Source organism: Thamnophis elegans, chromosome 4, assembly GCF_009769535.1.
Source record: "Thamnophis elegans isolate rThaEle1 chromosome 4, rThaEle1.pri, whole genome shotgun sequence".
NCBI classification, from domain to species: domain Eukaryota; kingdom Metazoa; phylum Chordata; class Lepidosauria; order Squamata; family Colubridae; genus Thamnophis; species Thamnophis elegans.
This window is the reverse complement of record NC_045544.1, coordinates 32,468,056-32,756,413: the sequence shown is the minus strand read 5'-3', so window position 1 is coordinate 32,756,413 and position 288,358 is coordinate 32,468,056. Positions and strand designations below refer to the sequence as shown.

Here is a 288,358-nt window from a genome sequence, read left to right as displayed (position 1 = left end):
GTAGATTCCTCAGAATACTTTTAATGGATATATCATATTGGCGCAATTCTGGTGAAAACTGACTCTGAAGATTCCCGTGGTTTTCACCTAATTAAAAGTAACAGTTTTTCCTCTTCCCCAAACAATCAGTCACATAGTCCAATCAGGGTGACGTCCGGTTGCTTGGTAACATCCCTTCTCCTCTCTCTCACCATGTGTAAGGATGTCCTTGGTTCCCAGGAGAAAGTATTTTCTTTTGGCTACAAAATCCCAGCTATCTCTATTCCCCACTCCTTATCCCTCCGCTCCAGTGTGGCAACACTGAAGCTCCAAAATGGCTTTGGCCAGGTCAGCTTCAGAGTTGACAACTATTCTGCAAGCTGCACTGACTCACTGGACATTTGTCTGTCTCTGATATTCTCCACTTTCGGGGGGGGGGAATGAAGATGGGAGATTGGTGTATAATACCTTTTAACTTTGGTCAGTGGGGCTATTTGTTTATTTAGATGTATTATTATATATTCTGGCTTTTATTTTTGTTTACGCTACCAAGAATCAGTTTACATTCTGCTGAGGTATAAAGTCCTTTTGAACTATGCTGCTTATATGAATAGGTAAATGTAAAGGTTCCCCTTGCAGATATGTGCTAGTCATTCCTGACTCTAGGGGGCAGTGCTCATCTTCGTTTCAAAGCCAAAGAGCTAGCGCTGTCTGAAGACATCTCCGTGGTCATGTGCCCGGCATGACTAAACGTCAAAAGCGCAAGGAGCACTGTTACCTTCCGACCAAAGGTGGTTCCTATTTTTCTACTTGCATTTTTACTTTCGAACTGCTAGGTTGGCAGAAGCTGGGACAAGTAACGGGAGCTGACTCTGTTACGCGGTGATAAGGATTCAAACCGCCGAACTGCCAACCTTCGGATTGACAAGCTCAGCGTCTTAGCCGCTGAGCCACCATGCCATTACCGTGAATAGGTGGATCTAAATGCTCTGATGAAAGAATCTCAAAAGAGGTTTGTTTATTTATTTATTATATTTTTTTAATCTACCTGCCTTTATGAGTCTGAATACTTTAAAAGGTATTGTTATTATGATGATCATTTACTGACCTCTCATATTGACCTGCCTATCAGCAAAAAGGTGATATTTCCCTTTTGGGGAAAAAAGGTTTAAGTTTTGAATGCCAAATGCCAGCAGCCACCAATGCTCAAACATGGATAATAAAACTCCACAATAGTCATTTTCTGAAACTAATAAAATCACAGGCTCTGCTTTTTAGGTGAGATATCATTCCCGATTTGCCATATATGATCTATTTTTGGCCAAATTTAATCTAATGGAAGTCTTTTCCTAGGTTTGTGAAGAATCAAGGAAAGCCATGATGGCTTCTACTGCAATAAAAACAATCTTCTTTTTGTTTGCTTATTTGCAGAAGTTGCATCATTTAAACTTAATTTATGTTATGTTGTGCACTGCCATCTGCTGTGTCTTCTGACAAATTGCAGGCTGAAAATTTGCTTGTTGCCACCGGTTAAATTTAAATGCAACACAAATGCCACAGCATAGTATTCACATTCTGCTTTTCAAGAGGTTAATATTCTGTTGGGAATAGGCCTATGTGATACTTCAAATAACACAACACATATACAGACAATTAAGTTTCATTATTCCCATCTAGTAACACTAAACAGATCATCTCTCTTATGCGAATATTATCTTGTAAACAGTGGGTTTATAGAGGCAGTTGTAATCAGCATGAGAAAGGCCTTGTAAAAATAGCGGCTGTAGTTCTTAAATCATCTCCTCATAATATAACAGAAAGAGAGATTATTTTAAACCTTAGGGGAAAATCTGTTCATTCATTTACTGTGTGCAAAGTTTATTGCGATTGTAATTTATTGTTTTGTTGCTTTGATGTACTGTTTTTAATCCTCTTATTGGAGAGGGTTTGTAAGCCACTCAGAATCTCCATGGATTAGAGTGGCATATAAATCTCAGTAAATTAAATATACACCTCTATTGGATTATAAGATTTTTGCCACAATCACCTGCAATTGTCTTTTTCATCACCTCTGGTTGTACATTTTCAGACAATTTGATATAGTATAATATGATGAAAACTACACCAGCCATCACAAGCAAAGAAAATCTGTGGGGCTAAAACGAAGGCTTGAAAGCATCCAGAGTAAATTCTCAGGTGATGTCTTCTTGGCATCTACACAAACAGGATTTGTCAATTTACCATTCTGCTTTGGTTTTCAGCTTGCTCCTTGGTAGTTCAGTTTACTTGCTATCGACTAGAATCTCTCACCCAACTATTGATGAGACATGACACTGGCTATTTTTTTTGAGGCTGAACAACATTAGCCAGCTGTTGCACCAAAGCACTGAAACATTATATAATTAGCTATACCATGTCAAATATTTAGATGGTTTCTACAGTCTGGGCCGCAACCAGGAAGAGGAGCTGCCTATGGGGCATGTGCACACTAGAAAATGTACCCTGTCGGCGCACATGCTCACGCCAGAAAACGAAAGACCAGTTCTTCCGGTTTCCAGCACTGCCGACCACAGAAAGTCCAGAAAGTGCACCTCAAACCCAGAAGAGGAACAGGCAACACCACACGTAACAGGAGACATGGCTCCGCATGCCACTTCATGTGCCATAGGTTCATCATCATGGCCCTAGACTTTCCTACTGCCAAAATAATGAAGGACAAGTCCGAGGTATGTCAAACAGGAGACCTGCTCAATCTTGTTACATGAGTGGCTCTTGGGCCCTTTGGCAAATGGCATGATTTTAGTTTCCCTACAATTGAATTCTGGCTGATCTTCCTTGCAATACTGTATAAGTGCCATAAATGGTCTTTTAAAGCTGATAGGTATTCTTGGATGTATTGCTGCATGGTCTGCATTGAATATAATGGGATATGTTTCCCAGCAAGTTTTGGGGGCTGAAAGTTCATGTTGAGCAGATGGCCCATCGTGGAGTTGATATAGAAATTGAATATGAGAATTTTCAGTTCTAATAGCACTGGTCAGTTGCCTCTGGGGTTTACATCTTACTTTGAGTTAGGTCCTTTCATGTAGCATATGTATTAAATGAAGTAGACATTGATCAATCAAAGAGACTTCCAGATCTTCTCATAATTTCATTTGGGATATGGATTCAAACGTTGCTTTGAAGTCTATGAAAGCATCATAAAAGGAGGTTGTTTCGTTTCGTTTCGTTTAATTTATTTGTATGCCCCTGAAGGGACTCAGGGTGGCTCACAACTTAAAAAGGGAGGGGAAAATACAAAACAAAGTAACAAGAACACAAAAACCATACATAGTTAAAAACACAGCAATCGTACCATTCGAAATGGGGCAGTGAGTCTTTAGCCCCAGGCCTGTCGGAACAGCCAGGTTTTAAGGGCTATGCGGAAGGCCTGGAGGGTGGTGAGGGTACGAATCTCCACGGGGAGTTCGTTCCAGAAGGTCAGAGCAGCCACAGAGAAGGCTCTCCTCCGGGTAGTCGCCAGTCGACATTGGCCGGCTGATGGAATTCGGAGGAGGCCTAGTCTGTGGGATCTAATTGGTCTGGTGGAGGTAATTGGCAGTAGGCGGTCTCTCAAGTACCCAGGTCCAATACCATGAAGCGCTTTATAGGTGACAACTAGTGCCTTGAAGCGTACCCGGAGACCAACAGGCAGCCAGTGCAGCTCGCGGAGGATAGGTGTTACGTGGGTGAACCGAGGAGCACCCACGATCGCTCGCGCGGCTGCATTCTGGACAAGCTGAAGTCGCCGAATATTCTTCAAGGGCTGCCCCATGTAGAGCACGTTGTGTTGTGGGAAGAAATTTTTCAATGAGATGATGGAGAATTTGGCACTGATCAATGGTGGATCGGCATTGCCTAAACCCAGCTTATTCCTTTGCAAATGTGTTTTCTAGTCCTGGAATTTCTATCTATCTAATCAATCTATACATACATACATACATGCATGCATGCATGCATGCATGCATGCATACATACATGCATTACATACATACATAATCATATATTATGCACACAGAAACATACATACAATACATACATTTAAGGTCAGCATCAGGATTTAGGGGGTTTATTCTAAGAATTAGGGTGTGGTTAAAGGGGGAAAGCTGTGCAAAAGAGAGAAGAATCAAGTGCAGAGTTTCAGCTGCACAAACTATATAAGAAAAAAAACCTGCACCCTTGTTTTGGCAGAGGACAATTTAGGTGGCTTCAGTTAAGTAGGCAATAAATATTGCTAACTAGCTGTACCATGTCAAATGTTTAGATGGTTTCTACAGAATTAGAGACAGTTCAAGGATCTAGTTAGGAATATTTATTGCCTACTTAACTGAAGCCTTCTAAATCTGACAACATATATCACAGTTTTTGAGGACTTCCTAACTCTAGAAGGCTAGGATCTGGTGCCAATAGTATTGAATATAAATACAGAATTCAGAGTAATCTTCTGCCAAACACACAATGGGGATCTTGCATCAGCAGGTTTTTCAATCCTGATTTTTTTGGGGGGGAGGGGGGAGGTGCTTTGATTACAAAAAAGAAGCTTGATGTTACCAAGAATAAGTCATGCCACACTGGCTTTATCTTCTTCCTATCACAGAATTATTAGTTTAATAAATTTCAGTAAAACATAAAATACTGTTTTACAGTATCTTATTTAAGAGGAGGGACACAGTGGCTCAGTGGCTAATACACTGAGCTTGTTGATCAGAAAGTTCAGCAGTTCGGCGGTTCGAATCTCTAGCGCCTTGTAACAGAGTGAGCACCCGTTACTTGTCACAGCTTCTGCCAACCTAGCAGTTTGAAACCATGTAAAAATTCAAGTAGAAATAATAGGAACCACCTTTGATGGGAAGGTAATAGCGTTCCATGTGCCTTTGGCATTTAATCGTGCCGGCCACATGATCATGGAGACGCCTTCAGATAGCGCTGGCTCTTTGGCTTTGAAATAGAGATGAGCACCCACCCCATAGAGTCGGGACTAGCACATATGTGTGAGGGAAACTTTTATCTTTTACCTTTACCTATTTAAGAGGAGGTTAAAGTTGTTGCAGAATGATATGTTGGTTATCAATCTGCAGAAACTTCATTCATGGCTCCAGGTCAACTTAAAGTGCTCAGCAAACAGATCAAAGGATTTTTACAGTGTTCTTTTTTTTCTTTTTACAAATGATACAGACAAACAGCAAAGGGATTTTTTTTAAATTTGCAAATGACATAAAGAAATAGTTAACACCATAGAAAACTGAACTAAGATCAAAATTATCTTGACAAACTGGGATGTTGACCAAACTGGCAAAATAAAATTGAACCCAGATAAATGTTAAATGTTATCTACATATTTAGATAAAATGTGTATCTAGTTGTCTTGGTGTAAACACTATACTGAGGGACACAATTGGCAGCTATGTCTTTTTTTCCCCCTTAACTCAGAAATTCTGAGGGGGTTCATATCTAGACTATAGTGTAGGAGTGCTTATAACTTGGTCTCTTGCTTCAGTCCTCAAATAGATCTTAAACTATTTTGCAAAATTTTCTCTTAAAGCAAATGAATAATAATACTCTATGGCAGGAGTGTCAAACTCAAGGCCCAGGGTCGGGATTTGGCCTACGGGGTATTTAGATCTGGCCCGTGGTGCCACTCTGGAAACAGTGAAGGACTGGCCAGCAGTGCCTCTGCCAGTGAAAACAGAGCTCAGGAGGGCTGTGTGTAACTCTCCCAAGCTCCATTTTCATTGACAGAGGGTTGCAGGAGGCCATCGCAGTTGAAAACGGAGCTCATGAGGGCCGCAAGTGGCACTCCCAACTTCATCTTCTCTGGTAGAGAGTTGCAGGAGGCCGTCGAAGCTTGGGAGCCCATTTTTGCTGGCAGAGTGCTCGGGCCATCACAAGCGCCCTGACAGGAATGTTATTGAGCTGGCCACACCCACCCTGGCTAGGCCCTCTCTGTCCCCCCAAAGTCAAACACAACCCCAATGCAGCCCTCAATCAATCAATCCCTTTGTAGTTCAGATCAGGAACATAGTGGACCAAGAATTACAGGTAGTCCTCATTTAACAACCCAACATTTGAGCATGAAATTTTGGTTGTAAGTCATTGCAGTCACGAAGTGCATCACCACATGATCTGACTCTATTTTACAAACATTTGAGCCACGTGGTTGTTAAGTGAATCCAATACAGCCTATGGGCATTTTTGACATTTAAAAAAACAAAATCACAAATTGCAGTCATGTGACTACAGGATGTTGCAGCCAGTCATAAATGTGAGCTGGTTGCCAAGTGCCCAAAATGCAATCACATGGCTGGGGAGGGGAATGTGGCAGTCATAACACTGAGGATGGATTACAATTGTCTTAAAGGAAGACTATGTGTAGGACCCTTCTAATATTAGGATCCCCAAACTGATGATGAAAAAATACATCTGCTAACTACATCCTCAAGATAGTGTAATCTGGCTCCTGTGGTTGCTGAGAATGCTAATAAGGATGTAGGCTGCTTACACAGATCATGAAAAGTGAATCTGTTCTGCATTCTACCAATCATTCAGCATCTGAAATACAAGTAGTCCTCACCTTCCGACCACAATTGAGCCCAAACTTTCTGTTGTTAAGTGAGAAATTTGTTAAGTGAGTTTTGCCCCATTTTACAACTTTTCTTGCCACAATTATTAAGTGAATCACTGCAGCTGATAAGATAGTAGCCTGGTTATTAAGTAAATCTGATTTCCCCATTGACTTGCTTGTCAGAAGGTCACAAAAGGGGATCACATGATCCTGGGACACAGCAAAGTTCATAACTATAAACTAGTTACCTAGCATCTGAATTTTGATCACATGATCATGAGGATGCTACAAAGATTATAACTATGAAGAACAGTCATAAGCCACATTTTCCAGTGCCATTGTAACTTTGAATGGTCACTGTTGTAAGGACTACCTGTAGTTTGTCCATTCTGGGTGTCATAGTTTAGGAATTGTAAGATTGTGTAGAATCTAGGCAATGGTCTAACACAGAAGCCTCCAACCTAGGCAACTTTAAGACTTGTGGACTTCAATTCCCAGAATTCCTCAGCCAGCATAGGTTGAGCTCCACAAGTCTTGAAGACCCCTGTTCTAGCAAACAAGTATTTCAAGGAGAAGTAATTTAAGTCTGGAAAAGAAAGAACTGAAGAGAGACACCATCATGATCTTAAACCATAGGAACTGTTATCCCATGTAGGCTATACGGGGACAGTGGTGGATTGCTGCTGGCATTACTGCTGGTTTGGTGCGCACACAATTTTGTGCATGCACATGAGTGAAGCGTGTGTGCGCAGTTGGCCATACATAGGTCTGCGCATGTGCATAACATTAAAAATGGGGAAAAACATGCCGTGCTGACCAGGGAACTGGTTTGGAGGTGTGGCAGGCCTGGGTCACTGCCAGTTCTGGTGACCAAGGGCAGCAAACCACTACTGCTTTGGCTGAACCAGTCTGAACTGGTTAGAACCCACCTCTGGACCAGGGGTGGGAAACTGTGACCCTTTTATGACTTATGGACTTCAACTCCCAGAATTCCTTAGCCAGCCATCCTGGCTCAAAAATTCTGGAAGTTGAAGTCCAGAAGCCACAAAAGGGGCCATAATTCCCCACTTTTGGAATAGACTGTTTGTTCCAGGAATCCATAGCTAGAAATCATAGAGGAACAGATTTCAGCTAAGCTGAATTATTCTTTAAATACACTGATTCAGGAAAAGAGTACCTTGGGAGGAAGAAGATTTTCCTCTATTGGTGATATTCAAGAAGAATTGTAGTTGAATTTCTACAAAGAATTCCGCATCTGGTCGTTCTGGATTATAAATTACAATTACAGGGTGGCACTAGATAAATAAAAGATATTTTTTAACCCAGTGATTTTATCGTTCTATGAAGAGTTATGTTCAGTTTGAAGGATACATAAATAGGAGCTGAGAAGTGAAGTTAATATAGGAGATGACAAGGCTGAAGCCTGAGGGCGGGGTCAAATGCATCATCAGTTTGGAGTCTCTATGCCCCTATAAGAGACCAGCCTCTCTTGAAGTTTGTTTATTCCTCTCTGGTGCCAAATTGCCTTGACCATTAATACAACTAGTTCAGATTCTTGTGTATAGGCAGTATGAAATCAACTATTTATCCTGTCTCCTGATTTCTTGCATCTGACAGTTAAATGGCAAGAAAATGGAGAAGGAAGATTGCTGCATTTTAGCTTTACTAAGTTTATTAATATTGTAGTGGAGCAGAAACATCTTATCTTAAGCAAATGTCAATGGATAGAACCTTATGGGGCATTAAATATGTTATCATCAACTACTGCTGTTGTGAATTCTGACTTTGCTTATTTTAATATTGACATATGGTTGTTACAGACTTCTTTCTGCATTGTACTAATATTTATAATTGTGTTTACAGTAATTTTCCCTTGTACAAAGAGCTTTGACAAACTTTGAGCTTTATTGTGTTCTTCATAGAAGAAAGGTCTGAGACAAGATTACAGTATTTTAGACTAAAACTACAAATTTAAAGAATTAACATAATTATTTTATAGCAAGCCAAAAGAGTACACAATTGTGTTAATGATAGATTAGTGTCCCCACTTAGGGACATTCTGCCCAGGGTGTGGGAAGAGATCAGAAATGAGGAAAGCAGTGAATTAAAAGTATTAAATGCAAAGAGAATTATAGAATTGCCAGGGGTCATTTAAGTTATCAAGTCCAGCATCCTGCTCAGTGGAGGAATCTAAATTAAACAATTTGAAACCAGTGACATCTAGCCTCTATCTGAACACACCCAGTGGGTCTACCACCTCTCTAGATGACTGGTATTACTCTTATTCTTATGAAGCTTGTTGTAAAATTCCTCTAATTCAATTCCTGCACTCCAGCATCCTAGGCATCCAACACTACTTCCTGTGATTTCTCTTACAATCACTGCTTATTCAGAGAAATGAGTAGATAATTACTCAGTTACCCATAATGGGTAATCAATTAATCTCAGGATACACCCCTTGCTGTCAGCAGTTATTCAGGAAATGGCCATTTCAGAAAACCCCTCAGAACTTAGTTCCAGGAAACAGCTTCTCTAATTATTCTTCACTCTTCCTCTACTCAGCCTCCTTAATAAACTTCTATAAACTTTTCCATGTCATTGTTTCAGTGGCATTACACACTGGACCTTGGAGAAAGGAGCAGAGCCAAATTCTGAATTACTACAATACAATACAATAGCAGAGTTGGAAGGGACCTTGGAAGTCTTCTACTCCAACCCCCTGCCTAGGCAGGAAACCCTATACCATTTCAGACAAATGGCTATCCAACATCTTCTTAAAGACTTCCAGTGTTGGGGCATTCACAACTTCTGGAGGCAAGCTGTTCCACTGCTTGATTGTTCTAACTGTCAGGAAATTTCTCCTCATTTCTAAGTTGCTTCTCTCCTTGATTAGTTTCCACCCGTTGCTTCTTGTTCTACCTTCATGTGCCTTGGAGAATAGTTTAACTCACTCTTCTTTGTGGCAACCCCTGAGATATTGGAACACTGCTATCATGTCTCCCCTAATCCTTCTTTCTATTAAATTAGACATACCCAGTTCCTGCAACCGTTCTTCATATGTTTTAGTCTCCAGTCCCCTAATCATCTTTGTTGCTCTTCTCTGCACTCTTTCTAGAGTCTTCACATCTTTTCTACATCGTGGAGACCAAAATGAATGCAGTATTCCAAGTGTGGCTTACCAAGGCATTATAAAGTGGTATTAAGACTTCATGTGATCTTGATTCTATTCCTTTGTTTATGCAGCCTAGAACTGTGTTGGCTTTTTTGGCAGCTGCTGCACACTGCTGGCTCATATTTAAATGGTTGTCCACTAGGATTCCAAGATCCCTCTCACAGTTACTACTATTGAGCAAGGTACCACCTATACTGTACCTGTGCATTTCATTTTTCTTGCATAAATCTAGAACCTTACTCTTTTCACCATTGAATTTCATTTATTATTATTTTAATGTTCAAGTTTGTCAAGATCCTTCTGTATCTTGAGCCTATCTTCTGGAGTGTTGGCTATTCCTGCCAGCTTGGTGTCATCTGCAAATTTGATGAGTTCCCCATTTATTCCCTCATCCAAATCATTGATGAAGATGTTGAAGAGTACTGGGCGTAAAACAGAGCCTTGGGGTACTCCACTTCATACTTCCCTCCATGTAGATGCAGTTCCATTGAGGACTACATGTTGAGTGCGGTTGGTCAGCCAGTTACAAATCCATCTGGTGGTGATGCTTTCCAACCCACATTCTTCTACTTAATCTAGTAGTAGGTTATGGTCTACCTTATCAAATGCCTTACTGAAGTCCAAGTAAACTATATCGATGGCATTCCACTAATTTTGTCACTTTGTCAAAGAATGCAATAAGATTAGTCTGGCATGATCTGTTTTTGACAAACCCATGTTGGCTTTTGGCTATTACTTTTTTTACTTCTAAGTGTTTGCTAATTTGTTGCTTGATTATCTTTTCCAGAATCTTCCCTGGTATTGAGGTCAGGCTGATAGGTCTGTAGTTTCCTGGATCTATTTTTTTTATTATTATTATTTTTTGTAGAATTGGTTTTCCTTTTCATCTTCCTCTTCTGCAGACTCAATTGAAAATCATTTCAGAGACAAATTGAAAAAAGGGAATTCTTTTTTTTCCCCCTTTCAGTAGATAAAGCTTTCATGGCTCCCAGGGATTCTTCCCATAAGGAGTCGAAAACCCAAAAGTTAACATTTTCCAAGACTTAATATTTTTTTTCTTTTGTTATTATAAAGAATGTTGCACTGTAACTATCCTTTAAACTCACCAACCTGTCTACATTTTTCTCTCTCAAAGGAAGCAATCCATTTATGCTTTTCAATTGTCTAAGCTCGGGAAATAAAGGATTTACAAGTAGCTGCAACAAGCATTTCAGGTTTGCTTTTTTGGATGTTTAGCGTGGGAAACAAAAAAGGGAATTGTGTGTGTGTGCATCTGAATGAATTCTTCCAGCATTTGTTGGCTTGCAGTAAGCCCGGAGGAAAAATATTCACATTTCATTACATCAGGTTGGGATTATCAAATGCTATTGTCATCTACACAAGCTTTCTTTGAATCACTGTTCAGTTTGCACAAATAACTTGTATTCAAAAGCTGAAAAGTGGGCCAGTTCTTTGCATTCAATGAACTTCTTTTCTGCTTTCTGGAGAGGAGAGGAGCCAAGTTTCTAGACAAACAAAACAAAACAGGCAGCATCTGATCAGTTGCCAAAACCGGCTATCAGGCTTTTTTCTAAAGTAGCCTAATTCTCATCCTGACCAAGCCTCTATTCTATCTTCATTTATTTATTCCAGAATTTTTGCAACCACACTTATTCTTGGTTGGTGCTGTCACAGCTTGATTATTTTTAACTTTCTAATTATCTAGGCATCTAACAATGCTTCTTGTATTCTTGGAATATTGGTGCTTGCCCACAGCAATTGAGCATAACTTCCAAAGGAGCCCTAGCAGCAGTGGTGGGATTCAAATTTTTTTACTACCAGTTCTGTGGGTGTGGCTTGATGGCTATGGAATAGCTTGGTGAGCATGGCAGGGGACAGATACCGTAAAATCTCCATTCCCACCCCACTCCAGGTGAAGGTTCCCCCAAATCCCTCCTGATCAGCTGGGCCTTGGGAGGCAGAGAATAGATAGGAGCAGGGCCAGTCAGAAGTAGTATTTACCAGTTCTCCAAACTACTCAAAATTTCTGTTACTGGTTCTCCATAACTGGTCAGAACCTGCTGAATCCCCCCTCTGATTACATCCATCAGTCTATGACAACTCATCATGGTCAACTTACCATGGCCAACTTGCCACAGCCACCTTGCTGTGGCCAACTGTCCCAGTCAACTCACCATGGCCAATAATAAAAAGAACTGGTAAATACAACCTTTGACTGGCTCCTCCCCCATCTATTCTCTGTCTCTCAAGTCCCAGCTGATCAGGAGGAAATGGGAATTTTGCAGTAATCTTCTCCTGGAGTGGGGAGGGAATGGAGATTTTACAGTATCCTTCCCCTACTATGCCCACCAAGCCACGCCCACCAAGCCATGCCACGCCTACCAAGCCATGTCCACAGAACTGGTAGTAAAAATTTTGAATCCCACCACTGGATGTAATCCCACCTTGGTGCTCTCTCAGTTTATTTGCTTCCGTGCAGATATTTCATTACCTAAAGTAGTTAACAGTGTTATTGCTAGTTTGCTCAGAATTCAAAAACAATGGAACATTTAAAAATAAAATATTAAAAACCATTCAATTTGATGCACAGTTCCAAATCATGTGACTCTGAATCTTGGTAGTCCATAAAAGAGTTTTTATTGTTCATCAGACAGAACTGGGTAACATTTACATAAATATTTCCTTCTGCAGATCAGACACATTCCAAATTATCAAATAAATAGACATAAAAATGTTTGTGGTCAAGGCAAAGAAAAATATAATAATAAAGAGGATCAGAAAAAGCATAGATTTCTTATACATTAACAAAATGTGTTGTATATGTATTTATGACAAAAAAAATACAAAATTGTCCATGCTTATATTTTTACACTTGCCTAAATATACATAGGGCCATGGTGGCTCAGTGTCTAAGACGCTGAGCTTGTTGATCAGAAAGGTCAGCAGTTTGGCAGTTCAAATCCCTAGTGTCATGTAATGGAGTGAGTTCCCGTTACATGTCCCAGTTTCTGCCAACCTAACAGTTCGAAAGCATGTAAAAAATGCAAGTAGAAAAATAGGGATCATTTTTGTGGGAAGGTAACACATTCCGTGCACTTTTGGCGTTTAGTCATGTCAGCCACATGACCACGGAGACGTCTTTGGACAACGCTGGTTCTTCGGCTTTGAAACAGAGATTAGCACCGCCACCTACAGTCGGGAATGACTAGCACATATGTGCTATGTGCTTTACCTTTTTATACATACACAGGCACAGTTATAATTACATGATTAATACTGAAGTTGGTTTAGCAATGAGAAGTTTTCAATATTTGAGCCGAGCTGGCGCAGTGGTTAAATGCAACACTGCAGGCTACTTCAGCTGACTGCAGTTCTGCAGTTTGGCTGTTCAAATCTCACCGGCTCAGGGTTGACTCAGCCTTCCATCCTTCCGAGGTGGGTAAAATGAGGACCCGGATTGTCATTGGGGGCAATATGCTGACTCTGTAAACTGTTTGAGAGGGCTGAAAGCCCTATGAAGCGGTATATAAGTCTAACTGCTATTGCTATTGCTATTGCTATTTACTAATTATAATCAAAAAATATATAACAGGCACTGGGGTTTTTTGCAAATATGTAAGGTAAGTGGTAGAAAACATTTCAGCTAAAATTTCTGCTTCTATAAAGCTCTTGTTAAAAACTTAAGAGCAGGGTTCATATAAAAAAAAATGCCATTTATCAGGTTGCATTCTTTGGGAAACTGAATCCTACAGCTGCTCCTTCTCCTTCCCAAAAGAGTTCTATTCCCACATGGTGGAATTGATCCTTTGTCTTTCTTTCTGCAAGGAATAGCTAAATAAATTCCAAAGTTTGATAGAGGAGACGGACACCAGAGGGCACCCTTTTGTTTTTGGGCAGTTCTCAAAAGAGTTTCTCTGAGGGAAGTGATTTTTCGTGGTGTGGGTGGGTGTTTGTGTGTGTGTGAATGTTAAAGTTATTTTTAATTTCAAGGCTTATTAAATGGCAACAGCTGTGTACATACACCCCTCTATTTTGTATGGGCTGGATCAGGATACAATGAAGGTTTACGTAATCTACATCCTGTAATAGAGTTGTGGACATATAAACAACTTAAAGTAACCAAAGAAGCTGACATTTTTTTCTCTTGTTCCTTTCTTTCCTTAGCCATGAAAATGTCAGTGCTCCACATTTTACATGCCTGCCCATACTAAAAGTTCTCTTGTACTTTTTTCTTCTTGTTGTTCACTTGAATGAAATAAATTTGCACTTTCCCTGCCCCCTGATGAAAAAGAGATTTTTAGTGAAATTCTCGTGTACAGGGAGTGATGATCTTGATGTTGTGGTCCGCCGGCAACCTGTGGAGCTGGCAGAAGAATCGGACAGCGAAGAGGTTGGGGAGGAACATGGGCATTGTTTAAACAGCAAGGTGGCCAAGGGAGGTACACGTGTTCCAGATTTTCACTATTCAATTTTCTGCTGGCTCCTGGGCTTTCCACATTCCAGTTATCACAGGGGTGAAATCCACTTACCTTTGCTACCAGTTTGGTAGCAATATGAGCATGCATGTCACAGGGTCAAAGATGGACGTGATGATGTCCAGGTGGGTGGGCGGAGCTACTGAGCATGCCTGCAAAGGTAAGCAAACAGTGAGGGGGGAAATCCGCTGTGCCACACGATTTAGATTAGCTAGAAAGCAGGAAATCCTGCTTTCTAGCTAATATAAATTGCATGTCACAGCTGATAGTCGGAAAAGCATTTTTTTTTACTCCTGGTTCGGGCAAACCAGTAGCATTTTTACTACTGATTCAGGAAAATTGATCCAAACCGGTAGCATTTTACCCCTGAATTATTGCCAAGGAAGTTACTATTAAGGAGCTTCTCCCAATGAATTTTTCCAGATGGAAATTGTGGACAGCCAAGGTAGTCTTTTTTTCCCCTCTTGATGTCTTCAAGTCATTGTTGACTGAACCAGTTCCTACAGTTATCTTAGCAAGACTTCATTAGTGGTTTTCCCTTGCCTCCTTCCTAGAGCTTTAGTGACTGGCCCAAGTCACCCATCTGATTTTGTGCCTAGGGCAGGACTAAAACTCACAATCTTCCAATTTCTAACCAAATGCTAGAACCTTAATCTCTACACCGAACTGAGTCCCTCAAGATCGCTTTATGTTGATGGAACGATACATAGCAAAAAAACAAGAACTACATTGTTTGCAATTTAAAAATAAGCAAAAAAAAAAAATCACCAGAAGAAAATTCTCAAACTTCCTAAGAAATAAAGCCCCAAATCCCAAAACCCTTTTTGGGGATGGGGAATTTTTGAGAAACTGCAAGGTATATTTGGGCACAGCTTTATTAAAAATAAAATAATAAATGTCTACTCAGTGATGTGTAATCTCTTATACCATTATATCATGCAGCCTCCATAAGAATCGCTTCCTGCTGCCTATGATGTTTGATATTTCCAATAGCAGAACAATTCTTAGTGGTGCAAAAATATCTTCCATACGCATTCACAGTGATCTTTTTTTTTTAAGTCACGGGCTATTGGCTAAAGAAGAGCAAATAAACTTGAAATTCATAGGGTTTATATTCTAAGACTACCGTGTTTTTCAGACTATAAAACACACATTTCTCCCCCCAAAAAGTGGGTGGAAATGTCTGTGCGTCTTATAGACCAAATACTGTTTTTGGCCTCTCAAAACATCCCCCCGCATCCCATTTTTTGCCAAAAATGTGCCCGTTTTTGGCAAAAACAGGACACATGATGGGTTTGGGAAGCCTGCAGTGATCCTGGGGGCCAGGGAGGAAAAAAAACCAGATGCACTGAGGCCAAAAATTATTTTTTTCTTATTTTCCTCTTCAAAATCTAGGTGCGTCTTATACTCCGGTGTGCCTTATAGTCCGAAAAATACAGTACTTATAACTCTTGCTGATGTAAATGAGGACCTGCTCTTTACCTTTGCTAGTGCTGTAGAGGAATAAATTTGGACAGAAATAATTTATTCTTAATGAACAGTCCCAATGTCTATTAAAAACCAGACCCTCATTATGCCTGGACGCTGTATTCAGCGATGATGACAGCCATTAAACATCACTGGGGCGGGCGGGGGGGAGAACTATAATCCAACTTTTAACAAACAAAGTGACCTTATAACTGGGCCATTCTCAACCTTACATTAAATATGCTTTGATTCAACTCCAGCCCATGCAGGACAATGGCATGGCTTATATTTTCTAGGCCATGGACAGGTGTTGTGATTAGTGGAAGTATTTGCTCAGGAAGTATGTTGGCTGGTGGCAGACTCTCATTAATCCCAATGGGAACAAAAGGGCAGTGTGCTCTCTAGGGAAGGGAGATAAGTATAACCTTGAAGTAAGGTCAGAAGAACCATTTCTCTGGTTCAATTTATTGCTGTTATATTCTCTGCAAGGCTATGCCCATGTGCATTTAATCATTTGCATGGACGCTTGAAGGTTATTTTTCCCCCTTCTTGTTTCTGTGTTCAGATTCCTATTCAGGGTTCCCTCTGGGTGGTCATATGTTCTCTTTTAAGGAGGACAGTTCTTTATCTGAAAGGATGTCCTCTTTTCTTCTTGAAGAGATGTCCATGTCTAACATGGCCTCGACAAGACCTAGGAAGAGAGAAGGAGCTCATGTCCATCACCAGAGAGGAGAACCTGACAAGCAGATTGAGTAAGCATACTTACATGGTCTTTCCCAGTAAGGGAAAATGTATGCTTGCATTTCCATTTTAATTATTTCCTGTATGACAGGGAAGAAAGGAGCTTGCGCTCCTCAGAAATCACTTAATACAGGACAATCCTAATATTAAATTCCCATATTTGCCCCATAGTAGAAATAATGAAGAATTGAGTGGTTACTAATTTACCCAAGATGTTACCTTTCAATGTGTCAGGATTCCAAGTAAGATCCATCACAAGCAAAAACTTCCAAGCAAGTGGATCCAATGCCCTGTTCAAACCTGGAAATCTAAAGTCTAAACATTCTGGAATCACTCGGTAGTTCTTTCTTTTGCACCAAGGTTTGGATGCCTTCCAGGTTATCTGGAAATCTTGGGGGTGCTTAGACACCTAGATTCCTGTAGGTTTCTATTGCTGACATTTGCAGTCCAGTGTTCCCATTCAAGTTTCAAGTGCATAATTGAAACCTTTGTGGTTAAAAATGTAGAATAAGCTCCTGTCTCAGTATCTCTGGCTATATTGGCATACATAATAGATGATAGTTTACATATGAGGCTAGATCCATGATGGCGAACCTATGGCACGCATGCCAGACATGGCACACAGAGCCCTCTCCGTGGGCATGCGTGTCATCATCAGCTGGTCCTCGCGGTCGCCAGAGCATTAGAAAACAGCCTGAAAATGGCTTGAAAAATGCCCCCAAAACAGGCTGTTTTGGGGTTGTTTTCCAGGCCATTTCTAGGCTGTTTTGGGGAACATTTTTGGATTGTTTCAGGCTGTTTTGGGGGGGGGGCTGTTTTGGGCCATTTTCTGGCCCATTTTATCCCAAAAAACAGCCTAAAAATGGCCTGAAACGGTCCAAAAATGGTCCAAAAAGAAGTCTAAAAATGACCAGAAAACAGGTATGCATGCTGTTCTTTGGGTTTCCAGTGCACATGTACACACATTTCAGTTTGGGCACTCGGTGCCGAAAAGGTTCGCCATCACTGTGTTACATTATAGTTTTGCTGCATCAAATGCACTAATACTGAATATCAAATCTTCTTAGCCAAATCAGTGCATTAAGCATTACACATGTGCAGAGTATTCTTGCCTTGTATGTCATCCTACTCAAAGTCAGTAGAGATAGGAAGGTAAATAGCAGTCTCTCTGTCCATAGAAGTGGGAGGGAATCTATTCTGCCTGCTCTACTAGCATTGGGAGAAGAACCATCTCACATTCCTCTTGCACCTTCCATAAACAATAGATTGAAGGGGGTGAGAGAACATCTATCTGATATTCTTTAGAAAAACCTAAAAATATACTGTGCTCACTTCCTGTGAAAGACTCTATGCTTTAGTCAGTATCCTGCTTGGTTAATTAAATCCTTTATATATTTTGCTGGCAGAGAACTTAGATGTCTAACAATTGGGTATCAGACCTTGTATCCCACAGTTCTTGATGCAAGCCTTTGTGGTGATGTTGGCTGCCTGAATTAAGTCACAGGATCCCTCTATCAGGTGCAGCAATCAAAATAAAGCATGCAGATCTAAATAGTTGACAAACAATGATTCCCTCATACTGAAGCTGGCATCTATTAAATTGGTATCTTTAATCACCTTGTTCTTTGCTTCCTCTCTGAATGGCATTCCCCTTATTAGTCAGGCTGGGACTATCCATCAGATTATGGACTTGGTCACCTGTCCTGGATCTTTATGTTTATTCATGTCCTGCTGATGATCTGCTCTTGAAATGGCAACAAGGACCATTGAAGTGGCCTGGAATGAAAACAGGCCCATGATACTGAATCCCATGCCACAGTTATTATTCTCTGCAGTCTTAGTAAAGCTTTTAACAGTTGTCTCTTGGATGTCAGATTCCTCTTACTGCTTTTTGAATACTTTAGTGTTCTAGGAAATGCTTCTTATCTTCTGTCCACAATGAGCCCCAGATGCCATATCTACTTTGGGGTTGTCACTAATACTTTCCTGAATATATTGCAAACCCAAAGCTCTAGTTAATACTCTTGACTCCCGTGACCCGTCAAAAGCGTGAACGTCATAAGCGCGCCGACAACACCGCGGCGCTAAAACCGTGATGTCAAAAGCGCGCCAACAACAGCGCGCCGACAACAGCGCGCCGACAGAAGCGCGATTTAATTTAAGGTAAGATTTACAGTTAGGTTTAGGGTTAGGTTTAGGGTTAGGTTTAGGGTTAGGTTTAGGGTTAGGTTTAGGGTTAGGTTTAGGGTTAGGTTTAGGGTTAGGTTTAGGGTTAGGTTTAGGGTTACGTTACAGCGCGCTTCTGTTGGCGCGCTTTTGTCGGCGCGCTTTAGGGCTAATTAGTCGCTCATTCGTCGCGCGCTTTTGTCACCGCGCTTTAGACACCGCGGTTTAGTCAGGCGCGCTTTTGTTGTGTGCGCATTTGTGGTGGAACCCTTGACTCCATTCTCCCTTGAAAGTACTCTGATGAGTAAGTCATATAAATAGGCATCAATATAGGCTCCCTGGCCTATATTGGTCTCTAGAATAGAGCTTAATCATCAAGTGAAAAAATAATGCTAGATTAGGACTAGAAGGATCTCACTGAAATCTCAGATTAGTCTTCAGCCTAATCAATGTGCAATATATAGTTAAAGGAATGATGACCAAGCAAAGATTATTAGTATCTGGACAGTTACAGATTTTCAAACAAAAGTTTTAAAAATTTAATGACTGATTGGGAATTTGCTGATTTATAGAAGGTATTTAACAAAAGTATAGTCTGCTAAAGATAAGGGAGAAAGTTACAAGTACTTTTTTAACTGATTCTATTATGGACTTTGTTATGTTTCAGGAGAAGAATAATGTTTTCACTTTATTGTTCCCACCTGAATTCTGGATTGGTCAATTCATAAGTTTCCCTTATGTGTTTATCAGCCAGATGGTGAGTTGTAATTAGATATGCAATACAAAAATCTGTTCTCTTTTGGGAAAGTTCCTATTAATTTAATTACAAGAGAATGTGCATGCTTCTTCTTAATTCAATCATTGGCAGGGTTAAATGAATAATGGTAATCAAAGCTTTATATTTCCGACAGTTCCATGAATTTCTCCCAGTTGCACCACTTTATTCGGGACAAACATGGATATAAAATGGAAATTCTGAGATAAATTTTTGAGTAATGTCTTTAGAAAAATACAGGTCACTAACAGAGAGGCAATAAAACTGAGTTCCTCTGCCACACAGTAATCAGAATTGGTCATTGTTCCATGCATAAGATTATTCCCATTATTGTAGAGAAACCTCTATGCCCATGTTTATACTTATTTAAAAAATGGGGTTGATAGAGATGTAGAGATGTAGATATAGATATAGACATATATGGAGATACAGGAGAGACACAGAGAGACATAGAAACAGATGGAGGGAGGAGGAGGGAGGGAGGAGGGAGGGAGGGAAAGAGAGAGAGGGGGGAGAGATCCTTATGTATGTATATTCCATCTTTCCTCCAGAAGCACATTTTTATTTGTCTATTTTCCCTCATAATTCTGTACAATAGCTTTGGTTTGGCAAATATGACTGCCCCTAAATTACATAGCAAGCTATATGATTGAATTTAGATATCCTCAATCTTAATCTAATAGATCATATCTAACCACTGTAATATAGAGGCTGGGCTACTAACTAAGGAAAGGTTCACATTTCCTCATGTGATTCTCTAAACAAGAGCATGGTATATACATGCAAAATAAATAAAGAGAAACGTTTAGGGATCATGTTACTATCCATCATTTTAAGTGCAAAGAATTGACTAGAAAAAAATATAGACAAAAGATACCACAATAACACTGAGCTGTGTCCTAATAAAACAAAACCTTAAAGTCTTGTTAAAGCCAAGGTCAGGCCAAATCTCTATGATCAGAGGTGGTCTGTGGGGCCTCAGGTGTTTTGCTACTCTGGAAAAAGTTGGCCTTAAATTCAATTGACTCTGAAAATGGAAACAAACACTCCTCCATCCAAATAATCCACTATTGTTATTAATCTTAGCAGCAAGCTATTTAGGTTCTTTTCTTTAAAAGAAAAATCCTTTCTGTGGATAGTGGGTAAGGAATAAAACACTGATATTTTTAACAATACTGCCACAGAAAAATCTGACATATTTTAGGAACACAATTCATACCTTTCCCTTTGATGATAAGAATTAATTTTGTGCAATGAGTATAATAAACTTTGTTCATATTCGGTTAAACACACAATTACACACAGATCCACCTTCCTTTGTGATTAATTGATTGGTGACTTGAGACAGAGTTTTCCTTCATTGTTCCACTTGTTTGAAACAAATTCCCCATCTTGACTGATGAAGGCATCAAAAACTCTCTTTTTAAATAGGCTGTTTTTGTTTGTTCTGATCCAATTTAAATCTGTTTTTCACCTCCATGAAGGGAAATTGGCACTAGACTAAGTTTAATAAGCTCCAGCACAATCAGGATTGGATGACAACAGGATTGGATGGAAAAATGTGAGAACTGTCTTCAAATTATTTTAAATCCAATAAATAGCATGGTATCGCTCTTATGATTTCATTGCATAACAAAACCGTAACTCCTTTTAAATCTCTCCATAATGCAATGGTAATAGCTGAATCTGCAGGATGAGGAGCAGGCTAGCTCTGGATCAGGTGTTTTTATGCAGAGCTGCTTATTGAGCTTTGTGAAGTAAACCGTACATTATCTGGGGCCCTATTCCACTCCACGTCTCCCCTCCCTCAGCTATAGAGAATAGACATATTAATTGTGTTTGATTTTACTATAAATAAATTAACTTGCAGTTAAACCACATTTAGTTTTGGCTCTGTTGGAGGATGGATGCCACTCAAAGGTCATGCTTGACCGTGGAGCGGAAAACGATTGTGTCTTCAGAAGCTCTGGAATCTGACATCATGCATCACTTGGCATCCAGCCAGTCACTACCGCTGGCATTGCTCATCATTGCTCCTTAGTCACCGTTTGGACAAGGAAAATAGCTTTCAGCTCAGGGAAAGAACCTGGCACGGAGCATCTGCCATTCCTTGAATAATGTGAAAAGAGACTGCCAGAAGCATTTCAGAAGCGTCATTACTGCTGCAAAGGAGGTGGGCTGCCAAATGCATATAGCAATAATATAGAGAAGCCCTGCAGGATTGAGAACATCTAAACTCAACTCTTGGTCTGGGTTGTTTTTTTAGGAGCAATACTTAATCATGAAACTGGCTGGGTGACTTTGGATCAGCCACTCTGTCTCAGCCCAACTCACCTCACAGGCTTGTGGTGGTGGTGAAAATGGAAGGAAGGGGAAATATTAAGTATGTTTGCTGCTTTGGGTTATTTATAAAAAATAATAAATGTGGAATAAAAATAAAATACATAAGATAACGTAAGTCTCTCAGCGACTTCTTCTAAGATTGTGTTTTTCCATTGCCCATCGTAGCATGCAGCTCTAGGAGACTTGTATGTAGGGTGGGCGAGTGGCACACTGGTGTTGTGACACAACTATCACATTTTATGTTATTGCTACAGATATTGCCAAGCAGGACTGCTTTCAAATCCAGGTTCAGTTGCCTCAAGTGGCATTAAGATAGATGATAGATAGATAGATAGATAGATAGATAGATAGATAGATAGATAGATAGATAGATAGATAGATAGATGATAGATAGATATAGACAGACAGACAGACACACACACACACACACATATAAATATAAATAATATAAATATAAATATAAATAATATAAATATAAATAATATAAATATAAATAATATAAATATAAATAATATAAATATAAATATAAATATAAATATAAATATAAATAATATAAATATAAATATAAATATAAATATAAATATAAATATAAATAATATAAATATAAATATAAATATAAATATAAATATAAATATAAATATAAATATAAATATAAATATAAATATAAATATAAATATAAATATAAATATAAATATAAATATAAATATAAATATAAATATAAATAATATAAATATAAATATAAATATAAATATAAATATAAATATAAATATAAATATAAATATAAATATAAATATAAATATAAATATAAATATAAATATAAATATAAATATAAATATAAATATAAATATAAATATAAATATAAATATAAATATAAATATAAATATAAATATAAATATAAATATATATAAATAAATAAAACAATATTTGCCCATTCCGCTTGAACATTAGAGAGAGAGCTCATGCTATAATCACAACCCCATAAATAGGAGAAACTGGATACACCATTGTTAAGATGATACTGTTGCCCTTTCATAAGGACACTGTTCACTGGAGAAAGAATGACTGACCTAAATCGTGCAAGAGGTAGATTCACGGGTCCGTACATATAGCTGAGAAGTCTGGCATCTTTCCTTTTTTAATCTGATGTATGCAATGGATGTGCCACCTTTTGTTCAGGAGTTCAAAAGAGCATGCCCAGCCCTCCCCCTTCCCATTTCTTGCCACAGGAGAACAAATGTGAGGTAGATTGCGAACAACCCACTGTAAAGCTGACTTAAAATTCTAATCTCCCCACTCCTTGCCTACTTCACCCCATTAGCTCATACTCTAGACAAGAGGTGGGATTCAATTTTTTTTACTACTGGTTCTGTGGGCATGGTTTTGCATAGTGGGCGTGGTTTGGTAGGTGTGGTAGGGCAAGGATACTGTAAAATCCCCATTTCCACCCTACTCCAGGGCAAGGATACAAAAATACCCATTACCTCCTCACCGCCCTAACCTGCTTTCCAACTCCGTTCTCCTGTGCAGGGCAACAGAAGAAGACCCAGGAGGTAGCAAAAAGGAGCCAGCCAGTGGTGGTATTTGCCGGTTCTCCGAACTACTCAAAATTTCTGCTACCAGCTCACCAGAACCAGTCAGAACTGGCTGAATACCACCTCTGCTCCAGACCGAATTAAACTTAAATACAGATGTAGAATATTCCAGTGGTGTCCCAATATATGGTAAATGTTGACATTCACATGTGACGGTGCATGGTTACCTAAATGTGCCTTCTATATACCTGTACAGTATATAAGCCAAGAATAGAAATCTACCTAGCTATTTTTAGATCCTACTTTTAAACCGAGCTGGGATTGTCAATATTTGCATGAATATCATTGTGTACGTCAATAAAGGGAACAAAAATGCTGTGTTTTCTTTCTTCAGAGCAAATAATGAAGTGCAAGTCTATTATCTTGAGCTATTTTCTGCCCTCTCGGATACATTTCATCTCTGGCCAGATTCCTGCAAAAGCAGCAGTATTTCCTGTCCATGGAAAAGCAATTAAAAAGAGTATTCCTATTTAAGGATTTCACTGGTGGGCAGGCAGGCAGCCAACACTCATTTAATCACCACACTTTTACCCAAAAAAGGAGGGGTGAACTATCAGAATGAACAAGATTCCTAAGAGGAAATCAGTGGAGAGAATTCAAACTGCAACAGATTCAAGTATCTACAATCACCATCATGTTCTTGTTCTTCATCTTCACACTGCCAAGCCACAGTTGGGCATGAATCTGAAAGGCATTTTCTGCTTCTTTTCATGCTCAAATTCTTCCCATATATCTTAATGCAAAACACAAAGGCCTCCTTATTTCCTTTAAAACTTAACAACACCTTCTTTGAAGCACTCCTCATGATGTTACAGCAGCTTTCACCAATGGGTTGTCCCCCAAGTGTGGGACTCTAGTTCCCATAATTCCATGGAACCTTACAAAGTCCTTCAAAGTAGGACTCAAAAAAAGCATGAAGCTGGATACTTGGTATATTGGTATTGAGTTATGCAAGGCTTCTTCCATCTCATCCCCCTCTGTTGTGATCTTCATCCCTGGGACTTTCCCTTTGGTTCTTCTGGCTGACCATTCCTTGAAGGAAGGAAAAGATAAAAATAAAATAAAAATAAAGAATGTATAAGCCAGGACACTAAGTTTGGAGCAAGGAAGGGTGGTTCATTTTGATGAACTGAGCCTCCTATGATTCTTCTCCGTCTGTTGATATTAGAGAAGAATTACTTCCATGGTTCCGGATCTAAATAAAATCTCCCTCATGCAGTGAACTTTTTCCTCTACCTTCAAGGCCCTGCAGCAGCAGGCAAATCTCAGAGGACCAATATTAGTTCTGGCACCCAGGTACCCTGGCACCAAGGGGACACTTTCTTAAATAGCCTCTCTTTTGCACAGACCTCCCAGCTCTGATTCAAAAGCAAGCAAGCAGCCAGTTTATCTTCTCTCAGCCAACTTTATCTTCTCCCCAGCTGCTTTTTGGGAAGCAGCCTGGCCTTAAATTTTTTGTACACACACACCCATCTGATCTCAGATATACAAGCAAAGAACAGCTAATGGGGCTGCCAGAGGTATGTAGGAGGGAACAGCTGACCTCTCTGCTCAGTTTTTTGCATTTAGCTGAAGAACCCAAGATAACAGCTAGCCTCAACTCTAGGACTTTTCATTGGAAGGAATATGTATAGTGTTATCCTCCCCTACCAAATCTTGTCCTCAGTTTTGATACATGGGGAAAGGGACTCCCCTCATTTGATTTAAAATTAGTACACAATGCCAAAGAACAAGAGACGATGCCACCTTGAAGAGTGTGACTTTCTTGAAGGCTTCAGGCAGACAGCGGGGGAGGCCTAGGAACTGCACCCCAATGGACTTTAAATCCATCAAAGTGGTTCTTATGAATCTATGCTTATTACTATATTTCTGCAGAAAGGATAAAGAACAGTGTGCATTCATTCATTTCTTGTGCTTTTTTCATTTCAAGAAAAGTCTGACCAGGAGTGTGACAAGCCAAAGGGGAATTGCGCTGCATTGCGGCTATGCTGTGTATCACAAACACATGCTCTCTTCTCCCCTCTCATCTAATCTTTCCTTTTATTAATTTAATCAATGTATTTTCATGTTGCTTTCTAGGCAAACACATCTTGAAACATTTTACAAACAATAAAATGCAAGAACAAAACAATTCAACTGATATAAAAACAGCATTCCTCAAATTGGAAGGAAAGGAAAGTAGTATCTGCAATGGATCATATACTACCCACAATTCATCTGTACATCTTGATATTCCTCCTTTTGTTTCTTATCTGTAACATACATTTAATCAAAGTACACACATTCAAATACTTGCTCTAGGTTTTTTTATGAATAAATTCCCATGTTCCCTGCCAAATTCAATTATTGTGGTCTTTGATAACATCAGTTTTCAGCTGCATAACCCTCTTAGCATCATACTGTCTATCTCTTTTTGAAAGAATATAGACATATCTAAATTTCATTTGTATTCTAAGACAACTGTAAGCTGCCATCTGCATGTTAAAATGCACACACATACATGTGCATGGTTAAGGCATCTGTGATGTTTCCACCAGCATCCTTTATTTTTTTTTTATCAATGGATATTTTAAAATAACCAGGGACATTAAACATTGTTACCTTACTCTCTGAACTATTTGCTGAGCTTTCCACTTATTCTAATGCATGCTATATTCACCATTCTCTATATTCAGCAAGCAACTGCTACTCATATTACAATACAATACAATACAATACAATACAATACAATACAATACAATACAATACAATACAATACAATACAATACAATACAATACAATACAATAGCAGAATTGAAAGGCACCGTGGAGGTCTTCTAGTCCAACTCCCTGCCTAGGCAGGAAACCCTATACCGTTTCAGACAAATAGCTATCCAACATCTTCTTAAAGACTTCCAGTGTTGGGGCATTCACAATTTCTGGAGGCAAGCAATATTCATATTGAACATTTCATTACTCAAGACTACACATTCATTTCAGTATACATTTTGTCTAAATCAAAATATACCCATAAATTTTCTCATATTGAAACATTTTTCAGTGTTTTGCTGAAAATCAAAAAGCCATATAGCAGTTCCCAAACTTAACTTGTTGTCATTTCTTGTATTCTTTAGATCAGAAGTCTGCCAAGCATCTTCCCAGACCCATTTCACACAATAATATCCCTGTATTACTGATGGTTTTTTTAAATCAGCAGGTACACATAGATCCATATGGGTTATAAATCTAACAAATAAGGAAATATTGATCACCTTTATCTACTGTAACATTGGTCAACCAAGTCTTTCAAATAACAATTTTAGAAAGATAGTAGACCAGATTACAGCCCCACTAGTATTGGTTTATAGGTCCCAGTTATAGGACACAATAGTGGTCAGTTTTAGCAAATTTTGGCTAATATGTCACAAATACAAATAAGCTTGTTGATCAGAAAGGTTGGCAGTTTGGTAGCTCGAATCCCTAGTGCCGTGTAATGGAGTGATCTCCCGTTACTTGTCCCAACTTCTGCCAACTTAGCAGTTCGAAAGCATGTAAAAATGCAAGTAGAAAAATAGGAACCACCTTTGGTAGGAAGGTAACAGTGTTCTGTGGTAAGTAATGCCTTCGACATTTAGTCATTCCAGCCACATGACCACGGAGATGTCTTTGGACAGCCTTGGCTCTTCGGCTTTGAAATGGAGATGAGCACTGCCCCCTAGAGTTGGGAATAACTAGCACATATGTGCAAGGGGAACCTTTACCTTATCACAAATATAACCAAAGTCCAGTTTGACACAAGCACCCTCACTCTATTCTATGCAAGCTAGGATTTTTCCTCTAGAGACTACCTTACAAGTCAGCATATCATTGCCTATATATCAGAACCAAAATCTACACAAAATCTAACATTCAGAAAATGTAATTAAGCTGCTTAGTATTGTTTGAGTGGTTGCTGTGGTACAGATATTAGCTTCATATTAATGAAAGTATGGTTGTATTAATTGCCAGTGTGATTTTGTGAAGACTTAAAATTGCGGAAATATTTTAAATTATTTTTCAACCCCTTTATAAGGTGTTCTACCATCAACTTCAGACAAGAGGACAGTTTCCAGCAGGATGTTAATTCAGTCATGGAGTGTTGCAGTTGTGCTGGACTGCAGTTTCCATCACAGGCAGCCAAGATGACTATTGATCCTCATTAATGGGCCAGTAGGATCAGGGTGGGTTTCAACCAGTTCGCGGCGGTCCCCGTGAACCGGTTGGTCGGCGAACCCGGAAGTAAGTAACTTCCAGGAACGGCGAAGGGCCCACCCCCCGCCCACATTCCTTACCCGGTTTTGATGAGTTCTGCGCTTCCACACATGTGCAGGACGCATACAGCGCCTGCGCGATCCTCCAGGAGCAGCTGGAGCATCGCACAGACGCTAGTACGCATGCGTGTGCTGCGCGCGTGCACGAGGACGCTGCCGGCCCCGTTCCAACCGAACCAGTTGGAATGGGGTGAGAAACCCACCCCTGAGTAGGATGCCGATGTAACAAATAACTTTTGGTAAGTTTAACAAGAAATTGAAATTATTTTAGTCATACAGTAATGTTCCCCATCTCTTTAAGCTTTCAACAAAGAGACCGTAATTTATCCTTGGGAAAAACAGTTAAAAATGAAATGAGCATCTGATGGTATCAGACCCCATCTAAATTATTATAGTTGTGTTCATAGTTGCTAAACTCAGAATTCCATTATTTCAATGTTTGTTTAAAAATGGGAGGGAAGTTAACATAACATCTCAACATACCAATATACTGTCTGGGTGATCTCTTATTCCAAGGGTTTCCAAGTAAAACATAATTAGGATAAACTCCACTCAGGCTGAACTTTCTGGTACATGCTAGTATGTCCAGCTGGAAAATTTCCTGCCTTTCAGGAAAAGGAAAAAAATGGTTTTAGGAAAAAATGGAAAAGAAGGTGTTTTTTTCTCCACTCCCAAAAAATCAAAATGTATGTCAATAGCTGTAATTCTTCATAATAGCAATATCACTTAGACTTATATACTGCTTTACAATGCTTTTACAGCCCTCTCTAAGTGGTTTACAGAGTCAGCATATTGCCCCCCCAAAAATCTGGGTCCTCATTTCACCCACCTCAGAAGGATGGAAGGCTGAGTGCCACCATGGCTCACGATCCAATGAATCACAGCTTACAGGGATTCTCTTTCAGCAACTGTTTCTTGAAGTTTTTCCAACACGTTCATGCTTATGTCATCAGCAATAATACCTAGCCAATTTGTTTTCTGCTAGTTCTTTTTCAATGATGTTTCATTTTTTCAAATATCAGCCTTCTTTCCAATGACTCTTTTTCCCACATTATATATGCAAAATACCTAAGCTTTAGCTTCACTATTAGTTTTATTATTAAGGCTTTGAGAAAGCAGCCTGGCTTTACTTTACCTACTTACTAGTAAATTATTTATTCTTCTTGCATTCTTAACCATTCTTTTTCCAGCACAATAATCTAAAATCATGTTTTTCTTCATTCAGCCTTTCTGGGGCTTCAGTATTCACAGGCATAAGTTATGACTAGGAAAACTGATGTCATCAAAATATCTGAGGTTTTGTTGCTTCAACCAGTAATTTTAATTCCAATTTCTATTTTTTCTAGTCCAGTATTTCCCATGTAACTTAAATAAATAGGGTGATGGTATAATTTCTTTCTGATCATCACACAAATTCTTCAATAGGCAGATGAGATGGCTAATACACCTAGCACAATTTTCTGTGGCCTTAATGGGTTCAATAAACTAAAAATGGACGTCTTTGGGGAATTTTCTTGTCTTTTCCATTTATTGGATGTTTAAAATGTAATATTTTCTGCCTCTGCCTCTTTTTAAATCTAGCACTTACTTCTGGCAGTTCTTGGTCTATGCTGACCATTACTGAAGTCAGGATTGCGTGATTTTCCTTATATTATTTTGAAGGTTGAAAAAAGGATAGTAACAAACCTGTCAACATAAACTATGTTCTTTCAAGTAAAGCAAATTTTACACAAAGACTACATAAAGAATAGTTTGTAACGTTAGTGGTTTTTTTACATTTCTTTAAGTGTCCCTGTGTGATTTCTTAATTTAACAAAACAGAAATTATCTAGTAGCAAAAAATAAATCATCGTGTAGTAAAATCTGTCTGTCTAAAGAACTTTGATGGAATGTTTAGAATGTAACTTTCTCTTTACAGGTGTGCCCCTTATAAATAAAATTACATGAGAAGAGGGTTTTTTTTAAGTTTATAAAAACTTGAATTCTATTTACAATTTGAATAACTATCTTGAAGGAATAGTATAGTACAGGTCAATGTATCACACGCTTTGAGGAAATTGCATGTAATACCAAAAAAAGAGTTTTGTCTTTTCCATTGTTTAAAGAAGGAAGACTGAAAAAATGGTAATATGATGTGTATTACTCAGAGGTAATACCCTCCAGAAAATGCATTAAAAATTGGCCCATTTGGAACTAATTCAAAACAATAATGGTCATAATTCAATTATTCTCAGTAAATGCAGGAGAAACCTATTTCAGGATAGATGTCTATGCTGCTATCATCTAAATTACTGTTTGACTCATTCAAGGAATTATTTAGTGTATATCCTCTTGCAGTGTCTAGTCCTAACCATTGGGATCTGTTGTTTAAGAACTTCCTTTTGCCTTCTGAATTAAAAAAATAGAAATATCATGTATAACTATATTTCTCTTGATAAAGTATATGCACATATTTCAGAAAATGGCTTTTGTGCTGAGAAAAACAATTATATAATTGCAGTGGATGTTGAGTATTTCATACCATATCCAGCAATAATTCAACATATGCTGAAAGTTTCCATAATTCCTTCCAAGTAGTGGTAGTGTTGAGTATATATAGTAGTGTTCTGAAGTAGAGTTCTGTATCATATAAAATAAAATATTTATCATGATCATAGACTAGCATAGCATTTGGTATCTATAATGAAGCCTATATACAGTGTTATTAATTGCAAAATCATCCATGTATCTTGGATGAGATGTTTTTTATTTTCAATCCACAAAAATGCATCCTAAAATATTTACGATCCGGGAGAAAATAAAATTGATTTAAGAGTTGGATAGTTTATTTCTAACTATATGACAGGTCCTATGCAGGAGCATGTACAAATTTATAAGTCATAGGACATAACTGGACAGAAATGTAAATGAAAGGAAATATATTCAATCTTATTCCACAATACCACATATCAAATAAGTAAGCAATAAATCACTGGCTTTAAAAAGTGGCTGTTCTCATGAGCTCGTTAAACAGCCTAAAATAGTTTGTTATAAATATTTATATATACTTTTTACTATTCTACATAGAAATTCTTATAACAACAAAGATGCAGAAACAGTGCTGATTTAATGTTCATGGTGAGATTTCCCAGCCACATGTTTAACTTTAACTTAGCTATAAAGTTTGTATAGAACTATTTAGGCTCAAAAATACAGAATCACAAATGCACTACCACATATCAAACAACAGCTCTGACAATATCAATTCCCAATTACCCTCTTGTACTAACCAAAGTTCCACTAACACTTTCAACTGGCCATTTTTTGGGGGGGAGATGGAAGAGCATTAATGTGGAAAGGTCCATGTCATCTACAGCTCATTATTTTTCCATCATCTTTAACCAAAAATGTATCACTGTATCTGTCAGAATCTCCAGTGACTCACCGTTCTCAGAAAAAAGTTCTATTAGGACCCGACTTATGCTGTTGCCATCAATCTGGTTTAGGATTATTGCCTTGGGCATCTAGTGATGTAGCCCAAAAAAGTCAATACATGTTTCCCCTGAGAATTGGATGGATTCAAGGATGTCTCCTACCACAACACAGTGTAAAAATAGAGAATCCATGTGGAAATCATGTAGAACCTTGTAAAATGAGAGGCATGACATAATGTAAGATTTGTTCCATTCTGACAGCTTAAGAAAAGAATTTGAACTCATAGACTAGAGCACTACATAGAGTGTATTGACTTAAATCTCTATATAGTTTGGTTAGGTGTATTGTCTGAACATGACCATCAAAAGGAAATATTGCTTAAATCAGACTTCCAATCACGCATTAGCTCTAAAGAAGCACCTAGCAAAACTCTTATTTATTACAACGAGGAGTGATCTAGACATAGTGCATCCATTCTAGACAGAGGTGGTGTTCAGCCAGCTCTGACAGGTTCTGGAGAACCGGTAGTGGAAATTTTGAGAGTGAAGAGGGAATGGGGATTTTTGCAGTATCCTTCCCCTACCACGCCCACAAAGGCACGCCCACAGAACTATTATTAAACATTTTTGAATCTCAACACTGATTCTAGCTATCCTTGAGATAATGAGAGATTCTTATCTCGGAAAGATAAAAAAACCACAGCATTCTTCTGAACCAGCTTTAAAGTTTAGGAATGGAGCACAGGGCATTTTCCAGTTGGTGTTAAGACATATTAGCTCTTCAAGATAGACAGTAAACAAACACAAGAAATATTAGAAATCTATCAAAAGAGGTTGTAGTCATAGAATTTTGCCTGATAACATTTTACCCTTCCCTCCCTCTTATATCAAAAAGATATAAGGTGCAGTCTAAGTTTCTTTGTCACACGGTCTTGTTTTTTCAGTCTAGGTTTTATTAACAGCCACTACATATTTTCTTCAAGATCCTCTCCGTGGTCTTCTAAATTGGGGAGGAGAGAGAGCTAGCCCTTCTTTGAGGAGTCCCTTGGGGCTCTAGTTTATCTTGTCTCCTGTAATATGTACATGAAATTGCTGGGTGGTGTCATCCATTAATACAGGTGCTCTGGTGACAAGTTTCAGTTCAACCTAAGCAAGGCAAACTGATTCTATTTTTTTATTTTGAATGGAATTATACTCACCCAGACAGAAAGAACTTGCAATTTGGGAGTCTTCTTAAATTGTTACCTCTATCTAGAAGATTGTCAGATGTGACCAGGAAAGCCTTTGTACATTATGCATCAAATTATACCCATTCCTGAATCACAAGGCCCTGATCATAATCATTTATGCCCTGAACACATCCCATTAGATGTATTGCAATGCACTCTAAACAAGACTCACTTTAAAAACCACCTGGAAGCTACAATTGCTCCCAAATACAGTCGTAGTGCAAGTAGTAATGTGGTCATATGTCAGTACATCCACATAACCCCACTGCTTTGTGAGCTGCATTGTAAGTTTTTAGATAGAATTCAAGGTGCAGGTTAGGGCCAGGTGGAATTACCTACCTCCAATTTCTCTGCTCACTCATGAGATCTGACAGAGTAGAGATGCTTCCGATTCCTTCCATGAAAAATTGTCACCTGGCATGGCCCAGAAATCATGCCCCCTGTGTTGCAGTGCCTGCTCCATGAAACAAAATTAACAATAACATAGTCAAAGCTGGCAGATGAAGAACCCGTGGGATGGCTTCTCCCAATTCTTGTTAGTTCCCTGCTCTGTTCTCAGATCCATGTGTCTTCTTCACTGACAAACATGAAGGAGGAAATCAAAGTTACAAAGTTACAAAGCCGATCGCAGGGTTAAACTTTGATATGGTCAATTTACAATACAATACAATACAATACAATACAATACAATACAATACAATACAATACAATACAATAGCAGACTTGGAAGGGACCTTGGAAGTCTTCTAGTCCAACCCCCTGCCTAGGCAGAAAATCCCATACCGTTTCAGACAAATGGCTATCCAACATCTTCTTAAAGACTTCCACTGTTGGAGCATTCACAACTTCTGGAGGCAAGTTGTTCCACTGATTAATTGTTCTAACTGTCAGAAAATTTCTCCTCAGTTCTAAGTTGCTTCTCTCCTTGATTAGTTTCCACCCATTGCTTCTTGTTCTACCCTCAGGTGCCTTGGAGAATAGTCTGACTCCCTCTTCTTTGTGGCAACCCCTGAGACACTGGAACACTGCCATCATGTCTCCCCTAGTCCTTCTTTTCATTAAACTAGACATACCCAGTTCCTGCAACCGTTCTTCATACGTTTTAGTCTTGTAATATTATATGATAATTGTAGGATATATTGGGAAATGTGTTATTACTTTTATGGGGATTGTCTTTTATTTGATGAAAACTTTGTAATCAAATTACTTTAAACAGTTTTAAATATCTGAAATTTTGGATCCAACTAGAATATAAATTTGGAAAGGAGAGAAATTGAGGTTCAGACAAACGGGATGGTAGCAATAAGGTTTTGAGATTTGCAACATTTTCCCAAGAAGCAAGTTTTCAATGAAATGCTCCCCAAAAGAATGTTGTCTTTCTTTTGATTTCTGGAAGGTAATAATCACTGAAGATGGTTCCTCTTCCACACCCTTCCAGCCCTAAGCAAAGTGGGGTAATTGCAAGCATAATTGCTAAAGATCACCGTTTAAAAGCCAGGCCTGGTTTGTAAACTGTCTTTCTGAAATGAGAAAACATTATGGTATGCCTGGACCAGAGACACTGAAATGTGCATCAGCACACATGAAATCCATGGTTAATTTTCCCACCCACCCACCCCCACCCATTTCAAGGGAATGAAATATTGAGAACGGGAAATGAGCTCATCTGAGTGGAAAGGGAAAAGAGACAACTGCATAATTTCACTGTACATTTAATGTACCGTTTATAAGAAACAGATGCTAAACATTTCCAAAGTCTCTATAAAATAGGAGTTTCTTGTTCTGGAATTAAGATTGTGCATGGGAATGAAGGATCTATAGACTTTGGCCAAACCAACACACGTTTCTCATGATCATAGTAAATATATTTTCTCTGAGTTGGAATTCTTTTTATTCTTAACTTTTTCTTTAAAACAAAAAAGAACATTGATGTTCATTTTAGGCAAATTTATACAGTTAACATCACAAGCATCTTGGAGCTCTGTGCTCCAATTATGCCTCCTTTTAGGGGGGGGAAATGAAAAAAAATTATTCTGACTTAACACAGAAAAAGTAGGGCCAGTGTCTGGTGTTTGTTTTTAAAAGAATGGTCTGATCACATGTTGGACAAAATCAGATGTTAGAGAAATCCTACATTGACCTTCATAGATGATTTACAGGTATTCCTCAACTTATGACCCCAAATGAGCCCAAAATTTCGGTTGCTAAGAGAGACATTTGTTAGGTGAGTTTTGCCCCATTTTACAACCCTTCCTCTCCAGAGTTGCTAAGTGAATCACTGTGATTGTTAAATTAGTAACACGGTTGTTGAATTAATCTGCCTTCCCCATTGACTTTGCTTGTCAGAAGTTCGCAAAAGGGGAATCACATGATCCCAGGACACTACAACAATCATTAATATGAGTCAGTTGCCAAGCATCCAAATTTTGATCATGTGACACGGGGATGCTGGATTAGCCATAAGTGTGAAAAACAGTGATAGGTCACTTTTTTCAGTACCGTTGTAACTTCAAACGGTCACTAAAGAAACTGTTGTAAGTCGAGGAGTAGCTGTACTGTATATGATGTGCAATAATCAAAGTTGAAAATGGAAGATGTCAGGAATCAAGTCAGCATTAATCAGCCAAAATTTTGCCACCATGATCACCATTCCACCAATTAACTCTGCTCGAGTGAAAAGCAGCTTAATATCAGCCACTATGAAACATAAAACTCCTGCAACTGCTGGAAGCAGTCAGATGAATCTCAGTCTTCATGCTCTGAAGAAAAAGAATTGTGGGAGGGGGGGCAATGACATCCACGATGAAAATCAACATGAGCCTTCCGTTTACTTCCATAAGCCTTTGAATTGTGGTTATTCACAGAGCCAGAGATTATCAGGGCAAGACAGGACATAAATCCACCCCCAACTAATGTTGTCCTTGTCAGCTTAGGAAAAATGGAATGTAGGAAAACAGAACAAGAAGAAAGTATTTGAGTTCTGAGTAAGAAAGTATTTGAGTTCTGAATAAGAATAAGAAAAATCCACAATGATGATGAGGCGATAGGAGTTTATCAAACTTGGAAATTGGTAATGGTTGCTGAGGGAAAAAAGAACTGTTCTTCTTCAGGGAATTTACCTGAATTTGTGGAGAAATGGAACATGGTTTCTTTTCATTTGTAGATATTTCTGAGGATTTGACTATAGGGTGGGGGCAGAGTTAAAGCTCAGGCCTAGAGATTTAGGAAATGATAGATTTGGTTTATGGTAAATTGCTTGGCTTTCCATTAGTCTCAGTATTGATAAGACTACATTGTTGTAGGAATTCTAATGGACTTTAAAGACTTTGAAGATAATTACAAAGAGCACCCCAATTGCAGCAACTGAAAAAATATACATTTGTTTTCATGAATTCACTTACTAAAGTTAATGCAACTCATAAAGCAGTGGCATCTTCCTTTTTTCAGTCTTGTAACAAACTTAAATGTTTGTTAAAATAAATGTTTGTAAAAAAAAATGAAAAGAAATGTGTACTCCCAATTAAGTACACAAGGTCCAAAGCGCACATTCCAAATTATTTTCCAAGTATGTGAGTCTCAGTGTTTACCACTGTGATGTAGAACTGATGGTTCATTCATTACTCTACTGAATAACAAATAAGGAAACATAGAGGTTTGCCAACTCTGAAATTGGATTACCATTTGCTATATAATACTGTTGCTCTTCACCTTAATTAAAAGCAATTGACTACAAATATGGCAAATGATCTGAAATAATGATCTGAGACAAAAAATCTCCCAAATTAGAACAGTAGCCAAGTAGCTAATGCTCTGTGAGACAAAATGCAAATATATTTGAATCCTCATGATAAGTGCTCTCTGAGCTTGGATATCCGCTTCAAATCCTTATTTGAAAAAGATTAAACTTGCCCTAAACTATTCCAGTGTTTAAGCAGTGTCTCCATTTTAAGCAGATATTAAGCTACTAATAATTTTATTTCGAATGCAAACTCTAGTTCAGGGTCAAACTCAATTTTGAACCACACGAGCAGGGGTGGGATCCTACCAGTTTAACAACTGGTTTGCTGAGCCAGGACGAGCATGTTTGAGCATCGGTGGCCGCTGGTGCTTGCTTCATTCGTGCATGCCCCCGACACACACTGTATGTGTGTGCACAGTTTAGAGAATACTAACCATCCAGATTGCTGCTTGGGAAGGAAAACAGCTGAGGTGCGGCAATACACTATGCTGTGCAACTCAGCTGAGAAGATCACAGTCGGTAAAGCGCAGGGCAGGCGGTGGGCGGGTGGTATTTACTGATTCTCTGATCTACTTAAAATTTCCGCTACCGGTTCTCCAGAATTGGTTAGAACCTGCTGAATACCACCTCTGAAGCCCACCCCTGTACACAAGCACAACTTTGTGAAATATCAGGAACCAAAATGTCAAAACTTCATCTCCCTGGCCTTTGAAATGGCTTACAGAAGTAAAATTATTTTGAGAGGAAATCAATCACAAATATAAACTAATGCCCTACAATAGAATTTGCAAAATGAGAAATACAGTTTATGTATCTTAATGAGTTCTTTGCCCTCATTCATTATAATCAAAGAAAACATGAAAACAAACCTCCCTCTTTAATGAAAGCCCCAAATATACCGAAAAGTGTAGGAGTGGGGCGATGCCTGCCACCGAGACTGGCAAAATTAAAATTCTGGTTCATCAACCAGAAAGGGAGAAATTTCTTTTCAGGTCTAAAGTAGCAAACAGATCTGGTTTTTCCATTGTGTAAGTATATACACTTCTGGTTGCAGTCCCAAAGGTGTGTTCCCCCCCCCTTGCCCCCCTTCCATTTCAAGCTGGGCTGAGAGACATTTACGCACTTCATTAGGCAGCAAGATGTACTGCGGGAACAGGTTTACAGCTGAAGTGTGGTGGTGTTATAGTCAGCATTTCTCACAGATGGAATGCAAGCAGCTGCCCAACCATGCTTGCTGCTAATAAATAGCAAAATCAGCCCCAGTCTTCTGCTGCTCCGTTTCCTGCTAGTATTTAAGAATTATAGGCATGATATTGGAGATGCTGGGTGTCTTTTCTGCCTGCAAGAGATGAATGGTCATACTTGCTGTTTATTTGCTATAGCTACTCCAGCTAGGCAGAATAAACAGTAGAATTGCCTAAAAGTTATGGTGGAAAATAATGTTCTTGCATTTTCAAAACTCTGTAACCTTAAATATATATATTAGAATTCAAAATATTTTCATCCCTTCACCTAGGTTTCAGTTTCCCTCCATTTGTTCTGGCTCTGGCTCATAATTTTTTTAAAAAATTTATGCACATAAATATAATTTATGTAATTTTATATCTAAACAAAATAAATGTGTTGATCCTATGCTTAGTTTAAATCAAAATTAAAATTTCAAATGATGCTGTAATGTAGTAAATAAAATTAAACATATATAAATTAATTTTAATTTCAAATAGTGAAATGAATTTTAATTTTGCTACTTGAAATTAAAATTAATTTATGTATTTTTAATTTTATTTGCTACATTACAGCATCATTTGAAACAACATGTTTTTATTTTGATTTAAACTAAGCATAGAATTGACTTATAGCATTAACAATGGAGAAGTTAATTATTTTCTATTGGACCAAGGTGCTGAAAGAAAATAGAGACCCATGTGGAGAGCATTTATATTTTCCTTGACTGTTCTTGTTTCTTATCATTATGTGGGGATGCTTTCCCATTCCCCCACCACTCTTATTCAGTGAGTCTCAATCCAGCTCTTCCCTCCCCTGACCCCCATTTCAAAATGGTGAATTTAATATAGCATTAGTTATCTCAAATACGATACATGGATATTGTGTGCTGCCTGAATAGACAAGTGATATACAAATCTAATAAAATAAAAATATTTTAGCTCAAGTACCAATCAATAAAGAGTAATAAGCCACAAACCTGCAGATGTTCCCACTTATATGCAGGTAATTATTAATCAGAATAGAGCTGGAATGGACCTTGGAGGTCTCCTGCTCAACCCTATACCATTTCAGACAAGTGACTGTCCAGTCTCTTCTTAAAAGCCTCCAGTGATGAAGCACCACAGTGGTGGGTTGCACGCAGTATGACCTGGTACGGGCGCATACTGGGTACCATTTCGGTGTTCTGGAGGGCCCACCCACCATCCTGAGCTCCTTACCTGTATTTGAGCTCTTCAACGCTTCCGCACGTGTGCACAGAGCACACGGCACCTGCACGACACTCCATCAAGCAGCTGGAGCGTCGCAGAGGCTTGTGGAGGCATCACAAGCGGTAAGGACATGTGTGCAAGCTGCACTCGTTCATGTGGTGGATGCTGGGCCCCGTTGAACTGTGCCAGTTGCACCAGGATCCGGAACCCACCACTAAAGCACCCACAACTTCTGAAGGCAAGTTGTTCTACTGGCTAATTTTCCTAACTGTTAGGAAGTTTCTCTTTAATTCCAGGTTGCTCCTCTCCTTCTTTACATCCATTGTTTCTTGTCTTGCCTTCTGGTGCTTCAGAAAATAAGTTGACCCCCTTTTCTTTGTGGCAGCCCCACAAATACTGGAATACTGCTGTCATGTCAACCCTAGTCCTTCTTTTCTCTACACTGGCCATATCCAATTCCTGCAACTGGTTTGCTACCTATAAACCTGCTACCTATAAACCTCAGTCACTTTTACATTGTGTGGTTTGCCTGATGCTGTATTTTTCATATGTTTTTGTCAGGTGTTGGCCTTGCTTGTTCCCTCAACAGATGGCCCTCTTTGTGAATCACTTTGTTATAGAATCTCACTTTGAATCTATAGAGATTATATAGAATCTCTATAGAATCTCACTTTGTTATAGAATCTCCACCTCTTTGTGATTTTATTTACGTTTGCAGTCTTAGCAGAAGCATTTATAAGCTCCCGGCTTTCCTTCATTGGTTCCAGGAGACAATGGAATATTTTGCATGGTCACATCCCGAGTCCATAATATTAAGAAAAAATGAAAGGAAACATGAAAACCTAAAATAATGAGCTAGATGCTTGCATGATGTAATGAGCAAAAAGCATGAAATAATATGATAAACAAAAGCAGACATATATCAACTCACAAATATGCTATCAATTACCCAAAACCCCATCACAGCCAGCTTGTTTTTGGAAAAGCTCCATTGATTTCAACACCTGCATGAGGATTAGTGTTTCAGCAAATCTAGACCATTCTCAGCTGTCAAAACAAAGCAAGACAGGAATAAATTACTACAGAACAATTGGCATTGATTTTTTTTCCCCAATTTTGTGAAGCTTTCTTGCCCTTTACAGGAGAGAAAGCATGCTTGGTGTTACTACATCGCCACCGATCACAATGTAGCAACAAACATCTTTGAGGCAATTCGATAGTTAGCTGCACATGAGGTTCTGAATACCCTGTTAGAGAAAGAGATAGTAGAATGTTAAACTAAGAATGAAAATACCTGCATGGAAAGAGTAAGGTCTTCAAGATTATTCCAGTATCATTCCAATTCTTTAAATCTAGATTGCTATGTCAACAACAACAAAAAATCCTAATTATTATTATTATTACTATTTTTGGAAGACAGGCAGTAATAATGATTCAGCTTCTGATTCCACACTTTGAAGAGTTTCAAGGACTTTATTTTTAAAAAACAGGCAAGCAGTACACCAAAACAAAATTACAAATAAAAAACATGTAGCAGGATCTGGATCAATCACCCGGTCAATCACCAGGACCAGAGGTTTTGTCTTCTGAGCTTTCAGACTCATACTGTGGCCCATCTTCAGGGAATTTCTCTCTAGCTAGAGAGAAGTTCCCAGAAGATGGGTCATAGCATAAATCCAAAAGCACAGAAGATAAAACCTCTAGTCCCGGTGACTGACCCAGATTGGATCCTGCTACATTATCCTGGGACACATATTTCCCCTTCGTTCATGAAAAAACATGTGCATTTTAAAAATATCTAGAACATTTAAAAGAAAAGTTTTCCATCTTTTGGAGAGGTTTTCAAATATCTTCTCATTCTTTGAATGAGATCCATGTGTTTAATAAAGAGATGATTAAGAAATGGGGGACCCCAAGAAGACTCAAGAGGTTAGAACTCCCCCCATGCTGGCTGGAGAATTCTGGGAGTTGAAGTCCACAGGTTTTAAGGTTGCCATGGCTGGATATTCCTGCTCTAAAGCAAATTCTGCATTTGGATTTGTGATAATACTGATGCCTTAATGTTGGCAAAAGAGTATCCAAAGACCATTAGACATTTTCCAAATAATAAAAAGGAATTGTTTTAACTGAAAAACAACAAAACAGTACAGAGCATAGAATAACTTTATTGTCACTTCAAATGTACACTAATCAGCCTACATTAAAATGAAATTTTGTTCTATACAGCTCTCAAAGGGTCACACCTCCAATATACATTACATGAACATGACTAAATAAATAAACAAATAAATGAACAAACAAATAAATAAATACAAACGTATGCATATACCCAGAGGGACGTGGTGGCTCAGTGGCTAAGAAGCTGGGTTTCTCAATCAGAGGGTCGGCAGTTCAGCAGTTTGAATCCCTTGGCGTCGCATAACGGAGTGAGCTCCCATTACTTGTCCCAGCTTCTGCCAACCTAGCAGTTCGAAAGCATGTAAAAACGCAAGTAGAAAAATAGGGACCACCTTTGGTGGGAAGGTAACAGCGTTCCGTGCGCCCTCACCATTTAGTCATGCATGACACATGACCACGGAGATGTCTTCGGACAACACTGGCTCTTCGGCTTTGAAATGGAGATGAGCACTGCCCCCTGGAGTCAGGAATGACTAGCACATATGTGCGAGGGGAACCTTTACCTTTATTTTTATGCATGTGACCACATATATTATGTGACACAAAGAAACAACACAGTATTTCTGGTTTGCTACCTATAAACCTCAGTCACTTTTATATTGTGTGGTTTGCCTGATGCTGTATTTTTTACTGACCTTCTTGATAATGTATTTATGCTAAACAGCCTAAAAACAGTAGGATGATATTGTTGTTATGAGACACAAGCAGCAGAACTGATAGTTACAGTATCAGCAATTAGAGGAGCTAATTTCTTATTACCTACTAATGATAACGGATGGAGCTCCTCTGAGATGGCTTGTTGTTTATCCTTTTTAGGAGCAGAAAGGATTTGTGCTTGGCACCAAACTAAAGGGCAAGACAAAGCTCTCTTGGCTGGCTGGCTGGCTAGCAAAGGGGTAATGATTGACAGAAACCTTTCTGTACTCATGCCGGAAATGGAAAGAAAGCTCTAATTGACTGTCATTCTCTCTGGGGGCTACAGATTCACAAAGTTACCATAGTCATTCCAATGTCATCTGGTTGACCTTCAATAGAACAGTCATACAAGCCTTGCTTCATTGAAATATTGCAAGCAGATGACATGAGCTAGGACTCCATGTGACCTTGATTGACTGCTTCCACCTTTGCTATAGGGACATGGTGGCTCAGTGGCTAAGACGCTGAGCTTGCCGATCAGAAAGGTCGGCAGTTCAGTGGTTCGAATCTCTAGTGCCGCATAACAGAGTGAGCTCCTGTTACTTGTCCCAACCTAGTAGTTCAAAAGCATGTAAAAAATGCAAGTAGAAAAATAGGAACTACCTTTGGTGGGAAGGTAACAGCATTCTGTGTGCCTTTGGCTTTTAGTCATGCTGGCCAGATGGCCACAGACACATCTTCGGACAGCGCTGGCTCTTCGGCTTTGAAACAGAGATGAGCACAGCCCACTAGAGTTGTGAACAACTAGCACATATATGCGAGGGGAACCTTCACCTTTATCTTTTCTATTTTTGCTCTCCTTTGCTGCAACAGGTAATTATACAACAGATATTTTGTAGGAAACAAAAGCAACATACTCTTAGTATCTCTGCTTTTTTTATTCTAAAAAGCAAAGCCTCCTTTTAATGAGCTTGATGCTTAGTGGCTATAGGGACACATCCATGTACTATACTATAACAACAATACAGCCTTTGCCTTTTTCTTGGGTTGTTTTTCCAACATCTTAGTCCTGTCAACATTCCTAATTTTTTGGTGGTCCTTTTTGTGGTCCTTCATTAGCCAGGTTGAATCCCAAAGCTGGTATTTTCTGTGATTGTGCAATCAATACCCCTCTTTCAGTACTTAGATGGAGATTTCTTAATACTGTCAACAAAATTCAGCTGTTCAATCTTTTGTTGCATTTTTTTTAATGGTACTGGAGCAACAGTACATGAGAGTGATACAGATGAAAAACATCTGGAGGTTTCATAAAATCCCTTACAAACAAGGAAGGACATTTGTGTTCACCAAAGCTTAAAATGAAGTATCTTCAATCTCTCCTAGTTCAGAAATCATGCAAGATTTGTATTACACCTAACATAACTGTTATTTTTAGTGAATTAAAAACTGCATTGTCCTCAATATTATCGTATCCCTGACTGAAAGACACAATTGTCAGTTATCTTTTCCAAATAGAAATACTTCACTGCTTCAACAAACCTTAACCAAGGGTATCTGTTTCTTACCATTGATTCTCTTTTCAGTTGTTGCAGATGTGGATGGGAATCTCCCGCTTTCATTCACAGAAAACCAGCGTAAGGGAAATCAGGAATCAATGAAGAAAGTAGAATGGGAGCATATCAACTCAGGGCAGGCCAAGATAAGCAAATAGTTTACAAACTCAAAGGATAAGAGATATCAAGGCTAAAAGTCTGTCATGTGGGAAAGTCCACCCTCTAAAAGTTCCAAGGGAAACTTGGAAACTGTTTAAGATGAAGCAGAATATTTGCTTATGCTTGAGTGTTTGTTGTTTGAGGACTGCATACATTCCAGTTTAAGGACTTCATTGTTTGTGGAATATTCATAACATTCTGATTGCTCATCTAGCCCACCAGTCTGAATGTCATCCACAACAAAGGCAACCCAAATGGTGTGAGTAATTGAAGCCAGCATGAGGACAGAAGAAGAGACTGAAGTGAGAGGATATTATTTACTATCGACATCTGTTGAACGTATTGTAGCCTTGGTTTACTTTAGGACAACACTAAATGCTTCAAATAGGAGAGGGGCTGAAATGAAATGTTGACTATGTTATGCCCAGCAGTTGACTTGGCTACAAAGTGCTCTTATTTTCCTCTCTCAAGTCCTCCAAGAGATTCATTTTTAGAGGAAAACCTGTAGCTTCTTGAGCTAGAAGACCACGAGAAGTAAGCTAATTTTGGAAACACTAGACAGATTAAGGAGCTCTTAATCTTTCAGGGAAAGCATGAGATTACCCACCTTCAAGATATAAGGAGATTGTTTTTAATTCTGCATGTAAAACACAGTCCCCGTCCCCCATTTCAACCAATGCCAGTTCTTATATAACAGTGATGGTGAAAATTTTTCATACCCACATGCCGACCTGCGTGTCGGAAATGGCAAAACAATCCCGCGAGGAATGCGCGGCCTCACTGGCCTTCGCACACATGGAAGCACCGAAACTCAGAAGAACAGCGTTCCATCACGAATGCGTGCACTGACACCCAAATTTCCAGTTTCCGGCATGGGCCCAACAAACAGCTGGCCATCGCGCAAGCACACAACGGAAACCCAGAAGTTCAGGTGTCAATGCGCACATGCGCACTGGAATGCTGCTCTTCTGGATTTGGGCGCTCCCACATGCATGAAGGCCAGCTGGCCAGTGTGTGAGTGTGCACAGGAATGCAGAAGAGGAGCCAGCTAGGCTGTGCATTCCTCGCAGGATGGTTTTGCCATCGCTGTTATATAAGAAGCCAAAGTCTAAGAAAATATGCTGAAGTCATGACCATAATTGAGCGCAAAGTTTATGTTACTAAGTAAAACATTTGTTAAGTGAGTTTTGCCCCATTTTATGACTTTTCTTGCCACAGCTGTTAAGTGAGTCACTGCAGTTATTAGCAACACAGTTGTTAAGTGAATTTGGCTTCCCCATTGATTTTGCTTGTCAGAAGGTCACAAAAGGGATCACATGACCCCAGGACACTGCAGCCATCATAAATATGAAGCAGCTGCCAACCACCTGAATATTAATCACCTTGGGGATGCTTCAATGGTCATAAGTGTGAAAAATGTTTGTAAATCACTTTTTCAGTGCCATTGTAACTTTGAACAGTCATTAAATGAACTTTTGTAAGTTGAAGACTATCTGTAGTTGAATCTCAGATGGGTTCAAAATCTCATTTCTAAAAGCACTCAATATCAAGAAGCCAGTTGATCAGTGGTGGGTTTCAATTTTTTTTAGAACCTATTTTGTAGGTGTGGCCTGTTTTGTGGGAGTGGCTTGGTGGTCATGTGACCGGGGTGGGAGTGGCTTGATGATCATGTGACCTGGTGGGAGTAGCTTGGCAGTCATGTGACTGGGTGGGAGTGGCCAAGTCAATGTCACTGAATTCTTTGCCCCAAATAATGACCTACAAAAAGAAGATATAAAAAAGGAAATTTATTATTTTGTGTACTTACTACTTAAATAAGAATAAAATAAGTACACAATACAATAAAACAGCTACTTACAGAGGAAATATGGCTGTCCTTGCCAGTCTTCAACATTACTGACCACCTTACACACACACTTCAATCACTGTTCCCTCTAAGGTGCGCGCGTGCGCGGCCGCGCACATGGAAAGAAATCCCCGCGCAGAAGTTTCTAACTGCCGCGCAGAGATTTCTACCAAAGCAAACGTGGGGAAGTCCTTTGCAGGCGGCTAGAACTGGCCTCCCGCAAAGGACCTCCCCAGTCTTGTTTTGATGAGCCGCCAGTCCTCTTGCTTCTTCTCCTTCATCAGCAAAGCTCCCGCTGGCTTCCCGGCCCATGGCAGTGGTGCCTCTCCCTCCACGCGGAGCACCTGAGCTGGCTCCCGCGTTATCCCTCCCCCTTCCTCCTCTGCCGTGCTTTTGAGGCCGCGGGAGCTAGTAGGAAAGCAGCGGAGGTGGAAGCGACGGCAGGGGTAACCCAGAGCCCAGCTGACTCCACCTCAGCTGGGCTCTGGGTTACCCCTGCCACCGCCTCCACCTCCGCCGCTTTCCTACTAGCTCCTGCGGCCTCAAAAGCACGGCAGAGGAGGAAGGGGGAGGGATAACGCGGGAGCCAGCTCAGGGGCTCCGCATGGAGGGAGTGGCACCACTGCCATGGGCGGAGGCGCCAGCGGGAGCTTTGCTGGTGAAAGAGAAGAAGCAAGAGGACTGGCGGCTTTGAAATGCAACCCCCTGGTCCCGCCGGCTGCGGATTTGATTCGGCGTAAGTGGGGGCCGAACACATGCTGAGCCGACTTTGCGCAGTGAGGCGGAGTAATTAACCCCCCCCCACAAAGAACGTGTGTGTGTGTGTGTGTGTGTGAGAGAGAGAGAGAGAGAGAGAGAGAGAGAGAATTGGATCAAAATTGGTGGCCAAAGGAGTGGAGGGAGGGAGGGAGGGAAGGAAGGAAGGAAGGGAGGGAGGGAAGAAGGAAGCCCTGCCCCCTGTGAAAAAAACTGAAGATGGAGCAGTGAATGAATAAACCATAAAAGCAACAAACAGTTAATGCGTAAGTAAGCTGAGGAGCAAGTTCTCAACTAAGGAAGCAATATAAGAAAGAAATATAAAAAGCTCAATATGCCAAAACACTTATTTTAGTCTTCATTTAATTACTTGTATTGTAGTCTGATGTAACGTAGTTAGAAAATATAGGGTACAAAACTTAAATAATAAAAAAATTGTACATTCATTTTGAAAAATAAATGCAATACTTGATTAATTTCATATCTTTATTTAAAATAGTTTTGGCATGGCATATGATTTTATTGACTCAGTTGGAAATGATGTGGATGTTGTATCTGATTCTGAGGTATATATATTCTTAAGTAACATAACATATAGCATATTGTCCAAACTTGCTAGACTATTTAATTGATCTTACTACTTTAAAGGGGGAGAGTTTCATGATAAATTATTTTATTACATTTATGTTGCATTTATATATTATATTTATTACATTTATATTCCACATTATATATTTGTATTGTTATTTTAGTGTATATTGTCAATTTTGATAGATATTATATTGATATATCAATACTGATTTTAATCATACTAAATAACAATTACTGCTATTATTTATCAGCATTACATATTTACAGTTTTTAATATCGAGTTAGTCATATTTTAGAATAATAGCGTTATCTTTTAATAGGATAATTGGAAAAATCTAATTCACATGTGATGGGTTGCATTCCAAAGGAATGTGAGAGGACAGGTTGCCTGCAAAATGCCAGGACCCAGGCCAGGACCCTGTTGGTGCCATGTCTCTCTCTAGCCAGTCTAACAATCTAAAAGCTGAGCAGAGAGCCTTTTTTTTTTTCAGGGTGAGCGGAAAAGTATAGTCTTTGAGTGGCACTTTTCATGCCTGGCATTCATCAGGCTGAAACCTCGCTAGCAATCGGCGCTTGACGCTTGGTATGTTGCGCAAATGTCCAGCAGACGTGACAGCAGTTCAAACTGTGGCTCTCTTAGGTGCTCAGGCATGAAACTGTGCCGCTCAAACACTATACTTTTCCGCTCACACTGAAAAAAAATTAGAGGGAACATTGACTTCAATCCCCTCTGCCTCTTCCCTCTTCATGGATTCACTCAAAGTTTTAAAAACTCACAGCCTGTGCACAGCACCACTGTTCCCTCTAAGGTGCGCGCCTGCGCGGCCGCGCACGTTGCAAGAAAACCCCGCGCAGAAGTTTTTATCTGCCGCACAGAGATTTCTTAAGGAAACGTGTGGAAGTCCTGGCGGCTACAACTGAATCCGGCAGTGCTGTTGCCTGTTGGAGAAGGAGGAGGCGAACTAGCCTGCCACCACTGCCCACCGCCAGCCCCGCTGCTCTTCCCGCCCCCTTCTCAGTCCCACAGTCCAGCGGTCGCAGCAAAAGCAGCCCTGGGTCTCCGCTGCCGCTCCCCACATTTTCTGGACAGGGTCTCACAGGAAGGAATCCCCTCTCCAAGGGATCCCCGTCCAGAAAATGCGGGGAGCGGCAGCGGAGCCCCGGGGCTGCTTCTGCTGCGACCGCTGGACTGTGGGGCTGGGAAGGGGGCGGGAAGAGCGGCGGGGCTGGCGGTGGCCGGCGGTGGCAGGCTGGTTCGCCTCCTCCTCCTCCTCCAACAGCACTGCCGGATTTCCGCCTAACGCTGCGGGGGCACCAGCGGGAACTTTGGCGGCTTCACCTCAGCCGCAGCGCTGGGCAGCAAATGTGTTGGTGCTGTTAGAGGAGGAGGAGGAGGAGGAGGAGGAGGAGGAGGAGGAGGCAGCAATAGCACCTGAGGACAGGACAAGAACCAATTGAAACTTGTCAGGAGACTCAAGCTGGAAATAAGGAGAAATCTGACAGTAAGAACAATTAAAATCAATGGAATCTTAATTCACTTGCTACAGGTTTTCAAAAGACTGGAGGGCCATTTGTCTCAGATGATATAAAGACTCCTGCCTTGGACAAGGGGCTGGACTAGAAGACCTCCAGTATCCCTTCTGATTCTATGATTTTAAAAACCACAAGCTTTTTACAGCTCGCTTGCAACTTTACCAAATTTAATTCAACCATTTCCTTTTGTTATTAAATGGGTATTGCTAGTTCAATGCACATGCACTCCACTTTTAAGATGCTGAAAAAATCCCCATGACCTGCAACAAAATTCATTCTTCTACTCTTATCTTGCCCTAACTTCTGATAGGTTCCTGAAATATAGATCTATAAAATTTAGTAAAAATATCTATTTTAATACAGACTCGTAAAACAGATTGGGACAAATGACATTAGTGCTCTGGGATAATAGCAGGTTTACTCTATTTGGATTTTCAGATAAAAGGTATCTTTTGTGCTAAGTTCTAACAATGTAGTTCTCTAATGTAACTATGAAACAGTCCAAATATATAATTCCCCTCAGGGAGGAATTCTGGGAGTTGAAGTCCACAAGTCTTAAAGCTGTCACGTTTGAAGACCCCTGGGGGGTTTTTTTCCCTAAAGGGTTAGGGGTGCAAGGGTCTTGTAACAACAGCTTTAAGACTTGCGTGCTTCAAATGCCAGACTTTCTGAGCCAACATTTTGGTTGCTAAGCAGGAGCGTTGTTAAGTGATACTGATATTATATAACACTTTTAATTAAGCGGGTACCTTGAATAAACATAACTTTGAGTTTCAAATAATACTGATTTTATTGTTGTCTTAGGTGACATATGTGAAAAAAATTCAGGTGCTCAGGCATGAAAATATGCCGCTCAAACACTATACTTTTCCACTCACACTGAAAAAAAATTAGAGGGAACATTGCACAGCACATACTCTTTCAGCCCCTCTGCTTCTTCCCTCTTCCTGGATTCATTTAGACATCTTTAAAACTCATAGCCTGTGCATACGCACACACTTTCAGCCCCTCTGCCTCTTCCTCTTCCTGGATTCACTCAGACATTTTTAAAAGAGTGGAAAAGTGTGTGCTTGTGCACAGGCTGTGAGTTTTCAAAACCTCTGAGTGAATCCAAGAAGAAGGAAGAGGCAGAGGGGCTGGAAGTGTGTGTGCTGTGCACAGTCTGTGAGTTTTAAAAACATCTGAATGAATCCAGGAAGAGGGAAGAGGCAGAGGGGCTGGAAGTGTGTTCCTATAGTATCTTCCAGCCCCTCTGCCTTTTCCCTCTTCCTGGATTCACTCAGACGTTTTTAAAACCCACAGCCTGTGCACATGCACACACACTTCCAGCCCCTCTGCCTCTTCCCTCTTCGCCAACATTACCCCAGCCCAGCCCAGCCACTCACCAATTCTTTCTTCTTCTGGTTCTTCTTCTGAGAACTTTTTGGCAGTGTGGTGCGGATGGGTGGGGCAAGTGAAAGAGCGAACGAGGGGAGGGAGCATTCCTGTATGGGGCCTCCTGACCAACGGGTACGAGAAGGCACGCTGAATTTCACCATCCCATATGGCCCTACCGGTCCGTACCGATTGAAACCCACTCCTGCAGTTGATGGAACAGGAATGATCACTATGTTGCAAAGAATGAAAAGCACTCATTGCAGGCAACAAAATGTTCTGATTCTTCAGTTGCTGAAAAACCAGTCAGAGGAGGAAAATTTTGGAGGAAAATTGGAGCAAAACCAACTGAAGCAAAACAGGTACTGATACATTTCTCCCATACCCTGCAATTCCATGGGAGAGGTAGAGTTCTTAATGTGTCATCTTCTGTGGAAAGTGATTTACAAGCTGATTTTGGTAAGATCTATGCAAGCTATTTTTGCCATCACTTGTAACAGTTTACCAGGTCTATGGAAGGTAGTATGGCAGGACTTGGTTCACTGCCTCAATATAGTTTGCTGTTTGTTTTATATTGATCTCTGTGTAGTCTGATTCTTGGACTCCATATGGACCTTGTATATGTCTAATTGGATAGCCTAGGTGTTCACCTGTGCTCTGATTCAGTTTGTTGAACCTAAAAAAAATGTGACTCTGTCCAAGGAAGGTCATCCTTCTTGAAACATTCTTGAAGTATTATTTTGACTTAGATATTGGCTAATAATTTAGGAACTATTGCCTAAGAATAGAAGGGAACTATACAGACATTAATATGATGTTATTAGGTTCATAAGAGAATATAAAACTATGTTACAGCAATCAGCTTCTCAGCTCGGATAACTAATTGAAATCCCATGTTCGGAGCACAAAATATTTGTATATATCTGAATATATTACAGTAGTTGCTTGGGAAGAAGTCCACTATTTTGATGTCTGCTTGTGGATAGCTGCAACTAAAAACAAAACCTGAATTAAATGAACTATTGCCAGTTTTTATATAGTATTTTTGAAGTATCGGAATACAAATCAAATCACTTCAGAAAATTAACTGTTACCAGAAGTAGGCAATATGGAACATTACTCAAAAAATACCAGTGGTGTCCATAGCAAATGACAAAATAGTGATACCAAAATAGGGACAGAAGCTTATTGACAATCATGCAAATACTGTAATTACATATTTGGGTCAGGATATCTCCTTCAACTATGTAAACCCTGGTATTTGCATGAGGATATCATCATGTATGTGTCATCATTTGCCTCCCCACTTGGATGACCATAGAAATACCACTCCAAATGGGTAATATACATTGCAACCTGTTAGCCATTACCCATACACAGAACCAATACAATTTGATGACAATTTATATGGCTTTCTGATTCTATCACCTAAGTAAAATTGAAGTATCCTCCTCATATCTACAGAAGACTACCCTGCATAGAATTATAATCTGCTATGTTTACCTGAATTAACAGACTGAAATTGCACCCTTATATCCAAGGCAGAGACGTTAAATGACCTGGATTCATCAGTCAAGCGATCAATTAAGTTCCAGATCAAGTTTTATTATATGTTATTCATTTTTCTCTCTTGCCTTTTCACATCATTTTAAACAAGTCTAATGCAACCTTCCTTCTTTGGGAAAGAAAAAGGAGTTGGAGGCATCTCCTGATTTGGATGAAGACTTGGTTTTAATTTGGTAGGAAAGAGCAGCATCTGCCACAAAGTCCTCATTCTCACAATCTGAATTTTCAGAATTCTTTTTCACATTATCTTATTTCATTTATTTATTTTAGAAAATTTATATTGCTGCCTACTCGCCTATGTTGACTCAAAGCGGCTTACACAATATAAAAACATCATATAAAAATAAGAATAATAAAAGAAAATAACAAAATGATTAAAAATAATAAAATAATAGCCCTCATCCACCCATCCCAGTGACAGCACATATTTATACAAGCTATTTAATGGGATCCACCCCTCTCTGGCTTCCCCAGGCCTGCTGGCAGAACCAGATCTTCAGCACCTTTCAGAAGAGCATTAGAATGGGGGCCATTCTAACCTTTGGGGGAATGATGTTCCTAAGAAAGGAAGCCACCACAGAGAAGGTCCTTCTTCTGGGTCCCATCAGATTTATCTCCCTAGATGATGGGACCTACATCATTCCTTGCCTTCTTTGGGAATAATTGCAGAGACCTGCTCCCACAGGATGTCCCATAGAGCACACGAAACAATGAAAGCGCATGGGATGTGGAAAACAGGATAAATGACTCATAAAAGTAACTGGCCATAGCCAGCTCTGGCCCTAAGTGATAACATTGTATGCTAATGAGTGTAATAAGAATAAAAGGGGGTTTCGGAATCTGTTCTGAGCTCTCATCCTGAGATACCTTGCCTGCGTGTCTTATTCCTCATGAGAGACCACCACAGCCTTCCCGTTCTAATGGGTGGAGTCAGTGGTGTGTTTCAAAAAGTTTTAGAACCTCTTCTGTAGGTGTGGCCTGCTTTGTGGGAGTAGCTTGCTGCCATGTGACTGGGTGGAAGTGGCTTGCTGGCCATGTGACTGGGTGGGCATGGCCAACTTGTAAAATGTGGTGAAACTCACTTAACAACACTCTTGCTTAGCAACCAAAATGTTGGCTCAGAAACTCTGGCATTTGAAGCATGCAAGTCTTAAAGCTGTCAAGTTACAAACCCTTGCACCCCTAAACCTTTAGGAAAAAACCCCAGGGGTGTTCAAACTTGACAGCTTTAAGACTTTTGGACTTCAGCTCCCAGAATTCCTCCTCTCGCTCTTCATCTTGGTGATATGCGGACGGACGGGAGGAGGGAGCTGGAACCGGTTCTAAACGGCACTATAGATTTGTGGAACCTCTTCTATAGAAGAGGTTAGAACTGGCAGGAACCTACCCCTGGGTGGGGTAGATGTAATCAGCAAGAGATGGTCCTTCAGATAACCTGGACCCACGCCATGAAGGGCTTTAAAGATGACAACCAACACCTTGAATTGTATCTGGAAGCAAATTGGCAATCAATGCAGCTCCCACAGGAGAGATGATACATGTGCACACTGAAGTCTGCACAGAACCATGAGAGCCATTGCATTTTGCACCAACTGGAGCTTCCGGATGCTTTTCAAGGACAGCCCCATGTAAAACATGTTGCAGTGGTGGGTTGCTAACCCATTTACTACTGGTTTGCATGCGCAGAAGCTAATTGGGCAATGAAAGCCTGACAGATGCTGATCCAGGAACAGTTTTCAACTACATTCCTAAGCCTTCATCAAGCACGTCTTGATGATATTTTCTCTTCCCTAGCTACAGCCACCGCATTGACTGACTTTACATTCTTTCATTGTCAGGATGTAGCTTGACTGCAAATGCTTTAAGACATGTTTGTAGATGCAGAGCTGTTCCAGCAAAGATCCATCAAAAATAATCTTGGGAGCAATTTCCTAAGCTGCTATTATTTCTGTTTGTAAATCTTCTTCCAATATTTTTGAGACACTTTTCTTTTTTCTAAATATAGCGTTCCCCTTACTGTTACATTTGTCCTCCTGAAATAGAACTTGCTTCCTGAAAGTAATATTCAGTGAAGGGTTTAGTGTGCACGTGTTTTATAGCTGCAATAGAAACATACTTGCCTTTGAGCCGATCATCATTTTTCTGAGATATTTGCCACAATCAAGAAAGCCCAAGAGGGGAAAAATGCAATTACAGAGCATATCGCTTCCTAAAGCAGGCCTTTTCTTCAAATTGCAACAGAGTAAAAAAGAATTCTGGGAATCTTGGTGTGTTTGTTATTATTTCCTTCATGGGGAAGAAACGATTGTAGTGCTGTTGTAAGATAACTAATAAAAGCAATAGGGGGAAATGGGAATGTAAAATCTTTCCACATTTGTACAGACAAGGGATCCCCAAACTTGGCAACTTTAAGACTTGTGGACTTCAACTCCCAGAATTCTCCAGCCAGCCAAGTTTGAAGACCTCTGGTAGAAATATTTCCACACCTTCTCCAAAGTAGAAATATTATTGCAATTGTTTGAAACAAATTACTTATATCTGAATTATCAACATGTGTTCACAGTATATTTTATGAAAAATGGTTATTTTAGAATACAAAGAGTAACCATATCTCACTATCCTGCATAAGCTTGAACATCCATTTGCCATTTCCCCCCAAGATGATGTTCATCCATTGTGTTCAAAGAGGACCTTGACATCTAACAGGTTGTGAGCTGTCCACAATGTGTCCGCAGGTGGCTGGTAAGACCTATAAGCGCACAAAATGTTCTGCCACATGTCGGGCAGAAATGTGTGGGCACCATTGTTGCTGCATTTGCAGTTCTGGCTTTGCGGAGTGCTCGCTTCTCTTGTGCTGTGGTTGTTCTTCTGTCCTCAAATGTCTGGTAGCCTTGGTGGATCAGCATGCACCATGTGGATTGATCTTGTACCAGGGGAGATGGTGTCAATATCCAGAGACTTGAAGGAGGCTTTCAATATGTCTTTGTATCACTTCCTTTGTCTCCCATGTTTTCCTTGAGACAGTTCACCATAGAGGAGCTGTTTGGAGCTGTGATGGTCTGGCATCCTTACAACATGGCCTGCCCAATGTGTCTTGGCTTTCATCAGCAGAGTGTAGACTGATGGCAGGCCTGCTCTGGAGAGGAGTTCTGGATCTGGCAACTTGTCCTGCAACCGGATCCTCAGAAGTCTGCAGAGGCAGGTCGGGTGGAAGTGGTTCAGTTTCCTTAGCGTAACCTCTGTATACAGTCCACGTCTCAGTGGCATACATCAGGGTAGTTAGCACCACAGCTCAGTAGACTTTGAGCTTTGTAGCAAGGCTTATTCCACAGCGGTCCCCCACGTTGGTCGCAGAGTTTGCCTTGACAACTCTGCAGTTGACCTCAATGTCAATTGTCACTGCACGGGAGAGGGTGCTGCCATTTTCCCCTAAGATAAACCACAGATAAGAGGTAAAAACATAGAAGAGGTCATGTTTCCAGAATATTACCAAAAAAAAGCAAATGTGGGTTATTTGTATATGAACTGTTTCATATACATATTCACATCTAAAATACATATTCTCAGATGTGAATGAGAAATATTAAAGTGTAGAGGTGTGATTACTATCCTGGAATAGGTGGTGAAATTTAATCTAATGATGGGCCTCTGTACTGACCTCCCTGACCCATATGCCATGTTGTGATAACAAGTTAGGAAAAGTTCTAAGTAGTCAACAATCTAGTAATAAAGAAGCCAATTCTACCAGCTAATTAGAAACCTATGAAAGTTACCCTAATGAAGAAGAAAAAGATCCTTAACCAATATGAACCAAACATTATTCCTAATTCCCTTAAATAGCAACCAGTGAATAAATTAAAAATGACTTGAGGTGAACCTGATACTAAATATTGTTTTGAAATCTTTTGATGACATCAATCCTCAGACTTTTGCATGACCTCCATTATTGCAAGACTGTTTTCTTGCAAGACTAGAGAGTGTAAAGTTGCCTTTTCATTCTTCCACAATTCTTCCACCTTCACAATAGTGGATCCTGGAGACTAGAGGGTTCATTTCCATTAAACTGTAACAGGAAACCTATTATGGGATCATTTAAAAGGGATGCATCAAATTTTCCCAATTCCACTTAATTTATGGACCATGAGTTGTACAAATATGAACACTATTTATAATTTTAGCTACAGCACTCATTCAAGGTTGGAGCCACACATGATATGTTAAGAAAATTCAGATGTGTGTTTTAATAGCATCGGCAGGTGAAGAAAAGCCGTTTACATTTTTAAACTCCAGAACTGGGAGAAACACCATATAAGTTTTAAATGCATTTCTTGTACATAAATAACCTTTAAAGTCAACAGGACAATGCAAATAATGGAGGGGAAATTATAGAAACAGTGGCAAAGGGAACATCTTGAAGGACTTTAATGGTTGGGAAATTGAGCTATTAGCAACAATTAAGGGCAGTGCTCCAAATAGACACAATAGTTCATGGTCCTTATTGAGTTACAGACCTTTAACAAGCCTTGAAAAGTGTAAATAAGAAGAAATTCAAGTAATTTTTTTCTCCTAGTCAGGTAAAGTCGATCTTAATTGAGTGCCATCTGAAAGACTTAATTTCTAAACTATCTCCTAAGTGGCAAGGAAGGATCCAATAATGTTGAGGATGTGTTAAAGTAACCATGGGAAAGGAAGGAGGAAAATTCAAAGATAGAGGAATAAGGCAGAAGAATAACACAGAGGTAAGTTTGTTCTTCTCTAAAATCCAAATAAATATAGCAATGCAAGTAGCACAGCAATGGGAAAAAAGATAAAACAAGGGAAAGTGAAGCTTTCCTTCTTAAAGCTACAATAGCAAGAATAAAATCTAACTGCTTTAAATGTAATTTAAATTCTGCTAAATGTAACTGCTTTAAAAAGCAGAAATATAACTTTTCTACAGCACTTGCCTCATTTATAGAGTAGAAGGTGTTTCAAATACTTCTCTAGATGTTTTGTTTCTTCAAAAAAATTATGTTTCCATATGCTGCTGAGCACAATCAAATGGGTAACCCTATCCATTTTAATTGTGAGATGCCAGTAGACAAAGCCAAGGAATTTTCTAATATAAACAAAAAGATATAAAGGAATTCTAGATAGTGTCTTCCCATAAGATGATATTATAGCATTGACTAGTGAATGAACCAAAGGCCAAGAAGAGGCCAGGCTACATAGGAGCGGGAAAGGATTTTCTTTCTTCATCAAGAGATTATGGTTTGAGCCTAAAATGAAAAATGAAACAGAGGAAAGACTGCTGATTTATCCATTACAAGAAATGCATAAACTTTATCATGTCTTATTGTGTGTGTGTCTTATAATTGCCCTTTTGAAACAATAGATATTGTCCTGCACTGGTTCCCTATTACCTTTATACAGCCACTGAACTTTGGAAGACTTCTGCATCATGCACAGAAGGTATTTTGGTGTTCTCTGAACAATTCTATTTACAAGCTGGTTGATTCCTCTATCACACGGGTGTCCAACTCGTCACATCACATTGCCATCACGTGATGTTTCGTGATGTTTTTCCCATTCACAGAGCTGGGGTGAGCGTGGCCTGTGCATGATGCATCCAGCCCATGGGCCACGAGTTTGACAGCCCTGCTGTATCACTATATCACTAAAGTAATGGATATTCACCATATCTGATTCCTCAATTCTTCCTTCTAGCACTAACAATAGCCCTTAGACTTACATACCACTTCACAGTGCTTTACAGCCCTCTCTAAGAGATTTACAGAGTCAGCATATTGCCCCCAACAATCTGGGTCCTCATTTTACCCACTTCAGAAGGATGGAAGGCTGAATCAACCTTGAGCCATTCAGAATCAAACTCCTGGAGTGAACAGTGAGTTAGTATGCAGTGTTGCATTCTAACCACTGTGGCACCATCAGTCTATTCAATTCCTACAATTCCTGTTGGTGATTTTCTCTTTTAAGATTTTCCTGTTCAAAATGACAACTTCTGGTTTGCCATCTAATCCAGATACAGAGTAACCAAGGTGGAGAGAAGTTTAAATCTCAAGGAAAGGAGTGGAAGGATACAATACCCAGTGATTGTGGAGGGTCTTTTGTTATTTATGTTATTTTTATTGTATTGATCAAATTTTGAAACTGAGAAAAAAGAGAATGCAGTATTTTCTCTTCATTGCATTTTTACTGGATCTGAAGTTCTCCTCTACCTGTCTTTCTGAGGACTAGCAGAAATTCTGCAAGGCAGACCATCAGATTGGTAGATGGGCCTAGCTATATCCAATATTATTAACTTGGAATGAGGCTATCTATCCTCCATTCCACCTAAGTGCAGTGTACTGAACTACACTGGGTGTCTGGGTGTTAGCAGAGAATGGAATACAGATTGTCAGGATAAAATCATTTGTGTTCCATGGGCCATTAGGGCCTGAGCCAGTCTATTCTACATAACAAAGATCTACCTCCTTCAGGCAGAGCCATAGTAGGAATTGCCCAAAGCCCTCTACCTATCTCACCACATGGCACCTGGGAAGATTACATCATATAGCAAGGCTCAACCATGCCTGGGGCTCTGGACAGCCTACAGAGTGGCCCCATGGCAGTCTGACAACCAATCAGAATACAAGCTCAAATTCAAAAGCCCAGAGAGGGCATAAAACCCAGACACTCTCAGTATCTCTTCCCTTTTTCCCCCCTCAAACCACGTGGTCCTGTCCATCATCAATAAACTTTCTTTCAAGCAACTTCCATGAATCCAGTGTCTTTTTCCACACTTGGAACTGAACCCAGATGGACATTTCTTCCAACAGATCTTTCCTAGATGCATCTGATTCATTAGAAAAGGAATGCTGAACTGAACAGGACCAGGAAGCTTGCTCTAATGTTCTTAAGGAAATGGCCAAAGAAATTGGACTGATTTTCTTCTGACTGTATCTTCCCCAAAGTATAATTTCAAATATGGTAGTAAGTTTTGTTTTTCTATAGATATCATTTTTCTTCAACACCTGAGTTAAAGATCAAAGCAAAGCTACTTTATCAGAGTCTCGATTCACAAGGCTGCTTGCTTGAAATCAAGGAGAAAGACTTGGGAGATGGCAGGCACCAAGGCAGAGGGAGTCCTAGGTAAATACTGCCATTTTTAATGGAAATACTACCACTCTGCTAAAAGCCTTGGAAACTAGAGAATGCTTTAAAATGATGTCATGATCTAAGGGTTTTAGTCTAGAAATAGAGAGGCCGTTCCTAGTCAATTACTTGGGAGAATTTTATACACTACCAGCCTTGTTTCAGCCACTTCACAAAGCATCTCTTGAAAAGGAAAACAAGTTGCTCTTTGTAAATAAAAGTTCATGCAATCGCATAATGAAGCCATTTTCTAAATCGGTACTGAATGAATTTTTTTTTCAGCGAACAGATTTGATGAGAAGAAATGGGAAGAAAGGAGAATCTAATAAAGAGTGCTAAGATGCCCATTTTCTAGCAAAGATCCTTCCTCTAGGACTTCTGGGGTACCTGATTTCATCTTGAAGTTTCAAATGACAAAAAGAAAATCATATCTCCCTATCATCCCTCTGGCTGTGGGTCTACCAGCCTACCCAATTCTCCATGCCTGTGATACTTTGAAAGTTATCCTGTAAGTTAGCTATCATCAGCAAGGTCTTATTAAGTCTCGAGTAGGGGATGTAAGAGGAAGCGTGGGGAGGTCTGACTTGAATGCTGCGTGGGTGGCTCTCAAGCTGGAAGGGGAAAGGGGAATGACGATCCTGAAAAAGTTGGCGGAAGGCAGAGTTTTGAATCCAGACTCAGCCTGTATCCTGACTGAGGGGAGATAAGGTGGCAGTGCAGCTCGGGCTGCTTTCCTGGAATACAATCTGCATTTTGACACTCTCTGCTAAGCACTGCCCATCTGTATGTTATTCAGCCAGAGCCTCCAGGGAGAAAGAGGAACTCCAGACTCCGACAGCCAGTGAGAAAGAAAGCAAAAGGCACTCTTCTGAGAAGGAATTGTTGCAAATTGACTTAGAAGTCCCACATCTGGAAGCTGATACTTAAAATAACCGAGGCGCCACTCAACCAAGTGGGCCGGGAGGCAATTAAAGCAGAAGCAAAAAAAGCAAGAAGCTGAAATATCTCTGCTGAATGTGAGGGGAGGAGATGGCTTTGATCTTGGCCTGGACCCTGCTTTTTCCTATATTTTCCTTTCTGGGATGTTTCTCCTTATGCTCAGCTTCAGCGGAGGACAACGCTTTTCATTTTGACACTGAAGAGAGCTCAGCCCATGGTAGCCAAGACAATAGCCTTCTCAGAGGGCAGCAGCAAGCTGTAGATTTTGCAAGCTGGTCGCATTTTGCTGAGGTACAGTCACTCTCCTGTCTGTTGACCTTTCTCCTCCTTTGTATGCTTTCTCTCATATTTGTATAAGATTTCAAACAGATAATACAAATGCCCTCCACTTGAAAGCAGAAGTGTGGGACTAGGAAGACTGTAAAGGCTTTTTAAATGCTGCTGGAAAAGATTCCCTTTCAAATTCCAAAGTGCATCTCCTGGTGCAGTACTACAAATTCAAGTTAGCTTACTTGGCTTTTCATGAAAAAAACAATAACTTGGCCTACCAAAGAGTTTCAAGTAAACTAACTTATAGTACCACCTTCCCTTTGAAAGAAATGTTTGTACTTGTGTTGAGATTTTAAGGCCTCTGGAATTTGAGGAAGATTTGAGGAAAGAGTAATTGGTTTGTCAGGAAAGAGAAAAATAGGTTAAATAACAAAATCTGGTGATTTCACTGTGTTTGACATGAAGAATTGGTCTAGTTGCATGAATATACAGTTCATCCCATTCATTTCGGTGTGAAAACACAGCCCCATGATCCTACACTAATTTGTGAGTCAATGGACATTTAAAATTTATTATACCGCTTAATTGGGAAATATGTATTCTTATGAGAAAATATCTGTTTTCCTTGTTTTAACTTGGGCATTTGATGATTGCCATAATAATCTTGTTTTCCCCAGACAAAACCTTTATTACGGTTGGTATCACCATGTGATTAACCTTCCAAAATTCCCTTAGAAACAAGAGTTCCAGTTTTGTACATAGAATACTCCTCAATGCCCCAATTTTACACTATGGTATAAAAGAAAGGACTTTGCACATGAAAAGGATGTGAGTACAGGAATGCATGCTCCTTAAATACAAATTAAGAACACCAATGAAAATAAAGCTTTGTATTAAGGTTCTATGATTGTATCACATGGGTCTATTCTCCCAGTTTGGAAGTATAATGTCTGAAGTAGTTATAGGTCCTACTGAGTAGAATTCAAAACTGTAGTATGGTACAGAACCTTAGCCTATAGACTTTTTGTTACATCTAGAGGAATGTGTGCAACCTCATCAAAACTTCACTTGCTTGTTTGGAAGTTATTGCCACAGAGTTCAGGACTTATGTCATAACATTTGTGTTCTAAGTAAAAGACTGTAACACTCAAGCTTTAGAAAATAAATTCCTGAAGACCATCTGCCACTGAATGTTCTTCTACCTATAAGAAAATAAAGACAGTAGTGTATTTTAATATATTTACTCAAGATGTAAAATATATGAGATAATGATAATGCAGTAGGTTTTATTTCTATCTTGAATACTTGTCATTGATTGGTTTTGGTTTAAGTATAATTTACAGCTCAGGTGGGAGGGGGAAACACAACTTGACTTGGGTGGGAGAAACTATATCCTGTAAAAGTGATATTATGTAGGAGGAAAATTAAGACAGAGAGGTCATGGGAAAGAAGAGATTTTTGGACAATAACCTAGAAAGTGTGCAGAGCTTAGCCCAGAATGAGTTCCCAGGATTGAAGCATTGCTTCATTAAGTAGTACTACTAAATTTAACCAATAAATGTGTAGCAGATTTTAAAGTGAACATTCTGGTTTGCAGCTCAACTTTTAGTGAACCAGTATTTAGCAAATAGAGAATTTATAAAAAATATATTGTTGTTGTCGTCGTTGTCGTTGTAGTATTCTTCCACAGTTTGAATGAATAAGAAATTCTTGTGAAATCCTCAATACTCATGTTCAGGGGGAAAAAAACAGACAAGTAATTGGAACTCCTACTTTTAAGACACTATTAAATTTAAGCATTGCTATAAGTATCACTCCCACCCCATCCCCAATGCTGGATGCAAATTTCATACGTTTGTTAGTATTTGCCAATAGCTATTGAAAGTTGGATACCTTATTCTTTATTGAGTAAAGTATCTGCATTGGATTAATGGTGTTTGCAATATATACCACAATAGCTCAAAGTTATGCCTTATCATTAAAAAGTATATTTATTTATTCATTTTCATTCTGCCTTTCTGCTCTGGCAAGCATTAATAAAAGAATACTCATAAGAGAATATATGGGACAATCAAAGGCCAAAACGTATGTTTAACTTCTTTCTCCCAGGATCACTAGATTTACTGCTTGATGGGCTGGGTGAGGTAGAACTAGAAAGACCTGAACATCTTAGCTCACAAACATCCCCTAAATGGATGCATAAGATTAATCTGGGTTTCCCAACCCTGCACATTTTTACATTGGGTTAGGCTACACCACAAATGTTTACTTTTAAGGAACTGCAGCCAAGCAAATATTTTTCTGCCAACATCAGGCATTGCTTTAGTTGGAAATTAAATCTGGGTCAAGTTAATATCCACAGCTCTGTTCAGCATAGGCAAGCCCTTAATATTATACATAAGGAAGAATAAAGATGCAGTCTAAGCAGAAGGAATTATTGTTTCAATAGGGAATTTTAAGCATACATGTTTCTCCAGGAAATTCAGTGGGAATTTGGTTCTAATATGTGTTTCTAATTATTATTAACTATATACAATACATGATCCTATTGACGTTTAACATATATAGTAATGTCTTCACAAAGCATACTGGGCGCAGAAACATTTCTCCAGTTACTAATTGGATTTTTAGATTATTATTGTTTTCTTATTTACGTGCCTTTAAGTCAGTCTTGACTCATGGCAATTACACGAAGAAATCTCTGAAGTTTTCTGTTACCTTTTTAGAAATATCTTGCCATTGCCTTCTTTCTCAGGCTAATAGGGAATGACTGGCGCTGCTGGCTTTTTACCTAAGGGAGAATTAGAACTCACTGTCTTTTGAGTTCCAGCCCAATGCTCTCCATTTGAATTTATAGTACAAATTTTATTCGAGACTTTGGTTGAATGACTTAGAAAGCATTATGATGCACAGCTGATGTATATCCTTAACAATTATTAGCCCCAATGCAAGGCAATTGTCAATTGCAGAATGACAGGACATTTGGGAGTCCTCCTGAACTGATAACTCCTGCTCAAAGGGAAGATGGCAACTTTGATCAAGCGGGGATTTGCACAGCTCCATCTTTGCACCAGTACAAGAGTTGTATGGCTTCGTAGATAAAGAAGCCTTTCAAACAGGCACTTCTGCCCTAGTTACTTTGATGCTTGATACTTGCAATGTGCTCTACATGGGGCTGCCCTTGAAAACTAACCTGAAGCTTCAACTGGTCTAGAAAAGTGGTCCAGAAAACAGTACACAGGGATGATGCCCCCCTAATATTTCTGCTCTGCAAGCTGCGCTGGTTGTTAGTTTTCTTCTGGATGCAATTCAAAGTTCTAGTTATTACCTATAAAGCCCTACATTGCATAGAGCCAGGTTACTCGAGGGACTGACTGTTTCCCAAGGTTTCTGCCTGTTGTAGAGCCTGTTCTTTAGAATTAGACTCCATGTGGCCCTAACCCTCAATAGCATTTAGTAAAGCTTGAAGACTTGGTTATTCTTGCAGGCCTTGGATTAAGATGGGTCCGTTGTTGGATGATCTTTCTTATTTTTCTTTATGTCTGTATATAGATATCCCATCTAGTTTTGATTTGTGTTGAATTTTTTATGGTAATATATTATGAGCTACTCAGAGCTATTTATTTAGCATATTTCTGTAGTTTTATTCCTTAGTTTCATTATCTGATTGGTTCTGGATAATTTCCTCTGGATTATCCCTTGGCCCTGACTTGCTCCCTTTCATCCTTGTTCTTCATCCCTAATAACCTGGTAAAACTATTGCATGAGTTAGCATCAATAGGTAAATAAAGCTTATCCTACACCTTCATGAACTTTATATAATTAGTTTACCAATAGATTATCCAATGATGATGATGATGTTATCCATTCAGCTGTGTCCATCTCTTGGTGATTCTTTGAGCCAAGACTCTTCACATCTTCCAATTTTGCACTACTTCTTTGAATGTCTATGGCGATTCTCAGTCATCCAGGCCTAGGTTGTCCCAAAGATGCTTTTTGAAAGCCAACTAGACTTTCTGGTTGGTTGGTTGGTTGGTTGGTTGGTTGGTTGGTTGGTTGGTTTTTTAAGTTGTTTCACTTCTCAAACAAGAAGCTTCTTCAGCTCTGACTGGATAATGGGGAATGGAAGGATTTATACTCCTTGCAGACAGCTGTTCATTTGCATTCTTTTAGTGGATCGTTAAGGTCACCTGAAGGTTTATCTGTGTCATCAGGGTCACCTGAATGGTGCAAATTGGTGTGGAGCCTTCTTGGAACTGCTGAAAGGACTGTGTTGGAGATTTGGAGATAGATGATAGCAATAGCACTTAGCACTTAGCACTTAGACTTATATATCACTTCAAAGTGCTTTTACAGCCCTCTCTAAGCAGTTTACAAAATCAGCCTATTGCCCCCAACAATCTGGATCCTCATTTTACCAACCTCAGAAGGATGGGAGGCTGAGTCAACCTTGAGCTTGGTGAGATTCGATCTGCCAAGCTGCTGGCAGCTGGTGATCAGCAGAAGTAGCCTGCAGTACTGCACTCTAACCACTGCACCACCGCAGCTGTGGGATGTCATATCCCACCCGCTCTGTTGAGACAGAGCTGTTCAATTTTGCCATAGATGGCCTCCTTAATCCGTCTTTCAAACCAGTGATCCTCTCTGTCCAAAATATGGACTTTGTTGTCTTCACGACATGTAAAGCTGGCCACACCCTCCCTGGCCCCCCAAGGTCAAACACAACCTTGATGCTGCCCTCAATGAAATCAAGTTTGACACCTCTGGTATATATCTATTCATCTATGCTATCTTCATATTCCAACCTTACTATCCCAACACCCAGGAGGAAAAAATAGTTCTTTGTGGCTATCTAGAAGGTTGAGAGAATGGGGACCTGTCAGAACTCAAGAAGAAGGTGATCCACTGGAGAAGGGCTACTACAGGAAAACCATGTTTTTTATGTCCCACTAAAGGCAACATTTAAATGAAGGGAACTGGATTATGTCTGTTCAATCCAATTTGATGAAATTTGCAGAAATTCTCAGGGAGGAGGAGTCCCAAAATAACCTGCCATTGTACCATGTAGAATTTAAAGGAGAGGTACCTTGAATATACTCAGAAAGAAACTGGAAACCAGTGCAGCTTGCACAACAATGGTGTTACATTGACAAACTGAGAGATGCCCAGTATTGCAGCAAGCTGGTACATTCTGGATCTGTGGGCTTCAAAGTCAGTCCCAATAGAGCATATTGCAATAATCCAACCAAGAAGTAACCAAGGGATTAGTGACTATAAACAAAGATTCCTGGTCCAGCAATTAGCACCTGAGAGCTGTCTGTAGAAAACACACACACACACAAACTTCAGCCACAGCTGCTGTCTGCGCCTTGAACAAGTGCCACAAGTCTCCTCTTGTGCACCAACTCTGTCCTCTTGTGCTGGCGAACTGGGTGGACCGGGATCAAAGGGAAGTAGTAAGAAAATGTTTGCTAGTGGAGGCAGCAGGGAGAACTCTTACTTGTATAGACTATCTTCTACATACATTTATCCCCCTGCATTCAGGGCAGTTCATAGCAGTGGTGGGATTCAACCAGTTCACACCTATCTGGGAGAACCGGTTGTTAACTTTCTAAGAAGTTCGGAGAACCGGTTGTTGGAAGAAATCTTTTGTTTTTTCCCACTTTACAAGGCTAATCCTGTAAGGAAGGAAGGAAACATTCTGGTGTTGTTTCTAGCCTAATCTTTATTGCCCTGCATACAGAAACTGTCTCTCCGGTTAACCCTTATTACATTGTAAGAGCTAAGGCAAAGCGCCCATTGACATGAGTGACGTTGAGTTGACCATACCCAATCAGTCACATGACCATCGAGCCATGCTTACCCAGCTGGTCATTAAGGCAGAGAACTGGTTGTTAAATTATTTGAATCCCACCATTGGTTCATAGGTAGGTGTTGTTCTCAAAGGGTAGGGCTGAGGATAAGTACAAAGTGGCACCCACCATCTCCTTGGCTGCATTGGGTTTTGAAATGCAGCAAATGCATTGTCACTTGTTTTTACACCAATTTAATTTTTTTAATGAATTTGGAGACAGATATTCACACTCATTTCTATTTTGCCTTCACTTGGTCCAATCTACTAGACATTTTATAAATGTAATCCTGAGAGAGTGTGGCCTATCTTCCAAAATGTTATGCTCTTTTGATGGCAAAGCTAGTTACTAAAAAGAGGGGAAAAGATAAACTTCTATGCGTAAATGAAAGATAAATTAAATCCAGTATAACAGAAGGGAAACCAGACAAAAGCAGCTAAACGGAATGGTAAAATTACATGAATGTGTTTAAATATAAATCAAACAAATAAATCAAATAAATATTTTATTTATCAATATTAGATATAATCACTTTTTTAAAAAATTATAGTTTATAAATGTTAAATATAATTCTAAATAGATATATTGTTTTTCTTATAGGGCAAAACTACTTTTTTTAATAAGAATCAGTTTTTAGGCTCGGAAATCAGAATAAGCCTCCCAATTATGTTCTTGATTTATTTCCTAGTTCAAATCCTCTTCCCCTCCTAAATAGACATTGACCATTAGTCAGGCTCAGTGGTGCCAGATCTCAGAAAAATTGGTTTTATGAGAACCACACAATCAGTTCACAGAATGTTCCAAGCTGAATTAAGCATCTGAAAAAAAGCAACAATGAAACATGATAGAATGAGGAAGCATGCTGAAACATACTGTATATACTGGCTGTTATGACATTGAATCCTGCCACACAAAATATTCTGCAGAAGTTTTCCTACAAATTCTTTGGATGTAGACAACCTACAGTGGAAATGTGATTAGTCTGAAACGTGAGATGCTAGAAGTAATATATATATTTCCCTTTGCTCGCTTTTATTGGTTTTTTGATTGTGCTGAAACAGCAGCCTTGTTCTGTATGGCAAAGGCTTGCAAAGAAGTTAAATATTAAGAAACCTGCTACTTAATGTTCATCAATTTTATATGTTGCCACATATATTGTGTGTCTTTTCAGTGTGGGACTTGTTAATTAAAAGTAAATAGTGAAGGAAATATGCTTTATGAAAAGAAAAGCTATAAAACTGAGCAAATCTGAAAGATAATAAAAATCAGTATGTGGGAAGGGTGAAACGTATGGAAGTGAATGAATGAGCTGTTCTGCTACTACTAATTTGCTGTATATAATTCAAGCAAAAGTACCCATGACCTTTTGCAGGGCCTCTATTTCTCACGAGGTGAAGCCAAAGTGGGAATTCACTGTCTGGGCCTTAAGAGAAGGTGGTTTTGCTTCTCACACTTCTACACAGACCATTGCTGATCAGTTCAAAATGGTCATTTTGAAGACACCACTTGTAGCTCACTCACAGGACTCAAGAGTGTCATTGCAAATTCTAGATTGCAAAGCTGATCATAGGCAGCACTTCAGATATGAGCCAAAAAACAGGAACCAAGATTTGCTTCAGGAGCACAGGATTAAATAGGTTAGGGAAAGCAAGAACTGAAGAACAAGGAAAAGGGGTGTCCAGATTTTGGCATTGGCCTGAACTCATGGAATGAATCAAAAGAAACTAGAGAGCATAACATTCAAGAAGTCCAAGTTGCTCAGCTACAACAGGAAATTCTATTATTTTCCTTCCTCATTAGATAAAATGGATTCTGATTTTGGACTTGAAAGGGAGAGAAAGCTTTTTAAGGTAGGTGAGTATGATACAAGGGATATTATTAAGGGATCATTACAGAGAAGAATTAGATGCTGGAAGATTACCTCAGTTGAATGGCATAACTTCTCATTTAATTCCCAGGGCTCTTCTGCACAATAGCAATAAACTGGAGTTATAGAGTGTAGGATATGGCTAAAAGGGGCACTCATAAAGTGCTTGCCAGACTTCTAACACTGCTCTATCTCAGCAGTGAACTAGAATAATTTCAATCCTAACTCAATTTATGCCCTAGATCAGGCGTGTCCAACCTTGGGAACTTTAAGATTTGTGAACTTCAACTTCCAGAATTCCCCAGACAGCCATAAGAGTTCTGGAAGTTGAAGTCCACAGGGCTTGAAGTTTCCAGAGTTGGACACCCCTGCCTTAGATATTTTCCCCTATGCCTATTAAGTAATCTGCAGAGCTTTTCAGGAAATTCTCTCAGCTTGGTGGTCTGAATTGAAATAACACACAAGCTTTGCTTGTATTTCTGCCTTTGCTTTTTCAATGCTGTGGAGTTGTTTTTCCTGCTGTCTAAAAAGCTTTCACTTTCACGGTTCTTTAAACAGTGTTTTCTTAGCCTACCAGCTCACTCTCTAGGAGATGTGTTTCTCATTCTCAAGAGATTCCAGTTGGGTGAGTTTTTTGGAAGTAAAAAACCCACCCAAGACTGTAGTTCATTTCTCCACATATAGTTCTTAATTCTCAACGGGGTATGACGCTTTCTGTCAGTCCCACCATGATTCCATCCTTTGCCTATCTATATCATGTCATTCTGTTTCTATATTATAATTTCCCTTGTTTCTCTTTGGAGAGATGTATATGCTCCAAGGTAGGGGCGGGTCCTGGCAGGCACTACTGCCGGTTTGCTTGTGTGCACACCCCATGTGCGTGCGCACTTGATGTACACTGTGCGCACATGTGCAGTACAATAAAAATTGTTCTGCGCATTGCCAGAAGCAAGAAACAATATGGCAGTGCCATAGACGCCACCTGGAGAGCCAGTTCAGGGGTGTGGCAGGCCTGGGTCACTGCCGGTTCCAGTGACCCAGGCCGCCAAACCACTACCGGTTCGAACCGGTCCAAACCGGTAGGAACTCATCACTGCTCCAAGGTCCAGTACATAAACTCCTTTTGTAACATACTCTATTCCTTCATCTACACAGTAATTCAGCAAGGGGTGGGCAGTCCAGGTTTGGGAGAATCTGTAGCTAACATTATGGCTGGTTCAGAGAACCTCCAAATCCCACCCCTGGCTGGCCCCGCCCACCACACCCCACCCCTGCCACCCCACCACGCCCCTCCCAGGAGTTTCCATGTGACCCATTTTGGATGCGAGGTAAGTGCAGGGCCTGTGTGGAGGCTCAGGGAGGGGGAAAACAGGCCTCCTGGAAGCCCTCCGGAGCTCGGGGCAGGCAGTCCCCCCCCCCCCGCTGTGGTGTAGGAGGCCAACTAGGCCACACCCACCATGGCCACACCCAACCATAAACCAATCAGAGAACGCATTGCTGAAGTTTTTGAAGCCCACCCCTGAATTCAGCCATTGTAGACCAATGGTTGTATATTACAATTGTAGACCAAAGCAAATTAAAAATAAATGAATACTAAAATGCATCAAAATTGAAGCATAATATAACAAATATATAGGAGAACAAATATAAAATTATATTAACACAAAACTCACACTTAGCCCTCATTTATATTTATTGTAACTAGTATACAAAGCCTGGCTACACTATCTGAGATCACTAATTCCAGGTCAATTAATATGAGGTTGCAATGATTATCCTTAGTCCTACTTAAATATTACATTCTGATTGGGGAAATGTATATAGTCTGAATATCTCTATAAAAGAGGCAGTTTAGAGAACATCACCAACAGTTTCAATTTCTCACTCACAATATAGGCCGAGGCATGATTCTTTAAGAATGAAGAAACAAAAGGGCATAACCAGCGTTAAGATCCTTTGGTGTTTGGGTTGTATATTTAATAATGAGCAGCTACAAACCTTTTTTTATGATCCAACTGGGAAAAAGTAAAGCCCTACTAAAATCATTGTGAAAGTCAGTATTTCTGGCACATTGCTTAAAGAATGATTTGGCCTGTTAAAACGCATTCATATCAGGGTCAAAAGGTCAATAATACTTAGTGGTATGGTGAAAGACCATAATACCTAGCGTGATTTCCATAAAGAAGGCTGGAATTTATCTCGAAAAGCCAGAGAATTCAAACTGTGGGTTTGAAAATGAATTTAAGCCAAGAACTAACACACACTATCCTTCATTCCTTACAACATTAACAATTTATGGTCCACTGTGAATTCTCATCCCCATCAGTACAGTTTAAAGGATTCTTCTGCTCATCTTTTTTTTAATAATTTTTTTTAATTTTTAATTTAAAACAAATACAACATTCTTCCTTACATGCTATAGAAAGTGTTGGGCACTATCTAATAAAATTGGGCACTATCTAATAAAATGAAATTCAATGGTGAAAAAGATAAGGTTCTACATTTAGGAAACAAAAACGAAATGCACATGTACAGTATAAGTGGTACCTTGCTCAACAGTAGTAACTGTGAAAGGGATCTTGGAGTCCTAGTGGACAACCATTTAAATATGAGCCAGCAGTGTGCAGCAGCTGCCAAAAAAGCCAACACAATTCTAGGCTGCATAAACAGAGGGATAGAATCAAAATCACGTGAAGTGTTAATACCACTTTATAAGGCCTTGGTAAGGCCACCCTTGGAATATTGCATTCAGTTTTGGTCGCCACGATGTAGAAAAGATGCGGAGACTCTAGAAAGAGTGCAGAGAAGAGCAACAAAGATGATTAGGGGACTGGAGACTAAAACATATGAAGAACGGTTGCAGGAACTAGGTATGTCTAGTTTAATGAAAAGAAGGACTAGGGGAGACGTGAGAGCAGTGTTCCAATATCTCAGGGGTTGCCACAAAGAAGAGGGAGTCAAACTATTCTCCAAGGGACCTGAGGGTAGAACAAGAAGCAATGGGTGGAAACTAATCAAGGAGAGAAGCAACTTAGAACTGAGGAGAAATTTCCTGACCGTTAGAATAATTAATCAGTGGAACAGCTTGCCTCCAAAAGTTGTGAATGCCCCAACACTGGAAGTCTTTAAGAAGATGTTGGATGGCCATTTGTCTGAAACGGTAAAGGGTTTCCTGCCTAGGCAGGGGGTTGGACTAGAAGACCTCCAAAGTCCCTTCCAACTCTGTTATTGTATTATATTGTGTATCAGGTGGTTACAAAAAGACTTTTGTGCATCTCTTCCACAGTCAACAAACATAATTCATATTAACGTAAGTATTTTAATTCAAATATACATGTCACCATCATCATATCTCCATTTTTATTTGACTATAATTGTTTAAGCATCCTTCATCATAAAATATACCAAAATTTAATACATAACCGCCTTTCAATTACTATTTCTAAAATCCTCCACTAACACTAAATCCTTATGTCCTATTCTAGCTAAACATCCATAATATGGCGAGCGATTGTGGGTGCACCTTGCTTCACCCACATAACACCTATCCTCCGCGAGCTGCACTGGCTACCTGTCGATCTCCGGGTGCGCTTCAAGGTGCTACTTGTCACCCATAAAGCCCTACATGGTAGTGGATCTGGGTACTTGAGAGACCGCCTACTGCCAATTACCTCCACGCGACCTATTAGATCTCATCGATTAGGCCTCCTCCGAGTTCCATCTGCCGGTCAATGCCGACTGGCAACTACGCGGAGGAGAGCCTTCTCGGTGGCAGCTCCGACCCTATGGAACGATCTCCCCGTGGAGATTCGTACCCTCACCACCCTCCAGACCTTCCGCACAGCCCTCAGAATCTGGCTATCCTGTCAGGCCTGGGGCTAAGATTGTAACCCGCCCGAATGGTATGAATGTTGTGTTTTTAATTATGTATTGTCTTATATGTTAAAAGTTTGTATCCCCCTCCCCTTTGGGTTGTGAGCCGCCCTGAGTCCCCCCAGGGAAAAGGGCGGCATATAAATAAACTTCTACAATCTACAATCTACAATTTAATAAGAAAGTTTTCTAATCCTCCTTTCCAAATCACTGTTTACATCCAGTTTCCTTTTGTTTTATATATATATATGTGTGTGTGTGTGTGTGTGTGTGTGTGTGTGTGTGTGCGTGCGTACGTACATACATACATATATATATATATATGTATTTGTGCTGATAAATAAATAAAGGGAGATACAAATACAACAAAATGTAACAAAAAGGCAACAATAAAAGTATTGGGTTTCTGCCTGGATGGTCTCTTGTGACGAGCCAAAGGACAGAGAATGGAAGTAGTGATCTTCCTCCCATATTTGGGCATACCAGGGGTTGTAAAAATCATATATATATATATATATATATATATATATATATATATATATATATATATATATATATATATATATATATATATATATATATATATATATTGTTTTTTTTTATTTGTGCTGATAAATAAATAAAGGGAGACTAGTATAGATCTATTTCAAGCTATTTAGCTCTCATGGCTAGCTGATGAGAGCTAACTAGCTTGAAATAGATCTATACTAATCTCCCTTTATTTATTTATCAGCACAAATTAAAAAAAAACCACAAATATAACAAAGGCAACAGTAAAAATATTGGGTTTCTGTCGTGATGGACTCTTGTGACGAGCCGATTGACAGATGATGGAAGCAGTTAGCTTCCTCCCATAATTGGGGCTTACCAGGGGTTGTGACTCTAAATATATATATGTGTGTGTGTGTGTGTGTGTGTGTGTGTGTGTGTGTGTGTATGTATGTATGTATATACATATATATATATACAAACAAACATACATGTGTATGTGTGTTGTTATTCTTATCCCTCCTTTATTTGACTATATCCTGTATATATATATATATATATATATATATATATATATATATATATATTGTTTTTTTTTATTTGTGCTGATAAATAAATAAAGGGAGACTAGTATAGATCTATTTCAAGCTATTTAGCTCTCATGGCTAGCTGATGAGAGCTAACTAGCTTGAAATAGATCTATACTAATCTCCCTTTATTTATTTATCAGCACAAATTAAAAAAAAACCACAAATATAACAAAGGCAACAGTAAAAATATTGGGTTTCTGTCGTGATGGACTCTTGTGACGAGCCGATTGACAGATGATGGAAGCAGTTAGCTTCCTCCCATAATTGGGGCTTACCAGGGGTTGTGACTCTAAATATATATATGTGTGTGTGTGTGTGTGTGTGTGTGTGTGTGTGTGTATGTATGTATATACATATATATATATATACAAACAAACATACATGTGTATGTGTGTTGTTATTCTTATCCCTCCTTTATTTGACTATATCCTGTATCATAACATTTTCCCGCTAATAATCAAAACTTTAATTGTATCTAACAGTTCTTTTTTTTCTTTTTATTATTATTAACCTTTATGTATAATCCACAGGGATTGCTAATCTCCCTTACATGGGTACCATTCAATATTCATATCCAATTATACTCATCATAACACTACACATTGTATACATTAGTAACATTATCAGTTATTTATTTAAGCTATATCTATTGTCAATAAGTTTCACTAAGTTTAACTAGTTTTAAATTATATTCTTCCATCTATCAATCTGTATCTTTCCAATAGCAAAACAGTCTCATATCTTCAATTTCAATTTCAATTTTAATGGATTTGTATGCCGCCCAATCCCGGAGCACTCCAGATGGTTTACATAAAAACAGTTTAAAAGGGAAGATATTAAAAATTTAAAATATTGAAAATCTTCTGCCATTTGTGGTACCAGTCCTCTAATCATCTTCTTGGTCAGCTTTTATAGACTTCTCTTAACAGCTCCTTGCTTATAAGATCTCTCATAAAATCTTGATGCTCTCTTTCTGTTTCCTTGTTCAGCTTATCCTTGATTGTCAGCAGTGTTATCAATGCTTTTGCTAATAGAATTTCTCTCTTTCAATCCATAGATTCTTTAGTTTTTTTCTTCTTCTGTATCTTACCCTCTGGAATAGATTTCCTCTCCATTTAATTCCTCTTTCAGTATTCCATTCTTTCCATTTTCAGAGACAAACAAATCACCATAAATATCAGCAGGTTTAATCTCTTTATATTCATTTTCCACTTCGATTTTTTGAGTTTCAACCACCCCGTTTGCATTTGATAGACATCCTCAATTTCTTCATCATATTTTATTGTTATATGCTCTAAATATCCAAGTTTTTTCTCTATTCTTTCCAGGTACGTGCAGTCAGGGGAGGGAGGGGAGGCAGAGCCTCACCACTGTCATCATGAAAATAAAAAAAATGTAAAAGGAAAAAGGCAAGAGCTGAGGTGAGGCTGAGCTAGTTGCTGCCAGAGTCAGCATGGATGACTCTGCTTAGTGCTTAACTGTTTTAAAAAGCCTCTTAAAAAGTGCTCTCTACAGGAGGCGGCAGGAGAACGACGTGCCTCATCTAGTCTGACGTTTTATGATCACTCGAGCAGAGTTAAGCAAGGGTTAAAAGCCGAAAAATTCCTGAGTAGATGAGTCACATCATTCTCTTGCCTCCTCCTGTAGAGGGTGCTTTTTTAGAGGGTTTTTTAAACAGTTAAGCACTAAGCAGAGTCATCCATGGTGACTCTGGCAGCAACTAGCTCAGCCTCACCTCAGCTCTTGCCTTTTTCCTTTTACATTTTTTTTCTTTTCCTGATGGCAGGCAAGAGCAGAGTTGAAATCCTCTCTGAAACAGCTGGAAAAGGTATGTGTGGGTCGGAGGGAGGGGGAGGAATTCAAACTTCATCCTCCTGGTGCAACTTTGTGTGTGTGTGTGTGTGTGTGTGTGTGTGTGTTTGTGTTTGAGAGAGGGGGAGGGAGCATATTGAGACAGTTCTTTAGTTATGCACTATCTAACACTCTAATACTATGTGTCAGCGTTCCAAGTATCATGTAGAATTAAATCAGAGTCCAAGGCAAAACTATCCTTAAAGTTCCAATTTAATAAAACAGACATCTTAGGCACATCAGTGTTAATCCCAATACTGGAAATGACATCAGAATTCCACCCAGTTAAAAGTTCATGATCTTGTCCCCACACCCACAATCCATCACATGGTCCAATCTTCTTCTTCCACACTGGCATCCACACCCAGCTGCTTCCGATCAGGTGTACTGGTGCAGAGACAAAGGATGACCTTGCCTTCTAGTAAAGAATGAAAACAATACATTCCACAATCTCACTCCTGTCTATTTCCCCCTCCCATCAACTATACTAAAGAAACAGCATAATGAAATAAGAGAAAGTGTGGCAGGCCAAAATTCTAAAAGGAATATAATTGCAGGCCTGACACTATGCCTTTGGGTCTTCTGAAATTTTAATTATCCAATCATAAGCAAAAACAATGTTTTCAGTAGAATGAATTTCCACTTCTATTTACACCTGCCAGCCAAAATTCTGCTAGTGGTATTGCTAACATGAGCTGAGGAGGAAAACCTAAATTTTCTGAATCCTGGTGCAACTGTGTGTGTGTGTGTGTGTGTGTGTGTGTGTGTTTGAGAGGGGAGAGGGAAGGAGAGAGGGAAGAAGGAGGGGAAAGGAGAAGAAAAAGAAAAAAGAAGGAAACTTATTTAGCAAAGGAGTAAAACAAATGCTGAAAGTATCTTTTGCAAACTTGAGAGTTCTATTTTCTTTTGAAATTGTGCAATTCTAACAAACACAGCTGCTCTAGCTTGGAAGGTTAATAAAATTAAAGCATAGATTCACAAAGAATGTTGTTTTCACTTTTCTCTCATTAGAAATATACTTCAAAGGGACATGTGTGTGCTTCCCTTCTTATCACTCTCTGTAGCCAAGCAGTAAAACCTTGTAATGCCAAGTCAAAACAATCAGTTGAGGGGAAAAAAGTGTTCCATTTTCAATACACAACTCCAATCAACAAATCCTCCCAGCCTCCGAGCAGCGGCAATACTGTTGAAAATCTAATTTCCTTTTGTAGCTTTTTTGTATTTCAAGTTAGAAACAAGAGTCCAATCTTTAAATGAATTAGGAAAGTACCCGCAGCAATGAAAGGGGAAAACTTTAGTCGATAGATTACAGAGAACAATAAAAGAAAAAATAGAAGAAAACTTAATCCATCCGTTTCAAAAGGCGTGCATAAATTCCATCCATGAAGATAGCATTTAAAAAGTAAGATAACCACTGTCCAAAACCATTCCAAATTTAATTCCGCTGTTTGATTCTTCTATTCTCCAATTTAGATTAATTTTAAGTTTTTATAGGCAGTCTCTTTTTAAAACAGTAAAAGTTCCTCACCAGCTGGAAACACTTTCTCTTTCTGTATCCTTCTGTTTTGGAGCCGCCCCGACTTTGTCAGCCTTGGCTGGATTTTTTGTCGCTGGCTTGAAGAACTTCTCTTGCTGCTTTCAAGGATTTTGTGATATCCCTGAGGTCAGCAAAACATATTCTTCCTGTTCACCGTCTCTTCGGGATGGTTTAGGTCCGATTGGACCACCCAGTGGCAAAAGTATTGGCTGCGGTCTCAGAGCATTGAGACCGCACATCCATATCATCGCGATGTTGGCTCCTCCTCATCCGATTCTTCTGCTCATCTTAATGCATAGGCTTCTTTCTCAATTATGCCATCTTCTTTTGCCTGTCCAAACATCAACAAGCTTAGGCTAGCAGCTGGATTCCCAATTTCATTTGTACTAGTAAAGCATGGGATAGGGTTGTTTTTGCAATAATTCTTTTGTAGTAAAAAAAAATATGGTAGATTTTATCCTGTCGTGAACAGGTCCCATCTTTTTCATTGCCCTGCATGGATGGACCTTGTCATTTTGCCTGCAATTTACATTTTTGATTAGGTAACTGCAATAACACCAAGTCCCCAACTCAACATATTATCTCTAGCTCTTGGAGTTTCTGTTTCTGGTTAGCTATTGGTAAATTTGCCTGAGCTAATTGCATACAATTTCACTCTCTGGGCAAATATACATTCAGTTAAATCTTTTGTTTTTTCTAGACTTTTTGGATGCCTATCACTTTTCTGGGTTGTCTACTGTAAAACAGTTCAAAAAGACTATTAAATACCTGTAGATGTTTAAACCACTTTTCTATAGGCAAATAAGATCCAGTTTGGTGTAAAGACGCTAGGTTTGTAACCAGGAGACTGTAAGCTCTAGTGTTGCCTAAGAAGAAAAGTCAGACTGGTAGCTTTATGCCAGTCAACTCTCTCTCAGTCTCAGGAAGATCATTTTTTAAAAAAATAAATGTTTTTTTAATTTTAATTTGAAACAGGTACAGCATCTTTCTTTACATCTGTAGAAAATGTGTCAATCGATTACAGATAAACTTTGGTACATCTCCTCCACAGTCAACCAACATAACTCATATTAACTCAAGCATTATTATATATCCATTTTCATTTGACTGTAATTATTATTTAAAGATATTAATAAAAGTAATAATCTTGAACAATACATGCCCACACCAGTGGGAAAAGAAAAAATCAAAAAGAAAAAGGCAAAAAAAAAAGACAAAAACGACAAAGGACAAGGCAGGAAAACAAAACAAAACACAGGTATCTATTATAAAAAAGAAGAAGTACCGTATATACTCGAGTATAAGCCGAGTTTTTCAGCCCACTTTTTGGGCTGAAAAAAGCCGCCTCGGCTTATACTCGAGTCTACAACTGGATCCGGCAGTGCTGTTGCCTGTTGGAGGAGGAGGAGGCGAACCAGCCTGCCATCGCCAGCCACCGCTAGCCCTGCCGCTCTTCCCACCCCCTTCCAAGCCCCACAGTCCAGCGGATGGAGCAGCGAAGCCCCGGGGCTTCGCTACTGCTCCCCGCATTTTCTGCACGGGGATCCCTTGGAGAGGGGATTCCAGCCTGCCATCGCCAGCCACCGCTAGCCCTGCCGCTCTTCCCACCCCCTTCCAAGCCCCACAGTCCAGCGGATGGAGCAGCGAAGCCCCGGGGCTTCGCTACTGCTCCCCGCATTTTCTGCACGGGGATCCCTTGGAGAGGGGATTCCAGCCTGCCATCGCCAGCCACCGCTAGCCCTGCCGCTCTTCCCACCCCCTTCCAAGCCCCACAGTCCAGCGGATGGAGCAGCGAAGCCCCGGGGCTTCGCTACTGCTCCCCGCATTTTCTGCACGGGGATCCCTTGGAGAGGGGATTCCAGCCTGCCATCGCCAGCCACCGCTAGCCCTGCCGCTCTTCCCACCCCCTTCCAAGCCCCACAGTCCAGCGGATGGAGCAGCGAAGCCCCGGGGCTTCGCTACTGCTCCCCGCATTTTCTGCACGGGGATCCCTTGGAGAGGGGATTCCAGCCTGCCATCGCCAGCCACCGCTAGCCCTGCCGCTCTTCCCACCCCCTTCCAAGCCCCACAGTCCAGCGGATGGAGCAGCGAAGCCCCGGGGCTTCGCTACTGCTCCCCGCATTTTCTGCACGGGGATCCCTTGGAGAGGGGATTCCAGCCTGCCATCGCCAGCCACCGCTAGCCCTGCCGCTCTTCCCACCCCCTGCTCCATCCGCTGGACTGTGGGGCTTGGAAGGGGGTGGGAAGAGCGGCAGGGCTAGCGGTGGCTGGCGATGGCAGGCTGGAATCCCCTCTCCAAGGGATCCCCGTGCAGAAAATGCGGGGAGCAGTAGCGAAGCCCCGGGGCTTCGCTGCTCCATCCGCTGGACTGTGGGGCTTGGAAGGGGGTGGGAAGAGCGGCAGGGCTAGCGGTGGCCGGCGATGGCAGGCTGGTTCGCCTCCTCCTCCTCCAACAGCACTGCCGGATATCCGCCCAACGCTGCGGGGGCGCCAGCGGGAGCTTTGGCGGCTTCACCTCAGCCGCAGCGCTGGGCAGCAAATGTGCTGGTGCTGTTGGAGGAGGAGGAGGCGGCGGCAGCAATAGCACCTGAGGACAGGACAAGAAGCAATGGAAACTTGTCAGAAGGAGACTCAAGCTGGAAATAACGAGAAATCTGACAGTAAGAACAATTAAAATCCTAGGAAAATGTCCTTTCATGAAAAATTACTTTTTCAGTTAACGCTGCCTGACATTAGTTGGGTGAACAGAAATATTAGTTGGCCAATTCTAAAAGGGAGCACCAGAAAGAACTTAAAATATTTTTTAAGAGAGCTGGGTTTTTCATTTATATTATATGTATGAACAGAATTAACACAAATTGCAGATACCAATCAAACATAAAGAAAAAAAGGATGAAATAATGCTCATTTTAAAAAACTCAGTGAAAATAAAAACAATATACCAAGAAGGTGGCATACTGGTTGTGATTTGATCTCTTCGGGGGATCCCGGGGATCCCCTATACAAGTATTTTAATATTGCAGACTTGCAGTATTATAAGTCATACTGATATTATAGAACACTTTAATTAAGCGGGTCCCTTGAATAAACATAACTTTGAGTTTCAAATAACACTGATTTTTTATTTTTGAAATTTACCGTAGCTGCTGCATTTCCCACCCTAGGCTTATACTCGAGTCAATAACTTTTCCAGCTTTTTGGGGTAAAATTAGGTGCCTCGGCTTATATTCGGGTCGGCTTATACTCGAGTATATACGGTATATCAACTGGTTACAACATGCTTTGGTGCTTCTCTTCCATTAACTCATATTAATTCAAATATCTTAACTCAAATATTTACCATATCAACATCATTATACCTCCAGTTTTAATTACCTATAGTTATTTAAACATCCTTCATCCTTAGCTATGCCAAAGAATTAATCCATAACACATGCTGACATTTCATTTACTTACTTGTAAAATCCTCTATTATCATCAAATCCTCATGTCCTATTTTAGCTGAACATCCATAATATTTAATTATATCATATATCATAACATTTTCCCAGTATTGATTAACATTTGATTGTATGTATTTTATTTAGTTTTTTTAATAGTGATAATTATTGTAATTAATACTCTTTATGTATAATCCAAAAATGTTTTCTCATATCCAATTGTTATTTATCATATCAACTCCACATTATATACATTACTATCAATATCAATTATTATTCAGCTATATCTGTTACAAAAAAGAGCAATTAGGTTTAGCTAGTTTTCAGTTGTATTCTTCAATCTATCAGCCAATTCCAAATTATATACATTACTATCCATATCAGTCATTATTCAGCTATATCTATTACAAATTAAAGTAATCAGATTTAGCTAATTTTAAGTTGCGTTCTTCCATCTGTCAGCCTGTGTCCCTCCAATAGCAAAATCTTCTCAAACCAATTGCCACGCATTGGATAAATTTATCAAATGTTTTTATAAGCAAGTCCAAACAAAGATATCTTCGCACCTTTTGGCTCTGAATGTTGGTGATGAAATAATAATGTTGTCCCGGGCTTGTAAAACTTTTCAAATTGACTTTAATTCTCAGGGGTGGAGTTTTCATTTCTCCTGCACTCTGTCTCTTTAAATGAATCTTCTTTATAGCTCCCCCCCTCCTTTCTTCCTCTGAGATAGACCAGACGCCATTTCTCACATTTTCCATTTGTATTTCAGGAACATTCAAACATTCAACAATCTCAGTTTTTCCTTCATATTTTAAAATCAGATGATCCAATTTTCTTTCCAATCTCTGAAAAGAGTCAAAAAGCTCTCGACATGCGGAAAAAAGAATCTGGAGTGAAACCTTAGATGTATTTTCAGACGCCATGATGTGTCGTAGTTAAAAATTGCAAGTAAAAACACGCTGGAAACTGTGCAATCTTATCTGATCGTAAACACAGCCAAGTAATAAAAATGTCAGATCGTGAAAGGCTAATTAGTAGAAAGTAAACTTTACGATCCACTTAGAGAGAATCAGAGGGGGGGATGTCGAAGAGTTCCTTGAAGCGTTTAAGAAATAAAGTAGCCACCAGCCATAAATCCATTAAAAAAAAGACCAATTCGCCGCTAGATTCTTCTATTCTTTGGTTTCAATTAGCTTAAGCTTTTAGTGCGGACAGTCTCTCTTGAATAATAAAATCAGCTTACCAGATGACATCACTTCTGCCATTCTTAGGGGCAACCTGCAGTTTCATTTAGCACACAGCTAATCCAGAAAGGAATTGGCAAGAGGGGTTAATACCCCCCCCCCAGAGACTTTGCGAACGTCTCTGAGGTCACTGGGTCTCCCCTCACCTTTCACTGTCGTCTCCGGGACAGCTAGGGTTCAAAAACCCGTCCAAAAATCCTTCGGAATAGAGGAATTTCAGGAATAGCCTGAAACTCCGTCTTCTCACTGCTAAGCCCCGCCTTCTTCTCCTCAGGAAGATCATTTTTGAAGGTCTGATTAATGTGCTTAATTCAGCCATCAATCTGGGGTTATTAAGGATTGGTTCTTATCCTGCGAACCCCAAATCTCCATATAGAGACATCTTAGTGAGACTGATTAGAAATCTGAATCTTGATCAAGTGGTAATCCCATTCCAATGAACTCTTCAATCAGGTTTTCTTCTATCTTTGTAACTATAATGTTGCTGAGAGGCATTCTTTTAGGGTAACATGAGGCCTAGACATATACAACTAGAATATATTGGTTACTTTTTTGGGGTACTCTTGGCAGAACTGATAGTGCTGCTGAAATAATAAATGGTTTTGCAGCAGGCCTGCATGGAAACCATGAGTTGTATGTCACCAAAGCATGTCAGTGGTATACTTGCAGATCACTCAACATCTGTACAAAAAGCCTATCATGACTTTGGCACTACTTAAGGAGGAGATTTAAAGCATAATTGACCTAGATATCCATGTTGGTATTTTGCAGTAAAACCAATTATTTCTGTGGCACTTTAAAGACTAGTCCATTTATTTGCATATAAACTTTTGTGGGTTACAATGCCTAAAATATATTGAGTGAGATCTTCTGAAATCATTTCCATGCAAAAATAATTCAGGTTGCCATGAATTACTGGTATTAGTTTCTAAGTCAGTCTTAGTCATTTCCTAAGAAACGACTTTGTATGGATTGGAAATTACACTACAGATGTTTGAGATTGTAGTTTGTCAAAGTTTTAATTGGAAATCAACTGCTAAAATTCAAGCTGCCAGTGCTAAGTATTTTAAATCATGGGAAACTTAGAAGAAAAGAAAATTAGCAAGCCCAACTGCATGGCCTAAACAGCTTTATCCCATAATTATAATTGGTTTTTTACTGAGCTCTTTTACAGAAATATGTGCAATGCTAATGTTACTTATCTAACTGACAAGTAAATGGCAAAAACTGGTAACATTAATCCTTAATATTATGCATACATTCTCAAAAATAGCTAAACAGCATTAAATATCTGTATTAAAAATAATTTTGAATCAAATATTCTTCTGATTTTGTTTTGGGAGTAAAAACAGTTAAAATGTTGCCCTGAGAATGACTACTACTGCTATTGATAACTACTGTATCCCAAATTTGTGTTGTTTTGTAATAGTTCTCTATCTCAATCCAATTAGGTCTTTTTTGCCCCCTTATAAGCAATCAAAGATTACAAAATGAATATGATGACTTTGCAGTGTTATGGGTTTAATCATATCCATCTCCTGGGAAGCACAAGAATGCTAATTTACATAGTTATGCTAGCCAATTATGAAGTTAAAAATAAATTATTTAAGTCAATTCTTTATTCTGCATTATATATCTGATACCATACAGTAATGAACAGAATGCTTCGGAATCCCAAAGGTGCTTTTCCAAAGGAAACTGGACTTTTTTTGTCCAGTTTTTATCAAGTCACCAAGAAAGTCCAGTTGCCTTTTGAAAAGCACTTTTGGGACAACCATGACCTGAATGATTGAGAAACTCCATAAATGCTTCTGAGGTTTCTCAGTGCATTTACTAATAGATTTAAAACTGGTCTTTTTCAACCATGCTGATAGCAACCGATCAAAAGGACTACTTTGTATACTACCAGATGAATATACACAAATACATGCGGACAAATATTTGATCAGTTTATATGAGATATTGATACAAATACTTTTTTACTTCTATTTTAATAACAGATGGTAAAGAGATAATTGGTTGGTATTCTCTCAGTTGAAATATTGATTAGGGACATTTCCCCACTTGCATTTAATCACAGCACAAATGTGCCCAACTTCTTTCTTACATTATATCTTCATAATACTGACTGTGTCTGATCCCCAATTCATTTTTCATGCATTCTTAAGTTGCCTTTAGTTGTTTGAAGTTGTGCTTTTGGGGAGTGGGGGGAGAAATATATTATAATGGTAGCTTGCCAAACTTCAGTTTCTCTGGCATGCTATGTTGCTCTGCTGATTATGATGCTTTCAAATTATCTTTGAAGATGAAGACTTGCTACATAAAGACATTCAAAATTAACAAAAAAAAACTAAGAACATATACAGAGTGCATACCTAGAGACATTTAGACTAGACAAAACAATCAAATTTTGCCAGACTGACAAAGTGCATGAAATAATTAGCTGAAGTGTCCTTTGTGCTTGAGGGTCACAAGCATATGCACAACTGAGAACATCTGAAGTCTACAGATTAGGACAATATGGAGACTTTGTGAGTGAGTGTTTTGAAAGATTCTCAGTTGGAAAGGGTGATTGTGTAGAGACCTCATCAAGTAAACTAAACCAAATAGACTACAACACAACTTAGCACAACATATGAACCTAGACTCATACCAGTGGTGGGTTCCTACCGGTTTAGACCAGTTTGGCCGAACAAGTAGTGGTTCGCTGGAACCCGAAGCAACCCAGGTCTGCCACCACCACCCCCAAATTGGTTGTTCGGGCAGTGCCATAGGCACCGCCATCATGTTTTTGGGTTCTGCACATGTGTAGAACAATTTTAATTGTATTGCACATGCACACCCAGCACACATCAAGCGTGCATGCTTGCCCATGAGCGAACCAGCAGTAGTGCCTGCCAGAACCCACCCCTGATTCACACACTGGCAGAAAATAATGGGTGATTAAAAGCAGGCTGGGGAACATGGAATAGCATAGAAAGCAAAACAATGGCAGTGCAAAAATAGAACTGGAAGAGAAGGAGCCAGAAAATCAAGAGATAAATAAGCTATGTGGGCACAATTTAGTTGGCAATTATCTATGAGAATTGAAGAAGAAGCTGTGATAATTAAGGCAATATTAAGTCGCTCTTAGGTCTCAAAATGCTAAGCGTGGGAGATCACCAGGCAATCCTATGACTGAAGGTTAGCTGGGAAGTAAAAAGAAAAAAAGGACAATCTTGGGTAAAAATAATGGAAAATCATTTCCATATTATTGCAGGATGAAGTCATCAGAGTCAAATTCAGCTCAAAGAAGACTCTCCTTTTTAGAGACTAATGACCAGAGAATTTAATGGTCCATGGAAGGCAAGGAAATACTGTTGAATGGTTTTACTGCCTTTAATGAAAAAGATACTAATAAGTCCAAACTTAATCCCAGGAGTTATTGCTGGATCATTGATTTTAATTGATTAGAAAAGGACAGAGCAAATACCTTCAGACTACTTGTCTTTTTTTTTAAAGCTGTTATAGCTTGTATATATTCATTTTAAACCATTTCTTTTAGATTATGGTTTATATACAGGTTTATTATTATTTTAACTATGCAAATTTCTGTAAGGACCTATATGTATTTTTTTTAAAAAAAGTTTATTTAACTTCACATCACAGCTAGTTTACCTTAGTCAAGCTTCCCTGCTATTCTTTTTTTTAATCTTGTAAAGTGTGAGAAAACAATTCTGAGAAAAGATACAACTGCTTTAAAGAGTTCCCGACAGTTATTTTGTTAATTCCAAATGCAAAATGCTGCATAGCCCTAATGAACAACAGATGTCACAAAGATTATCACTATGGTACACTGGGTATAGTACAATACATGTTTGTGTCTGTGTGTCTGTGTCTGTCTGTGTCTGTGTGTCTGTGTGTATACATACATACATACATACATACATACATACATACATACATACATATATAAACATACAGGGGGGGGGAGAGAGAGAGAGAGAGAGAGAGAGAGAGAGAGAGAGCAGTTGTGTCTTTTTACTTCGTGGGAAAGAACGCCTTTAAGTTAAAAATGTGTTAGTCTTGCTGTAAATGGAAAATATGACTGTGCAGTTTTATAGAAAATGCCAAACTGAAATGTTTATACTGGAATCAACCCCATCTCTAATTCCGACTCTATTGTTGAATAGTATTTTGCTTTGCACTTGTATCAGAAAAGAGGTAACCATGTGGAAAAATCTTCATCAGTACAAATTATGTTTGGCCACAGTAGTAAATTAAATATTTTATTTACTTTAAAACACATTAGCATTCTCTCCATTCCTCCTCCCCCCCAAGTGTTTATTTAATAGTTGTTTAATTTCATTTAAGTGTTGGGGTGTAATTGCTGGTGAGAACACAGTCAGCAATCAAAGATCTGTAATTACTTCGTCTGAATAAATCAGACAGCATAGAAGAGCTCCAGAGAAAGGCCCCAGTCAGCATTTGGGTGAAATAAACACCCCACTGATTACATGATCTCATAAATACGATGTTGCCATTGTAATATTCCTTTGTGTCAATAGGTTGGGGAGATTTGCTAGAGCTTAGTAAATAGACCTTTAGCTTTGCTTTACAAAGGGACAATTTGCTTCTACTGTAAAGAATCCTCCATTGGTTTTCCCTTCACTTCTGGGCTCCTTAAACATCTCAGAGTCTTTGTCTCCCTTTCATCCTTCCCCCCCACCCACCCATAAAGTGGGGTGGGGAAAACATGACTAGCAATGTATTCATAGGGAGCATAGGAAGAACAGGATTTACAAGTATTTGGAATGCCAAGAACTAGGTTCTAAACCCAATAAACTGTTAGCACCTTGTTCTTGGCATTCCAAATATGCATAGGTCCTATTCCTCCTACGTTCCCTATGAATTCATTGCTATTCATGTCGCAAATGGTTTGAAAAAAGATGTTTGAACCCAAACAGAATTGCTGGGAGTCCAGCATTACAAGTCACAGGATTGAACTGTTCTACATAGTAGCCTTAACATTTGCATAATCTGCCATAAGAAATTCCAGTCCAGATTTCAATTCATTCCTTAGCAATGGTAAAAAATGCTGGCCGAGTATTTTATCCGGATGGTGATTGGCTTGGGTTTTGGTTGGTGGATTCCCATCCCTCTTGTGCTGAGAAAGCATGCACACTTTCTTTTGAGGGTGGTTCCCCTTCATTGACTGGACCTCATAGCCCTTTAGCTCATTATTCCCAGTTTCCCCCTCTAAAGTTTCACCATCTGTCAAGCACAAATAAGACCCAAGAAGAATAGGCTGCCTTTGCCTCTAAGAAAAACAATATATTCTGTGATATCTCACAGAGCCCAAGGTTTTCGTTCTGAATGTTTAGTACAATTTGATCAACACAGCACTCTGAAACTGAACAGCATTGATATGTATAATATATTACCTGCCTAATAAGTGGACATTTCAAATTAAAACAAAAAAGAGATAGCTGTGAGGCTTAAATGTGCACATTAAATGCACAGTGGACTTGGCAGCATTTTCTGACCAAAGAAGGAGCCATGTTCTATATATGCTCCAATAAATCATTTCCTGTTCCCATACATGGAGGGTATTCTGCTGGCTTCCCTCTCACAGGAAATGAACACTCCTTGCTACTTCCACCACCTGCACTCTGGATATACATATGGATGTAAATCTTTTTCAGACACAAAAACCTCATTTTTCTTTCATTTTTCTTTTGCATTTACATCAGCAGACAGATGAGATATGATCTATTCAAGGATCTAATAGTTCCATTGTTGCTCTAGGCTGTTCTTGGTTGCCACAGAGATCCTTCTCTTGCTTGCCATGCAACCAGTTGAACAGTAGGCAACTAAAGACACAGTGGAAGGATTGCCATGGCAACAGGTAACAGCCTAGAACAGCTGTGGGGTTGCTGATCAACATACCAACAGAAAAATAACAGGAAAACAAAACAGAATGAGCAGCTTAATAGAGGCTGGGCTGGCTGCCCTTGTAGAATGTAGGCAGCCCACTAGAGTGGAACAAATGGCTATGAGGGGCAATGGTCATAGAGGAGGGACCTTCCACCATTGTACACAAAAGCCAATTGGAACTGAGTAGTTTATGTGCAGGGAAGTGAAGTGCTAGCAACAATCCAGACAGCACTGCTTGAGTGGATACAAATTGGAAAATACCATCTTTGACATGGAACAGATAAACATGGGTAGAATTTCACTTATGGTGGGTTGGAGGCAAGTTGAGGAGGACATTAGTAGCTCTTGCCTTCCTCAGCTTGTAAACTGTGTTTTTCCAACTCAAACCCACTGTGTATCTTGTGTAGCTTATCAGTGACTTTAACCATTCTATAACTTTCAGGATCTTTTTGGAGACTGATATCTTTAAAAGTATTAGTCATTTTAACATCTATGTGTTGTGTGGAAGAGCACAATGATATCCTAAAGCAAAACCAACTAAAAGTATTGTGCGCAGTCAAGAATAGCAGATTTATTATAGCATAAGCACAGGCCCATCTTTAGATGCACGGGATGAAGTCTTGAGAAATGAATCCTTGTGAATTCAATTTCACATACATGATATAAATGAAATAAAATTGTGAAGGTTCTTAGGATGAGATAATAAAAGAAAAAAGGAGTGAGGGTTAACAATTATAGATAGTGCCCATTAATAAATTTGTGATGCAGACACTTGTTTTGAATAGCTAATAGTAGAATACATTAAGAAAACCTGATCTCTGTTTAATTCATAAGAAACTATTCATTGTCCTGATAAATTCAACCTCAATTATTTCTCAATTAAATCAGAGTTCTTAGTGTCTCAGAGTTGGTCCTGAGAATACCAGAATGTTCCTCTACTGCAAAATGTCTGCCAATATCAAATTTCTGACCATGTCTTGTTGGGTGTAGAAGCTGACCAATGCAATACAATGCAAGCCAGTCAATGCAAAATGTAGTGGGTTGTAGCTGAGAGATGATCATTATACATTTAACTGTATGTTCCTCTAAAGTTAGAAGTAATTTCTGGTTTTATAATAATATAGCAAAAGGTAGGAGACTAAAACATATGAAGAACGGTTGCAGGAACTGGGTATGTCTAGTTTAATAGAAAGAAGGATTAGGGGAGACATGATAGCAGTGTTCCAATATCTCAGGGGTTGCCACAAAGAAGAGGGAGTCAAACTATTCTCCAAGGCACCTGAGGGTAGAATAAGAAGCAATGGGTGGAAACTAATCAAGGAGAGAAGCAACTTAGAACTGAGGAGAAATTTCCTGACAGTTAGAATAATTAATCAGTGGAACAGCTTGCCTCCAGAAGTTGTGAATGCCCCAACACTGGAAATCTTTAAGAAGATGTTGGATAGCCATTCGTCTGAAACGGTATAGGGTTTCCTGCCTAGGCAGGGGGTTGGACTAGAAGACCTCCAAAGTCCCTTCCAACTCTGCTATTGTATTGTATTGTATTGTAATCACATCAGTTTATAGATATCTCCATAGAAAATAAATTTTGCATGCCAGCCTATGAATATCACGGAAAACAAACTTGCATGGGAATACAACTTCATTTATATAAATCCAATGGATTATGTTTGGCACTGAGAATGGGAGGCTTTTTAAAAGAAAGATTATCTGTCCCAGCAATCTTTTGATGATAATAATGATATGAAGAATTCTGTAAAGAAATCAGTACATTTTCTGTGGTAATAAACTTCTATTCTTACAATATTATTATATGAATGAAGTTCAAAATGTTAAGTATATTTCATCAAGCAGGAAAACATCCAATTTAGACTAAACAGCAACCTGTAAATTATAACCAAAAATCAAAAGAAAACAGAACTGTGAGAAGAAAAGAGTTAATACTTCATTATGCACAATTTTGGGCTCTCTTGTTTCTAACAATTCACAAGCTGGATTGGGTAGCTGAAAAATATGGCCTCCATTAATTTATAGATCAGTCTTCAGTGTCTGTTCTTTTATAAGTGTTCTTGGTCTCTTTTTTTAGGTGTTCTGAGGGACTTCTTTACACTCTACATCTGTAGAATGTGTGTGTATATATACATATACATATATATAGATATAGATCTAAATCTAGATCTAACTTTAAGAAAACCTAATAATGAACAGTCTATTAATTAAATAGCAAGGCAGTCTTTCTGAAACAGTAAGAACATAATGCCTGAAGAATACCATATAAGCACCTAAATCAGCTGTTGAGCAGACTTGTTTATGATTCATTCTAGCATAGCTTGAAACACAGTTTTACATCTCCAGAATTTAAGCTTTTAGTTTAATGTCCAAATCACATTACAAAGGAACTGTCCAATAAATGATTAAGGAATGCAACCATTTTTATGTAAATATAACAAATTCTGCACTCATGCTGACTTCATTGTCCTTCCATCAGTTTTGGTTTTTAGCATCTCCTTAATACAGTATAGTTTACCTACATTGTTTTGCCCTTACTGGATTTGTATGTGTGTATGTAATGTACTAAGCCATAATACAGTAGGTTTTGTTCTGTTAATGTGATGCGTGAACTCAGCAGATTGTGTCTTATTTAACTAACACATTGAGATAAAAACAAAAAAACAAATCTTGACCCAGTCTCACCTCACAATGATATTCAAAGCTTTCTAAAGTAATGAGCATTATGTTGGAAACCTAAAGAATATAAAAAGACTTTGCTTCAGAATATCATATTAAAATTAAATTAAAATTTAATTTAACTTAACTCTTTATCTTGAAGGACAAAATTTGAAATATTATTACTGTATTTTGTTTTTATGAGACCATTACATCTACTAACCAGAAACTAACTTCTGAAAGTAACAGTTCAAAGGACAGATTCATCTTTGGAATTAAATTACAAAGTACCTCAGAATGTTTAATCAGCCCAAACTTACTTTTGAATATTGGAACTGAGATCATAGCTTTAAAAAAAAAACTCAGCCAACTCCCTCTTAAACTCTTTTAATTTCTGCCAGCTGACCTTAAAAAAAATCAAATCCCTTAGTTCTTATTATTGTTAAACAAAAATAATAAACTTTTGCTAAGTCAATTTACATTCCAAACTACAGTACTGTACTTCCCCTTACTGACGTAGTATGAATGGCAATGTACAAAGTGCCTATCCAAAGAGAAAAATAGAACACATGATGAAAGAGGGACCAAGGATCCTGCCCTTGATTGTTTTGGGTTAAACCTACTTCAGAAGACCATACCCACTTCCATTTGAGTACAGATAGTCCTCAACTTACAACAACTCATTTAGTGACTGAAAAAAGTGACTCAGGACCGTTTTTCACACTTACAGTACAACAGTTGCCACATCCCCATGGTCACATATCAAAATTCAGATGACGGTTGCAATATCCCATGGTCATGTGATCACCTTTTGTGACCTTCCAACCAGCAAATTCAATGGGGAAGCTAGATTCACTTAACAACTGTGTTTCTAATTTAACAACTGTGGTGATTCATGTAACAACGGTGACAAGAAAGGTCATAAAATGAGGCAAAGATGACTTTAACAAAGGTCTTAACAGAAACGTTGGGCTCAATTGAGGTCTACCTGTAATTATAATTTGTCTGCAAGTTATGTATGTTTAGTATCTTCAAATCCAATATTGAGAGATTAACATTTCAAAGTTTGCTGAGTGCCAGATGTTTTGAATAGGATCATCAGTCCAGCAGCCTGTCTGCCTTCTACTACTACAGAAACAATGACCTTATCCACTGGCAATGCTTCTGCTGGGACCACCCATTTTAATTTTTCAGTAAAGTCTCAACAATATAGTATGTTGTTAACATACATAGTTAAAAGAGCTAGTTAAAGTAACCAACAAGGTTAACTTTTTTAAACGATGCGCTGGCAGGAATTCCTTTAAAAAAAGGTTGCAGAAGGAATTGTGCTCAGATGCATTTGTGTCCTTCTCTACAGCCTCTCTTCAGGGATATATTTAGTGCCAGCACACATACAAAAAACTTAGTTCTTCTGTACAACACCTTATGGAAAAAAATTTGAAACCTACCACTGTGTCAGTGCCTCACCAGCCATAAACCTCACCACACGTCACTGTTCCTTTCCTTGTGCGAGTCCCTCAATATCATTCTGAAATTGGGCAAGGATATTTGTCACAAAACAAATGATTGTTCCTGCAAATTACAGTTTATTCTGTCACCAAAGAAAAAAAAGTTAACATCCATTTTTTAAAAAACTCATGATTTTAAAAGCTTCTTGCTCTTATTTGAAACTCTCCGACATTTGGCATTTTTGCTTCGTCGGCTCCAGTTGAAACCCCAAACATGGATCAGCTGATATCTGCATGCTTCTTATCATGAATATATTTTTAACAAAAGTTCCTTGCAATATATTCTGAAAGCACAACCTTCTTCCATTTGAGATCCAGAGTAACAGATTTTTGACCTGCTAATTGATCTGTTAATGGCACTGAAGTCACTCCAATGATTTTTATCTATCTGCTGTTTTACTGCGAGGCGGAAATAATGCAAGGAAAACTTTAAATAGAAACAATTTACACAAAATAAATACACATTTTTCTCTCCTGCCGTACTGCAGAATGCAGTGTGTAACTAAACCAAAGTTCAAAGGGGTTGTTTTTTTTTACAGAACAGTAAGGAACTTTTGAACTGCCTTTAAGGAGGAAACACACTTAGTTTTGATTTTGTTTGATATAACCAAAGAAAGAGTATGTAAGAAGTCAGGACTATTACCATAAAAGTAGATATGCAGAGTGAGGAGATTTTCTTTTCATAACTATCCTCTTCCAACAAAATAGAAAGCAGATGTTTGCTGCCTTTTTCTGCCCATGCTCCATTATTAATTATCCTAAACCCAGTGCATGAAAATGGCTGCAAATAAAGTATCAGCACAGAAAAATATTTAGACCAGGTTTGCATTTTGTTATTTATACTCCAGGTTGCTTTCTTTTGAATCTCAGCATGGGAAGCCTTCTTGAATTTCTGGTGTAACATGGCTTGTTTTTACTATCAGATATATCCATTGCAACAGTTTAAAAAAAAAAAAGTGCAAGTTTCCATTTGTGTGCCCCAAAGCTGCTTTTTCCAAAAGGCAACTGGACTTTCTTGGTTTATTCTTTGAAAACATTTTGCTTCTCATTCAAGAAGCTTCTTCAGTTCCATGTGTATGTCTTTTGGAAAAGCAGGGAATTAAAAAAATAAACGAGTCATTCATGCAATGGTGATGTCTTCTTCATAAAGTCATTACTAGTAGGTACAGTAGTTCAGTAGGGAGATGTTCATAGCTCATAACAAATTCAGTGGCAGATTTTAAAAAATTGCAACCTTACACATTTTTCCACAAAAGTAATTTCCACTATTTTCAATACTCCCTGGAAACTGCATATAAAATGATTATCTAAAGATACATTGAAATAGTAAGTTTAAAAAATCCAGATCAGAGGATATAAGTTGCTTTAATCATGCAAAGATTACATGTATTCAATAAATACCTATCTGCAAGCATCCTGCCAATCAGTCCTATTTTTAGGTTTTCTCAAGCATCAATTGCATTCTTATCAGTTGAAGCCATAAAAGAATGTTCATCAACATGAGAAGCCAACAAGCTGGTTCAATTAACAGAACTCCAATAATAGGAAAGTGTTCTGACCCCCCCCCTCCTCCATCCAGGAACGAAAGCCGAAACCAACGTAAATGAGAAGGTTTCTTTTAATCAGTCAAGACTCTCGTTGGCTGCAAGCCACATAAACAAAGAGATAAGCACTCTGGCAGCAAGTCCTACAAAACTTGGCAGCAATGCAAACAAACTCTGGCAGCAATCCAGCCTGCCAAGTTTGTTTCTTGTTGGTCCTTAATGTTGACTTCTGCAGAAGCAGAAGGCACAAGCAGTCTCTTTTATAATCAGGAGAGGATCTTAATAAGCATCAGCTGAGCGTAATCATCTCCTATAATTACGCAGTTGTTCTTGCCACCAGTAGCCCTTTAACGGCGTGCATCCCGGAACAACTCACAGGTGTTTTCTGGATCACTCCCTCTTGTCTCCTCCCCACTGATCCAAGGCTCCAGTGCCACCTGGTGACCAACCAGTCTCTCGCTCGCCCTGCTCAGAGTCTGCACCCTGTCTAGGGTCCTCCACCTCCTCCAGGGCCGACTCATAAGACCCCTCGCTGTCGGAGTCTGGCGGCAGCTCCAACAGCTCCTGCCAGGCCACAACAGGAAAGTATGGCTTCATAAATGTTCTCATCTTCATAATACAAACTTTTAGGCTATACAACTGTGTGCTTGTGCAACACAGTACAATATTTTAAGCACAATATACCTTTTAATATATAAAGCACTTTCCAATTCAGACATTTCTAGCTTAATTTGAGGTCATTTTATTTCTGCTTTGACTATGACATTTCCTTTCATTTGCTTATCTTTTATTTCTCAGCTTCACAAAATATAACAATGCCTGATGTAAGATAAGCTAAAAGGGAAGAGGAAGTAATTGTACTTATTGTCTGCATAAGGCACTTCATTATTTGTAAAGGAAAACAACATTCATAACCTAGCTATTCTGCAGTTACAGATGCCTTTGCCTAAAAAAAAAATCACAAAAAAACAGAATGCAGGTGTCAAAACAATTTCGAGAGTTAATCATGTTTAGCAACATGACTGGTTTTTTCTTCTTTGGGTTGGGAAAAGTATTCTCCCCTGGGTTTGAACTGATCCACATAGCAAATAAGAATGTTAATGCTAAAGAAAGAATTGAAGTAAGGACTATTTCAGCCCACCTACTTTTTTAGAAAGTTGAATTATACACCAGTGGGTAAAGCAAGTCATGGAAGAAAAGATAGTAGCTTGCTGGTTTAGTCCCCATACTTTCACAATTTTGGGACCAAGAAAAATTAAATCACTTAAATCATACAATTAGCTAAATGTCCTGATAATACTAGAGGCAATAAATGGAGCAAACATACTGTGTTCCTCCAAGGAAGGAGGAGGGGATAGAATCGTGATGGCGAACCTGTTGTGGCCCAGCAGGAGCCGCAACAGACTCCGACAGCGAAGGGCCCTATGAGTCGGCTTTGGAGGATGTGAAGGACCCTCGACAGGGGTCCGACTTCGAGCAGGGCGCAGAGAGGCTGGTTGGCCACCAGGAGGCGCCTGAGCCTTGGACCAGTGGGGAGGAGACAAGGGAGTGTGATCCAGATGTCAGCAGTGGGAAGGAGCCAAGGGAGTTGTTCCTAGATGCCAGCACTGGAGAGCTAATAGGCGTAAGGAACAATTATGCAGTTACAGGAGGTAATTGCACTCAGCTGGTGGTAATTAGGCTCCTCTCCAGACTATAAAAGGAATGCTTGTGCACACGCCCCTTTTGCAGAACTCAACGCATTAACTAATGTTGGAGAACAGTATTGTGAGCTTGGCAGGCTGGATTGCTGCCAAGGCTTATCTGTACTGGATTGCTGCCAAGGCTTGTCTGTGCCGGTTTGCTGCTTGTCTGTCTATTAATAAATTCCGTAAAGTATCTTTGGAGTGCTTTGGTATGGAATAAGGGGGGTCAGAACAGAATCTATGGCATATGTGCCACAGGTGGCACGTAGAGCCATCTCTGTGGGCACATGAGCCATTGCCCAGCTCAGCTCCACTGTGCATGTGTGCCACCTCCTGCTGGCCAGCTGATTTTCAGGTCTCTGCCATGCATGCAGGAGACGCACATGCATGCGCGGGGGGCAGGGGGTCACATGCCCCATTTTTGGTCCCAGGAGGCTTCAGGGAGGCCTGCTAGGCCCAAAATGGGGTGCGGGGTGTCACACACATGCACGGTGGGCACCGTCAGCTTCACATCTTGTTTTTAAATTCTGTGCATGAGAAGAACAATTTTAATTGAACTGTGCATGCGCACCCAGCACGTATGCGCATGCAGAGCTCATCCAGCATGCGTGTGTGTGCAAAGCGTGCACACGAGCGAACCGGCAGTAAAGCCATCCAGAAACCACCCCTGAGTACCAGCTGTACTCAAATAGATAGGACAGGAGGATAAATAGGGGCAGACAAAATTTGGGATTGTATTTATTTCCTTTATATTGATATAAACTTCACAGTGCTCTTCTGAATTCACTTGCTGCATGAAGAATGAAAACTTCAGTTCTTAGTGTCCAAAGAGTCTTAAAAATGGAGGCTGACATTGAAATAAGTGCCTATTAGCCTATTCTTTATTGGCCATTTCATAAGAGATTGTCTCCTTTTATAACCACTGAAAAAAGGAATTTGAAAAGTAGTGACAGATCGGTCCCATCTGTGATACCTTGCTGCCAATCTGCTAAAATTGCTTTCATAAATGTGTGGCTTAATGGATGTACACAGCCTATATTTAGATTAGCTATTTATCCCTGACTTATCACCTTTTCTGCATGTGTCTCATTTAGAGATATGGGTTCGGAAGAACTGTATTATCATGCTTCAGACAAGGTCATTTTGAAGGTTTGTTGTCTAAAATGTCCAATAATAAAAAAAAATGCTATGGTCTTGCTGCTAGAACTGTGGCTGATACATCCTAATACATACAACTCTTTCTGGAAAATGCCAGAGCTAAGAAACATATTAGAGCTACCAAATCTGAGCTACAGCAGCTGCATTTGTTTTTATTGATCTTATTCTTATTTTTAAAATTGCAGAGATTATTTTTTTTATTGAGTTATAGCTACATGCTAGCTAGGCAATATATAGGTTGTAAAAAAACAAACAAAATTAACCTGGGAAAATGTAGCCAATTACATGTTTTTCCCCCTTGGATTTTTCTTGCAGAAATGTCAAGAAGGGTTTTATCGCACCATTTCGGGCAACTGCAGCCCCTGCCACTGCAATAACAATGCCTACAAGTGTCTTGATGGATCTGGTATTTGTGTGGTAGGTAATCTCTTTTACTTTACAATGCCTGTGAATGCCTTTGCCCTCATAAGTGGTCGTTCTTATGAGTCCTATCATGTGAAGTCAGATATTGTCTGAATTTTGTACGCTTGCTTTTCTGCCCTCTATGGGTTTTTTTAAAAAAAGAGATTTAATTTATTGGATTTTTATGCTGTCCATCTAACTACCGAATGATTCTGGTTGGCTAGGAGTTTGCCCTGGGTTTTGCTTCACTGCTGAAATGCTGGCTCACATATGAATGATTTTCTTTTGAAGACCACAAGCCTACCATGAATAACTTATTTCACATCCTCTATGTATATGTCAGATGTTAGTAGCCAATATGCAGTGATGACACTTGTGTCAAGGTTCATTTGATGCGATCACATTTTGCTGCAGACACCATGGATTGTACTCCAGAATTTTTTGGACAAACTGTCTCCACACTTTAGCAGAGGTGGCGCAGTGGTTAGAGTGCAGTACTGCAGGCCACTTCAGCTGACTGCTAGTTCAGCAGTTCAGCGGTTCAAATCTCACCGGCTCAGGGTTGACTCAGCCTTCCATCCTTCCGAGGTGGGTAAAATGAGGACCCAGATTGTGGGGGCGAGATGCTGACTCTGTAAACCGCTTAGAGAGGGCTGAAAGCCCTATGAAGCGGTATATAAGTCTAACTGCTATTGCTATTGCTATTGCTATTTAAGCCAAATTTTCAAAGCAGCTAACAGGAGAGCCAAATAAGAATATAAAGATAATTTCATTATCTAGTGTTTTTACAAGTCTGAAGCTACAATCTTGTATGCACTTACTCAGGAGTGATCCACAAACTATTCAGTGGAGATTGCATGTATAAGAATGAGCTATACAGAATTTATTTGTTTGCAGTATTTATGTCCTCCACTAAGGTTCTAAACATTTAAGTTCTCTACTTGTTAGAAGTGCAGGTCAAATGAAGAGGCAGGACTCAGAATAGTGACTACAACTCTTTATTGTAGGCTTGGTACATTCTACATGCAGGCTGCCAGACAGCTCGCTCTCTTAAAGGGAGCTGTCAGGCAGCTCAACCACTCAGGTTGCTCTATTTTCCCACCTGTGGTGTCCACCAATCAATTTAAACCTTCCCACTTTCCCGCTTGGAAAGCAGACTTGAGTGAAGCCTACATCCCCAGCTTCACTCCCTATATCTTAGTGGAGAAAACTATATTTTACTCAATGCAATCCTAAATATACTAATACAAGAATAAGCTTTGAATTCAGACATTTTAACTTGAGTATACATGTAGACAGAAAGAAAGCTGAAGCAAGAATGCACCAATTAAACAACAAAAGTGTCCTGTCAAACCACTTCATAGAAAATAACCAAAATGCTAACAAAAGGGTTAGGGATAACTTTGTGGTGAAAAAGGTTCTGAATAATTTTATATGTCATTAAGCAGTCTTACACCTAAGCTCTGTGAGGCTGGCAAGTATAGAAATACTTGTATTTTTTGAATTAGATTTATTGACAATAGGATAAAACAACAAAATCTTGAAAGCCTTTAGAGCTAGTGTACTAGTGGAATTGTTTTGAATCACCTTATCATCCTTCCCCTCTCTGCTGAATATGGAATATTCTTTCGCAATAACCTTATTTCATCCCTTAACTGAAGAAGCAACATGCCCAAGGTTAATTAGGCATTGCAACATATTTAAGCTATAATTTATTCTATCATACATAGGTACATCAAAAAAAAATTAAACTACTAATTTAATCTGAACTAAGAACAACATAACAAAAAGAATGTAAATGTTTATTAATTACTTTCCACATTAACTGTGAACTGTGGAATCCTTGGAGCATTCTGATGTTGTTTGTTTGTTTGCAGAGTTTTATTACCCAAGTAGATAACAACATCATAAGTGTGAGCTGTATAGTTATATTCATCTCTTTCATTCTAAACATTCAATTACATTTGATTACTCCTAAAGTAAAAGGTAGCTATTTTAGGAATCAAAATTAGGAATCAAAAATTAGGTATCCCTGAAGCTCTGAAGTATTCCACGTTTAGTCAAGATTAAGTGGACTTTAGCAGCTTAGTGATATATCTTGGGGGTCCGAGTCAGGTATTTTGACTGGCCAGCAAATTTAGGAAAGGTTTAGTTAGTTTTGTGAAAAGTTTACTTAGTTCAGTTTATTTAGTTATAATTTCGGCAATTTCAGTGCTTATGACAAATTCAAGGCATTGTTTAGCTAAGTCACAATTTGACAACTTTGGGAAATTTTGCCATTTACTAGATAACTACCATCATCACTTCCTTTTCCAGATAGGCAAACTCTTATTCTTTGTACAGTAAGCTTAATTTTTTCAGAAAATAAGTCCAGCTACTGCCTTTAGGAGAGAAAAAAAGGGCAGATGTAAACATTCTTCCAGGATTTAAACCAGCATTATCATGGATCATGCTTGTAAAGGACTTACAAGGAATGAGGCAACTGCTTCAGTCAACTTATCCTTTGCTAGTTTTTTGTTTTGTTCTTATCATTTTTATGGTCTCTATAAAAGTTTATGGCTTCATTTCATCTGCTTCTTTAAGCAGCACTTAGCAATGAACCTGATCATAACCTTAACCTTTATAGCCCCTATTAAAAAATGTCTGGGTTGATATTCACTGGCCACATAAGCAGTGGGCACCAGACCTTTGCCAATCACTCGTGCTTCAAGAAGTCTGCAAATTGGAAGCAGAGGAATTAAGAAATGCGCAACATAAGCTGTAAAGACTTACCGAGCCTTATTTGTTATTCAGAATTACAGTAACACTTTTTATATACGTATTGCAGGTAAAGGCTGGGCTAGAGTGTGATGTATCTAGCCAAGAACTATGAAATGATGCTTAATATCTAAAAATAGAGAAAGCATCATCAGAAAATAAACCACACCTGCTTAAATGCTTCAGATTTTTTGTAATCTTCATGTAGATGGCCACAGAAAGATGCCCAATCTAAACTAATGGCAGCAGGGACATGTCTAGTTCTATACTGGCCCAAGCAGAGATAAAATATATCTTTTCAAGACACAGGAAAAATACTTGTATCGCCATTCAAATCAGGATCAAACATTCAAAACAGCATTAATCAGAATGGCTTTTTGTTCCAATCTTGTAACAAATCCTTCATGCACAAGTGAATTCCTTTCTTCAAAAACAACTTGAAATGGATCTCAAACAATTTTGATTTTAGGATATAATGTACAATCCCTAATATTTCTCTTGCATTCTTGATGCCATTTTGGAAGATACTGGCATAGAAATACCATAAAACAAATAAATAATTTGTTTCTTTGGCAAACGTTGCATAGATTGGAGACATCAGCCACCTCTCCATTCAGAACAAACTGCTATTTTGAAATGCTCAGCATTTTCCCATATTTTCTCTAGCAAATTTTCTTTGCATCAAATTCACAAAATGGGGAGGAACTTTCTAAAAGAAAAACTATGAAAAAAATGATCCTCACACAGTTAGGTTCAAAGATCATATGTAGGCAATCTTTGCCCAGAGGCTGACATTTTAAAAGCCAAGGTGGTGCAGTGCAGCACTACAGGCTACTTCAGCTGACTGATAGTTGCAGTTTGGCAGTTCAAATCTCAGTGGCTTAAGGTGGTCTCAGCCTTCCATCCTTCCGAACTGGGTGAAATGAGGGCCCAAATTGTTGGGGCAATGTGCTGACTCTGTAAACTGCTTAGAGAGGGCTGTAAAAACACTATGAAGCGGTATATAAGTCTAAGTGCTATTGCTATTAAAACTGCACTCCTTTCTGTACATTTTTTAAAAATAACCTTTATTTTTGTATGTTGACAAAAAGATAAGAAAAGGGTGTTTTGCATTTCAACAAACAAGAATGAAATATGACAGACAAAAACCCTGCAGAAGCCACAAAGAAATCATTTTTACAACAAAACTAAATTAAACCATCTTCTTGGATGGATTGAAATATGGGAGATTGCAGCCTTTCTTTTGTTCTATTTCTCTGTAGCCATTTTTCTAAAGTAACCTGTCATACATCAGTATGTCAGAGAACCCAAGTCTCTGGATGCTGAATAAAGTGAAATGGAAGCAGGTTTTTTTCTCTCTGTATCTAATCTGTGACTTTCTTCAAGAGCCTTTCTTCAATCATTAACTTATATGAATTGGAAACATTCCTTAGATCCATATGGATGCTCTTGGAAATGAATTGATAATTACAGGTTAGCCAGCATGTTCATCAGTAAATTGATTCCAAGCAGGCATCAAGAAATAAATCCTTTAATAATATAGATCTCACTGTGAGCAATAATGATTGGGCTGTGCTGGAATGGTTTAGAACAGGCCAGATGTGTCACACGCAGGCCACGCCCACCCAGGCTCCGCAAAGGGAAAAAACATTGTGAAATATCACATGACAGCAATGTGACATGGCGAGTGTGACACCCATGGTTTAGACCAAAAAAGGACTGCACTGAGCAGCTCTGGGCAGGCTGCAGAAATATGCCTTCCACAATTACATCTTGGAAACTATTTGGTTGGTGCCTTGTTAGCAAACCTGATATGTTCATCTTCAAAAGTCCAAATACAATTCTAAAATCTTATTTTTATCCATCAATAAACACCAGATCACCACATCAACACCAAGGTTTCTCACACTGATTGCTAAGAGTGCTCACTTCAATGATTTCTAGGTCCTTTGAATAAGAAATCCTTACATGTTCCTGTTCCTTCTCTCTCTGTCTCTCTCTCCCTCCCTCCCTCCCTCCCTCCCTCCCTCCCTCCCTCCCTCCCTCCCTCCCTCCCTCCCTCCCTCCCTCCTCTCTCTCTCTCTCTCTCTCTCTCTCTCTCTCTCTCTCTCTCTCTCTCTCTCTCTCTCATATTACAGGACTGCCAAAGAAACACAACTGGAGACTACTGTGACCGATGTCCAGAAGGCTACCTCGGTGATGTGACCAGAGGAGCACCCAGTTTCTGCCAACCTTGCCCTTGTCCCTTGCCTTTGGTGGCCAAGTAGGCAAACTAATATTTATTTTCAAATGATGTTAGTTATTATAGCCATCCCCCCTGCTGCTGAAAAAAATGCCCATGGCCAAACTTCATTGCTCTTTAATATAGCTAAAAAATATGTTACTATGTGTTGTCTGATATTGCAGACATTATACTTAATCTGTTTTTCTTTTATTCTATGATCTACCTTGTGTGTGCATACCTGAGCCCCTTTGGGTCAGTTTTGACTCCTAAAGTGGTTTGCCATTGCTTGTTTCTTAGGGCTGAGGGAAAGTGATTGGCCCAAAGTCACCAGTTGGTTTTGTGTCTAAGGCTGTATTAGAACTCAGTCTCCTGGTTTCTAGCCTGATGCCTTAACCACTGCACCAAACTGGAGGGAAAGAATTTATAATACAAATGTGCCTTGAAAAAGAAGTATTTCATTCTTTCAAGGAACTAGTTTAATCTTCTGGTTGGGAGCAAATCTGGGTACAGATGTTTTTGGGAAAATATGCCTCAAATCTTCAGACAAGGCTTTTCAGATATATTACAGAACATGACAGCAATCCAAAGTAATAGAAATGTTAAGGAAGTTTACAAATGTAAAATATACGATATATTGAGCCAGAGTATTCAGTATTCTGAATGAAATCCATGAGAGCCCAGCATTATGAGGAATGAATGGAAACCCTACACTTATATTCAACTTAATAATCCGTGAGATTTTGTTACTGGATTCCTCAATGCCTTCAAGAATATCATAGTTTCTAACGAACTTGACAAGTTCTTAAAAACTCAGGGATGTATTCAGAGATGGATCTGCCTTCAAAGTAGCCCAGGTTGAACTGTATAACACAATCAAACATCAGGAATTGATCACAGGGAATGTTTTATGACATTTTGTATTATGTGATAAAATGCTTTATGATCATTTTTGTCATAAAAGGTTTTATAACAATTCCCTAATTCCAATTCCATGAGAGTTATGGGTCCTGAAATGGGGCACATTCTATAAGTTAAACCATTTAAAATATCTCAGTTCAAAAAGTGTTACTCTATGATGCACCATTTCACCTAGTGAAAGGTTACAGATACAAGACTTTTACTAATATATAGATAACATGGAATTCATGGTCATTTATCTGGCACAAGCTCTGAATAGTTCTAAGATCCTAATAAATTGTCACTTCTTATCCTTATAATTTCCATTTCAGTAGCAGCCCAATTTCATACAATTTTCGTAACCTTTAAACTGACAGACTGCACGGATGGTCTATTAGTCTTGCTTCCAAGGCATTTATTACTTTTTTTCTTCCATGAATTCATATATATTGCTTACATTGCAAAAATACATTGTGGAAGACAGATGTTGAAACTGTAAAAGATGAAGTAAAATAAATCATTTCCTACTTCTTTCCCTTCGATAGATATGTTGTGGTGCAATTAACTATATGATTTTTTTTAAAGTTTCACAGTTTACAGTGCTCTATGCCTAATGTGGATAATGGGTTAGTAACATTTGGGATCTGTTGCAATGGGTGGAGATAAGGCCAATTGGTTTGTCTCTTAGATTTAAAGATTTTATAACAAGGATAAAAGATGAACGCAGCAAAGAAAATATTTGTACAACAGGAAAAATGGATATAAAAGTCTATGGGAAACAATTACATTTACTCAGCTAGGTTTATGAGAATGCCTTTAGGTGAAAAATAGTCTTTCTTAAGAGTGTGCCCTACATATTCATGGAAGGTCACCTGAGATGATAAAAGGTACAGTATCTCCCCATGCACATGTAATCTGTATTCACTACCAAACCTATAAGATGCCTCTCCTCCTCCAATATACATGAATTGTTGAAAATACCCCTGTAGAAAAACATTCACAGCAAACTGAATTGACCTTGAAGAGCAACAAGATTGGAGAAGATTTAGTCATGAAGCTGTAGCCCAGTAAACCAGATTTTTTGACCGTATCTCAGAGACATATGGTTAGTATACTGACCTAGTAGGAAGGGATAAATGATGTCAAATGAATAGGTTTGCCTGATGATGATGTTCGTCCATCATGTTCGAAGAGGACCTTGACATTTAACAGGTTGTGGACTGTCCACAATGTGTCCACAGGTGGCTGGTAAGGCCTATATGGGCATGAAATGTTCTACCACATGTTGGGCAGACATGTGTGGGCACCATTGTTGCAGCATTTGCAGCTCTGGCTTTGCAGAGTGATCGCTTCTCTTGTGGTCATGGTTGTTCTTCTGTCCTCAGATGTCTGGCAGCCTTGGTGGAACAGTGTGTGCCATGTCAATTGATCTTGTGCCAGGGTTTCCCAGGAGATGGTGTCAATTCCAGGGACTTGAAGGAGGCTTTCAACGTGTCTTTATATCATTTCCTTTGTCCTCCGTGCAATCACTTTCCTTGAGACAGCTCGCCATAGAGGAGCTGTTTAGGTATGTGATGGTCTGGCATCCTTACAAAATGGCCTGCCCAGCGTGTCTGGGCTTTCATCAGTAGGGTGTAGGCTGATGGCAGGCCTGCTCTGGAGAGGAGTTCTGTGTCTGGCAGTTTGTCCTGTCACCGGATCCTCAGAAGTTTTTTTCAACTTCCTAGTCTACAGTTCTGGTATACCCCAGTAGCTTCTCATCCTAACATGGCTGGATCTGCTTAGCTTCATGAAATCATCCAAAATTAGCTAAATGTTGTCACCTGCTGAGGTTTTTAACCCAAAATGGACATTTCTCCATTCAGCACTGTTATTTATTCTGATTTCTGACAGGAGTCTTTCCATTTTCTGCAAACAGGTTCCTGGTGCCTTCTATATAGAAAATGTTTTACTGTTCAATGTGCACCCTTCCACCCCACCAGATATGTAAACCAGAATTTATTCCACTATCGATATGTATCAGAGGTCATTTTATTTATTCTTAAAAAATAAACTTTTGAATTGGTCAGAATTTTGCAAAATATTCCACCATCATCTTTAGGATTTCCATTTATTTGCAATCCATTTCACATCTCCATCAAGGCAATGAATGTTTCCTAACTGATCTTTCCATCATTGTCATTGAAAATTTTGCCAATAAAGTGCAACTGATTTAAAATCTGGTTTACAGCTGATCAATCCTATCAAGAGCCATATTCACAGCTACTGTGCTGTGTGTCCCTTTCAAATAAAAGACACATTATCTGATTAATAGTTTAAAAAAGGAAAGGAAACATTTTTTGTTGCCTGCCCTTAGAGTAGTTAGAATTTTGGATGTACATTCTCAATGTATTATTGTCTTTATTTATTATTTTCACTTTATTCACTTTTTCCTTTTACATTAAAAATGTATTGTTACAGGAATAGAATTCCTTAAATGTTATGGGAAACAAAGGTTTGCTCTTCTGTTTTGCAACGAAGAAACTAGATATATGGCTAACACAGAACAAGCATTTATAGTCTGACCAAAAGTGTATCAAGTTCTTTAAACTGGCATCTTCATTATTTACACAGTTGTTCTTGGAACTCATCTGTAGGGATTGTGATGGATTTTCTGAGCAGGCATGGGGGTCTGGAAGATTATCTCCATTTATATTGGATAGCTTGGGAATTTGCAGAACAGTCTTTGGACAACTGAACACCAGTTATTTAAAATGTCAATATATGTGATTTTTTTTAATTCCCTAGAATTTTTTTTCAAACTCTCTTACAAAATATACAGAAATAGTTCTAGCTTATTATTATGTCCAGAACTGGAGTTTTTTTCAATATATAAGGAATTAAGTGTGTAAAATTGGTAGAGGAGAAAAATTCTCCAGGGATGAAATGAAGTTGAAATAATGTCACTAAAATGTTAACAGAAGGCAGTGTGCAAGTGCTATTTTTCATGACAATCTCAAACAAGTCTCTTTGACCTTATAAACATCTCCAAACAAGGGAAATAAATGTACTCATGGTAGCGCTAGAGAATAGTGGCTTAGACATGCAGATGAAATAGAAGCCAAAATACAGCAGTTTTTATTTGCATTTGATTAGCTACGCCGAACAATCCCATCAGAATTCTGTGGAAGCTACGAACTCCATACAGCCAATCCTGCTGGTGTTAGAACAACTCATTTCTGGCCACCTGATGTGAAAGGATCAGGATTTGAGACTTACCAGCCACCTGTTATAGCATCCATGTTCTAGCTAGGTTCTAACTAGCTTCTTCCCAGCTAGGTAACCTGGGAAGAAGCTAGATTAATAAATCCTTGCTCTTGGAGAAAAATATATTTATATTACCATGTTTCCACAAAAATAAGACAGGATCTTATTTTCTTTTGACCTCCAAAATAACCGCTTGGCCTTATTTTTGGGGAGATCTTATTATTTTTGTGGTGCAGGAGGTGGCAAGTGTGGTCACTTCAGGGCTGCTGCTGTGTTGCAATATTTTTGGGGAGGGCTTATTTTAGCGCATGCAGTCAAAAGCCTGATTGAGCTTATTATCTGGGGAGGTCTTATTTTTGGGAAACCAGGGTATTTCTGTAACCAGCATTATCTACTCAGTGGGTCTGACAAAATGGACTTTGACCCATGAAGTTTATGCCACAGGAAATAGATGTAAGAGACTGCCTTGTGATTTGGGTTTTGGAATCCCACCAAAATTTCCCAGGAGGAGATAGAATTGCCAAATATTATTGAACGGGAAAAGCATGTGATCCCCTAATGAATGACACCATCTGTATCTTTTGGTTACTAAACAGCATAGTTACTGAATAGTTCTTCTGTGTCTGAGTTTGTAAATTAAAATAGGCCAGTTTTCAAAAGCTGAATATTTGCAGGAGGAGATGCACTAAGAAATAAAATATGTAAAATAATGTATATTAAAGTACATTATTATATTATTGAGGTAGTGTGCAAAGAATATCCAAACAGGACAATAAAAAATAAGGTAGTATTGTAATAATGCTTATCATAAAATTTCCCAACTAGTTTCCCAATATTCATTATAATGGCAAGGAATTTTGAAATTCCAAATATATTTTGGAACTCTGAAATTATTGAAAATAATTTTCAATATTTTCAAATTTTCAATATTGGGAAAAGCCAGCTTATATAGTATTCAGATATAATTGATATGATGCATTAGTTCCCTACCTAAAGTCAAAGAATGCTAACAGAGTTAATTTATTCTTGTGTATTATTGACAAATCAGATGTTGTTTTTCATCTGGTTTTCTCTGGATTTCTCTAACACTTTCATAATTCCAGAGATCCAATATTTGTGCATTCCAAGACAGCAGCTGTGGCAAGGACTGATACAGCTGCAAAAATTAATCTCTGCTCTCTTTTCCTTTCTTTCCTGGGGGAAAAAGGAATAGAAAAAAATGTTATTTCCCAGCCATATTTGCTCCCGCCCCCATCCCTTTTCAACATTTTTATTAATTTGCCCATGAAGAGTTCTTACAGCCTGGAAGCTTGCATCCTTTTATCTTTGCTCTAATAAAAGAACTTGTCTCAAATAGATTTCTGTTATGAGAAAATTTTCAGATTGTAGGCTGAGTTAATTTTGCTTTCTTTCTTTAATAGTCTTACAAAGGCTGCACAGCAGGCAATTGCCTATGGTTTGAATCTAATTAACTTCAATAGAATCTGAATGAATTATGTTGTAAGGGTTCTCAGAAGTTCATGTATATACAGTAAGTTATAAACCACTTGGCATTTTTGGTAGCAATAATTCTCCTTCAAAGCAACCAAGGACTGAAATGAAGGAAATAACAGAGCTTGAACATATGTGTTCTTACTAAAACCAGTTGGAAATAAATATGATTTCTCTTTGTTCCTCTCCTATTGACAACAAGCATAAATAACAGTTACTTCATTTATTAATTATATTATTGGAAAACTAGGATTCCCACTTTGAAGTCATTCAAAACTGACTAGTGAGGTCATTGTTTATCTTACCTTCTTGTGATCTCTATTTTATCTCCTAGGAGTAGCTAAACCTTGGATCAGGATGAGGTATTGCCACATTTAGTGGTAAATGTACAAAGGTTTTCAACATAAGCCTATTGAGGTTCTGTATTGTATAGGTTACATTCACGAGTGTGTGAATAATCATCTCTAATAATGACTTTTTAATATACTTTTAGCTTTGGAGTCTCCTGTTACAGAAAAAATGGAGTGGTGCGCTGTAAATGCAAAGAGCATTATGCAGGGTCAAACTGCGAAAGGTATGGACATGTTTTAAGAATTATAGATCTCAATTTTGATTAGTACAGTATATATATAAATGATTTAATAGGCAAAATTTCTTCTCATCCCCACACTTAAATGAAGCAGGAAAAATCAGTAAGTGTTCATATACTACAATAATAAAAGAGAAAAATGGTGGACCTCACATGTTGTTAATTTACCAAAGACTTAACTTAAAGTAAATTGAGGGAGGGCACAACCTTGACATCTCAGCAAATTCCTGCTCTGTAGAACTGCTTGAGGAATAAGGTTAACTAATTTGTTTCAGGTTATCAATGCAGTACTTCTCCATTCCTAGCTCCAACCAAAGTTACTGAAATGATCCTCAATGAATTCAGTTCCCTCATTAAAGAGGTGCTCTTACATATACATGAACGTTAAGAATTATGTAAGAATGAACTCACATTCGTATGCAATTTACAAGTGTACAAAGTACCCATCATGCTTTGTGTGCCAGTTTCAGGCATTTCCAGGGCAACAATTGCTAGGGAAAAAAAAAAGAAATGGATCACTTGCGGCTCCACTTTGGCATCCCTGATGATCATATGAGCAGGCTCTCTTTGGTTTGGGTAGTTCTCACAAAGTGACTGAATGCAAAAATTTGTCCACGATCAAAACAAGTTATTGGAATAATCCTCAATGAATTCAGTTCTCTCATTAAAAAGAGGTGCTCTTACATACATGCGGTGTGAGCATTAAGAATGAACTGCATTTCAGCTGATTTCCCATTGAAAGGGCAAGCAGCATCCAATGGCCCCAGGAAACAATGTTTTTTTTAACACTCTTTTCAAATCTCTTCAACACCTGTGTCAAAAAATTTGAAGAATATATCAAGTGCATGAAATGTGAAAATTATATTACAGCATGACCTTTTGGCATGATTTTTTAATAATTTATTTTTCTCACCAATCTGCTGTTTCAAAGATATTAGCAGCTGGAAAGGTAACATTTCATGAAAGATAAATGTAGGGCAGCAATACACATTTCAACCTTGGAACTCTGGAGATCAGAGCAATAGATCAGATTTCTGGGTGCCAGAAATGCTCCAAGTTTCTACCTTGTTGATTTATACCCCCCTCCCCGGAATGCCACCAGTCCAAAAGAAAGACATGCATATCAGAGGTGAAATCCAGCAGATTCTAACAGGTTCTGGAGAACTGGTAGTGGAAATTTTGAGTAGTTCGGAGAACCAGGAAATCCCACCTCTGGTTGGCCCCAGAGTGGGGTGGGAATGGAGATTTTGCAGTATCCTTCCCCTGACACACCCACCAAACCATGCCCATCAAGCCACGCCCACAGAACTGCTAGTAAGAAAATCTGAATTTCACCACTGATGTATATTAATAATTGCTGGGTTTGTATTTTCACTCCAGGTGTGCTCCCGGTTATTATGGAAACCCTTTGGTGATTGGCAGTACTTGCAAAAAATGTGATTGCAGCGGCAATTCGGATCCTAACTTGATCGTTGAGGATTGTGATGAAGTGACAGGCCAGTGTCGCAATTGCATGCGTAGTACCACAGGATTCAATTGTGAACTCTGTGCTCCTGGTTATTTCGGGGATGCTAGAATAGCCAGAAAATGCACAGGTATTACATTTTGTAAAATATTTGATTTGTTCCATGGATTTTCATGAAAAATTGATCCTCTGTAGACTATTTATTTATATTTCATATTCCTAAACCACCCATCTCCCTCGGAAACATTTTACTTTTGGTGAGTTTATAGCAAACAAGAACAGATTTTACAGATACATAAAATAAAGTTGGGAATATAAACATAAAAAACCAGAAACAGACTAACAACTGAAAGGGACCTTGGAGATCTTCTAGTCGAACCTCTTGCTCAAGCAGGAAAGTCTATACCATTTCAGAGGAACATTGCCACTAAGCTCAGGACTTTCATTTAAATATCATATAGCTTATAACTGGATATATTTGATATTGCTCTGAAAATTATTTCAGATGGAATCTGGCTTCGTTGTGCATTTACAGTAAGGCAGATTAATATACTGACATTATTATCCATAAAGGATATCTATCTGCTTTGCAGTAGTGGATTAATCATGCAATGTACACATTTATATCACAGTAAAAACCAGCCCAGCCTAGGGACTAAGCTAATTTTAGAAGCATAATAAGACATAAGTGCCAAAAAAAATTAATGCATTCCAAAAATGAATCCTTTAGAAGCCCAACATTTAATAATTGCACACTATTCTGGTTTTTTTTAATCTTGGAAGTAATAAATAATTCAGCCTTTCAAGCTGTATAAGATTTCAAAAGGACCTTTATATTATATTCATGCTAACAGTCTGTTGATTGAGATAATACATACATAAATTTGGGGATTTTGTCCACTTTCTCTATAGGTGTTAGGTGGGCTTATTTTTCATCCGCAGTATTTTGAACACTTCAACATTATAGAGAAATATAGCCAGTTTTATTTTTAGAATTCAGAGATTAAAAGGTAGGTATGAAAAATAATGCATAAATTTTTATCAGTGTTATAGGGTTAGGGCTTAGAAATTGTAAATTAGAAAGCATCTAATGGGAAATTACAGATATTCTGTTAACATGATTATGCAGATGAGCCCATTACCAAACGCATTATTTCGTAAATGTAAGAGCAAAGACATTAAAAATTGCAAGAGTGTTATTTTTTGTATCTCAGAAATTTCCTCAGAGCTGTTATGCTGCAAACTTATATGTTTCACATATAAACTATTTAGGCCATGATTTAAAAAAAGATATTGTTCAATTGCAATAATTGTTTCTGGAATTATTTTCTGATTTATTGCATATATTTTCCGCAAACCTATATGTCTATTGCTTGTTTTATAGAAAAACAACTATCAAATGTCACAATGCCTTTGGTCTTAAAATAACAGAATTTGTAAGGTAATATGTAAATGCAGCCTTAAATTCACTGAGATTTCTGCACAACCATATAGTCATGTTCTATATAGATATGTAAAAAAGATGTACATACAATGAACAAGCAAATAAAGACTATTAAATAGAATCATCCCGATATCTAAAACTTTATTAATCTATACAAAGGAATGAAGAGTCAGTTTGATGTAGTGTTTAAGGCACCAGGCTAGAAACTGGGAGACCCTGAGTTTTAGTCACACATGAGGCACAAAGCCAATTGAGTGACTTCTCCCTTTCCCAGCCCTAAGAAGGAGACAGTGACAAACCACTTCCAAAAATATCTTGTCAAGAAAACTGCAGGATTTAATCCAGACAGTTGACCAGGAGTTAACATGGACTACAATGCCTCCTTCCTCCTCCCAAAATTCTAAGGGATAGTATCAGTAACATAATATAGTGAATTTGTATGCTAAAATAAGATTTAAACAATACTATATTGCAATTAATGCTTGCCCAAACATTTTTATTATGATGATCAACTATCAGTCACCTATTTTTCTAAGCCTATTGCCTTTGGATTATATCATTTGAGTAAAGGGAAAGCATATCTTGGCCTCATAATATAAAATCCTAGATGTAGCTTTGCTTCTAATGCCAAATTATTAATCGAATTCAGGCTTAGGATATAGAATGGCTTTCCGCCTGTCTGATCTCTTGCTAATGCAAGAATATGAATGAACATTCCAGAATCATAAGTATTATATTACATTTTTTTATTTATTATGTAACTTCTGTTTTTATTCACCATTTTAAGCCTCCCCCCCTACAAAATTGTATGAAATTAACAGCATAAAAAGTCTTGACATCTTTAATAAGTGATTGTGTTTGAACGTAGGGTAGGTATGCTGCTACTGCTGAATGAGAAAGCTCCAGAATGTTCCTACATAATGCAAGTGGTCAGGGTATAAAAACATCATATTTCTTATAAGCTCATCCGAGGCCTTTTTTAGAGGAAAGAGGGCAAGAGATTCCCAGGCCATAGCCAAAGTTCAGTATTTTAGATGGATCAATATTTTTCATATGAGGAAGAAAAAACAATTCTTTAAAATGTAAAGTCAAGAGTTTTTCAGTATTTCACGTTTCTACCTACATGCCTGATTCCTGGGCTACTGACCTCTATTGACCAAAACAACGAAGAAAATAATTCATAAGTGCAGGATCTTTGGACAGCAATTGACACTGTAGAAAAATGATCGAGGAAAAAAAATCAGGGAAAGGAAAATAAAATGAAGCGAGTTTGAGGAAATATCTAAAGAGGAATTAGGAAGTGAAGATTCAAGTGTGTACTGTAGAACCATCAGCTGCATAAATGGCATATAAAAGATGTCTCAACTCACACAAGATGTGATAACATGAGAAGTATTTAGAAGGGACCCTCCCTAGTTTTACAGGGAGTAATAGGAAAGGAAGGGAGAATTACTTTCAATCTTTCAAAACTCTATTAATGTACAGACACACACACACACACACCAAAAAAGAAGGAGCTAGTACTTCTTATCTAGACTACCTCTGAGAGCTCACAATATCCCAGTATGAAATAATTATTTACTTGCATGCTTACCATTTAAACAACTGCACAGTAATAAATTGACCTGTCTTTTCCCAGCATGCAACTGTGGAGGAGCACCTTGTGACCGTCAAACAGGACAATGCCTCGGAGAACCTCCAATGCCTGCTCCAGTCACAGATTGCCCAGATATCAGTAAGAAGAGCAGGGATATGTTCTGTTGCTACACTCGGTCCTTCTTCCCCATGTTTACATTTCCAAATTATACATATTCTATGTTCTTTTTGGCCAGCATTAGTTTATGGAATGATAGATGTAAAAGAGGTAGACATTAGAATATACTACAGCTAATCCTTGACTTAAAGTACAGCCATAATTGAGCCCAAGGTTTCTGCTGCTAAGCGAAACAGTTGTTAGGTGAATTTTGCCCCAGTTGTTAAGTGAATCACTGGTGGTGTTACATTAGTAATATGGTTGTTAAATGAATCTGGTTTTCCCATTGACTTTGCTTGTCAGAAGGTTGAAAGGTGATCACAAGACTCTGGGACACTGCAATCATCATAAATACGAGTCAATTTCCAAGCCTCTGAATTTTGATCATGTGATGATTGGGATGTTGCACGGGTCATAAATGTGGAAAATGGTGATGTCACTATTTTCAGTGCCATTGTAACTTTGAGCGGTCCCTAAATGAACTGTTGTAACTTGAGGACTACCTATACATTAAAGTTTGGCATGGGAAATTGCTTGAAGTAAGAATAGGTAGCCTGTAGTTCTCAGGTCTCTGGAAGATCCTTCTGTTTAACCAGATGCCTGAACAAGAGGCAAAAACATGTTAGCAAAAAGAAATGAGAGAGAAGAATGGAAAGAAGGGTTTGCCCATAAAGTTTAGCTTTGGCCATCCAAGTTGTGACTCCCAATAAATTATCCCTGAAGGGATATCGATGGTCTTCTTTTTTTTAAAATGCCACTTTCCACAATGATTCGTTGGGAGAAGGAAAAGTGCAACCTAGGAAAGGCATTTCAAAGAAGAGACAACCTGGGGCAAAACAGGATGAAGGGCCCCTACACCAAAGGCCCAATCTGCCTAGGAATCACATAGATAAACTTAGTCCCACCGAGATCTAAGACAGTTGTTGTGCATACTTCAATATTAAGTTTATGTAGCTATGCTTTGGACAAAATAACTGAAAACCACGATCAAATGTACTTTCTAAACGTAATGTAGCCAATTATTTTGAGGTGGCATTTAGCACTAGCACTGATGATGCTACCTAGTTTGGGTAATGAAACATCTGCAAGAAAACAAGCAAGCTCAGAGAGCACCAAGGACCCTTCATTTCAACCTAAACTATAAATATTCTCCTTTACTGATTTGTCCATTTTCTTTGCCAATGATGGCCATCCCTCAATATATTTAAGAATAAAGATTTGAATTCTATTGGGGAGGATACTTTGGGTTTTTGGCCATAAATTAATAAAGTAACTAGGTAAAAAAATCCAAATTCAGTCTTAATTTCTAGCTAACTTCAGTCCCAGATCTTTCTTTCATGAAATTAAGCTATGGATAGATTATTAAACAGAGACTGATACCTTTTCTTCTGTGTATCTCTGTTATTAAATCTGGTATTCACAGAGATAAAGTGTTTAAGAAAAAAATCTGTATAGTATTGCATTCAGTTTAGTTTCAGTTTATTGTATTTATATGCTGCCCCTTTCCCCCGAAGCGGGACTCAGGGCGGCTCACAACGCGAACCGGGGAAGGGGGATACAGTCAAAAATTTAAAAACAAACATAACAATATATAATTTAAAACTCACAACAGTCATACCATTCGAGACGGGGGCAACAACTCTTTAGCCCCAGGCCTGTCGGAACAGCCAGGTTTTAAGGGCTTTGCGGAAGGCCTGGAGGGTGGTGAGGGTTCGAATCTCCACGGGGAGTTCGTTCCAGAGGGTCGGAGCAGCCACAGAGAAGGCTCTCCTCCGGGTAGTCACCAGTCGACACTGGCCGGCGGATGGAATTCGGAGGAGGCCTAATCTGTGGGATCTAATCGGTCTAGTGGAGGTAATTGGCAGCAGGCGGTCTCTCAAGTACCCAGGTCCAATACCATGAAGGGCTTTATAAGTGACGACTAGCGCCTTGAAGCGTATCCGGAGACCAATAGGCAGCCAGTGCAGCTCGCGGAGGATAGGTGTTACGTGGGTGAACCGAGGTACACCCACGATCGCTCGCGCGGCTGCATTCTGGACAAGCTGAAGTCTCCGAATATTCTTCAAGGGCTGCCCCATGTAGAGCACGTTGCAGTAGTCCAGTCTAGAGGTCACAAGGGCGCGAGTGACTGTTGTGAGGACCTCCCGGTTCAGGTAGGGACGCAACTGGTGCCCCAGGCGAACCTGGGCAAATGCCCCCCTGGTCACAGCCGACAAGTGGTGTTCAAAAGTCAGCTGTGGGTCCAGGAGGACTCCCAAATTGCGAACCCTGTCTGAGAGGCGTACTGTTTGACCCCCCAGCCTGAGAGATGGAACACTTGGCCAATTAGTAGGAGGGAAACACACCAGCCACTCGGTCTTATCTGGATTGAGTACAAGCTTTTTAAGCCCCATCCAGTCCCTAACAGCCTCGAGGCACTGGCACATCATGTCAAAAATTAAAAATAAACCCACTTATTTTTGGGAAATTGCTGATTCATAGTCATATGAGTTTTGTTTCTTTTTTTGAATTTTGGAATAGTTGCTTTCTTTTGCTTTTAATTAATTCTTCCACTTAAGTGTTAATTTTTCTCTTGCTGTCCTGCAATAGGTCATTTCCTATAGTTTCCTAATTATATGCTGTACTTGTTAGGTAAGGCAGCAGGTGTTTCACTTCAAAAACAACATATACTAAGATTGTTGTTTTTCTGTGAATTTAAAGCAATTTAGAAGTGTGACAAGATTTGGGTTCAACATTATGTATTTTTGATATAAGGGTTGTATTACTTCAATATTACTGGTAATAACCATACAACAAGAATCTGAATTTCTTACTGTTAATCCTTTGTACTGTACATCCTTTTGACAGATTTTTCCTAAATGGGGAAAACAAGCAGGAACATTCTTTTACAAAGCAGAAAAGACACTTGAGTTTCTAACAAGAATGTGTATCCCTTTTCAACTGTCTGCATTTTCGTTTATTGTTAGGCTGTGACAAATGCATTTGGGACTTGACTGATGATATCAGCCTGGCAATCCAATCCATTGAGGAAAGCAAAGAAATTCTGCTAAGCATCTCCACTGGAGTTGCTGCTCACAAACACTTGCACGACCTCAATGCCACTACTTTTATCCTCAAGGTACCTAATTTCTTCATTCTTCAATCCCGTCAGAAGAAATCGTTTCCGGAAACAGCTTCCTTTCAGAGTTAAAATAAACCAGAGTGGGGAGATTTGGCTAAAAGTTATATGGTGGGAGAAAAGGAGAAATTAAAGCTGGGTCACTACAAAGAAAAAATAATAATTCTGTTCCATTTTAAATTTGCTCCTTCCTCAGCTATCATTTGCCATGAGAAATAGAACACATGACAACACATATCAGCAGTCAGATACATAAAAGGGTGCCATAGGAAAGATGTTCAGGTCCTAATTTCCATTGCCACAGAAACAAAGATCAGAAATAACAAGTACAAATTACAACAACCAAGAGGCATTTAAATATAAAAAAACTCCCTGGCAATAAGATCTATAGAGCACCTTATCTATGGAGGCTGTGAGTTCTCTCTTACAGTTTTTAACAAGTGAGTGGACAGTCACCTTTCGTGCATGGCTTAATATATTCTCCTGCAGATCTCAGAGGATTGGATTAAATGACCTTTGGGGTCCCTTCCAATTCCACGATCTATGATCCTATAAATAGATTGAGATATAGTCTGCAGAAATTTCAAGCTCAGCAAGTTTATAAGTCATTAATGTCACAATGAAATAATACATTATAAGCATACCTTGGTCATTCCAGATTTATTACCACTGAGGCAACTTCAATTTTAGCTTGCACAACCTCAGAGGCAATTCTGTGGTTTACTCTCTTCATACATTCATTTAGTTTGTCTAAGTAGAAATTTAGATACACAGAGATGAGATAGAGATAGTTGAGAAGAGAGAGAGATGAAGATACAGAGATACAGAGCCATACATGCACTGCAGATGAGTATAGTGAATGGACAGTGTCAGTCAAGAATAAAAGAGATTTAGATTTGTTAATTCCCATTTAGTTATGGTTGGTTCCTGTAAGCCTTTGGTTGGTCATTCTCTATTTGCCTAAACTACTCTATTTTGCTAGATTGCAGTGAGAGATTAATAGAATATCAGAGTTGGAAAGGACCAGGTAGGTCTTCTAGTCAAACCCCCTGCTCAAACAAGAGACCCTATACCAGGGGCGTCAAAACTTGGGAACTTTAAGACTTGTGGACTTCAATTTCCAGAATTCCCCAGCTGGGAAATTGTGATATTCAATTGCAGAGTAATTCTTGGAAAGATGTATGGAAAAAGCTGACTTTTCAGTGGTTGGGATTTTTTTTAATGATCAAAAAACAAGGTCAATTTTAAAATAACTTGGATGAAGGCATTTTTCAGGAATTAAGCAACAGGAAAGCATTCCTTTGATTCTGTTGGGTCTCTCAATGAGTTTTAATGCCATTGCTTGTAATATTCTTTAATGTTTAATGGATTGAAACTGAAGGCAAGATGCTAATAAGAAAGGGGCAGAGCTTCTGTCTTTCCTGGAGATCTAGTCTCAGAAATTGTGTTAATATTGTAATGCTTATTTTAGAACCTTGGCTGGTGGCCAATCCAAATAGGGGAGAATTAACATTTTGGGGACTAAGGATGCAAGCCTCACAATGGGTGACACGGAAGACGTTGCACTCCACAAAGTGGATGGAATCAAAACAAAGGGATAGGGAAATCTTTTTCAATTTAAGTTTTTTTTAAATTAAAACAAACAAAAGGCATTAAAAGTAGTTAATAGAGTCATTCTCTATGTATTTTTCACCTGAAAATATGAACTGAGGTGATTTCTTGAAGCAATTCTTTGCCTGTGGTTGCAGCAGATCGGCTGTTATACTGTTACTGAACAACTACATGAAAATGTTGAAGAAGGTAATTTGAAGTTTGGGATTGAGGGTCACCACTTACCTTTTGATCTCCTTGCTTTCTTCTTCAGAGAGGGATATTATAGTTCTGAATATTGCTTCAGAATGGTGATGGAATTAATGTGGGCTAACCACTGAAAGTCAATCTTGCTTAAACAGATGATGACTTGAAGTTTCATCCTGTATTGAAGAGAATGGCATTTCTCTTGAAAGCAGAGTTTGGTTTTCATCTTGGATGCCCAGGTTCTAAGCCTTTTCCAAGCAATGCCAGTGTTTAGTTGAGGTTGAGCTACATAGACCTATGTCTGGAAAAGATCTGGTCAGAGTGACATATATGTCACAGAATAGCAGAATGTAGGATGTGGACAAGACCTTAAAAGTCATTTAGATACAACTTACTGCATTTGTTCCACCATATCTCAATTGCTGCTCTGCTCTATACTGTATACCCATGACGGCAAACCTATGACACACATGCCAAAGGTGGCACGCAGAGCCCTCTATGCGGGCATCCAAGCCACCACCCTAGTTCTGCCGTGCATGCGCGCGCACCTCCCACCAGCCACCTGATTTTTCGGTCACTGCCTCACATGCATGGGGTGGGGCGCATGTATTGCATTATGGCTGTGTGCGCACATTTTTGGCACTTGATGCCAAAAAGGTTAGCCATCACTGCTGTATACCATGGTCTTTGAAAGCAAATGAAAATATTCAGCAGATTGGCTAGGCAGAGACAGTATATAGAAAATATGACTTCCATTTCTTGAAACAGCTATACCATACACTCCATTTCTAGCTACTATTTGACCTTTAAAGCCCTGTACATTTTAAAGCCAGACTATCCAGTGATCCATCTATGCAACTCCTTCCCTTTACTGATGTCATTTTGGAGAAACATTTTATGTCTTAATAATTCCTGAAACTCCTCAGGTAGAGTACTGTTGAGCAATTTGATGGCACATCATATTCTGTACTATTCCTGCAGAGAAGATACAACTCGTTTTCTCATTAATAGCTTTCTGAAAGTTGGTACTAAAACCTAAAATATTAGTATGTGTTGTCCAGTTGAAGTACTTTGGTTGCTGTTCCATTTTCTTTCTGTAAAATCTAGTAATATGCTAGTGTTCATATATTGATTTTTACTGTAAATATCCTTGGTTTCTTAAAATAAACTGGGACATCAATGCTCAAATAAAATAAATTTTAAAAATGGGGAGTATAAAATGAAGGGGGGGGGAATAGAAGGAATTAAAAGGAAGAAATGGAATTTCCTCTAAATGGATCTGTATTTACTTTCCTAAAATGTTTTAAAAGATTGTTATAAGCAGGATAATAGATCATATTCTCAGTATAAATCTAGTTTTGCATTCTAAACAGCTAGATCATGTTCATATCCATTGATCATGATCAAAAGAAAAAGGGGTAGTTATTATCATCTGGACTGCCTATGTTCACTTCATCAAAACCACATCTATTAAAAAAGGAAGGAATTGTCTTCCATCATCTCTAAGGAAAAGATAAGAGTTTCTGGACTCAAGGAGGGAAGAACTACACAATAGAGTTTCATCAATTAATATAATATACATATCTATAAAAATAGGTGCCAAATCAGATTCATGAATAGATTTTATGCTTATTTCTGCTTCTGAGTGTGCACCCGTTTGTGTATAGTTTTGGAAAGGAAGATAAAAACTAATACAAACTAATATAAATCAGAAGAAAAAAGAAACAGAAAGATGCAAGAAAAAGGGAAAAAAGAAAAATAGAAAAGAAATTTAAAAAGATAGAAAGAAGTGGTTTCCACACATCTCCACAGCAGTTATTAAATGCAATTACACATTACCTTTTACTCTAAGGTTACAACATGACCCTCTTCTTTCTATAATCTACCCGATTTTATCATCAAAATCATAAATTCATTTTTGTCTGTTTTACACAAAAAGCCGATTAGATGTTTCCAGTCAATAATAATTGTTGTTCTTCTCTCAAAGAAGTCAATTTGGACATCTCAGCAAGTTCCATCATCTTCACCAATTACTTTTCATTTGTGGGTAATGTCATTTCTATGCATACTGTATCTGCCTTCTATGCAACAGAGAAAGTGAAAAAAATGCAAAAGAGGCAAACGATATATGGAATCTTACCAAAAGTTTTGCTCAGATTCCCTGTACAGTGCCTGTGGCAAACAGGAGGCCCTCCTGTGCACTATTCACTGGTATGGCATGCATAGATATGCAAACTAGTATGTGGTGTGGAAAAAGAAAAACAGAACCAGAACAGGAATGTAAAGCCCGATGTAGAGAGTAGGAGGCTGCTATGCAACCTGTTTCTGTTTAAAATTCAATAAAGCACTAAATAAGCATCAGTTAATGGTAACATAATTCTCATAACTTCTGCCTTATGCCTGAAATCCATTCCAACCTTCTGATTCTGACATTCAGAATATCATGATTGCATTCTTGTGAAGAAGCTCATTAATATATATATTCTTAATGTAATTGGTTTGTAAGTACCTTGAAAAAAATGAAGATAATTTTTAACAAAGATGTCTCAATTTGTATCATTGTTATACTCAGGCAAAATTCTCCGAGAAGGACAATCAATCTGCTCTTCAGACAACCCAGGTTGATGATGCTGCAAATGAAATGACAAAACTTCTCAGGAAAATTGATGCCCTTGATGAAAAGGTTTGCTTATTATGCTCATTTCCATCTTATATTTCTCTTGCCTCGAGCAGGATCAGCTTAACAATGCTAAAGAAGTAAATAGTTAATTCCATGAATCAGTAATACTATCAGTATGAACCTGAAGAATAAGTCCTAGTAAAATAAAATGTAATGGTTTAGTCCATGACAAAGAAATTAAAATGATAATAGCTAGGCAATATTTTTATTAGAACTAAACTAAGCATCAGGTCATACGTTAAGCAAAACCAGGTTAAATAACAAAGTTCAATTTTTTTTCAAGTATATTATGTAATATAGAACCAACTCTCAAGTAAGTGTAATGAGGACTCTGGCCTTAAATGGGAGTCAGTTTGAATTTAAGCAAATAGAAAATGGATAAAAAACATAGAATGACACCAAAGTGTGAAAGATTTCCACAAGACTGTTTTGCAAAAAAAAAATACCTATCACTTTTTGACAGACAGTGACTTCTTTTTCGTGTTGTAGATTTAAATGTAAAATAAAATGTGATACTCGTGTTCCAAACATCTGATTTTCCATAGATAAATCAAGGATCAAGCAAAGGTCAGCAGCTGCAGAAGGAAACTAGGGAGACCATTAAGCGTGCTACGATTCTTGCACAGGAACTTGGAAATATTGTAGATAACATCCAAGGTAAACTGGGAGCATTTCTGATTCATATGAATAATAGGGTACATCCGTGGAACTGGCAATGGAGGAAGGTAATTATAGGAACATTTACAAACTGTCCAAAATTAACATATAAACGAAGAGAAGCAGAATTAAACTCCAGTTTTCATGGTTATAGTTTTTGCTAATCAAATTGTTTGATACATACACTCCCAATCCCCCCCCCAATAAATCAGATAACATTTGTTAATTCTATTTTTCTTTTCCGTACCAGAAGATCAGATTTGTATGACAGCTTTCAGCTTTTTCCACTCTTCTTTGTAGTACATATTTAGAACAATATTATGTGTTCCTTGAGAATGCAAGCTAATTTTAACACAGAAAGATAAAGAAATATACCCAGATACTTTCTAAAATACTTGAACAATTAGTTTTGAAATGTGAGAACAAATTTATCCCTGGGACATTTCTATGTTGAAAAAAAAGTCAGTTACCCATATAAACCACCCTGGACATTTTCATAATAATTTAGGAATTTGGAAATGATTCTACCTCCCTACAATGGAATACAACAGTGGTGGGATACAACCAGTACGCCCCGGTATGGGTGTACTGGTGTCTGCTGGGAGCACCAGGTACCGTTCCAGTATAGTGCAGTCCTCCAGAGGGCCCGCACTCCTTACTGATATTTGAGCCAATCGGGGCTTTTGCACAGGCAGCATACAGTGCCTGCGCGATTCTCCACTGAGCAGCTGAAGCATAGCAGAGCCGTCGTGGAGCATCGCGGGTGCTAAGTATATGCGCACACTGCTGCGGATGTGCATGTGGCGGATGTGCGGCCCTGTTGCACTGTATCGATTGCAACAGGAGCTGGAACCCACCACTGGAACACAGGCTAAATAAGAGCAGCAGAACCATAACCACAATGCACTTTGAAGGATTCCTATATACAGTAGATTCTGGTCAATAGAGCCACCAAAATATTGGCATTTTTTTGGTGTTCAAATGAAGAAAATGTCCCAGACCTTTAGATCAACATTTCTCAACCTTGCCAGCTTTAAGATGTATGCCAAAATTCCTTAGCCAACATGTGAGTTTTTGCCAAGTCATGACCTAAAGTATAGGACCTCTGATCTACTCAGTGTGGTTCTCTGATTCAAGCAAAGAGAATATATATATATTTGTAGCAAAATTGGGAATAACTTGAATGACCGTAACTAGAAAGGGCAGCAGCAGCTTCGTCAATAAAATATACAACAAAAACATCTTGAATCATATGCTTTATGCTCTGCTTTATGCACAGAAATTGGCAGCAAGGCAGAATACTATGGTATTGAGCATGATCTGAGGCCTGAAGATATTGCTCAGAAGGTCAGAGCAGCAGAAGAGATGCTGAAGAACATCAGACTTCGCAGACCTTTCAACTTCCAGAGGCAACTTGCTGTTGAAGAGTCTGAAGCAGCTCAAGACTGTGAGTTCTTCTATTTATTTGGGCCCTCAGCAAGTCCTCTCTGATGTATCTCATCAGATGGGCAGATTCAACTTAGAGATACTCAGGCCCTAGAATATGTAGGATTTTCAAGGTGATACAGTGTATACCAGTGATGATGCCACTAATCAGCAGAAAAGCATGGCATTATTACTTTACTTTGAATATTTTATGAGAGAATTTCAGCTTCTGGATACCTTGAGATGCTTCAGTAAGCAAAATAAAAAATATTTATGGCAGGGATACGTTAAGTCTTCCTTCAGACAGCACAACACTTTTGTGCTAAATCATATGTTGAAGAGCTGGGAATACTGCTCAACAGTGTGTTGAGGTCAGCAGCAGTAAGGATAATCATGGAGAAGTTTAAAAGCTTAAAAGCTGTTTGAGGCTGGGGATTGAAGACTGGTAATGTAGAAGTGCACAAGTTCATAACAAGCAAGCGTGTACTTGTAGAATGTATTACAGAGACAGAAAAAAGGAATTTAAGCATATTAATCACTTCCCTCTTCTCTTAGTATTAAGGAAAGCTGAAAGTTGGGAACAGAAACATAATGAAACCAGGTCTTTGATTCCTGACATATTGGATCAGCTTGGGGAACACAACACCAAGCTCACAGACTTCCAAGAGGCTTTGCACCAAGTTATTGATGACATCAGAAAAACAGCCACTATAAATAACGAAAGCATTGCTAAACTCCAAGTGCATGAGGTACCATGCAGTCAATTGTTTCAAAATTGTTGTGCTTTATCATTTTTAACAGTGTAAAATATTGGCCCTAATCTGTCAAGATAATCTTTTTTATTATATGATCAATGATGTATGTACAGCTAAAGAAATAAAATCAGATACTGGGTGAATTCACCCTACCAAATGGCTGGGAGCCATCCAGAGTTCGATATAAGATGGGCGGTTTGTAAAAGTTTTATCAATAAATAGGTAAATGAATAATAGCCGGGATCACATAGACTGAGCTACAAAAGGGAAATGTACTCATTTCCTGGTCTACAGTTGGGGAATGTGCTTATCACAACAAGATTTTATACAAGTTTTAAATAATGTCCACATGTATGTCTTGTACTATATACATTCTTCTCATGTAAGAAGGAAAAGACCATTTGAATTACTTACGCCATTTCAGAGAGCTTGGAGGAAGGATGTTGGGACAGTAATAAAGATAAAAAGTACCAGTATCTTGAATTCTGTCTCAGTCAACACTAAAAAAAGATGGAACTTCCTTCCATATTACAAGTTCTCCCCTTTATAGAGAAGTATCACACAATATTTATCTCAGAATATTCACCATCGAAATGTTCTAACATTAGAATATTATTCAAAGACCTGTGCAATGTAAACTAAAGATATTTGAAGTGCAGAGGAGCATATACAATACTAAGTTTTTGTCTGCAACATATTAAAGCAGATGTATCTTTTCCCAGGATCACATAACAGACTAAGGTTTGCAGACTGGTACCTCATTTGCAGTTCTCCATACACCTCTGAAGCATCTTTTAGAGACTGTATCCAAAGCACTGCACGACCCTTATTAATAAATATTAATGTTTTAGTAATGTTCATTATATTTGCTCTACTATCAAGTATCAATTGTGTTCAGTAAAGCATTTGTTAATTTTACTGTGGATCCAAACATCTAATTTACTCAAAAAAATACAATAGTGATTAGCAAACAACCAACATATTTAAGGAATTATTGTCTTTTTCTTACAGAAGCAACAAGAAATATTGGAGGAAGATATTGACACTCTGAACAATACTCTAGGGATGGCCACTGACATTCTAGATGTTTCTCATGGAATCATCTTTGAAGTGAATGAAGCAATACAGGTGATTTTCTTTTTAAATAATACATCAAAATCTACTGTCTACCTAGTCCACAGAGTTTACATCTTTAGCTTTTAACACGATCTTCAGAATGTAGTTATATTAGCATCAACTTCAGCAAGACTTAGCAGATACTATGATTTACGATAGCAATAGTCTTATATACGGCTTCACAGTGCTTTATAGCCCTCTCTAAGTGGTTTAACAGAGTTAGCATACTGCCCCCAACAATCTGGCTCCTCATTTTACCCACCTCAGACGGATGGAAGGCTGAGTCAACCTTGAGAGATTCAATCTGCCAAATTGCAGGCAGCCGGGTTATAAGCCAGCTATGCTTACATAAGAAGAGCTACAACAAAGGGGAGAGTGGAAGTCCACAACAAAATCAGAAGTGATTGCCTGAAACTGTAGCATCATTCATCCAGTTGGAGACAATGGCAGAGAGAAATCTAAATTGTGATCCTGGCTCATGGGTATCAAGCTGAAGTACATATAACCACAAGTAACATAGTTATAATCAGCTCAGTGTTAATCAATAGTTACTGGCAAAGAAAGACTGCTAGGTACAGGTTTAAATGCTCTAATAGGAAGTGTGTCCTCTGAGCCATCTAGCTAGGAGGAGTGAGGTGCAGATGGGTAACGAAATGATTAGCAGAAGATAGATAATGGAGGAAGAGTGATAAGGAGAGGAATTATCCAATGTTCAGATAGAGAAAGATATTCAGCCCTCGAAAGGAAGAATGGCTTTTGATATGAGTTTTCATTATCATGCCTTGTTCCTCTTAGTTTCTCTCATTTTTTACAGTATAGTATATGTTCTTGCTATTTTATTGGGTACTTTGAATGCTGCTTTTGTGGTATGCCACCCAAAATGGGTTGAGTAGGGCTACTCTATAATTTTGAGAAGTAAATAAACAAATTCCTTTAACTTGTTTCAGGGTTATATATTATGGGCTGAAGTTGGAGTTATGTAACTGAATGTTTCCTTTATTCAACTCCTCCTTAATGATTAGTGACAAATAAGTTTTTTTTAATTCTAGCTGCAGTTAAGTTTTTCACTATAAAAAGGGCTCAATTAAATGATCCCCAATTTGAAAGGATACACTCTGTCATAAGAATCCATTTATTACTTTATCACTATCTACCTAATTTGGAAAGACATTTTGCCATTTATAGAAAAATCATAGCTATTTTTCCTTTACTCTTTGTGTTTGGTCAGAACGCATCCAGGTTCTATGCAGAAATAGATGGAGCTAAAGTACAGCTACAAGACAAACAGGCCAACCAGACAAGGTTTGATGAAGATTTGGTTGAAAAAGCGATGAAATATGCACAGGGCCTTCAGGACCTAGCAGATAACTTGGAGAGGTAACTTTCAAGTGTATTAAGCCAAATTCTCCTTCTGCAATAAATTGATACAATATGAAGAACTGGAAATCACACTTAAGTCCCACTGATCTCAGGGAGAGAGAATTAAGTGTGTGATTAATTGTTCTATTGAAATAGTGTATCTTAAAATGCTACACATTGGTTTAATAATACCAACCATTATTAAAGGATATGAGAATTATGAAACAAATGTCATATCAACAGCATTTAACATTAGCCTATAAATGCTATGTTGTCCCTGTTATGGTTCTTTAGGAAAACATGTAAAGTATTTTATTATTCCTGTAACACAGTTGGTGTGTCACTGAATGATTATGTTTCTCAAGACTACCTACAGAAACAAATTAAAGACTAAACTGAAACCTAAACAAAGCTTTCCTTCTCACACAATTTACGTTTTTCAGCATTATATCATACCAGTTCCCAATATGGACTAAATTTAAATTGTGGTTACATAGTGTTGAGCTCCTTTACTGCAGAATAGTTGAGTGGGGATGCTGATTGACTGATGAACTACCCTGAAGAAGATCTGAATATCTTCTTGCATGTCATGATGGATCATGCCAGTGAGGGAAGAGTTGGACATAGAGAAAAATTATATATTGATAAATACAGCTACTGTAAGGTTGTCTTCAAGTCAAGTTTAACTCCTGCTGATTTTGGGGAGAGGGACATGACATGGAAATGGTTCTTCCAGGCTTCTCCATTGCTGATGGTCTTCCATTCAAGCATTACAGTAATCAGGCCCAACCATGTTTAGCTGGTGCCTATCGTCTCTGTCCTACTGTCCCCATTCACTTGTCCCCATTTCATGTGTGTTTATACTTACACCTGTTATCTCATACATGTCTGACAAACTAAATAAATAAAATAAAAATAGATGAGCATCACAGTGGTATAATAAGGATAACAATAGTACTAGCAAATATATAGTGAACTTGAACAGTACATGATGCATTTTATATCCTCCCCTTCACCCTCTCTTTTCTCTGTTACAGGACTTTTCATGGTATTGACACAAATGGATTAGTACAGAAAGCACTAAATGCTTCCAATGTACATGAAAATATAATTAATTATATTAATGAAGCCAATCAAATGTCTGTCTTGGCATTAAATACTACAGAACGAGTCAGTGATGTAAGTAATAGTATTAGGTATCTGGACTGTGCCCTTGAGATCAAGTAAAATCTGTATCCTATGAAAATCCCCACACCTATTTGCAGTTATGCCATTACAATCTCATCTTCAAGGATAGAAATTTGTAGGAATTGGGGGGATTGAAGTTCAAGCCCCTCTTGACTCTGTACAAGCACAATGCTACACAGATGGGGGCAAGGAGGATAAATGTGTAGGATAGATGGGGAACTCATCAAATTTGCAGACAACATCAGGCTGGCAGGAATAGCCAACAACAATAAGATAAGCTTAAGATACAGAAGGATCTTGACAGACTTGAACATTGGATGCTATCTAACAAAATGAAATGCAATGGGGGGAAAAGTATGGTTCTACATTTAGGCAAGAAAAACCAAATGCACCAATATAGTATAGGTGGTACTTGGCTTAATAGTAGTAATTCTGAGAGGGATCTAGGAATCCTAGAAGACAATCACTTAAATATGAGCCAGCAGTGTGCTGCAGATGCCAAAAATGCCAACACAGTTCTAGGCTGCATTAACAGAGGAATAGAATCAAGATCATGTGACATGTTAATACCATTTTCTAATGATGAGTCCACACTTGGAATACTATATCCAGTTTTGGTCGTAATGATGTAAAAATAATCTAGACTCTAAAAAGAGTGCAGAGAAGAGCAATAAAGATGATTAGGGGACTGGAGACTAAAACATATGAATAATGGTTGCAGGAACTGGGTATGTCTAGTTTAATGAAAAGAAGGATTAGGTGTGACATGATAGCAATAGTCCAATATCTCAGGGGTTGCCACAAAGAAGGAGTCAAACTATTCACCAAGGCACCTGAAGGCAGGACAAAAAGCAATGGATGAAAACTAATCAAGGAGAGAAACAACCTAAAACTAAGGAGAAATTTTCTGACAGAACAATTAATCAGTGGGACAACTTGCCTCCAGAATGAATGCTCCAACACTGGAAGTTTTTAAGAAGAGATTGGGCAACCATTTGTCTAAAATAGTTTAGTGTTTCCTGCCTGTGGGTTGGACTATAAAACCAAGGTTTCTTCCAATTCTGTTATTCTGTTATTATCTGCAAGCTTCTTTGCTATGTTGAAGCAATGCAATCCTTCATGAGGCCCAACAACAAATACAATTCCTCCAAGGAGCAATTATCATTAATAGATTGTGAGTCTTCCAGAGTTTGGTACAAGATTCGCAGCTATATAAATGTTTTAATAAGCCAGTCAAAGATCATGTACCCTGTATACAGTAAAAACATTCATAAAACATTGTTTTATGTCAGTTTCTAAACTCTTCAAACATTGCATAATTGCTGCATAGATTAGTAATTGTTTTGAGTTAGAGCCAGATCTTTCATGAATAGAAATCTGGTCAAAGCTCTTTTTGCTAGAATAGAGATGCATTTGTAACTAAGTGTTACCAATTTTATTTCTGCTGCCTCCTTTCTCCTCAAGGACAAAATTTGGAGGATTAAATTACCTTTTACAATAGAATGGAAGGAAACACTCAGGACTGCAGAATAAAGTAGTAATCTAGTGAAATACTACTGTATTTTGACTCTTCAAACAGAATGCATTTTCTATTTAAGGAAAGGCAAATCCAACATTGTGATGTTGTGAGCAAAATTCATCGGCCCTTTCCTTAATGTCAATATGAAATCCATTACAAACGCTCAAGCAGTATGTTTCATCCAATCCACTGGAAGAAAGTGATTGCCTCATAAATACAAGATGCAACTAATTGTGCTTCCAGACCGATATCTTTTAATACTACCAATCAAAAGACATCATGCAGCTGCTCCCGCTTTTTCTCATAAGATTATTTATGGATGAGATAAAAGTAGAAGAAGCAAATAGAACAACAGAGGATTATAAATGAAAGCCTTTATCTGAATTCCTCATAACTTCTATGACTGGGACAGGTTTATTATATAATAGTAGCCTCATCTGGAAACTCCAAATGTTTATATTCATGATGTCTAATGTTGACTCTCTCTCTCTCTCCCACCCTCCCTCCCTCTCTCCATCTTTTCCTCCCCCCCCCTCATAAAATTATAGGCTGCTGTTGGAATTGATACTCAGATAACTTACCACAAAGACAAAAGCACAATGCTTCTTGGTGAAGCCAGAAAACAGCAAGGAAATGCCAATGCTAGTAAATATAATCCTTTCTCTAGATTCATATGTCTCTCTTACACTAGAAAAGCTTTGTAATAGAGAGCATCCCACAGAAGAAAAATGTTGACATAAGCAATTTAATCATGATCCCTCTACAGTGGGTTCTGCAATTTAAAATCTTGAATATTTGAAGCCCAATAAAGTCTGTTCTAATAAAAATACATTACTTTATCCAAGTTACATCTTTTTTATTCTGTATAAATAACACTAAGAAATATAGACTACGATCGGGCCAGATGAAAGATGTACAGTATGTTTATAGTACTTTTGCAGCAGTAGAAAATAATGAGGATTGTTGGAAGCCCAATCCAATGCTTTCACATTTCTGATGTTTACTTTAAAAGCATGCAAACTATACTTTCTTTTTTAAAACAAAATTTTGAAAAACATTTTAGATTGTTTAATGAAGAGCCAAGACTTGGTCACTGGAAAAAATTGTATTATCTAGAACTTAGTATAGACCGGGGGTCAACAAACTTAAACACTCAAAGAGCCATTTGGACCCATTTTCCACAGAAAAGAAAACACCGGGAGCCACAAAGGTCTTAACAAGAAGCCCTCTGTTCAATTCTGGAGCTGACCGGAAGTTCTGTTCCCCTACCATAGAGTCTCCTCTTAGCACAGCATACTTTTTCCTCTACTTGTCATAACTGAAAGCCCTATCAATTGTAGAGAAAACTAGAAAATCCACTCCTTGCCATAGAATCTTCTCCTGGAGCACTGTGCTTCTCCCCCCCCCCCCCCCAAGAAGCTCCTCTCAAAATTGTGGCACCAACTGGCAATGGAGCCGCAGCAGAGGGAGGAAAGAGCCACATGTGGCTCCAGAGCCACAGTTTGCTGATCCCTGGTATAGACCATCAAATAAGTCCCAATGTTATTATATGGTGATAAGAATCCCTTAGAGTGATGTCTTTCTGATGCATTATTATTATAATTAGATAAATGCCTTTGCCACTCATTGCCAAAAGCTTTTTGATATTTTGTTTCTTCTACTTTGCAGATGTTTTTAATGTTGAAGAAACAGGCAGAGAGATTAATGAAACACTTGACAAGAAGAATGATGTTAAAGGCCGTTTCATGAAAGTCCTCAAAAAAATGCACACATCAGAGCAAGGTCAGGAAATAAACTGTACAAAATTGTAATCAAATGATTCTGATTAAAGGATAAATCTTTACAAGGATCTTCTTAAGTAATGTTGAGGTAGAAAGTAAATCAAATCTTACCTGGCTAATACTCATCAGCAGTTGAATTGACTATTTGGTTCTGCTTTGAAGGTGATGTGAAAAAGTCCCTCAGATTTCACAGGTGTGTGAGAATAGCACCTCTCTATTATTCATTAAAGCAGCTCAATGTATTTCATCTTTCCACAGAAGCCTGAAAAGAAAAGCCATTGTTGTTTTAAAAATCACATCAGCTATAATTAATTGATTCCTTAGATTAGTGATGTCATTTTTTTCAGGTTGATGTGTAAACCAGAAAAAAAAACATGGGTAATCACACAGACAGAAACTTTATTTCAGTCATTGACAAATAAAAATACATTCAGTAAAGCAAAGTTGACCCCTAACATGAATGACAGTTGGTAACCATTTGTCAGCAAAGCTTTACAGAATATAGCAGAATTTTGCTAACTTTGGAGAGATACATTTATCCTGTCTAACAAATAATGCAAATAAAAATTATCAGTGCCCAAGAAATTTAGACAAAAAGAATAATCAACTAGGCAAATGACCCTGTAGAACTGACAAGATAATACAAACATGGGCTATTGCTTCCAAGGCATCTATGTCACAGGAGAAGTTTCCAGCCAGTTTGAAGAGCATACCACCCTAATATATACTGTATATCCATCTCGAACACGGATGTCAAACTTGCGGCATCACATTGCTGTCACATGACATTTTGTGACATTTTTTTCCTTCAAGGAGCTGGGGTGAGTGTGGCCCGTGTGTCACGCATCCACCCCATGGGCCGCCAGTTTGACACCACTCATCTAGAATGTTCTTGCTATTTACTACTAAAGTACCCACCTAAGATTAATGGCTACTTATTACGTTTAAAGAACTAATTGAAAGAGTTCTATCAAAGAATACAATAAATAGATTTACCATCACTTGTGCCTGCTATATGCACCCAGTGACACAGTTCTTCCAAAAATCTATACTATGGTAAATCAATTTCCCACAATTCATTCTAAATAAATTATTTATATATTTAGATTACAAATCTGTGTTTATTTGAGGAAGAGCACTAATGAAAGGAAGTTACATGGTTTTATATAAAAAAAAAAGACATGATCATTATTTCCTCATCACAGAACTTTATGTTTACAGATCACACGAAGCAGTTTGAGCAATTGCAAGCTATTGCTACTCAAGCTAAAGAAACAGCTGCAATCATAACCACCACCACAGATCCAATGGCTGAGAATGTGACAAAATGGTCAAAAGATCTGCGCAACTTTAAACCTGAAAGAGCAGCTTATGAACGTGCCACAGTCACAACTAGGGATACAGGTAATGTGAAAGGATATGTAATTGACATTTTCCTTGAAATCTACAGCTTCTGCTTTCTGTTTCAAGGATACTGATTTTGGATTGTGTAAAATTGAATTGCAAGAGTGGTTGTCAACGAAAGAGAGGAACAGGGTAATGTAGTTAGGGCAAACATAGATCTTATGTCAAACTATTCTCCCAATTCATCAGCAATTATTGGTCAGGGACTGTGGTTGGTTTTGCTCAAGACGGCACAATATGGATGTTCTGCCTTGGCAGATCACATTCAGCCTCTGAGTTATAGGGTCCCAATCCTTATTGTTAGAAATTCTGTTTTGTATAAAGTACCACAGAGCAAACAAAGAGTACAGTCACCATGTGCCTTACTGCTCAACTATATACTGTAATTATAACAGGAAACAGGAAAATGTACTTACAACAAAAGAGCATAGACTTTTATAAAAGTAGTTATTGTTTTAACACTTGATCAAACTGAGATTCCCTTAACTGCTTTGAATTTTACATTTTAAAAAAGAGATGGTGTTTAATAAAACATTGACTGAGGTTAATTAAGCTATTTCACAAGTAACTAACATTGGAAATTGTTCTGGACACACTCAATTATAGTGGGGAAAGTGATAACATTTCAACTGGATTTCTAAGATATACCATGGGTTGTGGTTAAAATAGTTACTTTAGTAAGACTGTACAGAAAGTGGACAAAAATATATGTATGTATCTGTGCCAGCAGATTCCTCCAGTGCTGAGGAATTTGTGTGTATGATCCCTTAAACAACCCAGTGGGTGGGCTCTGCATGGTTGGCTAACTTCCAGGGAAATCAAGAGCTATTTCATGTTCTTAAAGCAAACAACATTTAATAGGCTAGAATTGCAAGATGTCTGAAAACAAAGCTTCCATGCTCTATCCCCAATTTAGTTAAACAATACACTCTCATCTCTTTCTAAAAACGCACTATCGTAAAAGATAAAGAAATTGGTCCACACTGATCTTCTTGGATGCAAGCCTTTGGCTTCTATGTGTTATTTGCTAATTAGCCACTGTGCCATTGTTATTAATCATCATAATCTCTTTGCCTGTGATACGGAAACCAAGCAGTTGTCTTGTTTTGTTTTGAACAACAGTGAGGAGTCTCACAGAACTTGTCCCACAGCTTCTAGATAAGCTGCGCATAGTAGAAGAGAAAAGGGCAGCAAACAATGTGTCAGCCAGCATCCAGAGGGTCCGAGAACTCATTGCACAGACCAGGAGTGTGGCTAACAAGGTAAAGATGCTGCAAAAGAAATTGGGAGTTGGGGCCAACAAGAGTAGAAACAAGGAGCTTGAAAATAAAGTACAAGTTTCATTAGCAGGCCAGGAGAGAAATGGGCTGCAAGCAATCAATTACATGAGAAGGGAGAGAGAAAGAAATGTAGGATTTAAACCTTGAGATGTGCAGGTTGTGAAGTTGATCACCTTAGTTAGTAAAGCTGCTGTTATAGAACCATGTATAGTCACACGAAGCCCTTGAGTTTCCACAGAGACTTTTCCAACATAGCTAGAATTCCTAGAGAGAGATGTATTGCAGTATGGCCCTTCTGAAAACTGAGTCAGAGACTTTGATACAGTACTTATAGCAAGGAGCCTAATGCTTTCCCTGAATCTCTTTTAGTTTCAGCTTTGATGTTGAATCATTTATTGCCAATGGGCATTAACCAAAGGTTAACTATGAAGTTACTATTCTAGTCTAAGTGGCAGAATGGCTGACATACTACTGTTATAGAAGGCCTGAAGTTCAACACAAATAGCGTACAAATCAAGCTTTCATATTTGATGGGGTTCTTTTAAAAATAATCATTTTAAATCTGCACATGGAAAATTATCAAAGTAGTTTACTCTAGTACTTATTTATTTGTTGATATAAGGATATAAATATCCTATATGAGGTTCCAGAGAATCACAAATGGATTTTGCTTGCTATAAATATAAATACCAGTAAATAAATGAGTATTTTATTTATGAAAATGACCTCTTTCATTACCATTTTTCACTAATGAATCTGAGTTCTCGATATGTATACAAAACAAGGTCCTAGTTTATCCACAGGGCAAATGTATCTATAGAATACTGTTCTGGGCAATTTTGAATCTAACACATTGATTGTATGTTATATTTTAACACAACCCATAGTTTATTAATCTTTATAAATAATGTTAGCATTCTGCCAATTAAATAGTGCATTGAAATAAATGTATTGTAGTTTCTCATTTCTTCCCAAAGGGAGTCTTCCAAGATATGTCTAATCTTTCACTTGCATATTTCAACTTACAGGTTCAAGTGTCAATGACATTTGAAGGTCGCTCAGCAGTTGAAGTCAATCCTCAAGTGAATGTAGATGACTTAAAGGCTTTCACATCTTTAAGTTTGTACATGAAGTTTTCTAAGGAAAATCCACAAAGAAAAAAGCCTCAAGATCAGTTCGTTTTGTATTTAGGAAACAAAAATGTATGTTCACCTGCTAAATGTATAGTGATTTCACATATATTTCACTGGGTTGTTGTTTTTTTCATCAAAATTTAAAAAAGGTGACAGTGAGTCAGATCCATCCCTCAGAATTTTACTGAAAAATGTCCACCAGCCTGTTTCCAATAATAATCTCTGGCTTTTTAATCCTGTCCATCAACCTTATCTGTTTTCATCTACTTCTTCTACTTCCCTCAGTCTTGCCAAACATTCATGTAGATAGCCTTCCATCCTTCCAAGGTGGGTAAAATGAGGATCCAGATTGTTGGGGGCAATATCCTGACTCTGCAAACCACTAAGAGAAGGTTGAAAAAGCACTGTGAAGCATTATAAAAGTCTAAGTGCTATTGCTATTGCTAAGTCAGTTCATGGATAAGCCAACCCTTGAATTTTTAACAAAATGCAATGAACCAGAGGTGGGTTCCTACCAGTTGAGATCGGTTCAGCCAAATAGATAGTAATTTGATGGCCTGGGTCACTGGAACCTGGGCCTGTCACGCCCCCAAACCGGTTCCCTGGGCACTCGCCCCACCCACCTACCCACCCAGTCACTCCTCACCTTCCTAACCCTGCCTAAGCTGCCACGTGGTGCCTGCCCTGCACCCCAACTGAGCTGCCTCCTCTTGCCTACAGGTAAGTCTCACTACCCCCCTCCCCTGAGTTTGCTGTGCCTCTCCCCCACCATCCCCACTGGGCTCGCAACTTTACCTTCCCCCGCTCCTTCCAGGATCCCGCCGTGTCCATTTTGGTTCCCAGGGGGCTTCAGGGAGGCCTGCTAGGCCCAAAATAGGGCATGGGGGTACCTATCAAGCCTCCCTGCATCCCCCTGGGAGCAAAAACGGGCTGGAGGGGGGGGCTTCAAGGGAGAAAGAAAGAAATCCTCACCATTTGGGGATCCCCAAGTGCATGGAGCAGAGGTCTTCGAGCTTGACAACTTTAAAACTTGTGGACTTCAACTTAATAACTTAATCAAAGAACTACCAATTCAGATTAAAAAAAATAAAATGGTGATCAACAGCCTAATCAAGGAACTATGAAGGAAAAACTCATACCGTCACCAAGACTAACAGGCCAAGCTCTAATGAGAGATCAAGCCTCACTCTTTCTAGCAGTGAAGATGCTATCTAATGAAATGTCTGCATAAAATAGCCAAGCTCAAAGAGCAACAAGGACTTCACTTTGAAGCCTTAGAATCACATGAGCTCCAGAATATTATTTATGTTAACTTCTCAGGTTCCCTTTAATAACAACTCTTGGAAATGTATGAAAATGGTAGTAGAAACCCTAATGTAGTATTTAATATAGCTTAGAAGTAAAAGAAAGGGCATATTTTCCAAAAATTCATAGGGAAAAGTCTTAGATTCGTCTTTTTATCCCTTTCCTGCTCGTTTTATCCCTTTTTGCCCTTTACCCCAAACGAAAAAATAAGTGCCATTCTCTAACACCGAGATATGTAACATGATTAGACCAATATATTTTTGTCGAGGCTTTTCTGAGTTTAGCTTTCCTTTCTCTTCACTAGATCATATTTTTCAAGGTGCTGTGTTAACCATTTCTCAGAAACATTACAAATCTATAAACCAGGATGACCTTGCATTCTCTTAAGTTTTCCAATGTGAGGCAGAACTATGCTAAGCTAGTTTGTTGTTTATTTCTCCTGAAACCTTCACAAGCATGTTTTCTTCTTTTTTTTTCTCTAGATAAAAAATTATGTGGGTCTTGCAATTAAGAATGGAAACCTGGTCTATGTTTATAATTTGGGTGCTGGTGATGTGAATATACCTTTAGATTCCAAGCCAATCAGCTCTTGGCCTGCACATTTCAATCTGGTTAAAATAGAGAGGTAATATGATTACATCTGCTGCTTTTATTATGTATTCCTTATATGATTGGGTTAGAAAAACTCAGGACAATGTAGACGCTTGGGGAGACTGTTAATAGTGTTAATTGTACTTATTAACAGCCTGGCAAAATACGTCTCCCTACTTATTGTAATTAGTATTCACTGCTGAATTATCACTGCTACTTAATTATCCCTGTTGATTGCCTAAACAAAAGGAAAGGAAAAGAATATTTTTCTTTAAAAACCCTACCTGTTCTGGGCCCCCTCCGTCCGGTAATGAACGCAGACACAGGCTTAGCTGTTTGCCACTCTTTATTCACAGCAATTATAATCCTGTTGGCTGAAAGCCCAGACACGACTCACTGGCAAGACGTTGGCAGCAACCAGACTCCAACAGACACGGAGACACAAGGCAGACCAGACAAGGAGTTCTCCAGATTACTACGAACGGTTGTGTCCTGCAAAAGGACTCCTCCCAAAGTCTCTTCTTATATGCTCTCTTGGGAGGAGCCAAACCACAACCACCTGGGCTTGATTATCTCCTATGAGTCTGTCTCCGTAACTGCTGCCTCCGTTTCTCTGCCCTTCGTTGCCTGGCGTCAGGGACAAACTCCCTTTGATCTTCCCCACTGCTCCAAGCCTCAGGCACCTCCTGGTTGCCAACTAGCCTCTCTGGTCCCTGCTCTGAGTCTGGTCCTCCACATCTTCCATAGCAGACTCATAGGGTTCCTCACTATCGGAGTCCATTGGCAGCTCCAACAGCTCCTGCTGGGCCACAACATCTACCTTTTTTTTTTTAAATGATCACTATATATGCTAAAAAGTTCTAAAAGGAAGGTTATTCCAATCCATTATAGATAAATAAAATCAGCAACGGAAGCATTCTTCCATTATTCTCCTTTGGAGTATTTCAACCTGTATCCCAAATAATCTTGAGATTTGATCGATCAAAATCATAGAGTTCATCAATGAGAATACTAATAATGTTAAGCAAAGTTTGATGGAAAATAAATCATTCTCCCTTGCTCCCTTACTCTCTCTTGAAAGGAGTGGTGCAGTGGCCTAGAGGAGGAGCTTTCGCCTCACAATCAGGAGGCTGTGAGTTGGATCCTAAGTAGAGGCAAATATTTCTCTCTCTCAACACAATGAGAATATATCTGCTGAACGATTCTTTGCATTGGTGTCAGGAAGGGGATCCAGCCAGTAAACACTCTGCTAACTCCATTCAGTTGCCCAGACTCCACTACGCAAGGGATTATTGGTGTCGTTAAATGAAAATGTTGATTAGCTCCTGATGCAGAAATTGTTAACCATTCAATCAAGCAATTGCAGGAGTTCCATTTTTCACTTTTCTTCAATAGGATTGGCAAGCATGGCAAAGTGTTTTTGACAATCCCCAGCCTTACCAGCACGGCTGAGGAAAAGTTTATCAATAAAGGAGAGGCTCCGGGTGATGCTTCTTTATTGGATCTGGATGCTGAAAATACTGTTTTCTATGTGGGAAGTGTGCCTCCAGGTTTTAAGGTAAGAGCAATAATGGTTCTGTGCATTGTCTCTGCGAATGCTCAGTCTTTTTCAAGATTGAATTAAAGATGACACCTTTATTGTGAAGCCTCTTGCAAAAAAAAATGAGGCAGCTTTAAAAAAAACAATTATTTCATCCTAACATTTCCTAATGGATAACATGACAGACAGTTTAGAATTGATTTCAGTTCATGTAACCTGTTCCTGTGTTTTTAACTGAGATAAAGAAATGTGCAAACTAGATTACAGTCGTGTTGCATCCAATGCCATATGCTAACAATCTGGACACGATCTTCTGTTGCTGATGATAACAGCATATTCTGAAAGGAAGAGGGAAAAGCAAGTATCCAGATTTGTTTAATTCAGCTCTGTGCAAATGGCCTACTACAAACCTATAATCATAGTTTTAGTGACCATTTGAAATTACCAAAACACTGAAAGAAGTGACTTACAAATGGTCTTCACACTTACAACCATTGCAATATCTCATGGTCATGTAATCAAAATTCAGGTGCATGGCAAACAGCATCCGTTTACAACAATTGCCATGTCCCAGTGTCATGTGATTGCCATTTGTGACCTTCCCAACCAGCTTCCAACAAGCAAAGACAATGGGAGAAGCAGAGTTTGCTTAATGACTGCATGGTTCGCTTCATGACTGCAGTGATTCACGTTAAAATTGGGCACAAAAATTGGACTTACCAACCATTTTGTTTAGCAACAGAAATTCTGGTTCCAACTATGACCGCAAATCAAGGACTACCTGTAATCCCCAAGACTAAAGCCAGAGCCAGAGCCAGAGCAGTATTTTGGTCCTGGACCAAGTTCAACTTCTCTCTCAAATATAGACCTCATGGGATGACAGGGGGTAATCTTTCTCTTTCAATCGCATCCTATTTTGTCACAAATAAAAACAAGGAAACTCCCATTTATTCTGCTTTGAATACACTCAGGAAAGGGGAAATGTAATATTTATAATACAATAATAATAATTTTCCAATTAACGAGTGTAAGGTAATTGTTCAAGGTTGATAACAGCCAAGTGGATTCCACAAGAAAAACTTCATCTTGATGTATTGCAAAATGCTCAGGGACTGTAAGAAGGGGGATAAAAATGAAATAAATAGATGAGAGAAGTGGGGAGGGAGAAAGGAAGAGGGAGAAGGGGGGAGATAGAAAGAAATGTTTGTGTGTGTGGTGTGGGTATGTATGTATGTATGTATGTATATGTGTGTGATAGTTATATATGCTCTCACAGACCTACACACACACCCATACACACAATGTGTGTAAGTGTGGGGGGGGCACTAAATCAGTGTTGCAAGTAATGAGAAAACGATCAGTAACTGAGAGCAAGAACCATAGGCTTCATCAGTTTAGTCTAGATGTAAATGGATTGAGTTTAAGTAATTCAACAAGCAGAAGGAGAAGTTGCAAAATATGCTTTTGCTCACTAAACTAAAGAATAAACCTTTGAGGCTTATGAGATTGATCTGAATTCTGTTTTTTTCTCTTTAAAGCTCCCTCCAAGCTTGGACTTGCCGGGCTTCATTGGCTGCTTGGAGCTTGCTACTCTGAATGATGATGTTATTAGTCTGTATAATTTCAAAAACATCTATAACATTACCAAATCAATACCTTGTATCAGGTAAGATTAACTTGGTCTGTCTTGGATAGCTTGAACAAATCAATTCCTCAGTCAGTCAATAAAAGTACTTTTACCTTGGATATAATCATTTCCAAAAACAAGACTTACCAAGTGGCCAGATAGCTCCAGAGAGTTTTGTGATTTTTGGAGTCCCCAAAGTATCTGGAAGCAGGAGATCATGCTGACACTCCATAACTTCCAGCACCTATGATCTCAACCATGTGGAAATGCATCCAAAACACTGGCTGATCTCAACTATGCAATCAAAAGCCATTTCCCTATCACAGTTAACAAATATTAATTCAACAAAAGGTAGATGTCTGTACCAATCAAAACTAATATATGCCCTGTTTTGGTAGGCAGGGCTGTAGAATGTTTAATTCTTAACCAGTCTTCAAACATTTCAGATGTAAATATGGTGGGGTGAAAAGAAAGTGGGAGGCTGCACAGGTGCATAAAGTACATGTATATGAGATCCACTCCATAGGCTGCATTGATGACCAAGCTTAGGAGATCAAGAGAACCTTCCATATGAGACAAAACATTGGTCCAGGGATGGTATTCACTTACCTTCGCTACCGGTTTGCAAATGTGAGTGCATTCGCACACGCACTAACTTCACTCTCATGCACCACCTCTGTGCTGCGCAGAGCGTAAAAAATGGGACATGATGATGTCTGGGAGGATGGGTGGAGCTTCCCGACGCTGCTGCTACTGGTTCGCCTGAACCGGATAGAAATGGATGAAGAGCACCACTGCATTGGTCTGATTGTTTACTCCTTTTCTCAAAATTCTGATTGGCTTATATCCTATCTAGGCCCACATAACTCCTGACCAATAGATTTAGATTTTATGGGAATGGGATCATTCCTTATTTTTACGACTCTGTTATGGTGTTTTAATTTCTAAGACATTGCTCTTTTATTCAAAAGGCACCCATTGAGCATTCTTTCCTTCCATTAGTTAGTGGGCATCCCTTTCAGCTCAGCATATTTAAGACCTATCAAAAATTATGTTAACCTTTTTTAGGCATTTCCAATATCAAAAGTATTTAGTACAAAATGATTGAAAATAAGATCCCAGAGTGAAAAGCAAAATGGCGCTCTCTTTCTATTTTATCATACCCAAAGCAGTAAATAATTTATGACGTGTCCTGGGGCTATTCAATTCTGTTCCCCAATAGGAAAAGCAGAAAATGATCTGGGTCATTTGACTCATCCTAACAGCAGGGCTAATCCTACCCTCCCAGTAAACACTTCAGAAATATATCTCCTAAATCATACAATGAATGCCAGACTAGATAATCAATTGCCATTCAAAACAATTATGTCAGTTTGTTCCACCTGCGTCTGGTTTTTATGTTAGATCTTCAGACTGTGGGATATAGTCCAGTTTCCTAATATTTCTTTATGTCTTTTTTTCTTCATGTTAGAGATAAACTGGCCTTTACACAGAGCCGAGTTGTAAACTATTTCTTTGATGGTTCGGGTTATGCTTTGGCAAAGAATATTGAGAGCAGAGGGAAGTTTGGTCTTGTGACTCGTTTTGATATAGAAGTTCGAACACCAAGTGATAATGGTCTTCTCCTTCTGATGGTTAATGGAGTAAGTAAAAGGGGGAAAGAAACAACACGTTTTATGAGTTCTTATCTTGTTGATGTATATCTGTTCAGATATATTAAGAAGTAAATTATTTAAATTCTGTTTCTGAAGAAGATCCAATTGATTATTCAAAGTTATTTGGATATTATTTTCATATCATTTTATACTGCTTTAGGTTATTCCTTGTATTTGAACGTTGCCTGTTGATTGTAAATTGCTTCAAGAACTATCATAATAGGAAGCAATATAGTAATTAATTAGTATTAATAGGTTTATCTACTGAAGAAGAGTAAAAAATATACATTTTAACTTCTAAAAATTCCAATCTTTTCTGAAACATCTAATTTTGTGGTTATGCAGAGTATGTTTTTCAGCCTGGAGATGCAAAATGGATACCTGTACCTGCAATATGATTTCGGCTTCAGTAACGGTCCTGTCATTCTAGAAGATTCTATGAAGAAGGCTCTGATTAATGATGCAAAGTTCCATGAGGTAAATTGCCTTGTTATCTGCATTTCTGTCTAGCTTGTCCAACCAACAACAAAACATGCAGATTCCCACAGAATTAAACTAAGTGCTTATTAAAGGGAGTAGACATGTAGAAGTTGAATATTGGGGTACACTATCAACCGGTGTTAGCTTGAAGGGTCAATATGTATAATTTTCCCAATACAAAAGGAGACAACAAATGCTTGTCAAATTAAAAAAAAAACACTTAAAAGGTTCCGAAAAGAGCTTCTTTTCCCTTTTCAACCCACAAGGAACAACCATCAATAATAACATTTGAACTTTGGGAAGAAAAGGACTCAGTATAGATTGTATAGAAGAGGAAACAAGTAATGAGTTCTCAGAATTAATTTGTAGAGTGATCTTGATTCCAAACAATGAATGCTGTGTGTCCGCCATCTTATAGGTGCAAAGGAAGGCATATAAATTTAATAAATAAATAAACACTATAACAAACTCTTAGGATTAAAGCTGGAAAGGCAGCAACCATCTTTTCCCAGGTTCAAGAGAAATTTTATATCAAGATTTCTCAGCTACAGCTATTGTTTCACCCCCAAGCGTGACATGGCTGTTGCCTTAGATGTTGGGAGGAAGAAGCCTGTGGTTTAAGCACTAAACTGTACAGGTGAAACTCAAAAAATTAGAATATCATGCAAAAGTTCATTTATTTCAAAAGCACCAAAACCTGGTTCAATGACCGTGGGATTACTGTGCTTGATTGGCCTCTCCATTCTTCCTCCATACTCTGGATCCTTGGTTTCCAAATGAGATGCAAAAGTTGCTCTCATCAGAAAAGAGGACTTTGGACCACTGAGCAACAGGACTTTGGACCACTGTGCTTCATTAAGACCAGGGTCAACGCAGCCGTCTACCAGGAGATTTTGGAGCACTTTATGCTTTCTTCCACAGACGAGCTTTATGGGGAGGCTGACTTCATTTTCCAGCTGCCCACACTGCCAAAAAACACCAAAACCTGGTTCAATGACCGTGGGATTACTGTGCTTGATTGGCCAGCAAACTCGTCTGACCTGAACCCCATAGAGAATCTATGAGGCATTGCCAAGAGAAAGATGAGAGAAATGAGACCGAACAATGCAGAAGAGCTGAAGGCCGCTATTGAAGCAGCCTGGTCTTCCATAACATCTCAGCAGTACCACAGGCTGATAACTTCCATGCCACGCCGCATTGAGGCAATAATTGCTGCAAAAGGGGCCCAAACCAAGTACTGAGTACATACGCATGCTTATACTTTTCAGAGGTCCGATATTGTTCTATGTACAATCCTTGTTTTATTAATTGCATGTAATATTCTAATTTTCTGAGATGGTGGATTTGGGGTTTTCATGAGCTGCATGCCATAATCATCACAATCATGAGAAATCACGGCATGAACTATCTTGCTTTGCATTTAACGAGTCTTATCTCATATATATTAGTTTCATCTTTTAAGTTGCATTACTGAAATAAATGAACTTTTGCACGATATTCTAATTTTTTGCGTTCCACCTGTATGTGTATATATTTATTTATTTATTATTTTATTTTTGTTTTATTTATATCCCACCTTTATTATTTTTACAAATATGCTGTACATATATGCACATGCACACCCATCCATACTTTGATTGCTGTGAATTGCAGCAGACAGATCTTCTAATGTAAATGGCTTCAATCTTTCTTTATTATTTCTGCTGAATCAAACCTAGCTCTCACTGACTCAGTTTTCTTGGAAAGGTTTTCAGAAATGATTTTCCACTGTTTCTTCTCCAGGGTGGAGAGAGTGACAGGCCCAAGATTACACAAGCGGCTTTGTGCCTTAATAAATTGTAATTTTTTTCTTGATTATATCATCAGGAATACAAACATCTTTTGACTGACTCTGTAGGCCCTCTTGCCATTGATCCCACAGCAACTTTTCTTCTTTGTGTTTTTGCTGGTAAGAAATCAGCAGCATGACTAGCAAAGCCTGGAATTCCGGAATCTTCCTAGGACCAAGCACCTGAAATTAGGATTTACTGGGCCAAGACAAATTGTGATGCCTTAATCACAATTCTGCAAAATACTGCAAAGAAAGAACAGGGAAGGAAGGTTGTTTAGCCTGCAGATCACCCTCCATCTACTACAAAACCTATCCTTTGCTCAAGTTAATGCAAACAGCAGAAAATGATAGCAGCTTGTAGAGCTATTCTTCATAGGATGTTCTGAGCTATTTTCCTTTTTCTTTTTCATTGCTAAATATGATTGAACAGATTTGGCATACTGTATGCATGTGTGTGTGTATGTATATGTGTGTGTGTGTATATATATATATATATATATATATATATATATATATATATATATATATATATATATATATACATACATACATACATACATACATACATACATACATACATACATACATATATATATATATATATATATATATATATATATATATTACTTACCAGGGGTTGTAAAAAATCTAATAGATACCTTTCACCCTGGCTTCGCTGATAAACGGATAAGAGTCTGTGGCCAATGGCTAAGATCTCTGCCTAGTATGCCTAGTGTGCAATATAGCCCAGGTTCAAATCCCAGTAAGGGTATGGCTAGCTGATGAGAGCTAAATAGCTTGAAATAGATCTATACTAGTCTCCCTTTATTTATTTATCAGCACAAATAAAAAACACAAATATAACAAAGGCAACAGTAAAAATATTGGGTTTCTGTCGTGATGGACTCTTGTGACGAGCCGAAGGACAGATGATGGAAGCAGTTAGCTTCCTCCCATAATTGGGGCTTACCAGGGGTTGTAAAAAAAATCTTATATATATATATATATATGTATATGTATATATATATATATATATATATATATATATATATATATATATATACATACATACATACATACATATATATATATATATATACATATATATATATATATACATACATACATACATACACACATACATACATACACATATATATATATATGTTATATTTATGCTGATAAATAAATCAGCATACCAGGGGTTGTGACTTTATATATATATATATATATATATATATATATATATATATATATATATATATATATATATATATATATGCATTTATACTATACATATATGTGCATATAACATACATACATACAGTATCTAAAAGAGAGCCAGTTTGGTCCAGTGGTTAAGGCATCGGGCTAGAAAGCAAGAGATCGTGAGTTCAAGTCGTGAGTTCATGAAAACCAGCTGGGTGACTTTGGACCAGTTACTCTCAGCCAAACTCACCTCACAAGGTTGTTATTATGAGGAAAATGTGTTGGATATGTTCATCACCTTGAGTTATTTGAAAACAATGATAGATAGATAGATAGATAGATAGATAGATAGATAGATAGATAGATAGATAGATAGATATACTGTAATCTTGATCTTGAGAAAGAAGTGAAACTGATAAAATAGTTCATCTCTGAGAAAATAGAAAATGTAAGAAAAAGATTAAGAACAGTCCCACTTTGTCCTTAAAAGGGAGCAGTGAAGGTTTTAGACGGGCTTTCAAAATTCTATTATTATATTTTATAAGAATAAAATAGCATTCCTGGAATCCTCTACTTCTTGACTTGAGCTACCTTGAACAGCTGACAGTAATGGAGCTTTTAAGACTTTTTTTGTTCCTTCTCATCCTTTCAGTGTTATTGACCTGGACCTACCTGCAAAAACATGAGAAGAAAGCTCCCCTCAAAATGTGTTTTCCTCTTTCCATCATCTCTCACTACAAATTGTTCTGATTTTACAGACTTCTCTGTAAAGCATTATAATGCATCAGCATATTGGTGTGTGATATAGACAAAAAGGCCAAAGACAGAGAGGTATAATGGTTAAAGCATTTGACTTCAAACAGGAATATCAAGGTTCTAGTCGAGCCTCAGACTCAAAAGCTCCCACGGTCAGATTTGAGCCAGTTACTCTCCCTCAGTGCAAGCTCTGTGGATGGGTGTTGTTGTTAGGAAAATAAAAGGGGAAGAATGCACATTGCTTTTTGCTCCTGCATGAAAGATATATTATAAATTAAACAATTCACTGGATTCTATGCTGTGTCTTTTACCTTTATTTTTCTTCATTTCAGATATCTGTCATATATCATAATTCCAAGAAAATGATCTTGGTAGTGGATAGGAGACATATAAAAAGTATGGAAAATGAAAAGAAAAGCATGCCATTTAGTGATGTCTATATAGGAGGAGCTCCTACCGAGATTTTAAAATCTAGGTTGGTTTATAATCATTTAAAAGTTTTTTTTCCCTTTGCGTATTGATGTTCGTTTAGAAATTACATAATGCATATAATGATGTGAATTTGTATATTGTATATTATTCTGTAATGGTGACAAAGCAAATGACAAATTATTAGAGAACATCTAATAATTGAGGTCACCCATTTGGAGGCTATCTAGTCTGAGAAAAGATACTTCAGCATTTTACTGGGTCATTCTGCTCCAGCCAAGTGAGGCATATTTAATGTGTAGTCTATTATAAAGTCATTTTACGTAATCTTCTTTCCTCATATGGAGAAATCACTTTCTGATCTGTTGTATACTGCTTGTTTTCAGCTCTTGGGGGGTGGAGTATTTGGGTTTTGATTATAACTGTTGTTTTTTAATCTACACTTGCAAGTGGGAGACAACGTTTTCAGATCATTCAAAAAAAAATCACACCCAAAAATAAATGCACTTGCAAGCTTTGTTTCCATTATATGAAAATGCCCAATTACAGTTCCTCTGGAAGAAGGCAATGCATCATTATAACAGTCACTGCCATGATTTCCATGAGCATCATGACAAGATTCTGTGCAAAGTCTGGACACTTTGCAAGAAATGTTCTTGATATAAAATGCTATAAACTGCCAGAGAGTGAAACTTCCCACCAACAATAGATAAGGTTGTCCTCTGCCATTCACCGCATCATCAGAATATGGCTGTGAAACAGAGGTACTGTGTCCTTTATTCAGTGACCTGCCACTGCCTATTCACAGTAATAACGTGGAAACACTATTACTTCACTTAACTGCTTTATGGTGGATGGTTGTACTTCTGCCTTAAGCAATTGGAAACCTCCTCCAATGAATCGCTTTAGGGTTATTTGTATTTCTCAGGCTGAATCTAGAGGATGAGGGAATCTGCTCAGATGTCGTTTCTTTCCCATTTAACAGTGCAGTCTGTTTTATTTTGCATTGGCATTCTGTATTTAGAATCCACTAGCCATGACCCTTGACGCTCAACAAACATCTCACTTGCCTTAACAGTGGTGTCAGCTCACACCTGGCTATCAGTACACCCTTTACGGGCTGTATGAAAGGTTTCCAGTTCCAAAAGAAGGACTTCAACTTGTTGGAAGAGCCAGGTACCCTGGGAATTGGTTATGGCTGTCCTGAAGAATCACTTGTAAGTGTAGTACTTACTTTTAAACTCTACGTTGGTTTTCTGTTGCTTTTAAATATATATAATCTTATTTCATGATCTTTTTTGTGTTCTATTGTGAATATGTTTGTTTTCTTTCACCAATTTGTATTATTAGGGAATAAAAAGGTAACATTTCTTAAAGCAATTTTCTCTCTTAATACAATATTATTTCTTTTGAGTAAAATAATGGGAAGTGGTATCTGTTATTGAATGTAGAATACATCTTTGAAAGAAAACCAGTGTGATAGATTTTATACAGTCAGATGTTTTGACACTTTAATAAATATTTATGTCTTGTCTTTTTTCACTCCACAGATCAGATTTTAAGCTAGATTATTTTCAATTGCATGCTGTACTTCAAGTATGGTCTTTAACAGTTCACTATAACAGGATGACAAAATGAAAATTTGCCATCCCCATCTTACGAGAGCAAAAGGCTCACAAAGCATTTTTTTAAAGTGAACATCAAATGAATGCAAGCTTTTTTTTTGTTTTATTTCAAAATCATAGTACATAGGAGTGGTATAAAGTTTCCTAAGTTCTACAGTCAAATTCTCACTTTTGTCACTGTTGTCAATAGAAGTAGCTTTTGCAAATTATTTAAGAATAGTTGACCTAGATTCAAATAGAGATATCTTGATAGCACTGAACTATACATATTTCAACTATCCAATCTACCAAGACTTTCCTATAAGTGACATTGACAGTAGGCTAAATAAATATTAATATTTCTAATAATACCAGTAGTACTCCCAATTATGGCACCAACAGCAATAGTAAAATAAATAAATAAATAAATAAATAAGTAATAGCACTATTATTCATCATAGAGTGATCATCATAGGCCACTCCATTTTTCAGAGCACCAATACAATTCATTTAGCAAGAAGTCAGCTAGACCGTATTCTTCTACCTAACTTTCTATGTGCCATGAGATTGGAAATGGGTTTAAGGTCTTCCTGAAGCTGCTTGATTTTTCAATTGAGTTATTAACTTCTACAGAAGGAGAAAAGAAACACAAGGTGCACATCCTCCAAATCTGTGTATGAGATTCCAAAAGTATTATCTGAATCTCATTCAATGGGACACATTGAGGCACAATTTCCTCAGTGCCATTATTGTAGAAGCTAATTTCTTTCCAACAATAGTGATATGTGAGTCCCACTGAAAGGAAATAATTATAGAGCAGCAGTGTTTGGTGAACTCTGGAAGAGGTTGTCAAGAGTGAATCTCTGTTATGGTGTGATAAAGAGTTCACACTCACTGCTCTGTGATGATCACACATCAACATCGGAATCACTGGGCATTTTGGAATGTGATAGTTGACCCCCTGGATTCTTCCTGCTATTGTTATTTTCATCTTTTGCTCTCTACTCTTCCTATATGTTCGTTTTGTTTATTTGATGAACAGATGTCCCGCAAAGCATATTTTAATGGTGAAAGCTATATTGCATCCAGCCAGAAAATCTCTCCTTTTCATGCGTTTGAAGGCGGCTTTAATTTCCGAACTTTACAGCCTAATGGACTGTTGTTTTATTGCACCGAAGATGTAAGTCTGGGGTTGTTTTCCATGTATTTTAAATGTATTTCTTTAAAATAAATATGGCCAAGACAAAAGTCTTGTTTCCTTCTTAAAGAAAAAAAACTGCTCTTAAAGAAATTTTAAGTGCAAAAGATATATTGAGGGATAATGTAAATTAAATCCCATAAACACCAGTCCAATAAATTTAACAAAGATGTCCCTGAGATAAATTATAATCAATGTGTTGACTAGATTTCATAGGACCTATCCATAGCTTTAAAAAGCCTCCTTATTAAAGATATAGTGAAACTGACAATAGATTATGTATCTTCAAGTCTACGTAGTCTCTTAGTGACATGGTTGACCTTCTCCAGAATGCAATGTTGATCTAGATTTAATTTGGGATGATGACAATGATTATAACTATAATAATGTGTGTGTGGATTCACATATATATGCACAGGAACATATATCTGTATTCATATATTGTATAATACAAAGTGTTTTCTACAGTGTTTAGGACAATTAGATGATCAAGCCTTCAATTAATGTATGTGTGTGTGTACATACTTTTATGGCATAGAATAAGGTTACCTGAGGGACCACCTCTCTCAATTTCATTTGCCCATCCCAGAAGATTTAGCAAAGAAAGCAGTACACGTTCTGGTGGTTAGGGAGCTACATCTGGTGATCCCTAGGCTGTGGCACCATGCTGTGGAATCTTCTCCCCCTTGAGGTGAGGTCAGCCTCATCTCTTCTGAGCTTCCAAAGGTCCCTTAAAAACTGGTTATGCCAGTAGACCAGGGGCTCCTAGGGAATGGGTAAACTAGTGAATTGGCCCCATTATTAACATCCCCTTCATCTGAAACGTTTTTGTTCTTGATGTTTTTATAGTCTTTTTAATGGTTTTCATGTTTTTAATGATTAATCGGGGTAATGGTTTTAAATATTGATTGATTGTATAGCTTGGTTGTACATTGCCCAGAGTAGCTTGTTTGGCAAGGTGGGTGAAATTAAATATATTTTTTTAAAAAAATTAAAAATGAATGCATGAATTCCATTCCCAGCAATAAGAACATGTTCTTTTCTTCATTTCAGTCAGAAGTGTTCTCTATTTCCATGGAAAAGGGAAATGTGGTATTAAATGCAAAAGGAGTCAAAGTTCAGACAGCAGACAAGTCCTTTAATGATGGAAAAGCCCATTTTGTCATGACAACTATCTCACCTGAAAAGTAAAGTAGTAAAATATGTTTCTTCTAACACACATAGATATCATTAGCCTGCATTTGTTGGCATATCAAGTGCAACCTTATTATCAGAGTAAGCTCTTCGTTAAGAAAATTAACAAGGGAGGGGGAAGAACTTTTGTGTTCAACCTTTACCAAAATTAGTTGGACACTTGATCTTCATACAAGAATAGTATTATCTTTTCTTTAGCATTCAATAAGCACTACTGGTGTACAAGTATAGAATGAAGGCTGCCAGTATCATTAGACCCAAACCCAATGTCTGTAGCAACCCTGCCATGAGACAAGTAGCATTTATGTGGATCAGCAACCACAGGCAAAAATGAGTATTTGAACTCTAGGGCAGTGATGGTGAACCTTTCTGTCCTCACATGCCAAAATTATGTGTGCGTGTGCCCCACACCCACAATGCTATGTGCCCCATCTATCTGCCATGCGCGTGTGACCCATGCAAGGGGGGTGTTTTCACCCTGCCCAGATTCTGGAGGCTTTCCTCAAGCCTTTGGGAAGGCAAAAGTGGCCTTGCCCGGGCTCTGGAGGCCCTCCAGAAGCCAAAAACACGGCCGTTTCTGAACCTCCAGAAGTCCTGTTTTTTGCCCTCCCCAGGCTCCATAGGGTTTCCTTGAACCCCCTGGGAGGGCGAAAATGGCCTCCCCTGGGCTCCGGAGCCCCTCCTTGAAGCCTTCTGGTGCCAAAAATCTAGCATGCACTCCCCCCACCCCCCGTGCATGTGCATCTCCCGCGTGCACATCAGACCCGAAAATCAGCTGGCCAGAGGGAAGCACGCATGCATGCGTGGTGGACCTACGCTGGGTGACGGCTCGCCTGCCTGCAGAGAGGACTCCGTGTGCCCCCTGTGGCACACTTGCCATAGTTTCGCCATCACGGCTTTAGGGAACAAGTGGAAGCAAGGCAGAAGTTTCCTTCATGCACCAGTCCTACATCTCTGGAAAATTAAAGTTATTAATTTTCAATTCCTGCTCCTCTTTGTCCAAAATGTTTCTAGGACATCTTGGCTAAAGCCTATTAAGCCTAAATTATATATTACCAGAAGCAGGTCAAAGCTGAGAAATAGATTAAAGAATCGCAGCTTTCACTCTCCTACGTGGAGGCTGCCACCTAGTGAACCATTCATCAAATTCAACATTCAAGAAATAAGTGCTAACAATGAGACAGTTTCTCACTTGTCAACCAAGTTCCTTTAAAGATTTCCTCATGAGATCTGTGTTCTCCGCAGGCTTGAACTTTTGGTAGATGAAAAAAGACAAAGCAAAAATAATCCAGCAAAGGATGCAGCTGAGATAAAGCCTGTAAGCACCAAGAAATTTTACTTTGGAGGCTCACCCCTCAGTACACAATTAGCAAACTTTACTGGCTGCATAAGCAATGCCTATTTCACAAGGTGAGAGCATTTGGGCTTTGGGGGTGGGGTCCTTTTCTTGAGCCATGATATTGCTGCCTTAGGGGGGGAATGTGTTAGCTTCCTTTTTAAAATTAATATTTTGCTATATTGTAAGTGATTAAAGGAATCTACATCAGAGGAAAAACAAATGAACTCACTATGGGGTAATAGCTTTATTAGAAGCGCCCCAAAGGTCACATAACAATGAGCAGGTTTTCGAATTCTCCTAAATCCTTCATTAAGAGTTTTATAAAAAATCATGGGAGTGGAGGAGAGAAAGAGATAGATGGATGGATGGATGGATGGATGGATGGATGGATGGATGGATGGATGGATGGATGGATGGATCGACGGACGGACGGACGGACTGACTGATTTACAGACAGACAGACAGATTCTAATATACATTTAGTTTTAAGATATAGAAGAAAATAACTTTACCGAGAAGTAAACCTATTAAAAATAATTGGTTGCTCTTCTGATTTGTGTTGAATGGAATTAGGCTTTATCAGTGTTAAACAGATTTTATGTTGCACTTTGGACAACTGAGAATATGAAACAAATTATGTTGATGCTGGCTGTCCCAACTATCTATTTATCTAGCTGCAATTTTCCAGCTTTGCTCCAAGGCTTATGCAAAATATGTTTCTTGTCACTAAAAATTAGTCATCGTGAAAACCACAGCAGATTTAATTCATTATGAAATATGAGATTCATTTTAAGCAAAAATGCTAAGTTGAAGTCAAATTACCATATTTTTCAGAGTATAAGATGCACCTTTCTTCCTCAAAAAAGAGGCTGAAAATCTGGGTGCGTCTTATACACCGAATACAGCATTTTTTGCCTCCCGAAGCCCTGCCCCTTCACCAAAACGGCCATGCAAAGCCTTATGGAGGCTTTCAGACAGCTCCTGGGGGCTGGGGAGGGCAGAAGTGAGCAAAAAATGGGCCTTTTTTGCCCCCCCCCCCCAGCCTCCAGCAGCACTCTATAAGCCTCCATAAGGCTATGCATGCAATTTTTTTTTTACCAAAAACAAGGCCGTTTTCACAAAAAAGGGCCATTTTTTCTCATTTTTGCCCCCCCCAAGGAGCACTCTGCCAGCCCCCCTCCAAGGTAATTCATGCCTTTTTAAAAAACAACGGGCCCATTTTTGCGAAAAATGGGCCGTTTTGGGGAGGTTTGCAGAGTGCAAAAACTTTTTTTCCCTTCTGGAAAAATCTTTAACTGAGATGAGAATTACATTGATCAAGTGCTGTGCCAGCAGAAACAAAGTCTTAGGTGCTGCAGATTGACAGCGATTTCCTTCTCCAGCACAGGGATAAATAGACCTAGAAACATCTACCGACCTAACCTGTCTCTCCCTACCTACCTACTGTATTTCTCTCTCTCTCTCTCTCCCTCCCTCCCTCTACCTACCTACTTACCTACTCTCTCTCTCCCTACCAATCCACTGTATTTCTCTTATCTCTATTTCTCTCTCTCTATTCCTCTACCTACCTACCTACACACACACTCTCTCTCTCTACTGCATTTCTCTCTTTCTCTCCCTCTCCAACCCTCTATCGATCTACCTACTTTTTTATTTTTTATTTAAATTTTTATTAACAAACATGTGAAATACACACACACAAAACTTAGATGTACACTACATTTACACAATACAATACGAACAGGAGCTTCCTGTTCTTTCTAATAGCAATCATCAATTGATACCACTCACCTTATATTATTTCCCTTTCTATTATATTTCACTTGGATTTCACCATTCTTAACTTATTTTAATCATAACTATTGTTTTTTAGTTTTGTTATATTCGTTCATTGATTCGGTTCTTTTCTCCATCCACCTATACCATTTATCCCATATCTGGTAGAATTCTGATTCTTCTTTTCCCTGGATTTCTTTAGTTAGTTTGTCCATTTCAGCACAATCCATAACCTTTCTTATTATTTCATCTTTGCTTGGAATTAATTTGTTTTTCCATTTCTGGGCAAAGGCAATCCTTGCTGCCGTAATTATATGTAGTATTAAATACTGGATTTCTTTTTTGTATTTCGCAGACATTATTCCTAATAAAAAAACTTCAAGTTTCCATTCTATTTTAACCCCCGTTATTGCCTCCAGCCAATTTTTGATCCTTTTCCAAATAATTTTAGCCTCCTCACATGTCCACCATAAATGGTAATATGTTCCGTGTATTTATTCACATTTCCAACATTTTGTGGAGGTATTTGTTAAGATTTTAGCTAACCTTTTGTTGGTGCCAGGTGCCATCTGTAAAACATTTTGTACTGGTTTTCCTTGTATGCAACTGATAGTACCATTTTTAAATTTGTTCCCCAAAATTTTTCCCATTTGTCTAATTCAATATTATAGCCAAAGTTCTGCGCCCATTTTATCATTTGTTCTTTCACAATTTCCTCTGCCATTTTATACTTCAGGAGAAATTTATATATTCTCCCTATTATCTTTCTATCTGAGCTTTGAATAATTTTATCCAAATCGTGTGGTTCTGTTTCGATGTCATATAATTTAGTATTATTATTGTATTTAGTTTTGATTTGGAGATAAGTTAGCCAGTCAACTTTCATGTTCTGATCTGCCAATTCTTCAATTGTTTTTAAATTTCCCTATCTATCAATTAAGTCTCTGTATCTTAGCATTTTGTTCAAATCTATAAAATTTGAGTGAGTCATTCTTTTTGTCAATTCTGGATTTTCACATAGTGGGTTTTTTTATTTTGAGCCATTTTTGCAATTACGCTATCTTAATTCAATGATTTTGAAAGTATTTGTGCATTTTATTTTTATCATCCCATAGGAATGTATGCCAGCCTGCTTGCAAATCATGGCCTTCCAAGGTCAAAATTCTTTTATTCTTTAGCGCTATCCAATCCTTCACCAATGTTATTGTTACTGCTGATGCGTATAAATCCCAATTTGATAATGCTAAGCCTCCCCTCTCCTTGCTGTCTTGCATTGACTTTAGTTTAATCCTCGCTTTTCATCCCTGCCAAATGAACCTATTGGTTATTTTGTTTAATTCTTGAAAGAATCTTTTACCCGGATTAATAGGTGCGGCTTGCAACTGGAATAAAATTCTTGGTAGAATATTCATTTTAATTGTCCCTATACGTCCCATGAGTGATAACTGAATATTTTTCCAATTTTCTAAATCTTTCCTTATTTGTATCACTAATTTATTATAATTATCATCTTTAATTGTGGAACATTTTGCCGCCACCCAGATCCCCAAGTATTTCACTTTTTTAGTTATTTGCATTCTGGTTGCTACTTCCAGTTCCTCTTCTTGCTTTTTTGTCATGTTCTTGGTTATCATTTTTGTTTTGTCTTTATTGATCTTTAGTCCAGCCACTTCGCCATAGTCTTCTAATTTTTTAATTAATTTCAGGCTGGATTCTAATGGGTCCTCTAGAACAAATACTAAGTCATCGGCATAGGCTTGGGCCTTATATTCTTCATTTTTGAGTCTTAAACCTTTTATTCCCTGGTCCTTCCGAATTTCATTTAATAAAATTTCCAAAGTCAATATAAACAGCAAAGGAGAGAGGGGGCATCCATGTCTGACTGCTTTTTTTATATCAATCTTCTCTGTTAGATCTCCATTCATCAGAACTTTGGCTGTCTGACTGTTTTAAAATCCTTCTATCATTTTCATACATTTTTCTCCGAATTTCATCTCGTCCAATAGTGTTATTATAAATTTTCAGATTACGTTGTCAAATGCTTTTTGTGCATCAAGGAAAACCAGTACCATTTGCTTTTCTGGATACGCCTCGTAATACTCTATTATGTCTAGGATGACTCTTGTATTATTTTTAATGTGTCTGTGAGGTAAAAATCCATTTGGTCCGGGTGTATTCGTTCATTTAAAACCTGTTTAATTCTTCCTGCCATAATTGCTGCAAATATTTTATAATCAGAGTTTAATAATGAAATTGGCCTGTAATTTTGAATTTCTTGTTGGTTGGTTTCTTCTTTTGGGATTAGTGATATTATTGCTTCTGTCCATGATTCAGGTATCATGGCTTTTCCTAAAACTTCATTAAATATTTCTACTCCTAGCTCTTCCAATATTATTTTGTTATATTTGTATAGTTCCACTGGTATTCTGTCTGGTCCTGGGGATTTATTATTTTTCTGGTTTTTCAGGACTAATTCCACTTTGGCTAACGTTATTGGCCTGTTTATCACCTCCCTTTGTTCTTTTGAGATTGGTGTTATCTTTTCTGTGTTTAAATAATGCTTTATTTTTATTTCCTCCATACTATCTTGCGCATATAGTTTTGCGAAGTATTTATGAATAATATGCTTCTTTTCTTCTGCTTTGTATTGAATTCTTCCCTCATCATCTTTTAATTGATATATCATTTTTCTCTTTTATTCTTCAATCTGTATGCCAGCCATCGTTCAGGTTTGTTGGCTAGTGATTTTGTCTGGCTGCTTTAATTTTCTGTGCTAATTCCTTTTGAGTTATTAAGTTGATCTTATGTTTTATCATCTCTCTTTTTTCTTTTTTAATTTTATTCTTTGGGTCTTTCTGTAGTTCATCTTTGGCTTCCATAAGTTCTTTTTGCATACATTCTTGTTGCTCTTTTTGTTTTCTAGTTTTTCTCGCCATGTAGGCAATCGTAAGGCCTCTTGTGTATGCTTTCATAGTATCCCAGAGATTTTGAATTGAGGTGTGTTGTTGATGTTTCTTCCTCTTGATTTTCTAGGTCCTCTTTACTTCCTTGTTCTTCTTCCCCTTTGCAGTATTCTTCATAGAATCTCTGCGCTTCTTCTAGATTCTCTATCTTATATCTTTTTCCTTGTCAAGATACCAGTACCCCTTTTGGTATCAACCATCTGTACATTATTCTGTTTTTATTTAACTGATTTGTTAAAAATTGGTATTGTCTACGTTGTTCACGAATTCTCCATGGAATCTGTTTAAGCATGATCAACTCTTTTCCCTGTAATGTAATCGTCCCTTCTCTGGTTTTTTTTGTACACTTCATCTCTAGTTGTTTTTTAGCAAATCTTATAAAAATTTAATTTGCCTCTTCAAACTCCTTGGTGCATCTTATACTCCGGTGCGTCTTATACTCCAAAAAGTATGGTAGCTATCGTCACTTCAACTTACATTTCAAATAAACAAAGTTTATAAAAACACAAGAAAAACCCAGTTGGATCACACCAAAACCTATTTATCCAAAATGCTGTGTCATACAGTGGTCAACTGAAAATACAATATTATGGACAGGAGGACAATAGCCTATTTCTCCTTGCAAAGCCTGAATGTTTCATTAAATATCATAGTTTCAACTGATGGCCAGTTTTAACTGATAGCTAGCTTTATAAACTGATTACCAACTCTATAAAAAGGCACTTTAGCTACAACAGAACAGAATCTGGGACCTCTCTGACAACTAGTATTGCCTATGAGCTAATACACATATATCAATGATAGATACTGCAAAAGTGTAAAGATCCACTCAGTTGACAACGCAAGTAACATCTTTGATGACAGTAGAAAATCAGTCTCAATGTATATGCGAAATCAAAATTGATTTAATAATAACCTTCTTTTAAATAGATTAGATCGAGATATTGAGGTGGAAGACTTTCAACGCTACCCTGAGAAAGTTCATGCATCTCTTTATGGATGTCCTGTGGAATCTCCTCCAGTTGCCCTTTTTCATAAAAAAAGAAAAAATTCCTCCAAAGCTAAGGAAAGCCACAGCAAAAGGGTGAGTGAGTGTCCACATCGGGCTTACAGCTTTCTAGATAGGAACTGATGCTAACCAATAGCAGACTTCTTTGAGCCACTTGTGCAGACTCTAAACTTTTTTTAATTGAAAGACACTTCAATGTAAATTTATCCTGTTCAAAAGTTGTAATTTTTAACAAATGGTACAGTATGAAAAAAGAAAAAGAACTGCAGGAAACGACAGTCATACTAACACATTCCACATTGCTTTGATTTAATACATTTCCCATATCCTTTACATCATTATTAATGCTATTTACAATCTGCTTTTATCTATGAACAAGTATTTAAAAAGTATATAAAATGTATTAACGCCTAGGTACTTGGGGAAGTAGTGGACTCCGTTTTACTTACTGTTTTCCCTTTGGGTTGCTTGTCAGTGAATTTCCATGTATGTATAAGCTGGGAAGGCCAGGATCAGCAGCTTAAGCTCTGCTCTGAGTTGCATGACCTGACAAGGAATCAAAGACTGGAGTACTTGGCAGCATTCAAAGCCACTGCCCAACTGCCTCTCCCCCAAGGATTAATTTTCTAGAGGTTTTTTCTTCAAATCCATTTTCAAACTTGGCTTCTCTTTGTTTTTGCCAGCTTCTACCTCCACGTCACATTTAGCCCTATTATTTTCAGTTGGGGGGAAGGGTTATCAGCAGGTTATCCTGCCAATGGAGAGACAAAGTTCTGAAACTCTTCATGGAACTTTTTCCAACATTCCATCATGTTGGAGCAAAGAAAATAAAGATGGTGGTAACTGAAAGAACTTCACCTATCAAAGATTAAATGTGGCCTGCTTGAGGAGTTTTCAAATTGTACCTTTGCTCCATTATAGCACCTGCCTATGCAATTTTGATATTACTCACAGCTAAGTCATCCAAATAGTATGATGAAGTGAAGAATAAGACCTGGGCCACACTTACTGAAAAATAACATACAGGAATGTATGCAGAATGAAAACTGTGCCTGTCCAGCAGCAGTTTGTTGATTACATTCATTTATTTGTTTTGTTTGAAGGCTGAAAAAAGTAAAAAAGGAACATCCCCTTTTTCATCTGTCATAAATAAAGAACAAGAACTGAGAAATCAGAGGGACTCACACTGCCATTTCTCCAACAATCCGAAAGCAACTGAACAGGCATATCTCTTTGGTGGGACAGCAAATAGCCGGCAAGAGTTTGATTACTTACCAGAGGATTTCTATGAAAGGTAATCATATTTTAATATACCTATAAAATATTAAATAACTATTCACATATTTGCAAATTATTAAATTAATTTATTAGATCTGTTGCCTGATTCCAAAATTGTTTATATATGTACAAGTATGTATCTAACAAGGAGACCACTTCCATCCTACTGCAAAGTCAGATATTCAAGTCTTTCTGGAATGCCATCATAAATGGGAGCCACACTACTCTCTGATGGATGTCATTCTAGAGGCCTGGGATTGCAACATAAAAGGCATAATGCTTGGGTTCTGACAGAGGGCATTATGTAATCAAAAGAACCCAAAGCATGCCGGCTTTGCCAACATGTACCAGATGAGATACACTGTGAAAGATACCTGGTCCCTCAAGTAACAGGGCCCTACAGGATTACCTGTAACTGGGTATATCAGTTAACACAAATAAAAACTGCTTATTTTTGACATTATAAACTGTTCTCCGGAGGCAGCATTTCATTTCTTTTTCAGCTTGTGAATGGAAATCAATATCTCTTTCATAGAAAAATGCCATTTTTGTTTACCAGATCTCAATTCTCCATCAGTCTAAAGACTCATTCATCCCATGGAATGATTTTCTATATTGCGGACCAAGCAGAGGAACATTTCATGGCCCTCTTCATTGCCCATGGACGACTTATTTATATGTTCAATAGAGATCACCAGAAATTAAGAATCCGAACCCAGGAGAAGTACAATGATGGCCAGTGGCATAATGTAAGTTGAAATCGAAAGATCCAGGTAGAATCTTTATAAGCTTTAAAAAAGTATCGTTTACCCCCGAATAAGTATATTTATAAATTGGTAGTTAATTGGAGTTTTAATGCACTAAAATGTTGCACCTTCCAAAGATCAGGAATAAAACAGGTCATCTTCCATCTATGCAGTTTCTGTATCAAAATGTTATGGAGAAAAATAATTAAATTTCCAAACCTTCTTATATACTTCTGAGAATATACTTTAATTTTTGTCATATCTTATCTTTTAAAAATATTGAAAAGTACACTAGAATTGCAACAATAAAGATAAAAATAAGGAATAAACACCAGCAAAAAAACTAGAGAGCAACAATTCACAATGAAAATATAATCCAGTAACAATATAAATGTTTGTGCGTGCATTCGTATGCACTACTTATCTGTTCAGAAATAAGTATCTTACGCACTGCACTGAACCAGCTTCTTATTTTATTAAGTGGCAAATTTTTACTTTTCACACTAAATTGAAAAAACAATAGAAATACTAGAAAAATCTCAACAGCCTTTTCTATTTAAATAACTTGAAAAAGCAAACAGGATAGATGACTAGCTATCACAATATACTCTCTGCAAATTACAATGACATCTTTTCCATTATCTTCAACATAAACATGTTGTGGTTGTTTTAAAAAAGGTAATGTTTGTTCGAGAGAAGAATATTGGTCGTTTGATTATTGATGGCCTCAGAGTACTAGAAGACAGTCTTCCTTATTCTGATAATACATGGCCAGTTACTACTCCTTTCTACATAGGAGGTGTGGCACCAGGGAAAGCTGCTAAAAATATCCAGGTAAATACATTTTTCTATAATAAATGTTTCTTTTTGGACGTTTATTTGTGAGAGTTAACAGAATCATAGTTGGAAGGAGTCATAGAGATCATCTACTTCAATAATCTCTCGACAGATGAACATCTAACCTGTTTGAAGCCCAAGAGAACTCACTGCCATGCATATGGCAGCCTGTTCCACTGGGTGACAACTTGTAGTCAGGAAGTTCTTCCTGATGTCTATGCTGAACTGCCTTCATCGTAGTTTTTTTATTCTCCTCTAATACAGAGAATCACTAACTTGTAATCACATTTGAGACCAGACTTTCCATTGCTAAGTAAGGTGGTTCTTAAGTGAGTTACATCCAATTTTACAAGCTTTTTGCCAGTTGTTAAATGAATTATTGCAGTTGTTAAGTGTATGCAGCCGTTAAGCAGCTTTCCCCATTGACTTTGCTTGTCAGACATCATCTGCAAAGGTTGCAAATGATGATCGTATGACCATAGGATGCTACAAGCATCATAAAAATACATGATGGTTGCCAGGTAGTCTGAATTTTGATCATGTGATTGTGGGGATGCTGCAATGGTTATAAGCGTCAGGACTGATCACAAGTAACATTTTTCAGTGCCATTGTAATTTCAATCAATCGCTAAACAAATGGTTTAAGCCAAAGATTACCTGTAGAGCAATATTTCTCAATCTTTTCCATTTTAAGATGTGTGGACTTCAACTTCCAGAATTTTCCAACCTGCATGCTAGGTGGGGATTTCTGGGAGTTGAAGTCCACATATTTTAAAGTTAACACAGTTGAGAAATGCTGCAATAGGCAATCTATTGATTAGCCTGCTATCATTAAGCCTTCTTCACAAATACCTTGATTCTGTCTTGGCTTCCTTGTATTTTAGAAACACGTGGCTATATACACTAGTAGTAGTATACCAGTAGGTATTTAAATGAAAGTTTCTATCTGTTTCTTTGTTCAACTCTGTTTCCCTAGATTAACTCAGTGTACAGTTTTAGTGGTTGTCTTGGCAGTCTACAGCTCAATGGAAAGCCGGTCACTTCTCCGTCACAGACCTTCAGTGTAACACCTTGTTTTGAAGGACCATCAGAAGAAGGAACCTATTTTTCATCCGAAGGGGGATACATTATACTTGGTAATGAGTTGTTCTTGTGGTATTAGTGGTGGTTATTAAACCTTTAGATAAATGCCTATGGTTACTGATGCAAAGAGATGGGAAAATATATACTTAGGATTATTAGTCAGTTAATTATTTTTAAATTACTCAGCGTGTTGTTATATTTCTGGCATATAATGGACTAAATTTCCAAACAATTTTGCATTACATCAAAGGCAGAAATTCTTACATAGTATAATCAGTATTGTCATTCTGCTGGTTTCCTGATCAGAACATAAGTTCTCAAAATCTAATGCTCTCCCTATGCATAAAGACAATTAAACCCCAGAATACCAATTAAAATATTGGCTTGAGTTCTGGGTTTATAGTTCCAATATTTGGGAGGACAGCATTATGCTAGGGAAGTAATTATTAACACAATACTATAATATCACCATAGCTCAAGTAAAGATGCAAATTACCACTAAACATTATTAAGTATACAGCGGCATGTTGGATAAAGCCATACCAAGACTATACTGGGGATTATATTGGGTATTGCTTCATTAACACAAGTTAACCATCAGCAGATTACAAGTTGAGAATCTGCTAAATACTGCATGAAAGCAAGAATTATACAGCATATCTAAAAGAAGTAAGAATTTTAGAAGAGCATAATATTGAAGAATTGCATAGTCACTGAAATTTAAAAAATACTTTTAAATTTCCAGAGTTAAAAGAGATTAAAAGGATCTTTAGTTATTGTTTCCTCTTCTACAGCATGTGAATAATTTCACAAATTAACTTTAAATAAAATATTGTGTGACTTTTCCTTGCAGATGAATCATTTAGCTTGGGTCTGCAATTCGAAGTTGTTTTTGAAGTCCGCCCTCGGCGCAGTTCTGGAATACTAATGCATGCACATAATGTAAATGGAGAGTTCCTGAATATACATATGAAACAGGGGCAGGTATGAGAAAGGACCAACCACTCCTCCCTATTTTTACATTGATTTTTCAAAATCAGATTTTTCCACCTTTTTGTCAAGCACCTTGTGTTCCTTATTTTTAATATCAGCAAAGTTCCAATTTCTGAAATAAGTAGTAATGTTATCAAGCGAACATTTTTATAGCATGTTCCAAAAATATCTCTGCTCAATTGAAACATGTGTGGATAGTTGAAGATTTTTAAAACTAAGTGTAAGTTAGGGAGGAAACCATAGAATTGCCAAGAGCAAATAATTAAATGTTTTTATAAAATAGCTTAGGGAAATGACCCCAACTCTTTTTAAAGATTTCATAACATAATGTATTTAGTGCTCATTGGTTCTGAGAATCAGGCGGCTTCCTATTGCACTTAAAAATAAATGTTGCAAATCTGATTTGAACGCTATAGTTGTGCACTTAATATTAACAATAGGCATTCATAGAGCACATTCACATTTCATTTTACCTGTCCCTGATCTGCCCTACTGCTATAACACTCAGCAGTCTTTGGAGAAAAAATCTGTCTGGATTAAGAAACTATCTTCCATTCTATCGGGTTTCTCCATCATTTTGCAGTAATTTGAGACAGAAATTTTACCATCCAGCCTCACTTAAGCCAATGAGTCTGACAAATTAAATACAGAAAGCCCAATCCCATTACCAGATAAACCAAAGAGATGATGTCCACTTCTATCTTCCAGAAACTGTTGGTTGACTGACAGTACTCACAACAGGGCAAGTTAGCAGTGCAGATGTGTTGAGCATAGTATGTTATTTCTGCAAAGCTGCTTTTCACTTATGGAAAAGGCCACCAACTGGGAGCAGTCAAGAGGAGCAAACTGGTAGATACAGATGAATGTATTGGAGTAGCCAGAAGACCTTTGCAATGTAATTCTAAATGAAGCTAGAGAGAAATACAACAGTGGGTCTAAAGCTTTTGCCAGCAAAGGCATAGTTTCACTTTTCCAACCTCAACCTTTCCAGATATAGCAGAACTAAAAATTCCCTAATCGGGGTAGCTCTGGAAATTCTAGTCATGACTCACCTGGAAGATGCAATTTTGAAATGATCCAATGTGTGGATGGTTAGGTTGCTGGACTTTTCAACCTATCTTGCTTATATAACACTTTCTTCCATTTCATCTCATGCTTATTAACTAACCCTATCTGTTGGGTATATTTTACCTTGAATAATTTCAAACATTTGATGGTTAAATGCATAATCTTCAATTAGCACATTTTAAAGCTTTTTCTTACTTTTTTTTCTTATTAACCAATTACATTAAAACAAATAATGCCTAGTAAAATATATATTTAATTGTACCGTATATCTATTATAAAGCATATATTATGTGTTGTATAACATACTGTTCATGTATTGATAATCATAATCCTACCTATCCAACAATTACTGGATTTGATAGGCCCTTCTCCACACTCAAATTGCATGTATAAATGCCTGTATAATGAGTAAGAAGTAAACCAGCCTTCCTTATCTAAGTACCAAAGCACAGGGGAAGAATCTTACATTTATAGTGTAAGCCTTAAGGCTGGTGAAAAACATTTTGTTTTAAATTTTTTAAGATAATATTTTAAATAATATTAAGATTTTAAAGCTGAACTCAATTACTTTACCAGGTTATTGTGAAATTAAACAATGGCATTAAAGATTTTTCAACTACAGTTACACCAAAGCAAAGTCTCTGTGATGGCAGATGGCACAGAATTACAGGTGAGTCAACACCAACAGCTCTGCAATGGTTGTTGTGGATTATTTCTTTAGTTTAAACCATCTAAGACAGTGGTGTCCAACCTTGGGAACTTTAAGACCTGTGGACTTCAACTCCCAGATACTGAAGAAGCCTTAACCAGGGCACAATTAGACAAGTTGGTATTTTCAAAACCTTTTTTTAATCTGATGGTTTGGGATATGAAAATACATTATCTTCTTCTTGTTTTGCATAATAGTTATTAGAGATGCTAATGTGATACAACTGGATGTTGATTCAGAAGTGAATCATATCGTGGGACCATTAAACCCAAGAGCAATTGACCATAGAGAGCCGGTATTTGTTGGAGGAGCACCAGGTAAGATTAATTACTATCACTTTATTTTTGAAAATTAAGACAATGGACTATTTAACTTGTTTATTTGGATTTATTAGTCCACCAGTTCCAATGAACACTTTAAAGCAAAAAATATTCTATAAAAGTGATGTCATATTGACTTTCCAAAAAATACACAAAACGGTTGCTTTCTTTAAGGCTATATGGCTATATGATTACCAACAGAAAACATGAGCATTATTAGGAACTTGGTGTTTAATGCAACTTTTCTTTGATAAAGCTGAGGACTTTATAAACATGTACTGTAATAACATTTATTTCTTATGTCCAAAGAGATACTATCAGAGATGTTATCTACTTAATGCTCAATAATTTTAATTTTTTATGATTTAGGTTTTGAATTATTTCCCACATGTACTGGATGCATGTAAAGATATGTCCATGTGCCTTGAATATTCATTAATACCACTAATTAAATATGCTAATAGAATTCATCACAAGGGAAAATCAGAAGCCAACGATCTTATAAACAATAAAAAGATCCAAATCTCCTACCTACCATATCTGCTAAGAGCCATGGTGGCGCAGTGATTAGAATGCAGTATTGCAGGCTAATTCTGCCCAGTGCCTGTTCAATCCTGACCAGCTCAAGGTTTACTCAGCTTTCCATCCTTCCGATAAAATGAGGAACCATATTGTTGGGGGCAATATGCTGACTGTAAATTGCTTAGAGAGGGCTTAAAGCACTGTGGTGGTATATAAGTGTAATTGCTGTAAGTGTTAAGTGCTATTTTAAAAGGAACATGTTTATCATATCATTTCCATCCCTTCAAGTAGGAGTCTCCTGATCTTGAGTTTTCTATGAAACTTTCTCTCAAATCCTTTTTCTAATGCCTTTCTCCAGATCCAATCTACAACCTTTTCTTTAATTAGCTTCAGAATATCTAATAGTTTCAATAAAAAGTTGAATTTACTAAAAAAAATGTAAAACCCCACAGAAATGCTACTAAGCTGAGCTTAGAAATGGTACTAAGTGTATATTAAAAGTTTCATATTCCAGTTAAAGCCATTCCAAGCATGTACTTGCATTTAGATACTATAATGTCACTTGTGAACAATTTGTGGCTAATAATGTTTTTTCTTCACAGAAGCTTTCCTGACATTCAGCCTGACCACACGTAATTCTTTTACTGGATGCATTCGTAACTTTATGATTGATGAAAGGCCAGTGATTTTCAGTAAGGCAGCTTTGGTCAGTGGCGCTGTGAGCATCAATGTATGTCCTGCTATGTGAAACACTGGTACTACAAAACTACAAGGATATATAGCACTGAAGCAGCAGCAAAAGCTGTGCAGGGTTTAATTTTCAGTATCAGAAGAATTAAAATATATCACTCATTTTAAATAAATGATATAGCATAAAGCTTGCAATCATTAAGAGCTTTGTACACTTTTTTTGGGGGGGGGAAATGCAGATTCCTAACCTGTGTTAGAAAAAAACATCGCTGCAGTCTTCTAACTGGGGAATGAAAGTGATCAACCCAGTGGGAAGAAATGTAAATCCACTACTGTATAGTAACAATCACAGGCATGCCTGACTTTGCATTTGTCAGCATTTCAGGAGCAAATGACTTAGCAACTGTGGGTTTCAGTTTCAATCCACAAAAAATCATTTTATTATCCCATCAGAAGTTTGATCAGAAGTTTGATAATAAGCTGCTGTTGGAATGTCCAGGTGCTATGTCTTGGGATAAATTAATTCTGTTCACGGTGTTTGCTTTGCTTCATGTATCTTACAGAATAAACTATATAACAGACATGTTTCACTAAAACAGTATCTTCTGGGTTTCCTTTTCCTATACATTTTTGTTCAATTATGGTAAAGTAGTATGGGTTTTGTTCAATTTCCCAAACCCAGTAAAATCCTACACATTTTAAAACTGTTATAATCTGCTTCTACACATAACAAATAAATTGATCCATTATTAGCAAAAGTGAATATTTTATGCATCTGTTACTTATTTATATATCTATTTATGCTGCACAATTCTAACTTTACTGATAATTATAAGAAAATCAGATTTTCTCCTATGAAAACAAGAAGTGAAGTAATATATTCATTATTTAAAGTAATTTTAGGAGGAAAGGTGGTTTTTAACTATATCCACCTTCCATTTTAACATTTTTCTCAAATAATACTCAAACTTGACAATATATATTAAACTGCACATGCTTTTAAAATTATTAAATGTTCAAATTTCCAAACGCCAGACCTAGTCTAAATTTATAGCAAATTCATTCATTTTTATACAGTGAAATTAAAAACACCAGTTGACATAAAAACATTTTTAAATAAATATGAATGAAACAAATAAAATGTTGTTCTATACAAATTTCTGGTGTAGGCATTTGTTCATAACAGTGTAGGAAAAAAATCCATTCCAGTTCCAAGCTGGGGGAAAGACACAGGAGTCAATGAATTGGGAGGCAGGCTGCAGGAAGAGTCTCCATTTATGTAGGAATCAGAAGGGAAGTGACTCAGCATTGGTTCTGGGACAACTGACAGCCTAACATGGATAGTAGAGTGATTTTATACCCTGTTGGACCTATGAGATTGAGATGGCTGGTGGGTTTATTGTATTAGACTGCATTCTGTATTCTAATTGTCCCTTTTGGTTTCTTGGGTGGTGGTTAGGGTCAAGGCTTGGGAAAGGTGGGAATGCAAATTATGTGTGGCTTTATGTTTAATACTTAAGTATTGAATACTTAATCCTGTCAATTCAGCCTATCTCAGTCCTCTAATGGGGGATACTGGAGGCCATTCTGGCTCAGAGGCAGGTATTGCTTTAGCTTCTATAGATGGGTTTTTTTGTCCTCACTGGTGGCATGGAAATAAAGGGGGGTAATTTTTTAGTGATTTTTTAGTGATTTTATTGACATTTGTAGGCCGCCCTTTTCCCTGAGGGGACTCAGGGCGGCTCACATAAAATCAGGGAGGGGGAAATGCAAACAATAACATAGGCACATGTAGTAAAAAACAATAGGCAACATGCATTCATCATTCGGGAGGGGCAACTATCTCTGTCCCCAGGCCTGACGGGCTAGCCAGTTCTTCAAGGCTGTGCGGAAGGCCTGGACGGTGGTGAGGGTACGAATCTCCACGGGGAGTTCGTTCCAAAGGGTCGGGGCTACTACTGAGTAGGCCCTCCTCCTTGTGGTTGCCAGCCGACACTGGCTGGCCGATGGAATACGGAGGAGGCCCAATCTGTGTGATCTAATTGGTCGCAGGGAGGTAATTGGCAGAAGGCGGTCTCTCAAGTATCCAGATCCACTACCATGCAGGGCTTTATGGGTGACTAATAGCACCTTGAAGCGCATCCGGAAATCGACAGGTAGCCAGCGCAGCTCGCGGAGGATAGGTGTTATGTGGGTGAACCGCGGTGCACCCACAATCGCTCGCGCGGCCGCGTTCTGTACCAGCTGAAGACGCCGGATGCTCTTCAAGGGCAGCCCCATGTAGAGCACATTGCAGTATTCCAGCCTAGAGGTCACAAGGGCCCGAGTGACTGTTGTGAGTGCCTCCCGATTCAGGTAGGGTCGCAACTGGCGCACCAGGCGAACCTGGGCGAATGCCCCCCTAGCCACAGCCGTTAGGTGGTGGTCAAACGATAGCTGTGGATCTAGGAGGACTCCCAAGTTGCGAACCCTCTCTGAGGGGTATAGAATTTGACCCCCCAGCCTGAGAGATGGAATATTGGTGGAATCTTTGGGAGGGAAACACAGCAGCCACTCGGTCTTTTCTGGGTTGAGCACAAGCTTGTTAGCCCGCATCCAGTCCATAACAGCCTCCAGGCCTCGGTTCATCACGTCTGCCGCTTCATTGAGTTGGCACGGGGCGGACAGATACAGTTGAGTATCGTCCGCATATTGATGGTATCTGATCCCGTGCCTGCGGATGATCTCTCCCAGCGGTTTCATGTAGATGTTAAATAGTAGGGGGGATAAGACCGAGCCCTGAGGCACCCCATATGTTAGGGGCCTAGGGGACGATCTCTGCCCCCCCACTAACACCAACTGCGACCTGTCCGAGAGGTAGGAAGAGAACCACCGCAGTACGGTGCCTCCCACTCCCACCTCCCGCAGTCGTCGCAGAAGGATACCATGGTCGATGGTATCGAAAGCCGCTGAGAGGTCAAGGAGAACCAGGATGGAGGAAAATCCTCCATCTCTGGCTCTCCAAAGATCATCGGTCAATGCGACCAAAGCGGTTTCTGTGCTGTAACCGGGTCTGAAGCCTGACTGGAAGGGGTCAAGATAGTTTGCTTCCTCCAAGGACCGCTGGAGCTGAAAGGCCACCACCTTCTCAACAACCTTCCCGAGGAAGGGAAGGTTGGAGACTGGACGATAGTTATTAAGGACAGCTGGATCCAAAGATGGCTTCTTTAGGAGGGGTCTCACCACCGCCGCTTTCAGTGCGGCGGGGAAGTTCCCCTCCCGGAGAGAGGCGGTCACGACCGCCTGGATCCAGCCTCGTGTCACCTCACTGCTGCTGGTAACCAGCCATGAGGGACACGGGTCCAGTACGCAAGTGGAGGCACTCACAGCCCTCATGGCCTTGTCCACATCCCCGGGGGTAACATCCTGAAACTCAACCCAGAGATGTTCCGTCTGATCCTCTTGTGCCTCGGCTGGAACTGCAGGGATGGAGTCCAAGTCCGACCGAAACCGAGCAATTTTGTCCGCTAAGAATTGGGCATAATCCTCAGCTCTGCCCTGCAAGGGTTCCCCCGCTTCCCTTATGATTCTTCCTACAATGCTTCATATTAAAGCAAAAATCACCCCTCATTATTCTAGGAATTAGGCCTCCTAAATGTGAATTCAAATTGTAGATTAATATTTGAAAAAGTTCCATAAAACCCCGCAGTCCGAACCCTCCCCTCTCTCCCCACCCCATCCCAGCCAGTCCACAAAGCCGGAGAGATTGGGGAACTCTGAACTAGATTATCTTGGCTTTTACAAAATCATTGCAAAAAAATCATGTTCAGTTCTTACCTTAACTAATTATGACATTAGCAATATTTGATTTACATGAAAATTTATACAAGCTTAGAACATTAAGTATTATAAACAGAGAGGAGAGATGAGCAATCAAAATTCTTAAGAGTGGTATAGCTTAATGTAGTCATGTTTTCAACGAGGAACAGGACAAGAGACCATCCTAACATATTTCTGGTTTCAGACCTTAAATTGGATTAAATGGCCAGCTGCTAGAGCAGCTTAAATCAGTATGAGTGCACATATTTGAAGATTATGATACAGATTTATCCTTTTCTTATATTCAGCTCAGATTAAGTGACTGCCTTGGCAAATGGCAGCATGTTATTAACCAGGTCAGTCAGGCCAAATTCTGATTTACAGAAAACACCTTAATGGAATACAAGTTTTATATGCTAAATATTTATTTATTAATCAAATAGTAAAGAAACCCAAACCACATAACAGGAAGAAACCAATAGTAAGCCATATTGTTTTAAGAATATCTTACTTTTTAAGATGTTCTATGGATGTGTGTTTTTGAGGAGACTTCAGCTGTTCTTTGTGTTTTGTCCTAATCATGAAATGACTGAAATCAGGGAAACAATTACAATGTTCTATTTACTAGTATTAATCATTGATTTTTTTTAATGTTAGGAAAACAATCCATCATTTCTCTGTCAAAACAATGAATTGAGAAGCCACAAAAATCCATATCTAGTGATAATCTAAAATGTTTCACGGGGTTATGAACATATATATACAGACATAACTTGCTTCACTATATTGCACTTTGCAGGTATTGCATTTTTTACAAACCCCTCCACCTACAAAAAGCTTGTGACTGGTTGACATTTCAAATGATTAACAGTTTTTAAAAATAAGTATTTTAAATTAAGCTAAGCATATTATGCACTTAATAGACTTAAATGCAAAATGTAAACCTAACTTTTATATGTACAGGGAAACCCAAAAAAGCTGACTGCTACTGGTATTTTAATATTCACCACATATTGCACTAGTCTTAAAAACAAACCACTCTTGAAGTATGCTTGTATGTTACAATTTAAATAGTAAAATGAAGACTTATATAAACTAGCATCAAAATTATTTTAAAATAAGAATGTATTCTACCTCTACGATCTATTTCCACTCAAGAATACTATACAGGTAATCCTCGACTTACAAAGTTAATAGCCAGGTTACTAACTTATCAACTGCAGTAACCCACTTAACAACTGTGGCAAAAAAAAGTCATAAAATGGGGCAAAACTCATTTAACAAATCTCTCACTTATTAAAAGAGATTTTGGGCTTAAGTAGAGGACTAGCCGTACTCTTTTATGTGTTTCATCTTAAAGTGTTTCCCAAACGGGGTGGAGGTGGGTGACAGCGACCATTTCCACTAAGAGATAGATATAGATATATGGGGAAAACGTCCCAAATATCACTTCGATAATTGCCGCCAAAAGCATAATCCGAATGTGTTTTCGGAGTCTCAGAAGGCGAGCTCGACTTGAAGAAGCCTCTCTCTATATAGCTTCCTTTCGATTATCATCCATGAAAGCAGATCAGTCACCAGAGGCTGGTTAACAAAGGCTGGCGTCATAATTCTCGTTGCTACGTGAAGATATGAGTACTCTTTTGCCAACGAGTCGTGCCGGTCACCATCCTGAAGGGAAAAACCCCAAACGAGCGACAAACTCCGATAAACTCCGAAATAAGCCGGCATTATCGCAGGCGGGAAGAGTTCAAAACCGCTCTTATCGGTGAAAAGGCCTCAGCGCATGCGCCCAAAGCAAGGGCTGAAACCGTTCCCTCCTCCCACTCTACTGCAAACCATCACACCAGCCATGTCCGTTGGTTCGCCCGCGCGCGAGCGTCCAATCAGCAAGGCGGGGGGGGGGAGGTGGTCCGCGTTCCCACTCTGAAGCCGCTTCCAAACGGCGCGGCGGGGGGAGGGAGGGAGGGAGGGAGAGAAGTATCTTTCAGCCGCGACCTGCGTGAGACACGAGACCGGCGCGAGCAGCAGTTATGACGCAGTCCGTAGTAGTCCAGGGTGAGCGTGCGCGACATTCCCAGTATCTTTTTTTTTTCCCTTTACTACTTTCCTCCGTATTGCTTCCATGACGGATACCTCCCTCTTCTCTTTTTTTTTTCTTTTTCCTCTCTCCCCATACAGTGGGTCAATGCGGAAACCAAATAGGCTGCCGATTTTGGGATCTGGCGTTACGGGAGCACGCGACTGTTAACAAGGTAACAAGTCCCGCCTCTTTTAAAAACGCGGCGTCTCTACTAGTATGAGCGCATGCGTGGTTATGCTTTTCAAAGGTTCCTTGTTCACCTGCTTCCCTTCTCGTTGTTTTTAAAAAAGGGGGGGTCTTTACTTCATTGTTTTGCCATTGTGGTCCATCTACATAAGACCCCAGCAAACAGGGTACCGAGTCGGAACGCCGCAACGAAGATTCCCCTCCTTTGAGGCGAGGTGGTTTCCGCCATCGCCGTCATTTATGCGTTCTGTTACCATGGCTACGATTCCAATGATGCTCTGGAGCTCCCCAGCAAACCAGTAGGTGGAGTGAGATTCCAGTAAAATCCATCGACCCCTTTTTATTTTATTCCTTTTTTCACGTGGCTTTGCGCAGACAGCCTCTTCGGTTATTGGTGAATTCTGTACCATCAAGTTGTTTTGGCTTCAGTCAACCAGATGTTCTCCACGATTATCTGTCTCTAACCTGATCCTTTCAGGTCTTCCAATGGTGCACTCATGCCTCTGTAAACCGGAGTCCCTCCACTTCACTGCTGGTCACCTTCTTCTCTTTCTCCTCTCCTTTCTCATCCTTTTCTAGAGAGTGAGGTCTTCACATCAGGAGTAGACATGATTCAGAACTCTGGGCTGCTTGGTTCAGTGGTCCATCACTTGTTTTATTTAGAATAATCTCAGGAAGAATGGGACAACTCTCCACAGCCAACTCACAGCGGCCAGCTTGACGCAGGACAACTCAACAATTTAATTATTTAAAATATTTAAATTCTTGTCATTCACATTTCGTTTTGTCCCTCCTTTGGCATCCTTTCTTTAGTGATTCAATTCCATTATTTCTTCCATATTTGTAACTCTTGTTCCGCGGTGAGTTGGCCATGGTGAGTTGGCTGCAGCAAGTTGTCGCAGACCCATTCTCAGGAGACTTCTCCAAGACCAAAGTTCAAAATATACACTTCTTTGTCCCATGCTATTCGCCAAAAGCAAGATGTACACTTTACAATTTCCTTGGGGATGCTTTTTTGTTACCTGCAGTGAAAAGCTGAAGAAACCATCCATAAGTTCCATTATATCTGATTTGAAGGTCAGTGGGAGGAGGGGAGGTTGAACTTACATACATTGCTATACTCGGAAGCACTGTGTGTATGAACTAAATCTAAAATCAGGGAAAAAATGTTAAAATCTATAGCAAGCCTTGCCATCATAGAATAAGGAGGAAGTAAGCTGTAATTCAAAAAAACTTTATGCTTTTTTTAACTTTTTTCAGTTTGAAAGGGTACTACCAAACTCATTATTATTCATTGTTTTAATTAATAGTATTATAATTCAGTTATGTTATTTACAGTTATTAACATGAATTTTACTGTAAGATTTTGAGAGACTAGTGTTCAGTATGCCTTGACCCTGCTTACAACTTATCTGTCCAAAAATCCAAAGCCATCTTGCAGAATAGTAGTTGAAATAACTTAGGAATATATCTGTACAAGAAAACAAAATAAACGCATGATGTATTCTTTGAATCACACCAATAGTTTTTGAAATACAATGAGGAATATAATCTCAAAAAGTTATTTTGAAATGTTTGTGCTAGAATTTATAGCGCAAGTTCAAAGTTTGGTTTTTACTTAAAGTATTTTTTATTATTTTAGAAAGGACTTTATGATGAAGCATTAAGCAGTTTCTTTAGAAATGTGAACACTAGGTAAGTTTCTTTGGGAAGTACAGTAATATGTTAAATGAGACACTTGGTTTTAAAACTGTTCTGTATATGCTGAGAGATTCTTTTGTATCAGACTTTGCATTGCTGAACGTTAGCATTTTCTTCTATCTTTTGAAAGATAAAGTTCTGACATTAATGGTATGACTTTATCGTTCACTGCATGTCATTGATGCTGTATAAGTAATCTGCTTTGTTATAATCCAGTATGTGAGCAATTCAACGGGGTTTAATTAAGCAAGTATAAAATTTAAGCTTGCATCTCTTTATTGCTGGATTAGGTAAATGAAATCCCAGTGGGTAGGTTGTGTTGTGATATTCATGTCAACTTGTTGCAGACTTAGAATATGTTTATTTGTAAACTGTCACTTAGATGAGATTTGCGGTATAGAAATTTAATTAAATGTTACACCACTGCCATGACTTAACTTATTCTGACTGGGCCATAATTCTTGGTATTCATCATTTTAGAATAATATCATAGTTCTGTTTTTTTATCTCTGAACTATTAGGACATAAGTTGGCAGCAAAGGTGGTGGGGTGGATAGAGAAGATATTAACTGTTCATCCAATTTTACTTGCTATCCTCCATAGCCTGAACAAAAAACTATTTCCAAGCCAGAGCTCCATTGCCTGCATGGTATAGTTGTATCTCTCTGATTTCCTAATATAATGACCTGTTACAATTCCATCGCTTTATCAAGTTGCACTGAAAAAAAAACCCTCTTATTTGGCTTGCTATCAGATAGTGCTAATAATATTATAGTCTTCCAGTGTTATCTATTTGAGATCCTGCAAAAAGAGTTACATATACCAAGCATCTTTTTTAATATTTATCTTTCTCTTGTTTCTTTATTTTGCATTAGGAAAAGCATTTTTCAGTTTTTGTGTCAATATTTTTCTTTTATAAAATGCGTGTGGTGTCACCTGCAAAGGCAGGCTGAGCTTTATTCATGATTATAACTATCCTTGTTCTGATTTTTCTAGAACAGATGGTGACAGTGCTGACATTTCCAGAGGAAAAATCTGTTCCTTAAAAGCACGTGTAAGAGAAGAAACTATTTAATTTAACCCTGCCTTTAATTTGTAGACTACTGTAAAATGTTCCTAATTTGGAAAGTTTTATTTTCAAACATATTTACCCTGTAACTATTGAAATAATATTTATGTGTTTGGTTAAACAAGTGAGGTTTTTGTCCCAACCCCCACACCCCTTCTCTCAGCTTCTCTCTCTCTCTCTCTCCCTCCTCCCCCCCCCCCGGCTGCTGGGAGCCCGTCCCATGCCTTCTCCCAACCCCCCACACCCCTTCTCTCAGCTACTTTCTGCCTTGTGGACCTAGAACTGATTGCTGTCTCCAGGCTGCCTCTCCTCCCCTATTATCATGGAAGGCCTCTCACAAAAACCACTGTGCAGCAGTTGAAAACTGCCGTGCAATGTTTTGTTGCCATGTGCATGGCCGCGGACCCGCACAGCTTAGAGTGAACATTGGCCCCTGAAGCCTCTGGAGGGCCTGCGTGGGAGGCTGTTTTTGCCCTCCCCAGGCTCCTATAAAGCCTCTGGAGCCTGGGAAGGGCGAACAAAAGACACCAAAAATGGGGGGGAGGAGCGCTGGTCGTGCGCACATGCATGCTGAGGCCGTGTGCATAGCATTATGTGTGTGGCACGCCCACACAGGACCCCCCTGCGCTCCTCCCGCTTTTGGCACATGAGCCAAAAAAGGTTCGCCATCACTGCTCTAGAATATCTGCTCATATTTTGTCCCCATTTTCAAATAGATAGGAGAGGGAATGCAAAGTGAGCTATTAGAAGGAACTTTACTGTGCAGGTTATAACACTGTTACACCATGTCAGATATAATTTATTTCTTACACATGCAGTACATACACACAGTATAGGATTAGCAGTAAGGTAAGTAGTTTGTGTGTGTGTAGATGGATGGATGGATGGATGGATGGATGGATGGTAGGTAGGTAGGTAGGTAGGTAGGTAGGTAGGTAGATAGGTAGATAGATAGATAGATAGATAGATAGATAGATAGATAGATAGATAGATAGATGATAGATAGATAGATAGATAGATATAAACAAATTTTGTTTAATAAATTTATTGTGAGCATAATCTAAATAAGAAATTTTAGAAATGAAAATAACACTTTTCCAGATAGATTACAGAGAAAAATCTGCCTGCACAGATGCTTCTCTTAATGAAAAAAATGACTTTATGGTTGTTTGATAACTTTTTCCTTTTTATTTTATAGTTGTCAGAAAGGGTTGGTATATACTATCGTATAAAGAGTCAGCAGACTGAGCAGTCTTGCTACAGAAGTATTTTTGGCTTGAATATCATTATTAAAATTACAAGGTTTAATCAGAGTTATTTCCAAAAAAAAAATCATGCTGGAAATATGTTTGTTGAGACAAGATCATGTTGATTAATCTAGTTAACTAACACATAATAGCAAATATTAGTGTAGTAAAAGCATAACTTAGTATAAATTACATTTACTAATTTGTATGTAATGTTTGTATGCATTTAATCCTGGAGCAATTTTTTAATTATGGTAATGGAAATTAAAATTTCATTTTATGTGAAAATTTAGGGTACATTTTTCTGGAATCAGCTTTTTGAAAATTAAGAGAGTATGTGAAAATTAAACAAAGCCAATACCTACTTTATTTTATGTCCTGTTTTTAAAGATATGCTGAATAAATTATTTTTATTCTCTTGCCTAAGGCTCTACTGATTGACATGGAAGAGGGTGTTGTGAATGAAATTCTTCAGGGGCCATTAAGAGATGTGTTTGATAGCAAACAGCTGATCACAGATGTTTCTGGCTCAGGGAACAATTGGTAAGAATAAAGTCTGTTTAATAAAAATCTTCAACCAGATTCTCTTTGAAAAACTTCAAATGCAATAGAAATTTTCTATCTTTTGCACTTACTACAATCCCTGAAAGGATATTAAAATAAATATTTTAAACCCAAATTTATAATTGTTTTGCCAAATATCTCATATCTCCCATTTTCATGCTTACATATATAGACGTTCCATTTTTTTCATATAATTGTATTGATCAGTTCATTGTATACTTTGTATCCCGATTTTCGGAACATAAACCTTTATATGATGGCTTAGACTTATTCCAATAGGAGAGTTGGTTGTAAATACCGTATTTTTCAGAGTATAAGACGCACCTTTTTTCCTCAAAAAAGAGGCTGAAAATCTGGATGTGTCTTATACATCGAATACACCATTTTTTGCTCATATTTCCACCCCACCCCACCCCCAGGAACACTCTGCAAGTGCCCCCCCCCCAAGGCTATTCATGCCTTTTTTGAGGGAGGTTTGTAGAGTGCAAAAACTTTTTTTTCCTTTTGGAAAGCTCTTTAACTGATGGATGAGAATTACATTGATCAAGTGTAATTCTGTGCCAGCAGAAACACCTACCTATCTACTGTGTTTCTCTCTATCTCTATTTCTCTCTCCCTCTACCTACCTACCTACACACTCTCTGTTTCTCTCTATCCCTTTATTTACCTACCTAACTACTCTCCCTCTCTATCTCTCTATTTCTCTCTCTATCCCTTTATCTACTTACCTAACTACTCTCTCTCTCTCTCCCTACCTACCTACTGTATTTCTCTCTCTCTCTCGCCCTGTCTATCCCACTATCTACCTACCTTCTTTTTTTTTCAATTTGCCTCTACAAAACCTTGGTGTGTCTTATACTCCGGTGCGTCTTATACTCCGAAAATACGGTAACCCTTGCGTCCAGATGACACAAGAGCAATCTGTTTGCTTGCTTTTTGAAATAATTCTTAGAACAGTTAGAACAGTTGGTAATAGTTCGTTTTGTGGGGAGGAGGAATCCAGCTGGTCCAAATTCTCCTATCAGGCACATGCTGATCTGTTCCTAACTGCTGCTGCTTCATTTCATTTGGTCATCTAAGAACAAATTGCAGCAGCTAACCAAAGAGAAGATTTAGACCTTTAAGCCCTCCATGCACCCTCAGTCCCAACTTCATACAAATGCTCTTAAGATTACATAGAAGGTATGTACAGGTAGTTCTTCACTTATGGCCACAATCATTTTAAGTTGCCTGTGAAGACTAGTAGAGTGTGAATTTAAGAGTGATTCATTGGTATCAGTTTAATTGTTTCTTGTTTATTTTTCTTGTTTATTTTTTTGTCTTTATGGTGGCAAAGAATGACCTTAAAAAGACAAAAGACTTTGCCCTTTCTGTCTAGGTTGGGGGTCAGCAAACTGCAGCTCTGGAGCCTCATGTGGCTCTTTCCTCCCTTTGCTGTGGCTCCGTCACCGGTCGGCGCCATAATTTTGAGAGGAGCTTCCGGTGGGGCAGGGAAGGAGATAAGCACAGTGTGCCAGGAGAAGACTCTATGGCAAGGGGAGAGTTTTCCAGTTGTCTCCACAATTGATAGGGCTTTCGGTTATGACAGGTAGAGGAAAAAGTATGCCGTGCTAGGAGGAGGAGGAGACTCTATGATGGGGGAACTGAACTTCCAGTCAGCTCCAGAATTGAACAGGGGGCTTCCAGTTAGGACCTTTGTGGCTCCCGGTGTTTTCTTTTCTGTGGGAAACGGATCCAAATGGCTCTTTTGCCTTTGCTAGCTGTGGAATGGGAAAAGCAAACCAGTGGAATCAAAAGAAGAGGAAGGGGCTAAGTAGCCTGCTTCCATTTTTCATGTGGGCTGTGCTTAAATTTGACACTAATGCATATGAGCTCAAAAGATGGCATGTTAAATATTAGCACTAAAATAGAGGGGTAGCATATTAAAAGTCTCCTATTTTCAGGGCTGTGGGTCAGAATGTGTATGGATGTCAGTACCGAGAGCATATTGTTGAAAAATTGAGGAAAACTGCAGAGCACTGTGACTGTCTGCAATGCTTCTTTGTTATTCATTCAATGGGAGGGGGTAAGTATTTTTTTAGTCCCAGAGATATAGCCATGTCAGGTGACATGAAGGAAAACTTGGCATATACTGTTACATCCAATAAGAAATTTCCATTTGGTTGAAATTGGAAAGAAATTTCTGACTTCTTAGAACTGAATCCAGCATCACAGTTGTTTTCCTGTTTGCTGTGAGACAACATTTTTTCAGGTTCTTTCCATTTCCACCTTGCTGGTCATGTTATTGGAAGTGCTATTGCATTGGGCAAAGTACGCCCAATCGCTGTTTACAAAACTTCTATAAAAATTGAATGCATTAATTAAAATGAAAAGAGATGTTTAAAATAAAGGAGATATCTTGCAATTTGCCTCAAAAGATATATTCATTAAAATTATTACTGAATTTCAGTGGAATTTTTTTAAATTACATTTTTCTTTATATTTAACTACTTTACAAAAATCATGTTGCTGTTAGCTTTCTTTTGAATTCTTTGATATATATGAGAGTTCTTGCATTCCATAATGCCATTGTCTAAGACATTTTCTCATAGGTTTTCCAATAGATGTTGCCTGAAATAAATTGTATAAACATTGATTTTGAATTTTTAAAAAATTCTTATAATTTGTAAGACAAGTCATTTGTCATTGTAGTTATTTCCTTATTTCTTCTAGGAACAGGATCTGGTCTTGGTACATTTTTACTAACAGTGCTTGAAGATGAATTTCCAGAAGTATATAGATTTGTGACTTCCGTTTATCCATCACGTGAGGATGATGTCATCACATCTCCATATAACAGTGTATTGGCTATGAAGGAACTCACCGAACATGCTGACTGTGTATTACCAATTGAAAATGAGGTAAGCATTTTTCAGGGCCTGAGAATTTACATTAGAAGGGTAGTTCTTTCTTTAATATAAACTTCATAGTGCAAATGCTGAACTGATAGCTTCTACATGCTTTTCCCATTGTAGAACTATTCTGAGTCAAGACCAATGACAACTTTGCTTTTTAAAATGAACAAAAGAGACATCTTTGCACTTTTTATAAATAAAAACACAATATTTTCTTATTTAAAAAGTATATGACCAATATGTATGTGTGTGTATAAGTTTATACCCGGGATGTCAAACTCAAGGCCCTTGGGCTGTATCCGGCCCACAGAATGCTTAAATGTGGCCCGCGGTCCCTCTGTGCAGTCCTCCCGAGCTCCGTTTTTGGCCGTGACGGCCTCCTGCAGCCCTCTGCCAGTGAAAACAGAACTCAGGCTGGGCACGGCTTGCCCGGACTCCGCCTCGATGAGTGACGTCGAGCTGGCTAGGCCCACCCTAGCCACGCCCCCCCTGCCCCCCCGGATCAAACACAAACGTGATGCAGCTTTCAATGAAATCGAGTTTGACACCTCTGATATATTTGTGTGTGTGTGTGTATACACAGACAGAGATAGTCTGATTATATATATACTGATTTCTCTTCATATTGTGTAAATTTTTTACTTTTCTTGTGTATATAATGTATGTATATGTGAATATATTTTTCTGCACTTAACAGGAATTAAATGTTTTGCTTGGTTGTCTGCTTTCACTTAGCATGTGTTTGGATGTTAAATTTGTGAAGCATCTTGCAACTTTTTAATTAAAAAATACTTTATAATTAGTTTTAATAACAACACTATTGTTTATGTGTATGTCCAATCTCTAGCAGTCCAAGGCAGTGTAAATTTCATTCCGCTGTTCACATTTCCATTGTGAATTGGGCTGAATGATATTGACAATCCACAATCACATATCGATTATCCACGATGAATCATGCACCTGGTCTTAGATTTTTCCTCTTCCTAATCCAATTCCTTAATTGAAAGCATTGTTTAGAATATCATAAGCTCTACCCATTTCATAGAGCTACTCTTAAGATTAACTAAATCTGTCATTCTGTTATAAAATCCAGTCCATTGTAGTTTTGCTTATTTTGTCTTTTGAGGTTTAAATGTATTTTAAACAAGGAATGTAGACTTATTAGGTTTCTTAATAAGTCTGCATTCCTGCATTGGGATGAACTTCTTTGAAAATATATTTCCTTCTCAATGGATTTAATTAGAACTATACAATAATTATTGACTTTGCATAATATACTGTAAATGTTTTTCATTGTTTTTTTTCATCTTGCAAAGTCTTTATTTGACATAGTTAGTAAAATTAACCAGATGACCAACTCTGGAAAACTAGGATCAACTGTAAAGCAAAGCAGCTTGGTGACTTCGAGTGCAGGTGGAATAAAACATCTTCAAGAAAAACCTTTTGATGCTATGAACAACATTGTGGCTAACTTACTATTGAACCTGACCAGGTGAACCTTTAAGCCTTTTAATAAAAAAATAAAATTGTCCTTACACTAAAATATGTTATTTTGTTGAGATAAAGCTTCTGCATTTTTCGGCAGGTCATAGTCACTTTCTTCTTTGCAAGTAGCCACTTCCTTAAAAAACTATGAGTATTGTTATTTTTGTGGGAAGTTTAAAAAGCCAGGTCCTGGGAGTGGCAGAAAAAGTTAAAAGAAAATGGTTGTAAAGCCCCTGAGCACACTTGCTAAATTGAAAGGATAAAATTCATTCTTTTTGGCTTTGAATGGAATGTTTAAAACTTTGTTTCTGCATCCTTTCTGTGTAGTAGATAAACATAGGTATAGCTTTGCAAAATATCAACATATCCCTATGTAGAATTTCCATCTGCCTGGGCCTTGTAGTATAGGCAAAGTCACAGGATTTTTTTCCCTTTCTAGCCTTTTGAAATATAAGTATAATGATTAATCTGATTATTAAACTCAGAGCTGTTAAAGCACCACATAACTTGGCAGAAAAGATCTGTAATCTCCTTCTCAAGCAACCAAAGGACTTTTTGATTTTATACAACTCTTACAATACAATAGCAGAGTTGGAAGGGACCTTGGAGGTCTTCTAGTCCAACCCCCTGCCTAAGCAGGAAACCCTATACCTTTTCAGACAAATGGCTATCCAACATCTTCTTAAAGACTTCCAGTGTTGGGGCAACCACAACTTCTGGAGGCAAGCTGTTCCACTGATTAATTGTTCTAACTGTCAGGAAATTTCTCCTCAGTTCTAAGTTGCTTCTCTCCTTGATTAGTTTCCACCCATTGCTTCTTGTTCTACCCTCAGGTGCCTTGGAGAATAGTTTGACTCCCTCTTCTTTGTGGCAACCCCTGAGACACTGGGACACTGCCATCATGTCTCCCCTAGTCCTTCTTTTAATTAAACATACCCAGTTCCTGCAACCGTTCTTCATATGTTTTAGCCTCCAGCCCCCTAATCATCTTTGTTGCTCTTCTCTGCACTCTTTCTAGAGTCTCCACAACTTTTCTACATCGTGGCGACCAAAACTGAATGCAATATTCCAAGTGTGGCCTTACCAAGGCATTATAAAGTGGTATCTTATGTTATTTTCAGCTCTGCTAGATTTGAAGGATCTCTTAATATGGATCTTAATGAAATCAGCATGAACTTGGTTCCCTTTCCTCGACTTCATTATCTAGTTTCCAGCTTGACTCCTCTTTATACTCTGGCTGATGTTAACGTGCCTTTGCGACGGTGAGTATTTTTATTCAACATTGTTCCTAGAAGGGTAACTTGTCAAAAATAGAATTGTGCTTTGAAGTCTCCCAACTCTTGGCTGCTTTGTTTTTACATGTAAAATGACAACTGTATACTAACTTGAAAATGAATCTGCTTTGTAACATCAATAGGAAAAAATGATATTTCTTTGGATCAATGATCAGCAGTCTAAATAAAATATAATTAAAAGGAAAAAATAATGCTTGGCCTTGTGTCTGCTGCTTGTTCATCTTCAGTTATGCTTTCCATTTCCATCCATTCTTATAGTTTGAAGCCTCTGGCATATTATTTGCCAACTGCACTGAGAAGATAAGCAGCTGGCTTATCTGTCGTGTTATCCTTTTGTGTATTGATACTATTATTGCTAGTTCTCAAACCTTTGTGATGTGATCGGTTTGATTGATGTGTGTAAATAAGGATGCTAAAAAGGGAAGAATTCATTTTCATTATTTCAGGTAATATATAATTTAAATCTAGAACCTTTCTGACCTAAGGATTGTATTTAACTACATCTCTTTGGGAGACATGAGGCTTTCTGTTCACTTGACCAGAATCCATATTGCTTTTTTTCAGACTGCTGTATTGTCAGAATCTGTGAATAAATCTGATTTTCTTTTCTTTTTCGGGAAGATTATATTGTTTTTTGAGATGCCATAGAACTTGTACCTGACCTTTCGGGAAGGGGGGTACTGTAGGAAATAAAATTCACAAATATATTCTTACTATTTGTAACTACAGTATAGTTTCTAAAAGCTTGCAACCAGAATATATACAAAATGCATATTTATCTTACTTGGCATATATTCTTAATACTGTTAAACAATTCCTCTGTTTTTTAGGTTGGATCAAATGTTTTCTGATGCTTTTAGCAAAGAACACCAGCTGTTACGAGCTGATCCAAAACGTAATTTGTACCTTGCTTGTGCCCTCTTAGTCAGAGGAAATGTACAGGTTTCAGATCTTCGTAGAAATATTGAACGGTTTGTACTAAAATATATGTTCTCAAGAATTATTAACTGCTTTTTCAAAAGGACAACTTAGTGTGATCTCTTTTTAATGCCACTTATGCCTATGTTGTAAATGATTATATTATGAGAATACAGAAACGTTTGGTAATTTAATCTTACATTTTCTCTAACATAGAATTTGATGTACACGTAATGTTAATATCTTTATGAATATACCAAGCCCTACAAGGTTGGCCAACTCAGAAAACAAGAGGCACTTGGATTTCTAGAAAGATATTTATTGCTAGGAGTATGTAAGAATCATAAAGCCTACAGAGTCATTGTCCTATAGAACTTACACCTGCTGTATTAAGACAGGCCCATTCTTTTTCTCATGTTTCCCCCCACCTCCATGGACTCAAGAGTCTCTTTTGTAATAAAGTTGTTTTTCTCCCTTAAGAGTCTTACTGCCTCCTCTGTTCTCAAGATCTTTTAGGCATCCCATCAAAATTGAATGTGGTTTAAAAACTAGCCACAGAATGTAAAACTCAGATATAACATCAATTTTTGGCATAGGCTTTTCAACACACTTCCATTAAAAGGATAGTTAGAAGGTCTTTATTGCATACTAGTGCTGTGGACATCCGTTTAAATATCATTGGAAATAGTTAAATCTGCCACTAACTTTGTTTTGTGTAATGGCATCTTCTCCAGCTAGGCACCCTTGAGATATGCAAGTCTAACCTTGTCAATCACAATCTCACTTTATTGTCTGGAATTATAGTTCAATTATGAAGCATAATGTAGCACTACTGCTTGCTATTTTTCAAGCCCTAATTTTCTGGTTGCAGGTTGAAGCCTTCACTTCAGTTTGTATCCTGGAATCAAGAAGGATGGAAAACTGGTTTATGTTCAGTACCTCCAGTTGGCCATTCCCATTCTTTGTTGGCACTGGCAAATAACACATGCATTAAACCAACTTTCATTGAACTCAAAGAGAGATTCATGAAGTTGTACAAGAAAAAGGTATGCCCTAAAATGAAAAGTCATGCAACTATTTTAAGTACTTCATTTGCATTTGCATAATTCTCAATATTAGGAAATCCTCTATTAAAAAAAGTGTAGTCCTCTTAGTTGGCTTCCCTGTTTACAAACTCTATAGTAAGGTTGTAATATATTTGAAGGTAAATGGCTAGTTGACTGCAGTGCAAAATTATGTAACGAGAATGGGAGAGAAAGGGAACACAAAAAAGAGAGAGAGTGTGGTTGAAGAGGGGGTGCAAGTGACATGATAGCCTAGATTTAAAAATAAATAAACCACACTGATTTTTCTACCATAAGTGATCATACGTTCTGTTTTCTTTTCAATTTTAGGAGAACAATTGCATTTATGTGGAATATTTATCCCAGTAAGGTATAATGCATGACTGAAATTAATACTTGTTTCTGCAGGCTCACCTTCATCATTACCTACAAGTTGATGGGATGGATCAGAACTGTTTCTCTGAAGCACTTTCATCACTGTCAAATTTAATAGAGGACTATAATCAGCTTGAAGCTGCTAACAGTGGCCCTGCAGTAGATCCACCAAGGCTAAAGATAATGATATAGCAATGCGGGGACATAGCAGGAAACAATTCAATATTTGCAAAAAAAAAATGCACATGCAGTCAATATGGTGAGTATTGAATTCAGTTGGAAAAATGTAAGGCTAGTTCTGGCTGATAAATTCTTAACACACTATCTTTTGGGACAACCAGAAGCACTGTTACTCTTGAAAGACAGTGGAAACATTCAGTCTGCCGAACAGTTTTGTAAAATATTTTTTTATCTTGCACAGAGGCTGTACGGAGATTGGATAATGCAAATCGCAACTTACATATTATGAAATGCACTTTTATCTTAAGCACTGTTTATTTTTGTATGTATATTTTTGGAAATGAGCACATTTTGAATATAAATATTTCTTGTGATATTTTTATTAATACTTTAATAAATGTTTTAAAAATCCCTTGTGTTGAATTTGAAATTACCTGTGCATAGTTGATGACTGTTCTATTCACCTATGAGGTTCACTGTAATCCCAATATGAAGTAAAAGCTGTCTCGTCTAAAACCCAGCTCCTTATATCACATTCTGTCAGCTACTCCAGTTTAACTGAGATTTAGGCATGCATACTGCTAGTTTCACTGCCTGTTACTCTGATTCAGAGCCAAGTGCAATGCAGTCTTTCAGAAGTCTGGCTTTGAATGAGATACATCTTTCTGTGTGTTCTTGAAAATGAAACATTGTGATAATCTATTGCAGACCAGGATCCTTCCTGTTTCTATTGATGGTTGGGTAGAAAGTGTAACAAAAACAGCAGTTATAGAGCAGGTTGAGAGAAAAATAAAATTCTATTTCTATAAATAGTTTTGCTATGCTGTTGACTGAGATTTGGGGAGTTACTGCTAAATGCAAAGTTAATTATATAGCCATGTTGAGTTATAAAAGGTGGAAGATATTTTGAATCATGTTATGATGAACATACTTTGAAAAAGATACCTACCCACTCCAGAAACATGCATTTTTGAAAGTTGTAACGAGCAAGCCAAATCTATAACATAAAATGGGTCCATCCAGATGCATGAAGACATTTTCTCAAGCCATATAGCATATTGAAGTAAATCTGTTTTATTATATTCAGAAGTTGTATTGAAATCAACACGCTAGTTGAAACCAGCAAAGTAGTCCACTAGTTGTTTGCTTCTTCCTCAGAGTGACTCTAATAGTGCTAAACTTTCTTTTTGTTACTACAGTTTCAAGGCATTCAAAAGTATTTTAAAGTAATTTTTGGTTAATATTTTATATGCTGGGTAATTCAGCATCCAGTATGGACGTGGCCACTTTTTTCATGGCAAAAAAGGAAACGGAGGTACTTTCTTCCCACACCTTTCTTATAAAGCCTGAGTTCAGAAAAACAAGTCTCCTGGATCATTGCATATCTTCTGACAAACACAAGATGTAATCCACATCATCTTCCATTTGACGGGTACTTCTTCAGGGCAATCAAACTGTACTGTAATCATTACAGATTTATTCGGTATGCAGCATCTCTTATCCAGGCAGATTCCACAAAACATAGGTTTGTATATTTGTCTGCTTGTGCATCCAGAGAAGACTAGTTTCTCAGCTTTAGCAAGCTGAAATGTGGGCGACATGTTTTCCTTTTGGGATCTCGAAAATAAACACAGAATACAGTTGAAATTATGGTCAAATGCATATTACATACATAGTAGAACTTAAAAGTAAAGGTTATCCTCACATATGTGCTAGTTGTTTCCAATTTCTAGGGAACGGTGCTCATCTCTGTTACAAAGCCGAAGAGCCAGCACTGTCCGAAGACATATCTGGGGTCATATGGCTGGCATGACTAAAAGCCGGAGATGCATGGAACGCTGTTACCTTCCCACCAAAGGTGGTTCCTATTTTTCTATGTGCATTGTACGTGCTTTGAACTGCTAGGATAAGTATGGGAGCTCACTCCGTTACGCGGTGCTAGGATTCAAACTGCTGAACTGCCGACCTTTCTGATCGAAAAGTTCAGTGTCTTAGCCACTGAGCCACCACATCCCATAAGTAAGTAGGCAGCTTTTTAAATGCCCTTACATAATTTGATCAAGTAAATTATAATGGATGTGTTTGGGGACAGAGGGGGGGCTATATATTTCAAGATAATCTGTTATAAATTTAATGATGGCTAAAGTTCCTCCCAGCTCTGAGCTGGAGCTGCAAGCCAAGAACTCATGTAACTGATGTAAAATGCCTATTCAGCAATCACTAAAACAGAAGGCAACAAATCCTTAAATAGAAGTAATTAATAGATTTAAAAGCAATGTAGGAAAAGGCCCACAGAATTATAATGAATGAGCTATTAATCCTGACTCCTGTCCTCAGCCCTAATATTTCCTAGCCTATAACTCAACTGAAGGGCAAAATGATAGCTACGCAATCATCCATGTCCTGTATTTCTTTAAATCCTTGTTCATAAGCATTTGCTCTCTGAGTAAGAGGCAGTTTTGGGTATCACAATTTACCTTCAGAATCTTTGTAAAATTTGCTTGGCAGGGTTGAATATAACACAGTCTCTTTTCCTTCCTCATTTCACATTTACTGTTTCCGTTGGTCACCCTGTCAGAGATGCCAATACCACAAGTTCGGGAGCAAGGTGTCCATGGGGATGTTTGAATCAGGCATTTCTTTTTCAAAACAAGAGGAACGTTTCTGAAAGCTAAAAGGCAGAAATATATTAATTTTTTAACATTTTAATCTAAAAGCTAAAAATACTGAATGATACCTCCAATCAGGGCTCAGTGAGCAAACCATAATATGATAAGATAAAATATGATGAAAATGATTTTTCAAAATCCACTGTTCATGAGGTTAAGGTTTTTGCAGAATTGGCCAATGGTTGTGTGCCTCTTCAAATTTTATGACATTTTATGGGACTTTGATACCTCAGTCCCCTGAAACTTGGAACATGTTATGTTTCTGTCTTAGTCTTGAATTTAATTCTATAAGAATTTGATTTTCTTCAAGATGAATGACCTTACAAATTTGAAGCACTAACAGTTCTCTGTGTTAAACCGTTTTTTAAAGTCTCCATTAGCAAATCCTGATGCAGTTTCAGAGGATGACTGACCAGATATAAAAAGTGCACAGCTCAAGGGACATAGCAGAAGAGCCAGGATACCTGGGAAGTAAACAGCAGCTTAAAATCTCAGTGCAGGAAGCAAAGTAAAAACCTGGCACAGATCTGAAATAAATAAAGCAAGATTACAAAGCTGTATATTTTAACAGATAGTGTATTTTGATTTATTGTATATAAAATAATTCCATTGCCTTTACTATGGGACTTGTTAACTAGGACAGTAAATGAGGAAAGCAAGGAAGATAGCAGACATTCCAGTAAAGCTTTGCATCTGGCAAAATAAACAACTCTGAAAACAATTACTGGTATTTATAACATTGCATGCAAACCATGCATTTATAGCATAAAAGTGGTAAACTGCTTGAAGTATAATGGAATTTTTAGAATTTGAGGCAGCATTTCCACAATTGCTTATTTATCCTAATCTGTCAGGTGTGAGAAAAGGATTGAATCAGAATTAAAATAACAGAGTTGGAAGAGACCTTGGAGATCTTCTAGTTCAACCCTCTGCTTAGGCAGGAAACCCTATACCATTTCAGACAAATCCCTATCCAATTCTTTTTAAAAACTTCCAGTGTTTAGCCTCCAGTGCTCCAATCATCTTTGTTGCTCTTCTCTGCGCTCTTTCTAGAGTCACAACATCTTTTTTATATCATGGCAAGTGGTATCCTTGAACCACAAATTAAAAAGTGGAGTTTCCCAACAAGCTCAAAATGGACATCAGCTTTTCTGGCCCTGAGTTTGACACCATGCAGTGAGCCAGGCATTGCCTGCCCCCCGCAAAGAAAGCCAATTTCTCAAGGTAGATATTTTACATGAGATTGCAGAAATCATGCAAGATCTCATGATAATGCCATAATATCCTGAAACTTTAGCAGTCGTGTATGATTTGGAATGAATATTAATTTTATCAGGGAAGTAGAATATTCTTGGATATCTGGCAAATGTGGAGTGGTCAGCTCTGCTTTCAAATCTTGTTGCTTCTGGGTTAAAAAAAAGAGCAGCCCTATGGCAAGATAGGTGGTAACAAAATTTAACAAATAAATTAAAATATTTATTAGCTTTCGTTAATAAGGCAGCATGTCTTCTGTTCTCTCTTTTTTTAGCGCCTATAACAGTGATGGTGAACATTTTTTGGCTCGCATGCCAAAAGTGGGGGGAATGTGTGTGGGCGTGCCATACCCACAATGCTATGCACACAACCCCAGCGTCCATGCGCGCACGGCCAGCTCTCCACCCCCTGTTTTTAGCATGATTTTTTTCACTCTACCCAGGCTCCAGAGGCTTAATAGGAGCCCGGGGAGGGTGAAAAAAGCCTCCCCCACCCTCCCGGAGGCCCTCCAGAGGCTTCAGGAAATTCCCTGAAGCCTCCGGAGTGCAAAAACCCAGCCCTACGGGCAAACGGGAAGTTTGGGAATGGACTCAGGGGCGTTTTTCATCCTCCGGAGCCTTCAGAGGCCTTTAGGAAGCTTCTCCTGAACGCTCCAGAGGTCTAAAACCAGCCATACAAGTGAACCAGAAGTACATTCCTGAACTTCCACTTGCCCCTAAGGCCGTTTTTTCGCACTCCAGAGGAGGCCCTAGAACCTGGCTGTTCCAGCAGGTGGGCAGGTGGTTCCGGTTAGACAGAATGGTTGGTGTGTAATTTTAACAACTGTATTTTTATTCTTAATTTTTAAATGCCTTTTATCCTGTTCTGTAAGCCTCCCAGAGTCCCGTGGGATTGGGCGGCATACAAATTTTATTAAATTTCAAATTTCAAACCTCAAAAGAAGGCTGAAGGCCGAAGTCAGTGGGCCAGCGCACGCATGCGCGCTGGCCAGCTGACAGGGCAATGCCTCACGTGCCCTGACAAATCGCTCCGTGTGCCACCTGTGGCACGCGTGCCATAGGTTCGCCATCATGGGCCTACAATATTTCATTGGTCCAATCTTGTATACCTGACATTATTCGATGATGTCTTGATCGCTGTTCTTCCAAATGCCCTGAAGCACATTTGGAAGGTCCAACTTTCTTTTTGTCCTTCAGCAAAGCACAGTCATTTGATGCTGACTTTGGGATGAATACCGGTGTGCATCCAATTGCACCATTCACACACAGGCATGAAAAGAGAGGAGATGGCTGGAAATGTTGGCCATTGGTATAGTAGACACCACTCAGCTCACAGCCAACAGCTATCATATCTTGAAATAGCAAAACAGAATGAATAAATGTCAGGAAAATCAGTTAAATATAAATATTGCAGATGACATGCATGAAGTTACCTATCAAGGATATGGGTGGCACATAAATTTAATAACTAATGAAGCAGTAATTAGTATTAGTGTTTCACACTATTCAAAAAAAAACTTTGCATGCGCATAAAAACACACATGCGGGTTTGTTAAGATTTGAAGAATTCTTGCTTGATATTTCATGTTTTCAGCTGTTCTTCAGTATTTTCCATAGTAAGAAAACAGGATCTAACAGTAATAACATCTCCATTATCTCAACCTTCTAATCCTTTCTAAAATCCTTTTTAAAGGGGAGGTCTGTTTAGTTAGCTTTGGAAAGCTCTTCGGTGGATTAGATTTCTAACGATTAAGAAAGTTATGGTTCAGAAATTCACTTGTTCAATTAAATCTCAGTCTACTTGATAGCTAAAGAAAACGTCCCTCTGTTATTTCAGAGAGTGCTATAAGTCAGTCTTCCAAAGTGTGCTCATGATCCCTTTGGAAGAAAAACAGCTGGGTACAGAATGTGGGTCAGTTGGGAATGTCCTTTTCTTTGAAGCCCTGATGTCCCTTTATATAGAAATAGAAAAGAAAACAGTGAAGACTTACATGCACATATTCCTCTTTCATACCTAGGCTTATCTGCAGAGTAATCACAGTAGAGTCCCCTGTGATGGTCACAGACCTCTGCTTCATTACAGGTGGTGTTGGCTTGTTTGGCACACATCCTGCAACATCCGCAGCCATCTCTCACCACACTCACCCCAGGACTACAGCTTGGCACAGGTGGGCATCTGCAGGGCCAGTGACATAACTCTTGGCGCTGATGCAGTTCACTGTTTGCTGCACTTTCTCCACTGTTTCCTTGCTGCTGCCTCTGGCCTGATGCCCTGAAAGAAAGCTTTCATACAGGTGGACTCATCTGAGAGCTGGAAAGCTTACAAAGAAATATTACAACTTTTTTCCAAGTGCCACAAAATCCTGAATATTAATACCCCATTATTACAAGAGGGTGGGACACTCTATAATCTGTACAATTACCTACTCTTTCACCACAATGATTCCTAAAACACAAAGTAGCATAACACATATAAGTCTACTTAGAAGTCCTAATAGTGATGCCTAATGTGTTTCCCTACAGCCTGATCTCATGAGCCATTGAAGAGCCAAGACCAAGGCAAGCGGACAATAGGTCTATCATCAATCTTCCCTGGCCAGACAAGGGCAATAATTAGCCTTGTCACAGAAGAAGTCTTATAAGACTAAAAGACTCATATTTCTGAGGGACAAGACTACCAACCTAATGAAAATCACCCCTTACCAGGAATGTCAAGGCAAATTGCACCAAATAGGATATCTGTGTCACATCATGATCTAAGCATGACTTTTGTTGGCATGCAGGCATAGTGAAAACAGGTTTAACTGGACTGCAATTGACTTACGTATCTTTGTGCTCTCTTCAACTCTGTCTATGGTTCAAACAGCCAAATCAAGTGTGCTTGGTTCATCAATACATACATTAAGGATCCAGACGGAAGGAGACTTTGTCTGGCGTTGCACTGGCTGTGGATGTTGCTGAATAGGTGCCAAACAAGCAAACACTCCATATCACTTATGGCACACATTACCATAAGACAGGTACCTCAGAAAATTGATTCATTAATATATTTTTCTACCAATCAAGGTAAATGGCCAAAATATCTTGACTGGCCTAGAGAGAATACCTATTGAGCCGAGGTGGCGCAGTGGTTAGAGTGCAGTACTGCAGGTCACTTCAGCTGACTGCTAACTGCAGTTCGGCGGTTCAAATCTCACCGGCTCAGGGTTGACTCAGCCTTCCATCCTTCCGAGGTGGGTAAAATGAGGACCCAGATTGTGGGGGCAATATGCTGACTCTCTGTAAACCGCTTAGAGAGGGCTGAAAGCCCTATGAAGCAGTATATAAGTCTAACTGCTATTGCTATTGCTGTTGCTATATGGACCAGGGCAGTTCATGGAGGAGGATGTTGATGCTGCAAAAGGTTTTCATCCAGTTTTACTATCACTGCACATGGAAAATGCAGACCACAAAATGTGTCCTTTCAGGCAGATTCGTTTGTACTTATCCGATTCAGTACATTATGGATTTAACTACAATTCCTATCATCCCAAAATTTGGGTTACACCTTAATGTCAAGAAAACAAAGATAATGACAACTGGAGAGAACACACAGTGCAGATTGACAATGGCACTGTCAAAACAGTAAAGGAATTCATCTTCCTGGGTTCTAAAATCGACCAAAGTGATGACTGCAGCCCTGAGATCAGAAGGCGTATAGCACTTGGAAGATTAGTTAGCACAATAATTTTTCCAATTGTTACTTATGGCTGCAAAACCTGGAGTCTGAAAAAGGCAGATGGGAGAAGGCTGGATGCCTTTGAACTGTGGTGCTGAGGCGACTATTAAGCATCCCATGGACTACAAAAATAACAAAGAAGTCCTAGATCGAACCTCCTCAAAAATATCCCTTGAAGCCAAGTTCACCAAACAGAGGCTGTTATACTTTGGTCATGTCATGAATGAAAAGTCAATTATGGTAGGAGTGATAAGCAGAAAAAGTAGAAGGGCCCACTCTAGTTACCGCTGGCTGGATACTATAAAGGATGGCATTGGGATGACCATGGTGAATCTGAAGAAGTTGGTGTGAGACAGAGGGATATAGAGAGTGCTGATCCATAGAGTGGCCGAGGGTCAGACATGACTTGAATGGCTGACAACAATGATGATATCACCCTCAATCACCACAGCCAGTGAGTATACAACCCAAAGATTATTGGAGTAGCAAGATCAAAAAAGTACCAAATTAAGATATTCTGGAACAAAGAACATTTTGCTTTCCTCACATATTACTTTTCATTTAGAGTAGGTTCATATGGCACTCTAGCCTCTACTATAATTTGGCTTAACATGTTGGATGCATGCAATCATTGTAATTTGTAAAACAATATACTGGAATTGGGTGTTATTTGTAAACCCACCCATGTGGAGTTTCTTCAACAAAGCACAACATGTTGCAGTGACTGAATCCCCTTATTCAAGGCAATAACCTTGGCAACAGCATTCTCCAACCTGGACTCCAGTTGGGAATTCTCTGAATTGCAATCCCAAATTATCGCAGTGTGTTAGATTCTGTGCTTAAATTGAAATAAAACAAAAGCCAGCTTCATTCTTCAACTGTGGCATTTTGCCTCCCTTGAGGGAGTCAGAAATCTCATTTTCTGCTCATAAAAATGTTCATGCCCCTAAACTTTAATTATCTTTATAATGTTATTGTTAAAAGTTATAATTTTAATAAAGCCATTTGGCATAATTCAGGAAGCTGAAGATCTTACTTGAGATCCTAAGTTGGAGGCCTAATGGACTTGCATATTTTATGTAAGCTGAATTTTTGAGAACCAGGCACTTCTAAAATCATTGCTTTCTTTTTATTTCTTCATTTGTATTTAATTCCATACACTATAACTATAACCACACTTCTTTCAGCTCTAATTCTGGTTTAATGAATAAACTAGAAGTCTATCTAATTCAAAAGACCTTTCCAGAATTCAAAAAACTAACCGGAGTTGAGCAATCAATTATAAATAAAAGCAATGATATAAAATAAAATAGGCTAGCAGATCTGAGCTGCAAAAATCCAGAGAACCACCAGATGGCAGAAAAGCAACATACAAAATTCGACCTTATCCAGATTTTTGCAGTCCAGATCTGTTATCTGCTGAATGTGTAATCAGTAAATTCAGGTAAACCTTTAATCCTTCCTGCTGTAGATTGTAGGGTGGATTCGGATTATTTATGTCCTACACTTTGAAATGAAAGGAACTTGAGTCATTATGAAATATTCACACCAATTTAAGTAAGACTTTCATTCTATTAAGATAACAAAGAGCCAATTTGCAATTAATATTATATGATATAATCCTATTGCACTGTATCCATGTAAAAGAATAGCTTAATTTATGTTAATTAAATTATAGAATGATTTAGGAAATACATTTTCACCGTAAAACAGATAAACAACTTGAATATCGAAGAATATATAAAAATATCCCTTAATAACCTATATGCTTAACAGACGAACAAATCACTTAAAAATTTTATATGTCTCCATTTTATGCCTTACAGAAATAATTTGCTTTTTTATATTTTGCATGTTCTACAATATATTCCTAATTTGATCTACTTGTGTTCACATTATACAGAATTAACATTTAAGCTTTCTCAATTAACTTCATAGGGCAGAAATTAAAATAGAAGCACTTTGTAGAAATCTCATGAGGGAAAGATGTTATTAAGCAAAATGCCTCTTCTGTAAATCCATAGTAAAAAGTGAGAGACTTAACTTATAAAGCTATTTCTGATAAGTTTGGATAATTCTTAGGGTTCATGGAAAGCCAGATAAATGTAGTTCAGGTGACAGCAGCTTCTGTACCTTTAGAACATGACTAGTTTATGCTATGAAACTACAAGACGATCTTAAACAAAGGGTCCTACAGCTTATATTGGGTGGCTATTTATACTCATAAAGACCTATACTGTACTTTATCAACCTATTGAAAGCTTTGAAAAAAAAGGATTTCCATCACAAAGTCTCAAAAATGTGACTTCACGCAGACAACTAATGCAAACAAGCAGGAGCAATTGATTATTATGCCCTACCCCTTTCTCAAAGTAAAATTGGCTTGTTCGAATAAACAGATCAGCCTTTGCTATGACGAGGTCATCTTTCTAAAGAGCTTACTTACCTGCTGAGCATAAGGGATTGTGAGAAGGGTGGAAATGAGGACCCACTGCATTTTCTTGGGATGGCAGAGGTGAAAAGCAGGGAGTGAGTGAACAGGCTGAGCTGTGTGGGAGCCAAGGCTATTGACAAAGTCTCCTCTGTCTACCCTGCCAGGTTCTTCTCTTCGGCACATTGACAAAGCTCCACAGATTCATATTTAGACGCCTCCACAGAAGCGAAGCTTTGCCCTCAATCTGTCAAGTAGTTCTTTCTTTCTTCTGGAGCACCGTCTCTTCCTTAGGATGGTTTGGTCACAGTGACTTTTTGGAATGTCTCTCATTCCTCATCTCAGAACATTTTTGGAGCCTGAAGTATTGCACGGTTTCACAATTTAGATCCAGCAGATGCTGAGGGTGAGCTCTGTTTGCCCATTAGAAGGCATGGGTGAAAGCAACATTTTATTTATATTTATTTATTTATACAATGTATAGATCCATGAGAATATCGGTATCGGGCATGTGGCAATATTGTGACCCGTCAAAAGCGCGTTCCACAAAAGCGCGGTCGACGAAATCGCGTATGTGACATCATCACAACGCGACGAAAAAGATCGAAAAATTGAAATAAAAATTAAATTACAGCAAGCCGATTCACATAAAGGTAAGGGTTAGGTTAAGGATTAGGGTTAGGGTTAGGTTAAGGGTTAGGGTTAGAGCGTTAGCGTTACGTTTAGCGTTAGGTTAAGGGTTAGCGTTAGGTTTTTCATTACGTTAAGGGTTAGGTTTAGGGTTAGGTTAAGGGTTAGGTTAAGGTTTAGGTTTAGGGTTAGGTTTAGGGTTAGGTTTGGGGGGGTTAGGGGAAGGTTTTAGCTTTATTTTTACATTTTTCGATCTTTTTCTATCTTTTTCGTCGCGCTGTGATGACATCACATACGCACTTTCGTCGACCGCGATTTTGTCATCCGCGGTTTTGTGGTAGAACCGGCAATATTAACGAATCCCCAGTTCCTAGAAAAAGAATACAAGCAGGTTAAGCAGATACTATTAATTACAGCATTGTAGCAGGTAGTCTCCATTTGACAAACCAATTAGAGATGTCTCTGTTGTTCAACCTTTTTCCAACTTATCTAATAGACTGCCAGCATAACTGTCCTACCAAACACATCTATGAATTTCATATCAAAGAGCAATCTCCTGTCAGGTGTAAAGTCTATCTCCTAGAGTGCATATCGGGACGTTTCCTGCTAGGACTTTTATTATGAAAAGGTGTGGATATTTCATTATGACTCAGGTTCCATTGATTCCAAAGCATAGAGCATAAATATAATTCAAATAAACTTTAGATAGATCCCTGGGGACAGTGAATTTGAGATTTTTATTACTCCCATAAATATTCTGAGGGTGGGAGGGAAGAGATGCTAGCCAGTGAAAGCAAGGATAATATCCATATTTATCTACACACAGACACACACACACACACACACACACACACACAGAAAATGAAGGCAGGAGGAAGGTAGACTTATATTAGAAGCTGAGATATGTTTTGCTCTTTTCATTTACAATGCAAAATTGCTTACAGCAGCAATCAAGGTGGTTTTTTTAGGTATATTTTCTTTTTTGACATTCCCTGAACTGGGTGAGCATGCAACGTTTAACACTGCTTTCCAAAATTATACTAGTGTGCAAACATTGTCAGGATTAATTCAGCTATTTTTATGCCATGAATGAATGAAAAAGATCCACGGTTGTGATCTTTGCTGATTTGCCTCAGTTGGTCTTATAGCTCTAGCTCTGTAAAATAGTAATATCAGCATACCAGCAGCTCAAGGAACACTTTATAAAGATTTATTCAGGCAATTTTGGGCATGGTTAGTGCAGAAAAATAGTTCTCCAGAAATCTCAGGCAAAGCAAATATGTCCATCCCAAAGGTATTTTTTTCAAAAAGCAAGCAGACTTTGTTTTTCCTTAAAGACATTTCACTTCTCATCTAAGAAGCTTCTTCAGTTCAAGTATGTCCATGTTGTACTTTATTCCCCCACTCCCACAACGTCCTTTTTCACTCTTCATTGTAACCACTAGAGAGACACTACTGCTCCTCAGAATATGATGGTGAGCTTCCATAACTCTTCTTCCAAGAGCTTCAGGCTGAAGGGAACCATGATATACAGTATCTTGTAAACATTTGTTCCCAATGTTCTCTACAGCAACAAAGCTGCAGCTCAAGCAACTTGGCAACTTCTAACAAATTTCCAGAGTCCAAATTTGGGGGAACATGCCTGCTTCAAGTATGCAGGTTACCAGGAGGGTTGAAGTTGAATGGTTTGAAAGACAATTCTTGATTCACAGCAATACCAAGGACAAAACCTCTGAATTATTTCAGTGTTTCTCAAGAAAGTGACAGGAGTTCTGTTTTTCCTTCTGTGAGACACCATGGCAAATATTCAACTACAGAGACATGAATCATTACTTTGTGCTCAGCAGCATAGATGTGAGCAACCTTGAAATTACACCTCACAGCAAAAAGGGACAAGTGCCAATCTCTTGCTAAAAGATGCGGTAGCATTTAGGTCTTACTAAGAGTTTTGTTTTGTTTTGTTCGTTTCTTTCATCTTTATGTTTCCTAGCTGCAAATTTGAACTGCTTATCTTTTTTTAATAGAAGTGTTTTTCTTATTTATTTGTTTATTGTTTTATACTTTTAATATAATTAGAAGTATAATTATATAATTAATATAAGCTACTTTTAATATAATTTTTGCTGGACAGTTGAGATATAAACCAAGTAACCCCATAACGTCATAGAATTTTTATGAAAGAGTAACTCATTAATCACTGGATATTGAGACACACACACACACACACACACACACACAGAGAGAGAGAGAGAGAGAGAGAAATAGATAAGATAAATTGGCATTGCTATAATGATACATATATCAATTTCCCTTTTGAAATACAATATACACCTTTGTTTCTGCCAGTCAGTCCAAGGGTTTAAATACAGCTGCTATAGAAATATGTATTCAATGACAAGCTCCATAAAGAAGAGATGGTTGGATTCCCTCCCCCTGCTCCCCGCCCCCCAGTTTTTCACAAACGTTCTGTGATGGGAAATACTATTCACCCATTTACACACATGTGAGTGAATGGATAATCAAGTTCTCTGTTTCCATGGAAATGCCAGCTGGAAGCCATATATAAAAGCATTCCCTTACATTCAGCTGCTGAAATGAGGAGGGGGGGGGGGCTTTAATGTCCCTTTTGGACCCAAGAATGCTAGCGAAGGCTTGTGCTTTGCAAAATATATCTCCTATAAAAAGCTGTGAAAACAGTACCCAAATCAGAATGATCCAAGAAAGTAATGACGAATTTAGGGCTAATTTGCACATAATGAAATTGTAGTCATCAAAATTATTAAATGACATAGAAGTATGCTCATGCATAAAAGACTTTGCTTTGACACATTTGTCAAGGAATGACAAGATAGAAAGTTGTACTACGTACTGATGCTGTATTAACATTAACACAATGCTCAGGACCAGGTTTGCACCCAGAGTGGATGTCAATAGTTTGCAGTATTTCCTAGTTAATGGGATGCAGGCTTCAAGTATACCGCAAGGTAGTCTCCGAATTAGAGAACCTCGTTTTAATAAAATTATGCTTGTCACATATGGGCAAAACGTGTCAAAACTGATGGTAGCTGGGATGCTGCATATGATACAGGTATGACTAAGGCTGATAACCTAGTCTACGCCTTCTTTATTTTATTTTTAAAAGTGATATCAAAGGTCATTGATTGACCAAAGTCAAGATGGGTAGGGAAGATCAATATCTATCCCTCAACTGACAACTATGGCATATGCACAAACATGATATGGAATGCATGGGGGGGGGGAGGGGTCAGGTACAGGAGAGATTACCTACAGAAATTGCTCTTTTTTTCCCTCATCCCCTGCCTTGCAGAGCAGAGAGATTGGAAAAGTTTATGTCAATCCCTACTATAGATAGAATTTGCTCAGGATGTTCTGCCTCTAACCTGGCCCTTCAGGTCTGGTGCATCCATCACCACTATAATTAAATCTTATTTACCTTGCTGCGGGTCACCCTGTACTTCTTTACTTTTCACCTTTCCAAGCGTTATACACTTCTCAAGAGAGCTAGCTATTTGCATAACATGTCCATAATATGATAATTTGAGCCTAGTCACTTGTACCTCAAGTGAGAAGTCTGGATGCATGCAGTCTACGATTTATTGGTTTGTTTTCTTGGCTATCCATGGTATTCTTCAGAGCTCACAATATTAATACTCTTCTTCAAAGTCCAATTTTCATTTCCATAAGGTATCATAAAGAAAATCATTGCCTTTTGTTGTTTGATCTGTGTGATGATGTACAGGCATATCCCCACATCTGAATATGTTTTTCAAGACCTTCAATGTGAATACTGTTGGTGGCTTTAGTATTGATAAAGTAAAGGTAAAGGTTCCCCTCGGGCATATGTGCTAGTCATTCCCAACTCTAGGGGGCGGTGCTTATCTCCGTTTCAAAGCTGAAGAACCAGCGCTGTGCGAAGACATCTCCGTGATCATGTGACCAGCATGATTAAATGCCGAAGGTGCATGCAATGTTGTTACCTTCCCACCAAAGGTGGTTCCTATTTTTCTACTTGCATTTTTGCATGCTTTCGAATTGCTAGGTAGGGAGATGCTGGAACAAGTAACAGGAGCTCACTCCATTACGCAGTGCTGGGGATTCAAACCGCCGAACTGCCAACATTTCTGATTGACAAGCTCAGAGTATTAGCCATTGAGCCACCGCGTCCCTTTTAGTATTGATAAGTCAGTCCTAAAAGGCAAACATTATCTACCACTTCAGTATCTTCCTTGTCAGTTCTGAGTCTGGTTGTTATACTTATTGCCATTAGTTTGGACTTATTTATCTTTAAATTTTAGTAATTTAATTTTAGTTTAGTTCTTTTTTCAGTTTTCATGTCCTGAGTAGTAAAATATTATTACCATATAGCATACCAATTAAATGCTGCAAAAAAAAAAAAAAGTTTTGTGTTCTAATTCCTGTCCTTTTACCTGCATTATTTCCAAATAAAAATATAACTTTCAAATTCTGTGGTGATAGTGATAATGTCACCTAGTGTGGTAATGAAATGTCTGGGGGGGGGGGGAGTTCACAAAGCACCTAGGACTCCACAATTCAACCCCGAGCTATATATATTATCTTTTATTGGCCCTTTCAAATTCATTTGATTTCATTCTTTTACTTTATTCAATATTTAAAAACAAAAAAGTGCAGTAAAAATACAGGGTGTCTAAAAAAATAATTTTAAGATTAATTAATGATTTTGTTAAATAACTTATTTATTACAATCCGTGGGTTTTGAATGAAGTTTCAAAGTCTTCCTGGACAGAAGTTAAACAGCTGTTTCTAGTTCTGCAATATGATAACATTTGCATAATTTTATGCAAATGTCAGAACAAAATTAGGCCAAAAGAAGATGGTGTAACTGCCAAAAGCATAATAATATATTATTAAGAGAGATGGGAATCAAAATTTACAAAAGAAAGCTACGGGTGAAAGATGGCTGACATGCAAGAATTTCTTTCAGTGTAATCCAAAAGATATAATGGTTGATCTTGAAGTTCATAACAAAAGATTTATTATTGATGGAGAGCCAGAAGCAAAATGTAAAAAAAAATTGGCTTTTTTTCCTAAATATAATTCATAACACACACAACACACATTCCTGTTTTATTTGCAGCACAGGAGATCATATCATGGGAATAAATGCATAACATCATAAATGTCTCCACAAATTATTGGCATGAACATTAAGTTTTATGATTTCACAGTTGGGTTAAAGGAGAAAAAAAATTAGTATAGCACCAAGGAAAGCTTTTACTTCAATGCCACTTAAGGGAATACAGAAAATAGGAAAGAGAGAAAATTGCTTTCCATTTAAATGGGCTTTTTAATATTGGCCTGTGTGAAAGACCTTCTGAAGACGTATAATTTGAGTAACGATGCCTATCCATTTTGATTTTGCAGCAGAATAATGATAAAGCCAATCTATCTTTAGAAGACTTGTAACAGCATTAATAGTAGGTGGTTACCAGCAGCATGGATTGGCAAAAACAGGTAGGCTAATCTGGACTTCCATTCCATTAGCCACAATTATGCTGGGATATCCATGCAGCAAAATAATCAGTGCAAGAATAGCAGTAGAATCAAAAGATAAGGTACGGTAAGCACTAGCATAGCAACTCTTTGGTTATCCACCAATCTTAAAGTTTCTCATTGATGATGGTTCTCCAATACACAGAGAATAATCAACATGAACTAATGCTATCATATGAGACACGTAGACAAAGCAGGAGTCATCAGATTAGATGGTATAACTGGTATGGTAGCTTAGTATGGAAAGATGTTCATGCAGTAAACTCTGTATTAACCATGTGTCAGAGGTGGGTTCCTACCAGTTTGCACCTATTCAATAGAACCAGTTCATCAAATCTACCGAACCGGTTAGAAGAGGTTCCACCAGTGGACCCGGAAAGCAGGCCACACCTACAGAAGAGGTTCCAAAATTTTTTGAAACCCACCACTGGTCCTTGGATATGATTATTCTACACTATCATGCTCATATTTATAAAACTCAGTGCCTCTGTGAAAGGTAAGGATGACTACTACGTTTGTGGTGCAATCAGAACATTGCGTGTGTTGAAGTTGTTTTAATGCAAACCAAAGATGCCTTTTAAAAAACAAGTTTACATCATATTCTTATGCATGCCAGTGCTGTGTGTGAGGTAATTTAAGATGGTTCTGAAAAGTGTCGTCGGCATCTTCATATCCGGTCACATGGGCGGCAAGCCACTTCCATCCGGTCACATGGGCGGCAAGCCACTCCCACAGAGTAGATTCGAACAATTTTTGAAACCCACCACGTGCAAATCTTGTTTATTTTATTGATTTGCAGTCAAAGACAACAATACTAATTAATGTGCTACAATATCGGGTGTCCTGAGATAGACATCACAGACTTGTCTCTGGCAGCACATTCCTTAGGCCCTTTCCCCACAACTGAGTTAAATTACTGGTGTCTATCCTCTAACTATCACAAAACAATGGTAGCATAAAAAGTGTTCTATCCATTGATGATCTCTAGCTTGCTTTGATTGTGTCTGTTTTAAGATGTTGCTGAATAGTATCCCCCTGATTTGTGATAATACCATGATGTAGCTGATCAGGGAAACATCTTGCTCTTTGGAGCACATCAGCACAAATGGGGTAATGATATGTGGGAAGAGCAGAGGTGGCACAGTGGTTAGGGTGCAGTACTGCAGGCCACTTCAGCTGACTGTTATCTGCAGTTCAGCGGTTCTAATCTCACCGGCTCAAGGTTGACTCAGCCTTCCATCCTTCCGAGGTGGGTGAAATGAGGACCCAGACTGTGGGGGCGATATGCTGACTCTGTAAACCGCTTAGAGAGGGCTGAAAGCCCTATGAAGCCGTATATGTCTAACTGCTATTATACCTTGGGAGATAGGAGGAAGAGCCACAAGCTAGACAACTGCTATGCAAAAAGTATCTCACAGAAAGAGAGGAGATGTGGGAAGCATTTCAAAAGGGATCCTCCCTAGTTTTCTGGAGAGTAAAAGGAAAAAGGAGAAGAACTACTTTCAGACTTGCAAGATTCTATTAATGTAACCTTACAAAAAATATATAGAATTAGAACTCATACCAGCTGTGCTTCTTGTCTGGAATACATTGAGGGGCTAATAATCTGATTTCAGGTTCCAGCCTGGGTTAGTTTGTCAGCATCTTCGTGGATATTTTTCAAATTAAAGTAATCTGGAGAAAGAGAGCATACTAAAGAGGAAGGAAGCAAATCAGCAATGATTGTGCAATTAACTAGGCCCATATTGATGGAGAATTGAAAATGACTAGCTGCTGAGGTAATGATGGAATGAATGACTAAAACTGAGAAATACAGCAAAACAGTACAGCAATAAAAGCCCAGTTAAAAAGCTGAACATTATTTCTTGACTCTACAATGAGAAAAGACGGGGCAGCTTAAGATAAAGATACATCTCAAGATAAAGATGTATTTCAGGAAGCTGTTAAAGCAGATAAGCATAAATGTGCTGCCTTTTTTCTTCCCAAGTGAAACAATAGTACTCTGCTGTTCCGACTTTTACCTTGTAGGAACCCCTAAAAAGAGCCTGGGGTCAAAACTAGGAGAAGGGAAAGAAGGATGGATAGGAAAAGAACTTGTGAAGCAAGGTACTAATGAAGAAAGTAAACGCTGGGAGAGAGATGGCTGTGTGGAGGATGATTAATGGCCAGATAAGAAGGGAATGCTTCAGTGGTGGGTTACAACCGGTATGCCCCAATACGGCCGTACCGGTGCTGGCAGGAGCACTGGGTACTGTTCTGATATGGTGCTCCAGAGGGCCCACCGCCTGGCTGCCTTCCTTACCTGTATTTGAGCTCTTTGGGGCTTATGCACATGTTCATGGAGCGTGCGGTGCCTGTGCAACACTCCGCCAAGCAGCTGGAGTGTCACAGACAGTAAATAACCATGCGTGCACTGCGCACGTTCATGTGGTGGATGCCGATTGCAACAGGATCTGGAACCCACCACTGGAATTCTTGCACCTCAGGGATCATCTGATTTCAAGATAATGTGTGACAAACCATTAGGGATTGATGCATCTTGAATTTGAAGAAGGGTAGTAACAACTTGATGGGGAAAGACTTTATTAAAAACTACGGTAATATGTCTCATGATAACCCAAGACTGATTAATTCATGGGATTGGGAGGAAAGAGCAACATTGTGGGGGGAAAGGGGGACATTGCTGTGGTCAGAACATGATTGTTGTAATTGAGAGTCAAAGGGCTAGGCTACTTCTGTGACTTTATTGGCACTGACTAGCAACAACTCTTAAGCACTGAAGGAAGGATTTTTCTCATCTTTTTAGGAAATGCTGGAGAGAGAACTTGGGGTCTTCTGCTTGCAAAGGATGTCCTGTCCTCTATCACTGCTGCTCTCCCAGGTGCTCTGCTCTTTGGACGTTTTGTTTCTTTATCCATACTAAAATTCAGAATGCAACGTTAAATAATTCAAGAAAATTTTCAACCTTTCACTAAACAATAGAATGTTCTGTCATTTTATATAATGAACAGCCATGGAAAAACATGCTGCAAACTACACACTAGAGGTCACTCTTATAATAAAAGAATACATCCTTTAAGAGAAACTGAAAGCCATTCATTATTTCACCCAGAATGCATAATCAAAAATTGTTTAAAACATTGCTTGGATTAGTCAGTGTAATAAAATTCAACTAGGACACATCAGTTATTGCAATTGTGGTGCTTTTGCTCCTTAGTGGAATTAAAAAACCCAAATCAAGGATACTACTGTTCCTCTCTTACATGTTTTATGGGGGGAGGGGTTGCCCTCACCTCTCGGAATGTTAAATCAATTTAGGCTCCAATCTGATGTGCTAAAACCAGGAAACTCTTGGCTTACAAAGGTCACTTTAATCTGTGGCTGAATGCATCAAAGGCATTGCTAATATATGGAGAAGACCTGAGGCAATAACAAAGTATATTCTTCACAGATAAAAAAAATGTAGTTCCAATCCCTGGCATTTTCAGATAAGGAAGGATAGATAGAATGGAAAGATCCATTTTAACAGTTAAAAAAATATATTGTACCGTTAAGGAGGAGAGGGAATTTCCTCTGTCTCAATGTTGATTTCTGGCAACTGCCTGAACTAATTCTTACAGTTTTCTTGGCAAGGATTTTTGGAAGTGGTTTGCTATTGCTTCTTTCTTAGGACCAACAGAGAATGACTGGCCCAAGGTCACTGAGGTAGCAGGACTAGAATTCATGGTATCCTTTTCATCAGTGCCTTAATCACTACATATAATGCTAATAGGTAAAGGTTCCCCTCACACATATGTGTTAGTTGTTCCTAACTTGAGGGGGCAATGCTCATCTCCATTTCAAAGCCAAAGAGCCAGCACTGTCCAAAGATGACTCCATGGACATGTGGCCGGCATGACTAAATGCCGAAGGTGCAGGGACCACTGTTATCTTCCCACCAAAGGTGGTCTCTATTTTTCTACTTGTATTTTTTACGTCCTTTCAAACAGCTAGCTTGGCAGAAGCTGGGACAAATAACAGGAGCTCACTCCATTACACAGCACTAGGGATTCGAACTACTGAACTGCTGATCTTTCTGATCAACAAATTCAATTGCTATAATGCTAATAGCAATTTAAAAATAAAACTTTCCAGCCATACCCAAATATAATTAACTTGCTACTTCTGAAGTAGGTATTTCTTAATAATGTTTCTTCTACTTGTGTTAATTGGTTGGGGACGGTGTATCTTATTTATTTTTTTCATTTACATGTTATATTGTATTTTAATTCTTTTTAGCCATCCAGAGTTATTTTGGTGAGTTGGGCCATCATATAAATTAATACAAATAAATAAATGCAGGGCACTTTTATTTATTCTCAGATAAAGCCATCCAACCAGTCTCCTACTACCTGCTGGGCTCTCCCCAGTACTACATTTGGTGCTCTAAGATAATATTCGTCCTTCTTGATGAATGTACAAGGTAGCCTAAAATAGAGTTGTGCACTTTCCACTAGACAAATTGGTCTGTCAAAGTTGCTAAATTTGGTTTGATTTTGATTGGTGTTAGAACGTACTGCATTTGAATTATATTTAGATTAGCTAGCTTTTTATTTATGGATATTACTGTCAGTTTCCTCCTTGTTCCTTGACAAAAAGTGCAACCAATCAACATTTTTAGATACATGGCACATCCCTTTAGATAAGTGCCCAGATTCACTGGGAGTCAGGCAGCATATAAATTTTATTATTATAGTTCATCACATAGTCAGCCAGGTGTTTAGACTGGATTTGGCATTTTTGTTAACTTATCAAGACCTTCCTAAGGGATGTTCTTTGATGGTATTAAATTATCATTGAAGGATGTGAGTTTTCCCCAGTAAAGCTGCCTTTTGCAATTGACTTATGATTATTTTGTCAATGTCATGGGGTTCAAGTGGTGCTCCAGTTGTTTTGAAATTGTCACACAAGGCATCTATTTCTATTGATAAAATCTTTGATTTCTTTTGCTGCAGTTGTTCTTCTTGCAGGTTTTTGTATTTTGTGATTTTCTCCAGTTCTTTCTCTTTTATTTTGCTGTCTCCAGCATATTTGCTGTCTCCATTCATCCTCATCATTTTAGCTCATCATCTCCATTCATCTACTGCGGGAGGAAGGCCTCTTGCACATGTTTCCAATCAATACAGTCCTGAGCTTTCTTTTGCCAATTGGACCCGCAAAACTTGCTGGTGTCATTGATCCATTTTGGTTTAGATCTCTTTCGTGGATGCAGTTTAACAAGTGAGATCCATTCTATGATTGCTTTGGTCGGTTCCACCACAAATGCACGAACGACAAAAGCGCGCCTCACTAAACCGCGCCGACAAAACCATGCCGACGAATGAGCGCTGAAGTGCGCCGACAACAGCGCGCCGACAGAAGCGCGCTGTAACATAACCCTAAACCTAACCCTAAACCTAACCCTAAACCTAACCCTAAACCCAGGGGTGGGTTTCGACCAGTTCGCACCGGTCCCTGCGATCCGGTTGGTCGCCAAACCCGGAAGTAAGTAACTTCTGGGAACGGCGAAGCCCCCCCCCCCGTGCCCGTGCGCGCCCGCACACCCGCGCCCGCTCCTTACCCGGTTTTTACGAATTCTGCGCTTCCACGCATGCGCAGAACGCATACAGCGCCTGCGCAATCCTCCAGGGGCAGCTGGAGCATCGCGCAGACGCTAGTATGCATGCATGCGCCACGTGTGTGCATGAGGATGCCGCGCATGTGCGCGAGGACACCGTGTGCATGCGCAAGGATGCCGCATGCGTGCGCGAGGATGCCGCGTGCGTGCGCGAGGACGCAGCGTTCATGCGCGAGGATGCCGCGTGCGTGCGCGAGGACGCCGCGTGCGTGCGCGAGGACACCGCCGGCCTCGTTCCAACCAAACCGGTTGGAACGGGGCGAGAAACCCACCCCTGCCTAAACCTAACCCTAAACCTAACCCTAAACCTTACCTTAACTTAAATCGTGCTTCTGTCGGCGCACTGTTGTCGGCGCGCTGTTGTCGGCGCGCTATTGTCGGCTTGCTTTTGACATTGCAGTTTTAGTGCCGCGGTTTTGTCGGCGCGCTTTTGACGTTCGCACTTTTGTCGTGCCACCGCTTTGGTCCACCTGCCATCAGTTCTTCTTGCTATGTGACCAGCCCATTTCCATTTCAATTCTTTTACTCTCTTGATGATAGTGCATACTTTGTTTGTCCTCTAATCCATGTGCAGGTCTCTCTCTCTTGCCTTGTAATGCTGAGCATATATATTTTCATGGCTCTTTGCAGCACTTGTAGCTTTTGTATTGGCTCTTTTTCAGGTTTATTTTTAAGCCTAACGGTTCTCCTGCTTTGTGCAGCTCTTTTATTTATTTATTTATTTATTTATTTATTTATTTATTTATTTATTTATTTATTTATTTATTTGACTTATATACCGCTTCATAGGGCTGCCTCTCTAAGCGGTTTACAGATTTTTAGCAAATTGAGTCAGCAAATTGCCCCCACAGTCTGGGTCCTCATTTCACCCACCTCAGAAGGATGGGAGGCTGAGTCAACCTTGAGCTGGTGAGATTTGAACCGTTGAACTGCAGATAACAGTCAGCTGAAGTGGCCTGCAGTACTGCACTTGTAGCTCTTCGGGGTCTTGTGAGAACAGAACAACATCATCACGAGGAGTCAGATTGTTGGGGGCAATATGCTGACTCTGTAAACTGCTTAGGGAGGGCTATAAAGCTCTGTAAAGTCCAGTGCTATTGCTATCTGCAAATCTTAAGTGATTTAAATAGGTGTCACTGATTTTTATTCCATCTTTTGCCCAGACTAGTTTGCAAAATACTTCTTCAAGGCCGGCTGAGAAAAGGGTAGGTGATATTGTATCACCTTGTCATACACCTCTGTTCTCTGTTGATTTCCATTTTAAGATCATCAAGGAAACTAGTTTGCCTTTTTTATTAATAATTGTTAAGTCTGTAGTGTCAGACTTTTAAATACAACCACAATCACTCCATGCACACGCTAGTTTTTTTCTTTTTCTTTCTCTTTTTTTTTTTTGTTTCTGCTATAATTTTGCACCAGTGAGGTTAAAACAAATTTCGTTGTATTTATTTTGTACCATGACAATAAAGATTATACTTACTTATACTTACTTATGTGGCAGATGCTTGTCGGTTTGAATCTTGAAGTCCCAGAGTGCTTTAATGTCTTTGTTTTCTATTACTTTATCTGTTTTGCGGTCTCACCAGTTCTTACTTGCAGGCAAATGGTATTTCTGGCAGATATTCCAATGCACCATTGTTGCCACTTTGTCATGCCATTGTTTATAGTCAGTCTGTGCAATCTTCCTGCAGTAGTTAACTAAGTAATCCACTGTTACTTCAGCTTCTTTGCAGAGGCGGCATTTGTTGTCTATTGCTGTCTTCTCAATTCTGACTTTATTTGTATATGTTCTTAAGGCAATGACTTGTGCCAAATTGGTCCTTTCTTCAACTTTCCTTCTTTAAGCTATTGCCAGGTCTTGTTGTTATCTGCTTTGCCATTATAATGTACTAAGGCTGCCTACTTCAAAAGTCTCTAGGTGGCTTAAAACATCAAACAGTCAAAAACAATTTTATTTGCTAACGATGTGGGTTTTCCAGAAAATTCTGCTGCCCTAAAGAAGTAGGCAATTTAATTGCATTTAGTAACACTTTCAAAGGTACTTGGCATGAATTGTCACATTAACCAAGTGTGTGATGTGTAATACTAGAAGAAAAGGGTTAGAGCAGACCTAAGCATGTTAACACCCACACACACACAAGTACATGTAATTTATAACTAGCTACTTGCAACAGGTTGTCATCAGCCAACTGTCCTTAATACAGTATTCTCAAATTGGTACAATGATGGTTGGATGGCTCTAGAAAAATTCAGTGTAAACATTTAAACACTGTACCATCTGTTGTTATAGTATGTAAGCTAAACAAAACTAAAAAAAAAGATACTGAAAGATTCTTATGTATTGTATCACTTAAGATACCTTAAGGAATCTGCATGATATCTTGCCCACATCTTTCAGAATGCAACTCTGTTTCACTGGGGTTATGTTGGGATAGTTACAGTCTCTTTGTCAAAACTAATTACTTCCATTTTACACTGAGTCAGATCTGATTCACACTTCCTGAAAGTGTATTAGTGCCTACAAATGCGCTCATGAAATTGAAAAATTTCCACCGCCATGTCACCTCCTCCTCCTCTCTCCCCGCACTCCATTATTCTGTTTGATCATGGGGGAGCTTCTTGTTTAATCTTCAATGCTCTTTTGGCCAAGGCACTTTGTCCTCTAGGTCTGTGCTCCGGAAAGAGGTGTTGCTTTATTGTTAAATGTCGAGAGTCTAAAAATACTGATTTATATATTTCTGTAGATTTTTCCTTCTGCTAATGTTACAAAGCATGTGAAGACAAGACTGTCAGTCAGAATAACTTGTCAGAGTGACAATGTTCATAGTTAGAGTTTTGCTGTTTCTTGCCTGACTCAGCAATGCAACCTGTCTAAGGCCTGCCGCAAGTTTATTTGGAGCGTGTTTCCTGTTTTGTTTCTTTCAAAGTTGTGGAGTTCCTGATGTTTTGCACATCTTCATGTGGCGCATCCTGCCCAGGGACTTATCATCAGCGGAGTTGATAATATGTTTTGTCAACTGGGTCTCCTCATACTGTCTCCAGCCAAGAGAACTTCCATTGCTATTAAGTAACATCACTCTATTGCAGTGATGGCTAATCTTTTCTGGACCTAGTGTCCAAAGTGCGTGTGTGTGCAAATGCATGGGTGCACACCCAAACCTCCAAAATACAATGCATGTACACTCCCGTGCACCAGTGACGTGCAGTCAGGTGAGGCAAGTGAGGCACAGCCTCACCTCTCATCATGAAAAGAAAAAAAACGTAAAAGGAAAAAATAAATTAAATGCTTGTATTTATCTACTGATCTGTCCCATAAAGTTATTTTCCATTTAGCTTCACCAGTATTACATTATTTGGTATTAAAATTGCAAACATTTACCGTTCAACTAGTCAGGTGAGAGCTTGCGGTAAGGCTGCAGCGAGCTCAGCCTCTCAGGCGAGAGCTGAGGTGAGGCTGAGCTAGCTGCTGCCTCACCGTGGATGACTCTGCTTAACTGTTTAAAAAAGCCTCTAAAAAGCGCCCTCTACTATGAGGGAGGAGAACTGCGTGCCTCACCTAGTCTGACTTTTTTGGCATTTTATGATCTTGAGCAGAGTTAAGCAATAGCAATAGCAATTAGACTTATATACCGCTTCATAGGGCTCTCTAAGTGGTTTACAGAGTCAGCATATTGCCCCCACAGTCTGGGTCCTCATTTTACCCACCTCGGAAGGATGGAAAGCTGAGTCAACCCTGAGCCAGTGAGAGTTGAACCGCCGAACTGCAGATAGCAGTCAGCTGAAGTGGCTGCAGCACTGCACTCTAAACACTGCGCCATCTTGGCTCTTTTTAAGCAGAGGCTTAAAAGCCTAAAAAGTCAGACTAGGTGAGGAACACAGTTCTCCTGCCTCATAGTAGAGGGCGCTCGTTCTTTCTGTGACTCAGTGGCAGCAGAATAAGTGACAGCCGTTCCATGGAGGCATGGCCATGCCCCCATACCAGTACTCTCCCCTGCCCCACAGCCCCTTTGCAAGGTGCTTCCCAAAGAGAAGGAAGCGAGGGCAAGGCATCTTCAGAGGACCTGAGGCAAGAGCAGAGTTGAAGCAGCTGGAAAAGGTACGTGTGGATCAGAGGGAGGGGGAGGAATTCAAACTTCATCTTCCTGGTGCTGTGTGGGGCTTTGGGCAAAGGCTGGAGGGAAGGACCCTGGCTCGCTTGTGCTCTCCCTCCCCAAGTGTAGTTTGATTGCAGGCGGAGCCACGTTGCCTTTTCAAACCTGTAATCAATGAAGCTGGGCTGGATTTTTACATAGTGGATCCTTCCAGGGCGCGGGGAAAGTGTGTGTGCTACAGCATGGCTCCTTGCCTGGCTTCCTGCCTCCTCCTGTGGTCTCCTCAGTGCTCGCTGTTGCTCTCTCTCCCTAAGTGTAGTGACTTCCTCCCCCGGCCCCCATCATTTCTCTCTCACACACACACAGCTGGATAAAACTATATAAAAATCCAGCCCAGCTTCACTGATTACAGGTTTGAAAAGGCAACGTGGCTCCGCCTGCAATCAAACTACACTTGAGGAGGGAGAGCACAAGCAAGCACTGAGGAGACCACAGGAAGAGGCAGGAAGCCAGTCAAAGAGCCATGCTGTAGCACACACACTTTCCCCCAGCCTCTTTCTTTTGGAAGGCTCGGATTGGCTCCCCTCCGGCTTCTCTGCCTCTCCTCTCACCCCAGCCTGCCAGCAGGAAGTGAGTGAGTGGGCTTTATTGCGCTCCAGGCATTTCCCACCCAGACAGCAGGCTGCATTTGCAATGGGGGAGGTGTTTGGGGAAGGCAACAGGGGAATGGGGGATGGCAGAGGAGCTGCTTTCAAGCCATTGGAAAAGATATCCAATCCAGCTTGTTTGTGTGTGTGTATGTGTGTGTGTGTGTGTGTATGTGTGTTTGAGAGAGGGGGAGGGAGGGAAGGAGGGAGGGAGGAAGGAGGGGAAGGGAGAAGAAAAAGAGAAAGAAGGAAACTTCTTTCGCAAAGGAGAAAAACAAATGCTGTCGCTTTAAATCGGAACTGAGCATGCCTGGCTGTGGAATTCTGGGAGTTGAAGTCTACAAGTCTTAATAATTTTAAATTGGAAAGGTGCAGGAAAGAACAAATTGGTTATATGGTTACAAGTTATATGGTTTTATGTTTTTGAAGTTTTGGGGTTTGTGCAATATGAGCATTGTGTTTCTAAAAGGCTTGTGAATGGAGCCAAACTTTCTCTAGGGTCATTATCTTATTATCTCTATCTGGCAGGCATGTGGAATGAGCCTCAGGCAAGTTTCTTTGTTAGCAGAAAGAAAGAAAAACAGCACAGCAATTTAGGGCTAGAAGCCTACTAGGAGGTCATCTAGTCCAACCCCCTGCTGCAGCAGGAAACCTTACATTGTATGGATTATTTTGGTGCCTCTAACAGAGAGGAAAACTGCCAGAAAGGAGAAATAGTTTACTAGGACAATGCTGCCATGCAGAAGAAGGCAGAGATAGTCCTTGACTTATGACTACAATTGAGCCAAAATTTTGGTTGCTAAGCAAGAGTGTTGTTAAGTGAGCTTCACCACATTTTACCCAATCCATGACATCTCCTGATGAGTGACATCACGTTGGCCACTCCTACCCGGTCACATGACTGACAAGCCACTCCCACAAAACAGGCCACACCTACAGAATAGGTTCAAAAAAAATTGAAACCCACCACTGCGTCACCAGCCATAAATCTCACCGCACGTCACTGCCATGCACCCCTATGCATGTGCCCCACCCCCAGCACATGCACGCATGGCCTCCTGCACATGCCTCCCATAAATGTGGGGCAGAGACCTGAAGATCAGCTGACTGGTGGGAAGCACGTGCACATGCATGGCAGAGTTGAACTGGGGTGATGGCTCATGTGCCATCAGAGAGGGCGCTGTGTGCCACCTTTGCCATAGGCTCACCATCACAGCTCTATTGTGTTCTGTGGAAGAGATGCTGTCATCCAGCTTGTTCTTTCCATAGACTGATCTATCATTTCCATGATGCAAGGAAACTCGGCTTGGAAGAGGTCTTCCTCTTCCTTACAATGTCTAGATACATATGTCGATATATTAAACTGGTTTCTCAAGTGAATGTTTGTTTTGATGAATGCAACACTCTGATGGAATTTCTAGCAGAGGGAGGAGGTTGCATATGCTTGACCGAAGGAACAATGCGCTCTATCTCAATGATCACCCTCTTCCATCAAAGGCAAAGTTTCAAAAGGGGTGTATATACATAGAGTGGGCGGGGGAGGCTGATGTTTAAAACTGCAACCCTCTGAGCTAACTCTTTCCCTTCCCTTCCAAAGAACTTTCATCAAGTGATGGATTTACTTTCACTTACGTAGCAGCAGCACATGTATGGAATGTGGAAGCTCAGGGCATGATGAGCCCCTGGAACACTTTGCAGAATTATATTTTAAAGCTGCTTTTTAAAGTTTTCTTTCTTTTTTTTGTATGTGGAAGAGAATGATTGTCCAATGAAGAAAAGACAAATAAACCTTACGATCCCTTTTCAGGCCTTTTAAAGAGAAAAACTCACATGCATACTTTCCAATGAAGATGCAAGATTTTTGTTAAAAACAGAAACAAAACCTTTTGGTGCCAGTGAAGTTCCTATGAAAAATATGCCTTTTTTCTGTTCTTTTTTTTTCTGTGTAAAAGACTGGGAGTTAGACCACCCTTTCTCTCCAAACAGAACTCCTGATTTAAATCAGTTCACTGCTCTAGCCTTGTCCAAAGCACTTGCCACGAGACTTCCAGATAATTCCCTCCTTCATTACTTGAATCATGTCAGATAAAGGAAAGCCATAAAGCTGTATGCATCTTGGCCTCCATGTGAATTAGGACTGTTTTATACTGTAAAATGTCATTTGAAGGACACCAAAGAGTGTGGGGCTTAACCGGATTGCTCGTGTAGTACATGCTCCAGTTCTGTAACATTTTAATAAGACAAACCCACAAAGAAGGGGAGCTGAATAATTTGCTTCATGTATTTACCCCTGCATCACAGGTTTTAAGTGCTCCCAACTGTCTTAGCTAGGAAAGGCATATTCCCCCTGGGGGATGAGGTTTATCAACATCTCCAAAGAAGTCATCAATACCGCCACAACAATATGCATTAATAAGGCCAACTAACAACTTCAATGAGTGAAGAAGCTCTTTAAATATGTGCCCTCCGGTATTTTGTACAGCACATCAGACAAGAAAGTAAAGTCAGAGATGACTCTCTAAGTACATTTAGGACTACAGGCACAGAAACATACTGAATATTCTTATGCTTCCAAGGAGCATTGTTCATTATGATCTAGTCTATGCCGGGTTAGCATAAATTTCATTATTTGATGTTAATTGTTCAAAGAAAAATAAACCAAATAAATAGCTGCATTGCAGACTTCTAGAGTAAATTATATTTCTATATGTTTGGGGCATCTGTTAGATTTTCTTGGGGACATAATTCGATTTATGGATACTTCACCTGCCAAGATATCAGCATAATGGACCCTAAAAAATATTTCTTATTTTTGTTCAGGGTCAGTGAATACAGAGGGGGGGAAGGGAGGTACAGCATTCCTAAGTAGTGTATTCAAAGGCATAGAGAGGTGCTGTGGCTCAGTGGCTTAATAATGCTGGAGATGGTTTTTGCTCCAGTGGTTCAAGTCCTACATGGCGGAGTGAGCTCCCATCAGTCGCCTCAGCTTCTGCGCACCTAGCAGTTTGAAAGCATGTCATATGCAAGTAGATTAATAGGTACCGCTTCAATGGAGAAACGAGCCAGTACTTACCGTGGATGGTTAGAATTTTGCTTGCCATGGACCTTTGCAGTTGTAACACCCATTTGCGAGGTGGCTTCAGTGGAGGGAGAGGGCTCTAGATGAAGCTGCAGGAAAGCCTCTCATCTTTATTTCTGACATGGAGCTACCTCGCCCCCTGTGCTGCACCTTGGAAACCACAAAAGTGTGAACCAAACAGGCCCAATACCATGTTTCCCCGAAACTAAGACCTACTCAATCATTTCTCCATCGGGATGGAAAGTGTTTACTCGTCTATCGGGTGCTCAGGAACAGAGCAATTCGGCCCCCATGCTCCCCACCTCCTGCGCTTAAAAAAAACAAGACCTGCCCCCAAATAAACCCATGTGCTTATTTTCAAGACCGGGTCTTATTTTCGGGAAAACATGGGGAACATGGTTGCCAAACTACTACTCTAGTATTAGCATTGTAGTTTCCTAGCTAATGTAACATTGCCATATGCTAAATAAATAAAAGACATATGCATCCAGAGGGATGTACACATGCACAAAGAGATGAGGTTTCAGTGTTGTGAATGGCATCTTTCTTGTTTTGATGCCACTCCCCATCCGGGCAGGACACTGCTATTTGCTATTATAGTTGTTGCAGAATATTTTCAACAGCAGCATTCATATTGACAATATAAGGAAAAATATATAACTGTCTAAATATATTTCAATTGTCTAAAAGCTGAAGCACAGTGTGAGAGTGTATGAATATATGTTCCTTTACATTTTAATTAAACTACATTTCAGTGAAAAAACAGTAAATATAGTGTATGATCATTTATTGCAGAGAGAAAAAGCACCATTTTCATATAGTTGTAAATATCATATTTTTCGGACTATAAGATGCACCAAGATTTTGAAGAGGTAAATTTTTAAAAAAGGTTTTTGCACTCTGCTGGCCTCCCAAATCATCTGCATGCCTGGCTTTTTGTGCAGGAGCATGCAGAGATTTTGAGAGGTTTGCAAAGTGCCCCTGGGGGCTGGAGGGGGCAAAAATGAGCAAAAAATGGCCCATTTGTCACAGAAACGGGACTGTTTTTTGCAAAAATCAGGACATGCATAGGCTTTGGGAGGCTTGTAGAGTGCTCTTGGGGGCTGGGGGGAGCAAAAATGAGCAAAATAAATGCCCATTTTTCGCTTGTTTTTGCCCTCCCCAGGCTCCAGGAGCACTTTGCAGGCCTCCCAAACCCTCTGCACGTCCATTTTTGTGAAGGGGGCAGGGTTTCAGGAGGCCAAAAATGCTGTATTCAGTGTATAAGATGCATCCAGATTTTCACCCTCTTTTTTGGGGGGGGGGGGAAGGTGCATCTTATACTCTGAAAAATATGGTATGTAAGTAAATGAAACATCTCTCCATAGTGTACTTAAATAGTGATGCAATCTAGCATTTTTCTTATTCAAGATGAACTGCCAAACCTTTTTACGCCCTTACTAAATTCAGTCTAACTGTAAAAGATTATAGGCTTACATTTTATTGTTAAAAGTTTAAGCATTATTGTTGATGTTAATGAGCCTAGAATTAGTCCCCGATTAATGTAGGTCTTTCTAAATGTTATTAATAGCAATTCCCATGTATCCTATGGATTTGATTCATATCTTTTAAATGCCACTAAAATACAATGCAAAGTCTTTAACATTTCATAGATAAGATAAGAGATACTTCTGCATATTAGTAATATCCATGTTTATACAAAAAGAGTAGTCAGTGATCTCTTACCAAATAGCCACGTCTGAAGCTTAATCTTATTTCATGTGTCACTCAGTCTTATTTTAAAAAGCCTTCTGAGGACTATCCATTCCTCAAATTAGCAAAGCTAATTTATCCCAACCCTAGCAAACCTCTGCACAGGGAAGAGAAAGGGAGAAAGAAATCAGAGAAAGAAATAAGGTGGAGAAACATACAGGGCATCATTTTAAGTACCACTCCTACTGAAGGCTGGCAACCTTCATTTGCTATTTGTTCTTTTGATCTTTTCCAGAAAATTGTATTTTTTCCAAACCAAAACTCTCTCTCATGTCTATGTCTTTGTGGTATGTCTATACTGGGGAAGTGGGATGGATTGCATATGCTGTCTTCTAGGTCATAAGACTTTCCAACATTTTTGCCAGTAGGCAGGGGTGGTATTCAGCAGGTTCTGACCAGTTCTGAAGAACCGGTAGTGGAAATTTTGAGTAGTTCGGAGAACCGGTAAATACTACTTCTGACTGGCCCCGCCCCCATCTATTCTCTGCTTCCCATGTCCCAGCTGATCAGGAGAAAATGGGGATTTTGCAATAACCTTCTCCTGGTGTGGGGAGGGAATGGAAATTTTACAATATCCTTCCCCTGCCACACCCACCAAGCCAAGCTCACAGAACTGGTAGTAAAAAAATTGAATCCCGTCCACTGCCAGTAGGCTTGTGAAATATACTGTATTTATATGAAAAGCAATGAATACAGTACTTGATTTTTTCACTGTAAACAAAAATTACCATCTTCACATAGGTGAAAGTGTGTGAGCCCATGAAATATCTCCATACTCTGTTTAGGAGCTATTTGTATTTTATTTTGGGTGGAAACCTCACTCACTGATGCTGCAGCCACAAGAGAGAGGGGCTCTGGACAAGATCAACAGGGCAACCAACGCCGTATGCTCCATTCCAGGTCATGTTACCAAGGAGGAGGAGGCTTGGAATTGTCAGCATCATTGCCTGTCCCAAGGGGATGTACAGAGGACATTTTTGGGAGTGTTTTTCCTCTGCGGCATCCTGCTGGATCCAGCTCATCTATTTTGCCAGCTTCCCTCATCACATCAAATGTTGTCCTGTTTTTTCTGTTTGCAGATAATTTACTCTACAGATAGAAAGGCAGGCAGATACAAAGGGAGTCCCAAATACCGTTACATAATTCTTTTACAATTTTCTATTAGGTTGCAAAGAATAAAAAGATGATGAGTAAAGAGGCTGTCATACTTTGGACACGTCATGAGAGTTGGCTCACTTGAAAAGTCAATTGTGCTGGGAATGATCAGCGGAAAAAGGAGAAGGGGCCACCCTAATACCTACTGGCTGGACGTTATAAAGAATGACACCAGGATGGCTATGGCGGGTTTGAAGGAGGCGGTATGGACGGTACTGATGCATAGAGTGGCCGAGGGTCAGAGACGACAGAATGGCTGATGACTATGATAAGGAAGCAGGAAAAAAAATCACTGAGTAGAAGAGAAGAATAAAGGGATGGATGTCCTTATCACTGTTCCTCCTTTATCTCATTGACATATAGCCCCCCCAAATTATCTCTGTGGGTAAACAATCTCTAGCAAAAAAAAAAAAAAGATTCCCATTGCTGTTACAAAAGAGTCTAACAAAAGTGCATGGATCCATGAATTCATGTAGATCATTATTTCTGTTACCTAGATGTTTTCAGAAAGACTAACAGCATAGAGATTTCCAGTACAAATGGTGATAATCCAAATATTAGGTAGTGTGATATCATGATGAAAAGTCTAGCCAGGAGGTGTCAAACTCAGTTTCATTGAGGGCTGCATTAGGGTTGCGTTTGACCTTGTGGGCCGGGCTGGCCAGGGTGGTCATGGCCAGATCGACATCACTCGTGGGGGGGGGGACCTGTGGCAGAGAAAACAGGCTCCCGAGCTTCATTTCAGCTGTAATGGCTTCCTGCAACCCTCTGCCAATGAAAACAAAGTCGGGAGAGCCACCTCCATTTTCACTGGCAGAGGGTTGCATGAAGCCACCACAGCCAAAAACAGAGCTCAGGAGCCCGTTTTCGCTGGCAGAGGCATTGTGGGCCAGTCTTTCGTTGTTTCTAGGGCGGCCCTAAATGTCAGATCTAAGCACTTTGAAGGCTGGATCCGGCCTATGGGTCTTGAGTTTGACACCCCTGATTTAGCCTATCATACATGCATCTTCACCAGTACAGATGTCATGTTCATTGCATAATTTTGACACAGATATTGAAATCCTAAAGGAACTTACTTGCTCAACTGGGTATATATGATCTTTGTTAGATAAAGTCTGACATTCTTGTGGGAAACTCACAATTTGAATCCTATGCAGAGGTACTAGCACTATCTTTATTGCAAGGTTACATTAACAAAATCTTGCAACTCTGAAACTAGGGAAGGTCTCTTCTGAGATGTGTGCCACACCCCCATTTCTTCTGCAGAATCAGCTGCCTCTTTTTGTCAGTTCTTCCTCCTATCTTCCAAGGTCGTTCCCATTATACCATTACACAAATAACACAAGTAACAGTACACGAAAATTCCTGAAATTCAAATTCCTTGCAGCCTTTTGATTCAACATTCAGAAGACCTTTGGTTTCAGATGACAGCAATATTCCAATTCCCACTTAGGCTTCAAAAACCAACAAATTTAAAATTAAACGTAAATATCTTGAAACTTAACCTAGATTTGGTTGAGTATTGTATTCTGTATTCTGTTGTGGCTTTTGAAATCACTGTCCTTGCCTCATCTCCATGTATTTCTCATCAATCTAAACATTTCTACTACCATCATATTTGTGCAGGTAGAAACTGGTTCCATCTACAGTTAAAAGAACCATAGAGCAATCAATAAAACTTGAAGGGCTTAAATCTTTTAACATTGGGATTGTGAGACTGTTGCTGCCTTGCAACTATTTATTCTTAAAAATTTAAATAGATTCCATTCACAACATTAACAATAAGTTTATCAATACTGTATAAAACGAAGTCTCACTAGCAAGGGAAACCAATACTACAAAGTTTAATCATTCAACTTATAAAGCAGCTGAATATTAAAAATAAAAAGGGAGAAAACGGTCAGCAAATTGTATATCACAATCAAGAAGTTTCCATAAAGAGGCAATCAGCATTAATCAAGAAGTCCATTTCTTCAAGACAAGAGATCACAAACAAGTCTTTAGTGTCTCAACAGTGGTAAAGATATAGCAGGTGACCTTGTTAAGAGAACATGCATTAACGTTTCCTTTAGTTTTTAATTTTTAGATATTCGTTTTAAAAAGTATATAATGTTGCCCAACTTACATATGAATTCCAGGTAACTAACATCAAATTAGGGATACAGTGGCTCAGTGGCTAAGACACTGAGCTTGTCGATCAGAAAGGTCAGCAGTTCGGCAGTTCGAATCCCTAGCGCCGGGTAATGGAGTGAGCTCCCATTACTTGTCCCAACTTCTGCCAACCTAGCAGTTCGAAAGCATGTAAAAATGCAAATAGCAAAAATAGGAACAACCTTTGGTAGGAAGGTAACAGCATTCCGTGCACTTTTGGCGTTTAGTCATGCCGGTCACATGACCACAGAGACGTCTTCGGACAGTGCTGGTTCTTCGGCTTTGAAACGGAGATGAGCACCGCCCCCTAAAGTAGGGAACAACTAGCACATATGTACATGGGGAACCTCTATCTTTACTGAACACCAAATTAATAAAAGCAGTATTATAAAATCTTTATAAATCAAACCAAAACATAATTAAATTGTTCATAATGCAGTAACCCAACCACCATATAACGAACTTTATAAACTCCACCTTTATTGGGGCTATCTAGCATTCATGGCCTTCCGGGGTAAAGTCCCTCTGGATGTTAGATGACTCCCACCAGTCCAAGAAATGACTCCTTGGACTCACAAGATGGCATTGCTTAACAGGGGGACTTGAAGCACACCTGGCCTGTCAGATCTGGTGATGTAGGCAGAAACCCTCATAGACAGGTTATCCTGTGAGTAACATGGACTACTGCAACACTTGTGTGTGTCTGCCATACTTTAAAAACCATAACCAGCATCTTGCATTTGGAAGCTTAACAGGAGTTAGTGCAGCTCACATAACAGTTGATTCTGACTTTGAAGAAGCAGCTCCAACAGAACCTGTGAAATGTCAGGCTAAGGAGACACAAAACCAAGAATCACAAAACTGATCATAAACAGGAACCCCTAAGCAGCTGGAGCATTTAGGTGGGGATGAGGTAAGGCCTCCTGACTCCCACACCTGGGCAATACAGAAAATAGCACATCAGACTTATTCTGTGATGTTTCTTGACAAGCAAGGAAGTAAATCTCTTGATTAAAGACATCTGGCTGCAGTTTGATTTAAGAGGCAGCCCTGGCCCATGATCCCTTTTTGGAATCAATTGTCTGATCTTTGGCTTTTGTGTGCATTTGTATGAATTCTGCTTGTGAAATTCTGGAGTGGCTAACAACTTTAACTTGGATCTTGTAACAGTGAACTGGATTTTGTCTACTTTTTTTACACATTCCAGGTAAATTTCTTTCCAAGATTCTGGTTTGGGTTGCATACCTTGTGTACTGTCATGTTCCTTGAGTAAACTGCTGATTTCCATAGCAATTGTGTGTGAGAGTATATAATAGAAACCAGAAACAGGATAAACAGATCCCTGAATTCAGGTCCCCCCCAAAATTCAAAGCAGCTCCTCCTTGCTAGGCTTGAGTTGCAGTCTGATATTCTGTATCAGGAAAATGAGGACAAACTACCATATTTTCAAAGTATAAGACGCACCTTTCCCCCCATAAAAGTGTGTGGAAATGTTGGTGCGTCTTATACACCGAATACAGCCATTTGGCTTCCCGAAGCCCTGCCCCTTCATCCCATTTTTGTGACACATGGGCAAAAAATGGGCCGTTTTTCACAAAAACGGGGGTGTTTTTGCCTCCCCCCCCCCAGAAGCACCCTGCAGGCTTCAGCAGGGCTGGGGGAAGAGAAAATGCCCCCGTTACGGTAAAAACAGGGGCATTTTTGCCTTACCCCAGCCTTGCTGAAGCCTGTAGAGTGCTCCTGGGGGCTGGGGAGGACAACAACTTTTTTTTCTTACTTACCTCTTCGAAATCTTGGTATGTCTTATACACCAGTGCATCTTATAGTCTGAAAAATATGGTAAGTATTTTTAGTTTACTAAGCAAAAACTTGCAAGCAAAATATATATTTGCTTTGAAAATACTAAAGTCCTTTAACAGAAAGTTTAATTCAGAAGACTACCTCTCAAAAAGTCTTTGAAGCCCATTGAAATTAAATGCTGGATGTTGTTCAAAGAGTTTCAGAAGAGAATGGTATCCAGAGTCATCCATCTACATGGTGTTGCACACCACTATTTCAACATGAATGATTGGACCAATGAGACAATCATACAATACTGTAAATGGCAAAACTATGAAAATCTTTACTCTCTCATCTCTCCAAAGAAAACCATAATTAGAGTGATCAAAAGTGGTAGTTAAGGATCTTTGAGAACAAGACAGTTATAAAAATCAAGTAATCCCTGTCATTCCTCACTGCAGCATTTTATATAAGTGACGAACTTTTGGCTTTAATGAGTTCCTGGGGGGGGGGGGGACCAGAATCCTTCACAGTGCACAGAAAATCCAGAGATACTGACCAAAATCAAATATCAACAGTATTGGATTGGGGAAGAGTTCAAACTCACCTATTTTGTTCCCCCAAATGAAAACACTTTCCAAATTATCTAGCCTCTCCTGAGAATTTGATTTCAGCTCATCTGCTCACCATAAGTGGTTACATTTTCATTTAAAATTGCTAAATGTATAATAACAATGGTAAATCCTAAATGTTGGAGTATAATTTCTTAATGTATTAAAATGTGTGAAGGCTTTCGGCAAGATTAACAGTCTGGACTCTGTCATAAATCCCATAATTAAATAAATGTGAACTTTATCATACATGTATAGATAAGTCCCAGGTTGGTACATAATAATCTTGGTTAATCACCCACATTCCATGTGGCCTGAATACTGTAGCTTTTACCAATTAAAAAAAAAAGGTTTATTGATATGTAATCCTCTAATACAATACTAGAGAAGATCAAGCAAAATATCACTTCATAGTCCAAAGAGTATGATTTGAACAAAGATATAAAGTATATTAACATATTTGATAAAACAGTTCAAGGGGGGATTTTAAAAATACTCTAAATTTGCAAAGGAAAAGAACAATGGGAAGCTGAGCAACTCTTTTTTATGGTGAAAAGTGAATTGTGGAACATTCTGGTTTTTTTAGCCAAAGATGAATCTGGAGGTAGAGATGATATTTCTATTTTCTGAAGTGTCTAAAAAGATGCCTGGGGTGAAGCCTCCCCAGTACTTTGCCAGTGCCATATTAGTATCTGATATTGTGCCTTATCAGGGAGCCCTCTTATGAATATTAAGGATTGTTTTCTGAGCTTCAGTTGTTTCTCAACTTCTTTTTAAACATTTCTTCATTATCTGTGTGGACCCAGGTTATACACTGGCAGTCTCTTTACTTTAGTGATAGTCAGGGATGGGCTTCTCTGGGGTTCTCTGCCCAGTTGCTGGGTGGGCTTGGCCATGTTGGGTGTGACTTAGTCAGCCTCCTGCACCACGGCAGGGAGGGGGCTTTTTGCCCTACCCAGGCTCGGGAGGCTTTCCTTGAGCCTCTGGGAGGACAAAAATGGGCTCCCCAGGCTCCAAAAGCCCTTCCTGAATTTCCAGTAGGCCCGTTTTTTGCCCTCCCTGAGTCTCCATGCACACCCTGCAATTACCTCCCAAAGACCCATTAGATCACACAGGTTGGCCTCCTCCGGGTTCCGTCTACCAGCCAATGCCATCTGGCTACTACCTGGGGGAGGGCCTTCTCTGTGGCAGCACCAGCCCTTTGGAACGAACTCCCCGCCGAGATTCGGACCCTCACCTCTGTCCAGGCCTTCTGAAAAGCCGTTAAAACCTGGCTGTGTTGGCAGGCCTGGGGTTGATGAGTTCCCTTCTCCTCTAGATTGTGTGTCTGTTGGTTATTTTAAATACTTGTATTTGTAGTTCTAATGTTTCCCTTCCCCTCTTGGGTTTGTGAGCAGCCCTGAGTCCCGCTGGGAATAGGGCGGCATATAAATAAAACGAAACCTGAAACCTGCATCCAAAATGGACCACGTGGGGACTCCTCGGAGGGGAGGGGTGGGCGAGGCCAGCCAGGAGTGGGATTTGGGGGTTCTTCGAATTGCACAGAATCTTAGCTAGAGGTTCTCCCAAACCCCTGCAAACCCCCAGCAGCCCACTCCTGGGTACTAGCAATTACTCTCCCTTCTGTGGAGGTCTCATAGAGGTAGGAATTTTTCCCTGATATCATTCTTTCTTCACAATATAGGTAGTCCTCAACTTACGACTACCATTGACACACACACTAAATTTTTGTTGTTGAGATATTTGTTAAGTGAATTTTGTCCCATTTTATGTCCTCTCTTGCCTCAGTTGTTAAGTGAATCACTGCAGTTGATAAGTTAGTAACCCAGTTGTTAAGAGAATCTGGCTTCCCCATTGACTTTGCTGGTCAAGGTCGCAAAAGGTGATCACATGACCCTGGGACACAGCAATGGTCATAACTATGAACCAGTGCTGTTGCAACTTTGAATGGTCACTAAACAAACTATTGTAAATTGAGGACTACCTGTACTTTCAATGGTCCTTAGAGGCATGGAAAGATCAGGCTTTGCAAGATGTGAAGTAAGAAAGAAAATAAAAACCTGCAACAAGAAAGAAGAAAAAGGGACCCTCATAGTTAGACACACTTCAACTTTGGCACATTATTCATTGTATGGTGTTGTGCCAAAGCAGCCCTGGACATTGTGCCTTTTGTGACAACCAACTGAATTCCTATCTTTAAAACCTACAGGTAACATGATCTCCCTAAAACCAGGTGCAAGGAGAACACTGCTAATGATTGCATAAAGAAATCTCCTAATTTCACTCCTTTAATCATTCTAGTACTGTTTTGACACCAAAATGAAACCACCTGCGTTTCTATAAGCTTCTTGTGCCTGGGAGCCATAAAAGTCTAAAGGAGGGTTGCACAAATGCGCTCCTGTGGCTGTTTGCAGTCTGTCAGCATGTTTTTTGAAGGCTCAGAGCCCCAGGGTGAGTGGGGCCAGAAAATTATGCTCTTTTTGTCATTTTAGGGAGGTTAAAAAGTAAAACAGGTCCCTTAAGGCTTGCAGATATATTTAATCACCCCATAAAACATAGCTCCCAATATGACTCCCAAAGTTTCTCATCTGAAGTTGCACATGCCTAATTTAAAGGATGGAGAAACAATGATAGTCAATTGTATATTTTACCAATTGCATTTTAATTGTGGGATTTATGCTTTAACACCTTGAAAGAGAGGTAATGTTGCACAGTAGAAATGTACCCTAGAGCCTGTTTGCTAAAACAAATAGTTTATTTCCCCATATGTAGTTATTGCTCTCAGGCCCCATATTAAGGAGGTTGTGCTTATCAGAGCAGAAAAACAAGATAGAAGTCAAATAAGTAAATCTGATCTGTACACACAGGTAGTCCGCAATTGAGCCCAAAATTTCTAAGTTGCTAAGTGACCCATTGATCAAGTGACTTTTTCCCCTTCTTACGACCTTTCTTGCCCCATTTGTTAAGGGAATCACTGCAGTTGTTAAGTTAGTAACACAGTTGTTACGTAAATCTGGGTCCCCCATTGACTTTGCTTATCAGAAGGTTGCAAAAGGGGATCACATGACACTGGGAGACTGCAACCATCATAAATATGAATCAGTTGCCAAGTATCTGAATTTTGATTATGTGACCATGGGATGCCACAATTGTGAAAAATGGACATAAGTCACTTTTCCAGTACCGTTGTAACTTCGAATGGTCACTAAATGAACTGTTGCAAGTCAAGGACTACAGTGGGACCTCAGATGCTGACCATAATCCATTCCAGGACTTCATTCAGCACCTGATTTGGTCATGACCAGATGCAAGACAAACTCTGCATGTGCGCCCACAAAAAAAAAGGCGTGGAAGGGAAAATTGCTGCGGCTGTGTTTATTGGTCACCCGAGGATGTGTTCGTGACATGAATTAAACATTTAGCAGATTTTTCAGTCGGCACCTGAATTGTTCATCATCTGAACCATTGGGACTCGAGGTCCCACTGTACCTGTATTATAGGTTTAAGTATAATAGATCAGTTTCTAGGACAAAATATCAGATAGAACCTTGTATTTTACCATTTTTGTGTGTATGGAGAACATATGCCCCAAGCATAATGTGGAAGTCACAAGAGAAATCCTATCAACCATTGCAGAAGCAGTTCCTAAATCAGCCCCAAATCTGCCTCTGTATCTGAACTGCTATAGAGACCATACTGTTTTCAAAATAAACATGACAGAGGCAGTTTCATTTCTAAATTGATGCAACTTTGAAATAATGCTTTAATAGTCTGACCAATAACACTAGACCTGAAAGAGAAGAAACGGGACAGGAAACACTCCAGACCCAGCTCCAGGTCAAAAGATGGGGAATTATGATATTGTAACATCATATAACAGAGCTTATTTTTAAAAAAGAACAAATAGGGTTTCTCACATTAGTTTTGTTTCATGGGAATATACTCTTTTCCCGTGTTTGTGTGTGTGTGTACGCGCAAATATACATATGCATAGGCATGTACAGAGTGGAATTTACATCTTAGAAGTTCAGTGTAGGTTCTTGTATAACTATTTGAGACTTAGTGACTTTTAGAAATCAAGGCTGCAGAATCGGCAGCATGACTTCCAAAAGTTTTAATAACCATCAAAAGGTTGCCAAAGAAATTTCTCCCGATCATAAATAAATTGCATCTTTTTGACATAGAAAAATGAGCTTTGATAAAGAAGTATCAACAGAGCTTCTGCAAAGTTAAGCCACATATTACTAATAGATTTAACTATTTAGATCAACAATGTGACTTTCAAAAGTTTGCAACATAGCCTCTCTTCAAATTCCCCTAAAACTTTTAGTTATCCAGCAGGAAGCAGACTAGACTATAGGAATATAAATGGACAGTCCTTGCCATGGAGATGTGTACAAGAACACATGGAGTTGTATACAAGAATCACTATAAGGATCAAGCTTTTAATTGTTATCATGGTTCTGCAACCAGAGTTGAATACCAAGATGTCTACATTTCCTATGTAGAACACTTTGAATTTGCTAATTATCTTCAGTTTTACCAAACTTGAAATGCAGAGAACAGGTGGAAATATTAATACTTTCCCTCCATCTAAGAGGATGACGAGGAGGAGAATTCAATTGGTGTCCAATTCCAAACTGCTGCATATTCTGGAACAGAAAAAGACCCCTCCCCAGCAGGCCAACCACATTTCCAAATATACCGAATGTGTTTGCCTCTTGTGTCCTTTTGCAAAAAAAAAAAAAAAAAAAAAAAAAGCTGAGCAGCTGTTATATAAAGAAGAGCTGCAAACTCACCAAGCCACCAGAATACAGAGTAATAGAGTTGGAGGGGACCTTGGAGGTCTTCTAGTCCAAACCCCTGCTCAAGCAGGAGAACCTTTACCATTTCAGACAAATAGCTGCTCAGTCTCTTCTGAAGGCAAAGCTATTCCATTAATTGATCTCACTGTTGGGAAATTTTTCCTTAGTTCTAGGTTGCTCCTCTCCTTGATATTCTTATCTTGCCTTCTGGTGCTTTGGTGCAGCCCCCACAAATATTGGAACCCTGCTCTCGTGTCACTCTGAGTCCTTCTTTTCTCTAGACTAGGCATATTTAATTCCTGCAACTGTTCTTCATATGCTTTAGAACCCAAGCCTTTAATCGTCTTAGCTGCTCTTCTCTTCTCACCATTTGTCTTGCATTCAAAAGTCTTTTGATTGCATTCATGGTGAAAGGACAGTGTGCTGGCAATTTTGCAACAAGGCCTTTTCCTTGTAATTGTCACTATACTCATGTGGTGCTGCAGAAGGTAGAATGAAGGCGAGAAGAGGAGAAATTCTGAATAACATCTGAACACTATAAACAAAGTGCTAAAAATTTCCCTATAGGAAGTCTGGGAAGGTGACCCAGAGGTGAAGAAACAACTGCCACTGTGGGTTGCTCCCGGTTTGGCCTGGATTGGGAGAACTGGTAGTAGCAGCGGCAGGATTCTCCGCCCACCCACCCGGACACTTCTATGCATGCACAGAAGCATCGCGCCCCACCGAATCGGCAACCCACCAATGTGCAACATCACACAAAAGGGGGAAGGGGATTGCTAGCACCTTGTTCTGTACACAAAACTGAAGTGAGGACCCTCAAATGGAGCTTTGCAGACTGGCTGCCTGTCCCTCTAAAAGGGGTGGGTGGGAGAAAAACAGGACAAATTATGTCAGTTTCAGCCAATTTCCTTCATTGGGAGAAATGTGCACTTGGAAACAGTTGCAAAGGTCTAAGAGTCAAAAAAAAGGTCCAGATTACTCCCTGCTGCTTTTCCGAGTGGAAGCAGCAAGAGCTCTGCGTGTCTTTGTCTGGTCACTGACCAAAATAAATAAATGAATAAGCCAGAGGCTGCTGCAAAAGGGAACTTGTGATGCTGTCAAAGATCTCCCCCTTTTAAATGCAGTCAGCAAATTGCAGTGTCAGCTGAAACCCAGGAGCCAGGGTGAGGGAAAAGTTCTTCCCAATGGGAAAACACCGCCCACAAGCTCTGTAGTACTGCAGCATTTCAGAGAAATGCAACAATTAAATATGATTTTAGAAACAACCAACTGAGCAAAAGCAGAACGGATCAGTTCTTGGCATAGATGATGGCATCAGACCACACATGTCCACAGCTGAATCTAGATGGATGCATCTACAGATTCCCTAAATGAGTATATAGCCCTGTTAAATCGTGGATGATGTTGAGAACTGAATAGAAGTGACATATTTCTTATCTGGGTGTGTATGATATAATCAATGAGAATGAATGGCAGACAGCTGAGGAAAGTTAAAAGGAAAGTATTGTGCAGAAATTCTGTAAGCATCTAAAATAATTAACCAGTGGTGAAATTCAATTTTTTTTACTACCGGTTCTATGGACGTGGCAGGGGAAGGATACTGCAAAATCTCCTTTCCCACCAGTGACATGCAGTCAGAGGAGGCAGGGGAGGCAGAGCCTCACCACTGTCATTACGAAAAGAAAAAATAAATAAAAGGAAAAAGGCTGAGGTAGTTGCTGCCAGAGTCACAGTGGATGACTCTGCTTAGTGCTTAACTGTTTAAAAAAGCCTCTAAAAAAGTGCCCTCTACAGGAGGAGGTGGGAGAACCACATACCTCATTTAGTCTGACTTTATGATCACTCGAGCAGAGTTAAGCAAGGGTTAAAAGCCGAAAAATTCCTTATGTAGATGAGGCACATTGTTCTCTTGCCTCCTCCTGTAGAGGGCATTTCTAGAAGCTTTTTAAAACAGTTAAGCAGAGTCATCCATTGGGAACTCTGGCAGCAGCTAACCCAGCCTGACCTCAGCAGCTCTTGCCTTTTTCCTTTTATATTTTTACATTTTCATCATGGCAGGCAAGAGCAGAGTTGAAATCCTCTGTGATTGTGAAACAGCTGGATAAGGTATGTTGGTCCGAGGGAGGGGGAGGAATTCAAAATTAATGTAATTTGTAAGTAATTTGTGTGTGTCTGTGTGTGTCTTTTACCCGCTTCTGCTGGTGGGCTGGCTCTTCTTTCTTTCTTTCTTTCTTTCTTTCTTTCTTTCTTTCTTTTCTTTCTTTCTTTCTTTCTTTCTTTCTTTTTCTTTCTAGAAAGTGGCTTTTGGCCATCCTGCTGCTATGTCCGACATAGAGGCGTCCCGGCTTCTATGTTGGGACGCCTCTATGTCGGACATAGCGCTGAGGTGGCAGGGTGGCTTTTGCCTGCTTTCAAGAAAACTTTCTTGAAAGTGGGCAAAAGCCGCCCTGCCGCTATGTCCGACATAGAGGCATCCCGCCTCTATGTCGGACATAGCGCCAGGACGGCAGGGCAGCCAAAGCCGCTTTCTTTCTTTTTGCTCACCAGCCATAAACCTCACCGCACGTCACTGTTTCCCACTCCTCCTGGGGGAAGGATATTGCAGAATCTCCATTCCTACCCACTCTGGGGCAGCCAGAGGTAGTATTTGCAGTTCTCCGCTACTGGTTCTCCAGAAACTGCAGAAATCTGCTGAATTTCACCCATGATAACATATACAAACCATGACAATGTGCTAATCCTGCATATGGATTCAAATGAAACAGAAATATAAGAACTTCTGCAGAAATAATTCAGGAACACCACCCAAGCCAGATGTGATTCATTTATTACTTCAGTCATGTATAATAAGCTTAAAAAAACCAAACCAATATATAGAGGAAAATATGTTTCTTACATACACGCTGGATAAATAAATTTGAGAAACACTGTTCTCATTGAACTCTCCACTATCTACTAAATTATGAGAGCCATATTATTGTCTCTATTACAGGCAAGATACCATTAAATTCCAGTTGCTGGAAACTACTAGTATAAGGAAGCTATGGCTTGCTGGGAAACTGTAATTGTTAAATCACAGTGGAGAAATAGTATGCTGCATTAAATAGGATATCAAATCCAATGCAGTTTTTCTTGTATTCTTATGGTAAGAGATATTATATCTCCATTTAAATTTCAATAATTTTATGTATAAATAAATATAAATGAAAATATTATGCAAATTATAATTTCTTTGTTATCCTTTTAGAAAAAGAAAAAAAGGAAAAGGAAATGAATAAAATGTTGTAAAAATTGAATTCTGAACTACTGCAAGAGTTTTTGTGGGAAAAAATAAAATTGAACTAAAGCATGACGTAAATCACAATATTAGTGAATGTATATTTGGATATTCTCACCAGAACAAAGAAACACTCAGATATGCATGTAGCGTACAGATTACAGTAGGATTAACAATTAATTTATCTTATTTGTTATATGAATTAAAACCAGTATGTTCCGTAATATCAAAACACAGATACTGCAAAATAAGGTACACTACATCCTTACAAAATCATGGAAGACTGCATTTATGATTTTGCAATTCATTGCAATGAAATCCCCCCCCCATAGTGAATGAAATATGTTCATGAGTACACAGTTACTGAAGAATAAAAATGCCACAAGAATGTGTAGAACTTTAGTATTCACAACTAGAGGTTTTAATGTTAGAACACACCCAGTTAAGGTCTACATCAGAGGTGTCAAACTCAATTTCATTGAGGGCCGCATCAGGGTTGTGTTTGACCTCGGCAGGGCCAGGGTGTGTGGCCAGGATGGGGGTGGCCAGCTTGATGTCCATTTTTGGCTGCGATGGCCTTCTGCAATTATCTGCCAATAAAAACAGAGCTCAGGTGGGGGGCATGTGGCCTTCCCAAGCTCCGTTTCGCTAGCAGAGGTGCCACAGGTTGTCCGTTGTTTCCAAGGCAGCCCTGTGGGTGAGATTTAAGCGCCCTGTGGGCCGGATCCAGTCCATAGACCTGAATTTGACTTTGACACCCCTTGTTTATGTTGTCTCCTAGGCAAAATGTGTCTCCTGTAGGGTCTATAGTATTCTGTTCTGTATCTTTCCAGAGTTAGCTCTTCCTTCCCTCTAACACTTCAGAGCCTCTTCCATTCCTTACTCCTATGTTGGGTATCATGTGGTCTTTTGGCTGTTTCTGTTCTATTTTCCATGCAGAATTATACTTTTTAATCAGATTACTTTGTCCCAACTTCTTGATCATTCTCTTAAAATCCTGCCACAGTATGCCAAGTTTCCGAAAATTAAGGGCACTGTCAGGTGGGCTTTGACACTACTCCTGGCAGAGTATCATACAGTACTACTGGCAGCACCAGTGAATAATCATTTTAAACTTAATTGATCAATTAAGTTTAAAATGATTCTTGTTGGTCTTAGAGCAGAGGTCCCCCACCCACCAGTCTATGGACTGGCACTGGGCCATATCATGCCAGAAATTGGGCCATGCAAACAAGCAAAGGCCCATCCGCGGGATGCAGACAGTACACGAAACCACCCCTCCTTTTGGTCTATGGAAAAACCTCTTGTGACGAAACCAGTCTCTGCTGCCCAAAAGGTTGGGGACCACTGTCTTAGAGGAACCTGAAATTTGGATAGCTACTGATTCTTATTTTGATGATCTCAAGCCTTACACCAGGGTACCACAGTGATTTGACACCCGTGTCCACTCAGGCCATACTTTTTTGTTCTCCTTCACCATGAATGAATGAGAATTGGGGGCATTAGCTAGAAGCTGGTTTCTGCACTTCCTTATGGAGGGAGCAAGGTCAATAGTTATTCCTGCAATAGTCAAATGAGTTCAATCACAATAACCTTGTGAGTTTGGGAAGTGTTTTCAGGGTTGACAAGGGTTTCTGGTTTGTCTTCTAATCTTAATAGTGTGACCTCGGTCACCCACGTAACACCTATCCTCCGCAAGCTGCCACTGGCTGCCTATTGGTCTTCGGATACGCTCAAGGCGCTAGTCGTCACTTATAAAGCCCTTCATGGTATTGGACCTGGGTACTTGAGAGACTGCCTGCTGCAATTACCTCCAATAGACCAATCAGATCCCACAGATTAGGCCTCCTCCGAATTCCATCCGCCGGCCAATGCCGACTGGCGACTACCTGGAGGAGAGCCTTCTCTGTGGCTGCTCCGACCCTCTGGAACGAGCTCCCCGTGGAGATTCGAACCCTCACCAACCTCCAGGCCTTCCGCAAAGCCCTTTAAAACCTGGCTGTTCTGACAAGCCTAGGGCTAAAGAGTTTTTGCCCCCCTTTCTCGAATGGTATGGTTGTTGTGTGTTTTTAAATTTTGCATTGTTATGTCTCGTCTTTTTATTCCCCTGTCTGTACCCCCTTCCCTGATTGAATGTGAGCCGCCCTGAGTCCCCTTCGGGGAAAAGGGGCGGCATATAAAGGTAATAAATCCAATCCAATCCAATCCAGGATGAATAGGCAAAATGTGGCTTCTTGCCTACCCAAGTTTATTTGTAAACTTGCCTGTTCTCTAATGTTATTATTGCCACCTTGTGCGTTATGTTTTTTTTTAATTATCTTTCAGTTGGTATATGCCACCAGAGTCACAAATTAGGAGAGGGGAGACTTTACAAGTCTAGGGAGGGGATGGTGGAGGGAAGGAAAGAATGTCTCTGAAGTGGTGTTTCAAATTTGGCAACTTTTAAGATGTGTGGGGTTTCAATTTCCAGAATTTTCCAGCCAACACGCTCTGAGCTCTACATAACTTGCTTAGAAAACTTAATTGCAGACCAGGGCTTTATTTGGGAGATTTATTTGGAGTAACGCCCAAATGACAGACGAAATGAAGGTAAGAAGGAAAGGTAAAGGGCATTTACAAATATGGCAGGGAGCAATCTCACATTTGTGGTCCATTAAGCTCTCACTTTTGTGACCACAAACGTAAACTTTAGTCCACCAAGATAATTTTCACTTTCCGGCTTTCTGACAAACCGCTCATCCCCTTTAGGAGAGTTGCGTAAGGGTCACTACTTAATTGTTACAACGATCATCCGCACTGCTCGAGACCGGATCCACAGTGCTTGCAGAACCACCTAATCAAAGCGGCATCCGACTTCAACCCAACGGAGCGTGTGAACGTAGATGATAGAGGCTGCCTTCTTAGAAATGCCGGTAGTCATTGTACTTTACGCGCGATAGGATGCGAAACAGGAAGGCTGGGGAGGATCATACACGGAATCTTTCCAAACGATATGATTCATTGCAATCTTGCAATCCGCACGCCGATCAAGAAAGAGAAGGCTATTCTCCGCAATAGTTCCATTTCCGTTGAATGGGGCGCCTCAAAGGGCTCTTTTACACGGCGAGAGATACCAAAGGCGCAGCCCAGCCCACCGCGTGGAAACCACCGCCGCCGCCGCTGTTGCAGCTGATAGTGACTCGCAAACGACCCCCCCCTTTTTTTTAACATGCCCGCCTTCCCGTACGGGGCCGCCTGCCAATAAGGACGGAAGCGCTTCCATCCGCCCCCGAAGTCGCTTCGCCATAGGCCGGTTAGGGATGTCTGTCTCGGAGCCGCTTTTCCCCGCTTTGGGAACTGACGCAGGGGTGAGGAGGCAAGGCAAGGCAGGGTAACGGAGTCCAGGCTCCCAACCGCGCCGAGCTGGAGAGAAGCAGCGCCAGAGCTGCGATGCTGCGGTTGCGCCATCTGTCAGGAGCCTGGGGGGCGGCGGCAGCGACGGCGGCGATAGTGGAAGGAGGGGAGGAGACTGACTGAAGCGGCTTTTCCTTAAGACTTGCATTTGGGGGGAGAAAAAAAAGGGAGGAAACGGGAGCCCCAACCCGTCTTCCCCGGACGAGCACCGCGAGGCTGCCCACGCGCCCGAACAAAGGCTGCGGCCGCCTTCTTCGTCTCGGCATCCCTCGCTGTTTTGACGCCCACCCGTTTCCTTCTCCCCCACCCAGCCCCCTCCGCCGTCTTCGGTCCTTACTTTCGTTAATAGCGGAGGCTCCGGAGCTGGCGGAAAGTGACGGAGCGAAGGGACCTGGAGAGCCTTTCACGAGGGACTCCCCTGCTGCCCCGCCTTAGGATTCCTGCAGAGCGAGAGCGAGAGAGTGGAAGAAAACGAAGGGGAGGGGGCGTTGGTGAGAAAGGGGCTCTGCAAGACCAAGTCCTGCTGGCGTTTCAGGTAAGACCCGGAACAGCGACCACCACCCCCTTACACACACATACACACACACACGCGCGCCGCCCCGCCTTAGGGAAAAGGGAAGGAAGAAGCGCTGCGCCGGCTTTTGTGTGCCCGCCTTTGGGTTGCTTTCCCTTCGCCCTGCTTTTGTGCGCACTTCTTTATCTGAAGTGCCTCTGAGCGTAATTGTCTCTTCGTGCCTTCGGGGCTCCCTCCTGCAACCCCCCCCCCCCCCGCGGGGCTACGTAGGAACCTAAAATTCCCCCCCGCGGAAGAATTGGAAAGGTGGGCGGCGGTAATCGAAACGTGGATGAGTGCGTGGGTAATGGGGAGTGGGGTGGGAGATGGCCCAAAGAACGAGTGGCGAGGGAAGCCTTACCCACCACTGCGAAAGAAAATTCGCTTGCGTTCGCGGTGCGGGAAGGGTTAATTTGTGTCGTGAACGTGGCCGGGTGGGGAGCTGAGAGGATCCCCTAAATTCTAAAAGAGTCGGGGTTTCTTAGATATAAATGTACTTAATACCGTACGTTGTATACGTATTCTCTGAAATATATATGAAAATTAGCCCCCCAGAGCTTGGCTAAGGCCGCCGTGGCTAAGAGTTACAAAGGGGTGTAGTCCAAGCCCTTTAGGAAAGCACTAATGGTTGTGGGATGTCATTCATATTATTGTTGGGTTAAGAGTCAGTACTTGTGCTATTTTGGGGGGCGGAAATCCACGAGAGGAAGACTTTTGAGATCCGAAGTTTTCTCCTTTTACTACATTTGTCCGATGATGTGTTGGCATGAAGGAAGGGGTAATTGTGGACTATCGCGCCGGATAGAGTGTTGGGTAGTGTGACATGCTGGCGAATTTGTGAGAACCGGCTCTTGTGACCTGCTGATTAGGACTTGATGGTGCCATATGACAAAATGTTCAAAAACGGGATCATGCTTATGGGCTCTGCAGTGCTGAGGCTTTGTGAAATGAAGGCTTGCTGGTTCGGTGTGGTGGTGGCGTTCTTGGAGTGGAACTTATTCCTTTGGCCCATAATAAAAGAAAGATAGCATAACTCTCTGGTGGAGATGCCTTGAAGGTTTGAGAAACTTAATAGCTAATGTTCGTAGCGTGTGAAATGTGGAAAGAACGGTAATAACTGCGATGATGTATCTCTTAATAATTGAGAGTTTCTGTTCAGCTGGGTTTTTCACACTCTTATGCTGACTTTCTTCTTTTTTTTTTTCCTTTGGGGTCGTTTGCAAGAATCCTCGAAATTAAATGAGATCTCTCAACCTCTCTAACTTACACAAACCGAGTATAATTTAAGGATGGAAGGAGTCATAGTGATCCATGCCTGGGCTGTAAGTTAACTGCAAAAAGGGGGAGTGGAAGAAATAGTAAAACAGCTCCTCTTCAAATAAATTTTAGCAGGATTTGTATAAGAGCGACAAAGAGAGAGGAGCTTTAAGAGAAGATATCAATAAAATGCCAAAGGGCACTGAAGTTTGAAAGGGGATCTCATTTGCTCTTCCTTTTTGATTTTTCTCTCTCCTCCCTAGCTTTCCAAAGGAGACCCTTCCCCCCCCTATTCTCAGTCACTTTCCTTAAACATTTAACTTTAAGTGAAAGATTCTAAATGCTCTACCATGGGTGCAGGCATTTTTGGTGCCTACAGTCTTAAAGGACATTTAAACCAATATCTTTTTTAAAAAAACATTTTATGGTGTAGTTGAGTTTGATTTAATTCTCTATCTGTAAAAAAATACATTTTTTTAATTTAAAAATAAGGGAGTGATTCATGCAAGTGATTCAATTCATTCTGAGATAGGATGATGCCAAAAGCATAGTCCTATTCATGCTGACTCAGAAACAAATCCTGTTAAGTTTAATGGATTTAAGTGTGTAAGACTGCAATCTATAATGCATATCATAAAGGTGAAATAAAGGATGCACACACCTTCTCTTTTATTCTCTCAACCCACCTTTAGTACTGTGATGGCTCTGATTCCTCCAAAAAGGGAAACGGGTTTGGGAGATAACTTCTTCTTTCTGGGCACCTCCTACATGGAAGTTCCCAGAATTCTCAATGTTGCTGGTTGGAAGTCTGGAAACTTCAGTTTAATCTGACATAAACAGAGTTTAAAACCTCTGGTTAGAAGTCTGCGGTTTTCTTGTTTTCAATTGTACATCCTTGTTTTATGCTACCTACGTAACTAGGTTACAGTGAGCTGTTCTTTAAAATAAACTTATCACATGATACCATTCTAAGAATTATACAATTGTTGAACACTTGTGCTGATTTTTTAAAAGGTACAGTCTACTAATGAGGTATAATAATACATGTAACTCTAGAATAAACTTAGTGGAATTAATTTCATTTGAATCATAAGACTGCCTATTTCAGCATATTGACTTTGGGAGACTGACAATTCATAAAAGAATAGTTTTAATTGCTTACTATTTAATAAAGTTATTTTATAAATGGTCCTATTATCCTTGTGTTAGCAACTGGCTGTATTCTGCGAATGCAGAAGACAATACCTAATTTATGAAATTCCCTAGCTTTTTATTATATATTAATTTGCCCATAGTTATATCTACTATATGTATTACCTGAACAAATGTAAAGAGCTGCTACTTATTACACTTAAATATGTTCATTGCTTACACTGAATTCCAAGAGGAAAATGACTAAGGCCTTTTAACCTCTGTTATAGTACATGCACACCAAAATTTAAAAACAAAAATGACACCATAATAGAGGTGCAACTTCAGGTGGCCTCACTGATTTCTCAACCCCTTTCCTGAATTCCCCCCCCCCCCCCCCTGTTATCTGGGCTCAAAGAATAAGTAAGAGTAAGTCTGGCTAAAAGAAAAAGAGTGTTATTAGAATGGGCGTCCCCAAGAACTGGCTGTTTTCATTAGAATGATGAAATCAACTGTGTAGTGATGTGCTGATGATTCTACCCCTTTTGTTTGTTCCTATGATATTACAGCACATGTACAAAGGGGTTGGTTTGTAGCACAGTGGCAAGACGCTTCTTATATCATTCTACACACACCTCTCAAGTAAACCTCAAAAGGTGGCTCAGGTAATCACTATTTGCAACTTTCCCAGCTGGTTTCAGACAAAGTCAATGGGGAAAGCCAGATTCATTTAATAACTGCATGAGTCATTTAATCACCCGCAGCAAAAAGACTCCTAAAATCAGAGTGGTCACACAATGACTTAGTTACTGCATTGCTTAGCAATGGAACTTGTCACAGTTGTGATCATAAGTTGAGGACTACCTCTCAGCACCATGTAACTTTGTAGCCTAGATTGGGAAACTAAAAAAGATGCCAACACCCAAGCTTCAGAAGAGTAATAACTACTTCTGTCCTGTTGCCAAGAAAACTGATTCCTATCAGAAGTAAATCTCAGCTCAAATTTGTGTCATTGGATTTAAGTGGTGGGAAGAGGGTTTGATTCTCTCTCAATGATTGTTATTTTCATGCTACAAATCTGACACACACACACATACCAGTGAATCAGTTCTCTGGAAGTGGTAATTTTAGCAAGACCATCTAGATCTTGACTAGCCTTAGCTGTTCACTAACATACTAACTCTTGCGTACAATATTTGATTGAAGATATGGGAACACAGCCATTGACTTTTCACGTAGGTGAATGTAGGTAGATATACCACAGCACAAGCAATGTATGCTTCCATGAATTTACCTGCATTGTGTCCATTGATTTTTAATTGTTTTTATAAAATAACCATTGAGATTTTAAAAATAATTTCATAATTTATAATAATTGTAATGTGCTTCCGGGGGTCTCCAGTGGGTGGAGCGGTGAGCAGGAGGCTCATCGCGCAGGATGAGGTGAGGCAGGGCAGGGGGCAGGGTAGCTACAGCCAGAAACAATTTCACCTCACTTTTCTGTCCTACATTAGAGAAAATGCTGCATATAGAATGCTTATACAAGCATTGGCTGTGTGAGACAATTTTGACAGGGCTGAATGCCATTATATCGTTTAATGGAAGAATTTGATAGTTGCAGCTGGGATATTAGTGCTGTTGGGAAGTTATTTAAAGAGCTGCTTCTCAAATTCATAACATTTCATTTGTGCCTTCAAAAGCTCTTTTTGAAGTGCTGATATACCATGTAGCAGTTTCTTTTGTTAGAATAACAGTTCAGGAAACTGGACACAAGGGGATTCTGGCTTTCAGATTGCAGCGAAAATTGCAGAACAGAAGTAATTTTGAACTATGAGCCATTGTCTTGCCCAGTTGAAGTCGTATTTATTGAGTGAGTGTATATGGTTTTTTGAAGAGTTAGTTCCAGAAAAAACATATTTGCTATTATAATAGTAAAAATAAATAATTTGTTTTCCATAAGGAGGATGGGTGGTAAAATTTCCTGACTGCATGTCTTTCAGATATGTGGTACACCATGTTCCATTGAATTTGCAAATTTATGGGTGCACTTAACTACCTTTAATATAGTTGCAAGTTAATACCAGTTAGGGAGTACTAGCCTGGAGAATTATTTTTGTCAGCAGAGCAAATAGTGCATGCTTTTATGTGTGTATATTTGTTACATTCAGGCATGTTTTAGAGTTAAAAAAATAGAACATTTCAAGATATCTAGTGCCAAAAACATTTTTTCCTGAAGTGTCCCTTAAATCCTTATCATTCAACTCATTAGAAATGAGTCAATTCACATTTCCACTGGTACAGTCATGAGAATGAAGTGACTGTAATTTCCTTAACTGCTCCAAAGATGGACTTTTAATTATCAGTGGGACAAATGGGCTTTTGTAATAAGATGTATCTACTAATTTTTTTCAGGCGATGCAGATGCTAGGCAGCTTTGAAAGTTTTTGTCTGTTGAATTTTCCATCAAAGAAGTAACAGTGGAAATAAATATTATTTATAAAGCTATGAATATGAATCTTCTTTATGCCTCAATAGAAAGCAATATATTGCTGCAGGAGCCCGAGTCACATCATGCAAGTATACATACAGGTGGAATTGTTTGACAAGACACCCTTGAGGCTTACATACCAATAAGCTTCATTAGGATTAACACTATTTCTAGGCATAATATGATATGCAATGAATTTAATTCAAATTTGATTATAGAAGTTAAAACTGTTCACCCTTTCAGGCAGTATGCTTCAATTAATAATTACATTAAACTAACCTTTTGGAAAACACTTTTATTATTTTATCGTCCTTTTGTTCATAGATGCAAATATTTACTCTTGCAATCTCTTTCTTATCCATCCACTAAAATGAACTGTTAATAAAGTCATATATGTGGCGTTATGTTTTCATACATCTCTTCTATGTGCTTGTGTTAATATTTGCATCAATGTACACTGTCTTAGGGAAACCTTTATTGGTGGATCCTAGGCTTTATTTCAGCTACCCATTTTCCTTTTAAATTTCATAGAATAATTGTTTGGCATGAAAATAGGTCACTAAAGATATTTATAGTCCCAACGGATCTCCATGAAGAAGGAACTATTTTTATAATACATGTATATAACACAGCAGCTTAACCAGGAAATAAATATTTCAGACATGATTAGTGGGACTGCACGCCTGAAAAGTTCTGAAAATATAGGATTTTTCCCCCTTTCAGTATGGAAGTAAAAATATGTCACAGAAGGAAAAAGCAAACCAAAACCCTAAAAAGAGCCTTTTAGCATTCACTGTATTCTGCCTCCTGCTTCCCATTGTGACTAAAATGTTACCAGGAAATATACAAACCAACAAACTTTATTTGTTGTCCTCCCTCCAGAATGGACCCTTGGATGTATTTGGATTCTATCCTTGGACTCAGGATTTAGTATTATATTTTGCCTTCATGAATTACCTAATATTTTTAAAAAGACATCTGGAAGCTCTTACATTCATAGTAATTTTCTACATAGTTATTAGCATAGTTATAGCAGCTTCCCCATCTTCAAAATTCTGCCTTTATTATAAATTACTTATACAAGAGGGATTTTTTAAAAAAGAAAATACAAGGGATGGGTAAAAACCATTTTCCTTTAGCAGTAAGTCACAAAAGGAGGAAAGAAGAGGAAAAATCCCTTTTATATAAAACAGCTTTTAATGTCTTTCACTAAAACATGATCAAAAAACGTGGACGGTCTTGTCTTGTAGAATCAGTAGGGAAGAATGCTCTGTAGGTTGCCTTGGACTCCTGAGGAGAGGATCTAACCAATTTGTGGTTTTATACTAAATGTTTATACTTTTACTGATAATGCAACACAGAAAAAAGAATGATTAAAAACAATGCTGTAGAAGCATTGGGATGGGAATGCTTACAGCAGTGGTTCCCAAACTTGGCAACTTTAAGACTTGTGGACTTCAACTCCCAGAATTCTCCAGCCAGCAGAGCTGGTTAAGACTTGTGGACTTCAACTCTGGGAGTTGAAGTCCACAAGTCTTAAAGTTGCCAAGTTTGGGAACTACTGGCTTACACAAAGGTATCTTTTGGCCTTATTATATTTTGAAGAGAGTAAAAATATAAAGATACTATGCAGCCAAAATTAAAAACTTCACTCCTGTTAATTTTAACCGGAATTCTAAATATAGGATTCCTCTACTGAAATCAATGGGATCTGTTTAATTTCAATGAGTTTATGCTTTAATTTGCATGCTAGTCATTGGAAATTCTTAAAGGTCATGTACGATGCCAATTACTATATCTGAAAAATTGTTTGTTTCAGTATTTATAGTTAAACTTCTGGTATAAATAAATGTTGCAGTTAAAAAACACCTGAGGAATGTTGTCTGGAATAATACTGCAATGGAATAACTGGAAACATTTACTTCTAACTATATAGGGAAAAGTAAGTATGTTAGAGAGAAACCCATCATTGGAAAATTAGTTCTTTTTCATATTTACTTTTTTGAAAATAAAGTAACTAACTTCAAAATAGTGTTCATTGAACTGAATTTGAATATGGAAAAATAGATATGCTGTTTACTTTGTTATTCTAATCCAGAAATAATTGGCATATTTCAAAATTCTAATACTTATTCTATTGTGTCAGCTAGGCCACCAAAAGTATTCTCAAACGTTTGGAGATCCAGAAATAATATTAATACACTGCAGTGTCCAAATGCTGTTTCTGTGTTCTCAGTAATTACAACTCTGTCATATTTTCATTTTTCCATTTCTCTGGCAAAGTCCAGTTCTATAGAAATCTATACCAATTTGTAGTTTAAGAAAGAAAATTGGAACAGTGTTTTCACAGCATAGAGTATTGATCAAGCAATATATCTATATGATAAACCAAAGCTACTTTCCTTAAATATTTTTTAACAAGAATGGGATAACATCCAAGCTCTTTTCAAGTAACGTATTTCCAAATAGGATTCAGGCTATGGGAAGCAGTGCACAATCTCCATCACAATCAACCCCCCTCCCCTTAAACCATATTGTGAACAGGCAATCATTTCAAGTAAAGTGGGGAACTTGCACATGAGCTAGAACACCAGTAACACAATCATCTCGCTAGTGTGACATGCATATATTGCAGCGGTGGTATTCAGCAGGTTCTGACCAGTTATGGAGAACCAGGAGCGAAAATTTTGAGTAGTTCAGAGAACCGGTAAATACAACCCCTGACTGGCTCCGCCCCCATCTATTCTCTTCCTCCCGAGTCCCAGCTGATCAGGAGGGATTTTGAGGAATCTTCCCCTGGAACGGGAGGGAATGGAGATTTTACGGTAGCCTTCCCCTGCCACGCCCACCAAGCCACGCCCACCAAGCCATGCCACGCCCACAGAACCAGTAGTAAAATAATTTGAATCCCACCACTGATATATTGTATTCAAGCTTCAAATAACTGCACATGGTAATCCAAGTATACCTTCAAGTTTTCCTTTTTCTCTCTCCATCAAAATGGCAGATTTCACTCCCAGGAACATTCTTCACAAAGAAGGCCTTCCTGATAGGAATAAGAAGCTGCTGACAAAAGTAGGGAGAAAACAATTCTATGGACATGCTTTGCCTATCTGCTTTTTTGGATCTGATATACAGGGTTAGATGTTGCTTTAGTTTAGTGGTGTCAAACTTGTGGCGTCATGTCATCACATGATGTATCATGACTTTTCCCCCTTTCACTAAACCAGGGGTGGGCGTGGCCAGTGCATGATGCATCCGGCCTACGGGCTGCGAATTTGACATCCCTGCTTTACTTTAATGATTTTATTGTTGGAATTTCCTAATGCACAGTAGACCCAGTTTCATACAGATCTATTTATCTTGTGTATACATGTGGGTATATCTATGCGCTTAAATATGCTTGTATTAAACCATGATTTTGATTGCACAAACAGCTGTAGATGGATGCATGATTCCACTTTTGGAGAGGAAAAGTAACTTGATTGAAATAACCATTTTGCTGATTCTGGTCCTGGTAGTCATTAATCTGTTGGTGGATTGTTAGTGTGTGGGCATAGGATGGAATAAATCTTTATTATTCTGATTAAATGTCAAGCTCAAATGATTTCCTTTTCTGCTGTGTGAACAGTCAGTGAGGTGGACATTTTCCCCCTTGATGATGCCAATACTGTTTTGCCCTTCCAAATCAAGGTCCTTGCCAATATTCTGTGTAATGAAGCAAGTCAAGAGCAAACCAAACAATGCCTGATTTATATCCAGTCTACCTGAACTGATTACCCCACGTGTGTTACACATACAGAAAATATAACGTTTTTACTGGCTCATATATCTTCTACACACAATGAATGTGCACTTTTGGCTTCTGATTTCAAGGACCGTGATGCTCCTGATTGTTTTGTTTTTATAAAATCAGTTTATTCTGTTTTCGAAAAAATAGTCTTAAATCATTTTAAAAGCAACTATTTTCAAATAAAAAATCTATTTGTTAAAATAGGGCAAGAAAGAAACAAGCAAAACATAATAAAAACATCAATGATGGAAAAGGGTATTATTGGTTACTGCAATAAAATCATTTAAAAATGTTTGGAGAATAACATATCTTAATCCAGTAGTTTGAACATTAAAGATGGCAGAAAACCCTTTTCAGACATGTATTCTATAAGTTACCGTATTTTTCAGAGTATAAGACGCATCCTTTGCCCTCAAAATACAGGCTGAAAATCTGGGTGCGTCTTATACACTGAATGTAGCATTTTTTTGCCTCCTGAAACCCTGCCCCTTTTACCAAAATGGCCATGCATAGCTTGTAGCAGGCTTTCAGAGAGCTCCTGGGGGTGGGGGTGGGGCATAAATGAGCAAAAATGTGTCATTTTTTGCTCAATGTTGACCCCACAGGAGCACTCTATTAGCTTTCTAATGCCCCCCCCTTTTTTTTACAAAAATGGGCCGTTTTTTCAAAAAATGAGCTGGTTTTGCTCATTTTTGCCCCCCCCCCCGAACAATCTACAAGCCTCCTAAGGGCTATTCATGCCCTTTTTTTGAAAAAATACCCGATCCCCTTTTCATGAAAAACGGGCCATTTTTGGGAGGTTTGCAGAGTGCAAAAAACCTTTTTTTTTAAAAATTGCCTCTTCAAAACCTTGGTGCATCTTATACTCCGGTGCGTCTTATACTCCAAAAATATGGTAAGATTTTTCTGGACTTTTCCTCAATTCTAAAACCAGAGTGATGAATTTGTGACTGATTCCAGTTCTTTTTCTTGAGAACTTCATAGATAGATCAGATATCTTTCATGTACCAAGTACAGTTTTTAAAAATTAAATCCTACATTACCTTTAAACCAACAGGAGAGTCCCTGGTAATTTTCCTTTCCCCTTTCCCAACCCAACCCAATTCAACCCAACCCATTTCTAAATTTAAGAACAGCATAGAATTGTTGAAGAATAGAATTCTGGTAGTCAAAGTAACTATAGTATGGCACCAGGATACATCAGGAACTGCTTTACCCCCCAAAAATCTGCTCATTGTCCAAATATCCTATTGAGAGATCCATATGAGATCATGTAAAATACGTACAAGGGAAGAAGGCCTGGTGTCAGGCATTGTCACTGACAGCCTACTTTCTGAAATCCCTTCCCAGGGAATGTCTACTTCAGGTTCCTCTCTTTCCAAAAAGCTCTGAAGATAAAATGCCCTGCTTTATACATATTTAAATTTGTAATCATTAACTTCATTGTTAAACACAATATCTTTTTCCAGATACTAAATTTTAGAATACAATATTTGATAAGAATATTTGTCCACTTTAATATAAACGGTGTTTGCAAGATACGCTGAATATCTTTAGTTAACAAAAATGTACAGTGCAATTTTAATACTTCCAAATAACTCTTTAACTGACGCTTCAGTTATTGTGTTGCATGGAATCAAACTGGCTCTTATCTTGCTGTAATATGCAACAAACCTAAGTATAGCACTGAGTTTATAATATTCTAAGAGGACAGCCATTTATATGATAAATTAAGCATGAAACCTCAAACATCTGTGTTTTATGGATGTAAAATGGTGCCATATACAGTCACAAATCAGTGATTGCTGCTGAATGTATTTTGTGAAGAACTATGCAGCCATAATATAACTACCTTCCTCATCGTCTAACAATAGTGTTTATTCTCTGTGTAGTTTAATCAACATGCTTATTCAATTTTCTTAAAATTTAGGCTGTAATCTTGTGCATATGCCATGATTCCATATATACTATAAACTTCATAACTCACTATACAAGGATGTAGATTCTTGAAGAGGGAGAGTATTTTAGTGAAACCTCAAATGCAACAGCTCTTTAGAATTGTTTTTGAAGTTAGAACAACTAATATCCATGTTGCTTTGCTTTGTCCTGTTCCAAAGCTTTTCCACATCCCTGATTAGTACTTTCAATATCTGAAAAAGACTTCTCTGCCAGTACAAAAATGTATTTTGATGTTTCCACATAAGAAAGCTCATTTTCAGCTTTTACAAGTATCTGTCAAGACTACAAGTGGTACACAGACTTCTGGTGAGGATTCATAATACTTAGCAAAATAAGTTTTAAAGATAGGTTTAAGGACCAACTCACTCTTTTTTTAATAAACAGCAAAGGGGAGATTAGGATATTGATTTACAAAGTTATAAGTGTATTAAGGATCCAGATAGATTTGAGATAACGTTTTGAATTATTAGAATCCTTCCTATGGGAAAACGTTTTATTTTTCCAGGGCGCTGCTCAGGAGAGTCCAAGCAAGGGTTAAATACAGCCAAACTGCCCAGAACTGAATTGAAACTTTAAGCCACGCCTCTGGTGCTGATTATCCTCAGATTTTTTTCAATTGAGCTAGCCCAGTGGATGCACTTAGAGTTTTTCTTCGTTCTGAAAGTTTTTGCTTGGACTCTCTTGAGCTAATTGTGAGTAGTTTTCGTTAAATTGTGAGCAGGCTTGGTGAGATTTGACTAATTTAAGTGCTTTAATATCTGGATCTCCTTGTTTCCCCGGCGTCCTGCTTCACACACAGGCGTCGGGGGAGACGCGGGTCAGATAGCGGCACCAGCGCTGCTGCGATCCCCGCTGAGAGGGGGAATCCCAGCTGAGGCTTTGTTGCCGTCGTCCGTGCCTCTTGGTGGCCAGCGTGTGATGCGGCTCCTCAGGGCTCCTATTTAAACTTGGCGGCAAGTTTTTAAAGCACCGGGAAGCTCCGGACGCCATTTTCGAGCCACTTGCGCTTTTGATATTAAATACTGTGTGCTGCATCTGCCTGCAGCCTGACTCAGCAGGAGCTGCATGTTGCCTTTTTTGTCCATGCTGGCTGGCAATTTGGCTTGACCTTTCTCTTAGAGCAGCAAGGATTGGGGCCAAAGAGGTCAAAGCCCTCCACTGCCCTTGGCCCCGTGTCCTACTCTACGCCTTCCCACCATTACCGCTGCTCCCCCGAGTCACCCGGAAGATCTTGGCGGAGAGGGCAAAGATCCTGCTGGCGGCTCCCTTCTGGCCCAGGGGAACCTGGCCCCCCGACTTGGTGAGCCTTTCTGTTGAAGATCCATGGCGGATTCCACCACAGGAGATCTCTCTCAGTCAGGGGGCCCTTCAACATCCGGAGCCCCAGTGGCTGCAGCTAGCTGTCTGGCACTTGAGAGGGATCTCCTGAGCAGGGACAACCTTTCCACCAAGGTGATTTCTACCATCCAGACGTCCCGTCGTCCTTCTGCGACTCGGATCTATGATGCTACTTGGAGGACCTTTGTTAGTTGGTGTGCTTCTCCAGGGACCTTGGCTCCCTTTGCGTCAATTCCTATCATTCTGGACTTTCTACAGGATGGACTTGACAAAGGTTTGGCGCCCAACACACTCTGCCGTCAGGTGGCGGCACTTTCCACCATCCTGGCCCCTGACAGTCAGTCATCCCTTGGTCATCATCCCACCATCCGCAGTTTTCTCCAGGGGGCTGCTAACTTGAGCCGTCCTACGGTTCACAGGTATCCGACTTGGGATCTTAACGTGGTCTTACGTGCCCTTGTCGAGTCTCCTTTCGAGCCCCTCCAGATGGCCAGCATGAAGCATTTGATGTTTAAGAGTGTGTTCCTCATCGCCATCACTTCGGCTGGATGTATTTCTGAACTTGCTACCTTGTCAGTCCGTGAGGACTTGTGCCTGATTCAACAAGACAGAGTTATCTCAGACTGGATCCGTCTTTCATCCCCAAGATTAATTCTTGGTTTCATTGGGCTCAGGAGGTCATCCTCCCTGACTTCTGCCCACAACCCAGGCATCCCCATGAGAAGCGCTGGCACAAGTTGGATGTCCGCAGGACGCTTCACAGATACATCAAGTGCACAGCCAGCTTCCGGCGTTCTGAGTCATTGTTCGTCTCCTTCCAGCCATCTTCTCAAGGCCGGAAGGTGTCCTCATCTACCATTGGCAGATGGCTTAGGGCCTGCATCGCCCTCGCTCATGTTCTGCAGTCTAAACTAGTGCCCCATCACATCACGACACATTCGACTAGGAGCGCTGCCACCATGGCAGCCTGGGCGGCTCGGGCTCTGATTGAGGAAATTTTCAGAGCGGCCACCTGGACTTCCTTGCCTCCGTTTGTGCAGAATTATAAGTTGGACAAGTTTGCTTCAGCGGAAGGGTCTTTGGGAGGCGTGTGCTGCAGGGTATTCATTCCAGCGGAGAGACCCTGACTGCTTCTGCTTCCCGCCCTAGTGACATTTAGCTTGGGTATGTCCCTTGCTTGGATTCTCCTGAGCAGCGCCCTGGAGAAGGATCATTGGACTTACCTGAAGGGTCATTTTCAGGGCGAAGGAGAGTCCACCCCGCCCGGGGGTCTGGCTCTGCTGTTTTCATGTTCAGTTTGAAGTTCCGGTTGGACTTGTTTGTTGTGTGATCGTTGGATTACGTTGGACTTCTCAGCGCGCACCGGTTCCACGTCTTCATTTCAAAAATCTGAGGATAATCAGCACCAGAGGCGTGGCTTAAAGTTTCGATTCAGTTCTGGGCAGTTTGGCTGTATTTAACCCTTGCTTGGACTCTCCTTTGCAGCCCCCTGAAAACGACCCTTCAGGTAAGTCCAATGGTCCTTTTCCCTTAGAAAGTGATAGGATGGAAATTTGAATATTAGATACTAGAGGAAATCAGAAGGAACTAAATATTACAATTAAAGGAGAAGATCACTTAAATTTCACTTACTAGCACAGAATGGAGCTAAATACTTTAACATTGGATGTATTGGAAGATACTTGTGAATAACAGACCCAGAGTATCTGCTGTTATATATAGCTTGTATTCGGTTCAGGTAAGAAAAAGGAATAAGTTTCACCAGACTAGACTCAGTTTGGTCTGAAACTGTATTTAAAAATGACAAGCTACAAGAATTAAATGTAAAAAAGATATTATATTGGATATACAAATAAGGCCAGCTGATATCTTAATAATTAAAAAATATCAAATGGCAAATCAAAACAGTGACTTGGGTAACTTTCTTATATTGGATTATTGGACATGTGAAAGTTCTGAAGGATTTTGTGAGAAGGGACAAAGAAAAAAAAGAAGCTCTAGGATATTAATGATTAGGATTGTTAAAAGCAAAAGGAATGAATGTAAAGTGGGTTTACCTAATCAAAATTAAAATAGATGTTGTTACAGGCAGTCCTTGACTTAATGACTAGTCATTTGACAACTACAGTCACAACATCCTCCAAATGGGTACTGTATGGCCCATAAAGCACTTCCAGCTGTAATAAAACATCACACACACACACACACACACACACACACGATAATTACTTTTTGGGTGCTTGGCAACCTGTTTGCATTTACAACCAGTTCCCAAGTGCCCTGTGATCATGTGAACACCATTTGCAATCTTCTTTGCTGGTTTCCCCAGAATGTCAATGAAAACTGTCCCTAGAAAGCGCAAGCAGAGGGGATATTGGATTTGAAGTCTGTTTACTCATGCACATAGGGATTTCCCTTTCCCTCTGTACAGGGAGGGAAAATTCTCCTGTGTGCTGGAAGAATGGACGTCAAATCTAACAAAATGCTAGCAACTGGTAACACTTTGAGCCTTTCCAAATCTGGTATTTGCTAGCATTTTCTGCACCGGAAGAGAAAACACTATCAAATGCCATGGTTCTGGGTGTAATGTCTTCACCAGACTGGAGGTTTATTCCTTCAGTTGGCCAGAGGATTCCCCTGAAAGAAATCCCTCAGTACACTGCAGGAGTAGACCCAAAAAGGCAAAAACACTAGTGAAGACTATCATTTGTACTATTCTCCCTGAAGTGGAGGGAGGGAAGGATCCATTCTCCCCAGTAGGGTGGGAAATTCACCCACCATATCCAGGAGACCTGGACCCTCTCCCATGGAGGCTACTCAACCACCTGTGCAGTTACTTAATAACTGCAACTGGGAGAGCCAAGATTGTAGTCACTGAGTGAAGTGGTTGAGTGAAGTGGCATCTCACTTAACTGCTTCACACAGTGTCCCGAGATTCTGGGCCCCTGATCATAATCGGAGGATTAGCTTTTATTCCTGGTAACCATAAATGGACTTTGGCCAAGACTCAAACGTGTTAAGGATATGTTTATAGATAATAAATAAAGTGAAAAGTTTGTTGTATTTTTTAAAAAGTGATGATGTTAAAATTGTACTTGTGTAACAACGTGACTTTATATATTTCATTTTTCTTTGCTATATATTTTTCTTCATTTATATTTCTGCACTTCGTTTTTTTCTTTTATTTTTTGAAGTTTGCATTTTTATCTGTTTAACTGTAACATTTAATAAAATGATTGTACAAAATTGATTATCAAGTGATATAAACAAATCCCAGTTGCCACACAGAGGCCTAATAATCTCTACAGTCTCTATTTTAAACTCCAAAGTTACATGGTTCTCATGCTAAGAATTCCTGCCCTGCCCTTTTTGTCGTCTTTTCTGCTAACGTTTGCTCTAACAAAGAGTGCTGCAAAAGTTGCTGACTCATGTTTTACTTTTTAACAATTCTACCTAGATTAAGGACAAGAGAGCACAAACAAGACTAAATATTTACTTATAGTTGGGGCCTATAAATTCTTAGCACTGATTTCCACTATCCATGGGATCAGTATCCCTGATTATAATGGTGCTTTGTTCTTCCCACTTGATGTATTTACATTATACAAGGAGCCATGGGCTTAAGAACTTTTGTTGAAAAGTCAGCCATGAAGAAATACAAATTCCTGATTAAGAATAGTTTGGTTTTAGTTATTGGTTGTAGACAAGGCTTTGATACACTATTTTTCCATTTATTCTAGTACATTCATAAGATTTGGCAACAAACATAATACTAGGAAACCTCTAGATTTCTGAAAATAATCTTTTGTGTATGTTTTTCGTTTCCTTTCGTGTTACTTTTTTCCTTTATGAGTAGGCCTCAATCCCACATTGAACGCAATGAGATTTCCTTCTGAGTAAACGTATGCAGGATTATACTTTGTGAATATGTTTGTTTCTGCATATTATGAACAGGTGTTCTTTTTTATGATTAGTGAGTAATCGCCTTTGCTTCTTTAATTTGGAGAAGATTAAGCATTTTTTTTCAGATGTGAAAGAATTCAGTTCATCTTTTCTAAATTATCTTTTATCCACAGTACATTTGTGTTAAAATCTACTTCACAGAGCACATGATATTTGTCTTATTTTCTAGAATCTCTGATAAAGGTAATAAAAGAAACACACTGGTGGTGCTTAATGAAAATAGTGGAGTTTTGGATATAGGACAAACAATTGGTCTAAAAAATGATAATCATGAATTTCTGGAAAAAATAGAAATTAATCAAACCTCTTAAGTTTTCTTTACACTAACAATAATGAAATACTTGAAATCTACCCTCTGTGCCCACTAGGCTTTGAGTCTCCTGAAATAGCAAACATGTAAATTAGATGCAGTTGCTATATGGCTAACATTCAGGTTGAAACTAGACTGAAATTCCTCTAGCTGTTTCCCATAGAAAAGACCAAGGAGACAGTGTATAATAACTTGTAGTTGCTACTGTGATGGGCTGGATAATGTTAAATTAGTGACCCTGAAGGAGATTCTAGAGGTTATTTCCCAGTGCTGAAGCTCCCTGCCAAGGAAGAACAGCTAACTGTAATTCACTTGTCCTTCCATTGGCAAACAATGACATTGTTTCTATAGACAGCTTTCTGGCGCTGGCGCTAAAGCTTCCATTTAATCTGGAAAATGTTGCATTATTGAATTTTTATTTGAGGAATTTTTATCATATTTTATAATATATTAACTTATATAATTAAATAAATAATATATATAATATGGTATATACAGTAATTAAAGAAATTTTAATTATATAATTATAATGTTTGTATTTTATAGTTAACCTTGACATTTTTAATAGCAAGATAGCAACAATGTGCTCTAGTGGAGTCATCTCTGTTCTAATTCGGCTATATTCTTAAATGTTATGCCTTTATTGCATCATTTTAACTCAAGTAAACATTATAGCAATTTAAAATCCCACCAGTCATTCTCAGAGTTTGACCTAAATCCTTGCCTAAAGAAGAAACTTAATTAAGTTAGACAGCTGGACTCTTGTCCCTAATGTTCTTACCAAATACTTCAACTTCTGCGAAATTATCTCATTTGAGCTTTTCACATTAAAAGACAAAACTGCATTAAGATGATTACAAAAGAACTTGTTGTCTAGGTGTAATATTGTAAGATATCTACATGGGGGGAAATGGAACTGGTTGAAAAGCAAATGGTTTGGAAATGGGTTTTGTGTGAAGGAAGAGCGCTAACCTATTTGGAAATGGGTTTTGTGTAAAGGAAGAGCACTATTATAGCAATAGCAATAGCAGTTAGACTTATATACCGCTTCATAGGGCTTTCAGCCCTCTCTCAGCGGTTTACAGAGTCAGCATATTGCCCCCAACAATCCGGGTCTTCATTTCATCCACCTCGGAAGGATGCAAGACTGAGTCAACCTTGAGCCGGTGAGATTAGAACCGCTGAACTGCAGATAACAGTCAGCTGAAGTGGCCTGCAGTACTGCACCCTAACCACTGCACCACCTCGGCTCTACATAAGTTTATAAATGGGAGGAGAACAAATATTCAGCAATTGCCATCTTAGTTAAATTAAGCCATTATTGCTAACCAAGCTGGAATGTAGAGCAAAATTTCTTGCCCTGTCATCTGAGATGAGTTGATTTGTTCAAAGATCCATTGCTTTCAATGCTTCTTTAAAATTCAGCTTTTAGTTCCATGGTATGTTTAGGGAATACCATGTTTTTCTTAATTTTCATTTTTGCACATATAGAGAAACATCACAGCATTTGAATACCTTTTCCAAGGCCTTCATGGCTTCTGTTAGGTAAGCTCCCCGTTGGGAGAGCGAGTGCACTCAGAGAAGCATTGTGATAGTGGTGTTGGAGAACACACAAACCAGCATACAGAGACACTGCAGTTTAAATAGACTTTTACTTTCATGGAAATAGAGGTATCAGAGTCCATCAAACAGTCCAAGTCATACACGGTTAAGATAGTCAGTCATCAACGTCTTTCAGTTAAGGGATAATCCAAATAATATAGTCCATAATCATACTAACACAAAGTTTGCTAGCAGTTGCAAAACTTACAATAGCTCACGCTGATCACTATATGGCACTTCTAGCAACCAGCTTCCAAACACTCAGATCAGATCAGCATCTAACAGTGATTCTGGCTCCATCTTATGGCCGCTTCAGGAAACAGCAACCAATCAAATTTACAGCATGATTTAAAGAAACAGGTACAGCATTGTTACATGATTTATATATTGCCAACCCAACCGTTATATTATATTCCTAACAGCTTCTCTGCCAAGTGCTAGTCTATGGTGTATTTTTGACTACTTGTTCCTTTATTCTTGATGGTTGATCCTAAAAGGCAGAAACTATCCATCACTTTGATTTCTTTATTGCCAATTCTAAGGCTGATTGCTCTACTTGTTGTCATTAATTGGCCTTTTAAATATGTAATTGTAGTCTCTTTTCCCTCTCTGTGCACCTTAATATCTGTAAGTAGAGCTTGCAGATCCTTTGCATTTTTGCTATCAGGATAGTGTTATCAGCATAGCACAGGTTATCAACATTTCTTCCTGCAGTTTTAAAACTTCTCAACTTCCAGTATCTTCTAAAGTTACCCAGTCATCCTTGAGCCAAAATAGGATGCACTGTCTCTTCCCGCTAGGATAAGTCCCTCCTATTCATGCCAGCAGTTAGAAGGATTTATTTCAGATCCCATTAGTCAAAGAATTCTTGACTATTGAGATCCAGAAAAGAGCCTTCTCTGCTGCAATGCCTGTCCTTTGGAATATCTTACCCTCTAAGGTAAGATCTGTTACCACCCTCCCATCATTCTGCAAGAATCTGAGGACCTGGCTATTCCATTTGACTTGGGGTCCAAATGGGAAATTTTTACATTGGAGGTGGCTGCTGAATTGATGGTAGACTCCACATTCCATCCCCCACCCCTTGGTCTCTGCTCTCCACCTGTCTATCTTTTTAGCTATATTGATGTATTCTCATTGTGCTCCTTTTTCATTGCTTATTTTGTGAGTTCTATTATTTTACTTCTGTTTACACTCATTTCATCTTCTTCCTTTTTATCATTGTAAGCTGCAGTAATAGCCCCATGGTGAGATAGGTAGCAGATAAATTCAACAAATAAATAAAATTATACTTCAACAATATTCTTGGCTGATGCTTTGAAAATACTGTAAGCCATTAGCAGTGAAACAGCTCCTTTGAAATAAATCAGGTAATGAATGGAGACATGATCTTTGTGATAGTGCCATTCTAACTTTGGAACTTTCTCTTTAGAAAGGTTTGCCTAGAATTTCTTCCTTAGCTTTGCTGAAGACCCAGATTGTTGGGGGCAAAGTGCTGACTCTGTAAACCGCTTAGAGAGGGCTGTAAAGCACTGTGAAACAATATATAAGTCGAAGTGCCTATAGCTATTTACTTGGTGTTAGGTGAAAACCAATCCCAAATTGCTGAAGCTCTTTTAATCTGTAAGTGACATTGCTATATGGTGTACTATGAATAGAATAGCAGAGCCCCACTACTCTATTCATTGGAAATAATGCAATTGATTGTTTATTAATTACTATGCTAATTATTTTGAACAGTTATTAAAAACCAATCAGTCTGTATAATGGGACCAAGGCACTTTTTCCTGATAATATTCTTCCAAAGAGAGGAAAGTGCATGAGCATAATTGAATTTACCCTAAGATTCATTACCCTAGAAGGCTTTTATGTGAAAAATAAGACTGTTTTCCTAATAATTGAGTTTATTGTTTTGAGACAGATCTGTACATGTAGAAGAGCCGAAAGGTAATTCAATTCACCAACCTACTCTCACAGTTGATAGGCAGAAACCAAGTTCACCCTGAAACATGGTTTATTGAATAAACCACAACTGACACAACACAGAGTCATAAACTATGTTACTAAGTGCAGTGGCTAGATTCCTAACCACATTAAGCTAAATCACACAAATTACATTTTTTATTTATTTCTCAGACTCATATGCTATTTCAGTATTGAAAACATGTCCTGTACACTTCAGTTCAATAATACACGCTTTCAAAATAAACAATATGGTGAATAACCAAAACTTATGACTTCGTACAATTGAATGGAAGAAAAGAAATCAAATATGAACAGTCTTATGACATATAAAATATTTGAATTAGCTGCATATTAAGATTGAATATGAGGACAAAGCATCTCATTTGTTATTACATTCCATTATTCATGTCATGCCTTAATGCAGATCAGTGGTGTCATTCATGAGCTGTGTAGGTCAGGGAGGGTATCATTGATGCAAGCATGAAAACATTATGCATGTTCCTAGGTACAGATAAATCTCTGAATAATATGACTAATAAGATCATCAGTTTTCCCGTCAGTAATCAAAATCTCTCTTAATTATTCCTGCAAAAAAAAAAAAAAAAGACTTTCCTGAATCTTAATATAGTCATGACATTGAACAGATTGCTATGTCTCATTTTCTAAGGTACACTAAGGAATCTGCTACTTTTTCTTGTGTTACTGTTAACTCTCCTTTTCCCAATATTTTCAGGGAAATATTATTTTAGTGATACTAATATTTTTGTAATATTGCATTTCTTTAACGTGAAAGAACTTAAGTTGAAGGAATAGCAGTTAAGAAGAAAATATATCATTGTGGTTAGTAGAAGTGATCCATTAATGTATATACAGGTAGTCCTCAACTTACAACAATTCACTTAGTGATTGTTCAAAGTTACTATGGCTTATAACTGTTTTCCACTTATGACCGTTGCTGCATCCCCATGGACACATGATCAACGTTCGGATGCTTGACAACTGTCTCACATTTATGATGGTTGCAGTGTCCTGGGGTCGTGTAATCAGTTTTTGCAATCTTCTGACAAGCAAAGCCAATGGGGAAGCCAGATTCACTTAACAACTGGGTTACTAATGTACTGATTGCAGTAATTCAAAAGAGTCGTAAAATGGGGTAAAACTCACTTACACATTGTCTCACTTAGCAACAAAAATATTGGGCTCAATTGTGGTCATAAGTCGAGGACTACTTGTACTACAATCTTCCTACTTTCAAGAAGGAAAAAAAGTCAAGGAAAACAAAAGAAATGCTTTCCCCACACGGATGTTTTGTTGGGGGATTAAATTATTCTTGGAAATTCCATTCCAAGGTAAATCTTTTCATAGAGTTCCTTCACCCATTCCCTTATTCATATAAAAAGGTGAAGATGAGCCTTTGTTTTTTCAGTCATGAATCATTTTGCCTTAGGATCTGCTAATCTAAAAGCACAGTAGTACGGGTAGTCTTGACTTATGACCATAATGGAAACTTTTCCATCGTAAGCCGAGGCACACACGTGACTGATCCAATTTTACAACCCTTTTTGTGATGGTCATTAAGTGAACACCATGGTGGTTAAGTCAGTCATTGCATTCCTATTGGTGGTTTCCCCCCCCCCCCCCGAAAATGGCTGAAAAGGCTGATTGATTGCCAAGCACTCAAAATGTGATCATGTGACAATGGGGTGGGTGCCACCATTGGAAATCTGGACCAGGTCATTAGTACCTTTTGGTGACAGCTGTTGTAACTTTGAACAGTTGCTAAATGAGGACTGCCTGTACTACCAGATATTGATCTCAGCTATAAATAAGAATTATTTATAATATGAAAAATTATTATTTTTATTGTATGTGTGTTTCTGAGACAGGGTTGACTCCTCGATTAGTCTCTGCAATTATCTTGGCAAGATTTCAGAAGTGATTTGCCATTGCCTTCTTCTGAGGGCTGGCAGAATGACTCTTCCAAAGTTACCCAACTGGCTTTGTGCCTAAGGCAGGACTATCTGACACCTTATCCATTATACCAAACTGACTTTCATGGTTACTTTATTAGCTTTATACTTTATTTATTATATTTATTATATAGCCACCTATCTCATAAAATGTGACATACTGTAAAATCAAAGACATTTAAGCTGCAAAAAAAAAAAAAACCCACCTATTAGACTATAATTTTCTACATTTTGTGGGATATGGTGATATATGTGTTTCCATACTACTCAGTACAACAGTTACATGTGTTGGAAAGGAACAATTATGAATGCATTATTCTTTCAATAAGAGTTTCAGTTATTTAATTTGAGCTGAAATACTATTTTAATTAGTGACTATTAGATGACTAATTTCATTTTTAAAAAGATAGGACATACCTGTACTGTAAAGGCTTTTAGAAATAATTCTAAAAATGGTTCCTGAAATTACTTCCACAGTGTTAAATGGTGCTGAATAGAACAGTAGGATGGCTTTAAGTTATTCAGATCTTGGCTTAATTGTTTTCCTTTCTTTTAAAGTCCTACAGCTCAAATACCTCAATTAAAATATAGAAAAAGCCAATCAGATTGTTAAAATAGCATCAAATAGCACCAATAAGTAGAATAGTGCTATGTGGAAGGGTATATGTGTGTATATCCATGTCCATAAACACACATATTTTTCTATATAGGCACTCTAGTACTAAGATAATTACCTCTGCAGAAACTGTATCAACATATTTTTTCCAAAACAAGGTAACATTGTTGAAATTATGGTTGAATTTGTGTTGTGAGATTATGGAGTTTTCATCATGTCTTTTAACTTACTAGTTGATGCTTATGGACATGTTCTGCTGGTTTTTTGTCCTTACTCTGCATGCTGTAAATGTATTTTCTTATGTTTTGTCTTTGTTCTATTGGGTCTTTTGGTTTATTTAAGTAATTTTGCAGGTCTTTAGTTGATTTGTGTGCTATACTGATGCCATGTGGTTGTAATAGTCTGCTGGTTGTTTCTGTACAGTGTAAGGTATATAGCAGCCACCATGTAGGACACATATGCCATCTAGCTGTAGATACATAGAAATAAATGACATTTATAAATCATTCAAAAGAGATAATAAAAAAGAAGAAACAAAAAGACTAGAACACATCCCTCCAGCAATCCCTATAAACAGAGATTAACACCAGACAAACTGCCAAGCAGAGAACAATACTCTAATCAAGGAATACCAAGGAGAAACTTCACTTCCACCAAAACTGCCAGGACACACTAGTGTATATAAATAGGGAGTAAACCCCACACTCACCAGCACTGATTGTATTATCTTGTCAGGCATCTGCAAGCAACCAAACACAGTGCATCAAGGATTCAACTTATCTTTTATCATAGGAGAAATGATTCCCTTTCAAACCATTAGAAACCCTCCCACGTTATAGGGAACAAAGGGTTCCTCTGCTCCTGATTGAAGACTGATCTAAATTGGGATTAATTCTGCACATAGTTCATGTTATATGAAAAAATGTAAATAGATATCTTTTCTACTAAATAATTGTACAAAATAGAAGTAAATACCAGTATCTATAATTTTATGATTTATCACTAAGTCCTAAGGTTGTGATGGCAAACCTATGGCATGCATGCTAGAAGTGGCACTCAGAGCCGTCTCTATGGGCATGCCAGCTGTCGCCCGTTGCTCTTCTGGGTTCCAGCACTGTCCAGCTGGTCTTTGCACGCACAGGAGTGCCGGAAACCAGAAAAGTAGCTCCCCAGCTGAGCTGCTGGGTTCCGGACTGCGCATGCATGCTGGCTAGCTGGTCTTCATGTGTGCATGCACGCCAGAAACCAGAAGACCAGGTGGCCGGCACACACAGCTTCCTGGTGTGTACATGCGCATCGGGAAGTTGTTCTTCTGGTTTCCAGTGCTCCCGCACATGCACTCAGGGGAGGTGCTCTTTTAGTTTCTGGCACTCCCCTGCGTGCATGCGCTCCCATTTTGGCACTCAGTGCTGAAAAGTTTCACCCACACTGTCCTAAGGAAACACTTGTTCAGTGGAGAGAAGGGGAAAGGAGAGGAGCCAAGTATGATCAGACAAACAAGGAATTTGTCTCTGGTGCATAAATTTACAGTGTATATATAAACAGCAAGTAATAGGTCATAATCATAGTTGCAATCATTAATAAGTTGCAAACAACAATTGATAAGTCGGAAGAAACCAATAGGAGAAGATAGTAGAGAAGATGAGAAGATGAGAAAAGATGAGAAGATGAGAAAAGATGAGAAATGAGACAGTGCTGTGGGAATTAAGTGTTCAGCAGAGTGAAAGCATGTGGAGGGAGGAACTATCTGCCTGGTTGTTTTGGTATGCAATGCTCTATAGTGGCATCCTGAGGGGAGAAGTGGAAATAGATTATGTCCAGGATATGAGGGTTCTGTAGATATTTTCTCAGCTCTTTTTCTAGTTCGTGCAGTATACAGATCTTCAGTGGAAGGCAGGCTGATTGCAATTGTTTTCTTCTGCAGTCCTAACTATCAGTTGAAGTCTATACCTGTCCTGTTTCATTGCTGTGTTGTACCAGATAGTTACTGAGATATGATTGACATACTCAATAATTTCTCTGTAGACATGTATCAACAAATCCTTGGACAATCTGAGTTTTCTGAGTTGATGCAGGAAGAACATTTTTTGTTGTGCCTTTTTAATGATGGTTCTAATGTTAGATGTCCATTTTAAGTCTTTGGAGATAATAGAACCTAGAATCATGAAGATATCTACTGCTGATACTGTGTTGCCTCATATTGTAAGAGGTAGTAGAATAGGAGAGCTTCTTCTATTATCTATTATCTCTACAGTTTTAAGAGTGTTCAGCTCCAGGTTGTTTTGGCTGCACTACAGAGCCAGTTAATCTACCTTTTTTCTATATGCAGACTCATCATTGTTTCAAATGAGACCAATGACTGTTGTATCTTGTGCAAACTTCAGTACTTTAATAGAGGGATCCTTCAAGATGCAGTCATTGGTACAGAGAGAAGCGTAACGGAGAGAGTACACAGCCCCGGGGGGAGGGGCTGTGGTAATTGAATGGATTGTTCTTCCCCCATCCTTCAGCCCCAAAATTAAGTAGGGCCAGAGCAAAAATTGATAGGGCCAAACCAGAAGCTAAAACTTCTTAGGAATTTTAATCTTCCCTTTCACGTTAAACATTTTAATTCTATGACAGTGTTGAATTGGTTTTATATAAATCAATTTTTTCTTTTTTTTATTTCCTATGATTCAGATCAAGTAAAAACATAAATTGCTTACTAAGAGAAAAAAAAATTAAATAGATTGCTTTAATCTGATTGGTTCATAATTACTACCCTGTTACCCTGAAAATAAAACCTCCCCGGATAAGAAGCCCAATTGGGCTTTTGAGCGCATGCACTAAAATAAGCCCTCCCCTGAAAATAAGCCTTCCTCGAAAATATTGCAACACAGCAGCAGCCACCTCCTACGCCTCAAAAATAATAAGACCTCCCCAAAAATAAGGCCAAGTGCTTACTTTGGGGGGTCAAAAGAAAATAAGACCCTGTCTTATTTTTGGAGAAACATGGTATTGTATTACCAGTGATTCTTTGAAGTATTTTTATATGGTCTATATGTTTACTCATAACTGTAAAGTGCTATGAAATAATAACCTCTTATGAAAGCTTGTTTTAAAAATCTCTAAAAGGCTCTCCAGTATATCTGAAGGCACCGCTGCACTCACATAATTTGGGAGACAATGGAGTGGGAAAGAAATGGCTTGTGTGTTCCATTTTAAGAATTTGAAAAGTGGCATGAGTCCTCTTTGAATAATAATTCTGCCTCATTCCAAGGATTATTTTAAAGTGTTAATACACTTATTTTCTTATCATAAGTTATCAATCCAAGCTTGTGACCTTGGGGTATTATATTTTTTTAAATTAAGGCACATCACATCCTGGAGGCAGTACAATTGTCTTTATCAAAGCAGAGTCAATGCGATGTACCTTAATGAAGTGCTTAGTCTTGCCTTGAAGTAGACAAGCAATTCTAGCAGCGTTTGATAGTATCAGAAGAGGCTTTGGCATCCGAACTGGAGCTTTTTCCAGCAAATAGAATTGATAAAGAGTCAGCTGATTTTTTCATGTGCATAACCAGAAAGAGGAGGAAGAGGATGCAAATGCGAACGCAAGAAGTAGTTAGATTGTAAGAGTTGTAGCTTTTAATTAGGAGTGCAAGAAGAAGTTTTCTCTGATTTTGCTTTTCAAAAAGCTTTTTGGATTTTTGCTTGCAAGAAGAGTCTTATGCACAGTCTCCTTGAGCTGAAGTCTAGACAGGAACAGGATGTTAACAATTACAGTGCAGGTATGCAAAATGACAGTTCATTTGCAAACATATTTTGCATCCTCTCTCATTTATAGACGTCCTGGTTGCTTATTTTTCTGAGAAGAAAGCGAAAAGCCAGCCTCTTTAAATCACATTTTTTAAAAATGAGCTAAGTGATTACCCACTATTTTATACATTACCCTTATAATCCATATCTCACTCATGTCTTTTGTCACTCTTAAGATTATTGTTGTACAGCAAGCATTCTCTAATGGAAAATCCAGCACCACAGCTGAAAAGATGCTAGGTGCATTCACTATGTAAATCAGTTTTACCCCCTTCCCTCCCCCACACCGCCATCTTCTTGTAAATAGATCTCACTGTGGTTCTTCTGTGGTCTTTCCTTCCCACAGTCCCATCTCTCCTTTTGCCTAAGTTGTTACTGTACCATATAGAGCACATAAACATGGCAGAAGAGAAGGCATGATGGATATCTTTTGAATGGTGAAATCAGAAAGCCCATGAGTATAAAAAATAATGGCAGGTGAGGGAGAGTATCTAGAAAAGAGAGAGAGTGGGAGAAAAGGAAAAACAGTTTATATGGATTCTTCCTAGCACTGTGAATGCTCCGAAGCTGAACCTCAGAAGACTGCTAAGAGAATAAGATCATTGCAGCTAATGTACCTGGAAAAGTCCTGAAAGTGCTAGAAACTATTGAGCTACTCCTCGCGGGATGCCCTGGTTGGTGCTCTCCCCATAATATCTAAGATTTAAATTGAAACCAGTAAAATCAGGAGATTTGGAATGGATCCTGTCAATATACTGATGATATTCAGTTGTACATTGCCACCTCAAGCCAGTGGTGGGTTTCCAATTTTTTTACTACCAGTTTACTCGCACACATGCATGACACTTCTACACATGTGCAGAAGCTTCTGTGCATGTGCAGAAGCGTTTGGGTGGGAGGGCAGAGCCTCCCGCCGCTGCTACTACTGGTTCGCCCAATCCAGGCTGAACTGGGAGCAACCCACCTCTGCCTCAGTTTCATCTAGAGATGCTGTTGAAATTTTGTTGTATCTGGACAGTGTTGAGGTCTGGATTGGATAAAACAGTCTGAAATTTAACCTAAGCAAGCTGGAGCTGTGTTTCATTGCCATTGTGTGTTGGATTCAGAATGGTATTTTGAGAAGGTGATACTGCCCTTAAGAAGCAGCTCTATGACTTAGGGACTTCTACTAAATATACAGGCATTAGTACAGTGCAGATTTATAGAGGGCAGGGAATGTGCGGGCCAGATTTTTGCTCTTCAGCAAATCATTAAGAAATGTATGAATATGAAAAATTAATTGCCCATTTGTTGAAAGCATGTGATAACATGAATAGGCTTGGATAATGGAATGTTTTTTCCAATGTGTATTTGAAAGTTACTCTACATCTGAATTGGATAAGAGATGGATATAATGGAACTAAAACATGAGTAATGAAATGAAAGAAGTTATGAGAATAAATAGAACATCATTCTCCCAGAGGTAAGATTGGCCCCAACCTTTGCAATGCCCTCAAAACTTGGATGTGGCACTGGGTTTGGAGATCCAAAGGAATTGTGGAATCCTTTAAATAGTAACATTGTACATAGTTAGAGTGCATTCTCCTCTTGCATGTTTAAATATAACTTTTAATTTTTTTAATTGTTTTTCATGGAAGAAAACTGATTTTTCTTGTATTTTAATTGTGTATGCCAACCAGAGTTACATGCAAGTGACATCGGCAGCAATATAAATTTAATAAATTTAGTAGGTAAGTAGATAGGTAAAAAATAAATATAATACTTAGCAAATTATTCAACATTGAATAGAGAGACAGGAAAGTGTATTGTCTTCTGTATGTTTTACATACATGACTAGAAAATGTGTGTAATGTTTGGAGCCATGAATGTGTGTGTATTTTTGTAAGTAGATGGTATGGTGTTATTGGCTGAGAATCCAAATGATTTGCAGCAAATGTTAGATTATATAAAGTAACAAAGGATATGTATCTGAAAATTAATTAAAAAAATTAAGTCCAAGGCAGTCATATTTGATAAGAAAAATGGAATTAATAATAATTGCAAAGTAAACTGATTCAAAAAAGCTAGAACAAGTATATGAATTTGTGAACTTTGAATCTTTACTAAAAATAGGGAAACGGGTGGAGAAATCTTAAATTGTATAAATGCTAGGAGAAAAGTACTGCATATTGTTTCTGATCTTTTACATGGAATAATGTTTATTGAGAAAATATGAAAACAACTATATAAGAATGTGCTTTTGATCACTTTGTTATATTAAAGTAAGAGTTGGGTATGTCAAGAAAAACAAAAATTAAGTTGAATGCAGTGGGAGCTTCATACTGGAAAAAAATGGTTTCATAAAATGAGAAGACGAGTCAAGCATGAATGGGTGCTGAATGAGTTCAGGTTCAATACAAAATGAATAATCAATAAGGACAAAGTATATTGAGGTAGTTGGTCATACAGAAAGGATGAATGAATGAGGGTTGGATAGTAAGACAAATAAATGAAGGTTGTATGAATCAAGAGGATAAAAAACATTATTTTAGACAACAAATAGAATGAACAGGATTTGGCTTCCATAGCGGTAACCAATTATAGCAAATGTGGACGGGTGTTTTAGGAAATCCTTTGTGAAAGGAATCCGTGAGAAGAAGAATGTGCTAGTTTGACTGATATGGAGGATACAGCTGCAGCAAACATAACAGGAAGCATTGCAAAGAGTCATAAAGGCAGAGACAGAAGAAGTCAAGACACAGATTTCACACAGAGACAAAATGAGCTCTTAAGGCTCTCCCCTTCAGCTGGTACAAAAGGAAAAAGAAGGAACTTTTAATGGTGCTGGCTTCCTGTTTTTAAATTGATTGCTTTGTAGATAATGAAGATGAGTCCACTGTCACTTTTCATTCTGCATTTTCATGCAATGGGTAAAAAAATATCTTCAGTCAAGGATATATTTTTAGCCCTTCTATTTTTCATTAGAGAACATATTTTTAAATTTTAATCTGAATTCCATAAAGAGAATTCATTTTAAGTCACTATTAAGAGATGAAACTTTTTTTTTACCCAATTCCCCTTTTTCGTTGCTATTGGCTTCTGCTGTCTTAATTTCTTCCACTCCATCTCATCCTCTCAATCACTAATCAAACAGATATGGTCAGGGGAAATCCTTTTCAATGTAGGTCACTTTGCCATTCCATCTACCACCCCCATCGTTGCAGTAGAGGCTATAAAAACACATATATGCCATTGTGCTTGTAAAACATGTAGAAAAAGAACAATAGGAAATGGATGAGATCGACAACACACTGCCATCTGTTTCACTGTAGTTGAAGAAGAAAAAAGAATGGAAACTCCAGCAGTTACAAAAGGAGAGAATTATATGCTGTTTCAATGATCACTGAACTTACTAGATTAAGATTGTTTCTTCATTTATTATTCAGGATTTAGTTTTCATCCCCAAGAGCTGCTTTGACTGTTTGGGACTAAATTAATTCCTCCAGTCTGCTATATCATTTGAAGGGATGCAGGACATTATCTTCCCTTCTTGCTTTCAAGGCTAATAGAGTTGCTTGACAGTGAGATGGGTAGCATATAAATTTAATAAATAATAATATGGGCTCCTGGATTTTCTTTTTAGGGTGAGGACACAGAAAAATTGGAGGTCGATAAGACCACCTCCATCTATCTGCTATGGTTGGAAATTAATCAGGATAGTATAGTTTTTCTAATTTTCTGCTCACTTCTTTAGTAAAAATCCAGGAAGTATTGACCTCTTAACCTGCTTTGCAGCAGTTGGAAGGCTTAGAAACTGGCTAATTGGATAGTTGGTGATCATGTGCTCATAGGTGATTTCACTTTCCTGGAAATGATCCAGGAATCAGTCTCATCATTCTAGCAGAGACAATGTAGGTAGACTTTCCTGAATAATAAATCAGTGGAAAATCTGTAAGCGATTTTGGCCAGACACATGCAACTCTGCACAATTGAGAAAAGACAAAAGGATGTAATGAGCAGATAGAAGAAAGAACAATAATCAGGAGTGGAGTTTTAAATATAACTAGTAGTAATTCATATGTATAAACTTATAAGTGGGGCTTCAAAAAGTTGAATGGGCAGCTAGATAGATTATTTTAGCCCATACATTTTATTTTCTTTGTTTATTTGTTTTGTAAAACTTCATTAAGTAACAATAAAAAAAATAAAAAATGAACAGAAAATTAAAGAGAAATTGGAAAGAAATGGTCAAGAATGGAATGAGTAGGGGTGCAAAAAAAGAAAAAAAGTAACATCTGACTTTCTTTGGTACTGATACTCACATTGTAGGAATCTGTAAGTCCTTGCATAAAAAAGTCTTGCTACTGTTATACATAAAAACAGGGTCCCATGTTTATTTTCAAGATGTTTTTATGAATCAAACATAAAAGAAAATCTTTTGATTTCAATTGCACTTTTATTCCAAGAATTCTCTGAATTAAAGTATACATATCTGGTCCCAATATTTTTAACTTTTTTACATGTCCCCTAAATATGGTAACAGTACTTTCAAATAGATTACACTTCCAACATATATTTGACACAGTCGCATCTTTAGTGATTTATGAAATGGTTTATCATAATTTGTCAAGTGTTAAATACCAAGGTACTTCTTATAAAAATTCTCTTTCACGTTAAAATTCAATATATATTTCATATATTCTTTGCATTATATCCATTTTTCCCATTTAGTCACACAATCTTTAACATATTCATCTTGCATAATTCAGTTTCAGTAAAAAAGTATACATCTTATTAATAACATGCTCATCAATGGTACACAGATCCAATTCAAATTTGGTTTTCTTATTTGTACAATCAAACTTGCCCAATTTAAATCTTTTTGTCAACTTAGCTTATCATTGACAAATATGACCCTTTAATTCCAATTCTTCCCTTGGTTTAATTTGGTTTCTCCTTTGAAAAAATCAACAAATCTGCATAGGTCAGCCAAATTTGCGTAACTTGAGGAACATTGTCCATGGGGTTTCAATGGGTCGGACACGACTAACAACAAATCATTTCTCTTCTTAAAAAAACTTCTTGAATTGATAACCATACAAGAACTTTTGGAGTCAACATGGCATGCCTAACAACATGATTTTGAAAATCCATATTAACCATAACTTTGTCATACCGTTAGCCTATATATTTTGAAGCTGTATAGCATGAGCAAAGGTTAGTAGAGTAGGATATATGCCAAGCTAGGAAAATGATAAATCAATGGTGTAGCTATAATCTACTGCTTAAATATACTGAGAAAGCAAAAGTAAAGGCAGGAATTTTCCAGAGGAAGGGAGGGAGTGGTCACGTGTGAGTATTCTCAAAGCCTGATTGGTCCAAAGACTGAGAGCAAACTCTTAAATACTGGTGCTTTCCAATCCTAGCCCAGTTTCCTCTCAGTCTACTTGGTCCAAGTGCTGTTGAGAATATGCCATGATAGGATCTATATTCCAATCTGGTCTCATTTAGTTTAATTGGACATTTTAAAAAAGTTTTCCAAATTCCTAAATTTAGCAGCTGCGGCCCCAAGGGACATTTCTCTGCCTCAGGCGGTTGGGGAGGGCCCTGTGGGGTGTTCTGCCTCCCCCCGCGAGCCTGGAGCCTCAGCCCTATCCCCGGGGGTGTGGGGGTGCCAGCTCCTTTATCAACAGCTGCAATGGCAGCTGCGCTTGTTATTTAACCTTTGGAAAGCAGCGCAGTGCCACGAGGCGCCTACAAGCCATTTGCGGAGCCGGCGATCGTTGGATCGGCTTCCGCGCTTCTAATTATTTGTCCCTGACTGCGAGTAGCCTCTGGGGGAGGGATGTGCGAGCCTGGGCGCCACATGGCCTCCCCCGATCTCTCTGAAAGCAGTGTGGGTGCCTGGGAGCCCGGCTGAGCCGCGGGGGACTTGATTTGGCCGCTGGACTTGTACAGAGGTGTCCGGAGGCCATTTTGGTTTGCCGCCACATGCGTGAGGAGCGCACTTCGATCGGCGGCTGCTCAGGCCTCATTTTTCAAAGCAGTTAGAAGGCCTCGGTCCTGGTGGGGCCCATAGAGCCTCGAAGCCCTTGTTCCAGCCTTGGATACATGAGTAGCCATGGACGAGGGGCAGAGATTCCCTAGGGCCAGGAGGTGGGCCCAATCAGGGGTGGAGAAGGCCTGGTTCAGGGGGAGAGCAAGGGGTTCCCCCCCCCGGGTTTTTTTGCTGCCCAGCGCCCATCTAGGTCCTCCACCAGAGAGGAGGCCAGGAGACACAGGGCACTTGAGAAAACGTTTGCTAGGGTAGAGAGGCAGGCCAAGTCAGCTGGGCCCTCATCCTGGGACAGGTCCCAGTCCCCACTGGGGCCTCTTTCCACTCGCTCTTCCCCTAGGGGGTTTAGCCCTTCTTCTCCCTCGGTTTCTCATGGCAAGCCTCAGGCCTATTCCGGGAGGAGGGGCTCCCCATCGCCCTCTTCCTCGAGGGATCCTTTGGAGGGTATTTCTAGGGGACCCTACCCTTCGCGCAGGTTGGCTCCCCTGGGGCCTAGTTCTGCCTATGGGGATATAAAGGATTTGGATCAGCCACTGCATGGGCAATCAAGTCCATGTCCTCGGCCTCTTATTTCAATCGTGCCATGGTCATGTGGCTTAAGCAGCTCCAGGAGCGCATTCCCATCCAGGACGAGCGGCTCCACCAGGATCTGATCAAGATCATGGCGGCCTCCCAGTTTTCCGCTGATGTGACCCTGGATACAGTCAGGTTTGCGTCCAGTGCTTTGGCCACTTAGGTCACATCTCGCAGGCTCTTATGGCTGCGCCACTGGCAGATGGATAACAAGGCCAAGTGGAATTTGGTGGCTGCTCCGTTCGAGTGGCCTAATCTTTTGGGGGAGGCCCTCGAACCCATTCTGGTCGAGAATCAAGACAAAAAGAAGGTTCTGCCATCTAAAGCTAAGAAGCCCAAGGCTAGGTCTCATCCTTATCATAGGCAGCAGTATAGGGCTACAGATTACGACTATAACCAGGGTTTTCTTCTTTCTGCTCAGATAGGCAGTTTCCCAGGTCAGGACAGGAACCACTTCCAACACCAGTCCAGATGGCCCTTTCATGGGGGAGGCGGCCGTCCCTACCGCAGGGGGAAGTGACTCAAATCTGAGTCGTCCCATCGGCGGCCACCTTTCCCTCTACGCGGATCAATGGGATGAGATCACATCAGACTCTTGGGTCCGAGCCATGGTTCGTCACGGTCTCAGTTTAGAATTTCTCTCCACCCCACCGACCTCTTCAGGTCGTTCCCTCCATCCCAGAGCCTGGAGCGCCACCGCCTGATGGATCAGGTTATCTCCCACCTTCTCGACATTCAGGCGGTGGAGGCAGTTCCTCTAGAGGAACAGGGCCTGGGCCACTACTCCAACCTGTTCGTGGTTCCGAAGAGCTTGGGGGGCTGGAGGGCGATTCTGGACCTCAAGCACCTGAACCGTTTTCTGGTGTACAGGCGATTCAAAATGTCCTCCCTCAAGTCTATCCTTCAAGGCATCAGAAAAGGGGACTTCTTGGTTTCCGTGGACCTCATGGAAGCCTATCTTCACATCCCTATTCTGCCCAGTCATCGCAGGTTCCGGAGGTTCTCGCACGGGGAATGCCACTACCAATACAGGGCTCTTTCCTTCGGGCTGGCCTCGGCCCCCAGGGCCTTCACAAAGGTTCTGGCGGCCCTGGCAGCTCATCTGCACTCCATCCCGGTACAGCTCCAATGTTATTTAGACGATGTCCTAGTTCAGGCGGGGTCTCTTCCTCAAGCCATTTCGGACCTTCAGCTCACCATCCGGAGTCTTCAGAGCCTAGGTTTTTCAGTGAACTTCCCCAAGAGTCACCTTTCCCCCTTCATGCACATTCTTCACCTGGGGATGGTCAGAGACAGAGCTGGGCGCCCTGTCCTCCAGGGACGACCTTTGTCATTTTCACCAGGACAGGATGGTGCTTCGTCTTGATCCAGCCTTCATCCTGAAGGTGAACACTCCCTTTCATAGGGCTCAGGAGATCGTCCTGCCTGACTTTTGCCCAGGCCCGTCCAATGATAGAGAGGCTTTGGCATCAGTTGGATGTCCGCCACGCACTGCGGATCTACCTCCGGCGGACCGAGGGGGTCCATAGGATGGAGGCCTTGTTTGTTTTGTTCCAGCCGGGAACGTTGGGATCTAGGGTGTCCTCGGCCACCATTGACCGTCGGCTGTGTCAGGCCTTGCGGAGGCCTATGGTGCGGCTGGTCGGCCGGTCCCGTCGGGTATCACGGCCCATTCTACTGGGAGTGCTGCAACCATGGTGGCGTGGGCCATGAGGGCCCCCTTTGAGGACATTTGTCATGCGGCCACTTGGGCTTCTCCGATGCCTTTCATCCGACATTATCGTCTGGATGCCTTCGCTTTAGCGGACGCGTCCTTTGGTCGGAGGGTCTTGCAGAGGGTGGCGGCCGATGCTCCCCTTGGGCCTTAGTGGTTTTCTTGTTCTCCCTCCCTGGGACTAAAGCTTGGGTATGTCCCACACATGACCACTCCCTCCCTTCCTCTGGAAAAAGAACGTTGGTTTTACCTGAACGTGTCTTTTAAGAGGAAGGGAGGGAGTGGTCACGACCCACCCTGGGTGTTTTCCTTTGGGGCCAAGAGGAGGGCCCAGGTGGTTCCCGGGGGGTTGGTTTTTTTTGTTGTTGTTGTTTCAGTTCTACCGTTCGCCTTCGAGGAAACTGGGCTAGGATTGGAAGGCACCAGTATTTAAGAGTTTGCTCTCAGTCTTTGGACCAATCAGGCTTTGAGAATACCTACACATGACCACTCCCTCCCTTCCTCTTAAAAGACACGTTCAGGTAAGACCAACATTCTTTCCCCCCCCCCATTTAATGCAGATAACAAATAATATATCTAAGTCTTCTTCTATTCACAGTATAGTAATAGAGTATGTCAATGTGTGTGTATTATATCTTCTTCAGTATTTATAAATCCAATTGCAATTCAACATACAAGACAAAAATCCTAAGCATTTTTAAAAGGCGTATTATCAGAATGTGGTTAGCATATTTATTGGCTAATATTAAATGAAGCTTGTAGCTTGCAGTTTGCGATGTAATGGCTGGAGTTGACATCAATAGGATCAGTTGTTGTCCCCTTCAGCTGAGATGCTAAAGGGTGAATAGTCATGGAAACAGAACAAGTTTTTTCCCTCTACTTTCTAATGCGGCCAAATCATTAAGCAGTGTGGGAGAAGCAGCTTCTGCCACAACTGTTCAGTGGCTAAACAAAGAGGTTAATTCTTTGAGGTTCATTCTTTTTGGCATCTGTCAGCAACAATAAAATATTAGGTGCACACTCCCCCCACCCACTTCATCCTTTTTTATTTTCAGAGTATCATTGTACATACAGTGATTCATGTGCTAGCCTCCTACCTTTGACTCTTCATATCCTAGGAGAACCCACTGATATAATTGGTACTCAGTTGCTGCTAAAGAACAACTAGTGGGAGAATTAATCAGATAGATTAATGGGGGTAACAAACAAAAAGGCAAGACAAGGTAGAAAGTAGAGTTCTGCAGAGATTACTTGATTCCCTTTCACCAGAATGAAGGCTGAGAAAATACCCATTGCATACGAGAGCCAGTTTGGTATAGTGTGTAAGGCATTAGGCTAGAAATTCAGAAGACACTGAGTTCTAGTTCTACCTTGGGGACAAAACCAGCTGATTGACCTTGGGCCACCCAATCCCAGCCCTAGGAAGGAAACAAGGGCAAGCAAGCCCTGCAAAAAAAATTTGGACGGACAATCCAGGAAGTCACCAGCACTCAAAAAATGATCCGAAGGCACTTTAAAAAAAATTGCACATGGTCCAAGGAGTAGTCGTTCCTGAAGTTTGATCCTAAAAATACAAATGTTGGGGTTTTTTTCTCAAAAAGAACAGCATGGTAAACAGATAAAATATGTACTACTGTCTTTACTTTTGTTGATTTTCATCAGAGCAGAAGAAACTCTGCAAGACAGGCCCATTAGGAGAGAATGAAACATGTCCCCAAACCAGAGGTGGGTTGCTTCCGGTTCGGCCAGGATCGGGCAAACCGATAGTTGCAGTGGCGAAAGGCTCCGCCCGCCCTCCTGGATGCTTCGGTGCAGAAGTGTCGTGTGCATGAGCGACCCAGTAGTAAACATAATGGAAACCCACCACTGCCCCAAACATAAAAATCAGTGGATTAATTGTAAGAAAGGTGAATAAATCAGGGAGGAGGGTCACTATTGAAGCCTTATCTTTAAAGAAAATAAAACATTGAAATTCACAGCATATATTCTGAAAGAAAAGAATTAAATGAATGGAAAGAATGGAGAAGCAAACTAATGGAAGAAGAAGATCAAGTGAGAATGGGGTTGAGAATTATAAAAAATAAATAGCTTTGTGACAAGCCTTTTTATTTAAAAGTTGAAATCAGTGAAGTTATGGGTAATCCTATATCTTTGTTTTCTACCAACTATCCAAAAGGCTGTGTTTGGAACCATCTGTAGCCTGATTATAAGAGTAACACTGATTTGGGGCTAGACTAATTGACTACTGCCTCCATTAGTGATGACTTTGGTATTTGAATTCTACTTGGGAGAAAAAAACATTGCAGTTAAACTGGTAAATAAATTAAAACTTGACATAAACAGGTTGTGGAGTAAGCTTCTCTAAATTTGTTTTTTGCCATTGCATCTGCTCATTTTCACACTTTGATGGGTAGCTGTTTGCACTAGTTTGTGGCTTAACGTTAAATTGTGTGATTGCTTTTACTTCATGCGGAACTATCAACTTAAGCCTATTGTAAAACCACAGAATTGGCAGAAATAAATTGAGCCAAAGAAGGATTAGTTGTGAGGCCTACTGCTTCAGCTGCAGCATTCACCTACTTAGTTGACAGTCACACCATCTTTGCACAAATCTGTCATTTAAAAGTGTATTCCATCTATATTTATAATTTACCAGTACCTTGTCCTTTATAGAAACTCATACACTTGTGGTATTGGACTGCTGTACATGGTACTGCCTATGTAGCGCAGTCCAACTTGGAATATACGAAGTTGGGAATGTTGTGTAGTCATTTAACAGGTCAAACACAATTGTGGTTTTTGTTTTTGTTTTTTAGGACTAAAATTCAGATAATGATCTCTATAGAAGGAATGGTAATTTTACATCTGATTATTTTATTGTTTCTGGATTCAAGAAACAATGGAAGGCAATAAAATGCTTAACATTTGTTGTTTGAAATGAATAGATGAGCATGTTAATCTGCTACAAATAGAAGTCAAATTCATCAGCAAGCTAAATTATACAGTTAATATTTTTGACATTTATATATATAGATAAAAAGCTTGAATTTGAAATTGTAAGGTCTTGAAGAGACAGTCTTGCATTATCTTAGAAGTTACTTAGTTTTGGACAATTGCCCCCTCCCCCCAAATGAAAGGATTCTACATTTATAATTGAAAGGGTGTAGTTAAAAATAATTCTTAGTGGTTAGAAAGTTGTTAACATGACAACTGTATTTATGTTACAAACCTATGGACAAAACCTATAATCATAGTTAGCTTTCTATAAATCTATATTGCTTTGCCTTTTAACTTAAAATTCCAAAAGTAAAATATACTGTATTTGCAAGCTTGTTTCATTTCTTCTGCAGCAAACACCATGAATCAATATTTATTTTTTAAAAAAACTTTTTATTTCTTTATATTGATTTTGATTCTCGGGTTTGAGAATTGTGGTGGTAATTAGCATAAAATAATTAAATACTGGTTATCAGAAACAATTTATGAGTCTTTTCTAAAACATGCATTTGACTAATTCATTAAATTAATATGGGAGTATTAATTATACATCACAGCAAACTTTGTTTTCACACAAGTGAGAAGATGGGGGAATTGGAGGCATATGTGTTTTTTACATTTCAGGAAACAGAGTATCAAGCAATCTACCTGTTGTGTATCTGCAATTCTTTTTTAGCATTTCTTCTAGCTTCCGTTTGCTATGGATATTGTGTAGTGTTTCTCAATCACAGCAACTGTAAGATGTGTGGACTTCAACTCCCATAATTCCACAGCCAGCTATGCTGGTTAAGGAATTTGGGGGATTGAAGTCACACATCTTACAGTTCTCAGGGTTGAGAAACACTGGGATAGAAGATGTGTTCCCCGGAGTAGCTTGTGGGAGGGTCCAGAAATGGGTATTATCACATTCCTGGACACTCCCACAAGACTCCAAGAAAGACGGTGTTCAAGTAAGATCAACTGTTCATTTCTAAATAGGAACTTTATTTATATATGAACTCTTAGGTAATTAAAACCAGGCATTGCTTTTATTCAAATTTGAATTTAAAAAATCACAATCTCAACTTTTAAAAAGCAGGTCTGATAGAACATCACTCTTTGGAATGGTGTTCTTAACTTGTTCATCTAAACCAGGGCTTTCAAACTACTGACCTGCAGCCTGGATGTGTCATGCGTTGGCCCCGCCCAGTTTAGTGAAGGGTGGGGAAAGTCCCGATGCATCATGTGACGACACTGGGATGACGTTTGACACCTCTGATCTAAACTGATTGCTATTCTAATAGGAGTACTTCCTATGAGTCAGTGAATTAAATCAATTTTGTGGGGAAAAATGCTTCTGGGAAATACTTTCTCCTGGGAATGCTACTAGAAATACTTTCATCTGGAAAAAATCTAAGCCAGATTTGTGAACACAAGGCCACTGAGTTTTTTTTGTGCAGCCAGCAACAGCTCAACCATTTTGCTTACCACTTTCTTTACCCATCTTGTACCTCTGCAGGTCTCTGCTATCTGCTGCCTGTAGGAGTGTGTATGTGATAGTATTAGGGCCAGGCTGTGTATGTGATGGCATTGGTATCAGGGGACGGTACAGAACAACACAGCCATTATGGTATGTGACAACAGTCATGTCAGAGAACTGTATTATTGTACATGTATAATGTATAATTTTATTTTCTTAATTGTGTTAATAATAAATATAAATATGTGTTGCATTTTTTATAGGTAAAATGTGACCCGGCAACTATCACATTTTATGTAACACATCCCCCATATTTATTTGTGTGAAATAAATAATATTTCAGACATATTACATTTATAGTATGCTTAGTAGCTATAGTTTTGCAAGAATAGCATTTCACTTCTTTGAGTTTTTTAAAAGTATGGGAAAGAGTTTTCTGTTGGTATTATTTTTACTGAGTTGAAATGAAACTTGATGTAATGAGCGCCTTTTATGTAACAAACACCCTACAACCAATGAAACTGAATAAAAGAGCTTATAATAGATATGTAGCTCGTCAGCCATGGTTTGTGTATTTATTATGGCTTAGCATGTCATCTGAACTTAGAGTTGCCACCGTTTTCAGTTAACACTAGCTGGAATAAAGCCAATCTTCCTGATTTCAAATTCTTGTTAGTTCTTACTGAAAATGATGTGCTTGTGTCTTCAACAAGTTTGCAGGAGACACTTAGTCATAAGAAAGCCATCAAAATCATCATAGGAAATTCCTATCATTACCTTGTTGGCTAAATTTGTCATTTGACTATAATCCGTTAATTATATTAATGATCTAACATGCAATGCTAGTATTTAATGAACAAACTGTTCTCCTAGGCGCTCCTTGGAGTGTCCAAGCACACGTTAACTTCAGCTTGCTGCCCAAGGAACTGAGTTTTAAAATTATTGTAGCTCCGCCTCTTGCTTGCCTCAGAGACTCAGGCGCCCTACATCACGTTTTTTCTGAGGCTCCAGTACTTGGGCAACAGTGGCTAGGGAGGCCTCTCCAACACCCACGGGGATTAGTGAGCTCTCAGATTTGGAGGAGGCCAAGCTAGAGGCCCCAGTTCTCTCTGATGATGAGAACCCTGCCCCTGAGCAGGCCATTGGTTCTGGGCTCTTCAATCGCACCATGTTCAGGGCCATTCTCACCAAGGCTCGGGCAGCGGGGCCCCAAATGGGTCTTCCAGCCCCTGCGACCAAAACCCCTTCAGATCAGTGCACCAACGAGACCGTAGGAGCCCAGGACCCGGGCGCAGGATTGTTTAAGGAGGCGCCTCCGCCTCTGGACCTGGTCCCAGCCCCCCAGCTGTTCCTAGACATTATATAATGGCAATGGACCCAACCGGGGTCCATGGCGAATCCTAGCGAGACAGATAGAAAGCTCTATACTATGGAAGCTCCCCTGGAGGAGCTGTTAAAGCTCCCCCAAGTGGATGATCCTATTGTGTCCCTTACTTCTCCGTCTTCTCTTCCTGCGGATTTGCTGGAAGGACTTAAAGCTGAGGACAAGAGAGCAGAGTCAGCAGCTCACAAGACCCACCTGGCTACTGCCTGGGCCATGCGGGCCTCTTCGTCCTCTTCCTATTTTAGCAGGGCAGCCCTGTTTTGGCTTTGAAAATTGCTGGTAGGACTTCCGGGGGGGAGGAGCTGTCGCCGAAGGTGCTCAACGGAGCCCCTCTCAGAGTTCTGGTCTGTATATCTAATTAAGATCAATAGATATCACCCCTTTCTGGCAGAAAGGGGCAGGCAGAAGCTCAGGTGCTAGGATTTATTCGTAGTTCACAGCCCCCCTTCTTTTTTTTTGGGCTGCGAACGGAGAAGAGATCCAGCGTAACTGAGCTCTTATCTCCAGCCAGTTCTTCGCAGCTGCCTTTTTGCAGCCCTAGACAGACGATCCCCCCCCTCAGGACAATGATAAATTGCTTAAAACAACTTAAGGCTAACACGAGCGGGTCTTACTCCTGTGATGTTTTTTTTTTATATAACTATCTAAACACCAGCTTTGTTTTTCCTTTGAAACTTCTTTGTTCAACCGGGTTTCAAAATGGCGTTTTTACTGTGTTGGTGATTGATGACGTAATTAACCGGCTTTATCTCCCCGGAGATTGCTACTCATTAACAAGCAAAATCTACAAATAATTTATTGAGAACTGACCAGGTGAAGACACTGCTTATCCGTTTATTCTCAGCTTTTATCTATAATGCCTCCCAGGTCTAAGCAGGCAAAAAAATCCCCCCCGCATGTGCTTAAAGAATTTGTTAGTAAATCGCTGCCTTTGCCTCCTACACCCCCTACTGGAGATTCCTTGACACAGGAGCTTTTTTTTAAAATACTTAATGACTTTAGACAAGAAATCAAAGAATTTGTGCTGGATTTACGCGATAAAATACAGACTAAAATTGCCCAAATAAAGGTGGATATGTTCGAAGTTACGTCTACTTTGACAGATTATATCGAAGAAATGGAGACCAAACTGGAAACTTTGGAGAAGGCTAATTCTAATTTGACTTCCAACATCCAAGCATTACAACAAGAGATTAAAGACACTCAAACACAACTTATAATGATAAATTATAACAGAAAGGCGTCTGCAATAAGAGTCAGAGGACTGCCCGAAAAGAAAGGAGAGAACTTGAAACAGACGTTTGTAGAAGCTTTCAGCCATGCGGTGGGAGGTCCGGGATTCAATTTTGATTGGAATATTCGAAAAATCTATCGCCAGAATTCGTGTGTAGCAGAACAACGACAGCTTCCAAGAGACATAATTATATACTTCTTCACAAGAGAATCCAGAAATGCGATCATCCAAAAGTTTTACAATAACAGGCTCCGAATCGATGGCCATGATTTGTTTGTCTTTAAAGAGATCCCGCTCCAGATGCTGCAAGCAAGGAGAGGCTATACTTTTTTAACCCAAGAACTTAGAAATCGTCAAATACAGTATAAATGGGAAGCTCCAGCTGGAATCACAGTTACACTCGAAAATCAAAGATTTCGTATTAATTCTGTCTCGGAAGCCCGGGACTTTTATTATAAAACTCTGAAGGCGGGGCTTCTTGACTCACTCGGAAATGCGGAAGGACAAGGTGAAGGAAAGACAAGCAGCAATTCACTTGGTTACAAGAAGGAGGGAGTTGTTCTCCCCCTACTGGAGAGGCAGAGGAGCGGAAACTGAAGATTTAGTCATATTTACAAAGCAGCGGGACACGTGGTTATAAGGCAGAGGGTTGCCTTTTCTTTCCGGAAGGGCAGAAGAGTAAAGAATATAGATCCAGCGATGTCTTTAAAATACTTTCTAAGCTCTTGGACTGATTAAAATTTTAGGATTTCTGTTTGGTATGAAATGGTAAAGTTGTGTACTGATGAGGAATGGAAAGAAGCATTGCTTATGTTGGACAGATATTATACGGGACTTTTATAAGACTTATTTGAATCTCAATCCAAACTGCGCATGAATTGTTTTCTGTGAGGAAAACGGGGACTAAGACTTATTTGAAATGCGGTTTGGGATGAATGGAGTCGGGAGGAGTGGGGCAGAAGGGAAGGTGGAGCGGGATATCGATGAAGGGATCTTGGGATTGAATGAAGTGGTATGGATTTTGGGCACATATTTTACGGATTTACATGCTTGAAGTATAATATAAAAAGCTCAGGATTTTAAAGTGAAGAGCGAGATCCTAATCTTATGGAATTTGGGCTTGGGAGGAATGGAGATGAGAAATGAAGGGTAGGAAGATGAGTAGCGAAAGTATGATTAGACTGCTCTGTATTTGAAGATAAATCGATTTTTGTATAAACTAATATTTGAATATAAGGTTAAGAAAGGCTATCTGGAGAGTCTACAGGAAGAAGGGGGTAAATATCAAAGAAGTAAGGGACGAGGACAAAATATAAATGGAATGATTTACACTGTTTAAATTTTAAGAATGATGGGAGGCTGAGCATAATGCAAAAGATTTTTAAATTTTTTTTATTTTTATTTATTTTTTCGTTTTCTTTTTCTTTTTCGGAGTGTTCTTTTTATTTTATTTTCATTATTATTGTTAATAAGATATTTTAGAAGGTGAATGGTACTGAACTATGCCGGGTGTGGGACCTGGGAAGTCGGAGGGGATTAGGGAGGGGGGTTCATTGGGGGTGGGTGGGTGGGTGGAGATATAGTTTCAATACATAGAATAAGAAGAATACACTTGTATACTGTTGATTCTTATCTTTTCTTTTTATTTTTCTCTTTTTTCTTTTTTTTTTTTCTTCTTTTCTTTTTAGCGAAATTTTTAGTAACTGAATAGATTAAGGAAGAGAGAAATGCACCATAGTGAGAAGTAGAGGAAAGGAAGAGGGAGAAGTAAGGAGGGAGGAAGAGGGGAATGTAAGGAGGATGAGAGGGGAAGGAGGGTGAGGAAGGCGAGAAAAGATAGGAGGGGAAAGGGAAGTAAGAGGGGTGATCGTTGGAGGGAGAAAGGAAAGTTGGAGGGGGAGAAGAAGGGGTGTATGAAAGTGATAGGTTGGGTTTATGATGAGTTGTGTGTAGGTTGGGGTTTTTCTTTTCTTATTATTATATTATTATTATTGCAAATATTCAGTATATAAGTGAATGTACAAAATTGAAAATGAAAATGAATAAAACATTTAAATGCGAAAATTGCTGGCAGGGCTTCCATCAGGGGATACCAGAGCCAGGCAGGACGTCAATAAGATAATTGCGGCTGTGGAGTACTCCGCGGACGCCTCTCTCACAGCCACAAAGTTTTCCTCCAGGGCCCTGGCTTCTAATGTCACCTCAAGGCGCCTACTGTGGCTTCGCCACTGGCAGGTGGATGTGAAGGCGAAGCGGAAAGTGGCTTCCCCTCCCTTCAAAGGGGGGAAACTCTTTGGGGAGGCCTTGGAACCTTTTCTAATTGAGTCCAAGGATAAGCGCAAGGTACTCCCTGCGATCACTAAGAAGCAGGAGCGTAAGGGTCAGTCCTTTCGTAGGAATTCCTTTCGGAATAATGAATCCTCTACCTCCTCTGGAGGTCCCAGTCACTCCTATGTTCCGCCCCATGACCGTTCTCAAGACAGGTCCTTGTTTAGGGACAGGCGCAGGCAGCAAGGGAACCGTAAGCAATTCCAAAGAGGGTACTCTAACTGATCCTTTCGGAAGTCTAAGTGACCATCACAGAGCTCCCCCCATAAGCGGCCTTCTCCAACTGTATGCCATCCAATGGGAGGAGACCATGACGGACAGTTGGGTCCAGAACACGGTCCGTCATGGGTTGACCCTGGAGTTCCTGTCCCTCTGAGAACCTTTATCCGTTGTCCCATTCCCAGGTCCGCCCACAAGCTCCAACTCATGAGGGAGGAGATCGACCATCTACTGGAGATAGCAGCCATAGAGGAAGTCCCCAGGAGTCAGGAAGGCAGGGGGTTCTATTCCATCCTGTTTCTGATCCCCAAGTCATCGGGGGGGGGGGGTGTGAGGGCGATACTGGACCTCAAGAAACTCAACAAGCATCTGGCGTACAAGCGCTTCAAGATGCAGTCCCTTCAGACCATTCTGGGCTGCGTCAGGCAGGGCGATCTGCTGACTTCTATTGACCTGAAGGAAGTGTACCTGCATGTTCTGATCCACCCGGCGCATTGCAAGTTCTTGAGGTTCCAGTTCACCAATTGTCACTTCCAGTACAGGGCCCTCCTCTTCAGCCTGTCGTCAGCCTCGCAGACATTCACCAAGCTGCTGACCACAGTCGCTGTGCATCTCCGGTCCCTTCCCGTGAGACTGGAATGCTACCTGGACGACATCCTCATCCACTCGTCGTCCAGGGGGCAGGCCCAGAGTCCTGCAGCTCCACAGATTCTCTGTCAACCTCGCCAAAAGCCACCTGACCCCGACTTGCAGAATCCAGCATCTCAGCATGGTGATCAATTCTGGGGACTGCAGAGTCTTCCTCACGCAGGAGAGGGTAGACAGCATCAGGACTCTGGTGAGGAGCATTCGCTCAGCCGGATCAGCGTTGATCGTCTCCCTCTCCCAGCTGATGGGGAAGCTGGTGTCGTGCATTTTGGTGGTCCCGTGGGCATGGTTGCATACGCGAGAGCTCCAGTGGTTCCTGCTCTCTTTACAGAGGTGCAAGGCCAGCAACTCTAGACGGGTGATTCGGGTCCCCCTGAAGGGCCTCCGTTCTCTCAGATGGTGGCAGTCAGAGGCCCTTCTGAAGGGCAGTTACTTCAGGGAACCAGAGCACCTGATCATAACTACAGACGCCAGCCTCTTCGGCTGGGGTGCTCACCTATGAACTCTGGTGGTCCAGGGCAGATGGTTGCAGGCGGAACTCACCCACAACATAAATTGGCTAGAGCTTCGGGCGGCCAGGCTAGCCTTGCGCCACTTCCTCAATCAGATCAGGGGCAACGATGTACTGATTTTAACCGACAACATCGCCGCCAAAGCCTACATCAACCATCAGGGCGGCACGCAGTCCTTGGCTCTAATGTCAGAAGCGGAAGCTCAGGGTCACTGGGTGGAGAGACACCTGGCCTCAATACAGGTGGATCACATTTCCGGCGTGAGCAACGTAACAGCAGACTGGTTAAGCAGAACCAACATCCAGAACTCGGAGTGGCGTCTCCATCCGAGGTTATTCCGCCAGCTGTCCCGGAGGTTCGGCCCACCAGTAGTCGATCTGTTCACCTCACCGACCAATGCGCATCTTCCCCGGTATTTTGCCAGGTTCCATTGCCCCAGGGCAGAAGGCACGGACGCTCTTCAGTCCCGCTGGCCACCCGGTCAACTGTATGCCTTCCCTCCTCTGCCACTGATTCCTCTGGTCATAAGGAAAGTTCTGGAGGAGGGAGCGGAGGTGTTGCTTGTGGCTCCTCACTGGTCGAGGAGGACTTGGTTCCCGACCTGGTCAGCCTGTCAGTGTCCCAACCATGGCGCATACCTCAGGACCAAATCTCCCTCAGCCAGGGGGCTGTTCAACATCCGAAGCCCCAGTGGCTGCAGTTGGCCGTCTGGCACTTGAGGGGGACCTCCTGAGGCTTCACATTTTTTCTGACAGGGTCATCTGGACTATTCAGGTGTCTAGGCGGCCTTCCACCATCAGAATCTATGAAGCGACTTGGTCGTCCTTCTTGCAGTGGTGCTTGAGCCACCAGATCACCGCTTCCTCCGCAACCATACCACAAGTTCTGGACTTTTTGCAAGACGGCTTGGACAAGGGTCTGGCGCCCAACACTCTCAGGTGGCAGGTGGCCGCCTTGAGCACCATTCTGTCCACAGATTCTCAGTTACCACTTTCTAGACACTTTCTCAACTCACTTCCATGGGCAAGAAGGTCACGTCTTCCACCATAGGACGTTGGCTCAGAGTGAGTATCAAGATGGCTTACAAATTTCAGGCCAAGCCGGTCCCTCCTCGCATTACAGCACATTCAACGAGCGCCGCAACCTCGGCTGCTTGGGCTACTCAAGCGCCGATTGAGGAGATTTGCCATGCTGCTATGTGGTCAAGCCCGTCCCCATTCATAAGGAACTACAGACTTGACATGTTCGCCTCAGCTGAGGCATTGTTTGGGAGGAGAGTTTTGCAGAGGGTCATAGCGAACCCCGTGGCCCTGGACTGTCCTTCTTCCCTCCCAAGTTCGACATAACTTTGGCATGTCCCGTGCTTGGACACTCCAAGTAGCACCTAGGAGAAAGACCGTTGGCTTACCTGAATGGTTGTTCTCTAGGCACTGCAGGAGTGTCCAACCCCACCCTTGAAGTGGGGCTGCGAGGTCCTTTCTACCACTGTTTGGGAGTTGGACTTGTTCGAGTTATAGACTATTGGATCTTCTTCGTTTTTCGAAACTGAGCCTCTGAGGCAAGCAAGAGGCAAAGCTACAATAATTTTAAAACTCAGTTCCTTGGGCAGCAAGCTGAAGTTAACCCGTGCTTGGACACTCCCACAGCGCCTAGAGAACGACCATTCAGGTAAGCCAACGGTCTATCTACTGCTTCTTTCTCAGTTGGTGGTTCCAGCCAATGATGCTGGAGGACGAGAATTTGGTCCAGGGGCCACTCAAGTGTGAGCTGCCACAGGGATGTTACTATGTCACCTCCTGCTGTTTGGAGTTGTGGTTTACAATTATCTGCCAATGTTAGAGTTGTCTCTCAATAAGGGAGCACTGTCCTTAGAGGTTCCCCTAGAGCCATGATGGTGAACCTATGGCACGTGTGCCACAAGTGGCATGCAGAGCCTTCTATATGGGCACACCAGCCTTCGCCCCAGCCCAGCTCCACCATCCATGCGTGTGTAGCTCTCGCCGGCTAGATGGTCTTTGGATCTTTGCCGCGCATGCATGGGGCATGCAAGTGTGCATTCGTGCGCACTTTGGGCACTAACCAAAAAGGTTAGCCATCACTGCCCTAGAGTCATGCTTCCTACTAGATGTGCATGTGGAGGCCATGGTTTGAAGGGCCTTTGCCTTGCTTATAGTGGCCTATAAGGAGTTGAAGTACCTGTCTACAATGACTTATACCCTTAGCACCTTTTGATTGAATTTCATAATGCGCTTATAGGGGGCTGTCTTTGAAGACCATCTGGAAAGTGCATTCAATTCAAAAGATAGCATCCAATTCATTGGCCTGAGCTCACAACTTTGTGTAGGCCCTTTATTGAGTGTATGGTACTACAAGTTTTAACTTATAATGCCCTATATTTCTTGACAATAAGGTGTTCCAACCACAAGTTGACTCACTCAAGATGTACCACCCAGGATAAACTGTTTGTGGTTCTTATTTCACAAAGTGAGAAAGGATGATGCTCTCCAGCTCAACAACATTAGTGGCACGCTAGTTTTTTTAGATGTAGCACTAGTGCTATGGAACAACATTGACCTAGATTTCCTTGGTAATGGCTTTTCGGAAACTTGTAAAAATCTGTGTTTTCTAAGGGGAATTTTGTCGCTATTATATTAATATTTTGTTTTACCACATATATATTTTGACATAGTTGGAGGTAGATGGGTTTCTTTGGCATTATTAACACAATAACTGTAATTTTTCATTATGTATTTATTATTCTTGAAAGCCACCAAGCATCTTGAAGGATTTGGTAATTCAATCAACCAATAAAATAAATACACACACACACACACACATACACACACACACACACACACACTGTATGCCTCTACCTGTTTAATGTGAATATTCATGCTTTATTTGCTCATGTTGTTCACATTGGTTGCACAAATCCAAAAGTGGTGGAGTCAGTCCTGTTTTGATGAAATTTTATAAACTGAATGAGCCAACACAGCATTTTTGTGTGTGACATCTGCTGGTGGGCTGCAAGCCAGTTAGCTAGCTAACCAATGGGGAAAATGTAAAAAGTGGAAAGAGAGATGCATAGAGGTGGACCTGAAGAGAAGAGTGGTTCTATCTGTCATTGATCAAGTGGCATCCCTGAAAATAAAATACTTATGTATCAAAATACTATTTTTGATTCCCTTATCTAGTATAGAACGGAAAGGAAGAGGAAGGATCAGAGCTAAGGAGCAAAAGATGTTTAATGCAAATGCTCACGTGGCAGTAAATTGGGAACAGAATAAATTCAGTGGAGATGGAGTGCTCCGGTAACATGCAAAACCAGGAATGGAATTGCCAAGCAGGCAAGTACACAGTTAACCCACCCATTAGGAATAGCTGGCTAGCAGTAATACTGCAGAGGCATACACAGTGTCATTTTGCTATCAGTCAAGCAAAGCAGAATGAATTTGGGATAGCATCCAAGATCTTGGGTAAAAAGTGATCAAGGGAGCCAAAGATGATATAATGGTGAAACAGGACCTTACTCAGCAGTTTAAATTAGACTTTGACTAAACATTTAGAAACATTTAGAAACATTGAGATGTAATTGGCATAAGTCAAATTGAAGTTTATATCGAGTAGAATGTAGTGAATTCCACTTCTGTTTGAATTTTTTGGGATCTTTTTTGAAGAGATGAAATTAACAAGATAGGCACTAGCAGTAGTTCCAACTTTAGATCCCACAAACACAACTCTTCTTGTCCCTGTAATTTGCAAATCAAGTTCAATAAGAACGAATAAAATCTCAATATCCTCATTTTTAATTCAGGAGGCTCATATGATCCCCTTTTATTGCTTTTGCATAAAAACATGTTAACATGTTCTTTGTAATGTCATAATCTTTTGCCTCTTTGCTGATACACAGGCAGGCAATGGTAGAGATGCCTGCCTAGTTCAGCGATGGCGAACCTTTTCAGCATTGAGTGCCCAAACCAGAACACACGCATGCATGCGGGCACTGGGCACCTGATCTTTGGGTTTCCAGTGCTGCGTTATGTGCAAAGACTAGCTGGCATGTGCGCCGGAAACCCAAAGACCAGGTGGCCGGCCCGCAATCCCACAGAGAGGGCTCTGCATGCCACCTCTGGCATGCATGCCATAGGTTCGCCATCATGGGCTTAGTTGATGCAATCAACCATTGTTTGTGGGAAATGTATGTCCCAGGACAGCAATGTTTCTGCTTGAAAATTTAAGGTTTTTAGGATGGTCTTCACACTCAAGGTGCGTTATGAGGACAAGATAGGGGCGCTAGTACTTCTTAATGAAATAGGTTGACATTTATCTTGGTTTATTGGACCAATACTCTTTGCATTATACAGTACAGTGCAAAACAAAATATCCCCTAGTTGGAAGGAAGAAACTCTATTAAAAATTCAAAATAAAATTTACTAAAGCTCAAATAGAATATTCTTGTTTTCCCATACAAGTCACATTAATTAAGATTGTAAGGAAGACCAGTGAGAAGATAGACATCATGTTATTATGATACAAATATTGCAGTTTACATAGTTGTGTTTGATGTGGGAATACAACTATATGAGAATGGGATTTGCACCATGACAACCTTATGTTTTTTGTTATTTTTGCACCGCACCTTTGTGGCACTGTACTGATGCTGCTGAATTGGAGATTCAGTAAACTTTTTCTTTTGGCAAGATCAAAATGTGCTTTTTGGAATGAATTTTATATATTACATACAGTGTTTACATAGAAGTAATTTACACAGTTCTTGGATACTGTAAAATTAATGTGAGTGGGATTGAAGTTCACTATGTTTAACTAAAAATTTATGAAGCAATCCTTTTTCAAATTTTGTTTTTTTGGGTGCTTTCCTTAGATCTCTGTTCTGAATTATTTTGCCAAGGTTCTAAGTTCTAACAACAAAATCGAGTAGGGAAAAAGCTGATGTTTAAAACCATTGTCTCATAATCATGGGATATAGGATGCAGAAGGCTTTTCTTCAAGTGCAAATAAATATACCAAGAAGCAAACTTATCTTGGCTTATTTGAATAAACTTTAAAACACTTGTAAAGTGAATTTGATTTTTAAATTTAGTAAAACAAAGTGACTCAGTTGTTTCATTATAAAGATTATGCTGAACTATAATAGTACAGCGTAATCTTTCCTTTAACAGACTATTAACATCTGTATTTTGCTCCATAGCCGTTTTCTCTGGGTAGAACTTTCTGTTTCACTAAGTACGGTTAAGAATTGGTTTTCATGAGTAGGAGATCATCCTCCCCTCAATAATTGCCTATTAATTGAAAGAGAGAGGGAGGGAGGAAGAGAGAGAGAGAGAGAGCACGCATTTATGATAAGAATAGAAGGAACTGCTGGAAACAAAGGCAAGAGGAATTTACAATAGATCCTGCAGTAGGTTTAATATTTAAGTATTTTGTCTACAATAAGACAATCCTGACTGCTGAAAAATGGAAGATTAGCCTAAATACCCATCTTTCTTCTTACTGAGTTTTGGTTCTTTTTGGAAACTTACACAGGTTTCTTTTTTTGCCCTGTGATGTTTTCTGTCCACTTTTGTTTCCATTTCATTGTATTTCCATCCTCTTTCTTCTCTTTTTCTGTTTATGCAGAAATGAACATCAGTTAGGTCTAGTGCAGGGCTATCAAACTCGCAGCCCGTGGGCTGGATGCGTCATATGCTGGCCACGCCCACATCCGGTTTAGCGAAGGGAGGAAAGTCCCAATACATCAAGTGACACCGCCATGGCAAAGCAAGTTTGACACCCCTGATCTAGTGGTTAAGGCACCAGGCTAGCAAGCAAGAAACTCTTGGGTTCAAGCCCTGTCTTAGCCATAAAAGCCAACTGGCTAACCTTGGGCCAGTCACTCTCTCTAATCCAACTCACCTCAGAAGGTGGTGGTTCTAGGAAAAATAGGAAGAGGAATGTGTGTAAGATATCTTTACCATCTTGAGTTGTTTGTAGAAATAATAAAAGGCAGGATATAAATGGCCAAATAAAATAAAAAATGGGGGAGGGGGGTAAATGGATGCATAGATGAATTTACTTGATTTGTTCTGAGAGAATAATTGGCCTTTGCAAATGAGGGAACTAATAGATCTTATAAAGTGGCACATTACTTTACAGATTACACTTAATCAGATGCTATTAAATTGTTTTTATTATTGTTTGGTCCCTGCTTTTATTTTATTTATTTATTTGATGATTTTTCTCTGTTGGGAAGGAGATATATATGTGTGCATATGTGTGTATGTTTAAATCCACATATCACAAATGTAATTGTATGAACATGAATGCTGTTGAGGAAAAGTTTTTGAAATTGATTTCAGCTAGCCACTCTGGATTAACTCATAATTTTTGTCTGTGTTAATTTATTTTCTTTCCACTCTTTTAAGACATGGAGAAATAGACTTCCAGGTCTTCTTCTCATCTTCTGTTAACTTCTGTTACTTTTCTGTTAACTCTGCACATTATAATAATTCTGCAAAATTCTAATTCTTAGATAAGAACTACTTAACTTCAGTTCAGATTAAGTCCGAATACATTTATCTTTTCAGTGTTCTTTCCTATTTCAGCCAAATACATTGAAAATTGTTCAGCTCAGATTTGACAATTTGCCTCAAAGCAATAATCAACCAAGGATTCGCGTGTGGTGAGTGCATGTGTCCTTCGATGAATGAGTAAGCTTGTGGTAGAAGAACACAGTGCCTCATCATTCCTCTGGCTTTGATTTTCACACTGGCAGGCAGAATGGAAATACAATGAGCTCTGGAGGAGGAGAAGCAAATGGCTTTTTCCTTCCTCAATGAGCTCACTGAGGCATTTAAAAAGCCTACTAAGCAGCCTGCATTGAAAGGTTATCAGTCAAATAGCATTGCTCTCCTACGAGTCCTTACAAATCCATTCATGTAAAAATTCATTAAATTATATATAGTAATTATGCATACTGTATTTATGAAACACCGATGCATTGCAAACATTTATGCACAGATATATTTATCTTTTTTTGCACTGCGATTTTTTTCTTCAATCAAATTTAAATTTCTAGTAGTCTCTAGATCAGATAATATTTGAAATGGTACATTAACTTGCTGGGGAACATAGTTTGATCATCCCCATCAGTTCACATACTCTTAAGTTCCTAAAATTAAAAATAAATTCATAGTGTATGGAATTTCTCAAATACTCCTGCTAAAAACAAGATATGAATTTATGGGACCTGACAGCTGCCCGTGAAGTCTGGGATGTGATGAAGCAACAGCTGTGACTTTCTCTGAACTGATGTTTCAGCTATAGAAATGAGCAGTTAAATTACTTGGTATCAGAATTGTTGGATCCTGTCCAAAACCCAAGCACTTTGTCTCGCCATAGGCAGATGTGCATTCATGGCTTCCCCTGCATGTAAAGCTAACATTGAATGCAATTTAGTAATATATCTAACATGCTAATAAAAGCATAAAGGCAGTTCCTGCATTTAGAAAACCAAAGCAAAGTATATAAAATAGCAGAAATTCTACAATGTGAAAAAGTATTTTGATATGCAAATCAGTGTTGAATTGCATATGTTTGAGCGGGAGCTGTAGTATGTTGAGAAATGCAGTTTTTGGTAGCAACAGGAAAACAGTTGCAGAGAAAATGGTCTTTATGATAGATAGGAAAAACCTCAAAGTTGCAACGGCTGTATTTTCTGTTTTGCTATAAGTAGCGGGAAATGTTGCTAGTTGTGTGACAAACATGTGTTATCTTTTTAACATTTCCTGCAATCGGTGTAGTTATCCAGGTCTCACTATTGAAACATGGCATAAGAATTTGTGTTGATGACATGCATAATACAGTGGGGCAAAAAAGTATTTAGTCAGCCACCAATTGTGCAAGTTCTCCCACTTAAAAGATGAGAGAGGCCTGTAATTGACATCATAGGTAGACGTCAACTATGAGAGATAAAATGAGAAAACAAATCCAGACAATCACATTGTCTGATTTGGAAAGAATTTTTTTGCAAATTATGGCTGTAAATTATGATTTAGCACACAAAAAACTGGTTACAATTAATATATAGGTACTCCTCGGCTTAAAATCATTTGTTTAGTGACAGTTCGGTATTACAGTGACTTGCAGCTGGTCCTAGATCTTACAGCCATTGCAGCATCCCTATGATCACATGATCAACATGATCAATATTTGGGCACTTGGCAACTGGCATGTATACATTATGAGGGTTGCAGCATCCTGGAATCGTGATTCCCATTCCCATCATGTGGTTGCCATTTGCAATCTTGCCAGCTGGCTTCCAGCAAGCAAAGTCAATGGGAGAAGCCAAGTGCATTTAATGACTCCATGACTCACTTAAACTGCAGCTTAACAACCATGGCAAAAAGGTCATAATATTGGGCATGACTCTCAACAACCATCTTGCTTAGCATTGGAAATCGTGGTCCTAATTGTGGACATAAGTTGTGGGCTACCTGTAGTTGACAATTTAATATTATCTACAGTTATCTAAAGAGAAAAGAGTTGTTAAGATCAGCATTGGTCCTAATGTTGATACTTCTTCCTATTTTCTGTGCTGCTCAGTTGTTTGTTTATGTAACTTGAGCTTTGCATTTCACAAAAGCATACATACTTTCTCATACAAGGACTTTTAGACCTTCTCCCCATTAATATACTACCTCTCATAGGGACGTTCAGTCAGGGGAGGCAGGGGAGGCAGGGCCTCACACTGTCATGATGAAAAGAAAAAAAAATTAAAAAGAAAAAGGCTGAGGTAGTTGCTGCCAGAGTCACAGTGGATGATTCTGCTTAATGCTTAACTGCAGGAGGAGGCGAGAGAACCACATACCTCCTTTAATCTATCTTTATGATCACTTGAGCAGAGTTAAGCAAGGGTTAAAAGGCGAAAAATTCCTTATGCAAAGGAGGCACGTGGTTCTCTTGCCTCCTGCAGAGGGCACTTTTTTTAGAGGCTTTTTTTAAACAGTTAAGCAGAGTCATCCACATGGTGACTCTAGCAGCAACTATCCCAGCCTGACCTTGCATTTTTCTTTTTACATTTTTTACATTTTCATCATGGCAGACAAGAGGAGAGTTGAAATCATCTGTGACACAGCTGGAAAAGGTATGTGGGTCAGACAGAGGGAGGGGGGAGGAATTCAAAATTATTGTAATTTGTAAGTAATCTTTTATTGTGAGTAATTTGTGTGTGTGTGTGTGCGCGCGCGCGCGCGTGTTTGTTTCTTCACTTCACTCAAACAAACTCTCAATTTGAGAGAGAGTTTGTTTGAGAAGAGAGGGAAGGGGGAGAGGCAGGGAGGGCAGCTTGTTTGAGAAGAGAGGGGCAGCCCGCCAGCAGAGGCAGGTCTTTTACCCGCCTCTGCTGGTGGGCTGGCGCTTTCTTTCTTTTGCCTGCTGTGCCCCCTTCCCTTTTTCCTCTCCCCCCTCCGGGAGCCCCGTCCTGCTCCCCTCTCCCTTTCCTCCTCCTCCTCTCCCCTGTCTTCGCCGGCTGCCGCCTCACACCCCGCCTCCTCTATCCCCGCTGCTGTGTCCGACAGAGGCATCTCGCATCTATGGCGGACATAAACATGAGATGCCTCTGTCGGGGACAGTGGCGGGGACGCTGCTTCTTGCTGCCACTGCACTCCACTGCTTCGCACCCCGCCTCCTCCGTCCCTGCCGCTGTGTCCGACAGAGGCGTCTCGCATCCATGGCAGACATAAACGCAAGACACCTCTGTCGGGGACAGCGGCGGGGACGCTGCTTCTTGCCGCCACCGCACTCTTGCCTCACCAACCGTAAACCTTACCGCACGTCACTGACCTCTCAGCATCCTTTGATAAAAGATAGACTCTGGATTAAAATACTGTGAAAAAGTAAGAATTTAACATCTAATAATCACAGTTACTTTTTCTGATATTTTTTGAGGAAATTATTTAGAAGAAGAATCTACGAATACCATGCTGGCATTAGATTCCTCATACACAATAAAGCTATTGAGAGTTTATCTTCTGGAACATTTGCTACATATCAACATATTGAACTATACATTATTACTGGATTTATCTTCTTTAAAGTAATATCTGAAACTGAATTACATTTACTAAATTAAGCCTTTTATTTCTTTTACCTAGAATTGCATGTCTAATTAATGCAAAAAAGCCGGCAGCTGTTCAGAATTCCATCTAGTTACAAGATTGCTTGGGGTTGTTTTTTCATATTTGCATAAACAAACTTGATGTTTGACATCCAACATTAATAATCAGTTTGTTTTAGGTTTCGTAAGGATTCTCACAGTCAACTGGAGGGGATTTTTTTCCTCAATTCTCCCCAAGAAACATTTCAGAAGATAAACATTTTTTCTATAGTGGAGGCAAAGTATTTTTGAAGCCAGTATTTCCTTTCTATTGACTTCCAAGAGCAGGGCTAGAAAATCTTCTAAAATCAGGTTTCGTGGGAGAAGATAGCTTTCTTTTCCAGTTCCAGTCTTTGCTCTGAAAAACTGTGCCAGCTTCATGTGTGGCCAGGAACATCTCAATAGTTTATCTACTTTCTTTTTATATTATTGCTTTATTTGGGTTGGCTTTCCTTTTCTTTTTTGGGAATTCCTAATCCAATGGTAATCAAAAATCAACAGTAATGTCTAGGGATTAGTTTTGAGTTTTCCAACCACAGAGTTTGGCTTTTAATTATTCTGCATAACAAGTGTGTTTGAAATAGTTCTTTACTCATACAGCCTTGTTCTGCACTGGGTGACTTTTCCATTTATTTTTTCCACAGTAGCAATAGTACTTAGATTTATATATTTCTTCATGGTGCTCTAAAGTCCATTCTAAGTGGTTTACAGAGTCAGCATATGGCCCCCAACAATCTGGGTCTTGTCTTCACTTTACCTACCTCTGAAGAATGGAAGTCTGAGTCAACCTTGAGCCAGTCAGAATCGAACTGCTGGCAGTTGGCAGAATTAGCCTGCAATACTACATTCTAGCCATTGCTTCCCCATGGCTCTACAAGATAGCTCCAGGAAGAAAACTTCATTTTTTGGAATAATTATTGAATTTAGGCTATCGTGTGAGTAACCAAGGTAAACTCCACTTAGAGTTGTAGTGCTGCAACCACCATAGCATATCAGTATAAACTGTTTTAAATAGCAATAGCAGTTAGACATATATCGCTTCATAGGGCTTTCAGCCCTCTCTAAGCGGTTTACAGAGTCAGCATATTGCCCCCAACAACAATCCGGGTCCTCATTTTACCCACGTCGGAAGGATGGAAGGCTGAGTCAACCCTGAGCCGGTGAGATTTGAACAGCCGAACTGCAGAACTGCAGTCAGCTGAGTAGCCTGCAGTGCTGCATTTAACCACTGCGTCACCTCGGCTCTGTTCTTAGTCACTGCAACTGAACCTCACCTATTAGTGCAGAGTTCAAGAAAACTCCCTAAATGTTCATTAGTTCTTCCAAGTCATATTCAGCTGTAAAAGCTTCCCTACTCCCATTGCTTGTTTTTTATTTTATTAAACTAGGTTTGAGCATATTCTTTCTCAATTATCTCCCCAAAATCTTCAAGTTCCTTGTCCTATTTAGGAGAAGTAAAGTAGAGTTAGCATGTCCTGTGTACTGGTGATTGTTTAGTCCAAACACCCGAATGGCATTCCCTGCAATGACATATAACTCTTCTGAAAAGAGTTGTGTTGTACTTTGTTTTTTGATGAAGCTTCATTTGAAACTATCCCTTGAAATTGAAAGCAATATGGCTTCCTTATTTATACATTGATTTGATTTGAAAGCTGCCCAGATATTCAATCTAGTAGGATTTGTATCAAATATTATCAGAAAAATATTTTGTCCTGAATGTGTAAAGATTTATTACCGTATTTGCAAAGATTTTGAACATAAAAGATAGTGGAATCTTGTGATAGTTTTATTACAGTCCTAGCAATCAATATTACCTTTCTCCATTTGTCTTCTCATTCCTACCACAGTCTTGCTCAATCAGGTGCCTTCTGGATATAGGATATATTTTCACTTCCATGGTGTCCAGCCAACACTACATGGGATCAGAATGCTCCACCAGACACCACCAGAATGGGAAGAATATCGTAAGCAATGAATCTCAGCATGGAGTATAATTGATAATAGTGTGCAAATAAACATCTGGTTCTCTTTAGTCTAAATACCATTCTGGTTGTGCCAGGACTACAGTGAGATTCTGTGTCTATTATATAATAGGAAGTGGTGGGTACATGCAATGGCACAAGCCTTTGCAGTTTATAAAATATTGGGATTCAGAACATTTTTTAAAAATATGAAATTCAGTTTCTTTAAAAAGAACAGTCACCAAGCGCAGTTCATGTCTATTGAAATCGCTGTAAACAACTCACTGTTTTAACATAAGTCCATTCATTGAAAGAATCCTATAAATAAGAGCCTTGTTCTGGGCTTCGAAATGCTTGGAATGTGCCTGTCACGTAATATGTGTGCCCATTTCAATGGGAACACATGTCTCATCAATTCTGTCTTAGCACATGCACACACCCCAAAGAAAAAGCTCCTAAGGAAACTGAACATTGTTGCTTGTG

General features: G+C 39.2%; 3 protein-coding genes across 4 annotated transcripts; 2 read left to right on the top strand and 1 right to left on the bottom strand.

The window, feature by feature from the left end:
* The first annotated feature begins 58,371 nt into the window (after positions 1-58,371).
* Positions 58,372-163,003, top strand: LAMA4 (laminin subunit alpha 4). Of its 2 annotated transcripts, XM_032215685.1 has the most exons (38): positions 58,372-58,972; positions 94,491-94,592; positions 99,473-99,597; positions 105,686-105,766; positions 107,162-107,376; positions 110,330-110,425; positions 113,410-113,561; positions 117,931-118,041; positions 118,584-118,695; positions 119,975-120,142; positions 120,676-120,869; positions 121,887-122,003; positions 123,220-123,368; positions 124,388-124,529; positions 126,606-126,702; positions 127,726-127,839; positions 129,060-129,242; positions 130,365-130,504; positions 131,551-131,724; positions 133,443-133,585; positions 134,947-135,109; positions 136,630-136,757; positions 138,190-138,361; positions 138,719-138,850; positions 142,982-143,124; positions 144,157-144,295; positions 145,725-145,862; positions 146,934-147,067; positions 148,320-148,484; positions 154,083-154,236; positions 155,265-155,455; positions 155,999-156,188; positions 156,864-157,019; positions 157,999-158,158; positions 158,959-159,089; positions 160,743-160,836; positions 161,073-161,192; positions 162,320-163,003. In XM_032215685.1, exons 1-38 carry the CDS (start codon positions 58,772-58,774, stop codon positions 162,463-162,465), a joined length of 5,472 nt encoding a protein of 1,823 aa, XP_032071576.1. In that variant the 5' UTR covers positions 58,372-58,771; the 3' UTR covers positions 162,466-163,003. The 2 variants fall into 2 exon arrangements, with proteins under 2 accessions (XP_032071576.1, XP_032071578.1); XM_032215687.1 differs by lacking the exons at positions 58,372-58,972; positions 94,491-94,592; positions 99,473-99,597; ... (2 more) ...; positions 110,330-110,425; positions 113,410-113,561 and adding an exon at positions 115,261-115,361.
* A 5,122-nt stretch (positions 163,004-168,125) lies between these two features.
* Positions 168,126-181,646, top strand: TUBE1 (tubulin epsilon 1). The gene is made up of 12 exons (XM_032214891.1): positions 168,126-168,263; positions 168,387-168,460; positions 170,117-170,169; positions 171,172-171,229; positions 172,919-173,034; positions 174,999-175,120; positions 175,768-175,955; positions 177,266-177,441; positions 178,556-178,696; positions 179,560-179,700; positions 180,519-180,693; positions 181,120-181,646. Exons 1-12 carry the CDS (start codon positions 168,239-168,241, stop codon positions 181,276-181,278), a joined length of 1,428 nt encoding a protein of 475 aa, XP_032070782.1. The 5' UTR covers positions 168,126-168,238; the 3' UTR covers positions 181,279-181,646.
* Positions 181,647-182,618: 972 nt separating this feature from the next.
* On the bottom strand, positions 182,619-191,523 carry CCN6 (cellular communication network factor 6). Its single transcript, XM_032215300.1, is given in 6 exon segments — positions 182,619-182,868; positions 182,870-182,883; positions 183,744-183,937; positions 186,298-186,540; positions 187,180-187,471; positions 191,353-191,523. Coding segments are annotated over 6 exon segments (1,164 nt in total).
* Between the last annotated feature and the right edge of the window lie 96,835 nt (positions 191,524-288,358).

What these genes read in the sequence shown, in the direction of transcription:
- TUBE1 (XM_032214891.1), top strand. Translation starts at nt 168,239, where the DNA reads ATGACGCAGTCCGTAGTAGTCCAGG. An exon ending in AGCACGCGACTGTTAACAAG is followed by an intron (nt 168,461 to 170,116) that starts GTAACAAGTCCC and finishes TTATTATTTTAG; the next exon opens with AAAGGACTTTATGATGAAGC. An exon ending in CTTCGTAGAAATATTGAACG is followed by an intron (nt 179,701 to 180,518) that starts GTTTGTACTAAA and finishes TTCTGGTTGCAG; the next exon opens with GTTGAAGCCTTCACTTCAGT.
- LAMA4 (XM_032215685.1), top strand. Translation starts at nt 58,772, where the DNA reads ATGGCTTTGATCTTGGCCTGGACCCTGCTTTTTCCTATATTTTCCTTT. An exon ending in GCAAGGAAATGCCAATGCTA is followed by an intron (nt 126,703 to 127,725) that starts GTAAATATAATC and finishes TCTACTTTGCAG; the next exon opens with ATGTTTTTAATGTTGAAGAA. An exon ending in AGCAATGCCTATTTCACAAG is followed by an intron (nt 148,485 to 154,082) that starts GTGAGAGCATTT and finishes TCTTTTAAATAG; the next exon opens with ATTAGATCGAGATATTGAGG.